This window comes from Perognathus longimembris, chromosome 2 (genome assembly GCF_023159225.1).
Source record: "Perognathus longimembris pacificus isolate PPM17 chromosome 2, ASM2315922v1, whole genome shotgun sequence".
Lineage (NCBI taxonomy): Eukaryota > Metazoa > Chordata > Mammalia > Rodentia > Heteromyidae > Perognathus > Perognathus longimembris.
Window position 1 is genome coordinate 104423344 of NC_063162.1, and position 288358 is coordinate 104711701.

General features: G+C 39.6%; 5 protein-coding genes, 2 long non-coding RNA genes and 1 pseudogene across 8 annotated transcripts; 5 read left to right on the forward strand and 3 right to left on the reverse strand.

The window, feature by feature from the left end:
• Positions 1–23913: 23913 nt before the first annotated feature.
• Positions 23914–25878, forward strand: LOC125346930 (cAMP-regulated phosphoprotein 19-like). Its single transcript, XM_048339873.1, has one exon. It carries the CDS (start codon positions 23995–23997, stop codon positions 24283–24285), a length of 291 nt encoding a protein of 96 aa, XP_048195830.1. The 5' UTR covers positions 23914–23994; the 3' UTR covers positions 24286–25878.
• Positions 24338–71998, forward strand: LOC125345218 (protein FAM185A-like). The gene is given in 11 exon segments (XM_048337437.1): positions 24338–24401; positions 24833–24979; positions 27653–27985; positions 27988–28065; positions 31412–31521; positions 32995–33087; positions 47723–47786; positions 49601–49642; positions 49914–50009; positions 54690–54824; positions 71784–71998. Coding segments are annotated over 11 exon segments (1296 nt in total). The 3' UTR covers positions 71918–71998.
• A 4647-nt stretch (positions 71999–76645) lies between these two features.
• On the reverse strand, positions 76646–197831 carry LOC125345229 (dynein regulatory complex subunit 6-like). The gene is given in 20 exon segments (XM_048337447.1): positions 76646–76813; positions 81422–81556; positions 99400–99459; positions 99462–99488; positions 109446–109551; positions 112513–112675; positions 112767–112884; positions 113456–113560; positions 125145–125265; positions 127196–127211; positions 128439–128527; positions 134371–134422; positions 156818–156947; positions 160556–160651; positions 173667–173813; positions 176450–176597; positions 179179–179236; positions 186702–186804; positions 187502–187603; positions 197757–197831. Coding segments are annotated over 20 exon segments (2019 nt in total).
• LOC125346923 (leucine-rich repeat-containing protein 17) lies at positions 124852–151324 on the forward strand. 2 transcript variants are annotated; one of them, XM_048339864.1, is made up of 4 exons: positions 124852–125198; positions 136872–137779; positions 147022–147177; positions 150621–151324. In XM_048339864.1, exons 2-4 carry the CDS (start codon positions 137008–137010, stop codon positions 151016–151018), a joined length of 1326 nt encoding a protein of 441 aa, XP_048195821.1. In that variant the 5' UTR covers positions 124852–125198; positions 136872–137007; the 3' UTR covers positions 151019–151324. The 2 variants fall into 2 exon arrangements, with proteins under 2 accessions (XP_048195821.1, XP_048195822.1); XM_048339865.1 differs by lacking the exon at positions 124852–125198 and adding an exon at positions 129243–129296 and having other exon boundaries at positions 136870–137779.
• A 218-nt stretch (positions 197832–198049) lies between the features above and the next one.
• On the forward strand, positions 198050–205949 carry LOC125346929 (armadillo repeat-containing protein 10-like). Its single transcript, XM_048339872.1, has 4 exons — positions 198050–198361; positions 200326–200473; positions 203588–203703; positions 205667–205949. Exons 1-3 carry the CDS (start codon positions 198223–198225, stop codon positions 203592–203594), a joined length of 294 nt encoding a protein of 97 aa, XP_048195829.1. The 5' UTR covers positions 198050–198222; the 3' UTR covers positions 203595–203703; positions 205667–205949.
• Positions 205950–209438: 3489 nt separating this feature from the next.
• Positions 209439–210256, reverse strand: LOC125346936. Its single transcript, XR_007210068.1, has 2 exons — positions 209950–210256; positions 209439–209661 (listed from the first exon to the last, which is right to left on the reverse strand). It is a non-coding gene; the product is annotated as an uncharacterized LOC125346936 (long non-coding RNA).
• Positions 210257–244857: 34601 nt separating this feature from the next.
• Positions 244858–245673, reverse strand: LOC125346938. The gene is made up of 2 exons (XR_007210070.1): positions 245368–245673; positions 244858–245080 (listed from the first exon to the last, which is right to left on the reverse strand). It is a non-coding gene; the product is annotated as an uncharacterized LOC125346938 (long non-coding RNA).
• A 2751-nt stretch (positions 245674–248424) lies between these two features.
• LOC125345240 lies at positions 248425–260503 on the forward strand (annotated as a pseudogene).
• Positions 260504–288358: the final 27855 nt, after the last annotated feature.

Consider the following 288358-nt stretch of genomic DNA (forward strand, 5'->3'; position numbering starts at 1 on the left):
ATATACAGAAGCTTGGGAGAACTCTCTGTGGAGGTGAAATCTGAACAGAGTGGCCTACAGAAAGGAGTGGGGGGGGGGCATCCAGAGAATAGGTGGCATGTTGGTGGGGTAGAGGAGAGATCATTGGGCATGAAAGGCTAGGAATGACTAAGACATTGGGTTAGATCATCAAGCTTTATAAGCCAGGGAAAGAATTTGCCTTTCACTCTGAATAGATAAGAGCCTTGAGGGTTTGAGCAAAGGAGGGACATGATTTCATCCCATTTAAAAGGATTGTTTTTGCTGCTGATAGAAGCAAGGATTGGAGTGAGAATCCCCATTTGATAGTGCTTTCATTAATCCAGAGAGAGATGAGGACAGTGTTATCATTGAAGCACGTCTAATAAATGTGCTGATCAAAAGTCAGCTTTGAATAGTTTAAAAGAAATAGAGGTGTCTCAAAAAACCACAAGATTTTAGCTTGAGATATTTTCAAAGTTGGAACAGCAATTAACTGAAAAGAGGAAGTGAATATGGAAACTCTAGTAAGTATGTAGGTGTAGGGTCAGGTGGGGTAAAGACTAGAAGCAGAAGTTTTTAACATGCTAAGTGTAAATGAAGGAAGTATCACGTGGATACAGGCATTGGGATAGCAACCTGAAGTTTAGAGAGGACATATGGAGTTGGAAATGCATTTGAAAGTTGTGAGAGTATAGGTGGTAACGAGCCCATGGGACTGGGGAAAATAATCTAGTACATAGGTATAAATGGAGCAAGGACTCTCCTAGAAAGAGCCTGGGGACTAGCTGATCTTGCAGAAGTTGGAAATGAAGAGGACCCATTATCCCATCCACCCTTTAACTGTATCAGTTGAAAGGTCTCAGAGACTCTCTTGTGTGGAAAAGGGGCCGACATTTATTCTCACTGGAACACACACACACACACACACACACACACATTCTACATTATTGTGAGATTTACTACACACATACACACATATATTCTACAATGTTTTGAGATTCCCTTTTTCATGGCTTCTGCAAGGAAATGAATGCCTTGGATACCATTATGGCATTGGCAACATTCTTCTTTTCTCTTTTTTTGTGTGTGGTACTAGGGATTGAACTAGGGCCTTCCACTTGCAAGGCAGGTGCTTTACTACTTGAGCCATGAATCTGGGTCTTTTTTGCTTGGGTTATGTATGAGGTAAGATCTTGCATTATTCCAAGGTGGCCTGGACTGTGATTCTCTTACTAGTGCTTCCCTGTGTTGTTGGAGATGGCAGGCACCTGTCCCCAAACCCTGAGTGAAATGGAATATTGAAAACTGTTATGCTTCAGCTGTCCTCGAGCCACAATTGATCTCCCAATCTATGCCTCCCAACTAGCTAGGATTAGAGGTTTGTGCCACTATACCCAGATGGAAACATTTTTGTGTAGAGTTACTGGATGTCATTAAAAAAAACAACATTGTGAAATTTCACAGTAGTGCAGAATACTAATTTTGACCTAGGACATCATATTACAATAAAAGAGGAGACAATGACCCAATGAAACCTCAACTATTAACTCTTTTGGGAGATGCCATCTTGTCAGGCTGAGGTATTTCCATGGAACAGAGAGAAAGAGGGGTGGGAGAGATTGTATGTACACATATGTGTGCCTATAGGAAAAGAAATATGAACTGGCCCACAGAGCAGCAAAAGACATCCTGCACTTTTAAGAGCATACTGTCAATTTAAAAAATTGCTTACAGTCATTTAAAATCATCAAGGTGATTGTCTGCTATGATCATAAATATTTATTTGTTTATTTTTGCAAAATAAGGTTTTATTTAAACACGTTAAAAACGATTCTTTAGGACTCTCCACCCCATGTATAGAGGTCCAGGAAGAGTTTGTCAATATTTTGATCTAGGATCACCAGGATGTTTGAACTACCTAGACTTATTTAATTAAGCAGAGATTGGTGTCATTTTCTCTTTCACCAGTGATGAACATAAATTTTAATAGGTTTAAGGAGATATCACTTATAATTTCTTCTCATATCCTAAATTTTTAGGAATAAAGAGAATTTTTGTAAGAAGTTACCATTTTAGTCAGTCAGAAAGGCTACCTATTAGCCAGATGCAAGTGGCTCACATCTGTATTTCTAACTCTCAGGAAGTGAGATCTGAGGATGAGGAGTACAGGTCAGCCAAGGCAGAAAAGTCTTTAAGACTCTCAACTTCCAATTAACTACCAAAAAAAAGTTGGAAGTGGAGTTGTGGCTCAAGTGTTAGAGTGCTGGCCTTGAGGGACAGCCCAGACTCTGAGTTCAAGTCCTTAGACCAGAACAAAAAGAAAGAAAAAGAGAAAGACAAAGAAAAAGGAAGGCTACCCATTTGAGAGGAAACAAACACAAATGTTTGAAGAAAGTAATTTAAAATATGAGCTTTAATAAGAGTAGCCTTGAAAGACACTGAAATATGGCTGGGGTGGTGGTTCAGTGAAAGTATTGAAGACTTCAAGTACAGTAAAAAGGACAAAAAAGTTCTTTCACAAGTTTAATATAATACAATACCACATTTTAAAGAATACATGGAAAACACATGAGATTTGTTTGTATTTTCTGTGAAGTTAATTTTTATCAGTTTGCATTATGTTTTTTGTTTTTATAGCCATAGATGCATATTTCATACTTTCCATAAGACTTTTCTTCCCATAATTTTATTAGTGTCAATTGGTTGTATGAAAAGGTTGTGTCTTACACATCTGTAACTTCATAACAATGTAGCTTGATTAGACTCACAGTCACTCTCTCTCTCTTGCTCTCCCTCTTCATGCTTAACAAGCTTTATTGTTCCATTTTCTTACCATACATAAAATATTTTGAACATATTCACACTTTGACTATCTCTAATTTCCTCCCTCTTCTCACTAATACCCCAACCCCAAACAGGACTGGCTTTACCTTTCTATTTTGTTAGACACATTAGGGATTTTCAATTTGATTTCTTTAATGAATATTTTCTCCAACTCATCCAAGTTAGAGGTAGCTGAGTCTTAAATTTCAAATCATTTTCAGAGTTCACATCAGAATGGCCACACATGGATGTGACTGGCACATTTCAGAGACCTGGGGCATTTCCAGTGTTCTCTGCTTGCTGTAGCTAATGCTGTCTATGGAGGCTGTGCTTTATACTCCTAGGGAAATAAACACTTTGGTTATCTACAAACCATTCATCCACTTTCACCTTTCCTGACCTTCTGGGTATATTGCTCATGAAATGAGCTAATTTTCCATGGGTGAAACACAATGGCGTAAACTTTGGTATCAATTCTCTGCTGAATTTTCTGGTGAATCTAGAAAGTGGAAAATAATGCCAATGATCTCAGTTTAAGAAGAAACATTCTCTTCATATCTTATCAAAACAATTATATATTTTTTTGACATGAGACATTTTACAAATTAATAATTTCCAGGGAGTTAATGTCCCTATTTAACCTAGTGATTAAAAATTTCTTCCTGTGGCTAAGTCAAAATATATAACAATTCTGACTGGAGAGAAAAACAAGTTTTTCTGCTGTCCAAACACTGTTTTACTCCGTGGTTATATGGCAGAATTCACAGAGGAACACAGCCTGCTCTAGTACAAAGCACTTTAGAAGTTCTTTGGAAGGTGAAAGCCCTTTCACATAAGCAAGTGCTGAAGTTCTTATTTTCATTTGTTAGATAAAATAACTCTTTTTTAAATAGATAAAATAACTCTTACAAAATACATCACCTACAAATGAGCAGCATTAATAATGGTGCATCCTGCACAGTCAATTTTTTAATTCAATGAAACCAACTATTAGAAACCTAGAGAGACACCAGAAACATAGGTCATTAGGAAAAGTTGGACAGAAAAAAATGGATATCTTCACAGTGAATACAGGGGTGGAATGTAACATGTTGAACTGCTAGTGGAGATGTTTTCAAACTGTGTCCCCAGTGGCGCTGAGCTTCTGCAAGGTTTAGGACTGCCAAAGAATGCAAGGTTGGGGAAGAAGTCAGGAGAATGGACTTGGGTGTAACAGTTTTGCTTTTCTAGATCCTGGGGCTCTGCCTTTAGTTTCACTGAAAAAAAAATAGGATTGAGATTTTTTTTTCTTTTTTGTCAGTTGTGGGGCTTGAATTTAGGGCCTGAGAGCTGTCTCTGAGCTATTTTGCTCAAGGCTAGTGAGCTACCACTTTGAGCCACAGCATCATTTCCAGTTTTCTGGTGGTTAATTGGAGATAAAAATCTCGTGGACTTTCCTGCCTGGACTGGCTTTGAACATAATCATCAGATCTCAGCTTCCTGAGTAGCCAGGACTACAGTCGTGAGCCATCAGTGCCTGGCTAAGATTAAGATTTTTTTCTTTCAAAAAAAAAATTGATGACTATTGCTTCCCTCTTACATAGCCCTTTGGAGGGATCAAGTGACAAATTAAAATTGGATGTCTGATGGTTCTAACTTAAAACATTTAAATTTCTGAGAACCTATGTTACCTTGATGTGAAAAATGTTTTTAAGACACTCAGAAGACCCAAAGAAACATAGACTCTATGGTTTCCCTCATGAGGAATAATTAGTACACATCTAGGATAATCCTAGCAGAATATCACAATAGCTCAACAGCTATGTACAGATGAACACATAAGATGATGCTAAGTGAAATGAACTCCAAGTTATGTAAACAAGTGGTTTATCACTGTTATTATTTTCTACATACCATCTAAAAATATGCCTTTTTTCTTTGTCTTTCTTCCCCATGGTTTTACCTCTGATGTCACTGGATATTGTATATACATGTATTGGAACTAGGGAAGGGGAATATCAAAATGGAGAGACAAAGGATAAAAGACAAACCAATGCAACTACAATACTTATAAAATTATATGCTGTAAACCAACTGCACAACTCATTGAGGGGGAGGGAAATCAAGAGAGGGGCAGGTGGGAGGGATAAATGAGGGAGGAGATAACACGTTGGATAAGAAATGTATGTACTCCCTTACATATGAAACTGTAAGCCCTCTGTACATCACTTTGACAATGCATTAATTAACTAATTTAAAAAAGAAACTCAAAAGACATTTTTCCCTTTTAAGTTTGCTTTTAAAGTAGTAATCCTGGCTGGGCACTGGTGGTTCATGCATATAATCCTAGCAACTTGAGAGGCTGAGATATGAGATCATAGTTCAAAATGAGCCTGGACAGGGCTGGGGATATAGCCTAGTGGCAAGAGTGCCTGCCTCGGATACACGAGGCCCTAGGTTCGATTCCCCAGCACCACATATACAGAAAATGGCCAGAAGCGGCGCTGTGGCTCAAGTGGCAGAGTGCTAGCCTTGAGCGGGAAGAAGCCAGGGACAGTGCTCAGGCCCTGAGTCCAAGGCCCAGGACTGGCCAAAAAAAAAAAAAAAAAAAAAAATGAGCCTGGACAGGAAAACCCATGAGACTTCTCTCCAAATTAACTACTGAAAATAAAGCAGGAAGTGGAGATGTGGCTCAAGTAGTAGATCACTAGCCGTGGGCACAAAAGCTCAGGGACAGTGCTCATGTGTAGTTCAAGTCCCAGGACAAACAAAAATAAGGAGTTCATAGTGTTAATTTTTAGTGGAACATTTCTCTAAGTACCAATTCTTTTGAAGATCTTGGCACGACTATACACAAAACAGTGAGCTAAGAATTTGCAAGGACATCAAGAAGAATATTATGATTTCTTGCCTTTGAAGTTTGGAAAGCTACTTTAGAATAAAGAAGAAAAAAAAAACAGGAGAGAAAGTAAGTGACCGGAAGTCAGTACAGCTCATGTTAGAGAGGTTATTGAAGCAGAAGTGATTACACTTTGTTAGGAACTGAGATGCTTTCAGAAAGAGATGGGATCACATCTGGCCTTAAAAGATGGGTAAAATTCTGAAACTCAGAAATGAGAAGTAGGGTACTCCCTACTTGGTTATTAGCTAAGCAGGAGCTGTGGAAAATCAGGAGCTAGGGAAGTGATAACCACCTAATGTGGCAGGAGTAAGACTATGTTATGTGTCAGTGGACAGTAAAAATGTGTGGAAAGAAATAGTGGGTGAGATTGCAGAGGGATTTCACTGCAAAGACAAGGCAAGGGAAACTTTGAATCTAAGTAGCTATGATCTCGCCTCTGCCACCTAAAGATCCAGCAGTTCTGTGGCTGGATTTGTAAGATGAAAAGGGGATGTTGAGCGGAAAAGAAAAGGAGAGGGAATGTTGAAACTATTTTACAAAATAATGGAATGGCCAAAGATAGCAAGGAAGAGATGGGTGGAGACAGAAATAAAAAACTCAGCCTGAGAATGAGAAGGCTGGCACTGGAGCGGTGTGCAGAAAGGAATTATGGGGATATAGAGAGATATCTGTCATGAAGAGAAACTTTAGAATGTTTTGTTGCTGGGTGTGTGGTAGAATTCACATCCACCTTTATCAAATGACATAGACAATGGCCTGTGTTCTAAATGTATGAGGAGTTCCCTGACTTCCCCAGGCTTTCTGTAGGTAGATCTGTGCTTTCTTCAGGATGTGCTGAGATGGCACTCAAAGTGAGAAGTGAGAAGGCTCAGTTTTATTCAGGTCTAGAGCTGGGTTCATGTAATTCGAGCTGGGGCTTTCCCTCTGGTGTCTCAGGGGGAGGGTAGTGAGGCTGGTGGTAATATCATTTAGGGTAAAGGGGAGAGAACAGAAGTCTTCACCTCACTTCCTTCACCTCTACACCCATCACATCCAGATCTGTTATATAGTGCTTTACGTAATACAAAAACAACTGACAATTTAAAAAAAGGTGGAGGGATAAAACCACCATGATATAGAGTGAGGTATCCCTGAAGAATTATGAGCTGGAAATGCATTGTTAATGTAAAGGAAGGCACAGAGAACTTAAATTACTTGGTGAAGATTGTGTAGCTAGTATATGCAGAACTAGAAACAAGATCCACTTTTGTTCAATTCTCCCACTTCCCACTAATCTGATTATTTTTTTCTCCCCAACCTACTAAGATACTTTTAGCCTGTCCATTCTTGTGGGTAGTAGAAGCCTTTACAGCCAGCAAAATCTGAGCTGAATGCCAGGACACTCTTGTGTCCTCTTCTTTCATATGTCTGATGCCACAAAGGTGCTCCCATCTGCTTCTGGGAGTGCATGGGCTGAGGATCTGAAAAGGACTTTCACCTCAGGAGATTATGGACTTGGCATTTGGTTCTAAGCTTGTTGTTGGTGTATCTTCTCTATCACACTCATAAGAAATATATGCCAGAAGGAACAAAGGTTAAAACATGACTCAAATCATCCAGGAACTAGGAAAAAACAGAGGAAACAAATTTATAGCTTCAGAGTAACAAAGGTCATTGAAAGCATGAAACAAACTCCTGAAGCTACAAAGAAAAGATTGATGGATCCAAGCACATTAAAAATAATCTTCACCATAGTGGGGGGAAACTTGAAAGTAATCCAACGAATCGAAGAAAGCTGTACACAAGGGCCAATTTTATGTATATAGTTTCTAGGAATCTGTAACTATCCAACAGAAAAATGGAAATGAAGAATGTAGAGAAATCATTAAAAAGGAAGACCAAATGGTTTTTTTTATATTAAGCACATTTCTAGCCTCTGTAAAGGTGATGGTTTATCATCTGCCCTATGTAAATTCACAAGATATATCTTGTTCTGGAAAACCTGATACCATGACATGTGAGTCACCTGCCTTCAGCTTCCGGCCTTCCTCCTTGCATATCTAACCTCACTTCTCTTCCTGGCTCCCATTTTCCACAGGCAAATGAGCTGACACCCCCATCTGAGCACTCCTTGTCAGGTAGTAGACACTGAGTACCTGATCTATGCCCCAAATCTCACAAAAATAATTCAAACTGGCTACTCTAGACATGCTTAACTTACCTCATCTGTTCCTGAGCTCAGGAAACCCAGTAAATGCCTTTGCCCATAGGCCCTCCCTTCCTCTCCACCTCTTGATCTTCTCCAATACTTTGCTGTGTGCCTGACCCCACTCTGTGACAGACTTTGACCTTCTTCTCAGGAACTGTGAGTAATAAAGCATTTTTGTGGAGCCTATCCCTGAATCTGCTTGGCTTCCTATACTTCAAATTTTCTCCAAATGTATTACATTTTAAGATAGTCAGACATACAGAAGCTGTCTTCACTCCACTTATTTTAAGAAATATAAGTAAAGACTATGATAAAAATGATAATTTTTTATTATCCAAGTAACACTGTTTGATAACACACTGCCAGTGTGAATAAAGAGACACTTCTTCATGGTAGGAATGTAAATTGTTACAGCTTATCCCACGGAAAATACCTTGGCAATAAAAATATACATACATACATACATAAATATATACATATACATATACATACATACATACATACATACATACATACATACATACATACATGAATACATATATCCGTAACCCAGAAATTCCACTTCTGGTTACATATCCAAAAACCAGTGGTTCCACCTGTAATCCTAGCTACTCAGGAGGTTATGATCTGAGGATCATGCTTCAAGCTAGACCAGGCAGGAAAGTCCATGAAACTCTTATCTCCAATTATCCAACAAAAAGCTGGAAGGTAAGCTGTGGCAGAGCACTAGCCTTGGGAAGAAAAGCTCAAAGACAGTGCCCAGGCCCTGAGTTCAAGCCCCAGGATCAGCATAAAACAAAACAAAACAGGATCTTGCAGAGATCCTATATACCCAAGTTCATAGCAGCATCATGCATAACAGCCAAACATGGAAGCAACCCAAGCAGGCACTGACAAATGAAGAGATAAGCAACATGTGATACAAATACAAAATCCTAAAAAACAATACCTGACAAATGCTACAACACAGACTAACCCGGATGGCATTATTATGCTAAGTGAAATAACAGTTACAAGAAGAGAAGCACTGTGGGAGTCTGCTTATAGGAGAGATCTGGAGCAATCACATTCATAGAAACAGAAAGTAGAATGGTAGTAGCCAGGAGCTGGGGGAAAGGTGAAATGAGGACTTATTTAATGAGCACAGAGTTTGCAATTTTCCATGTCAGAAAGTTCTGGAGTATTGGTTGTACAACAACATGAATATAACAAGTACTAAACAATACTAAAATGGTTTAGGATCTTTTTTCTGGAGATATTTTTGTGGATGTGCTAGTTATCTGGACTTGAACTCAAAGCCTCATGCTCTTGGCACTTTCACTCATGGCTGATATTCTACCATTTGAGCAATACTAACAGTTCAGTCTTTTGATGGTTAATTGGAGATAGAAGCTTTCAGACATTTCTAGATCCCAGCCTCCTGAGTAACTAGTATTACACATGTGAGACACTGGCACCCAGATTAATTGTACTGGGTGTGGTTTATAAAAAGTCTTTGAGCTTAGTGCTGTAATAAACAATGATCTTTATTGTATTCTGACTTACATTTCATTAGATATGTGTGCTATGGACACTATACTTAGTTTCTGAGGAACCTCCATACTAATTTCCATAGTGGCTGAAGTAATTTACATCCTCACATATAAGGGTTCATTTTAAGTTTTGTATTGAAATAATATTTATTTTAAAAGTTAATTTATAAAATATTAAAAATATATGTGTGTTTGTGTGTGTGTGTCTATGTATGTGTGCATGTGTGAGTGAGATTAGTAAATGGCTATTTGTCCACCATCATGAGTTGTTGATTGGGGCAAGAATCAGCAACACAGATGAAATTTTTAAAAGAAGAATGGCCCACACATATTCTTGAGTATTTCCCCACCAGCTACTTATGAATTTCAAACAAAAAATGATTTAAGAAATAGAGGAGATCCAGGCACCTGTGGCTTGCACCTATAATCCAAGCTTCTCAGGAGGCTGAGATCTAAGGATTACAGTTCAAAGCCTAACCTGGCAGGAAACTGTGAGACTCTTATCTCCAGTCAACCACCAGAAAACTGGAAGTGGCACTGTGTCTCAAAGAAGTAGAGTATTAGCTTTGAGCAGAAAAACTCAGGAACAGCACCCAGGCCCTGAGTTCAAGCCCCACAACCAACAACCAAGTGATCAAAGTTATACTAGTAGGGCTGGGGATATAGCCTAGTGGCAAGAGTGCCTGCCTCGGATACACGAGGCCCTAGGTTCGATTCCCCAGCACCACATATACAGAAAACGGCCAGAAGCGGCGCTGTGGCTCAAGTGGCAGAGTGCTAGCCTTGAGCGGGAAGAAGCCAGGGACAGTGCTCAGGCCCTGAGTCCAAGGCCCAGGACTGGCCAAAAAAAAAAAAAAAAAAGTTATACTAGTAATGGAATATCAATATCATGTGCTTCTACTATGAGATCATTGAGAAAAATACAATAGTATTCAAACTTGCATAATTTTTCTCATTACTCAATTAAAATTATGCATATAGTAAGAAAAATCAGACATACTCAATTTAATCTAATCATTTTTTTTATGAATCAATCCTATGGGCCAATTGTATTTGATGCACCGACCTACAAAGTAACTAGCCTATCTTTGTCTTCAGGAAATGAGAATGAAGAGACAATTTACTGAGTGCAAGTATATAATCTGAGAATATTACTGAGATAAGCACTTAGATCTTATTAAGACCTGTAGGTTATTTAATGGTATTATAGCAATGCTAATTTCCTGATAGAATAAGGATGAGATTATGTAAAAGAATGAACTTATTTCTAGGAAAGATGATGATATGTTATTTACAAATGGCAGAAGGAAGAAGTGAGCAAGAAGACAGAGAAAAGGATTATGCTAATACGGTAGGACAAGTAGCATGTGGGAAATCTGGGTAAAGGGCCATGGGAATATTTTCTGTTCTTGCAACTTTCCTATATGTCTGACATTAGATCAAATTTTAAAAAAAAAGGAGGGCTGGGGATTTAGGTCAGTGGAAGAGCTTCTGCCTGGCGAGCACAAGGCCCAGAGTTCAGTCCTCAGCTCTGGGGGAAAAAAAATCTATAAAAAAGAAAAGAAAAGGAAAAACCATACAAAAAGGAAGCAATTTTGCAGGTTAGATTCCCCAGCATCATTGAAACACTATTATTTTAACATTTACTTTTTTATTTCATCTCTCCCAGTTTGATTCCATTTGATTCTGTTATTGCTTTAAGTATATTTTAGCTTATTTTTTATTGTGACTATCAAATTTCTTAAAAATGTTTTATTCAGTACTGAGTACATTAAGTTTAATGATCTGGAATTCAGAAGACTACTAAGCCATTTCCTAAAGGACAGCTCTCAAGCATGAGAAATTAGGTAGTCCGTTTTTCTTTGCTTTTTTTAACTCACTCTCCTCATACATGGATATTTCACTTTGCAGCTTAAAAATCAAGAATATTTATCATATTCTTCCCTTTGCTTCTTCATGGGTAGGAAGTAGTAGATTTCAGTGTTTCACGGCAGAAACTGTAATGAATCATATATAAATGTATATTCTTTCACTACATGAAGATTATTAATCTTGATGAAAACAAATGCAGTATATGCAAAATCAAGAAAATGCTTTTCAGAATTACACAATAAGTGCTTAGAAGCAAAAGCCGCCTTTGTGTTAAATGCCACAGAGAAGTTTGGTAATTATACTGTCTTCATATGATTTTTGTTGTTGTTTTTTTGACTGGGGTTTGAACTCAGGCTTTGTGCTAGTTAGGCAGGTGCTCTACCACTTGAGCTACACCTCCAGCCCTTTAATCTAAAATTTTAACCAGATAATGATTCAGGTTTTACTATAGTAATAAAATAAAAACAACAAAAATACCTGGTTCAGAAAGTGGAATGCTGGAGTTTCAGCTAAATCAACCGTCCGTTCATTGTGGAAGTTTGTCGTGGGCATGATGGCATAAGGGAGCCCCTCTGTGTCCTTTCCATCTTCCTCTTCTTTCTCTTCCTCTTCCTTGGTATCTTCTTCCATTTTTCACAACTCTAAATAGAAATTACTGCACAGTCAGCTACTTAGTAGTATCTTCATTTGTAAGGAAAATTAATGGAAAATATTAAAAGGAAGCAAAAACTCAACAGGAGTAAGCTGCTCCTTACTGTAAGTCAGGAAAGTTGGCTATAATCTCATACTATAACAGACTGCTGGGTTGGTGAGTCTGCCTCCCTCCCTCCTATCCTCCTTCCCAACCCTGTCTGCCCCTCCCCCTCCCTCTTCCCTTTCTCCCTCCTACCTAGCAAATAATATACACAATAGAATGAGTGTGTTTATTTTTTTGCCCAGCAGAACATTTCCTGTCTATCTGTCTTTTCTGCTCTCTCTCTCTCCCCCATCTCTCTCTCATCTCTCCTCCTCTTCCTCTCTCTCTCTCTCTTTCTCCCTCTCCCCCCCTTCCTCTTTCCCCTCTCTCCTCTGTCCCCTCTCTCCCTCTCCCACATTTAAATTCTGGTCAATGCTGTCCCTGAGCTTTTTTGCCTAAGGCTAGCCCTCTATTAGTTGACCCATAGCTCTACTTCTGGCTTTTTGCTGGTTAATTAGAGATAAGAGTCTCATGGACTTTCCTGCTCAGGCTGGTTTTGAACTGTGGCCCTCAGATCTCAGTCTCCTGAGTAGCTAGAACTACTGATGTGAGCCACTAGTACCCAACCTACTTTTCCTATTCTAAAGTCCAAAGAATATTGCAGTTGCAAATATCCTTAATTTTTCAGAACTAAAATGCTAGGAAAGCCGGGCATGGCAGCCTATTCCTGTAATACTAGCATTTAGGGAACTGAGGTAGGAGGATCATGAGCTCTAGGATAGGATGAGGTCCAAAATGAGTGCCTGTATCAAAATCTTTAAAAAGAAAGAGAGAGAGAGAGAGAGAGAGAGAGAGAGAGAAGGACAACACAGGCTAATGTGGAACCAATAAAGTAACAATAATTCACTCAACTTATTAAGTTGTCCCAAACTGAGCTCCTAGGGGAGGGAAACTAAAGTCCTTCTGTTATTAGTGTGGACAAATGTGATTGCCAGCTTTGAAAATTTTTCTGCCTCAAATCATACTGACATCACTGTCAGGCCCTAATACAAAAATGTGGGATTCTCTGTTCAAAATAACAACAGAAATGTACTATAAAACTTACCAAAGTGCAAACTTTTCCTTCAAAATATTTTATTTACTTAGGAAGTATAAAAAAGGGTACTAGCATGAATAATACAAACTTCCAGATTGCAAGAAAATATGTTTATGTCATATGTTATGCAATCAAACAACAATAATAGTATCTTGATTGATCATAAGATTTTTTTGGCTTCTTTTTCTGCAAATTCATTTAAATTTATATTTTTGCAACTTCATTTTCAATTGAGACAACTCAAAATAATATCAGATGCTTTTAGAAAAATACAAGATCCCAAATCATTTTTGGCAGGTTTAAAAAAATTTTTTAGATGAATATATTCTGCAGATGCATACAGCATCTGGATAAGAGTAGTCACAATTTATACAGATTTCTGACAAATCACTTCAAAATACATAAAATCTAGAGATCTTGAGTTTTAGAGAGTAATTTTTCTAAGATGTTTAACTTTACAAAGTCAATTTTATTTATGAGCTTTGTTTCTTTAAAAAAAAAAATATTTCTGAGGGTCCAGGGATCTGAACTCAAGAGTCTGGTGCTTTTTAGGGTGTTCTAACAGTTGAGCTGTACTCTCAGTCCTTTTTGCTCTTTATTTTTTTCAGGTAGGATCTTGCTTTTTGCCAAGTCTGCGCTCAGAGGACAGTGATCCTACTATCTACACTTTCTACACAGTTGTGAGTTTCTGAGCTTAATTTTAAATGTAAATTCATCAGACATTCCTTTTGACATTTTCTGTGATATCTCTGTAACTTATGGAGGCTTATAAGAGATTCTAAAAGTGACTTGTTACTGGTGGCCAATCTGCTCCAGAACACTTGCTTATGCCTTCTATTGCTGAATTCTATTACAAAGGGAACATAAAATTTAAAAATGTTCTCCCTTTTTAATTCTTGGTTTCCTCAAAGGTTCATATGAAAAGTGTTCTTTACTGTCAAATGCAACGGTTCTTAAATAAGCGCAGTGGGAATTTGGTTTGCAACATTATAGTTTTTTAGAGCTGGAGGTATTAAACTATGAAGCATGCAAGTAACTTTCTGGTGTATTTGGTTGCAACCTCTATTTGCACTGATTTTGTGATAACTTACTAAGTTTTCAAACTAAAACTACATGCATGCCAGTAATTCTTGTTCTTAGCAGATACCATATGGATGGATTAAATTGGGGCGGTTTAGCCTCCAGGCTCTCCTGTCCTGCAGGAGAGCCGGGAAAACACGCCCCAATAGGACGAGCCAAGAAGAGGAAAAGAGGGCTGACAGAGGGCCACCCAGCCCCCTTCTCGATGGAGGACACACAGTCCGGAAGCCAGTCAGCGCTAAGACTCCTCTAATGGCAGCAATGAGCTATTCTCTCCGAGGGACCTCCCTAAGGGGCGGCCTACATCTACGAGGACCTCCTCTGGGTTCACCACCAGCGGCCATCTTGGCTCACACGCGGTCCGAGGCTAGGAAAAGAACCGGGGTCAGCTAGAACAGCCTCATAATGATGCAAGGCATCCGGGCAGGAGTGCCCCACATTGAATTTAAAGCCTGACTCTCCAAATCTCAATCTCCTGAGTAACTAAGTATAATTAGAGGCATGAGCACCCTCACCTAGCTATTTTTAATTATTAATGAAAGACTATCATATGTACATATATACATATGTTTAAAAGAATAATATAGGTGCCTATTGACCATTTTCAATAAATAGCAATTCATGAACAATTTTGTTTTATCTCAGTCCTTCCCATCTCCATTGTCTAGATAGTGTTGAATCAAAACCTAGAAACTCACACTTAATATATACTGAAGAATTTCATAGTATTATGCAGAGACAGATCTCATTCCTTTTCATAGTTACATATTCCTTTGTGCTTATGTATGTACATATTACTTAAACAATTTATAAATGGATAGAATGTTTCCAGCTTTCTGCTATCATTAAAAATGTTATGAAATATAGCATATATGATATATATCAATCATATATATATATATGCCCTGAAATCTTTATATCCTAGATAGGATTAACTTTGAAAACTTGGGTTAAGTTTGAGGCAATTTTCTCAAAGCAACGTACCTTTGAATATGGTACCTTCCCTTTCCAGGCAAAAAGTAAAAGCCTATCTGAAAAATAACCTAAAAGCAAAATGGGATGGAGGCATTACTGGAGTGGAGTATCTTTTGCTTAGTTGGAACAAGGACCTGAGTCCAGTAACAGTGGAAGGAAGGGAGGGAGTGATGGAGAGAGGGAGGGCAGGAAGGAAGGTGGGAGGGTGTGTAGGAAGAGTGAGTTGTAAGAAAACACAACAAAGGAAAATACAAAAGTCTCATGAATGTTAAAACCTTAAATACTAATTAATCTTATTAATTGGAAGGAAAAAACTTAAGAGATACCAAAGCTTTATGGGTAAAACAACCAACAGATGAGGATAGTTAAGACAGGATTCCAAAGTCTGTACTTAAAATTATTATATGGCAGGCAGTATGTTTAATTGACAGCTACAAAAAATCAAGTGACATAAAGTGTATTGTTGGGCTACAGTGATATAAACAAGAGAATGTTTATAAAATACCTTAAATTCTTTGTGTGGGAAGAGCTACAGGGCTGTCAGGTGTGGTAACTCTGGAAACTTCTAGAGCCAGAATACCTAAATCAATTAAGCAAATATTTTCCAATTCTTTTTATAAAGACAAAAAATGTTCAAGGATGCACATAACTTAAAATCTTCAAAGGGAGAAAAGCAAGGAAGGGACATACTGGCTATGACCTTTTCTTCATACAAGAAAAGGAAAAATAAGACCAGATGAAAAACACTGTCCTCTGAAAGGTAAATAAGGCAGTTTGTGTTTGTTTTGGTGCCACTGGGGCTTGACCTCAGCAGGGACTGGAGCTTGCTAGGCAGAATCTCTATCATGGAGTCACACCTGTAATTCTCTCTTTGTCTTGAGATCATTTCCTGTTTTTGCCTATGCCAGCTTGGGTCATGGCCCTCCTCCTCATGCTTTCTGCATAGTTGGTACTACAGGTATATGCTATCACATTCAGCCCTTTTATGTGTATGAGAATGATTCTCTCTAACTTTTATCTTTGGCTAGCTTTGAACCATGATCCTCCCAATCTCTGCCTCCTGAGTAACTTAGATTAAAGGTATATTCTAGCTGAGCACTGGTGGCTCATGCCTGTAATCCTAGCTACTCAGGAGGCTGAGATCTGAGGATGGAGGTTCAAAGCCAGCCCAAGCAGAAAAGTCTGTGAGACTCTCACCTCCAATAAACCACCAACTGGTAGAGTGCTAACCTTAAGCTGAAGAGCTCAAGGACAGTGCCCAGGCCTAGAGTTCAAGCCCCACGACCAAATAAATAAATGAAGGTATATTCCACCATACTCACCTAGGTAAGACTTTAAAAGCCACTTGTAGCTTAGAATTGAAACTTTTATCTGTAGGTTATTGGGAGCCACTTTTTTTTTTTTTTTTGACGAGCAGTTATTTGTGTTGTGAAGATACTTGTGACAAAGGGAAGAATAGTTCAGAACTTGAAGGCTAGGAGTCAGTCAGAATGCTATGGGTAGGAGAATCCATAGAAGGCAAAAGCAGGTATAGACTCACTCTGACATCAAGGGGCTCAAACAGTGGTGGCAAAAAGAAATTAATCAAAGAATCACAGATATAAAATTTCAAAAGCTGTAAGTGAAATAAATAGGTGCCATGAAAGTCTGGACTACAGAAGTAGGGTGGCCATGCATTGCACAATTCCGTGGGGTGGGGGTCACAGGCATGGTAAATACTGCAGGGAAGCAAACTTTGATGGATGAGTCTGGAGGATGAGAAACTGAGCCAAAGCTTTGTTGTGGGAGTCTGAAAAGAACACAGAAGCAGAGGACAGACAGACAGCTTTGGCACAGACAGCTTTTGACACACAGAGCTTTTTCTGACACACAAAAACTTCAGTCCTATCTTAAAAGAGCCCCCTCTTGTTTGTACCTCACCTAGAAAAACCAAAATAGGAAGTTTCACAAAGAATAATTAAGCAATACACATTGCAGGGTATTCTTTATTTTGTAAGATAGATTCCACTTCCTCTTCTTAAAAACTAAACAGAGATACTTATCATGTCATTTTGGTTTTGTATTATTATTATTATTTTTTTTTTATTATTTTTTTTTTTTTGGCCAGTCCTGGGCCTTGGACTCAGGGCCTGAGAACTGTCCCTGGCTTCTTCCCGCTCAAGGCTAGCACTCTGCCACTTGAGCCACAGCGCCGCTTCTGGCCGTTTTCTGTATATGTGGTGCTGGGGAATCGAACCTAGGGCCTCGTGTATATGAGGCAGGCACTCTTGCCACTAGGCTATATCCCCAGCCCTGGTTTTGTATTATTAAGAAAAATTTGCTTGAGGGTATAGGAATCAAGCTTGTGCATATGCAAACACACAGAATAAGTAACACTTGCTCTGGCAAATGAGGCCAGGATACACAAACACTGTGATTTTCTGATGGTAAGATGGCAATGCTCCAAGAAAGACATTGAAAGGAACCATACTGCCTTTCAATATTACTGGTCACTAGACATGTATAAGTTTTGCTCATTATAGGAATAACAGTCTATGATGTAAAACTCAAGCTACAGTTCTCTCCTGGGCACACATACAACCCCATTGTTCTTTGAAACTAAGTTCTCCTAACTGCCCTGCACACAATATCACATTCTCTTTACCCAGGAGTCCACTACTGTACAAACTTCATAGTGGACTGTTCATACTACCCTGTAGCCAAAGCTCTTGGAAGGAGGGAGAAATCTGCAATACCTCATTCAAATATTTTTGCTTCCATTTCATACTATATAGATTATATATAGATATAATATGAAATGAAAGCAAAAATATTTGATATATATACATACATTTACATGAAAATAAGATTATAAGGGGAAAACTGGGATAGAATGAGGAAGGGGGTGACTATTCAAAAAGAAATGTACTCATTACCTTAATCATTTAATTGTAACTACTCTATATCACCTTTACAATAAAAATTGTTTTAAAAAGATTGGAAACCTGTGTATAAAGTTTTATGACATGCCTCTCAATCCTGTCAGTATATGCCTATGATCTTAACTATGTTTCCTTTGAAGATAACATTAAAAGTCTCCATTGGAGGCCCCTCTGAAGAGGACTCTGGTCCACATGATGATATGCTCAGAATACTCAGAAGCCAAACTGAAACAAGGAACCCTAAGAATACTTTAATGAATAACAGTAATATCAGATGCTGCCAACTTCGAAGTGCTAAACACAACAGATCAAACTGTTGGTTATTCAATGTCTCAACAAACCAAACCACAGCTTCTTTCTACCTCCCCCCCCCCATATATATATATACATACACACACACATATATATATTCATATATACACACATATACACATGTCCTCTCAAAAAGAGAATTGTACAAAAACTTCCATCCTCATGATCATACATGTACAAGAAAATGCTTTGACTAAGTACGCACGAATAAAATCCTCAAATGAAGTGTTCAGTAAAGAAGATCCTCTCCATGATGGAAGGATGCCAAGAGCTCTAGGGTTTCTCTCTCCTCCTACACTATTCTCTTGTCTACTTTTTCCTCACTTCCACTATCCTCACCCCCCAGATCCAAGAAGAGTTCCTCACCTTCTCTTCAAAATTGCTCATGTGTTTCCTCATTCCTCTTTGAACTAGACATTGCCAAAATGAGCTCTATGCTACCATTTCTGAGTGGGGAGAATGTATGAGAACGTAGAGAAATACCACACAAGGGGAAAAAATGTCATATAAACAAACTCTCACTTGGTCACCCTTGTCAGCATGAAGGCACCTCTGCCAAATGGTCACCCTAGATCCATTATCAATAGCATTTCTGTACCTTTTTATGAACAAAGATTTCCCTCATAATCATTCACTTCATCCTAACAACCACCATAGACCACAATAAGTACTCTCATTTTGCAGACAGGGAAGTTCAAAGTCAGAGAATATTACCACATTACAACTCCATGGTGTTAGCAAAGCCCTTTCCGCTTTGCTTCCAGTAACAACAAACAGTATCATTTTCATAGTATCAGGTCAGAACTCTTAACAAAGAGCAGACCAAGGCAATGTAAATCAATTAGCAATTAGCAGTGCTTAGGAGGCAGTCCACTAGGTGATAAGACTGAGCAGGGGGAAACAATAGACCACAGAACTTGTTGCTATAGTTACAAACCAAAAGAAAGCCTGCACAAGTACACAGCTTGGCAAGAAACACAGGCTGTCTATAAGTAACCATCTGCAGTAATTCCACAAGTCTTGTCAGGCTTTAAAAATCCAGAGTGCCTAAGAGGCCCCATGAGTTCCCTTAATTCTTTCCAAATCATTTAGTAGTAAGCAGAGGGTAAGAGTCTCAGATCCTATAGGAGGTTAGGGATGCCAGAATAGATCTCACGATGACAGTTTTCCAGCAGGTCTGTGAAGCAGATTTTCTCTATGTCTGAAGGCAATTTAGAATCTGCATAGTGCAGGCTACCCCTCAGGCTTGCTATGAAATTCCAGATGCTAAATTTCATTGTCCTCCTTGCTTAACAAAAACAAAGACAACAACAAAATCTGGGTGCTGGTGTCTCACGTCTGTAATCCTAGCTACTCAGGAAGCTGAGATCTGAGAATAGAGGTTTAAAACCAGCCCAGGAAGGAAAATCTGTGGGACTCTTATCTCCAATAAATTATTAAAACAACAACAACAACAACACAGCTGGAAGTTCAAGTGATAGAGTGCTAGACTTGATTTAGGACAGTGCCAGGCCCTGAATTCATGCCCCAGGATCAGCAACAAAGAATTTTAAAAGCTCTAATTCAGCCAGGTGCTGGTGGCTCATGCCTGTAATCCTAGCTACTCAGGAGGCTGAAATCTGAGCATCATGCTTTGAATCCATCGTGGCAGGAATATGAAAGACAAATTCAACAAATATAGATAAATCTTTAAAAAATCAAAATAAGATGTTGGAAATGAAGAGCTTAATAAGCCAATTTTAAACTCATTTTAAAGCCCAGTTTTGGACTCAGGGACAGAGCCCAGATTATAAACCCTAGGACTGGCAAAAAAAAGAGCAAAACAAAATAAAAAAGCCCTAATTTATCTCTTGTTAATTTCTTCATGTATCATTGCTGTCATTCCACTTACAAATACACATAAACATGTCTCTAAATTAATATGCACATGAAATGCATATGAAATCACTGATTTCTCAGTCTGTTCAGGTTTTCCCTGGTTAGGATTGGAGCAGCAGCTTCCAAGTTCTTAACATGAAGAACCCAGACCAGAAGAGTTTCCTTATCCTTTTATTGCATAACTTCATTTTAAGGATCCTACAGTAGAATGTTTTATAGAATTGATGAGAGAGGGTTATCACATATCTTAGTGTGTTTCAACTGGCCTTGAACCTCTATCCTCCTAATCTCTACCTCCCAAACAGCTTGGATTATAGGAATAAGACACTATTCTTTTTAACATGAAACTAATGATTGTGGTTAAGCTATGAAGTGTCTCCTCAAAAGACTCATCTGTAGAAGGCTTGGTCCTGAGCTAGTAGTGCTATTGAAGAGTGGCTGGATTATGAGGTATTAACCTCACTAAATTAGTCCATCAGTGAGTTCACACTGAATGGATCACTACAGTGTGGGACCGGGTTGGAGGAAGTAAGTCACTGAGGCCTACTTAAAGGGTGTAGCCTGTCCTAGCTCCTTCTAGATTCTCTTTTGTTTTCTCTCTCTCCCTTCTTTGAGACATAGTCTTGCTATGCAGGGCCAATTAAAGCTTGTTGCATTAGATTACAGCCCCCTTCTTGTTCCTCTCTGCCTCCTGTCTGCCCCTAGTAGGCCACCTTGTTCCTCTACCTGCTCCCTCCCATGATGCTCTGTCATTATGCACAGACTCAAAAACTGTGAAGCCAAAATGGCTGTGGATTGAACTCTGAAACCATGAGCCAAAATAAGTCTATCTTCCTTAAAGTTACTTTTGTCAGGTACTTACCAGTGAGTAAAAGTCTAGCTAACTCTAATCATTCATTTCAGACATACACGTCACCTGATCATGATCCTTTTCACATACTAATGGTTAGAGATTTTGCTTCTATATTCATGTAGAATATTGCACTGTAGTTTTTTTTCTGGCAATAAATTTGTTTGGCTTTGTTATCACAAAAATATGGCCTCATAAAATTAATCTGGAAGAGTTCTCTTCTAATTTTGGAGAGGTTAGACTGAATTCTGGGGAGTTTATGCAGAATGTTTTCCCTTAATATAAGTCTGGTAGAAATCACCTGTAAAGCTATCTACTTTGTGGATGGAGTTTATTTTTATGATTTGTTTTCTAAATCACTTTTCATGCCCAAGCGATGTGTGACTCCACCACAGACTGCAGAAATTCTGATATGACTCAGCTGGTGTATGGACCACAACACAGCAGAGAAACCTAAATACAAACAACCAGTGGGCTGGGGACCAATGCCAAGCACACCGACCTCTGAGAGACTGTGGCTGTGAGGTACTGAACAATGCAATGGGAAATGTGGCACAGTGGCTTCCAGCCTGCAGGTATAAACTATAACAAACTATCATGAAGACTGATCTTTACTTCTATATTTATCTAAAGATACTAGAGCACTAGTGGTGATGGTTCTTCATTAGATATTGTGGTAATCTCACAGTTGTGGTTTATCAACTGTGACAGGTTAAACAGCCAGGCTTTGTTCATCCTGACTGGAAAAGAAGACTACAACCAGTGTATTGAGCATTGAAGTCCAATATTTGACTATTGAGCAACTCTTGCCCACAGTAGTAACAACAACAAAAGAAATCATCACAACCTAGCTACTCCTCAGTCTTAAGCAATCTCTGAGGAATCCCCAACTGAAAGGACACAGGAAGAAAAGATCTCCAGCTAAAACCTTGGACCCAGGTAGGTAAGCCACAATGTAGAAATGAAATTCAGAAAGCATGAGGCAACACGTCTCCTTCAAAAGCCAACAGTTCTATGGTGAAGGACTTCAAGAGGGAGGGACAAATTTCAAAAAAATAAACTCATAGAAGTAATGACAAGGATGATTATTGAAACAAAAGAGATGTAGGAGCATCTTAATAAATTCACAGAAGATAAAAATAAACAACAGAGCCCAAAGATGATTCAAACAAGCAGATAAATGAAATAAAGACAATATAGAATATGAAATATAAATTCAATAAATATATAAATGTTTTTAAAATCAAATTAAAATGTTGTAAATGAAGAACTTAGCAATTCATTTTTTAAAACTCATTTTAAAGCCTAGGTTTGTTTGCATCAATTTTCTTCTGAACACTCTTTCTTGCCCCCTGCTGTCCATTTACTGAACATAAATCATAAAATATTCATCAAAACATTTGCATTTAGATGGCAAGTAATCCTCTTTCTATTCCATTTTTACATTTATATGATAAGAAAGTTTTGACTTTTTAGGTCAGTCTTAGTGACTAATGTTTACAATAGGAAATGGTTTATATTTTTTTTTTATAAATTGATCCATGCTCACTGTTAGTAACACACACAAATATAATTGAATCTCACTGCTTAGGGATAACCACTACTATCAAATTACATATACATATATATCCTTTTACAATTGCTTTTGTGCAATATAATTTTATATTTAATTTGTTATTTTTGCTACAGTATTGGGAACATGCAACACAAATCTTCATTTATTGTTTATTCTTCATTCTTTATTTACTCTTCACTTAGCATTATATTGTGAAATATTTGCAATAATGTAGACTCATCTTCAAAATACTTCTAAATTGCTGTATAATATTCCAAATGCATACAATTCTTTTTTGATGGATTTAAATTGATGCCATGATTTCCTATTATAAGGAGCTTTACAAAACATAATTTCTTGAATATCCCTAACTTCACCCACTAAAGCACAATTTCTGGATCATAAGTACACATATTTTAAGGTTTTTCATGCTATTGGATGAATTGAACACTGAAAATTTTGTATTAACTGACCCTCTTTCCAGAAGCTTGTTCCTGACTACAAAAATTAATTTCATGGGTAACTTTCTCTTAGTAATTTGGGCCTTGGATTTATACTTAGTACCAAGGAAAAAAACACAAAAGTCAAACACTATTAATATGTCCAACCTCAGTCTGTTTGTTAGATAGACTGGTAATATTTCCATGTTTTTCACATATAGCAATTACCCGAATCTAATCAGATATGTCTCCTAGGTGGTCATAGAATAAATTGCAAAGAATAACACTGTAGATGAAATAAAGTAGTCTCCAGAGCAAGCTGATTTCAACTCTACCTAGTACTGAAAGGTGAAAGCCAAATGACTCACTTCCTTGCTCCCCCCCAAGTAGAACATATTTATTAGTTACAACTATAAACAGACTTGATATTCATTAGTCTATTTTAAATGTCAGTACTCCTTATATCTTATGTCAATCTTAATATTAATCATATTCTCAATTTTTAGCTTCACACAATCAGAAAAGTAATTTTTGTTGATATTTATTTGAAAATAATCAAATAACAATTATACTACATAGGCTATTATGACTCAGCTGCCAATTGCATTAATTTACTTTGTTTCCAGAAAGTAAAAATTATTTACAGAATTATTTATTAAGGATTCATATTTCATCTTAAAATACCTAGTGATTCTCCAGCCAGTGGCCTTTTACAAATTTCTTTTAAAAATTATGCTTTTGGGTTATCATTTTAAAAACAAGCCTGAAGATCAGTCTGCATAATTGTGGTCACATGAAATACACTGTGAAGAATGTTATTCAGAGACGTCGCGGAGTGGAGGAGCGGAGTTAAGTCGAGGGAGCATCACGTCCGCGGAAGTCCCTGAGGCGGCCTCGGCAGAGGAGCAGAAGGAAATGGAAGATAAAGTGACTAGTCCAGAGAAAGCTGAAGAAGCAAAGTTAAAAGCAAGATATCCTCACCTGGGACAAAAGCCTGGAGGCTCAGATTTTTTAAGGAAACGATTACAGAAAGGGCAAAAATATTTTGATTCTGGAGATTACAACATGGCTAAAGCAAAGATGAAGAACAAGCAACTGCCCACTGCAGCTCCAGATAAGACAGAGGTCACTGGGGACCACATTCCCACTCCACAGGACCTTCCTCAGCGGAAACCATCCCTCGTGGCTAGCAAGCTGGCTGGCTGATTAAAAGAGCTGAACTGCATGAATCTTCTAATTCCCATTATTTCTCGTTAATATGTTACTTATCCACTTCTGTTTCCTTTCATTCACCAAGTCTTTTGAGACTGACAGCTTTGCAGGTAGCGGTAGTGTGTGCTGCTATTGTAAGGGAACTATTCCTGTGTAGAGGTTTTGACTAGCTTAACACTGCACTGATGAGAGGGACATGTTAGAGCAACCTAAGTAATCTACTTGAAAATAATTGTATATATTACCTAACTTCTAAAGTAGAACTGGTTCCAACAAGTAACAAAGCAAGTTGTACCATTTTAATGTTCTGGCTTTCTTTCTCCTTCATCTTAATTATTGCTTCGTATGCTAACTCATGTTTAATATGACCTCCATTGTGTTGATTTCTTTCGTATTTTCCTTCTGGATTTTGTAAAATGAAAGCTTAAGACCACAAGTTGGAAGAAAAGTCATATAACTCAAACACAAGCTGATGGGGCTCCAAAAGATTGGAATAACTGCTTAAACTTGAATAGCCTTCATCCTGTCTCGGCATTCACAGTAGAATCTCCCTTAGGCAATATTTGTCCATTCCGGTGTAACGTGTGGCTTCAGTGCTTAGCAGCTGTTGGTGAAGCTCGTCCCTGGTTTTGTGGCGTTACATACAACCCTTTCATTGTGGAACATGTGAATGAAGTGCGCATGTGCAGTGACTGTTGCATTCACTTTTGTGCCATTTTTGTAAATAAAATAGTTTTGCACAACCTTTCACAAATGTTTGTGTTAATTTCACATATTAGAAAGTAGATAATGTGCCAACCAGAAGCACAAGAGTTCCTTAAAAAAAATGTCCTTACAGCTTTTGTATAATAAGAATAGTTTACAATTTGGGGCTTATAGAATACCAAACTGAATTTGTGGCTTGGTCTGCCATAGGATTAAGCTTTTTCATTTGCTATTAATATCCATGACTTTCAGTGGCCTTGTGCAAATATGGTATGTTGCTTAAGCATATCTTTTGTTCTGTGCAGAAAAAAATCATTTTGAAATTTTCAATTCATATAATTTATATAAACTTTTTTAATGTAAGCTTGTCACTTCCACATTCAACTCTGGGGACACTAAAGGGCTTGCACATTACGCCACCTCACACACCACCACCACCACCACCACCACCACCACCACACACCCCCCGTTTTCTTTACTCTTAGTGTTGGGCTGTTTCCTTTATATGAAAGCATAAGTGGACACTGTATTTTATAACAATAATGATGTTTTCTTTCTAACTTCTCAGTTAATCACTCTTAATCCCATATTGCTAATAGTTGACAGTTTAAGTAAAAGGAATTTTTTTTCTTTTTGCAATGCTCGGGGGTCAAGCTCAGTACCTTCCACTTGCTAGGCAAGCAGTCTATCACTGAGCTACAGCCTCAGTTCTATAGAAACTATACAGTTAAGTGTAGTTATGAAGATGCACAGGAAACCATCAGGGGAAGCATTCTAAAAGAATTAGGCCTGTGACAATTTACATGGTAGATAAAAATCATTCATATTAAAGCATTTTGATAATTGCTTCTGTTGTCATTTTAATAAAATACCAATTTACTTTTAAACAACAACAACAAAAAGAATGTTATTCACTCACTGGGCTCTTGCTGAATCTAACACCTATCTGTAGTCTCCAATAAAGGAAGAAGGATTTGGAGGGAGGGTGTGCCTAGAGAGAGGAAGCAGGAGGAGATAACTTGATAACATACTGCATTAAAGAGAGAGAGAGAGAGAGAGAGAGAGAGAAGGGTTAGCAAAGAGCCAGCCACTAGCACCTGTGAGGAATAGAGTCCAGTCTATCTGCCTATCACTATAGCTCCCCAAAATTGTGGTCATCACTCTAGCCTACGGGCTTCAATCTTTAAAGGCATTTTGAAGTCTGTTTCAGCACTTGAATTCTATTAAATGTGGTTGTTTCGAGGTGGACAGCAACCTACATCGAAATAATTCAGGGAATGATTTGTAGGAAATGGTGGAGGCCAAGAAAGGGAGAGAGATCAGATAAGAAGAAAGGAATATGCCCTTCTCCTTTCTCTTTTCTTCTATCCATAGAACGGAATGCAGTAAAAAAGAGACCATACAGACTTCCTCAATGCAATCCATTTTTACCTTAAAATGGAAGAAATAGTTCATGTGACAGAGATAAATCAGTAACAGGGCTCCATTGCCCCCCCCCCCCCATCCCCAACCTCCAGGTTCTTTCCACACACCAGGATGTGTGTCCCTCTCCTGCCTCCTCCCCTTCCTTCTTTCCTCACTCCTTTTTCTCTAAGGTTTTACTTTGTCTCTAAAATCCTTTAGTTAAAGAAACCAATGCACCTCTCAAAACAAGTTCAGGTCTCTTAGCTTTGTTTTGGTCACTTAGATTGTAAACATTGTTCCTCAACTAAAAGCACAGTATGTTGCATTGCACTTTTGTAGACTGCATTACCACCCATTTATCTTACATGATCCTCACATTAACCCTCTGAGGCCAAGCAAGAAAGGTACCATTGCCCTAGTTTTAAGAATAACCAATAAATCTCAGAGACATCCACACACTGACCTAAGATCACTTACAGCCAGGAAAGAAGCCAGGACTCAAGTGCTATTTCTTACAAGTACTCCTTACCGAAGGGCATTTCCTCAAAACCCACCAATCTGGCTCCACCTTCTCTTACAGAGGGAGTCTACAGGCCCATTTTAGTGACGCCTGAGTCAAACCACCTGCAAAGTGCACTCCTACTTTGCACCTCATTCTCATCTCTAAAAGCGCAGTTTCTTACCCCTTCCCTTGTTCTTGATACTTATTTGGGGATACTTATTTTCTTTATTGGGAGCTTGGATACCTGAGGGTCACTCCAAAGAGACACCCTCTTCAAACAAGAAGTTGCGTCCTGGGTATCCAAGGAGACCACGAAGCCTAACCCATCTTGTTCTTTCTGCATTCTCCATTGGCCACTGAGAGTCCCTAACACAATAACCAATGGGCTTAAAGCAAAGGGAGTGCCTTTCCTAGCCCAGTCTCATTACCCAGTCTTTCGTGCGCGCTGCCTCCTGGGATGTGTAGTTTCCAAGAGACGACATTTACTCGAGTGCGGCTCCCTTAGAACTACCTATCTAGTTGGCCTTCGCGAAAGGGGGCGGGACTAGGCAAGGATTAAGGTCCCAGTTTGTACTCCAAGCCCTGAAATTCCGGCTGACGGCTACCTTTCCTGCCTGTGGGGTTTTAGGTCCCCCAACCAGGGAGTTGGGGTTTGCTAGTGCAGCCGCAAACCCTCCCTTGACGCCTCCTTTCTGACTTGAAGCAAGTCAAGCCAGTTGGCCGTGGCCAGGCGTCCTTCGTGTGGCTGAGGGAGAGAGGGGCGTGTAGTGCTGGCCTCCCGCTCGGGCCGGAGGCTTGGCTTCCTCGGCCTGGGGCTTGGGTGGGCCCGCGCCGGGCGATGGACGGGTCGGGCTTGCCAGGCCCAGCAGTGTGGCTCAGTACCTGGCCCGGCGCGCCGACCTCTGAAGGAGTGGACACTGCTGGTGAGCCCGTTCGGTCGGCTGCGGGCGCGGCTCCTGTGCCACCTGGCCGTGAGGCCCCTGGACCCGATCTCCTTCCCGGACGGGGACCGCGTGCTGGTGGCCGTGTCCGACGTGGAGGGCGGGGAGCCGGGCCTGGACAGCCTGCAGGTGCGGTACGACGAGGCCTGCGGGAAGGGACCACCGTGTCCGACACCATCGGTCCCCGGGCGGCGGTGGAGGTGAACGTACCCCTGAAGTTTGGCAAGTGACGTTCAAGTTCTAAGGAGTTCGGGGCCCACCACACTCAGCACACATTTTTCAGTCAGTCACTTGGGTCAGTCTCTTGTAGAGTTGGCCCTCAAAGAAACTTCCTCTTCTTCTTCTACTCGGAGTTCCCGAGGAACATTTAAGCATCAAGGTCACAGATAATGAAAAAGTTTAACTTGAGTGGAAACATGTTTTGGAAGAATCACCTTAGGCTCCTTTGTCACATTGTCATTAGCAAACTGGTTTATTTTCAGGTTGATGAGCCATTCACTAGTGTGGCAGTGAATTTAAGTTTTCCCTTGCCACACTTTGGCCTCCGTTTCCAAATTACCCGTCTCCAGAATGTTCCATATGTAACTTGGAAACTTCATTTCACATAAGCACCTAGCTTCTTAATAACTTGTCTCAGTTCTTTTTGGCCTAAGTATCTTCTCAAATTGACCCTAGCAAGCTTTTGAAGTCATAGTAAAACTGAGGTGTGTGTGGGGGGGGGGGGGAACGGGGGGCGCTTCTGTAATAACAATACAAGTTGTTTCCTCAATATTTGGGTTTAGTGTTACTTCTCAGAGGTAATTTTTTAGGGAGAGTTCTTCCTGGAAAAGAAGACATGGACAATGATCATAGTAATGACTTATCATTTCTGAGATAATCTTTTGTAATCTCTATAGTTGCACTATAAAATAGGTGTTATTCCTTTTCAGCTGAGGAAACAAGATATAGGACGTGCTGGTGGCTTATACCTGTAATCCTAGCTACTTAAGGGGGCTGAGATCTGAAGATCTCCATTCAACACTAAACTGGGCAGGAAAGTCCTTGAGACTCTTATCTCCAGCAAACTACTCAGAAGAAGCCAGAAGTGGCACTTTGGCTCAAGGGATAAAGTGCTATTCTTGAGCACAAAGGATAGTGCCCATTCCTTGAGTTCAAGCCCTACCACTGGCAAACAAAATAAAGTACAAATAAGATTTGGAAGTATCGTAAAGTATTTATTGTGGATGAAAAAATAGAAAAACAATCAGTGATTTCATGGAACTTACATTCTAATGAAGGGTAGATTTTAAAATGCCTTTAATACTTGAAATGATGGAGTTGGGCTATGGAGTACATTCACTCAGTCATTGTGCTGTGTTCCTTCTCAAAATGTGACTCATCTAGGTAAATAAGAGAACCTGCTCTTGAAATTTAACAGTCTTGGGGAAAGAGATGCAGATGGAATTTTGATATAGTTCAAATAGACTAAGCAAAATTATGGTAGCACAGATGAACACAGATACTTTTTGCTGGCCATTCTAACTCTCATTCCTGCTTCCTCTTTAGATTTAGAACCCAATTTCCGTTTCCATTCATCATCCATTCACTTGAGGACCCCTCAAATCTAGCTTCATGCTTTTCCTCCACATTTTCTATTACTTGTTTCAGTGGATGGGTAAAAGTAGCAAGATTAGTAATGCGTAGCTTTAATTTCTCTACCTACTTAGAAAGGGTAGAGTAAGTTTAAAATCTGTTTCTCTTCATAGCTATCATCACTACTTTAGATCCAACCATGTATTGTGACATTACTTCATTAATTTATTATTATAATTATTATCATAAATAAGCTTTTCAGTTATAATTGCATCTCTGATTCTGTGGGATAAAATTGTCTTTTTCTCACAAACAAAATATTACTATGTTACGTAACAGATTACAATACCACTATGGAAACTGGTTTTATGTTATAACTATTGAAATTGTGGCATTGGATCCCAATGTGTTTACCTCTGCATTTTACTATAATAGAAAATTTCAGTATTTTTGTGAATTAAGTACTAAGTTATCAGTGTTTCTAATTCTTTTAATGCAGACATGCCTAAACTATATGGTAAACTATAAGTTGATGCTCAAGAATGGCACCTCTAATTCCTTATTTCCCAGTTCTCTTTGAATATACTCCCACTTAACTTATTATTATTATTATTTTTTTTTTTGGCCTGTCCTGGGCCTTGGACTCAGGGCCTGAGCACTGTCCCTGGCTTCTTCCCGCTCAAGGCTAGCACTCTGCCACTTGAGCCACAGCGCCGCTTCTGGCCGTTTTCTGTATATGTGGTGCTGGGGAATCGAACCTAGGGCCTCGTGTATCCGAGGCAGGCACTCTTGCCACTAGGCTATATCCCCAGCCCCCCACTTAACTTATTATGGTTACTGTTTGCTATTAGGTATTTCAAAGCAGTTTCACTTTTGAAAAAGTACTTCAAATACCTTGTGACATAGTTTCATGTTAATAGTCCAGTTGTTGTTTTTTTTAGATGTGAAGGGTTAGAGGGGGAATTTGCAAATCTAAACCATGATCATATAAACTGACCCATGTTATTACCCTAATATGCTTTTAATTTGCGGGAGGGTTAGGAACAAATCTTTAAATTTTCCTGAACACAAGAGACACTAAATGTGTTCGGGGTCAAAGGGCATTTTCGTTGGCTGGGAATATGGCCTAGTGGCAAGAGTGCTTGCCTTGTATTCATGAAGCTCTAGGTTTAATTCCTCAGCACCACATATATAAAAAAAGGCCAGAAGTGGTGCTGTGGCTCAGATTGGCAGAGTGCTAGCCTTGAGCAGAAAGAAGCCAGGGACATTGCTCAGGCCCTGAGATCAGGCCCCAGAACTGGCAAAGAGAGAGAGAGAGAGAGAGAGAGAGAGAGAGAGAGAGAGAGAGAGAGAGAGAGAGAGAGAGACACTAAGCTTACTGACTGATTATCTTAACATATTCTTTTTTTTTTTTTTTTTTTTGCCAGTCCTGGGCCTTGGACTCAGGGCCTAAGCACTGTCCCTGGCTTCTTCCCGCTCAAGGCTAGCACTCTGCCACTTGAGCCACAGCGCCGCTTCTGGCCGTTTTCTGTATATGTGGTGCTGGGGAATCGAACCTAGGGCCTCGTGTATCCGAGGCAGGCACTCTTGCCACTAGGCTATATCCCCAGCCCCAACATATTCTTATTTGTGTGTGTGTGTGTGTGTGTGTGTGTGTGTGTGTGTGTGTGTGTGTGGTTTTAAGTCTTAGAGAATCCTTTCTGTGATCTTTCATATGAGAGGTAGCAATTTCTCTCTTTACTTTCCATTTTTGTTACTTCATTCTCTTTTCAAATAATGAAGACAGCCATTTCTAAAAACTGGCAGAGAGATGCTACATTTAATCCAGTTGACTTGGTTGAGACTTCTTTTTAGAGATTGTTGACCAAGATGTTCTCTCTACTATTCAGTAAAATGAGGAATGTAGCTAAGGAACTGAATCTCTGTGGGGTATTAAAATGCTGTGGAGCTCATTAGTACTAAGTTTTGTGTGTTTTTTTTTGTCTCTTACTTATAGATTTGAATATCAAGTCATTGGAATCTGGCTGTGTAGAAATCCAGAATATTGAATGTGATAATTGCAAAATTGAAACTGAACAGGGTACCAGCTTCTTACACTCTGTTAAGGTATAAGTACTCTAATGACTTCTATACAATTACAGTTCCTCTACTGAACAGGTTACTACGAGCCTTCCTAGGGAGGGTCTAGGTTCCTTTCATCTTTTGGCACTCACCTAGAATTACTGGGAAGGGGTTGAGCACAGAGAAGGCATACCCATTCTAAAAGTACCAGCCTGGCTGGGAACATGGCCTAGTGGCAAGAGTGCTTGCCTTATATACATAAACCCCTGGGTTTGATTCCCCAGCACCACATATATAGAAGTGGTGCTGTGGCTCAAGTGGCAGAGTGCTAGCCCTGAGCAAAAAGGAAGTCAGGGACAGTGCTCAGGCCCTGAGTCCAAGGCCCCGGACTGGCAAAAAAATAAAAATAAAAAAATAAAATAAAAGTACCAGCCTGGAAGTGGCACACAGCATTTTCACTTGCATTCTATTGGCAACAAATGAGCTTAGGAAAGCTGGAAACATACTTCCTTTCCTTTGGACAATAAACATGGATTTGGGCTTTTGCCATAGTTGGCAAGTGTGAAATGAAGTTACACATATGTGTACATTTAGAGTCTGTCAGAAGGGACTACCTAAACATCACTACTGCTTTATTTGTACTTGGAAGCATTTTCACTTAGACTTTCATTTTCATTTATTTCCCAAGGAGCAACACAATGTAGTGTGACCCTAAGTGTAATGTGTCCTCTTTCAGACCATCCAGCCTTACAAGTGTGGACTTTGGGACCATATTGAACTGGATTCCAATTGATTTGACTTTTTTTTTTTGCCAGTCCTGGGTTTTGGACTCAGGGCCTGAGCACTGTCCCTGGCTTCTTTTTGCTCAAGGCTAGCACTCTGCCACTTGAGCCACAGTTTTCTATATATGTGGTGCTGGGGAATTGAACCCAGGGCTTCATGTACGGGAGACAAGCACTCTTGCCACTAGGCTATATTCCCAGCCCTGATTTGACTTTTTTTTTTTAACCATATCATACTGATAAAGCTATCTAACTTCTGAGATTCAGATTTTTTTTTCCTGTATGAACTGGGAAAAATAGAATACCCATCTCTCTAATTGTTAGAATTAAATGCTAGAGGTCATGTAAAGAAGACTACATTGTCTCTCTGGTGCTGACAAACTGCCAAAGAAGAGATAACTTTAGTAATAGTAATCATGACATATGGTTAATGTACTCCCTGTTTGTGTTTACTTAGCTGGTTACCAGCATCTTTGACTTCCAAGTCCTTATGTAAAGCTACTAGAATATAGCTGTCTCTATAATTTTCTTTTTTTTCCTTTGTCTCTAAATAACTGCTTTGATAGCAGTTCGCATTTATTTCCAGTTGATATTATTATACTAGTGTCTATTTCATTTCCAGGTTCTTTTTTTAGTGTTTTATTAGTAATAAGAAAAAAACATGGTAAATAGTTTCATTAATTTAAATCAAACTTATTATTTCCTTTTTTGTCTATACTTTTTGTTTGCATTTCAGAGTCAAAAATTACATGTTCAAATCAAAGATGGCAAAGTGATCTGTCTGGGAACAATCTATGGAGATACAGATAACCATGTATCAGATAAAAGTGTAAGATCAGAGCTTTCTCTCGTTCATCATTGCAATTTTGCTTCCCGTTGGTGCACAAACAAAAAAATCTTTAATTCATTCTGGTTTGTTAGCAAATTCAAATGGGATTGTAGTCATTAAATGTTATACAATTTAAATTTTAGCTTATGATTTTAGTACTTGTGACAGCACCTTATTTCAAATAAGTAAAAACTTAAATACTTACATTTAGTTCTAATCCTGATTTTTTAATTTTAATAGTCATTGGTTAAAATGTCTCATTAAGTTATATTACCCTGTCTGCATTAGATTTTTCTTGTGAAAGGTTACTTGAATACTGTATTTTCCAAGACCTACTTAGTTCCCCTGAAGAATTAACTTGTAATTCAACTTTCTTCTGTATTGTCCACAAGGTGGCACCATTAGATATCTTAACTGTTCTCCAAATCCTTCCATAGTACCTATTGGAATTTTGATTAGTATAGGAAGACACTGTAATTTTTCCTTGTTGTTGGTATTCCTGTACTGGGACTTGAACTGGAGCCTCAGGCTTCTGCTCAGCTTCTTCCTTTCCTGGCTGGCTCTCTACCACTTGAACCATACCTCTAATTCCAATTTTTTGCTCATTAATTGGAGATGAGTCTGGGATTTTTCTGCTCATGCTGCTTCAAATCAAGATTCTCAAATCTCAGCCTCCTCAGTAGCTAGAATTACAGGCAAGAACCACCAGTGTTCAAATAATTTGTGGATTTTAGTAAACTGTTTTATTCCTGTGATTTAGCATAGTATTAAGAGTAAAGGTATATTTTTTTTAGTCTTTTAAAGATTGTGATCAATAATGTTTTTAAATCTTAAAAAGAAATCCAAGACTTTTTTTGTTTTAAATTTTGCAATCTGCACGAGTCTTTTGTTAGACTTGCTAATTTTTTTTGCCAGTCCTGGGCCTTGGACTCAGGGCCTGAGCACTGTCCCTGACTTCTTTTTGCTCAAGGCTAGCACTCTGCCACTTGAGCCACAGCGCCACTTCTGGCCGTTTTCTATATATGTGGTGCTGGGGAATCGAACCCAGGGCTTCATGTATACGAGGCAAGCACTCTTGCCACTAGGCCATATTCCCCGCCCTAGATTTGCTAACTTTTATTCTTACCTTTGTTCACAGATTATTATACGAAGAATTGTGAGCATCCTATAGGTATAGATTAAAATAATTAAGTTGTTTCTACTATTGTTATTTCATTTTCCATCATCCTTCTCCTAGAACCTGTTTAAATCCAAATATTTAAATATACACTCCATATTAATCTGGGAAAGTATTCAAACACTGTGACTTTAGGTGACAAGCCCTTTTGAGATGGCATTTAGTTTTTACTAATCAGATTGCTGTGGTCTGAGAGATGGAAGAGAGAAGTTGGATAACTCTGTAGCTTAACCAAGCACAGTCCCTTCATTGAGGACTTATATTAATTTGAAATTATCTCTTATGTTATAATATTACATTGAGCTATGAGTGTGAAGAGTATAAATCATCCCCATTATCTGCTATTTTGAATAATGTGGCTATTTATTATTTATTTTTTCTGACATGCATGGATGATTAAATATTTATTCCTACTTGCTCTTACTTTGTTTCTTGCATTCTTTAGCTTCCTAATGTACTGAAGTGAATAGTGTTTTTTTTTCTATTATTATTTTAGGTACTAACTTTTAAAGTGTATTTCTAAGTGTGTTTAAAAATTCTTCAAATACTTTTAAGTACTTAAAATAAATATTAAATGTGTTACTTTTCATATGTAACTCTCATGGAAATGTATTTTGGATATTTCAGGTAAAGTACTTTAAATGTTTGGTGCTTGGATAACTCTAATGTAATGCTTCCTGGGATGATGGTAATGAGATGATGGTGGTGATGATGACGATGATGATGAAGGTGAAGAAATCAGGACAAATACCTTGACTAAAATAGTTCTACCACTTTACTTCCCTGAGCCTCAGTGACATTATTCAGAAAACAGGGGTGATAGTATTTGCTTTGGTTATTTGATTTTGAAAGTTAAGCATTATAAACACATTTTCCTGATTATAAACCACATTTTCCTGATCCATTGGTCTATTGAAGGGCATCTGGGTTGGTTCTATATTTTAGCTATGACAAATTGTGCTGTGATGAAAATTGTTGTGCTGGTGGCTTTAGTGTGTTCTTGTTTGTGGTCTTTTGGGTAGAGGCCCAAAAATGGGGCTGCTGGATCATAGGGGAGCTCTGTGTTTAGGCTTCTGAGGAATCTCCATACCGCTTTCCAGAGTGGCTGAACCAGTTTACATTCCCACCAACAATGAAGTAGGGTCCCTTTTGGCCACATACCCTCCAACATTTATTATTGTTAGTTTTCTTGATAATGGACATTCTTACTGGGGTGAGATGGAATCTCAGTGTTGTTTTGATTTGCATTTCTTTTATGGCCAGTGATGTAGGGCACTTTTTCATATGTCTCTTGGCCATTCTCATTTCCTCATCAGAGAAGTCTCTTTATAAGTCTTTAGCCCACTTGTTGAGGGGGCTGTTAGTTCTTTGCAGTATTGTTTTGGAGGAATATAATTTTTTTAAGTTCTGCATATATTTTAGATATGAGGCCTTTGTCTGTTGTATATTTTCCCAATCTGTGGACTTTCTCTTTATCTTGAGAGCTATGTCCTTTGCCCTGCAGAAGCTCTGCAGTTTGATGCAGTCCCATTTGTCCATCCTTTCCTTGATTTGTAGCATTTCTTTGTTAAGGAAGTTCCATCCTGTGCCAAGGAGCCCAAGTGTTTCTCCTACTCCTTCTTTTAGTGTTTTCAGGGTATCTGTTTTAATTTCGAGGTCTTTGATCCATTTGGAATTGATTTTGGTGCAGGGTGATATATAAGGATCTAGTTTTAGTTTGTTGCAGGGGTTGAACCAGTTTTCCCAGCACCATTTGTTGAGTCTGCATTTTTAAAACATGACCAACTTGGTCTTCTGTACCTTGTTGTTCCATGCACTGTGAAAAGGCCACCATTTCTTTTCATGTTTGATACTGTGTATGGGTGAAGCATTTTTATCTTATATATGGCCATTTTCACTATATTGATTCTGCCTACCCATGAACAGGGGAGGTCTTTCCATCTCCTTGTGTCCTCTTTGATTTCCCTTTTAGAATTTTATAGTTCTCATTAAATAGGTCATTCACATTTTTAGTTAGGTTAATCCCTAGGTAATTTATTCATTTTTAGCTATTGCAAATGGTATTATTTCCATAATTTCCTTTTCTGCTTGTACATTGCTGGTGTACAGAAAAACTGCTGATTTTTGTGGGTTAATTTTGTATCCTGGTACTTTGCCAAAATGGTTTATTATGTCTAGTTGTTTGAGGACTGAGTTTTTTGGGTCCTTCAGATATAAGATCATGTCATCTGCGAATAGGGATAGTTTGATTTCTCTTTTGCCAATGTGGTTCATTTTGATGCCCTCCTTTTGCCTTATTGCTATGGCTAGGGATTTCAGCACTATGTTGAATAGAAGTGGGAAGAGTGGGCATCCTTGTTTTGTTCCTGAGTTTAGGGGAAATGGTTTTAGTTTCTCTCCATTTAATATGATATTAGCAATTGGTCTGTTGTATATGGCTTTTATTGTTTTAAAGAATGTTCCCTCTATTCCTGTTCTCTCCAGGGCTGTTAACATGTATGGGTGTTGTATTTTGTCAAAGGCTTTCTGAGCATCGGCTGAGATGATGATATGGTTCTTGGTCTTAGCTCTCTTGATGTGGTGAATTACATTTATTGATTTACTGTTGTTGAAGCATCCTTGCGTCTGTGGGATGAAGCCTACTTGATCATGATGTATAATTTTCTTGATCAGTTTCTGGATCCTGTTAGCCAATACTTTGTTGAGGAGCTTTGCATCTGTGTTCCTTAGTGATATTGGTCTATAATTCTCTTTTTTTGTTGGGTCTTTGCCTGGTTTGGGGATGAGTATAATATTAGCTTCATAGAATGTGTTTGGGATTTCTCCCTCTGTTTCTATTTCGCAGAAGAGTTTGAGGAGTATTGGTATTAGCTCCTCACTGAAGGTTTTATAGAATTCATTGGTGAATCCATCTGGGCCTGGGTTTTTCTTTGTTGGGAGGCTCATGATTACCTCCTGTATCTCTCTGTAAGTTATTGGTTTACTTAGTTGATTTATTTCTTCTTGATTAAGTTTGGGCAGTTTATAATTCTCTAAGAATTGATCCATTTCTGTAAAACTTTTGTTCTTTAGTGAGTAAAGGTTCTGGAAATAGTTCCTATGATTGTTTGAATATCCTGTGTATTTGTTGTAATTTTTTTGGGTGGAGTCCCTGATCTTACGGATGAGTCTCTTCACTTCTTTTTTTTGTAAATCTTGCAAGGGGTCTGTCAAGTTTATTTATTACCTCAAAGAACCAGCTTTTAGTTTTATTTATTTGTTGGATGGTCTTTCTATGCTCAATCAGATTTATTTCTTCTTTAATCTTTGTGATCTCTCACCTCCTGGTCATTTTAGATTTAATTTTTTTCTTGTTTCTCTAGTTGTTTTAGCTGCATCATGAGGTTATTTACCTGTTCTGATTCCATTCTTTTAATTTGAGTGCTGAGGGCAATGATCTTGCCCCTCAGCACTGCCTTAGCTGTATCCCATAGGTTTCTTTGTGATGTATTTTCATTGTTGTTGTGGCTTATGAATTTGTTAATTTCGTCCTTAATTTGCTCTGTGATCCAAGTGTAAGATAACAATGAGGGGTTTAGCCTCCAAGTATTTGTGTAGCTTCTGTCGTATCCTTTGTTATTGAGGGTTACCTTGATTCCACTGTGATCAGATAGAATACATAGGGTAATGTCAATACTCTTGTATTTGCTGAGGTTCTTTTTGTGGACTCTGACATGATCTATTCTGGAGTATGCTCTATGGGCTGCTGAGAAGAATGTGTATTGGGTCTCTGTAGGGTGAAAAACTCTGTACAGATCTGTCAGACCCATGTGGGATATGGTGTTACTTAGGTCTTCGGCTCCCTTCGGCTCCCTTGCTAATCCTCTGTGTGTTGGATCTGTCTCTTGGAGAGAGTGGAGTATTAAAATCTCCCACTATGATTGTATTTGGATCTATCTTGTTCTGTAGTTCTGAAAGAATTTGCTTGAGATATTTAGGGCCTCTTTTGTTCTGTGAGTATAAATTTATCACGGTGATATCTTGATTCTGGATTTTTCCTTGTATTAAAGTGTCCTTCATTATCTTTTGAACTGACTTTAATGAGAAGCCTAGCTCATCTGAAATCAGGTTGCCTACCCCTGCCCTTTTGGTAGGCACCTTTGCTTGGAAGATCTTGCTCCATCCTTTCATTTGGAGCCTGTTTTTGTCCCTTGCTGTAAGATGGGTATCTTGAAGACAACAGATAGAAATTTTTTGTTTACAGATCCATTCTGTCAGTCTGATCCTCTTTATTGGAAAATTTATACCATTTATATTCAAAGAGATCATGGATAGGTGTAGGTTTTTTTCCCTTCCACTTTCCTGTTAGGCTGTGTTTCCTCTCCCTCCTTTTTTGTCTTTGTTGAGGTGCTCTTCCTGTTGGGCTCTGGTTATTGTAGTTTCTTTCTGTTTCATTTGGAGGTCTTTTACATTTTCTGTTGGGTGGGGTTCCCCTCTTAGAATTCGCTGTGAGGCTGTTTTTTTGTTCACGTATTCCTTTAGTTGCTCTGCTATAGAAAGATCTGGTTTTTCCCTCAAAAGTAAATTGTAATTTTGCTGTGTATCTAATTCCAGGTTGGCAGTTGTTGGCCTGGAGGACTTGGATTGTGTTCTTCCAGGCTGTTCATGCGTTGTAAGTTTGTGTGGAGGAGTCTGTCATGATTCTGATCTTTTTTGTATTGTAATATAGTTATCTCTTTGTTTTGACTGCATTCAGAATATGCTCTTTATTTTTGAGATCTGGGGCCTTGATTATAATGTATCTGGGGGTGGTTCTTCTTGGGTCTGGTCTGCCAGGTGTCCTATATGCTTCTGTTATTTGGGTGAGGTTTCCCCTTTTGAGATTGGGGAAATTCTCTGTAATAATTCTATTGAATATATGTTATACACATCTGCTCTGATACTCCTCTCCTTCATCTATTTTGATTATACACAGATTATATCTCTCCTCTCTGTCGACTATCTCCTGGATTAGTCTGCCCTGGAGTTTGACAGTTTCTTGGAGTGTGGTAATCTTCTGGTCCTTATCAGCTGAACCCATCATCCAAAAGAGAGACTCGAGATTCAAGATGATCAATTCTTTGTGATGTGGCTTTGAGTGTGATTTACATTGAGGAGAGTGAGCTGTTTATGGTTGCCAGATCAGCTCTCATAGTGGTAATTTCTTCTTTTAATGAGTTGTGTTTTGAATCAATTTTTTATGCATTTTGTTTCCCAGGATGTTAAGGTCTTCTTTAACGGAGAAGACTGTATCTATTTTTGCTTCCATTTCTTTCTTGATTTCCTGAAGGTCCTTCGAGACTTCTAAATTCCTGGAATTGTTTTCTGAATTCGTTCCTGAGGCTTGCGATCATTTCTGGTATCTTAGCCTCAGTTGTTTATTTATTCTCCATCTCCTCTTTGGTCGTACTGCTTTTTGGAGCTGGCAAATTGGCTTGACCTTTCATGAAATTTGGAATATTTCTTTGTGATTTATGCATCTGGAGTAAAGCAGTTATGGATTGCTTCCTGCACTTCCTTTCGGGGGCCTGTAGGTGGCAGCCTTGGCTTGGCTTTGTGCTAGTTCCTGCTGGTCCTCAAGTGGGGACTTGTTTGTATCCTGGCTCCAGTTTTAAGTTCAGCTATTGAACCTACTGCCCTCTGGGTGAGCATGACCGTCTAGGTTGTTGCCAAGGCGGTTACCCTCACTGCAGTTAGGGGTGGGTAGGTTCTGTGGCTTTCTCTGCAGGACCTTGCTCTGCCATTGTACTGTGCTGACCCTTGTAGTCCCCTTTTGGGGGTTCGTGGGTCGCTGATTCAGTGTGGTTTGGAGATTTTTCTCTTCTTTGATTCTTTCCCTGCTAGTTGCTGTGGGTCAAGAGAGCTCACTTCTCAGGTTGAGTATTGCTGCTGAGGGGCGGCTTGCCTCCCTGTGAGGAGTGTTCCTGTCCAAGCAGGTGTTGCTGTTGAGGGGTGGCTGCCCACCTTTGCAGAGTGCGCCTATCAGAGCAGGTGTTGCCCCTGAGGGGCAGCTTGCCCACCTGTGCGCTCCCGCGGGGGAGTGGGTGCGGGACCCTCCTGATGGAGGGCTAGAATGCTGACCACGCCGGCCCTCTGGGGGGCGTGTGTGTGAGCTCTTGTGCTTCTTTTGGGGGGCGCACTAGCCCAAATTGTTGGAGGGTACTTGTGCCCCTTGCGAATCTGATGTGGGGGCAGTATGCAAGGTCCCCAGAAGGTTCAAATGTCTGGGCATGGGTAGGTGCCCATGGACTCTCTGTGCCTGTGCTGTAAGGTGGGCGTATGCTGGGCCCAGGTGACCCTGCTGGGCTGGTATTGCACACCAGCAAGCTTGCAACTGTTGTTCCTAGAGTTGCCAGATATGGGGCTCTTTTGTTCCCTTGGGGCAGGGTGGGGGAGGGCTGGAGGTCTAGTTTCTTTGTCCCCTTGATATGAGCTCTACGTCATGTTTTGGGTCTCTGCCAGAGCTTATCTCCCATTGGGGGGGGGGGCAATGTGGAACTTACTGGTCCTGGATTGTGAGTGTGTCCTGCGCTGCTGTGGGCTTTTCCGGGCTGGGTTGTGGCGATCATTTAGCGGCAGGGGCAGCCTCGGCTCTCCCCATCCGCGGTGCCTGGTTCCCTTGCTGTTGTCTAGTCCTGGCTGTTCAGGCCCGCGCCACTTGTCCCGTGCCAGTCCGGTCTGCGTGGAGTCTGCGGCCCGTGGAGCTCCTGCTGTCTGGTCTCTGCACTCACGGCTGGACTTTTCTGCTTTTGCTTCTGTGGTCGCTGATGGTCTGTGGTCCCGTTCGGTGGTGCCGGGGCCGCTTTGCCAGCCTGGCCTTATTTAGGCCAGGGTGGGGAGTGTACCCTGGAGATTGTCTGGCTCTGTGAAGATTATAGGCTTTTCTTTCTTTGTTCTTTTTCATTTCCTGTGTTTCTCTGTTTGTTCTGGTTGTTGGGTTTGCCGTTCTCTTGATGGGGTGTTGGGTGTTGGAGTTCCCAGCTCACTATTTGGTTGGAGTGAATTGGGATGCCTCCCTATTGTCATGGCGCCATCTTCCCAGTCCCAGATACCCTTGTTAAATATGATGAAAATAAAATGAGACATAAGCTAATTGAACTATTTTGTCAAGACATTGAAGATTATGCTGTTCGATGTGAAACTGACAGTAATTATGATTTTAACAGAAATGAACAAGAAAATATATGACAATAAATGAAAGCAGATTTAAAAAAGATGTTTGCAGTGGTTGCTTTCATATTATGATAGGAGAGCTAAAAGTTAAATAAATAAAACATTTGAATGGATCTAATTATAGGAACTTGGTTGTACTAATTTTGATTAATTGGTATGCATATTTATGCTGGCACCAAATCCTTTTAGCACCTTGCATTTTCTGTTATTCGATTAAGTTTCTTTTTTTAATTTTTGCCAGTCCGGGGACTTGAACTCAGGGCCTGAGCACTGTCCCTGGCTTCTTTTTGCTCAAGGCTAGCACTCTGCCACTTGAGCCACAGAGCCACTTCTGGCTGTTTTCTATATATGTGGTGCTGAGGAATCGAACCCAGGGCTTCATGTATATGAGGCAAGCACTCTTGCCACTAGGCCATATTTCCAGCCCCTAAGTTTCTTTTTTATGCTTTCTGAAACATGTCTGCGGAAAAGCTTATTGTTTAATGTAAGCAGTTATTCTTGGTTAATACTTGTTTTAAGGAAAGGAAAAGAGCATAATGGTGAGGTAGCCTGGCAGAAGTCACACTGGCATTCAGTGTTACTCAGCCTGCCTCTTACATTTCCATACAGCAGATGACTTAAATGCAGGTGCAGATACTTTCTTAAATATATATGGATAGAATTAAGAGTTACTTATCCCAGAATGAACTGTATTCTATATACATCTGCCAAAGGCTTTTAGGGCTATATTCCAGGAAGTATGGACTTGAACTTTTTCCATAAATGGTCCACTCATTTTCATTCTTGTAGTAAAGCTGAATATTAGTATCTATGCATTTTGGCAAAGTCCCCAGACTTTAGTAGTGAGCACAAATTATTAAGTGCTATTAGAAAGTATGGTTAGTGCTAGGCTGGCCATTGCTGTATACAGAAACTTGACAGGTTATAAATTGAAAACTAAATTTAATATAAAACTAAACAGGAACAAAAATTTATTAAAAAAATCATTCTACACTTAGAATAATTCTTGAGCCTCAATTTAATAGTTGAACTTTAACCATTCTTGTAAGCAGGTACTCTCAGGTTGATCATAATTAAAGTACTATGCCAAATCTACAGAGTAGCTTTAAATGAAAAGACAGTTTCTTACCAAGTCAGATGTTGATGAACACCCACTGGAAAAATAGCTCTGCTCTCTGCACTGCTCTATACCATGGCCATACTTGTACATTAATGTCTTTGCTTTCTATTAAGACAAACAAGAATTGAACTAGTATATCTCTAATTACACACATGGTAGTCAAAACAGGCGAACTATTTTCAGTCAGCCCTCAAAGTACTCGGGGTCTGTTGATTAAAGCAGCTAAAACAGAAACTCTGCTAAGGATAGAGTTCATTCTTTTGTTTTGGTTAAGACTTTTATATTTACTGACCCTTAGTAGGAAGTCAAATACATTTCCTTACATGGTTAAACCTAGATCTTGCGTTAGACTCCTGTCTCCAGTTTGGGTTTCCCTGAAAGTGGAAACACTGAGAGCTTCACATTAGCTAGGGAGACTTCTTGGGACTGATGCCTTGTGAAGGAAGAAAGCCCAATTTCCATGGGAGAAGCTGTACTGTCATAGGATTTCTACATCCCCAAGGGGGAGCTCTGAAGCTGGCATGGTCCCTCAGAGTCCTGTCAAGTTGGAGTGAGGAGAACTGGGCTTTCATATCCCCAGTCATTAGATGCCAGCTGCCCCAGGGAGAGTGTGGTCTTGGGCCAACATGACTCTCTGCAGCTGAGGCAGTTTCAGTGAGGGCTAACAGCTGAGGGCTATCTGCCAGCAGTGCTCTCCACAGCTAGGAAAATAAACCTTTCTGGGAGAAAGAGGGCTCAGGATGACAGCTCGCAGCCTTTGTTCCAGGTGTATTTACTCTGCAACACACTTGTGAACTGGATTTTTGGGCAAGAGATGATACCTGTCCTTAACACACAGTTTAGTGGAAGGATTAAATGTCTTTTTGTTCTCATTTGCTCAGTCATTCCTCTCTCTGTTGGGATGCTTCCTCCCACTTGAAGGCATTGTCATCCTACCTCATGCAGGGCACTTCTGACTATAAATTACCGCTCCTTCTGTAACACTAGCATCACAGTGAGTAGGAGCAAGAAGAGGGAAATTTTGAGGCAGTTGCTTCCATGTGGTTTAGCCCTATTTTCCCATCTAGTCCTTGCCTCTTGTTCTACTGCAGCTCTTCAGTATGCACAAAAAAGGGCAAGTGAAACAAGGAAACCCTCCTTATGTCAAATTCATACCCCCAGTGCTCTGTTTTTTAAATCGCCCTTTAGACAGCCCAAGTTTCTTGCCCCTCTTCCCATATTATATTTCTGCTGTTAGCCCAGGGGATCATATGAACATACTTATGAAGTTTGAAATTTGGGGTACAGTAGGTATAGACGAGCAGGAAGAGTTTTTTTTTTTTAGGAAGTGTTTTAGTCTTACATCCTCTAAGTGAAAAGATTAGACTCATGGATGGTCTAGACTCATGGAAGTCTCTATGTTCTAACAATAGGAGTTTTATGGGGCAGCTTGCGGGGTGGGGAGTTGTCTACCAAAGATCTTCCCAAGCCAGAACTCTGACCATATATTTCAGTGAATTTGTTCCAAATGCTGATGGTTATATAATGCAAATTAGGTGTATATATTGGGTTTATTCCAGCTTTCTGGCATAGGATCTTAAAACTTGTATTTATGGGAAAATGTTGCTGCTTCCTAATATCTGACTTACAGAAAATAAAATTTGAGAATATATAAATTCTGAGAACTGCTTGTTGAAGATTTATTTAGGTTGGCTTCCTTCTTCTTAAGCTAGGCCTTAACAAATTTTTTTATAAGCAGAGCTGAAATTTCCAATATATAGATGTTGTAAAAAGCGAGACATATGCAGATATGAACAATGACTGTCTTTTTAGTAAGTTTTACTAGTATTTGAGTTTGGAGCCCTTGTGCCAGTAAGTAGGTGGTGGATGCTTGAAAGGAAACATGTAATGAGTGCCTAAATTAGCAAATTCCTTCCATTTAATGGACAATTGGATGTTTACAGACAAGACTTAGAAATGTCTAGTTGCTTACTCTCAGCTACAAGTTATCTAGCAAAATAGCAAGGACTTTACCCTAGTTTCATTATTTTTAGGAGATATTCTTAAATGCGGATATATATTCTTAAACTTGTTCACTGTGGTATAGTGAACGTCTTGATTCTAAACAATATTTCCATTATCAATTTAAGGACATTCTAATTCTAGAGATTTTTCCTGTAGTCAGAAAGCTCTGTAACTTCTGTGGTGTAACTTACTTGAGTTTCAGGACTATTTATTAATACCTTTTGATCTCTGACACAAAATACGAATGTTCCATTCTGTGTTTGAGCTCAGTTCCATGGTGATGTTTCAGAAACTATCCTCCTTCTGTGAAAGCAATGCTTAAACCATTATATGATTTTACTGGGGAAAAAAAACAAACGTATTATTATCTTCACATTGATTGTTTTTGTCTCAGACCATGTTAGAATGAAGGATGGAAAACTAAGAGAAAATGTAGACTTTCTTATATTTTGAGATTTGTGGAAAAGTTTCAGAACTTTCAAGTAGTATGAGCACACCCAATTATTACTGGCCATCTAATATCTGCTTTATTGGAAAGAAGTTTTTACTATGATCTACTTCTCAAATAGTTAATTTCTAAATTTATTTCCAGTGATTAAAACTTAACTAGGTGAAACCAAAATACAGACTATTTTATTACTAATCCCCATTGTTGATTTGTACACTTCCAAATATGCTACCTCATTCCACCAAGTATTTGAGTCAAGGTTCATCTTGTATATTCTAATGACTTTGGAATGTTTCTCTTTAGGGTAGAAATTTGCTAAATATTTTTATAGTGAATTGCATTGTCAGGGAAAAATGTTTTTATTAAAAAGTTGTGAATTTGGGGCTGGGGATATAGCCTAGTGGCAAGAGTGCCTGCATACACGAGGCCCTAGGTTCGATTCCCCAGCACCACATATACAGAAAACGGCCAGAAGTGGCGCTGTGGCTCAAGTGGCAGAGTGCTAGCCTTGAGCGGGAAGAAGCCAGGGACAGTGCTCAGGCCCTGAGTCCAAGGCCCAGGACTGGCCAAAAAAAAAAAAAAAAAGTTGTAAATTTTAGCTGGGTGTCAGTGGCTTTCACTTATAATAGTAACTACTCAGAAGGCTGAATTGTGAAGATTGTGGTTCAAAGCCAGCCTGTGCAAGGATGTTCATGAGATTCTTATCTCCAATTAATTATTTTATAAAGCCAGAACGGATGTGTTGGTTCAAAGTGGTAAGGCATTAGCCTTGAACACAAAAGCTAAAAGGCAGTACCCAGGCCCTGAGTTCAAGCCCTAGGATCTGCAGCCTTCCCCTCCCCTCAAAGTTATTTTTCATTGCATTCATTGAAGGCAAATATGAGCCCATAAAGCTCCTCTTCCTTGTGAATGAGTGACTAGATTCACCAAATAAATGACTGTAAATCTTAGTTCTTCATTAATGGTTCAAGTTATAAATATTAGGGATTTGATCCATCTAAGTGTTCAAGAAATGGGAGTAGAGAATTAGTTATATTGAAGCACCCACACAAGATTAATTCCTTCCAAACATTGTCCATTGTGAAATGCTTCACTCTACTTTGATATGGGTCATTGCCCCCGCAAGATCCAATCTATTCCCCAAGCCAGCATTAATGCATCCATTTCTTCTACTAGGCTCCCTCATTTAAAGGTTTTATCATCAAAACACTGCCATACAAGGTCTTAAGCTTCTAGCACTTGCATCTTTGGGGTTCATAGCATCTTTTTTGCATAAAAGTGTACTCCCTTCCTCCTAAAGTTCCCAAGATATCCTTCCATTATGCATCAGCTGATCTCTTTATCAGAATCAGGCACACCACATGCAGATGAGGCTCCTCAGTATGATACATCCATATGTACAACTCAAGTGCAGTTCCTTCGCTCTTTAGACATGAACTAGAGAGATATTATCTCATCCCCCTTCCTCCCTACCACCACATACACATACCACCTGTACACCTTAGTTACAGTGATAGGGAAGGCATAGGGTAATGGTTATAAACTTGCCCATTGAAAGGAAAAAAATGAGAGGATCAGGAATCAAAGGAATCACTGGTCCATAGTGATTTTGAAATTCAGGTGGACAAATATTGTAGGTTCTTTGATAGATCTCAAGGCTTGGAGATGATTTCTTTTAATTTCTAGGTTTTTTTCCTCTTAGGTCATCAGTTTTTGTTTTATTTTGTTTTGTGCCAGTACTGGGGCTTGAACTCAGGGCCTGGGCTCTCCCTTGCCTTTTTCACTTAAGGCCGGCCCTTTACCACTTGATCTGCAGCTCTGCTTCCCATCTTGACTTTTTATGAAACGTAGTTTATAGTTACAGCCGAGTTGTTTACTTAGTCTGTTTCCTGCCAGTAGAATGTTAGGGATCTAGTGATCTCTTTCCATGACTGTTATTGTCTCTTTCCTTTCAGGTTGGCAAAGTTTTCTGACAGAATGTTGTCAAAAACTTTAGTAGTTTCCTGTGGATTTCATTGGGGCTTGTTCTCTTACGCAAATCTTACCCTCACATAAAATCTCTTCAGAGTATGGGCTTCTGCTAAGATGCTAAGTTACAACATCCTCAAGCCTTGCAGAAGGTCTGTTTGATTGAGAGTATCTGTAAGGCATATGCTTAATCTTCTTAAAGAGGTTTTTGTATAACTGATTAATACTCTAAGATACCACCATTGATCTTTCTGGGGTCATAACCAAGGTTTTTCTAGACACCCTCAGTTTTGTTTTTAGGCCATATTTTAGCATCTGGATTCAAATTTTCTCCTGGATCCAGGGAGAAAAAAATCAACAAATAAAATATCCAGCACAATTCAATTAAAATATTTTTAGCTAGATCCTTGAGTTAATTTGGCACATTTCCTATTCTGTATTACCAGAGGTGATTGTGTTGCGAAGTTTCAGCTATAATAAATAAGGGTCCTCCTTCCTCGTTTTCAAAAATATTTTTCTCCTTTTTCAGCCAGTAGCTGAAGCATACCCATTGTCCAGATTTCTGCTGAATTATTGTTCAGTGCAATTTCTCTAACATGCCCTTCAAAATCCATCCAACCTCTGCTAAGCTCCAAAACTTAGTTCCACATTTTTTGCATATTTTATTATGACAGCACCCCATATCAAGTATCAAAATTTGTACTAATTACTTATTCTTCTGTTACAGATTATCCTAAACATAACAATTGTAAACGAGAAGCAGTTATATTCTCATTGGCTGGATAATCTGGGTGTGGCTTGATAGTCTTCTGTCTCAGGATGGCTCAAAAGTTTGTAATCATGATGTCAGCCAAGACTGGGAGCTCATTGAATGTTCAACCAGTGAAAATTCTGCCTCCATGCTCACTCATGTGGTCGTTAGCAGGATTTAGTTCAGATCCTGTTGGCCAGGAGCCACTTTGATTTCCTTGCCAAATGGATGCTGTCTGCAGCACAATTAATTTCCAGCATGGCAGCTGGTATCCATCAGAATAAGAGTACTAGATTAGGAAAACAGACATCACAATCTTTTTGTAATCTACTCTTATAAATGGCATCCCACCACTTGCCCCATTGTCTTTATATGAAGCTAGTCAGTAAGGTTCAGCCTGTTATGAGAAAAGAAGATTAGATAGGGCATGAATACTAGGAAGAATTATGATCATTGGCTGCTACTTACATATGATGGCGAGTCTATATTTATTGGGTTTGAAAATTGGAAGAGTATATATAACACACCAATGAAATAATATTTACATAACACATTTACTAATGAGATCTTTACAGCCCTCTAATTTACTGAGACTTGAAAATAATTTTATGGTCTTCTGTGTAAAAACTATGTTTTTCTTCCTACACAAAGGTACCTCTTGTTCATGTGCTTTCTGTAGGGTGATGGAATGTTAAGACTTTTTGAAAGATATTTTACAGTCAGGCAAATCTGATGTTTGAGCACATGGATCAGTTGCCATTTTTTTTTTCCTTTTCCAAGATGTCATGTCAGTATTTACAAAATATATTAAATGAAATTAAGTAAGTTCTGAGACCAAAATTATCCCTTCATTTTTCCATTAATCTTGGAATTATGAAGAGGTATATTGCTTATATTTTTGGTAGACAAATTGGGCTTTTGACCCTAGAAGTATGTATACATATAAACACATATAAAGATCCTACTGTTTTTGGTATTAGAGGAAGGGGACTGGAAAAAAAGTTTGTTACAGTGACTTATACTTGTCCTGGAAAATATATTTTCATTGAAAAATGGAACTCTTTGAAGTTTTCTTGTTAGTCATGCCTCTATGTATTCATTATTCCTACCCCAAACCACTTCAACTCTTGGCCCAGAAATCACTTAATCTAACAAACAGTCATGGCAACTGACCTGAAAAATAAAAGTAATTATATTTTCCATAAAGTGTTTTAGTGTTCCTTGCTTCAAAATGTGGCTTTTATGGTCTGAAAAACACATTGATATTTAGCTTGAAAATGTATAGTGAGTACATTTGAGTAAGTTGTTTTTGTTTTTGTTTTTGTTTTTCCTTGTCCTGGGGCTTGAACTAAGGGCCTGGGCACTATCCCTGAGCCTCTTTGTGTTTAAGGCTATCGCTCTACCATATGAACCACAGCGCCACTTCTGGCTTTTTCTGAGTATCTTGTTGGAGATAAAAGAGTCTCACAGACTTTCCTCAGATCTCAGCCTCATGAGTAACTAGGATTACAAGTGTGAGCCACCAGCACCCAGCAAGTTTTTTTTTTTTAATCTATAAGCTTTTAGAGCTATTCTTTTTCTTCCACGTTTGCCACAAAGTAGAGTGGTTTGCTTTGCAGTTATAGTAGAAAACCTTAAGGTGTGGGAATGTGATGGGACAAGGGTTTGCATAGATGCCTAAAGCTATTTATTCAGAACTACAGCTAAATCTCTGGATTTATGGTGTTGGGAAAAATCACCAAGAGCAGGAACAATATTATGAAATAATATTGTAGACTTCTAATCATGCCTTAAGATAATATATAATACATTTTCTTTTTAAATTATCCATAAATTTATTTTTCTTTTTAACAGGTAATATAATACTACAAAGCAAGATGGGCAACATCACTGTAGGTATGCACTAAGATGGTAGTTGGTAAATTTTTGCCTACTTCTTAATTTTTTGCCAGTTCTGAGGCTTGAACTCATTCTCACTTGACTTTTTCATATATATATATATATATATATATATATATATATATATATATATGAGAAAATACCTTGAAAGACTCATAGTTTCTTATCCTGATGTCAAAACAGGGTCTTTTTGTTTTTTTTCAAACTTAAAATTTCATTTACTCATGTGAAAATAAGTATTTTTCTGTTTTCTTTTCCTTCTTCCCAGATTCGTCCTGTGGATGTCTAAAAGCCTCCACTCAGCAGGGTGCCATAGATGTTTATATCAGCCAACTAGGGAAAGTGGAATTGAAATCACACAAAGGTGAGCCAACTGGAACATTATGCTTTGATATGTGAAATAAAGAAGGTCTTCTATAATACTCAGGAAACAGATGGTCACATTACCTATACTGACACAGTGACTTCCCTCAAGCACTCTGGTAGATCCTGATTTAAAGACTGGTCCCTTAGCTCTCTAGATGAATAATCTTTACAACTTTTGGGACCATGGCCACAAAGATGATCTTTCTCTTTGTAGTATAAACAAAATGTTGTAATATTTGGACTGTCTGTTGTAGCAGAATTTTTAATGTTACTCTGTGAGTATTTCACATTAGTCATGTCTGAAATAATATTCTTTGGAGGGAAAATGTTCCCATAAATTGGAACTTTCCTGCCAGCGTGTAAGAGGACCTCCTCAGAGTATCAGTGAGTAATAATGTGTATTGTAACATCTGATCCTGAAATACAGGTGTCATCACAAAGATCCCTAAAGCAGTTGTTGACTTCATCTCTCCTTTTAATTTAATTTCTCATATAAGTAATTTATTCTAAGATTTCAAACATTTTATTTAAAATGGAATACTTTTTATTCATCTGAATACTAAGTTTATGTGTGTCTGTGCATGAATACATATATGTTCATGGTGACAAGTGACTTGGGTAGAGTAGTTGGGAGAACTGACATGGTCTGAGTACAGAAAGTGAAGAACTATATTGCTCTATAAACAATTCAAAAACAAAGTCTTAAAAATAAAATCTAGAAGTTCTTGCATAGCTCTTGCATTTCCTTGTTCTAGCCAACAGAACAAGGAAAGTGTTTCCTTACAGAGACTGATTGTTCTTATTATTAAAAATTTCTTGCCATGTAATATTTTTGTCACTAAGCCTTCCTGCTAGCATGTCAAGGCACATCTCCATAGCCTTGACATCTGAAACCAAAGTTATTTCCAAACACACAGTTGTGATTTTCCCTGGACACCCTCCCCTTTTTTTAAAACAAACAAACAGGGTATTATCATACCCTCACTAAACTACTAAATCAGGGTAAATTGTAAATGCCATGTAAGTCATATAATCTCACTCTCTTATGTAGAAAAACCATAAACCAGTAAAGTACCTATTAAAAATAGCAAAACAGAGCTTTGAATAAGCAGCTCTTATGTGAGTTATGGGCAAAACAAAAAAAAGGAAACAAAAACTTTTAAGACTTTTGAAGATTTTTACTCTTTATCCACTTAAAATATTTTCAAGTATTGGTTAGAATGTTGTTCTAACAACCTAATGAAACAGCATATGACATTGCAAAGTTTGATTACAATTAGTTTTGTATTTTCTTCTACTGGGACCATGTTACTGGAAGAAGCTTAAATATAAATGGAAACATAAAATTCTATCTGTTGATCTCTTAATTATCCCTATACTTGGGGAATGGCATTTTTTTAAAGGCTAATGGGAAGTTAGTCAGGATTCTGTTGCTTAATATTTAGTAAAGACATCTGGAATCCATTCCAGTTTGGCATTGCCTTGTGGCTTCAGAGCTAGCCACCTGAGTCTCTAAGCCTTCCCTGTTTTCCATGGGATCAGAGATGGAGATAGAACTGTTTGCACTGGTTAACACTTTCAAACGTTTCTGTAATCTTAGCTACTCAGGAGGCTGAGATCTGAAGCTTGTTCGCTGCTAGCCCTGGCATCAAAACTCATAAGACTCTTATCATCAAGTAATCACACATACACACACACACACACACACACGCACACACACACACGCGTGCTAGGAGAGCTGTGGTTCAAGTGGTAGAGCAATAGCCTTGAACAAAAAAAAGAGCTCAGGGACAGTGCCCAAGTGCTGAGTTCAAGACCCAGGACTGGTATCAAAAGAAAAAAAGAGAGATTATTTACATCATGTTGATGGTGTTCATGTAAGAATATTCTCACTTTTGAAACATTTACCAATAACAAGTCCTTAAAAATGTTTCTTAAATGCATGATTTTTTACTTTTAAAATTATAGGTGGAAGTAGAAGTGTGGCTCAAGTGGTTAGAGCTCTAGCCTTGAGGGAAAAAGCCAAGTGACCCCTTAGTTCAAGCCCCAGTACTGGCACACACACACACACACATTATATATGTGTATACATACATATATATACATATATATATGATTGGAAAGCACATCTTTTATTCATTTTGATTTTTTGAAGGAAAGTTTTTATTTTGTTTCTTCCTAAAGCTCTCCTATCTGATATGGGAACTCCCGTCATTGTTTACATGGGAACCCTGGGAAGCAAGTCATATTTTAATGACTTAGATACAGTGGTGTGTTTTGTTGCTTACTGACTGAATAATCAGTATGAAAGTTTGTCAGTTTACTCCAGACTTACATATGCAGCAGGAAAGACTGAGAAGATGAAATTACTTATGGCAACATAGGCTTACATTGCAGACTAGAAGGAAAATTATGACACATGAATAAATGAGGTCCAAAAGGAATACTCCCAGCATTTATAATCAACATCATCCTGGCTTTCTTTGTCACTCCAATGGAGTTAATGCTTTTTGATAGGGTGTTCTTCACTCCTTTTATGTGATGCAAAACAGATCCTAATGAAATAGGACTGTGCTGCTAAATCTGCACTGCAACCTACATTGTTTGGACACATAATTCCACAGCTAATAGAGTACTTTATTCCTACTTCTTTAGAAGTCTGAATTACAACCAGATTGTGCTGGAAAGTAAGATAAATGTTTGGCCTTAGATTCTCAAAAGCCTATAATCCTGTCAAAGGAAATTTTAAGCAGTCGGAATTTCAATAATCCCTTTTTAATTTTTTGTTATTTTTCCTTCATACAGTAGGTAATACTGAAGGTACAAGAGTTCGGGGTGCTAGTTGATTATAATGATCTGTGAGGTCACTAGTCTTATATGTGATCAGATAGCTGTGTGGGAAATACCATGGCATTGAAAGTATGGGCTTTGTGCTTGTTGAGCTAGACTTGCATTCCGAGCTTAGCTGTCATAGACACTGGAACAAGTTCTTCTTTTTTTTTTCTCATTAATTTATTGTCAGAGTTATGTGCAGAGGGGTTACAGTTTCATATGTAGGGTAGTGTGTATATTTCTTATCCAACTTGTTAACCTCCTCCCTAATTTTCTCCCTACTTCTACCCTCCCTGTTGTCTTCTCCCCCTTGAGTTGTGCAGTTGGTTTACACCAAATGGTTTTCTAAGTATTGATTTTGGAGTCATTTGTCTTTTTATCCTTTGTCTCTCGATTTTGATATTCCCTTTCCCTTCCCTAGTTACAATACACATATATACAATATCCAGTGCACTAAAATCACAGTGACATCAGAGGTTAAACCACAGGAAAGAAAGCCTTTTGAGGAACCTCCATACTGCTTTCCAGAGTGGTTGAACAAGTGTACACTCCCACCAACAATGTAGTAGGGTTCCCTTTTGGCCACATCCCCTCCAGCATCTGCTATTAGTTTTCTTGATAATGGCCATTATACTGGGGTGAGGTGGAATGTGAATGTTGTTTTGATTTGCATTTCTCTTATGGCCAGTGATGTTGAGCACTTCTTCATATGTCTCTTGGCCATCCTGGTTTCCTCTTCAGAGAAGTCTCTTTTTATGTCTTTAGCCCATTTGTTCAGGTGGCATTTGGTTCTTTGAGGATTTTTTTGGAGGAATTTAATTTTTTGAGTTCTACATATATTTAGATATGAGGCCTTCCTTTGTCGGTTTTATGTCTGGTGAAGATCTTCTCCCAATCTGTGGGCTTTCTGTTTATCTTGCAAGCTATGTCCTTCGCCATGAAGCTCTTCAGTTTGATGCAGTCCCATTTGTCCAACCTTTCTTTGATTTGTTGTGTTTCTGGGCCTTTGTTAAGAAATTTTCATCCTGTGCCAAGGAGCCCAAGTGTTTCTCCTATTCTTTCTTGTGATGTTCTCAGGGTATCTGATTTTTACCTCAAGGTCTTTGATCCATTTGGAATTGATTCTGGTACAGGGTGTTATATAAGGATCTAGCTTTAGTTTGTTATAGGTGTTGAACCAGTTTTGCCAGCACTGTTTGTTGGAAGAGGCTGTCTTTCTTCCATCCTATTTTTTTTTAGCTCCTTTATCAAAGATTAAGTAGCCATAAGTCTGTGGGTTCATTTCTGTGTCTTCAGTTCTGTTCCATTGGTCCTCAGACCTGTTCTTGTGCCAAGGTGTTTTTATTACTATAGCTTTGTAATACAGCTTGAAGTTTGGTATTGAAATTCTTCCAGCACAATTCTTTCTACTTAGGATTTTTTTTCCTATTCGGGGTCTTATTTGGAACACGTTCTTATCTGTATAATTGGAATCATAATAATACCTCATAAAGCTGATATCGGGATTAATTCACCAGCTCTTAGTAAGTGCTCAATTAATAGTATATCTCATCTGGATACTTGCTGTGTAACAAAGTAGTACTCTTTTGTGATACTGATGAACTGGGTAGGATTATTGACAGAAGTCCTACTGCTCCGTACCCTTACCAGAAGTTAGAAGGAAAACCTCAGGATTAAGAAAACCTTGACTATCGAAGTAAGAAAAGGTATTGATGTTTAAATAAATCTGTTAAAGAATAAGAACAGAAAACCAAGAGTCATGCTTAGTTTTCAGTTCAAGTGAGAATACAGATATCACATTTTGATTTTTTTTCCATTAATAAGTTCTCCTTTAAATTTATCATAGGCTTTGTTACTGTCATGGTCCCATCTTCTCTTCAAACCTATATACAGTTATCAGGAAAAGAGGTTGATGTGAACCCAGAAGTCAATGTTCAGGAAGTGGCTGAAGATCATAAAGATGATGGTGTAACAATTACTGGTAAGGGGGCTGCATTTTACCCTGTGAGGACTTGCTACTGTTGGTTTGTAAGTAGAAATACAGTGTTGTTCACTTCAGTCATAGTCCTTTTGTTCTTTTTCATTCTCACATTTAGTGTTGACAATTATCATAGCATGATATAGACAATTAATTTGACAAGACCTTCATAGGTTATTTTAGAACCCTCCTTACTGCTATCCTAGATAAAACTGATTTCAAAAATTGTCTGGTATGGCTGCTAATTCCTGGACTCAACAGCCAACATGTAATGCAAGATTAAAGATAACTTTACATGATTAAATAGAATTTTATTAAACTTGTTAGTTTGCTTTTTTAGCACAGCAAACTCTAGTCCAAAAAGATTCATGTATTTTCCATTACATCCAGCTACACAGATTGCTAATACTATTTTTTTCTTGTAGATACAATGTTTTGATAAGTACTATAGTAAATGCTGGTGGATTTTTCTATTAAATTCTCACAGAATGGCATCAAGAAGAACACTGAAATTACTCTGTAGGAAGATGTTTATTACTTCATAATTATTATGAAGCTCGTTAAACTACTTTTTTATTTTTTATTTATTATTTCTTGCTGGTTCTGACCAACAGACTGCCTAAAGAAATTCTCATGCAGTGATCTATCATATTTACTAGCTCAGTATCAAATAATTAATATTCTAACACCACCTGAGGTGAGAAATGGGTTTATTGACAAGTATAGTCTGAAGATCTCTCCCCCAACCTCTGCTTTTATAGACTCATATTTTCCCAGGGCTTTTTTAAGAGATACATTCTAAGAGATAGACAACAAGCAATCAGATATATGAAGATGGAGAGAGGAAGATGGAGCCGTCACAATAGGGAGGCACCCCAACTCGCTCCATCCAAATAGTGAGCTGGGAACTTTAACACCCAACACCCTGCCGGGCCTCGCTCTACCCCCCCATCTGCGTGGGAGGGGTTCCTGGGCTTGTCTGTTTCTTCCGTGTGGGATCCATTCTCGCTCTCTCATGCCTCCTGGCCAGTAGAGGTTCATCGCAGAAGCAGGGTCCCAATGTAGCGTCAGTTCGCGTGTGGTTGCGAGACCCCATGCCCGCCAGCCCAAGGAAAGACACGGGAGCGTGGGAGTCTCAAAGAAAGCCTCTGGGGCACTGTTTATTCAAATGAGGACCCAACAGATATACCCCCAAAGGCGGGCACAGGAGAGGGACTGCTGGTTGGCTACAAGGGCTGTCCCTCAAGTGATGTCAGGGGACTTCCTCTGTGGGCAGAGACCCAGCCCCCCAAGGCCTGGGTTCTGGGGTCCCGGCCATCAGACACATGCTGGCCCCCAGGGGCAGGGGCTTCTCTTCCTGTTAAAGGCAGAAGGGGAGGGGACGGGCTGAAGCCAGCTGTGCCCTCTTAAAGGCACAGCTGTCCCCAGCAACACCGCATCAAGAGATGGGCAAAGTCAACAACCAGAACAAACAGAGAAACACAGGAAATGAAAAAGAAGAAAGAAAAAAAAAAGACTCTAATGTGGACGAAGCTGGAAAATCTCCAGAGTCTGACCCTCCCCCTACCCCACCCCAAACAGGGTCAGGCATGGCAAGCGGCCCGGGCAATGGTTACTGGGACCGCAGATCTTCAGGGAGTTCAGAAGCTGCAGCAGTACAGTCCCACCGCTAGTGCGGAGACCAGACAGCAGGCGCTCCGTGGGACCCAGACCATGCGCAGACCGGGCTGAGCCAGACAGCTGTACGGAACCCATTGGGCCAGAAGCAGACAACAGTCTGGGAGCTTGGTACCACGGACGTGGAGAGCTGAGGTCGCCACCACCACACTACCACCACACCCTGCCCTGGAAAAATCCCACAGCATTGCAGGACACACACAAATTCCAGGACTAGTAAGTTCCCCCGTCCCCTCCTAACATGAGATCAGCTCTGGCAGAGACCCAAAAGTTGGCTTGGGCCTCATCACAAGGGGACAAAGAAACCAGAGACCCTCCCCCTCTCCCTCCTCACCCTGAGGGAACAAAAAAGCCCCATACCTGGTGGATCTAGGACCCTACATCTCCTGGGAGAACACAGGAGCTACCAGTGGGCAGAGAAACTCCCAACAAAGTTGCCTGGGGAGACACATTAGGCCAGCATCCCACAAAGCCCCAGCTGTGGCACCTGAATTGGCATGCACGAGCACCGCCCCTATAGCAGGGACCCCGGGGGCTGGTGCGCATTCAAACTTTGGCTGAGGCACTGGGGTTTGGGTTTGTGTGGAATTTCTGAATGGCAGATGCACTCATGCTCGTGTTCAATACCAGCCCAGCAGGGTCACCTGGTTCTGAGCACATGCGCCCCCCCCCCCCCGCCACCCAGCAGAGGCACAGAGAGGCTGTGGGCACCAACCCCACCCAGACACTTGAACATGCTTGGGGCCATACCTTGGGCATACCACCCCACAGCAGAATTGCAAGAGGACACACACACATACACACCCAACAATCCAGAACAGCGTGCCCCCAAAAAAGGCACAAGAGCTCACATGCACGCACCCTCCAGAAGGCTCATGTGAGTCAGCGTCCTAGCCCTCCAGTAGAAGGGCCCTGGACCCACTCCCCCGCTGGAGCACACAGGTGGGCAAACTGCCCCTCAACGGCAATACCCGCTCTGACAGGCACACTCTGCACAGGTGGGCATCCTGTATCGCAGCAGCAACACTTGGTCTGAGAGGCGAGCACTCCTCACCCACAGCAACTAGGAGGGAAAGAAACAAAAAAGAGAAAAGTCTCCAAGCTATGCCCAATCTGCATCCTGCTAACCCCCAATAGGGGCTCACAAGGGTCAGCACATCATGGTGGCAGAGCACTGACATGCAGAAAAAGCTGCAGAACCTACCCACTCTTAACTCCAGAGAGGGTGACCACGTTGGCAGCAGCCAAGGTGGACACACTCACACATCGGGCAGAAAGGTTCAAAGGCATACCTAAAACCCAGAGTCAGGATACAAACAAGTCCGGGCTGGCAGACCTATGGGAGCCAGCACAAAGCCAAGCCAAGGCCGCCACCTACAGGCCACTGAAAAGAAGTGGAGTGAATCAAGAATCCATAACTCCCTCATCCCAAATGCATAAACCACAAAGAAATATTACAAACTTTATAAATGTAAAGTCAACTCGCCAGCTCCAAAAAACAGTGCAACTAAAGAGGTGATGGAGAATTAAAAAGCACTTGAGACTATAATATCAGAAATGACCGAAAGCCTCAGGAATGAATTCCAAAAACAATAAAGAAATGTAAGTAAAAATAAATTCAATCCATTCCTCATTTAAAGAAGACCTTAACATCCTGAGAACCGAAATCATGAAAACTGGAATCAAATGCAACTCATTAGAAGAAATTACCACACTGAGAGCTGATCTAACAACCAAAAACAGCTCACTTGCCCCGATGCAAACTACACTTGAAGCCAGGTCTCAAAGGATTGATCATTTGGAATCTCGTGTGTCCATTTTAGATGATGACCAGATGATAAGGACCAGAAGATTTTCACATTCTAAGAAACTATCAACCCTCAGGGTAGACTAATCCAGGAGATAGTGGACAGGGAGAAGAGATATAATTTACATATAATTGGAATAGATGAAGGGGAGCAGTATCAGAGCAGACGTAAAAAGCACATATTAAATAGAATTCTTAGAGAATTTCCCCAGTCTCGAAAGGAAAACCTCACCAAATAACAGAAGCATATAGAACACCTAGCAGACCAGACCCTAGAAGAAACACCCCCAGACACATCATAGTCAAGGCCTCAGATTTTAACCAGAAGGAACATATTCTGAATGCAATCAAAACAAAGAAAGAACTATACTACAACAGAAAGATCAGAATCACAGCAGATCTCTCCACACAAACTTACAATGCACGAAGAGTGTGGAAGAACACTGTCCAAGTCCTGAACCCAAGTCTGCCAACCCAGACGTAGATACCCAGAAAAATTACAATTTACTTTTGAGGGAGAAACTAAAACCTTCCACAGCAAAGAAAAATTAAAGGAATAATGAACAAAAATTCAGCTCTACAGAGAATTCTAAGAAGAGAATGTCACCCAACAGAAAACAGACAGGACTTCCAGACAGAAACAGAAACTCCAATAATCAGAACCCAATAGGTAAAACAGCTCAATAAACACAAGAAAGAAAGGAAAAGAAAGAAGCAAAACATAGCTTAACAGGAAAATAGAAGGGAAAAAAGCAAACCTACCCATAGTAACTATAAACATTAATGGACTGAACTCTCCGATATAAAGGAAAAGATTGGCAGAGTGGATTCGCAAACAAGACATATCTATCTTTTGTCTTCAAGAGACCCCTCTTACAGCAAAGGACAAAAACAGGCTCTGAATGAAAGGATGGAGTAAGATTGTCCAAGCAAACGCACCTATCAAAACGGCAGCAGTAGCCATCCTGATTTCAGACAAGCTAGAGTTCTCATCAAAATCAGTTCAAAAAGATAAAGAAGGACACTAAATACAGGGAAGAATCCAGGAAGAAGACAGCATGATGAATTTATACTCACCGAACAAGTGGCCCCAAATATGTCAAATTCTTTCAGAAAGAACTACAGAACAAGATAAACCGAAATACAATAATAGTGGGATATTTTAATATTCCACTCTCTCGAAGAGAGATCCAACATACAGAGGATTGGCAAGGGAGCCAAAGACCTAAGTAACACCATATCCCACATGGTTCTGATAGATCGGTACAGAGCATTTCACCGTACAGAGACTCAATACACATTCTTCTCAGCAGCCCATGGAACATACTCCAAAATAGATCATTAGCATAGTCCACATAAAGAGCCTCAGCAAATACAAAAGTATTGACCATATCCCATGTGTTCTACCTGATCACAGTAGAATCAAACTAGCCCTCAATAACAAGAGGTACTGCAGAAACTACCCAAATACTTGGAGACTAAACTCACTACTATCTAACATTTGGGTCACAGAGCAAATTAAGGATGAAATTAACGAGTTCATAAGCCACAACAACAATGAAACTACATCACAAAGAAACCTATGGGATACAGCTAAGGCAGTGCTGAGGGGCAAGATCATTGCCCTCAGTGCATACATTAAAAGAATGGAATCAGATCATGTGAATAACCTTACGATGTAGTTAAAACGACTGGAGAAACAAGAAAAAATTGAATCTAAAACAACTAGGAGGTGAGAGATCACAAAGATTAAAGAAGAGATAAATCTGATTGAGCATAGAAAGACCAGTCAACAAATAAATAAAACTAAAAGCAGGTTCTTTGAGAAAATAAATAAACTTGACAGACCCCTTGCAAGACTTACAAAAAAAATAAAGAAGAGACTCATATTCATAAGATCAGGGACTCCACCTGAAAAATTACAACAAATACACAGGATATTCAATTATTAGGAACTATTTCCAGAACCATTACTCACTAAAGAACGAAAATTTTACAGAAATGGGTCAATTCTTAGAGAAGTATAAACTGCCCAAACTGAAGAAGAAATAAATAAATAAACCAATAACCTACAGTGAGACTGGAAGGAATCCAAGAGCCTTCCAACAAAGAAAAGCCCAGGCCCGGATGGATTCACCAATGAATTCTATAAAACCTTTAGTGAGGAGCTAATACCAATACCCCTCAAACTCTTCCATGACATAGAAACAGAGGGAGAAATCCCAAACTCATTCTACGAAGCTAATATCATACTCATCCCTGAACCAGGCAAGTACCCAACAAAAAAAGAGAATTACAGACTAATATCACTAAGGAATGTAGGGGACGGCTGGCTGCTAGCCAGTAGTCCCACCTCCTTCCAGTTCTGAAACCGGAAGAGGCAGCCAAACCAGCCCCCGCCTCTCGGCGGCAAGCACATGTGTCATAATGGTGCCAGAGACCCCAGAGGCCCAGTCCTTGGGGGGCTGTGGTCGCTGCCCATAGAGGAAGTTCTGTGACATCATCGTGATGGACATGTCATTAGCCTATCGCTAGCACCAGGCCAGTCCCTCCCCTTCACTCGTCACTACTGCTATAAGACTGTTAGCCCCTCCCTTGAATAAACAGACAGGTCTTTGAAACTTCTCCGGGAGCCCCCGGGCCCCATGTCTTCCTTGGCAGGTATAGGGAAGGGGAGGGCTTCTCGCAACCACACGCTGACCAAGGCTGCACGTGGACCTCGCCTCCGCAGTTAATTTCTACTGGCCAGAGGATATGCGTTGAAGGCAATAGAGGAACACATGGAGGGGCAGATAGGCCCAGGATCTCTACACGGAGGTATAGAGCTTAGCCCGGCAAAGAAACACAGATGCAAAGCTCTTCAACAAAATTTTAGCTAACAGGATCCAGAAACTGATCAAGAAAATTATACATCATGATCAAATAGGCTTTATCCCACAGACGCAAGGCTGGTTCAACATCCGCAAATCAATAAACATAATTCACATTAACAGAGCTAAGACCAAAAACCACGTCGTCATCTCAGCTGATGTCCAAAAGGCCTTTGAAAAAATACAACACCTATACATGTTAAAAGTCCTGGAGAGAATAGGAATAGAGGGAACATTCTTTAAAAAAACAAAAGCCATATACAACAGACCAACTGTTAATATCATATTAAATGGGGATTAACTAAAACCATTTCCCCTAAACTCAGGAACAAGACAAGGATGCCCACTCTCTTTGCTTCTATTCAACAATATGCTGGAATCCCTGCCATAGCAATAAGGCAAGAAGAGGACATTAAAGGGATCCACATTGGTAAAGAAGAGATCAAACTATCCATATTCGCAGATGACATGATCTTATGTCTGAAGGACCCAAAAAACTCAGTACCTAAACTCCTAGAACTAATAAACAATTTTGGCAAAGTAGCAGGATACAAAACACACAAAAATCAGAAGCTTTTCTGTACACCAGCAATGTACAGGCAGAAAAGGAAATTATGGAAATAATAACATCTGCAATAGCTAAAAAAAGAGTAAATTACCTAGGGATTAACCTAACCAAAGATGTGAATGACCTATGTAATGAGAACTATAAAAATCTGAAAAGAGAAAGGACACCAGGAGATGAAAAGACCTCCCCGCTCATGGGTAGGCAGAATCAATACAGTGAAAATGGCCATATTGCCCAAAATGTTGTACAAATTCAATGCAATCCCCATCAAAATCCCAGCTATATTCTGAACTGAAATAGAGAAAGCAACCCATAAATTCATATGGAACAGCAAAAGACCTAGAATAGCCAAAGCAATTCTAGGCAAAAGAAGCAGCACAGAAGAAATCACAGTACCAGACTTCAAACTCTATTATAGAGCCATCATAACAAAAACAGCCTGGTACTGGCATAAAAACAGACATGAAGACCAATGAAATAGAAGACCCAGAAATAAAGCCGCATACTTACAGTCAGCTGATATTCCACAAAGGAGCTAAAGACATACAATGGAAAAAACATAGCCTCTTCAACTACTGGTGCTGGGAAAACTGGGCAGCCCCATGTAGAAAACTCAAAGTGGACCCTAGCCTATCACCATGCACCAAGATTGACTCAAAATGGATTAAGGACCTCAACATCAGACCTGAAACCCTGAAACTACTGAAGGACAGAGTAGGAACGACACTAAGAACGTATAGGCACAGGTAGGAACTTCCTGAATATAGTCCCAGGGGCACAACAAATAGGGGAGAGACTCGACAAATGGGACTACTACAAAATAAAAAGTTTCTGCACAGCTAAAGACATAGCCACCAAACTAGAAAGACAACCAACCATATGGGGAAGGATCTTCACCAGCACAGCAACAGACAAAGGCCTAATATCTGTCATCTACAGAAAACCCAAGAAACTAACCTCCTCCAAACCCAGTAAACCAATTATTAAATAGGCAAATTTACTAAAGAGATTCACAGGAGAAGAAATGAAAGTGGCAAAGAAGCATATGAGGAAATGTTCAACATCCCTGGGAGTAAAGGAAATGCAAATAAAAACAACTCTGAGATACTACCTCACTCCAGTTAGAATGGCCTATACTCTGAACTCAGGCAACAAACAAATGCTGGAGGGGATGTGGGAAAAGAGGGACCCTTCTTGCCTGTTGGTGGAGGTGTAAACTAGTACAACCACTTTGGAGAACAGTATGGGGGTTCCTCAAAAAGTTCAGCATAGACATACCCTATGACCCAGCCATAGCACTCCTAGGCATCTATCCTGAACAACAGGTCTCAGGATATCATAAAGACATGTGCACACCATTGTTTATCACTGCACAATTCACAATAGCCAAAATATGGGAACAACCCAGATGCCCCTCTGCAGATGAATGGATCAAAAAAAATGTGGTACGTATACACAATATAATACTACATAGCGATTAGAAATGATAAAATATTGGTATTCGCAGGGAAATGGTCAGAGTGTCAACAAATAATGTTGAGCGAAACAAGCCTTATGGCACATGGACTCCTTGATATATGACGTTTGGGGAGGAGGGGCGCAGTAGAGACCAGGACTGCAAATTGACAAACTTCTTTTCAAATGGTATTTCCACATGTTTGGGTCAGTGAATTTACATTATGTATCTAAAACAACTACTAAATGAACATAAAAAGTCTAGGATAGACCTATCAGAGGATCACAATAACTCAACAGCTATGTACACATGATTATATAAGATGAGGATAAACAAAAGGAACTCCAAGAGGACACAGGAGGATTCTATTGTTGATGTTACATTTAATGTTCTAGGTGAATTTCCTTTGGCGTACCATACGTGGTTACTTGGTTACTGTATATGATTTTGGTACACTGGATATTTTATATAGGCTTACCTGAACTAGGAAGGGAAAGAAAAATGAGGAATGGTGTAACAAATATGACAAGAAATGTACTCACTACCTTATTATGTAACTGTACCCCCTCTGCACATCACCTTGTCAATAAAATTTAATTAAAAAAAAAAAGAAAGTTCATGAAACTCATCTCCAATTAACCACCAAAAAAGAAAAAAGAAAAAAAGAAAAGAAAAGAAATATGAAGCTAAGTACCTTCAGGGCTTCTTTCCTGTCTTTTGACAGGATTACTGCAGAATGTCAAACACTCAGACAGCCAAGACAAACACACTGGAATCATTCAAACACCAGCCAGATCTGCAGTCATTCACAGTCTCCGTAGTGTTCTAGGGTTTCCACAGGGTCCTGTGCTTGGACCCTTATTTTCTAAGCCAGGAAGGGCCAAATTATAGAAGAGGCCTATTTTATTCAATGTACTCAGTGTAACAATCAAGGTTACAGTTGGATATTGTACTTCATGCCGAGTATTCCAGCTACAGGGGAGATAGAAATAGGAGGATCACAGTTCAAGCCAAGCCCAGAATACTAGCCTAAATCTGTCCTGAACAAAAGCAGGAAACCCTATCTTAAACACAAACTAAAACTAAAAGGATTCTGGTGGGGGTGGAGAGACATGGCTCAAGTAGGTATAAGACCCCGAGTTCAATTTCCAGTACTATCAAATAAGGGAAAAATAGATACTGAGTAGCAGAGTCTTAGAGTCTGGAGGGCACCCTGTACAGTGGACCCCTGGTAGATCTGGGCATTGTCTCTGAGAGGTGTATTAGGGGGTTAGTGTGGAGGGCGCTCATGTGAAGAGGCAGCAGTCTTTCTTGGAGCAACTCCTGTTTTCTTTTAATCTTTAAACTATTTGGTCCCCAAAAGGCCTCAAGCCTTTATTTATCATTTAGATGAAATTATTGAAGCAACTCAGAAAATCAGAGCAATTTAGTTTCCCCACCACCACAAAGTTTCCACTCTGAAACTTAATTTTAGAAATAATGAGCAGCTTTATATGTGAGTTGTTATTATAAGCAGCTGAGCTCAGCTCATCTGGGCCTTCCTCAGAGAGCCTTTGAGGCAGAGAAGCAGAAATATTACCCTCTCTGCTATGAGGTCTGCATTTTATCTGTAGCATGACTTCTACTGGGTAATTTCTAAAAATCAGCCATGCCAGTAAAATGTAGTCCTCTAGGCTCAGGCTTCCCACAGGGCTTTTATATGTCACCCTGTAATTTTATTTGATTTCCTGTTCCATGGTTTCCTTTGCTGTGTCACTTATAAATAGCTCTCAGCTGTATAATTCTTAGAGTGATTTGTGAGTATAATATGCTCTTCTGAGATCAAAGGAAAGCCCAGGACTTCTCAGGCTAAGATATTTACCTACCAAAAAACTAAAACTTATGTACCACCTGTATTCTTTGGGAGTGTATCCTCTGCTTTTTTTTTTTTTTTTTCAGTACTGGGAATAGAATTCAAGACCTTGTAAACACTCTACCATTTGAGCCACACCCTAGTCCTTTTGCTTTCTATTTAGTTTGCTTTGCAGATAAACTCTCATGATCTTCTTGGCAGGCCTCAGATCCTGATCTTCCTATTTTCACCTCCAGAGCGGCTGGGACCATAGATATGAGCCACCATACCCAGCTTGTTTTTTATATAAGGTCTTTTTCCCAAGCTGGCCTTAAAATGCAATGTTTTCACAGTAACTGGAAAACAAATGCACACACTACATCTGGCTATATTCTCTTAATTTTTGATGAGAACTTTCTCAGTTTTGTGCTGTATCCATATATGGGACATGTAATAAGTCTGTGAATGGTTTAGGTAGCATTTGTAATAAGTTGACTTCTCTATTGGGTTTTAGACTTGGTTCATAAACTTTAATATGAAATTTGATTGTAGCATATCAAACCTCCAGCAGAAATGCATGTGGTACAAAGTATTTCTCAACTCACAATTTACATATTCAAAGAGTATTAAAGGTAAAGTATTCTGCCAGTCAAAGGAATGGTGTTTGTCCCTATCAATTTAGAAGAGAAGCTGACACAATTGAGTTAACTCAATTTTAGTCCATTTGGAAATATACAGCATGTAATAATCATTTATTTGTCATCAAACTAAAACAGCGAGTTAGAATTCTCAGCTATCTTTGAACCAAAGAGTTATGTAAATAATACCTTGGTGATTTATGTTTTGTGGTTTATAATGGGAAGTTGGTTTATGGGTTGGAGAAAAGGTTGTAATGGGGTAAGCTTATAGGATGCTATATTTTTTTTAATCTAAAGATAGTGTTTTCTCCAAATGAGAAAAAAGTACAGTCTTGATATGGCTTTTAGAAACAATACTGTTTTTTGAACACATTGCAGCTTTGCTTTTATCTAAGCTTGTAGCACATTCACCAGCTAGGTAGATATACTCAGGAATCAGGTTTTGCTTCTATTCATCTGCAGCTTTCTCTATAAAGGCCACTAGTGTTTATATAACATTCTTGAAAAGACAGAGAAAAACAGTGAAGTCCTCCTGGCAAGAAGTTGAACAGACTAAGTAACATCCTACAGAAACAAATGACACCAGTTTGAATAATTTGAATCAGGGCCTCATGCTTGTGCTCTACCACTTGGCCACAGCCCCAGTCCTTTTCTTTTTGTTTTTCAGATAGAGTCTCATGCTTTTGCCAATGTGGTCTCATACCATGATCATCCTCCCAAAGTATTTAGGATTGCCAAAACATACCACCAAGCCACCTTTTATTAAAGCAAAGCAAAACAATTTTCAACACAATAGACGTCAGCCATGACAAAAAGTGATCACTGAGGAATGAAAAACAAATGAAAAGAGGTCTGCTGATAGTAACCCTGCAGATTAACACAACTAATTCAAGCCTCTGCCTTGATGGGAATTACCAGGGTACTATTGAAAGTAAAAGGAACTACTACAGAGCCTGGCAGATTCCTTGAGATGAGTCTATAGAGACACAAACACCAAAAATTTGGTAGGACAAAGTGCTAGAGACTAGAATGTCATGCTCACACAAGTCTAGGAATAATGTCTATTCCACCTACCAGCCTGGAAACAAAAGTCCTAACTCGTAGAGCTTTGAGTAGAACACTTGAATAGTAGGAAGCAAGTTGTCTTAAATTAGTCACTACCCCAGAAGCAGGTAACAGATCAAAAAATCTGAGGTGAAATACTTGCCAGGCCCTAGTGGCTCATGCCTATAATCCTAGCTACTCAGGAGGCTGAGATCTGAGGATGATAGTTCAAAGACAGCCTGGGCAGTAAAGTCTATGAGACTCTTATGTTTAATTAAGTATCAGAAAACCGGGAGTTGTGCTGTGGCTTCAAGTGGAAGAGTGCTAGCTTTGAGCAAAAGAGCTGAGGGACAGCATCCAGGCCCTGAGTTTAAGCCCCATGACCGACAAAAAAAAAAAAGAAATACTTAAACTTTCTAAGTAACTTAACTGCATCCTCAATATGCTCAAGATTTATAAGACTATAGAACTATTTAGCACCCAACAAACAAATTCAAAATATCTAACATCCAGTCAGAGCTTAGATAGTCCAATAAATAACATGTGATCCATAATGAAAGCAATAATCAATTGAAACCAACACTGAACTCACACAGATGTTAGAATTACCAGAGAAGTAAATAAAACAGTTATAACTATATCCCATGTATTCCAAAAGTTAAGACATGAGAAATGCTTTTAGGAAAAAAACAAAATTGCATTTTTAAAAAATGAAAGCTGGAGGAGCCTCATGTTACCTTCCATCCGTTTGACATGCATTGGGGGTGGGGGGTGGGGGAGGAAAAGCCTCAAAAGCAAGGCCCGGGCTGAAACTGTGTTTGCTTCTCCTACTTCTCGCATTGCTAAAGACATGCTTTATAATTAGTATTTTTGTATTTGTAACATATTTTCTGGGAGATAAGGGCATTGTAGAGAAGAAAGTGCATGACTTTGTTTTTTTTTTTTTGTTTTTTTTTTGGCCAGTTCTGGGGCTTAGACTCAGGGCCGGAGCACTGTCCCTGGCTTCTTCTTGCTCAAGGCTAGCACTCTGCCACTTGAGCCACAGCGCCACTTCTGGCCATTTTCTGTATATGTGGTGCTGGGGAATCGAACCCAGGGCCTCATGTATACGAGGCAAGCACTCTTGCCACTAGGCCATATCCCCAGCCCCAAGTGCATGACTTTGTGACTGACGCAAAAATAACTACTTCTTCACCAGTGGGGGAAATGGCAGCTGTTAAAGCCCAGGGTTGCTGCAAGGAGAAAAACCTGCAAGAGAGCTGTTTGAGCAACTTAGAAAGAAATCTATTAGTGATGAAGAGAAAGACTCAGGGTTCAACAAGCCTCCCATGCCCCTAGCTTTAAGAGCTAGAAAACCCATCTAAAATACCAAAATTTGGTATTTGGGGCCCTACAACCCCATCCACAAAAGAGAAACTGTTAAGGCATATATGATAGGAAGTAGGATTTGGAAGGCCCCCACAGGAGCAGCGGTTAATGGGAAAGGTTGTTGACCACACTTATCCTGGAAAGATTTTGGACAGGTTATTATGACCATGAGGGAAAAATGGAAGTTAGGATTGATGGCAAAACAGTGAGATGGGCAAATCTTTCTATTTGGGAGAGAATAAGGCGGTTTGGAAAGCCACGGTGCAAGGAATAATGGGTAAACAGTTACAATAGTACTTAAAGAAGGAAATGTGTGCAGGAGAATATCCACAAAAAAGGTGTATTTATGCCTGAACAATAAAGTGAACCTGACAGTAAAGTGAAATGATAATGGATTTTAAAGCACAATTACAAAAAGAGAAAAGCCCTTTGAGACTGATTACTAACCATGTTAAATATTTGGTTAATTTATCTGGCATTTGGTAGGATAAAATAAAAATGATGCAGAAACTGCAAGCTTTAAGATAAAGACATGTTTCACACCTCTGACCAAAGCTTCATTGTGGTTAGAAACCCAATGTCTAGTCGGACAGGATATGTTAAAATAACTAGACAACTGAGCAATATGCAAATGATTGGTTAGAGTTTACTGGAAAAGAACAAAACCTTGGAGTCATGTGTGAAAGATACTTGCTTTTATGTAACCATTTTCCTGCTTAAAAATAGTATAAATAAAGACCTCTGAGCCATTTGGGCCAGAAACTAACTCATCACTTTTGACTCCGTGTCTCTCACTCCTGAGCCAACTCCACACTCCTTCTTGGTACCCTGTGGACTGCTGCGGCTAGCCCACGGCAAAAGCAATAATACCAGAATTGGAAAATGCAATAGATGGGATTAGACATCACCCAAGAATAGATTCGAAGAAGGGAGTGTACAATTATTTCTTAAGCAAAGCTTACTGATTAGATTCCTGCTCAATACCTAGATTACTGTTAACTTTGTTATTAGCATCCCATGTATTAGAGGAGAAATTTAGTGGATACTATTAAAACTAACTATATTTTCTGTAAGTAAAATCTTCCTGTGAAAATACCTTGAGTTGTGATTTTATTAAAAGTAATAATGAAAGTAGTTAATATTGAAAAATGAAGTATTTATACTTTGGAGTGTTAATGGATAGGGCGTTAGAGATTTTGTTTGTAAAATGTATGTGTTAAAATAATAAACTTTCAGAGTAATTTTTTCCTGTTTGTGCATGTGTATGGTTTATTTTCTTAGACAGCTGCTAAGCTTTGTGAGGGAACCAACTTGTCTTTTTACATCTTTGAACTTCCCTGAAATACTTAGTATGGTGCTTCTAACTGTGCAGGGTTAATGATATTTCTAATGTGAAGGAAGGAACCTTGCAACCCTGAGGCTCTGAAGTATAATAATATAAACTGCAAATAAAGCAGCAATGGAAGGTTAATGTAGATGTGTTAGTTATGTATTAGATGTATATTAACAAAGATTCTTACAGGATTAGGAGTGGAAGTGGGGAGGGAAGCAGGAAGAGGCTTATACTTTACTTACTTTATAGTCTATTTTTAACAAAAGAATTAAATTCTGCAAATTAATCTCCAGAGTTCCTTTTGTACTACCTAAGGCTGATTATAGCAGGTGTGTATAGGGCTAAGCAGACAGAACTTGGAGAGTGTATTGGTTAGATCTGAAGTAAGGATTTTTGAAAGCAAATATCAGAATTAAATGTCAGGAAACCTTTTTGCCCACTTAGTGGAAGCCACACAGTAATAAAGTAACTATTGTCCCATTTCTTGGATAGGAAAAAGCTTCTTATTTTCATAGACAGAGGGACATCAATTAGGAATAAGGGTTTAGATTCCCCCCCCCCCTCGACTTTTTGTAGGAAAGATGTATTAATGTTATGAGTTAGAATAGAGTGTTCACAGATCCAGGCCAAAGTGTCAAGATCTTTCAGTAAATTAGTTTTTGACAAGATAGAGAAGGCTATTTTCAAGCAACCTAAATGGAATTTGATAAACTGTGTTGCTTCTTGAGTATTGTCACTGAGCAAACATCATTTATGTTTTCCTTCTCTCAAAAACAGTAACATTGTGTTTAGTTTCTTCTGGTGCAGAAGGAAATGGGTAGAAGGTCTTGTCCATTAGTAAGATATGCAAGATTGGGAAGTTGATGAGTGATATGTTACAGAAAAAGTTCCAGACATTAAGAAAGCTTAATTATTATGCTTTGTTTTAAACATTCACTGGTGTTAAACAACACTGCAGTTCTTTCCTGAAGAGTTTGAGTTACTAGAAAAAGAAATTCTGAGCCTGGCTCTGGTGGCTCGTGCTTAGCTAACTCAGGAGGCTGGGATCTGAGGATCTCAGTTCACAGCCAGCCCATGCAGGAAAGTCTGAGACTTTTATCTTCAATAAACTACTCAGAAAAAGCTGGAAGTGAATGGTACTGTGGCTTAAGTGGTAGAGTTCTAACCTTGAGCAAAAAGAAGTTCAAGGACAAAGTTCAAGCCCTGAGGTCAAACCCCAGGACTGGCACAAAAAAAAAAAAAAGAAAGAGGAATTAGGGAATTTCATGTTATAGAAATGCCATTGGGGTGCTGGTTACCTCAACTTTCTGACCTACCAAGCACAGCATAGGCATTAAAAAAAAAATTGACAAGGAGTTAAAGAAAAGGGGGAACTTTCTAACAGGGATTTATAAAATGCAACGAGAGAGATTATAACTAATTTAGTGAAACTAGGGAGAAGGGGGGTCTAGATCATATTGAAGATATGGCAAGAGAAGGGAAACCCCTGAGGAAGTCTATGAATATGCGCAGCTGGGTTCCAGGAAAAATGGAGTGAGTAGGTGCCTAGACAAGATTAAAGCTGGAGCAAAAGGGAAATGAAGCAAAGAATCAGAAAAGAATTTGTGTCCCCAAAAAGCAGTTGAGGCCAGGCCCAACTACTCTGCAAGCCCACCTCTAGAGGACTTGGAGGACTGAGATCTGAGAGCACACAAGAGGCAAGGAACCAGTGGTGAAGCAACATTGCTTACCTCCTGGCCCAAATGTGAGAGAAAGAGGAGGAGAAGGGGCCAGGTGACACAGCCCCCTTCAGAGGACCACCCTCAGTGACCTGAGACCTCCCTTGAGGCTCCACCTCTTAGTTGCTGCTGCCTCCAAAAGTGCAAAGCTGAGAGCTAATCCTTTCACACATGGGCCCTTTGGGGGACATTCCAGGGCCACCCTGTAGCAGAGGCTAGGAGGGAAAGATTGCCAAGGGAGACAGGAAAGGTTTGGGCCTGTTGGATGTGATCATTGTCTTTATGAAGAAATGGTTTCATTCATTTTTACATATATCAAGATTTGTTATATTGTGTACTTCAAATACATATTTTGTCAATTATAACTCAATAAAGCTGTCTCAAAAAATAAAGCAAATGTTAAAACAACCAAAAAAAAAAAAAAAAAAAGGAAACCAGAAAGGCTTCCTTTCAGAGTTCTTGTAACAAGGCAAAGGAGGGAAACAATTTCATATAACCTTTTTGCAGCTCTTTCCCAAGTCTTTACTATCTTCCCTAAGAGGTTTGGCCTTCTAAGCTATTTCTAGGCCTTTGAAATGTATTGCTAAGATCTATGTGAGTGTATATTGCTCATGTCCAATCCAATATAATTTTGTGCAATTTTGTATTCCAGGACACATGAATCAAGCAAAGAGACATGAAAACTGGATTAATGCTTCTGCCCCAGAAGGCACTGTACATTTCAGAAATTCAAGCTGGTTTCAAACTGCAGAACTAAAGCATTTGAGTTGTTATTTATGTTTGTAAACAATAGCAGACTTCCAATGATGATACTGCAAATACCACTGTTCGTATGAATCTTGAAAATAAAAACAGCATTGGGAACAAGTACTGGTGAAATGTTTTAGGAGGCCTCTTAAAAGTTTATATTTACCTACTGTATTTTCTTTTGTTCTGTAACAAATTATAGTACTCCCTTGACTTGTTCTTTGGGGATATCTAAGGGATATCCTGCCAAAGGATGCCTGAGACCACGCAGGTCTGACCCTTATATTGGGAATATGTTTTCCTTGTAAACATATACAGCGATTTAATGCATTTTTCATAAGAACTAAGCACTTGTATATACCCTTGGAATATCAGTTACCATGGCAAAATGAACATGCCTTTTTCTTTCATGATTTTACAGATAAAATATTACTTCTTACTGTAGATCTTTGCAACCTCAGCATATATTTTTTTTCTTAGCGTCTATTTCTTTCCTGTTCACTCAGAAGAAACACTTTCTATGGCTTCTCTTTGGCATATCCAAATTTCTAGTATCACTAATCTGTGCTCTGGAGCCATTAAGTGAGATAGATGCCACCTGAACAGGAGTGCTCTGGTGACACTAACCAAGATGGCTGCCAGGCAACTAACAGGCAAGCAGCACTTACAACATGGATACTCTGGAAAAGGTATGATTGATATCTTGACTGGGACAGTCTATCAGGCTCCTCAGAATGGCACACAGTTTGAGACTTACAAAATATTTATTTCTGGAATTTATCAATTGTAGGTAAGTAACTGAAACCATAGGAAGCATGACCCCAAATTAGAGGGGACAACAACTGTACCATGCTTAAAATAATACAAGCTCACACTACTGCAGTTCAGAGCCCAACTTAGTTGAATTTTCTACTGCAGTTATGACAGAATCCAGGTGTTGGCCAATCTGAGTTCCTCCAGAGGCACTGGGAAGAAACCTGCTTCCAAGTTAATTTAGACTGAAGCAAAAGTCAGTTCCTGGGGCTGGGGATATGGCCTAGTGGCAAGAGTGCCTGCCTCATATACATGAGGCCCTGGGTTCAATTCCCCAGCACCACATATACAGAAAATGGCCAGAAGTGGCGCTGTGGCTCAAGTGGCAGAGTGCTAGCCTTGAGCAAAAAGAAGCCAGGGACAGTGCTCAGGCCCTGAGTCCAAGCCCCAGGACTGGCCAAAAAAAAAAAAAAAAAAAGTCAGTTCCTTATGTTTGTAGATAAACATTCCTTCTCCTGCTGTCAGCTCAGTCACACAAATCTAGAGACAAGCCATCTGCATTCTATGCAGTCCCCTCTGTCTTCAGGCCAGCAGTGATACGCTGAGCATTCATTTCTCATGCACTGAACATCTGACTTCTTTGAACCCTGGAGAAAACTGCTTTTAAAGGGCTCACTTGATAGGTCGGGTCTACCCAGGATAATCTGTCTCTATTTTGCCATGGGAATGGGAATGCATCCCCTTTACAGTTCTCACTCAAGAATAGATTATACAAAAATTGATCACAGAGGGCAGCTATCTTAGAATTCTTGCTATTGTAGCTCTCATGCGACAGGTGTTCTACTCAGTTCTTAGGGCATCACCATAAATTTAAATTGTGAATGTTGTACATGTGAAGCAGTCGCTACTCTTCTTAATTTTATTTTATATCATTGTTATAACTACTTTCAACATGCTATGCATAACTGTAGCTTCTATTATTGAAGATCTTCTTGTATCCCCTTCCTGTGGTTGTACCTACACTATCTCTGTATCTTATCTGAGTACATTGGAAACCGTGTATACTGGTATTAGAACTAGGAAATTGGAAGGGAAAACCAAAATCGAGAGACCCAGGATAAAAAAAGACAAGCAACTGCAAAAGCAATACTTGCAAAACTGTTTGGTGTAAATGAACTGAACAATTCATGGGGGGGGGAGGGGAGGAAAAGGGGAGGGGGAATGAGGGACAAGGTAACAAACAGTACATGAAATGTATCCAATGCCTAAGGAACGTATGAAACTGTAACCTCTCTGTACATCAGTTTGATAATTAAAAAAAAAAGAAATTAAAAAAAATACTGTCCTGGTTTCTCTTAGGAGGAAGTAAGAAAGGGAATATAGAAGACATCAGAAAGAAGTATATCTAACTTGTAAATGAAGCTGTTTTGAAGTCAGAAAGGCTTTCCTGGGAAGTTGGTTTGAATGACAAGACCATACTAAAATCAAAATGAGTAATAGGCTTTTTCTGTTGGATTTAGAATGAATAAGGAGATAACTTCTTAACTCTGGGACTATACGTTACATTGATTTAGAGAAATTGACCCAACTGATGTGGAGAAGCCCTTATAATATACTTGATGTTATGCTTATGCTACATAGCCATAGGAATTCAGGTAGGCCGATTAAACTAGGAAAGGCAGTACTGGTTTTAAGTGCAATTTAATTTTAATTAGACTTTAAATAAAGATAACCAAAGCACTGTGAATTTGTTGTCTTGGTGTGAGCTTCTGAAATCTTGTTAGGGCTATTAATGTAAGATTCCAGAGAGAGAAAGAGAGAGAGAGAGAGAGAGAGAGAGAGAGAGAGAGAGAGAAAGGATCAAAATATGTCCTTAACTTAGTAGCTTCTTAAACCAAAGGAAAATAACAAAGTCTTAAGTGACTTTTTGAATTATTTATATGTGCTCATATGAAACATGGAAACTTAATAATTTAAATAAAAGTAGTTGCTATATACTAATTTCTAGTTCTGATTCTCTAATCTCTGTGTGCAAACTTGGTAAACAAGTATCCTCTTTTAGAGAAATACTTACTCTCAAATTTGAAAAAGATATTAGCAACAAATAAGATGTCATATTCTGTTAATTTTTTAAATCTTCAGTATTTTAACTCTTAAAATTTTGTTTTTGAAATACATCATTATTATATAAAAAGAATAAACCTCTATCTTTTTCTTTCTCCATATTCTATTCTTACTGATATTTCTTCTTTTAATTCTGTGGAGTTGAGATTACTACAGCTCTTAAAGTTCTTTTGTTGTTGTTGCAAGATTTCTCTCCACAGGCTTTACGGAAGCATAATAACAAACATTGGGAGATTTGAAGAATGAAGCATTGGCATCATCAGTTCCAAATGAGAAAGACACTGTTATGGGCATTAGAGCTCCTGGCACGCCACCTCTACCTTCCTAACCTTTTAAATCCATGGTTTGTAATGCCTCAAACCCAATGCCTTCCTCTGAAGTTGGTTAGGAAGTAGATCATAGAATTCAGTTCTTTCCATACATGGCTTCATAGGATTATCGTTAAGTTTTGTTTTGTTTAAGAACATACTAAGGGCTGGGGATATGGCCTAGTGGAAAGAGCGTTTGCCTCATATACTTGAAGCCCTGGGTTCGATTCCCCAGCACCACATATACAGAAAATGGCCAGAAGTGGCGCTGTGACTCAAAGTGGCAGAGTGGTAGCCTTGAGCAAAAAAAGAAGCCAGGGACAGTGCTCAGGCCCTGAGTCCAAGGCCCAGGACTAGCAAAAAAAAAAAAAAAAAAAAAAAAAAGAAGAAGATACTAAGTTATTTAAGGGAATATTATATTCTTTTGTTTCTCTCTGAAATCTTGTGTTAAGAGCCCACGGGAGATTTCAGCAGCTCATACCATGAGTAAAAGTCCTTCTGCTCCTAGCTTTTGCTGCTCTGCTGGTCCAGAAAGATATTCTTGGGTTCTTCTTTCTAATACCCTCCTGCTCCATCTGCCTCCCAAATAGCAAAGCTCTGCACACACACACACACACACACACACACACACACACAGCAGCAGCAGCAGCAGCAGTTCACACACACACTCACACACAGCAGCAGTTCACAGTTGTTCATAACTCAATACTGCTGGTATTGACTATAGTACTATAGTTAGTGACAGTGGTCTTGACCCATAGGAAAGGAATTTTTGTTTTTTAAGCATAGTATCCTACATAGCTGTGTTTACATTCATGTACTTTGAAAAGCATTGAGAAACTAAAAAAAATATAGGAATTGGAATCCTCTTATCAGAAACATCTCATTTTCTTGCTCCAACTATCTGCTACCTTCCCTCTTCCATCCTCTCTCCATACTTGTCTTGCTCTTCCCATTTCTTTCCACACAACCTAACATCAGACATTTCCTTCTGGGCTTCCTTGAGGGCTGGTTTGGCTCATGCCTACTTACTTAATATAATCTATATTCTTGGATCATGTTATATATTTTATACTTCAAAAAAGTTCATTCTTACTATCAATTTTTTCCAGTAGACCAAAAGAACCAGCCTTCAGGGAATGACCAAGGATTCTTTCTTTGAACACTTTAGGAGTTACAGCATCAGGTCACTTCACATCTATACCTTCAGCCAATAGGAAAAAGTTTAATTGCCAGCTGGTCCAATCAGGTTATCTTCTTAACCTCTAATGGAGTTAAGAGAGGAGTGACAGAGGAAGAGCTGGAGATAAGATGCAAGGGACAGAGTTAACTTTGGACACCTGCTTGATTACCCAAGGGAAGATGCTCAAAGTACATGGGCTACTGGGAAAGGGATGTGAAACCACAAAGGTCACTATAGAAGAGAGATACTCTTGCTTTGACTCAAAATGTTGGCTTTAGTTAGGCAAACATACAAATGAACCTTCATAACTGACTACTTCTGCATAGTACAAATACCACAGCCATGTGCTCTGTTGTCTTGGAAAACAGTTCTCCAGGTTTTTCCTATTCAGCTGCATACTTACATGAAGATATGACTACAGTATTTCATCTTAAGGATTCGGAGTTGACTGCAACCTATCTGAAGGTCCTGAAGGGTTTGGTCAGTAAGCAGGACACAACCAGAGAGATCCAAAATGTGCAGATAATGGCATTTTGCCAATAACATCTCTATTCCCATGTCAGTAATCTGAACACAGAACCAAAGTAAGTATTGGTTATTCACACAACTCTAGCCCACTGAAGAACATTGACTCAGTCATTTTAGGCTGCTACAATAAAAATACAACAGATTAAATGGCTTAAATAATATACAATGAGTTTTCACAGTTATGAAGCTTGGGAGGTGCAAGCTGGAGGTCAAAATCAAAATCAAGGGGAAAATCCTCATCTTCAGGTGTCTGCCTCTAGCCACACTCTCCCATGGCAGAGAGAGAGAGACCTCTAGTCTCCTCCTCTTCTTAAAGAACAGAAACCCATTTGAGGGCTCCATTCTCATGGCCTCTGCTAAACCTATTCACTGCTTACCTCCTCATACTGTCACAAGGGAAATTAGAGTTTCAACGTGTGAATTTGTGAGGAATGTAAGCACAAATATAACAAACCAAAGCAGGAAACCTGTGCATTTTCTTTCACTGGGGTTATTACAAGGTGGGCCAAATATTGGCTTAACTTGATTTCCAAAAAAAGGTCAGAATAGTAAAAACATCTGCCTCAAAGAATCCCAGTGAAATACATTCTTATTTAAGAGTCTCAAGTTTGAATGAGAAACTTAATCAAGTTTCCTTAGTAATACCTATCACATCAAGATGGCAACTTACAAAATGCACTACAAAGAGGTAAATTACCTTTCAACTCAACATCTACTCTGAGGTTTCATCAGTTTTTAAATTAGTTTAAGGAAATGATATGTGATCAAACTAAAAGTAGACATCCTTTAAAGATCAAAATATACATCCCAACAGGACAAGACTATGGTAAGAAAGGTCTGGGCATCTCTGGTGGATGTATGTAAGAGGTATCATTAAGAAAGGACAAGGGAGTGAGTCAGATGTCCGGAGGCAAGCAAAGAAAGATGAGCAGAAGCCATAAAGATGATCAGAGTTCTGCTCAGAGAAATTCTGCCAAACATATTCCAACATCTTGCAAGTTTGCCCAGATGTCCTACAGGGGTAATTCAACTCCAATTTTTAGTTTATTTCACTTACTTGAAGTCTAGATTTTGAATTTATTGTGAAACTGAGACATGCTATAGAATAAACTGGATTACTCTCACCAAAGGAATTTTCCTTCCACTTGAATTTAATTTTTTATTTTATGTTTGAACATTAAAAAAACCAAACATATGCCATGAGGTTATACTCTTTTTTTAACATAAATTTAAAAGAATTAAAAAGACCTTTGGCTTGAAATGTACATTTTATAAGTTTGGAAGAAGGGATGCTGTCATTGTCTAAGCATTCCATGTTTCCTGAGCATAAGGCTCAGAACCAAGGTTTATTATTGCAACTGATTCTCACAAAAATGTCTTCAGACATTCTTGCCATATTATATGGGTCTCCGAGGATCTGATGTCATTGAGAGAAGATAAAAGCCCTCGGTGTTGATGAGGAAAGGAAGGCCAGTGGGAGTGGGGTGAGAGAAAGTCTAGGGCAGGTGGAGTTCACAGTGGTAGTGAAAGGGAGGCCATTTTGTGCAGATGGAAAATCACTGTTAATGTTTTAGGGATTTATGAACTGAAAACCTGGAACTGGAACTAGAGAGGGCTGGCTATATTTCTTCTTAGTCCTGTTGGTAGATGGACCTTAAGGGATGTATATTTTGTAGTTTGACAAGGTCCTGGTTCTAATGCCAGCCCCTTTGGGAGAGGCTATTGTTCCTCCCAATACAATTCCCTTTGATTCTCTGGGAAATTTTTGGTTTTGTTTTTGTTTTATGGGCTTTTTTTGAGATAGAGTCTTGCAATGTAACTCAGACTGGCCTCAAACTTCCTATCCTCCTGCCTCAGCCTCTCAAGTTCTGGAATCAGCAACGTGTGCCACTATTTATATTTTAAATGAAGTTATTTCCTATATTAGAAGTAACATAAGTATGTTACCAAAAATTAACAAAAACTAGCAAAGTGGAAACAATTACAAATCCATCATAATAACATAACTACAATATTCAGTAACTAGTTTTTACTTTCTTTCCTCTCTTTCTCTCTCTCCCTCCCCCCCGTCTGTCTCTCTCTCTCCTCCTTTCTCTCATTTTTTGTGGCAATAGGGATTGAACATGTGTCTTGTGTTGTTAGGCAGGTGCTCGAATGCTTTAGCCATTCTGCCAGCGCCCCAACACCCTCCCTGCTTTGTGTTAGCTCTGAGCCATTTTGTCCATGGGGTATAAAACCCATGGTGGGGAGCTTTTGAGTCCCTTAGCAACAGTGCTAGTGAAGCATGCACTCATCCAGTCATGGCAGCTTTCCTAAGACTCTGGGGGACCGGTGGTCAGTAAATTCTGAGCTTCTGTTCTTATTGGGTGTGTGTAAATTACAAAAACCTGTTTCAGGTCACTTGTGCAGGATATTCTGTGTCTCCAGACTCACACAAGCTGGTAACCAGTATACACAATGAATTTACTTCAATCCCCTATGCCGCTCTGACAGTCAGAAATGCAATTTCTGGCCTGTTTTAGCTCCATCTCCGTAAAGGATATATTAGAGAAATATTTTGTTATTGCTGTTCAATGATTGATTGATTTATTTTTCTCAACTATTAATTTCATTCCAATCATTAACTCCTACTTTGAATCACTGGCATATGGATCAAAGGTGATAGCAGGGTCTAGTATACTGCCAAGGCTTTAGAACTTGACCTCAGCAACAAGGTCCCCCACCCGCTTTGAGCTACATCTACTTTATTTGGCATTTTAGGATTAGCTAAGATGAGGTTTATGGTTGAGTGGCTAGAGGTAAGGTAGCTGCAGGGAAAAGCTGACCAAGAAATAAATAAAATGTTCATCTTTTAAAAATCACCTGTGGGATTTTGGGAAACCTGGCTTAGAATGCTGAGGCAGACATGAATTTTTTATGGTAGAGTGTTTCCAGTGGATAGCGCATGCTTAACAAGTGCAAGGCTCTGAGTTCAAACTTCAGTATGACCAGGAGTTCACTCCCTGCCCCAGCACTTTCTAGGCTTAGGACTTGGAGGCTGTCTCTAGTCTGCTAAATTTGTCCATTTTCAAGCTTCCAAAATTTTGTTGGTTTGGGGCTGGGAATGTGGCTTAGTGGTAGGGTGTTTGCCTAGCATGCAGGAAGCCCAGGGTTCGATTCCTTAGCACCACATAAACAGAGAAAGCTGAAAGTGGTGTTGTGGCTCAAGAAGTAGAGTACCAGCCTTGATCAAAAAGAGGGGGGAATGAGGGGGGGAGGCAACAAACAGTACAAGAAATGTATCCAATGCCTAGCATATGAACCTGTAACCTCTCTGTACATCAGTTTGACAATAAAAATAAAAATTGAAAAAAAAAAGAAGCCAGGAACAGTGCTCAGGCCCTGAGTCCACGCCCCAGGACTGGCAAAAAAAAAAAAAAAATTGTTGATCTTGATCCTCCTCCTGTTTTTCTTATCTGTGTGAGTCCTTACACTTCTTGAGTCTTGGTAGTGTTTCAATAGAGAAACCTGCCCAATTAACAAAAATCCCAAGATTTTAATTTTTTCGCATGGAGCTATGTTTATAGTATGTTACAAGAAAAAAAATACATTATATTGTACTTTGGAAAGAATGATTTTTTTTTTCAGTACTAGGATTGAATTCAGGACTTTCAGATTGCTAGGGAGTTTGTTCTACCACTTAAGTTATGCCTCACCCCACCTTTTTTGTTTTTGAGACTGGGTCAATTTTGTAGCTCAGATTGTCCTCAAATCGACTATCCTCTTGCCTCAGCCTCCTAAGCACTAGGATTACAGGTGTGTGCCACCACATCCAATAATTGTATTTTTTTTAAAGCAACATGCAAAACCCTTGGCTACTTCTTACTTTTTTTTTGTATGTAGGAAAATATTCTGGAAGAATAAGAACAAAATGCCAACAAATAATTGCACTTGGGTGGTGTTTGCCAGTGGAGTATTAACTCCCCTGGAAGCTGTTTTATGAGTCAAATTATTTTACACTAAATATGCAGTGTATATACAAGTGTCAAGAAAATGGTCACACTTAAAAATAGGATAAAGATAACTGCATGAACCTTTCATGTCATATTGGGGTACTGTGTACTTGACTCGACCTGAGGAAATGTACAGAGCATTTTACTTTTGTTTCACATACTATTTTCTGATTATTAAGGCCAAAACTGAATAAGTATTAATGAACTATTGATTAAGGCTGTCACATATTAATATAATTTTGTTCAGAAAAAATGTAAGTTATTTCTAGCTTGTAGAAAATGTAAGCCTAAGGCTATGATTGTAATCTAACTTGAAAATCGTAATCCAATTCATTCTTCAATTCTTAACATACCAAGTTCATTTCAATGCTCTATGGACTGTCTGTCTTATTTTTTTGGTTCTCTGACTATTTAAATAAATCATTGACACGTTTATACTATATGAGAATTATATTTTAAACTTAAAAAATTCTACTGCAATATAAATGAAATGCTAAAGAAAGACATTCCCAATTTGGGGGTGGAAGAAAAAAATCTGATCCCTGAGCCACGACAAAGAAAACAAGTTCTATGATGAGTTTTGCCTCTGACTGCTGCCAGTCAGGGTGCTTCCGCAGTGCTTCCCCTTGCCGTGTCTGAGCCCTGCCTAGCATACCTTGGGACAGCCTGCAATGTTGAGAGAAATGAGCTGAGCACAGTAAATGGCCACTGTTTTCATAACATCATCTGTCAGCTGGGCACAATGACAGACATCCAGGTACTCCAAGAATGGTGCCTTTTTACAGAAATTCTGAAAGAAATTCTAAGATCAGAGGGTTTTCCTGGCATTAGCCTTTATTCAAATACAGCATGCATCTAAAGCCCTTCTACTTATGAAGCTTTACTTAGTATATATTTTAGTCCCTGAAATATAGATGGAAATATTGCCATCTTGCTGCCACAAAAATGAAACAGTAAAACACCACATCTAAGATCTCCTTCTAGCAAAAGTCATTTACACACCAGCTCACTGATATTCAAATTGCTGCTTAACAATATGAGTATTTTTTTGAAACTATGTCTAATGAAAATTGGCTCAAATGTCAGTAATTGTTAGAGTCACGAATGGTAGAAAAGAAATGCAAATATGAGAATAGCTGGCAAGCACTATGGAATGATATTCAGAGAAAAGGCAAATTCTTTTGAGTTTTCATTTCTACCATATATTACTTCTAAAACTTTAGCAAGACAATCTTCCTAAGCCTCAGTTTCCTTTTCTAGTTAGGGGAAATAATATCTACTCTCTAGAGTTATTTCAAAATGTCAAAATGTTCATCTAAAATGTTTAAGGTTAGAAAAAAACAGGCCTAGAAGTCATTAGGAATTTTCCCCTTTATCTTGGGATTTCTAAATCTTCATTCCTACTTATTTTTTTAAAAGGAACTGAGTAATTAAAAGAAAGCTAGACACTTAGAACTCAGTAGTTATATAAGAACAAAATGATCCACTAATGTAAGTATGAAGAATACAAGTAATGGTAAAAAGTATGTTAATTTATTAAGATGAATGAAAGTAGTTGGAAACAATCACCAAACTCTATGACTTACAGTTATCTACATACTCATTCATTCCAGAGGTGCCACAGGTGATCTTTCATTGTGAAGCAACCCAGGTTCTTAGGGTACCAAATTAGAAACACTAGTATATAACAATTCACCATTTATTTTAGCTATCAGTGCTAGACTTTAGAAACCCTAGTGTATCAGTAAGGAGGAGTTCCCTATTTATATGTAAAAATGGATATTAATGAGATAATATTCTTTTCCTCTCAGGACTAGAGTCACCAGGTTGAACAAACCACCAGTGAGTTATTTCTCTCCCACTGCTTTTGCATTTTCTCTTGTTTTACCAGTAAGATTGGAAAGAACTTGTTAGCAAGTATATAACAGATGGAGAATTTCCAGCAGAGGCAGTTAGCAAAGCAGATAAGACTAGAACTATGTCATTATGTAAAGAGGCCAGAGCTTGGCTCTGCCTCTGTGGTGACTGAATTTCTGCAGGCCACAGGATCTCATTACATAAAGTAGTGTTTGCATCCATCTCAAAAGATTACTGCGTAGATTATATGAAATAATATATTGACATTGTTCCTAACATAAAGTCGACTCTATAGCAATCTATATTCTTTTCTACTGGCCACAGTATTATTTTAGACAAATAATTATTAACTATTATTCAGATCTCTGTAGAACTCTAACACTATTAAAAACTTGTTCTTACAGGACAAATGGTTTTTGTTATTTAACCTCGTCATCTTTTTCTGACCACAACAGCCCACAGTGGTTATGCTTTCCCTCTGATCTCATGCAGATCTTGTCTTTTTCAACTGATTCAGCACTCACTTACTTAACTCATTCCTGCATTGTGACTAACTTTGTGTGGAAATCTGTATTTCCTGGCAATAACATGATGTCAAGAGATAGGTCCCTGTCACTGGAGATAAACAGGCATAAGGGACACCTGGGGTGGTACAGACAGAAATCCACTGTTGAATGACTGGAATCAATGGTTTTGATCCCAGCTCAGAGGTTCAATAAGCAAGTCCCTTGTGGTATTGTCTGGAACTCTGATAGCTTGGATTGTGATCACAAGCACATAGTAAATTCTCAAGAAATACTAGGTAGTCTGCTGACTCTTGTAGAAGTGTCTTCCAGAAAACTAAGGATTCTATTTACTAATACAAGAATTCTTCTGTTATAAGGAATAGGATATTATTATTTTCTGCCTAGAAGTGTTAGGGAATCATCCTTCTACCCAGGGCCATTTGGATATTTATAACATCATTTGAGAGTCATACAAAATAATCAGTACAGGCAGATGGCTGTAGACAGCTGACAAGAAGCATATGTACCTAATGATTTCACAGGATTATAAGGACTGTCTTCCTCCCTCCTGATAGAGTTTGAGGAGACAGACTTCAAGAAAGAATATTTAGACTTTGAAAATAACTTGCTGAAATATTGCCAGCCTTAATGGGAGATGCATGCCCTTCAGAGTTTGAGAACCGGGCTGGGGATATAGCCTAGTGGCAAGAGTGCCTGCCTCGGATACACGAGGCCCTAGGTTCGATTCCCCAGCACCACATATACAGAAAACGGCCAGAAGCGGCGCTGTGGCTCAAGTGGCAGAGTGCTAGCCTTGAGCGGGAAGAAGCCAGGGACAGTGCTCAGGCCCTGAGTCCAAGGCCCAGGACTGGCCAAAAAAAAAAAAAACAACAGAGTTTGAGAACCCTCGAAAGTGGCATTTACCAATTAATTCTGCTTTAAGACTTTTAAAAAGCTCTATTATTCTTTGAAGCTGAATTTCTCAGCAAGTTTTTTTTTTTTTTTTTATTGTGGCACTGTGTGTGGGGGAGGGTAGGTGGCCTCAGGGCTTTGTGCTTGTTAGGCTATGCTTCACCACTTGAACCATGTCCTCTGTCCTTTTTGCTTAAGTTGTTTTTGGTATAGCATCTTACATTTTTGCCTTAACTCAATCCTCCTGTTTTCTGATATAGCTGGACTGACAGGCTCATGTTACCACACCCATCTTATTAGTTGAGATTTGGCCGGGGGGGAGGGGGGGGGGGCTCACAAAGGTTTTTGCCCAGGCTCAAACCTCAATCTTCCCCAATGTGTGCCCTCTAAGTAGCTAAGATTAAAGGAATCAGTCAACCCCCCTGAAATAACTTCTTAAAAGATTATAATGTTGCTGATATATACATGAGAACATTCTCCTCCATGGGAAATCTGAGGCACTACAAATTGGTCCAAGGTTTAGGCTACATCACTAACAAATCTTGAGAGCTGAAGCCAGAACTTTTCCTCTTATAATTCATATTTTTATTTAGAGATGTTTAAGCCATAGTAAGTAGTTAAGTCTGCAGGCATGTCCCCACATAATCACTTATGAAATCCCATCTTTCCCCCAACAGATAAAATAATACACATTTCCAGTGCCAGAATTGCAGAATCACTCCTATATCAAGGCCACTGCTTCTCTCTTGTGGGAAAATGCTTCATTAAGCATCTTCCAGGCCAGTCTTTTACAGTGAAAACAGGGAGAAAATGAAAAACTTATCAAGTTTGGCTCCCTCCAATGTACCAGCCAACTTTGCTGCTGGGTTAATAAAGTAAAATTTCACAACATTGAGTAAAATATTTCTTGTGTATCCCAAGCTGAGTCATATGGTGGGAGATTAAATGACTACTCCCAACATTGGTTATGTAGAGGAGACTGAATTTCACTCGCATTTGCTGATCATCACAAGAATGTACTTCTGATTTAAACTACCTTGACAGATGGCCACTCCTAATCCTGAGAAAACTGACCATATGCATGACAGCATCTCTTGACTCTTTGCCTCCTTGAGGCAACGTTGTTTTTTCTTCTTTTATTTTTTGATACTTCTGGGAAAATACTGTGCTCTCAGGAATCAATTTCTTCAAGGAAGACTGTTTTCGGTTGCCTCAAATGCTAACACTGCATGCCACAATTTAACTTAAAAGCTAAATGCAAAGTTCTAGTTTCTTGGATTTCACAAGTCCATGAGATATAAAAGTACACTCTACCAAACATGGCCTTGCTCCCGTCAGGCATCAGAGCAGGTGGGAGTGGTCATGGGTTGGGCACCGAAATCAAACTATGGAGAGCCTGAGGGACAGGTCCAGCTGGAAAACGTTTGCATTTCCACTCTCCCTGCCCAGAGGCCTTCCAGGCTAAGTATGGCTGAGCTGAAGCCCAGCCTCAGAGATGCACCCTACTTTTCAGTAGGAAAAGAGTTCCCAAAGGAAAAGGAGAAAAGTCAAGGCCCAGGGCAAATAGCTTCAAAGATTCTCAGTAACTTTTTTTTTTCAGAATGATATGTGGTGATTTGGGGAGAAGTTTGGGCTTCAAGTCAGCTCAAATGTGGATTATAATTCTTCCATGCAGCAGAAATATATTCCAAATCCCCCACTGCTCTCCATTTTTTATGTTTTTCACATTCTACTTGTATTATAGATATTTATGTGACTTTTGTCTCTTGCATTGTAGCTTTTTGAGGGCAGAATCCATGCCTTAATTTATCTTTGTAGCCGCAGTCCCTGGCCTGCAGATTAGTTTGAGATAGGTGTCCAAAGGGACTGGGAAATGCTGCTTAGCCGATGGTCCTCAGAATGCAGAGTCCAGGCCTTCTACCCTTCAGTAACTGTCAGAGGCAGTGTAAAGCATCATTTATGAGCAAGATCTTGGAGGATGTGGGCCTGAGCTCAAGGGTTGCCACTAGAAGTTTTGCATTTTTGGACAAGTTATCCAAACTTACTTCACAGAGTTGCTTGTGAATATTGAATGATATAATATGAACAAGCAATTAGTACCTAGCACATAGGAAGCAGTTATTAAAGAACAGTGAATACTATATTCTCTGTAATCAGCTCCTCTATGGCTGTGATTGCCACATTTTAAAAATCATAAACACCATAGTAAAAGCATCTTGAGCAGACATATTCAACAAATGTCTGTTAATCTTACAAGGTATGTAGATCTACAACTGCTTAAATATATTATGTATTATAGACACATTAAAACAAGCAAAGTGTATGACAGTAAAAACAAGCCCAAATAAAAGTATTAAAAATTCTGACATTTTCCTGCCACACCAAAACAGACTGTCTTGCTCACTTGCCAGAGTAAATGCTGCCTCTGGAGGCACCTACCCAACAACAGACACCTTTGGTTGTCAGTTAATAATGATGAGTTGCTGTCTGTACCAGCTCTCAACAGTTGGTAAAAAAAAACAAGGGAATTTTTCTTGTTGTTGATTGTGGGGATCTTACTCTAAGGCCTGAGCACTCCCTGAGCTCTTTTGCTCAAGGCTAGCACTCTACTACTTGAGCCACAGTGCCACTTCTAGTGTTATGGTGGTTAATTGGAAATAAGTGTCTCACAGACTTTTCTTCCCCCGGCTGGGCTGGCTTCACACCATGATTCTCAGATCTCAGATACTCAGATAAGATTACAGGCATGAGACAACCGTGCTTAGTTAGGATCTATTTTTTAAATATGGAATGTGACAGGTGCATAAAAAGAGATAACTAAGGGGGAAGGATTGACAAACAGAGGATATGAAGTGACAGAGAATGTATATTGGGAAAATTAGAAGGAATACAGAACATAACCAAACAAAAATATTTTAAATTGTATTTGGTGATTAAAATTTGTTGAAAAAGTTCCCAAACAGTTTAAGTTTTTATATTTCATCTTTACAATAAAAAAATGAGCCACAATTGAATAAAGGGCAATCAAGTAATTTTTCTGGTAGTTTACGATATAATTTATTAATTACAATATAATTATTCCTAAACTATTTCTGTAAGATTAACCAAAAAAAAATTACCTGGCATTCCTACATAGGCCTCTAGGAGAGAAGAAATGCAGAGAAATGTTAAATGTTAAGCAGAGAAATGAAAGAGTTGATGGGTTTCTATTTGCATGGCTACCCAGCCAACTACTTATGCTTTCTGCAAGAAAATAGCAACTCAGAATTTTTACTCTTAGATTTCTAAGAAACAGTAAGTTCATGAACCATCCATCAGTACTGCTTTGATTTCTCTTTTGGGACATATAAAATAAGAGATAACTTAATTAGGAGAAGTTACCACCTTGGCAGAAAAAATCATATGACTTAGAATCTGAAGTTCTGTCTGTGACCTTGAGCATGTCATTTAGCTTTGTATTTGTTCATCTGTAAGAGAACAAACATTTCTACATATCTCATGAACTTATTGGGAGGTAGAAAACATGTGTATTTTCTAAAAGCACCTGGCAGAAATAATGCCTGGGTTTTGTCTGGCAATACTGATCCAGAAGAATCCTGGAACAACTCTGTCTACTATGTAAAACCTGGAAGCAATGCTTTCAAGGTGATGTGGTCTTTAAGGTGAAAAACTAGAGTGAACAACACCCAGTTGGAATGGATAGATATGATTATTAGAAAGCCTAACAGACAACTACAGGGACTCTGAGATCTACCACACACATTTAGTTTATGTCAGGCTAGTCACAATGAGCAAACCCCAGCTATGCCACTTAAAAGGAAACCAAAAAACAGATTTACCACTTGGGTTTAAAGCAAAAGAAGTGGAAACTCATGCTATTAGTTGGAAAGAAGAAATCTGATATTTATTTTCCCTGCCTTTTTATTTTTGCCTGCAGACAATCTAACAGGTTTTGCTTAACTTTTGGCAAGTTTCATCTCACATAGAATAAACTAATGTCCCAGGGGTAGCCTAGGGGATAAGAGAGGCCTCCTAAGTATTCTCCTCCCTCTAATGCATTCTCATACAGTTCTTCTTTGTGGAAGGTCAACATGAAAATAACAGATGTGCATGTTCCTTTAGCAAGCCCAGCAGAACTTCAGTTGTCTGACAGTGGTTCTCCCCTGTGGGGATGGACAAGATGCCAGATTTGTGTGGGGAGTTCTCAGTTTCAGCTGTTTTCTTAGCTAAGGAAACATGGTACCCATGAGTCTAGAATCCCTTGAATTCTTACAGACTATGGGAATCTGACAAGCTGTCAAATCCCACATTCTCTGAGGTCTAGCAAGTTTCTAATTCTTTCTTTAATATCAAAATATATTTTGCAAGTTTCTAACTCTGTTGAACTGCCTGTGCAATGGGAAACACATTTGTGTCAATAATAACACAAAATAGTCAGTTTACTTCATTTGCTCATGATTGGTAAGAAGAACTAATGCCACAGTGTCTTGGCAGGAGCTTATTGGAAACTTCCAGTTGATCCCAGATGCACTGGGACTCCTGGGTGTGTGTGGTTCTACTATACAATTCATTGAGGAGACCAGTTCTTCTCATGGATAGCCATAATACCATTGGATGCTGTTATTAAGCCCCCAATTGTTCCAGGTTTTTGTGGAGGTTGGCTTTTTCAATAAAGTACCACATGATTATTCCTTTAATTCTACCAGGGGAATTATTACTTTGTTCCTCAGACCTTGGAAAACATTTCAAAGACTGAGACCAGCTGGGATCATTGTCATTTTCTTTAGTCAATTATTTTAGTCAATTATTTCCCAATACTGAACCTTCAGCACAAGATGACAATAAAGACTTTCCTTAGCAGTATGGCCAAGAAATACAAGGGCCAAATGTTTGAATGCCCTCTGTCCTCATCCAATTGAGTTCAGAGCATCTGCTGCCCCCAAAGGTTAGCACAGAGGGCCATGTTTGAAAGGAATCCTCTGTTTGTTGTGTCCCCTGCAAGTCATGAACATAACGCTATTCCTGAAGGAGAGGTAGAATTATTGAAACCTTGTGCTTTGATAATTCCTGAGTGACTTAATCATAGAAACTAAACAGAAATCAATACTGACTTTTTAAAATTCTTGCTGCATGGAGCCAACATATTTAATCTGTCTTTGGCATTACGAATCAGTATGTGTCAACATCCAGTGAAATCAATTTTGGCAGCATTTATCATCTGTTAACAATGATTGGTAAGAACATTACATAATCAACATTTTATAACAACTTGGAAAGTTCAGTGGTTCAAAGATTTTAAGATCATAAAAGAACCACAGGAAGCAAATCAGCTTTTAGTGTCAGGACCCATGTCATCAATCCAGGATGTCCATGTCATCAAAACAGGACGGCTGTAGTCCATTCTGGGGGAAGAAGACTGCTAATTGTTAGCATTCCCCTCCCCCCCCCCCCCCCCGCCTTAGATCCTCAGCTCCTCCCATTAGCCCCCAAATCCACCTACACCTAAACTCCCTGCCTTACAACTAGCCACTCCCACTCACCATTAAGACATACCTACTTCCTCTTTAGCCCCAGAGAGAAGCTGCTACCTGGATAAGGTGAAGATGGCATGTTGTTCCCTCTCCCGTGGGAGATATGGACCCACTAATAAGCTTCCTTATAAACATGTTTCTCCTGTCCATGACTCTCTCCACATGGTCCCCTGGGATGGCTGGGACATATCCTTTCACTAATGAGGTGTGGAGTACTCCAGACCTTCCAGCCTGAGTATCTGTGTAAATGCTCCATGCTAGTTCTAACTGTTTCCATTTTCCAACATGGATAGTCCAAGGTAAAGGACTGGGCACTGAGTTCCCAGCTCAGATTTTCTCTAAAATGGACTGTCATCTGTAGAACCACTTGACTTGCTGGACAATCCTAGATTATCCTGGATGGCATTCTGCTGATCTCTGGATTATGGTTCATTTCACTATGTGTCCCACATAGCTGCTCTTCCAGTTTCATTTCTTCAGCCCTCCTATATACCTATCTAAATTCAGACAAATCTGCTAAACTAATGGTCAAATAAGGAAGAGAAGCAAAAATATATAATTAGAGAGAATGGCTAACAGGCTTATACATGATTCACGACTAAAGGAAAGAAGAACAATTGTCTAAGCAGTTATGGCAAGATGGAGAATCTCAGAAAGAAGAGGATCTAAGGGACAATGAAGGAAGTAGAGGCTGTAGCTTCTCCACTACTGCTAATGCTCCATCAGCAGAAACTAGCAGGTACCTCTGAGGTGATGGCACAACAAGGCATCTCAGGGGTGGAGAACATCTAACCCATGGGTCAGATGAGGTCCATGGAATCATTTGGTACAGCACAGACATGCTTCTATCTTCCTTGACTGACAATTTCATATGGGCACGCATGATATTACAAATATCCAAATGTCCTGTGGCAAGTAAAAGCCCCTACCCCTACTAGATACATCTTTAAAAAGCTGGGGTATGGGCTTGGAATGTGGCCTAGTGGCAATAGTGCTTGCCTCCTTGTATACAAGAAGCCCTGGGTTCAATTCCCCAGCACCACATATATAGAAAATGGCCAGAAGTGGCGCTGTGGCTCAAGTGGCAGAGTGCTAGCCTTGAGCAAAAAGAAGCCAGGGACAGTGCTCAGGCCCTGAGTCCAAGGCCCAGCACTGGCCAAAAAAAAAAAAAAAAGCTGGAGTAGTAACTCAGAGGTAGAGCAAATATTCAGCCTCCAGGACTAAAAACAATGTTTTCAGTTCAGTTACTGAATAAGGTATCACCTTTCCACAAAATTAACTAGTTTGAAATAAGACAGTCTGAGCATGATCTTATTTAGAAGCATGATATAACCTAACTAAGTTCTTTTCAACTTAGCAATGACATATATATAGATATAGATAAATATTTCTCATATAGAAAATATTTCTTCTCTTGTTGTATATGACCAAAGCCCCTGAATTCTGAGATAGCCATAGACCCCTCTTATTAAAAACAGCCCACCAACCCTGTAGTGAAGATAAAGTCATAGATGAAGTGTTCTCCCACGGGGTGACAGCTCTCTTCTTGGCTCCTGTGCCTTTCCTATCACTGACGTCATTCACTTCTGAGCTCTCAAGATTGGATTTGGAGCTGCCCTCAGATAAGTCATCCCTTTAGAAGGCTACGGATTCAGTCAGTATCCATGGATCCACGGGAGTGTTCCAGACTTCTAGTTTCCATTTTATCATATAGAGAGCTTGGAACTTATCAGTCCATCCTCCAAACGAGAAAAAGGCTAAACAAACTAAAAGTAAACACTCTTCCTAGATCTGTTGGATGACTGAGGTCACAGGGCAAACTACATCCCTGAAAACTGGAGAAACAGGAGAAGATGGACAGGATTTAGGAAAAGACCCAGTCCCAGCTGGGACAGTGACAGCTGGAATGCTTAAGGGTAATTAACTAGCTGCTGGAGACTGAGAATAGATGGTTTTGAAAAAAAACCAAAAAGCTCCTAACCACCCAGATTTAAATGGGTTCCCATGTTTTCAGGAGTTATACCTCCTTGGAGGTTACTCTCCAAGTTCTCAGGGTAAAGATCAAAGGAAAACCATTTCTAAGAAATCCGTGCTTCCAAGAAGGGAGAAAATACTATTTAAAAATATGCCAAAAATATCTTTTCTCAGTAACAAAGGCTTTCTTCAAGGAAAACATTTACCAGCCAATCAATGAACACCAGTCATTCTAATCTGGGCACCGCCTTCCTGTTTTACAAGGAGTAAGTGTGGGGGTGAGAAATGTTTATTAAAATTACATTCTTGTACTACAGGCCCACTAAAAGACTGAGTCGTAAGCATAATTAATCATAAAATGAGTCACTGCCCATACACTTCAACACCACACAAACAAGGATCCTCAACAAAAGGATTTGAAACCACACAAAATATGGCCTCAACCTATATGGAATTAAACTAGAAATCAATAAAAGAAGGAGTCCTGGAAAAAATCCAAAATATTTGCAGATTAAACAGCACTCTTCTAAATGAATGACACCCAGGTCAACACAGTTCCCAATAGAAATTTTTAAACATTTTTGAACTCAGTGAAAATAAGTTCAAAATGTGTGATACACACTGAAAAGTGATGCTGAGAGTGAAATGTATAGCACTGGATGAATGAATATATCAGACAAAAAAAATGACCTAAAGCCAATCATTTAAAGTTCCACTTTAGGAAACTGGAAATAAAAAGCACTAGTCAAATTCAAACTAAGAAGAAGAAAAAAAGTAAGAATACAGAGTAGAAATCAGTGAAGGTTTAAACAGGAAAGAAGAGAGCAATAAACCAATTCAAATGCTGGTTCTTTGAAATAAATGACAGTAAAACTGATTAAGAATCAAGTAAAAAAGTAAAAAAAAATTAAGTAAAAAAAGAGAAGAAGACATGAAGAGAAGGAGGGAAGGAAGTAGGAAGGGTAAGAGGGAGGATGAATGGATACAAAGCACTAAATACCAGAAATGCAAGCAAGACTGCACACTAATTACATACACATTCAAAGATTAAGTAAGAAACATTATGAACAATAGTATGTCCAAAAATTGGATAACTTTAACTGACAAAATAGACTTATTCATTGAGATATAAAATCCACCAAGCCTAGCACAAAAATAAATAATCAGAATAGGCCTATATTTATGAAATTGAATTAATGATTTAATAAACTCCTATTACAGGGAGCACTATGTTCAAATGGCTTCACTGAACTCTACCCAGTGTCTGAGAAAGAAATGATACTGATGTTCTATGGTCTGTTCTGGAAAATAGAAGTAGAGAAAATACTTCCTAATTCATTCTCAAAGGCCAACATTATTCTAATACCCAAAGCACACAAAAACACCAAGAAAGGCAAATCACCTTGAGAGATCAAATAAAATCCAGCAATATGTAAAAAAAAAATCATACACCTTACTCAAGACTGATTTATTTTAGATATGAAATGCTGATACACAATTCAGAAATTAATGTTAGCTATCACATTGCCAGCTAAAGAGGATAAACCATGGGATAATATCAATAAATACAGAAAAGGTATTTGGCAAAATCCAGTACCTAGTCATGGCTTAAAAACTATATCTTTCAGCAAATTTCTCTCTATGCATAAAGAGAAATTTCTTTAATTTTATAATCTACCAAATTGTGCAGCAAATCTCAGACTAAATGGTGAAAAACCAGGTGCTTTTCCTCTAAGATGAGTAAAAAGGTATTGATATTCCCTCTCTGCATTCCTATTTGACACGATGAATGCCTTAAAAGAAGAAAAAAAGGCACAATAATTGGAAAGAGAGAAATAAAGCTATCTCTGTTTATAAATAAAATGATCACTTATGTTGAAAATTCAGAAGAATAATAAAACTTCCAGCAACTAATAGATAATTAAACCGTAGTGCAAGCTATCAGATGGAAGTAAGAGAATGTTCCATCTGCCCATTTGGACCCTATGATCAATTCTAGAAAATAGATTCAACATTCATTCAGTCTTATACAAGAGGAAGATGGGAGGGGTGTCTGGGAGGCTGCATTCTAGACCTGAGAAAGTGATAGAGAAACATGTCTCAGGTTGAATAAAGACAGGGCAGAAGAAATAAAAAACAACCCTCTTGTTTCTAGGGCCCTGGCATGGATGTAAGTTACCAGAGGTACAGTGCTGATTAAATGCCAAAGTAAGCACATCTGTGTGCTAGATAATCTACTAAATTAGTGGACACAGGGAAGTGTTTCAAACTACAGTTCCTATGAGAAAAGTTTTCTTTTTCCTTGGCTTATTCTCATACTATTCTCTAGAAGACTAGCAATTTATAGCATGGTATAAATTTTTAAATGCCTTTACAGAAATTTAATTAGTCCATCATAACTTAGGTGTATCTACAAAACTCATTAAAATTGTTTACTTTTAATTTTCTAATATATTTTGGCTTCTTTGTTTCGATAGCAATAGGAAATACTCATGCACTCTCACTCTGTGTCATAGACCAGGCTACTTAGATGATTTAATACTCACACAAAGACTATTTTTATATTAGCTTCATTTTTCTTACAAGTAGGGAATGTAATGCCCAGAGAAACATAATTTTGGTCTGCCAAAGTTAGAAAGTTCTGTCTAACTCTGTAGCAGATGTTGGCAAACTACAGCCTGTGGGGTAAATTTGGTCTGTCGATTATTTTTGTATGACCCACATGCTAAAGATAGGTTTCAGATAAAGAAATCTGAAATTCAAATTTCATTGTTCAGGATAAGTAGAGTTTTATTAGTGCACTGCCATTCTTATTGTTTATGCATTGCCCTTAGCCGCTTCAAACTATAATCACAAAGTTGAGTTGGGACAGACAATATGGCCCTTCACAGAAAATCTTTTCCAAAAGGTCACGAGAAAAGCTGACCTTTACAGGAGCTGGGAATATGGCCTAGTGGCAAGATTGCTTGCCTCATATGCATGAAGCCCTGGGTTTAATTCCTCGGCACCCCATATATAGAAAAGGCCAGAAGTGGTGCTGTGGCTCAAGTGGAAGAGTGCTAGCCTTGAGCAAAAAGAAGCCAGGGACAGTGCTTAGGCTTTGAGTTTAAGCTCCAGGACTGGCAAAAAAAAAAAAAAAAGGAAGGAAGGAAGGGAAGAAGGAAGGAAAGAAGAAAAGCTGACTCCTGCTCTAGGGTGCTAGTTCCTATCTGCTCCCCTTTTGTAGTCATTTGGACTACTGAGAAGCTGGATGGATTACTTAACTTCATGTGGTTGGCTAAGAGACAGAATCAGTATAAAATCTAAGACTTCTGACAGCTAGACCCCCACTCTCCATATTATTACTTTTATTCTAAGAGACCAAATATGTATATTTAGAAACCTTGTCATTGAAGTAATCTGTTTTTAAAATTAAACTATAAAAAAAATAAATTTCTTAACAAATTACTATTATTTGCATTGAATACTGATCATCATTTATCAGTTTTAGTCTAAATTTCTAGGCTAAAGACATGATTATTATCTTTGTTTACCTTTTTTTTTTGCCAGTCTTGGGGCTTGAACTCAGGGCCTGAGCACTGTCCCTGAGCTTTTTATTTTTATTTTTTCTCAAGTCTAGCACTCTACCACCACTTGAACCACAGCACCACTTTTGGCTTTTTCTGTTTATATGGTGCAGAAGAATCAAACCCAGGGCTTCATGCATGCTAGGCAAGCATTCTGCCACTACAACACATTCCCAGCCCATGGTATTATCTTATACACATCTTTGTACACAATTTGAGTTTAAAAACACATATACATATTGATATATTTAATGAATATGTATGTATGCATGTATGTAAAATAACATGTAATATTTATAGGGTGATATATAAAAATGTGAATATGTTGAATGTATATACATATACTAGACAAACGGTTGTATATATGCCTATCACATTTAACTTACACATGTAGGTTTACATTTATTTCACACACATTTATTGTCGCATATACACATGTCACTTTTGGGGGGGATCATAATGCAACCTGATTTTCCACTGCTAATGCCCTTTCTTAGTCAGCTAGTGCAACTTATCAGCACCCAAGTAATCAGAAAGTTTTACTTAGATGCAAGACTTGCACTCACAGATCAGCTATGTAAAGAAACTCTACTTTATGTGTGGATATTATGTTGATATCTATAGCACACTTCTGTCTCAAAAATGAGAACTGAAAATGAATATTAGATTGAACATAAAAAGTAATATTAGTAAATACTTGGATTTATTCCATTGGTTGTCTCAAAACAATTTAAGACAAATACCTGTCAACTTACCTCCTATCTAAATCCATTCCTTTGCCAGACCTGACACTTCGTGATTTAAATAAATAGACTAAATTCCCAAGAAAAGGTTTCTTAAAGGTTTCTTAAGAGATTTCCCATTATTGCTCTATCAAACGTCTCTTCCAAACTGTTTTTCAAGGCTACCAACTAATTTCCATTCAAAATAATCATTGAACATCTAATATTTTTGGAAAAGAAAAATGAAAGCTGAAGAAAGTAATTAAAGCCAGATTCTAACAGTCAATGCATCTAAGCCTCCAGACACATGTCCGCGTGTGCCGTGGCTTCCAGTAAAACCCTACAATGAGGTAATTTTTTATTATTATCTTTATTACTATTGCAAAATCCAACCACAGTAAAAAAAAACCTCTTTATTTTTCTCATTAAATGAATTAAGTATATTATAAGCTTTTAATGTCTTATGCCAAAAGGCAGTTCTCTCGTGTGGGTTACCTTTTATAAAAACTGAGAGAGAACTCTGATAAATTCTAGATAATCTAAACATCTCAATTTAATCACCTTATTTTGCTCCCTTCTGCTCTCTTTTGTAAATCCAGATAGGGAATTGTGAAAATGGCAGAGGTCACTTTCTCCTCCCTACTTTTTTCTCCTTTGTGGGACTTAAATGAACTGGAAGAGGCAAGGAGAAAAATATCACCTCATGGCAAGTGTGAGGCTTGGAGGAAGCAAAGCCAACACACACACATGCACACACACACACACACACACACACTTTTGAAAAGCAGGGAAGAGGAAACAAAAAGGATGAGAGATGATAAGAAAGAAATATTCTTTTTCATGAGTATGAATACAACAGCTGATCTTCTGCAACTAACAATGAACTATGTCCAAGCTCCTTTTTTATATTTTTATCAGCATCAATTAGTTGTCTACCAGAATTTTTGACATGTCTGCATGTGTCTACCATGTACCTTGATTGGACTCTCCTCCTATGTCATTCTCCCTCAGCCCCTCCCCACTCCACTTCTATAGCACCAGCATCACTGTTCCATTTTCACACATGCACATGGAATGCTTTGATCCTATTTACCACCATTCACCCTCTCTATTTGTCTTCTCCTCTCCTACCAGTACCCATACCCCAGACAGGGCCTGTCTTCAGATCCTGACATTACTTATTTTTTCAGTGTATTGGTGACTGTTCAAAGGATTATCACTGTGCAAATACAGTATTTTAATCGAGTTATTCCCCTCAGTTACTCCATGCCCCCCTTAAAATATCTCTCTTAGATCACTGAAAATAAACATAGTGATTTTTAAGTTTAAAGCTTAAAAAAAAGATATGTCAGAGAAGGGTGCCAGTGCCACACACTGGTAATCCTAGCTACTCAGAAGAGAGAGATATGAGGATTGTGGCCAGCCCAGGCAGATCAATTCAAAAGACATTCTTATCTCTAACCAGCAAGAAGCCAGAAGTAGAGGTGTGCTCCAAGTGGTAGAGTGCTAGTATAAAGGCTAACCTGAGAACCTGAGTAACTGAATATAAGTGTTAGTGTTAAAATTATTAGAGCTTCTAAACTCTGGTGATGTCTCTATGATAGAGGGCTGCACTCTCACCCGTGGGACTAGTTTCTTGTAGTCTGACACTTAAAAATATAGGGAGCCCTTCTTCCCCTCTGTACCTAGGTAGCAACCATGGTAACGGACAGTAAAAAATGATCATATTCATAGACTATACAAATAACCATAATAGTAGTAGAAATGCCATGGTAACTCTTGGGTTGGTTTACTTATGATTGAGTACTGGATTTTACCTGCTCAGCTTGCTTAGTGGTAATGGGAAAACATGGTAGCAATTGTTAAAATAAAGTTGGTACAAGGTCAGCCTGACTGCAGAATTCTGCTTCTGTAAACGGCTTGCTTAACCCATTTGTGATTTGCTCTACCCCCTGCATTAACCCTCTGCGTCAGTGCTACAGGACCACTTGCTGTGAGTTCCTGATACCAAGGCCAGTTCCCTTTATCAAAGCCAAAACAGATAAGTGAAAGGGTAGATAGCCAATAGAAATGGGGCAAGACTTGCTTGCTAAATGGCATCCAATCAAGTATCTGCCAAGTTGGAAATAGCACACCCCTGTTGATCACAATAAAAATCCTGCCTATCTGAGGGTCATGGCTCTCAATGCAAATCCTCTGAGTCGGGGGACGGTGATGGTTGAGAGTCCAGGCTTAAGCTTGCCATAAAGACTCTCATGCATTTGCATGGGAATTGGCTCCTTGGTGGTCTTTTGGGACCCAGAATCTGGGCATAACACGAGTTATGAGCAAAACAGCTAAGCCAAGAGCAGAAGGTGCATAGTTCAAGATACTCCAGAACTCAGCTGTAAAACCAGATAGTTAAAATATGTATAAATGCTTCCACTTAATATAAAGGGGCATCTAAAAAGTAAATTTTAAGCTTCTCTGAGTCAAAAATAGATGCCTAGAACTCATCTTTTTCCTTTGGTTAAAGGTTTGTGGAAATGCATGTTTAACTTTTAATTACAGTAGACAAGTCATAGTTTACCCTGGAAGAATCTCTTAATAAGTTATATCCATCTAAATGTTTATCATAATTTCTATTATAGAGTTATAATCTTGTCCAATATAAAAGCTTCTAATTCTTTCTAGGGGCTCTGAAGCAGAATACTTTTATTTTGCTTTTTAACTCTTCATACTAGTAGGTAGATTCCTTAGAATCCTATTAGCACCTTAGTCCTCACAGAGTAATGCTGGGGAAGAGAGTTGACATTGTTTACCACGCACCTTTTAAGAATAGTTCCTAATTGTGTTACACTTTCTTTTATGTATTATTGCATTGTCCTGATACAGTTGAGATATAGAAAAAACTATTTGAAGCTGGGTGCCAGTGGCTCACATCTGTAATCCTAGCTACTCAAGAGGCTGAGATCTGGAGGACTAGATTCAAACCAACCCCAGCAGAAAAGTCTGCAAAACTCTATCTCCAAAATAACCAGCAAAAAGCAGGGGCTTGAACTCAGGGGCTCAATGCTCTCCCATGGCTTCTTCAGCATTGAGCTTTACCACTTGAGCCACAGCTCCACTTACAGCTTTTTTGTTGTTGTTGTTATAAATCGGAGATAAAGAGTCTCATAGACTTTTTCTCCAGGCTGGCTTTGAACCTCAACCCTGAGATCTCAGTTTCTGAGTTGCTAGCACCCAGCACCCACCAGCATCCTGCTAGATTATATAACTAACACTTTCATTCTACACTATGCTTTCTTTATACAAAATGGGATTTTCCCACATGGCTGCTCATCGCTCTCCAAGTCTCACATGAGTCTCACATGAGGAATCCTGAGAAGAAATAGGGGGTGCAGGGAAAAGGAGGGAAGGGAATCTTCTTGATCACTTCAAGTACTGGAGATTTGACGGGAAAGTTCACTGGCGCTCAAACACTACTCATACTTGTTCAGTTTCTCATCCACTTTGGTCTACTGTGACTTACAAAGTTTATTCGATTCGTACTTAATTCATTAATAGGAGACTTTAATCATCTTACCTGAATTCCCACATCAGTGATTTTATAACACGCAGATATGGAAAGCTCCTTCAGTCCATGTGCATGTGTTTGGAAAGTATTGACAAACCCTGAAAATGCAAAGAGCATTTCATGAATAATTTAGCACAGGTGGAACATTTCCAATCACTATGTGTGCAAACCAACAGCATAAAAATAAAGACAACCATGTATGCAAACTAAAAAAATAGCTTCTGTCTTATAACTTTTTGAAATTTAACAAAGCATAAAATCATGTTGGTTAGAAAAAAATCATTAAGTAAAAATTTCCTGTTGTCTCAAATGGCTTAAATAAAAGTGTTAAAGAATCTCAGAGCAGGGCTGGGAATATGGCCTAGTGGCAAGAGTGCTTGCCTCCAACACATGAAGCTCCCAGTTCGATTCCCCAGCACCACATATATGGAAAACGGCCAGAAGGGGCGCTGTGACTCAGGTGGCAGAGTGCGAGCCTTGAGCAGGAAGAAGCCAGGGACAGTGCTCAGGCCCTGAGTCCAAGGCCCAGGACTGGCCAAAAAAAAAAAAAAAAAAAAAAAAAAGAATCTCAGAGCAAAATACTCCTAAAGACGTTAGGTTGCTACCTATTTCCTGATCAATGCGGGCTGAATCACCTATACTTTGAAAACACTCCAAGTAGCTAATGTAAGGTCCATCCCTGAAGTCTTCATGCAGAGGCACCCACACCTCATTAAGTCTCTACCTAGTTACCTGGGTAACAAGCAGACCTGGAGGCAGTTACCTCCCCCCTCCCTGAGGTCACATTCTAATCCCTGCCCCTGCCCTAGATAAGGCAGGGCTGGGTGGAGGTCACCCCTTCTCTCCCTTCTTCCCTGCCATGCATCAGTTCAATAATAAACTTTTCTCTCCTGCCTGAATATTTCGTGGCATTCTCCCTTACCAGCTACCTACTTTGAAAACCTAACAGCTAATGCATGCATTTGTTAGTACGTTCTTTTTCCTATCCTAAAGATCTCAAATCTCTCATTCTTTTATTTCGTAATATTTTGAGGTGAAAGGGAATATTTATAGCTTAGTTGGACCTTTAATTAACTATCCTTCTCAGCCTTTTAAGTACTACAACTACAGGCATAAACCATTAGATATTGATTTTTTTCCTGGATGTACAGATTAGGTCCTTTCATTTAAAGAAGAAAGCCTAGAAAAGAAAAATAAATGCTTGATTATAGCTACTGTTTAAACAGTGATTTCTAATTTTGTTTAGAAGTCCTATATACTACCCCCAAATAAAATCTCTCTGTTGATTTGTTTGTTACTGTGACTGTGCCTTTTGCTAGGAACACATTGTTTTCGGCCTCGTTTCCAAATGAAGAATCATCAAGCCCTTGTAGAGCCATTGCATGTGGTCTGCATTCCAGATGTTGATGATATTTTATTCATTCTAGAAAAATTGGAAGAGTTTAGACATTCCCCAACAGGAGCCAAATTGTTTGAACAAAAATACCAAGAAACATAAAGTTTAACGCTTTGTCCTATATTTGATATGATTTATTGTTCTATGAGAAAACTGTCCAATGAAATTATCTCTGAAGTGTACATTTAAATTTGTGTAGACTAGTTACAGGTTTTCTAAGATTAGCTGCAAGTAAAATGTGCTTATTAGATATGACATGTGTCAGTCTAGATGCTCTTTACCACTTCACTAAAACATCCTAAAAATAAAGTATTAAAATGGTTACCCAATACCATTGTTCATAGAAAAATAGAAGTTCAAAATTAAATTGATCAATATAATAAGCTGCTAGATAAATACATAGTGAGGTGTTACAACTCATCTATTAGCATGACTACAGTTAAAAGGCTAAGCATTAAAAGGGGTTAATGAAGATGTGGACTAATTTTCATCCTCATACAGTGTTAGTAGCAACTATGGAAAATAGTCAAACAGTTCCTCAACAAGTGAAACACGGAGCAGGGAGCCAGGGGCTAATGCTTGTAATCTTTGCTATTTGGCAGGCAGATGCGGATTATGGTTCAAGGCCAGTCCAAGCTAAAAGATCCCCCCACCTGCATCTCAACAAATAATTGGGCAAGGTGGCATGTGCCTGCTATCCCAGCTATGTGAAAGGCTGAGGTCAGCAGGATCTCAGTTCCAGGTCAGGTCAAGACAGGCAAAATGTTCATGAGGCTCCATCTCAACAGAATAGGTGGGTGTGGCGGTATGTGCATTTCATCCTAGTTATAATGATAAAAGTAAATAATAGGGTCACAATGGAGACCAGCTTAGGCACAAAGCAAGAACCTTTCTCCAAAGTAACCAGGGAGCTGGGTACCAGTGGCTCACACCTGTAATCCTAGCTACCCAGGAGGTTGAGATCTGAGAATTGTGGTTCAAAGCCAGCCCAGGCAAGAAAGTCCATGAAACTCCAATAAAGCTGAAAGGTCGCTGTTGCTCCAGTAGTAGAGTGGTAGCCTTGAGCAAAATAAGCTCAGAGACAGCACCCAGGCCCTGAGTTCAAGCCCTAGGACTTCCTCCCTCTCTGCCGAAGCACCACCCCCTCCCCTGGGGCCAGCAACCTGCCCCCATCTCACAAAATAATAATAACCAGAGAAAATGAGCTGGTGATGGGGATTAAATGGTAGAATGCCTGTCTAGAAAGTGAGAAGCTGTGAGTTGAAACTCCAGTACTGCAATCTCCAAAAAACTGCACTAGCATATAACCCAGAAATTAGATATCTAACTCAAGACAAGTGAAAACATGTCCACACAAAATTTTGTATGTGAATGTTAACAACACCCAAATGTCTATCAACTGATGAAGGAGTAAGTAAACTGTGTTAGATCCATACCAGACTATTTAGCAATAAAATATAGTAACACAAGCTATTGTATGGAATAAGCCCAAAACAATTACCTCAAATAAAAGAAGTCAGGATTCAAAAGCCCATATATGGCAGGATTCCATCCCTTGTAAAGCCCAGGATAGGCAAATCCACCAAAACAGAAAATAATACATGGTTGTGTAGGGCAGACCTGGCTTTGGAATAGGGATGGGGTGGCTGCTAATGGGAAGGGTCTATTTGGGGGGAGATAAAAATATTCTGGAATTAGATTCTGGTTATGGTTACACAACTCTGGGTATATTTTAAAACATTAATTGTATATTTGAAATTAGTGCTTTTTTCTTGCTTGTTGTGAATGGATGTATATCGATTTGTTTTAATCATTGGAACTATTGGCCATAAAATTCCTCCTAAAGAGGAAGATATGGGGCTTGTAAGTTCATCGTTTGTTTTATTTAATACCTTGGGATGCATGCCTTAGAGGATAGTGACTAATGCTAAACTTTTACCTCTGTAAAAGATGAAAAGGATTGAGCAGAAAGACAGCAGGACAATATGGAGGAGAGGGGATAGCAGGGACTCTGTGGGGCAAAGGCAAACTGGTGTCCACTTCCAGGGAGACGGAGGCATCATTGCAACGTGGGTCCTACCTGGTCTTCAGAAGCCATCCAAACTTAAAAAAGTCTCTTGTAGGAGAGAGGTTTCTTTTCCCAAAGAGGCTGAACTTCATAACCAGGCAAAAGGAGTAAACAACTGAGTGTGGGAACTGGTGACATCAGCATCAGTGTAGGTTGGGTGAGAATCAGAGGATCTAGTAGACATCCCAGGACCCAAATGCTCCTCTATCATCCAAGAAACAGAGGAAGCTGCATCCAGGAATTCCTAAGCCAGTATCAGGTTCATTTGAAGAGAGTGTCAAGACACAGGTTCAAAAGAAAGCAGGGGGGCTGGGGATATAGCCTAGTGGCAAGAGTGCCTGCCTCGGATACACGAGGCCCTAGGTTCGATTCCCCAGCACCACATATACAGAAAACGGCAGAAGCGGCGCTGTGGCTCAAGTGGCAGAGTGCTAGCCTTGAGCGGGAAGAAGCCAGGGACAGTGCTCAGGCCCTGAGTCCAAGGCCCAGGACTGGCCAAAAAAAAAAAAAAAAGAAAGCAGGGACCAAGTGACAAGGACCTTGTGTATTATTCTACGAAAAAATGGACTTTTCCCTGCGCAACATAGACAGAGCTTTCCTGTCTAGGGAATGTGGATTGGTACACAGGAGCATAATGAGAAGAACTACATGGCAGGTGTGATTGCTTGCAGTAGGAATGAAGAGTTGGTGGTCTGGAAGAGACATTGAAAGAGGAAGAAGAATTTCTTGAAGGAAGCCTTAAAGATCCAGTATGTTCTTGACAAGGAAAAGAATGGGAACAGTGTTGTAAACTGAGGAAGTGGCATGGAGAGAGACTTCACTTGGGAAGTGTGAGTTGTTTGGGAAGTAATTCAGTTTGAGAGTCACTGGGGTGAGTGGGAGGGGAGACAGGACACTGCCAGGAACAGAAACATCCATACAAGACATGTGGGAGCAGAAAAGCCTTTAACAGTTTTCTTCCCAATTTTGCATCTGGAATTGTTTAGCTAATGTATATTGACACTAGCAATGAATGAGTGACCAAATGTTGGGGTGGTGTTTGTCTGCATGTGTGTTTGTGTGTTGTATACTTACTATGCAGCTGAGTCATACTACTTCTGGCATTAGAGTATCACCAACATAAATGTAATGTCCTCCCCTCCAACTCTGTATTTTGCAAATATTCAAATTTATAGAAAAATTAAAAAAGTCCCAGTAAAAACTTTTTAAAGGGGTAGAGGGTCAAAAAAGAATAATACAAAGGTGAATATGATTAAAACACATTACATTCATGTATGAAAATATCACAATTAAACCCCCTTGTATAACTATATGTGCTAATAAAAATATTCAACGAATGTCATAAAGAATACCTATACCTCTTACCAAAACCCACCAGTCACAATCATTTTACTATATTTTCGTAACTACTGCGCATATGAACATTTATATTTTATTCACGTGCTTATATGAATATAGTTTTATATTTCCACATATACATATGTAGCTACTTTTACATATTTGTATAGCAATTTCTCCAAACCTTTTGAAAATATATTTCAGAGAACATGATGCTTTATTCCCTAACTATTCTCTGTGCATCTAATCTTAGGAATAACAATGTTCCAGTATGTAATTCTATAGCATTATGTGTATATGGTATAACATATATGGCATTATGAAACCTGAAATGAGTACTAGTAACATCCTAATAGTTAACACAAAGTAAATAATTATTTTTCTTATACCCATAGACCACTTAGTTTGTGGAATGCATGTGGTTGCTGTGTCTTCTTAGCTTTTAGTTTTGTCTTTCAAGACATTGACTTTTGAAGAGCCCAGGCTAGTTACTGTGTGGAATTCATCATTCTCAAATCCCAAGTGGTATTTTTTTTATGTTTCCTGTTTTGGAGGCCCCACTTCCCTGGACCTTAGGCTTCATTTGTGTGTGTTCCGTGCATATGGGTGGTCTCTTGCAAGAGTATCATCAGACTAAGACATGCAGCTGCAATCATTCCCACTCAAGCTCAGAGCAGAGCTGAGAAAATGTGGGATTTGAAAAAGCCTGAAGTGTCTAGTTGAGAAGAAGAAAACAATGCCAGATTCACTTACTACTCACTCACTCATTGAACTATTTGGGTGCTTGTTAGGAACGAGGCTTTGTATTCAGCAGCCTCAAGATGAGCTGATCCAGCCTCTGCCCTGAGGAAGCCTATGATGTTGGAGGGAGGCAGAGAGAACAAATATTAAAATACACTGAGCTGGTGGCTTGCAGTGCAGGCCTATAGAAAACACAGCAGAAACAGGGGAGACCCTAAATTTTATAGAAATTCCAGAAAATCTTCTCACAGCTGAAACTGCAGAGATAAGAATTTGCTGGGTAGAAGATCAGGGAGAGGGTGTTTCAGACAGATGGAATCACTTGTCGAGGAGCAGAAGGCAGAGCAGTGTGTCTGTGGAGATGGGAGGCTCAGCTGTGTGTCACTGGAGCCACAGGGGAACAGTCCAGTGAGCTGGAAGTGAGGCTGCAGAGGGAAGCAGGGCTCCTGGGAAGAGTGAGGTCCCCCACCCACATCAGGTCATTTTGATTTTCTACTGGGAGCAGCGTGGAGCCCCTGAGAAATTCTGAAGAAGATGAGGACATGCTGGGAGTTGCACCCTGGAAGGTTCTACTTCATTAGAGTGGAGTGGTGGGTTAGGACTTTGGAAAGGAGAGGTGTAGAAGAGCAATGGCACTTGAAGAAGACATGGAGGTGGGAGGTGCAACAGAGAAAAGAGAATTCCACTGTAGCAAAGACAGTGACAATAGTCACATTGGCTTCTTTCTATTCTAGTACATTTGAAAGCAATCAACAGCTATTATTGCTACGAGGCTACTTGAGGACATCACAGGTAATAGGAAACTCTGCTGTACTGTAGCGGAGATAAGATACAGATCAACAGGCATTACTGATATTGCCTAGAAATGATCTAGACTGACAAGTGATTTCTGGTAGTTATAGACAGCATGGATGATGTTTATGATGGGAAAGAATTAAGCCATAAACATATACAGGCACAATTAACTATGCCACGGTTCTTTCCCTTTGCTATCAACATCAGAGATAGCATGCTTAGCATCTCCTTACCCAGGCACATAAGAAAGGCATAAGGCGCATTCAGGAAGAAGGCATTGCATGTCCAAAGGTCCTGAGTTAGGCAAGAATTTGTCTTGAGGAGCAAAAAAAAAGGAAGGGTGGTTGGAGGGAAGGAAGTGAGGAGCACTGGTATGAAATGACACTAGAGGGGTAAACAGAGATGTGTCTCACTAATGGGAAGTATTCTTTCACTTCCTGCTCCTCCTCTGAATTTCTTTGCTTCATTAGACCCTTGGTTATTGGCTCTGCTTCACCTTTGACTACATTGGCCTGGTTTTTGTACCACCATTGTGACCTTCCTTCTTTAGTCTCTGTCACAACCCTTCCCCCATCACTTAGTATTGGTGCTCCTATGTGTTTCTCCTGGGTGGACATTTCTCTTCAGTCCCATGTCTCCCTGAGGACCTTGGCCACAGTCAAACCTCTGTGCAACGGACTTCCCCACCCCCAAGCCTCTCATCTGAGTATCTTACCTACCCTACTTCAGCCTGATAAAACACTGACGTCAGCTTCCTCTTGAAACCCATTTTCTTAGCCTGTTACTTTTTGTGAAATGGGCCCTTCACTCACTCAAAGACAGAGTTTTAAAATCATTCTTATCCCTCCACCCTTGACCCTCATCCTCTACAAGTTATTATCACCAAATTCTTTCAGTTTTCTCTAGTTAAAATTCTTTTTTTTTAAATTTTTTTTTATAAAACCGATGTACATAGAGGTTACAGTTTCATATGTTAGGCATTGGATACATTTCTTGTACTGTTTGTTACCTTGTCCCTCATACCCCCCTCCCTCCCCCCTTTCCTTCCCCCCCCCCCAGGTGTTCAGTTCACTTACACCAAACATTTTTGCAAGTATTGCTTTTGTAGTTTCTCTTTTTTTACCCTGTGTCTCTCAAATTTGGTATTCCCATTGAATTTCCTACTTCCAATACCCATAAACACTGTTTCCAATATACTCAGATAAGATTACAGCGATAGTGTTAGGTACAACCACAGGAAGGTGATACAAGAACATCGTCAGTAATAGAAGCTACAAATAAACATAGGACGTTGAAAGTAGTTACAACTGTGATATAACAATTGTTTTCACAACATGGATTTCATTTCTCTTAGCATCATCTTATGTGTTCATAAGGGTATAGCTATTGGGCCTTGTGATGCTCTATTATGAATTGCCTAAACCTGTACTAATTATTCCCAATAAGGGAGACCATAGAGTCCATGTTTCTTTGGGTCTGGCTCACTTCACTTAGTATAATTTTTTCCAAGTCCTTCCATTTCCTTACAAATGGGGCAATGTCATTTTTTCTGAAAGAGGCATAAAATTCCATTGTGTATATGTACATTTTCCTGATCCATTCGTCTACTGAGGGGCATCTGGGTTGGTTCCAGATTCTCGCTATGACAAATTGTGCTGCGATGAACATTGTTGTGCTGGTGGCATTACTGTGATTTTGTTTGTGGTCTTTTGGATAGATACCCAAAAGTGGGGCTGCTGGGTCATAGGGGAGTTCTATATTTAGCCTTCTGAGGAATCTCCATACTGCTTGCCAGAGTGGCTGAATCAGTTTACATTCCCACCAACAATGAAGTAGGGTTCCCTTTTGGCCACATCCCCTCCAGCAATTGTTATTATTAGTTTTCTTGATATATGACATTCTTGCTGGGGTGAGATGGAATCTCAATGTTGTTTTGATTTGCATTTCCTTTATGGCCAGTGATTGAATAAGAACTTTTCATGTTAGTTCTACCCACTGATCTAGCTCAAGAGTACCACAACTCTGTCTTCATCTCCTGCAGTCTTTTCCCTTCCAATCTAGCCCCAGAGAATCCCAAACGATTGGTCTAAAATGGGAGACCAGCTATGATCAACCTATTGTGTGTTGTTATCTCTGGGTTCCAGTCGCAGTTCTTTTGCCTAACATGGAATTCCCTCAGGGCACCTACTTTTCATAACAAATTCTAGCAAGCCTCAGCTGCCTGGGCTCCTGGAACAAGCCCGTGTTTGCATTCTTTTATGTGGGACAGGCTGATTCACACTCTCTCCATCACTACATCTGTCATGCCATATTTAAATCGCCCATACCTGTTCTTCCAAATCAGCCTGCAGAGAACAGGTCTGATTCATTGTTGGTCACTGTCTAGTCCAGCATTTGTTCCTTCACTCAAGGAATGTTAAGTGTTCACCACTTGCCAGGGTTCTGGGAAACAGCAGTGAACAGAACAAAGTCTCAGGCCCTGTGGATTCATGTTCTAAGGAGGGGATGCCACTCCACTGGCCTACATAATAGACACTCACAACCTAGTACAGTCATGAAGGTGGTTGAAATGTGGGCAAATGAGTGTCTTCCTAAACCACTGTCTAAGCACACCATCTGGGACATTACTGACTCATTTTTCCTTTAAATAACAAATATGGTGGTAACCAAGGCAACTGAAAAAAGGGATTGAGCTGTGCTGATTGTAGGTGGCCTGGTCTTTAGCAAATTATACTTCTCTTCACTAGTAGAATACAGTTTTCCATATACATTGATAAACTACTGTATTTAAATAATCAAATAACTATTGGTGTAGAAAAGAAAGGAATAGTGCCTCAGCTAATTACAGTATTTTTTATATTAACTTTTGAAATTAACTTTTATTTATTTTGTTGGTACTGGAGCCTTAACTCAGGCTAGACAGTACAGTGGCTCATGCCTATAATTCCTGCTACTTAGGAGATGTCAATTTGGAGGACCATCCCAGGCAATAAGTTAGTAAGACCCCATCTCAATAAACAAACCTGGAATGGAAGACTGCAACAAAAATCCTAGCTATATGGACAGCGTAGGTAGGTAGGAGAATTGCAGCCAGAACCCAGCCTGGGCAAAAACACGAGAGTGTATCTAAAAATAACTTAAAGCAAAAAAGTCTGCCAGTTTGTCTCGAGTGGTAGAGTGTGTACCTAACAAGCATATGGCCCTAAGTTCAAACCCCTCTACCCCTCTGCCCCCATCCAAAATCTTAAGGATACCTAGCCTTTGTTAGCCTTCAACATTATCTCATAATTCCCTGTAGATTAACCTACCTCCAAATGAGAGTATTTCTTGAAGCCACCTCATGTCTAGACTCCGTGTCTTTGAGCAGGTCATTTCTCCTCAGACTCTCATTCCGCTTCCCTTCTCTTGAAAAATAAGACTTTACTTGCTCCTCTTTGCTTCTCCACATCCATGGTGCTTTGCAAACATTTGCCCACCACAATGCCAATGCCAAGGTGAGGTGCCATATTTGTTTTTCTGTTCATTCAGGCACGTAGTCGGAATAAATAACTGTGAGCTCAGTGAATGGTGCTATTCTTACTGAAAACTCACTCAGATGAACTGAGACTATAATGATCAGAAAACAAGAAAAATACCTCCCTCCGAAGGTATGACTGGTTCAATTTGATCACTGCAGAGTATGTGCAATATCCCTCCAGAATGCAGTCAGACTCATACTTCATCAGACCTATAGACCAGATGGTGTTTGGTTGCCCCAGTTGACAGCTGGGATGACTCATTTTCATTTGACTGTTTGAGGTTAGGTTCCACAGCTGCAGTGGCACTGTTATTGTCAATCACTTAGATCAGAGTTGAACTGACACACAGGAAGAAAACAATCAAGATTTACTTTCAATCATTTAGCAAAATACAACTAGCAATTCTTTCTGTTTGTTAAACCATGCGTGTCTATTTACAGCTCTCTCAAATATATGTACTTCAGAAGAAAATAAAAATAGAGAATAGAACTGGAGACCACAGTCTTAAGTTTTGGAAACAAAAAAAATTGTTTTGATTCACCAAATACTAAAAAAAAAAAACAAAACTAAGTTGTAATATTTAGTCCACACTCCATCCATTCAGCAGACATTCAACAGACACTTCAAGCTTGAGGTAAGTATAGTGGTGCAATTCAATTTTGAAGTTTTATTATGTGCTTTGATCCTCTACTTCTTATTTTGCTATGACCTTCCAGTGACAGCTGAGTGCTCACATGAGTCACGGAGAGTTCTTACAGAAAAACAGGAGAAAAAAAATCCCACGCCTTTAAGCTTTAAAATCCTAAGTCTTCACAGACTTAGGGCATAACATTTTTAACAACTATATTCTAGAATCTATGCCAAGAGAAAAGGAGACAAGCAAAGATGGGAACAGTGGAGGAAACAGTTTTTAAAAGGTGGGGGAAGGCAAGAGACAGACTCAAGAAATGAATAAGAAGGGAAAATACAGAAGCTGAGGGAAAACCCAGAGGGAAACAAAATATGAGGTGCTGAGAGATTTCCCCTAGAGGGGCCTGCTCAGATCTGTTCAGTTGGAAAGGCTTGAGGACCTAGAAATAAATGGGAACTCATTCCACTTTTGCCTGGTAGGATTGCAAAAAAAAAAAAAAAGCAGAATATTTCTGGGTTCATCATTTTATTGTTAAAATTCAATGAGGAAAACAGAAACAACTCAGTACTCAGCACTGAGGAAATTTAATTTTAACAGAATTGGCTATATAGAAGGAAGAGAAACTAAAAATCCAAGTGATCTAATGGCACAGTCTGGAGGTTAACAGTACTAAGAAGCCACTACCATCCCTAAGCAAGAAGGAAAATGGGAAGAGTTATTAAAACCAGAGGCTAAGATCACCAAGAAGAGCTAAAACTACAAGTCTGTTCAAAGAGAGTAGACTACAGAGGACATTTGGGGAATGGTGATGATGTAAAGAAATCGGGAAGAACACCCTGGCCCCTCCTTTCTGTGGACTCCAACCACTTACAACTGTGTCATAAGGCACCAACCTCAGCTTGAAATCTGGCTGACATGAGTCAGCCACTGTGCAGCAGAGTCAGGAAAAACTGAGGTCGGAGTCAGGGCCAACACAGATGTGGGAGCAGAATGTTTGCAAGGGTGATCTGAAACAATGGACCTAAGATTGCCTCACAGGGTCACCACACTCTAGCATGACTTGAGAGGTCCTAAGTGACACCGACAGGACAAGGGAGCCTAAAGATTTGAAAGGACCCTGGAGTTGGGATGAAGAAGACCCATCAGGGATCAACCTAGGTCAGGCACTAAAGATCATGGGCCCTCTGATATTTCAGTGAATTCCAGCCTTAGGCAGAAAACAGCACTGAGGAGAGCAGACATGAACCCCCACATGATGATCTGTTCTTTGTAAGTGCTCCATATTATGCTTGGATAGCTGTTCAGAGAAAGGGAGAAGAGATAATATGGTAACAGAATGGAAGCCGAATCTAAACGCACTCATGTAAAGAAAGAAAAGAATCTAAACCAATGAACAGACATCTGTCATCAAGATGGTTGGGGAAGGTTGGACACATAACATACAGAGGTCTATCATGTAAAGAAAAGAGAAACAGATTGTGTTTAACATTACATGTGGAGATTCACACAGAGGAGTTCCAATATTTGCCTGCAAGGTAGCATTCTCAGAGAAGGTCCCCAAAATAGGTGATATCTGGTATCATTCAGGGATGAATAAAGATTTAGCAATACAGACACAAAGGAGCCTTTCCTCTTGTCTTCCTATGTCCCTCCTACTGCACTGACTGCAGGGTGAGCCCGTACACTTCTCATTTAACTAAAACCTATTAGGGTGTTTCAGAAACATGGCCAACCACTTAGGTCTTAGCCTCCACTGGACTTAGCAAACGTGACAATGCTACCATGGTAGGATGGTAGAGGTTTGACTTCAAGAGTAGTGATAGTTATTTTTTCATAAATAAAAGACTTAACCAAGTAACTTGAGGGGATGCGGGATGTTGGGAGAGATAGAGAAGAATGATGGTAGGGGCAACAGTAATCAAGATGCATTGTACTCATAAACGGACATGTTGAATTAAAACCACTTTGTACTTGGTTAAGTCTTTTAATCCAGGTGTTTAAATTTTTTCTGATTCCAAAGCCTTATGTCTTCTCCAACCTTCTGTCAAGCCAAGCTTCTTCATGTTTTTTTTTTTATAATAGGGAATATGGGTGAGGTCATAGCTTAGTTTATTAATTTTGCTTTGTCTTAGATGCTTCCAAGTACTAGCCAACGTCACAGTAGAACAAGTGCTGCTCTGTTGTCACCTGGCCCTATAAGATTATAAAATGTCACCATAAGTAAGGGGCTGAGATATACACTGAAAAAGAGGTTTTATCAAGAATTTGATCCTTGAGCCCCTGACAATACCAATACCAAAACAGTAGCCTATAGTTAGATTGGTTCCTCATAAACAAGTGAGAAAGTCCTTGTGGGAAAGGAATCTGTTAACCAAACTAGCCATGGGAATGCTTGCTACAAAAGGTACACAGAAAGTTCACTTAATCTTACAAGAGGGATTTCTCATACCATGAGCTATCCCTTTAAGTTTCTGCACTCCTGTATTGTCAGTCTAATATGTTAGCTGCACCTCCATGTACCCCTAGGCTTCACTTACTTCTCGGTTAAACACAACCCCCTGATTTTCATGTTTGCCTCACTAACCCTGACGTGTCCTAGACAATTGTTATTTCATGAATACAACTGACTTCTTACCTTACACAATTTGCCAGATTTAACACAGTCAGTTGCTTCAGGGGTGACAGTGACTTGAGACCACCGTCTGTTATTCCCTGGCAGTCCACCATGTAAATATGAGTGATGTTGGGATGATTCCTATCTATATTTTTGAAGCATGCATCAGTAATCATTCTGTTTCCTGTTTAAAAGAAGACAATTACTCACTTTGTAATGTCCCTAATGTAAAAAGTAGAGAAATAAGACTGGGCCACATTTGTAGTATCACAAACCTTCACACCGGATCTTTTGGAGAGGGCAATTTGAAAGCTCTTTGAAGGTACAATCAGAAATATGTGGCGACCCAATGAAAACCACTGATGTGATACACAAGCACTTCTCAACCAAAACCTTTAGAAGAAAACAAGGAGGATGAAATTAAGCACAATATATAGAATAAACTTAGCACCGTAGTGAGGTCATGATTTTCAATATTCCCAGAAACTGACACACTATTAAATTTTCTTAATTTCAAAGGAAATGGGATTTTTTCAATATATTTCAATATGTTCACATTTGAGTAAGGCAGAGGAATAAGAATTAAAAGATGTTACAAGAGTATGGGAAAACATGAGAAAATGGAATGTAGAAAAGTCTGGACATTTGGCAGCTTGACAGAGAATGAAATGTAAGCGGCCTGGCTTGTACTTGGATGGAAGACTTTTATTTAAAGTTGTATTTAGGTTATAACATTACTGGAGCACAAATATCTTAATTGTGAGATAGTCTTTAAAGACTCAATGTTCAAGTGATTTTTGGCGTTGCGTGCATGTAGATAATATGTGTATTTTAAAATGGATTCCTTACTATTAATCAATTACAATGAAAAGGCAATTCATATTTTTATAATTCAAGCAATTAGAATATCTGCACATGTAAAGGGACTGAAGATAAAAGATAAATCTACTTTCCCACTACCTACTTTTACACAGCGGTCAGTCAGAGTTGGCATGTCATGGATGATCAGGTGCATAATTCCACTGCAGCTTTCTGCAATGTTCCTGAAGCCTTGTACTGAAATCTGAATCATACAGAGCAGGTAAAAATCACAAGAGAGCCTGATAGAATAACTTCTAATAAAACCTAAAGGTAGTAATAATCAAAGGTATGCTGTGATTTTGTTGCTGTCTTTTAAAACAGAAACCATAAGAGGGAAGAAATTTAGACTTGAATTTTTTCTTTAACATTTAATTTTTAAAAAGCGTTACCATTTCACATGTCAGTTTATAGGTAGAATTCATCTTGATCAGTATTGTCTTTTACAAGTAATGTTTTAATGAGGTGGGAACCACGTAATACAAAATCAACCACTTAAACCATTTAACCATTCATGATGGGTAAACACGACCTGTATTTAGTTTCAAACATTTTTATTAACTTAAAAAGAAAGTCCATATCCAGTAAGTAGCTGCCCCCATATCACCCCGCTCTTGGCTCCTGGCATCACCAACCTGTTTTCTGCCTCTGGGACTGATCTATGCAGAATCTTTTCTACCTGGCTTCTTTCATCCCAAATATTGGACTTTCTTTTCACAGCTTTATTGTTCTTTATAACATCCTTTCATGTAGATATACTACATTTTATTTATTCATTTGTCTGTTGATGGATATATGGAATTTGGGCTCAAATTCTTTTTCTTTTGTTACAAATATAGGTCTTTATTCTTAGGAAAATATAGTCAGAGCTAGCTTCCTTATGCTATACATAAAATCTTAACATCAGAGGCAGTACAGGTAGTACAGAGGTTTTAAACTGATCTCCAAACAAGCACAAACCCACTACTTTGAAGAAGAAAAAAAAAAAAAGTATTTGAGGATCTTGGTGAATGACAGTCCTTCACACATCTAATCCAATTCAAAAAGCCTGCAGACACTTTTTTCACTGAGATGAAACAAATGAAATAAATATAAATCCTATGGATAAATAAAGGCAAAATAATTTAAATAAACACAACTTTATAAAAATGAAAATACTAGTCAGGTACAAGGTTTTGTTTCTCTATGCCAGACTTTTAAATGTTTATCAGACTACTGTTAATATTAAAAACCTATCTTGGACCCAGGGTGTTAGTAATACTTGTAATGCCTTTCTTGCACGACAAACTTTAAGGAGTAGCATTCAAAGAAGTCATATGATTTGAGGAAAGATCCCTTATTCCCTTCAGTGTGTCTCCAGTGCTGAACACAGTTTCTGGTACAGCAAGGGTTTGCCATAAGAGCTGAATGAATGTTCTTGAGCAACACAACAGTATCAGAGCCAGGGCTAGAAGCCACCTCATTCTGTCATGACACCAACTCCAGGAATAGGAACTGTTGTTTTGACACCATTTAGTTCTTCCTCATTATCTCAGACCCTAGTCCCTCCCTCTAGCTCTAGTATTTCTAGTAATGATTTCCATACAACAACTTTTTTTTCTTTTTATGTTGAATACACATTCATAACAAGATTTGCTCAAAGAAGGGAAATGGGAGCAACAAAGCAGCACAGCTGAGTGATTGATTACACAGAATGCAGCCAAAACTTGGTGTGATCCATCAAGCAGATTATTCTGTTAAAAAGGGGGCTGGGAAGGAACCTCTGAAAAAGAGACTTTCAGCTGAAAACAGAGGACTTAGTTCCCCCACCAAGTTTATATTAGACTGTCCCAAAAGATGTTTGGCTCATATTTTATGACTCAAATATTCCTGCCAGGAAGTTTTAAGCCAAGCCACTATTAGTTATCCTTTCTCTTTGTTCAAATAATGGGAGCAGAAATCTCAAAGTAAAATTTTCCCTTTTCAAGAAAAAGCAAGGCATTTTACCACACTGAAATCCCAGGTTTCATCACATCTGATAGCTGTGCATTTCTGTGAAGGATTCATTCCCACAATACCTGCACTCTGATTTTTCTGCATAATTGTGGGGTGACTTTGATTTCCCTTTACACATTAGCCTTGCCACCCTGCCCTTTGCTGGGTGGTGAGTGGGGAAATTGGCCCCTCAGGCAGCTACTGCTACTAATTGGCGCAGAGGAGCTTCAAGGATTTCAAGAAAATTCTCTCCAACCACCAGTGAGTGAGTGGGTCTCAAACCATCAACATGACAAGAAGAAGCTGATTGTGAAGGAAATGAGTTGTTTATGAATCAAAGGAACAAAAGACCAAAGTGCTAAGTACCAAGGTCCATCTCAAATCCCTGTTTGCATTTCAAGGTAACAAAAAAAAGAGGGTTGGGGAAGTACTTACAACATCCAGGACAACATCTTACCTGCTACAACTGTGTCTCTCAGTCAATTGGTTCAGCTATACAGAAAAGACATGCATGCAGCACCAGACCCATTGTAAAGCTACAACTATCTACTTAAGTAGACATGGCCTCGGCTGTGTTACTGTTCCATTCCCAGTTGTTTCTTTCATCCTACAGCACTGTATCTAATGACTAATGGACAGTGTAATGACTTTAGTCAGATCCGTCAATGCTTCATGACCTCTCTGTGATGATCTCAAAGGAGCCTGACTTAGCAAGAATTAATTATTGAAGATGAAAGCAAAGCTTTCTCCCAAAGCATCATGGAACATTCTGTTTTACTACATTCAAGTATACCACAAGCATCTTCAATAACAATGCTTTCTAGAGTCTGCTAAGAGACTATGACAAGTTCTTAAATATTATGAGGCTTGATGGTTGTCTTCTTGAGGTCCTGCCAACCTCTCTCCAGATGATATTGTGGTTTCCAGGTTTGTATACTCGTCCTGGACACTTCTACCACTATAGTCTAAAGATCCTACCTGTTGCTGTGGCCCTCCATCTTTGCCTCAGGTAGAGAGAGATTTGTTCTTATAGCCTGAAGTTCCTATGTCCATAGCCTTTTTGTGTATTTTGTGTCTTTTGCCTTACTACTCATGCCTGATACAGAGTGTGGCATGGCAGAGGTCTGTTGCAGACCAACTGGTTGTTGAATCAATTATAGAATTTGTAGTTCCAAAGGGGATGGTGATCAATATTGTGACTAATATAGCCAGCTGTCAAGGATTGCTACACTGACATTAGACAGCCAAACATGAGAAAACAGTCTCATTTTCCAGTGTGAGTGAAGAAACGGAACACAAGAAGAGAAGCCTGCAGCTGCCAGGCAAGCAAGCCTGCTTGCCAATTCTGCACTCACTGCACAGGGACTCAGCTGTGATCTGCCAGACAAAAGCTGACCCATAGAGGCTACACTATCTTGTTCTCTTCCTCAGCCACTGCCCAAATTGTTCCTTGTAGCTTTATCTACTTAATAACCAAGAGAATCACAACCATAACATGTTCTTACAACACAATTGTCCACAGAGCTACTTGGGCTGTATGGCAGTTTTACAGCTGCAACTCAAACCTCATGTTTTACTCAGCTCCAAAGACCAAAATAGACTTACGAATAGTTCATGAAATTTTGTATGGAAGTAACTTCTCAAGATAAGTAATGGAGAAGAAACTTCAGTGTTGTTTTCAGAAATTTAAACTTCTTTTTTTCCCCCTAAAGTGGGAAAGATTATCTTAATCCCAAGATCATCATTTTATCATCTGACTCATCAAGATTTAAAAATTATTGCCAGATGTCTCATTTTAGCTACCTATTATAACAAAGTAAGCTATCTAATATAATAAAAATCCATATACATTTTGCCTACAAGGAGATTATACTAAGCTATGGGTCTTAACAATAGGTATTTGTTATACTTCTTATTTTTAAATTTTCAATTTGACCATCTTAGCTATATTCAAACTAGTAATCATATCACCATTTAAATATATATACATATATATCTATTTGCAAGGTATATAAAAAGGAGTTTACAAATTCTGCAGGGTTTTTTTTTTTTAGATACAAGTTAAAGAATGGCTCAAAAGGGCTATCTCAAGGTATTCCTTCGGCAGAAAAATTGAGACATAAGAACTAGAACATGCCAGAAGACATCACACCAGGATTTTTCTGGCTTGTGATTACATTTCTGCCGGAACTCCTCCTTATTAAAAGATATGGAACTAACCCAGATGTCCCTCAATACATGAATGGATCAAGAAAATGTGGTATATATACACAATGGAATTCTATGCATCCATCAGAAAAAATGACATTGCCCTATTCGTAAGGAAATGGAAAGACTTGGGGGAAAAATACATTAAGTTAAGTAAGCCAGACCCAAAGAAACATAGTTTCCATGGTTTCTCTCATTTTTAATAACTAGTATATATCTAGGCTAGTCCTAGCAGAGGACTAGCTCAATAGCTATGTAATATGATCATATAAGATGATGTCAAGTGAAATGAACTCCAAGATAAGGAAACAAGAGGTTTTTCATTGCTGTTATTGTTTTTAATGTACTATATGAAGTTATTTCTTTTTCCTTTCACTTTTCTTTCCTATGATTATTCCCTGTTGTCACTGTATTTGACTTTGGTACCCTGGATATTGTATATACCTGTATCTGAATTAGGGAAAGGAAGGGGAACATCACAATGGTGAGACAAAGGATAAAGGGCAAACCAAAGCAACAGCGATACTCATAAGACAATACATTAGAAATGAACTATACAACTTGGTGGGGGGGAGACTAGGAGGAGGGAAGGTGGGAAAAATGAGGGATGGGGTAACAAGTTTGACAAGAATTGTACTCAATACCCTGTGTATGTAACTGTAACACCTGTGTACATCACCTTGACAATAAAATTAAATAAAAAAGATAAGACCATGTGATATGTTTTTCAAATTCAATATTATTCACTACACATATTTCATTTTACAAACAATAGCCAAGTGGTTATAAATCTGGTCTTCATCATTACATAAATCATCATTTTAATTTTAGCTATACATTTTCTGTGTGATCTCAGGCAAGTTACTTTGTGTTAGTATCAGTTTCAGTGCTGGACGGATCCACCTTAGAGTATTTGTGAGAACAAGTTAAATTTGACATAAAAATATACATATGACTGTTAGTTTTGTGCCAGTGGCTCATGCCTATAATCCTAGATAATCAGAGGCTGAGATCTGAGGATCTTGGTTTGAAGCCAGCCTAAGAAGGAAAGTCTACGAGACCCTTGTCTCCTAATTACTACCAAAACCCAGGAGGAGTGGAGCTCTGGCTCAAGTTGGTAGAGCACTAGCCTTGAGGAAAATAAGTAAACTCAAGGATAGCACCCAGGCCCTGAGTTCAAGCTCCAGGACTGGCACACACAAACACAGACACCCCACCCCCAAAAAAGATTATTATAGCAGTTAAAATTTTCAAGAACTTCACAAGCGTCACAAGAACTTCACATCTAAATAATGAAATCATAGAAACTTAAATTGGATAGTCTAATAAGAACAAAGTCAGTGCATATACAAATTGATTACTTCATAATTGTGTTTCCACATTGCCTTTATTTATGCAATTGAGGAAATTTATGTCTACTGTCTCTATGGTGATGTATCATATCATACAGTGTCACTTCACGTGTCTTCCTACCTCCCTGTCCAGTGAACCCTCCCCAGTAGCTTGGAATAGGCCCTGGCAGGAGGATTTATAACACAGAATTCTACAACTACTAACAAACATGGTTTTCAAATCCTTTATTATTGGACAGAATACAAAAAAAATAAAATCAAGACAATATAAAAGAATCACGACTCAATGTAAATATTAATAGTTCATTTTGATTTATCATCAGCTCTTAACTACTAACTTAACTGGTCAATTAACCTTTATTGTTACACTCTCAGATCCATACCTCTACTCTCAGCTGCTCCCAACGATCAAACTTTACTTTCAATGATTCTTGTCATGTACACCAGATGTATAGAAGAACCTCAAATTCAGTCATTCTAAAATAAAATTCACTGTTCTTCCCTCCACCCCCCAGCAACCTTTTTGTTTTTCTCCTCCTTTCTGGCTACTTTGTTAGTCATATGTAGAAGTATAAAATCCTAAAATTGAAAAGGACCTTGGAGGTAATCCTGCCCAGCCTATATACTACACATGAAAGTTGAGACAGAAAACAACAAGTAAATGTCAGTGGCTATAAAACAGCCAGTGGCAGAGTAAGAATGACAGATTTCCAGATCTCTCAACTTCAGTTTTGGGCTTCTTCACCATCCTGATAAGGGAAAAGGAAAGAGGGAGGAATGAAAGGAAATACCTTCCCAGTTTTGACTTGCTTATGCAATGACCATTCAACTTGGCCAGTGCACTCGTCCCTAGACATGCCTATGTGGCTTTCTCTCAACTGTACCACAAACCCCAGAGGTGAAGAAATAAGACCTTCCATGATCTAAGCCTCTCTGAAGGAAGAAGTTGGAATCTATGTGGTCCTGAGTAAACTGAAATAACCTTGGAACTTGGCAGTTTTAAATTTGCACAGTTTTCTTTTCAGTTTCATGGGTTATATAGAGATCTGTCTATATAAGAACTACAGATAAAGCCTTCCTATTGCATTTGAGCAATACAATGGTTAAGTATTTCTAGAATGTGCTCTTCATTTTTGCTGATTTGTGTGTTGTGACTGAAATATAACCGATGAAAAGAACTTCCATCTTAGTATTTCATAGTATCTTAGGCTCTTTTTCCTTCCTCTGTAACTTTGGGGAAATGTACTGACCCAGTCCTTACCAAGAAGAGATCACCCAACCTTGCTTTAGCAAGCTGCCAACATCCCAGCTACTTTACAGGATACCCGAGCTTCCACCTGTAACACCTGCTAGCCATTCCTGAAACTGGAAGCAGTTCCATTCATTCACTAACTCATCAGATACTCCTCAAGTCCCTACTGTGCATCATAAATTGTATTGTGTGTTAACGACAATGTCCTAAGATAAATAAGGTAAGATCTTTGCCACCAGGAGTTCACAATGGGGAGGTAAACAGATGAATAAGAAAACCATTGGCTGAGTTTACAAGCATTTTGTTTTTCTTCTGGAGGTACTGATGTGGATTAAATTATTACCAGCAGTGGCTCCTAGTAGACCAGGTGGCCATGGAATCTCCTGTATTGACCAATTTGTTCATTCACTTATTTTCAATGAAGATTTAATGATCATTTATTATGTACGAGGGACTGTGTTAAAAACTGCATGTAGAGAATGCCTAGTGAAAGGTGCAGTGATCGAGGTATACACAGGAGATATCATAGCCCAGCGGAAGGTAGGACAGTCAAGAGGACTTCCTAGAAAAGAAGGTGATTAAACAAAGCCTTGAAGATTGTAAGACAGGAGACAGAGGTAGTATGGGAATGTCTAGGCAGAGGCCAAAGGGCAAGACTAGAGGAAAAAATGGCCCTGGAAATGAAAAATAGGGGAGCTACAGGGACTAAAAGACTATGGCAAGCTCTGCTACTTTCCCATTTAACTATCCTAAATGCGTACATGTCCAAATTTCCCACCCCTCATCCAGTCCACACACAGTTGATTGTTTCTGAACTTTTGTGCTTTGGGGAAAATATCTTGGCATCAGAGCTTGGCAGGGCTGCAGCCTTCCTTAGAACCAGGAGCCACTGCCCTCCCAACTTATGTATAAGAAGGATGGTTTCATCCTCTCCACTGAAACTGCTAATCCTACCAAGTTTTTTTTTTAATTGAGGGATATTGAGAGAAACAAGAATCTATCCAACAGAGTTCTGAAATGAACAGGGAATGAATATGTGCCTCATTGGAACATTTTGGCTGGTGACTTTTTAATCCATTTACATATCCAGGCATTTGTGGGGATAAGAAAGACTTAAAGAAAGTTAATTATATAGATATCTGCATAAAGAAAGTTACAAGCAGGCAGAAAAGCCTGTACCAAAAACTCCAAGGTAGAAACTTGCTTCTGTGTTTCGACAGAACAAGAAGAAAGCCAGTATGGCTGGAGTGGAGTTGGTGAGAGGATGTCAGAGAAATGACTTCAGAGAGGAAATTAGAGGTCAGGGATTCCACAGGGCCATGGAGCCTGAGAGGTCCTCCTTTTTTCATATTTATACTAAGTATAAGTCAACAAGCTTTGAGGAATATGAATGGCCTTAAAAATACCTTATCCTCTGATCAGCAGTTTCATTTCTAAAAACTACTGTCCCAAAATGCATAGATGTACATACAGAATGTTACTGTAAGAATCTTCCTTTTAGGTTACTTATTATGATAAAAATTGGTATGTTAATAATAAATGGTTAAATAAATATTGATATTTTAATAGAATACTATCTACATACTAAAAGTTTCAGATGAATATTTGATAAAACAGAAAGATGTGCTCTTTATAGAATACTAAACTAAAAGCAGATATACTAGATAATACACAGTAACTGAAAAGAGACCAACATGCATACAGAAAAGACCAGAGATCTATGTCCTGATTTGAATATCATTTCATTATTTCTGAGTTCTAAAATTTCAAGTAATATTAACTCATTTTCTTCTTGTATATATTTTCAAATGTTTATACATTTAACAAGAAAAAAAAGTCAGATATTTGACTAAGAAACAAAAAAAGAATGAAATTTCAAGTAACAAAACAGAGCTAGAGGTCTGCCAGTCAAGTACGAGGGGAGACTTTTGGAGAAGAAACTGAGTAGAGAAACTATCTCAATGATGGCACTCAGGTACTCGAGCAAGTTCTGGTACTCATTAGCAAAGCTATCCTGTTACCTAATTCATCTAGAGTGTTTACGTAATTCCAGAGAAATGAAGAATACTTACAGAACATATGTAATTGATTTGTTACTTTTCATAACAGTTTTCCGTCATCTATTTAACTTTTTTTTTAAAAAAGTATGGTTCTCATTCTTTCACAAGATTGTATAGATAATCTTTGCCTTTTGGGGGATAGCAGTGACTGCACTGAAGTCTCCTCCTTGGCATAGTTTATGGGAGTACAGCTCCAAAGAAACACGTTGTGACCCTTCCTGGTACATGGCGTGCAGCAAGCAGTCAACCAACACCAAGGAGGAGTCTTTAGATGCAAGCTCCTACTCCCAAATCTTTTTGTCTCCTTGGGACCTTATGACTTCCTAGTGCAGTTGCCAATTTAGAAAATAGAGTCTAGCTTCCAAAATAGGAGACACTGACTTATAGGGGAAAATATTACATCTGCATTCTATCAAATTCCTTCTTTGAAATCAGAGCTGGAGAAGTAGAGTTCCCCCCAGAGGATGTAAGAATTCACTCAGAACCGTGACAGACAGCCTTGGGGGGCCTTGATGGAGTCACAGAAGCAGTTATAGTCAGATCTGTGCACAATGACCCCATCTTTCACTCTTGTGAGTCTAGAAGAACTCCGGTTCCAATGGCTGAACTCCCAGTGACTGACATGTAGAGGTAAATCTCTATGAACTCTTAAACACACTGACATGCTTTGCATAATAATATGAAATACTAAATACCTTGTGGTTTTGTTTTTTTAATGAAAGGACAGCTAGGAATACAGTTCTATTCTTTATACTTTCAGACCAAACTAAAACACTGACTGAGTCCAGGCAGGCAATGAACTAAGTGGCAGCATGTGCACTGCATATCCTCTCCTCCCCAGCTGAGGGGAGGCTGCAATCTGGCGAAAGAATGCTCCATACGAAGGGGAAGAGGCTGACTCAGTTCCAGCCTCTTGCTGTCACATGGGGTACAAGCTCAATCCTGCAAGTTCTTCCCACTGTCTGTTGGTCTGTTTTTCTGTTAACTCCAAAATGTTAATTATTGGTGCAAAATGTAAAGAGTGACCATGTATGCTTTGTATGCACATCTGAGCAGTGGATCATGGATGTGAGACCTTTCATTTAGGTACTACTATGCCTGAAAATTTTTGGAACTCCCTTGGAGCTGTGTGTGTGTGTGTGTGTGTGTGTGTGTGTGTGTGTGTGTGTGTGTGTGTGTGTGTTCTTGGTACAATAATTACTGTGTGGTAACTGAGAACAAAGAGAAGTCATACAGAGGGAGGGACTTAAAGCACGGAAGTGAACCAATAGAAAAACACAGCAGGATATCTAGTTAAGGGAGGATGACCAACAAGATTCGCCAAGCAAATTAAATAATGCCTGATTTTGCAAATATTTTTCTCTGTGATTACACCATCTGTGTTTGTTAATTGGTGCTTATCAAAGTTAGGCTGCTACCTCCCACCGATTGGGAGTGGCTTCTTTGCCACTTACATATCCAAAGGATTGCTCCCAGGTCTTCTAAGAAGAGAAGACATTTCTAGGTCATAAAATCATCAAGAAGTTTTGAGAGGCAAAAAGAAAAAGATTTACATCTCAGAGGAAGTGAAGAAAGCATGTGAAATTCCAAGTTTCTAAAATAAATGCTCTGTGAAGGAGGGTCAGAGGCCTAACACCAGGAAGAAGTCTCTGAAGTTTAGTCAAGCTGAGGCAATGTTAAGATTGTCTCAGTCATAAAGCATGGTCAATAGCAATAAATTTACCAGGCTTTACATCAGTGGGCCAGGTTTGAAGTGATATAAATTCTAGACATTTTCAACCTTAGGTGAGCGTTGAAAATGTCCGAACTTTATGTTTCTTGAAATTTTAAAGAAATATAATACACCAGGAGGCCCTAATCTGGCAGTCATGGTGGCCTGGTGAAAACTCTATCCGTGTGAGAACGTGGAGGAGAAGCCTCTATGATGCCCTGTCTTCTCTGCCACACCTTCTGCACCAGGGTGCCTGCCTGCCATGGTCTCTACTGACAGGAGCCTATAAGCACACCAGTATCCTGGACTTTCAGCCTGCTCTGCAACCTTGGACAATTTGGTTGACCATCTTGAGCTTTTGCCTCTTTCTTTGTAGGTAGGACCAATAAACATAACCACAGGACATGATATGAGGAATGATCTTATCTATGGGTAGCACTCAGCATAGACACTGTCAATTACAGACAGCTACAGCTAGTTGTCAGTTTCAGTTGTTTCTCACCTGTGCTATATCAGTCATAAAGAATAAGGAACATATTACGACATCCATGTCAGCAAAATACATGGAGAAGTAAAAGATAAGTTAAGACAAATTAAGCCTTCAACCTTTCAGAAGACAATAGCCAGTTGTGAGGCAGTAACTACTTTTCAGAAGCCTTATGTCTAATCCCCTACAACTTCTCCCAACTTCTTGCCCAACTTTCTTTATTCTTGTTCCTTCCAACTTGAAGTGTCTTCCTACATGGACCTCAAATCTTTAGGGTATTTAAGCCAAAAATGCAAGGCACATTTAGTCATTAGGATCCTTGAAATGTATTTCCTTTCTCATATGTATCACTCCAAGAAAAATCTTCACATAGAAGCTTATTGGCTTTTCAGAAACTCCTAGGCAGACTCTCCCGCCAAAAGGTTTTCCTTTGTTTGTGTCTTAATAGCTCTGCTCTCAGAACTATGCTAGGCTCTGAGTGTCTCCACAGAAGAGGTCCATTTCATCATCCAATGAGCTCTGCCTGCTTGGGGATGTGACACCCCAGTGGAAGGAAGCCAGGAGCCTATAGTAGCGGTCCTGGGGAAGCTTTAAGCAGCTGGGGCCATGTAATTTAAAACCTCTGAAAAGTGTGCTGTGGTGCTGTGGTCTGTGCACAGCACTAGTGCAACATGAGCACTGGATGCGGCTGACTCTTCAGAGGACGCGCTCGCCTGCTGCAGGAGGGAGAAGACTGAGAGCAAAACCTGATGCAGCCCGAAAGGTCCAGATAGATGAGCTTGTGGCATCCGTTCCCTAAGCTCAGGTACTGTAAACCTTTGTCTGCGAACTTTCGGCAATAAGCCAAGCTGAGATTCTGTAAGTTTTGGAAGCTTCCGAAAAGAGAGGGCAAGAGAAGAGAAGGAAAGTGAACACACTTCAGCTTTTCTCACATCTTCCTTAAGCCACTATGATACCAAGAACTGAAGCCGTACATTAATCCTGTCTCCTTATACAGACTCAAGAGTTTAACTTCATTGTTAAGTCTCTTCTTGATCCTTAAAGGAGATTTCACTGAATTGTTAGATAATGCATGATTACATTTTAAGTGGAAAGAAGTAAAGAGTGCTCGCTAGATGCTTTGAAAAGTTGACTGGGATAAAGCTTTTTTTGCCTTTTCTGTTTTGGCAAGGTTGGGGTTTGCATGCATATTGTTTGGAATTAGCTTTTGAAACTAAAATAATTTACTTTATTGTTGTTTTTAAGTTTTATCTTTGGAATAGTAAACAAATGTGCAAAAATGTTGAGAAACATAGACCTTCTGTAAACATTTAATTGGAAATTAACTGTTTCATGAGCATAATGATTTGGAATCAAAAGAGGGGAAAATTGAGGAGAACAGGCTCCTAAAATGGTTCAGATAAGCAAATAGTTTAATGAGCCCAGATTTAAACATGCGTGATTTTGGAAGTAATTACTTCATTAAGAAAAAGGCTAATCAGCTTAAAATGGGTTCAGAGGAACAGTTTAAAATGAGTGAGCTACATAGCAGAACAAAACTCCATAGAGGCTATCAATCTCACTGGAGTTGACACAGATGAAATATGGCACTACCACAATGACTAAAATGAGAACAGCTCAAAAAAAGTGTGGTAATTAGGGTGTGTCTATGCTATTGTGCAAAGGCTGGCATTTTGAGAATACTAGCACTTTTGAGCCTAAATTATTTAAAAAGTACAGACTCCCACTACCGCCTGCTCTGGTAATGGAATTAACAACACGTTCTTGGTTTGTGATCTGCAACAGCTTAGCAGCAAATGAGAAAACAAGAAGAATGAATTGTGGGGGGTGGAAGTCTCTTTTCTTCTTACTCTTAGAAATTAATAATAAGGTGACCTCCACACAAGTGGGGAATAAGATATGCAAGCACTGACTATTAATCAGATGTGAGAAATATATCTATGTTCCAGTCCATCACAAGTTATTTGATTTAGAGCACACATTCCCCCTCCTGGGAATAGTTGTGTACAACAGATTGCACAGCAGAGGGAGAGAAGCCTTTAGACAGTAGTGGGAGGCAGAGCAGGCAGGAGAGGGAAGAAGGTACAGAACTCATATCACCAAAAATGACCTTCACCCACATAAAACAACTATAATATGATCAGAATGTACTTGTGACTATATGGGTGAAAAAGTGGCTACTACTGCTTCTACTTTCTACCTAGATATGTTTAAGCTTAACAAAAATAGAAAAGCTTCTCCCTCCAAAGAGCTCTCCAGTGTACTGAGGTTTAGAAGTTTGGGAAATGCTTTCTCCTGCTCTCTCCCTTCAGTATACCCATGATTCAGCAGTGTGAAGAATAATTTCCTTGGGACCATGGGTGTCATTTGTTTAGAGAACATAGTAATGAGGTAGGCAGCACAACATAATGGAAAATACATAAGGTTTTGGAATCTGACCAAATTGGATTCACATTCTCACACTGCAAACCCCCTCAAATTTTAAAGATAGTTTCCTCAGATGTTGAGATAACAATATCATCTCCTTTTTTTTTTTTTTAACCCTAACCAACAGAGGGACTTCCAGGTTCCCTAACCCTCAGTTTTCTTCATCTGTCACATGTGTGTAGTCCATGTAATAATAGAATTATTTTGAGGATGATTTTTACCAAATAAAATTAGCAGGGATAGTAGAAGTTTAAGAACATATGCATTGAACAGAAAAGGCCAGAAGTGAAGCTGTGGCTCAAGTGGTAGAGTCCTAGCCTTGAGCAGAAAGGAAGCCAGGGACAGTGCTCAGGCCCTGAGTTCAAGTCCCAGGACTGGCGAAGAAGAAGAGGGAGGAGGAGGAGGAGGAGGAGGATTATTTTTATCATTGCTAGTACTATCCCAAATAACCACAACACATTGTTCCTATGGAATTGGTTATTTTCTGCTGTTTAATGGATTGGATACTTTCTGATAAGAGTGCTAAATATAAACGATTCCAAGAGTTTGGGAGATATCACACTGGGTCCCTACCCTGGCCCAAATCTGTCATTCCTTTTCTTTAAATCCACATGATTAGCGAGCAAATACCAAAAGTGAAAACTGATCAAAGGGCACGAACTTTTCTTTTTTAATACCATCACTTTTGGTACTGTGGTAAAGTATACAGATATTTTCTTAGCATAATTTTTGTTAGCATGTGGTTTTAAATGCATAAAATAAAATAAATATTACTGAAATATATCAGAGTAGTTCAATTAATAGGATGAGTAGAAAATACAGCATTACTTTGTGAGGTTTGCTAATTTGCAAAAAAAATAAATATTTAAAAGAAAACTACCACACAGAATTTTAAGCTTTTTCAAATGCCTCAGTATTATTTTCAAAGAATCTAAAAAAGTTATAGTCTCAAAAACACTTCAGCCTATCACAATGGTTTGAGGAATGTTTTCCTAGTGTCAGGTTTGAATATTTCCCAACCAGCTGAGCCTTTCTGTGGTAAAAATAAAGCATAATTGAATGACATAAATTTTATAATGAGTCTGAATATTCTGCCAACTCTTAACGTTCTGTGCCTTTTCTGAGGAAGTGCTATGGAGAAGCAACCCTCATGCCCAGGGATGTCAGAAGTCCATAAAGAGTCAGAACTCTGGGATGGCAGGAGCAGGTAGGCGTGTCTCAATAGGCAGCCACAGCATAGCAACAGGGAATCTGGGATGGTGGTGCTCAAATCTAAAGGTTCTGATACTAGAGATCCCACACGCAGGACTGGAATTTAGGGGCCAGGGTCAAATGCCCAGGAAGGAGAATCCGAAAAGGACAGGCAAAGTTGAACTCAAGTTACTGGGTATGTAAACAAAAGAATGTCAAAACATTATCCAAGGTAGAAGATGAACGATCAATGAAGTATCACCAGCTTGGGGACTTGAAAGCAGCAGTCTCCATATAGAACAGAAGTGCCATAGGATGGTGGGATGTTGATAAAAAGGAGAGTGCTAGAACAATCTAGGCTTTAGGGCACAATTATTTTCAGTATGATACAAAATAACACATGTGTTATCTGTACAGGAGTCAAGTCCCATCATCTTATTGGTGATAGTTGTGTCTGATAAATTAAGATATGGAATCCCAGGGCAGCCCTCAGAAATGTATTTCATTGACTCATCCTGTATTAAAAACAAAGAAAAAATAACAACAGAAGGAAATTTATTGGAAACTTATTACCAAATCTAACAAGCTTCACAAATTCTCTTTTATTTCTTTTCCTGCCCACAAACATATGCATGATTTTGTCTCTTCATATGCTTTGGTATTAGTTGAAATCAAAAGTTGAAGCCAGTGGTTTTGCTAGAGGTTTCATTATTCCTTCCTTGGGAAATAAAGTCCTATTCCATCACCATGCCTTCTTTTCTTTGTTGGCCAGTCCTGGGACTTGAAGTCATGGCTTGGGCATGGTCCCTGAGCCTTTGTCCTCAAGGCTAGTGCTCTACCACTTGAGTCACTGCTTCACTTTTGGTTTTTTGGGTATGGACTTTCCTGTCCAGGATGGCTTTGATCCATGATCTCTAGATCTCTGTCTCCTGAGTACCTGGGATTATAAGCTTAAGCCACCAGCACCTGGCACTGGCATTTCTTTAAAAAGTGAATCCTTGAAAATTCTCCTTTGTAATGAGAAACTTGAGTCCAAGGGTCACGGACACTCACAAGTGTCACTGACTCTCCAGATGCAAGAGTGTGGTTAAAAATTGACCTATTTAAAAAATACGCTAAAATGATCCTGAAATAGTAAAATGCTCTTAACGACTGGACTTAGTTAAAAGCAAGTCCATGTTTATACATGTTGTTTATACGCAGGTATGTATCTGAATGTGACTAATTCCATGGCTCTGGTATTAAATACAGTAAAACAACTGAAGAGATTTTCAAAAAATTCATGGTAAGTTTGAAATGGCTCGGGGCTGGGAATATGGCCTAGTGGCAAGAGTGCTTGCTTATTATATACATGGTTCAATTCCCCAGCACCACATATACAGAAAACAGCCAGAAGTGGCGTTGTGGCTCAAGTGGCAGAGTACTAGCCTTGAGCAAAAAGAAGCCAGGGACGTTGCTCAGGTCTTGAGTCCAAGACCCTGGACCGGCAAAAAAAAAAGTTTAAAATGGCTTGAAGGAAAATATAGGCTACATATAAATTGGGCATGAAATTCAGTGTTGGCATTAGGGCAGGGAGAATCTCAAAGTTTCAAGTAAACCTCTCCCCATGAGGACTGAAACTATTGAGGCAAGAGAAAGTTGTCATTGAATGAAAGAACGAAAATTTAAAAATACTGAGCCTAGCCTAATACAGTAGCTCATGCCTGTAATCTTATCTACTCAGGAGGTTGAGATCTGAAGATTGTGGATTAAAGCCAGCCCAGGCAGGGAAGCAGCCCATGAGACTCTTATCTCCAATAAACTACTCAGAAAAAGTCAGTAGTGGTACTATGGCTCAAGTGGTAGAGCAATAGCCTTGAGTAAAAAAAGAAGCCCCTAAATTGAATGTAGGCAAGTAAAAATATGACAAAGTGATTTTGTCTTATATTTTCCCACAAAATATTAAAAATTATACAAATAAACAAACAAAAAAGGAGCCCAGGGACAGTACCCAGGCCCTGAGTTCAAGTGCTAGGACTAGAAAAACAGCAAAACAAAAAAAAAAACACCAAAAAAACCCTAAATTAAACATTTTAAGACCTGAGCATTTCAATTTACTCTCATGAGCTGCCTCTCATGCAGATAACAGAAAACAGTGTAAGAGCAGATTTATATTTATTTAATGATGGTTGGTGAATTTTCTCAAGTACACAAATAGATCAACCTGTTTCAAATATTTAGGGCTCATACAATATCTGACACTACTGCATTAGTTCTGAAAAGAACAGGCCATTGCAGATATTTCTGTGGAAAACACAAAGCATCACAAGGCTAGGAGATGAAGTTTGGAGAATTCGGTAGCATTACTAGGATGACAAAAGTTGACTTTCAAGAGCATCATGATCAGTTTAACATTCCCTTCCTATTCCCACAACTATGGATGTTCAAAGTAACAACATTGTAGGAGTCAGTGCATCTGTCACACTCAGGTAGGAATTGGGTGATTTGCAAGGCAGGAAAGCTTAAAGGGGACATATGTTTCTATTCTAAGCCTGCAAATCTCTGCATTCTGCCTGGAAAAGGTTCTGCACGCTGGCGCTGAATAGTAGCACGGGGCACTCGTGCTGTTAGCAAATTTTGTGGACATTCTATCACCAAACACAGGAATTGAAGATGTGTAGATAGATAAAGCACGTGCCATATAATTTTCCTACAAATGGAGAGAACTAATACAACATACACCCTATACCTACGTAAAACTCTGCCATCAAAAAGGTTCAGCATGTCAATTTGTATACAGTTGTAAAATACCTTGGTGAGGATATGAGTGAGATGGGGTGGGGAGAGGAGAGGAAATGGCTCCCCAGGTTTGGAGAGCTCACAGAGAAGATGAGCCAGGAAGAGGATAGTGCGCCATAGAGAAATGTGACTGTCCCTTGAGCTGAGGAAGCCATCTGTTCTCTGCATTTTTCTGTACTGAGGAACTTAGACATTCAGACAAGTTTAGATCTACAAATGTTTGAACAAATAAATGCAAAAAAATCTGTTTTTGTGTCTACATTACAGAATGGCTTATGAAATTGTCCACTGTGTATAGTATTTGAGTTCTTGTGAATGTAATACATTTCCTATGACAGACAATCTTAGATATCAAAGCCCTTTGATGACTATTACCCAACCTCTTAAATATAAGCCTGTCGCTCAGACTATGTCTCAGAGGAAAAAACAATAGCAAAATGTGGCTGCATAAAATTACCAACCCTTTATAGCCTCTAAAATTGGATACGACTTTGATGTTGACAAATTCAATGCAGATGGCATTGCTTTGACTTTCTTATTAGGAAGCCAAATTTAAAGAATATGATTTTTAATTCACATACAGAACCAAAGGTTCCTGAGGGCAAGAACCAAAATATTACTCATTTTAAAATTCCTTCTGAAGCCAGGAGCTGGTGGCTCACACTTATAATCCTAGCTACTCAGGAGGCTGAGATCTGAGGATCATGGTTTGAAGCCAACCGAGGAAAGAAAAGTCCCCATGATACTCTTATCTCCATTAAACTTCTCAAAAAAAAAAAAAAAAAAAAGAGCCAGAACTGTTGTTGTGGCTCAAGTGGTAGAGCACTATCCTTGAGCACAGAGAGGTTCAGGGACAGAACCTAGGCCCTGAGTTCAAGCCCCAGGACCAGAGAGAAAGATATTATAATTCCTTCTGACACCTAACAGAATATCTTTAACATATTAGGTGCTAAAAAAAATCAACTAGAGTATGGTGGCAAACACTGAAATCTCTCGTAATGAAGGATCTCACCTTCATCTTGCTGCTGGAAAAAGAGCACAGCTTGAGAAAGTAGAACATGTACTCTCCATTGTGGTCTCTGACATGTCTTCATACTCCTCCATTTCTTGAGGGCACATTTGAACATGAAGAAGCACTTGTTTATGCATAAGCCCCTAAGAAGATGCTTATCTGTGCTTGACCGACTTAGGCTGCAGAACAGTTCTTTACGGTCTGGCAGGAATTAAACAGCTACTTTAAATGCTTCTTTTGTGTGTTGGGGTAAGGACTTGGAAGAGCTTTGAGGGTTTTAGTATTTTATGTACACATTTCATTTATTTATATAATGTCTTCCATCTTTGGGAAAAAATGTTTGGTTGTTGAAAACGAGAGTTTAAATTTCATGGAAAAAATGACTAAATGGGAATTTTTTCAAAGAATTTTTAGTTCCAAAAAAGGAGAGATATGTATGTAAACCTAAGTATAAAACAGAGTATAAGGCATAGAAATGTTGAAGTACTGAGACCACAGCCACAATGCAGGAGAGTGATAAATTAACCCTGTCAAAAGTAGCATTGCAAGGAGTTCATAGGCTGGAAGGCAATGAAAGCTGATGGCTAATGGGTGTAGGCTCTTTTGAGTGTGGGGAAATTTTCAAAAATTGGTTGTGATGATGGTTGCTCAGCTCTTAACATTTGGGGTAAATGTAATATCAAAATCAATATAAATATATTGATATCTCTATAATGGTGTTTTTAAAATGTCAATGTTTAAAAAGTGAATGGAAGTACCCAGTGGAGTTGTAGAGTATTCTAAAGAATGAGCTGAGACAGGAGTGATGGAGTGGTGAAGAAGAAAGTAATCAAGCCATTAGATGGGAAAATGGGTTCACAAAACAATGAAAATAGCATGACATTCTGAAGGAACTTCAATGATTCATTATTAAAATAGATGATAGAATTAAAAGAAAAAAACTAAATATAAGGCTGAAAGGTAACATGGAGGGGACAGTTTGTGACATCTTTTCACTTGTGCCAAGGGGCCTGACCTTCATCCTGGAGATCATCTATAATAAAGGGCCTGGGAATAGGGCCTAGTGGTAAAGTGCTCCCCTCTTACACAAATGGCACTAAACAAGCTATTGTATACCCATACTCTTCATCATATCCCCTCCTCTCTCCCTAGACACATGCTCCTTTGAGTGCTTCAACTGAGTCTCCATCAGCCCCCATTTTCCTATCACCATACCTATTTTTCTGGAAAGATTAGGTCATAACTAATGCCTGACTTTCTTATGTCTCGTTCACTTGCCAGTTCACAGCATTTATATATACATACCACTGAAACTGCGTTAGCAAAATCCACCAGTCATCTTCTAATTATCAAGTACAGGATACAATGACCAGTCTTCTTATCTGTTTGTTTTGGCCAATTCTTTTTGAAAGTCTTTACTCACTTACATTTATTTACACCTTTCATATTTAACCTCCTTTGCTTACTATTCCTTATTCATATTATCTGCCTGCTTCTAAATGTCAGCATTCCTCAAGACTCAACCGCCAAGTCCTCTTCTGCTACCTTCCCACTAGCTTGATCTTACTCACCCTTATAATAATAATTTTAATTTATACAGGAACATCTACACAAAATAGAATCTCAAATTTTCATTCTTCATGAGCTATAAGTAATCTCCAAATTGTGCCATTTACTAAACATTATTGAAAACATTATCAAAATCTATACTGCTGTTATCATGAAGAATAAAACACCTCCCTAGGCCTTTGGATCTCTTAGGTTAGTGGAGGAGGCAGGAACACCATCTCTAAGGGCCAGGGAAGTGAATGGCACTGGGTTTCTTGGTTGAGGAAGTGATATGTAAGATAAGCTTAGAGACTTCCTAAAAGGAAAGTACGGCTTTCCCTTGGACAAAAGGAGAAGCCATTCAAAGCAAAGAACACTGAATGAGCAAACTGAAGGTCTCTGAAAGTTCATGTGTACATAGGCCTGGGCCAAGATGAGGTTGGAAAGGGAACAAGAGGCAAGAGGAGGTCTCTCCAAGATAACAGCAATGCTGTTTCTTTTACTTTATCAGGTAGTGTGGAATTGCTGGAAGATGGGTGTAACATGGTCAGCTCTATCTTTCAAAAGGAGTATGATAGGCTTCTGAATATTGATTGGGAGTTGAAGGAAAGACTGGGACCAGGAACCAGAAATGAGGTGTTTATGTTCACTTCTATCTTCTTTGGCATGGCTGTTGATACTATGAAAACCACTACACTGAGCCTATCATTCCTGCCAGGGCCCAATTTTTTCTATGTCATTCACATAGGCATAAAACATAAATAAAATTTTGTATAATCACTGAAGAGTTTCCATTTGCCAGAGTCTCAATGTTGGGCATTTATCTCCCAGAATAACAGCATTGTGCAAATGGAGTAAATTTTCTTGCCAATGTTTAATGCAGTTTGGTTTTTGTTTCTACATTCAACCTCAAATTCCCATGCAGGTATAAACTCTCTATATTGCTCTACAGTATAAGAAGTATGAATATATACATATGTATATATATATAAACAATGATAAAATAAGCTGCTTATACTCAGTGAGGGATGGACAGTCAGAGACATTAAGCTCTTGCAAGTTTTTACAGTGGCCTAAATCAAACAAGTTGTACATCAATAAACAACATATTATAAATATTTAAAATTTTTCCATTCTACATTCAATACAGCATATTCATTAGGAAATAAACAGAAACCATGACAAATAATATGTTCTAAGTATATGAGTTTCTCTTCCCAGGAAAATTATTTGTCTTCAAAAATAAAATATAAACACATGTTTCATTATTGTTTGAGGATTAAAGGAAGAATAGGAAAGAGAGAAACACTACTTTCAGACAATTACTACATACTTAAAGCTTTTTAATTTGAAGATAGTTGAGGGGGGAATCCTGGTTGTTGTTTTTTCTCACATGCTTTTCATTTTTTGTTTAGCATTGTATCATAAAAGTTTTCAAGCACATATAAAAATTGAAGTAATTTAATAATGAATGCCCACATCTCTAATACCTAGTTATAATCTATATTTTGCTGTATTTCCTTGATCACATACCCCCCCATTCATCCATCTCTTAATCAGTCCTCATTTCATCTTATTTTTAAAGCATTTCGAAGTGTGTTATAGAACCAGCCACTGGTGGCTCATGCCTGTAATTATAGCTACTCAGGAGACAGAAAAAAAAATGGAGAATATGAGGCCATGAGTTAAAGCACTAAAAGAAAACCAAAAACCAAGCATGTTGCAGATACTAACACATTCCCCCAAATACTTCAGCATGTATCAATATAAATGAGCTATTTACTATGGGTTTTTGTTGTTGTAGTTGTTTGTCAGTCATGGGGCTTTAACTCAGGGCCTGAGCATTGTCCCTGTGCTCTTTAGCTCAAGGCTAGCACTCTACCACTAGAGCCACAGCTTCACTTCCAGTTTTCAGGTGGTTAATTGAAGATTTCCTGCCTGGGCTGGCTTTGAACTGTGATCCTCAGATCTCAGCCTCCTGAGTAACTAGGATTACAGTCGTGAGCCACCAACTTCCAGCTATTTCTTTAAGGTTATAGTACATATGATTTACAATTTATTGCACATAGAGGAGAGGATGGAAAAGTTAAGTGTTTGAGGCCATGTCCCATGAACTCTCTGGGAAGATGAGGATGAACACAAACAGCTAGAGGGTTAGACAAGTAACTCTCTGACAGCAGCTCAATGAGGACACACTTGTGAATGAGGGACAGCTAAAAAAAAAGAATGGGGAAGACATTCAAGTGAATGAGACCCCACTAAGCAGGAAAACTTCAAGCAAGGAGTGGTCCAGGCATTCAAAATATCGCAGTAAACAGAAAGTCCATCTGCCGTTCCTAACCACATAGCCCCACACTAACAACAACAGACATGTTATTAGTTATAAATCCATTTTGAATATTTCTGCCTTTGCCAGGAATAAACTATGCCCTAAGTGATAAATGCAAACCAGAAATATTTTCGGGATTTTTAAAATGAGAACAAATCTTCAAAATACACAGATTTAGAAGTCACCAGTAATAATTAAGGAAAACATACACTCCCCAAATAGTTGAACCTAGTTTATGATGTAAATGTTCTTATAATAGAACAGTTATGTGAGGATATTAAAATATTTATCAGGACATGGCCAGGTACCAGTGACTTACATCTGTAATATTAGCTACTTGGGAAGATAAGATATGAGAATCACGGGTTGAAGCCAGCCTGGACAGGAAAGCCCATACGACTCTTATCTCTAATTAACCACCAAATATCTGGAAGTGAGAAGCAAGTTTGAGAGGGTGACATTTAGGCCAAGTCCTTCAGGAGATGTGCCATTAATTTTAAACAATTCTTACAACTCATAATCAACAGGACTGGTGACTGGGAGACAGTGAAGAGAAAGAGAAAGCTGAGGACAACCCTTCTAGACCTATTCTTGTTTTTACACTTCAGTGATGAAAGGAGAATTCTTTAAACCAATGTGATGAAGAACTCCAGGTTTCAGTTTTCATTTTGCCAGGTCCTGAGTACTTCAGGAAGTATCTTCCATTTTATGAGTCTGTTTCATCCTCCCAACCAAACTAAGAGACATCTGTGTTCATCCTCAGCAGATGCTGGAGATGAACTATCCTGAGGTTGCACAATCAAGCAGGTAGAAAACCTTTGAGTCCAACTCAGGGCCTAGACATTTGGCTACTAAACCAGAAAAGTAAGAGGACAAGCAGCCTCTACACCATGATTGAGTCAGCACATTTTTAAAAATGAGAGACCTTTGCATTAAATACACTGCTGTTCTGTGCTTGCAGTGGGCATCGTCTTGTCATTGTTGTACATGTATATAATGTATTTTGATTACATTCACACCCCTCATTAGCCTCCCTTGCACCCTTTCCCTCTCACTAGTCCTCCTGGCCTTATCATTAATCTTCCTTTAATTTCTATATTTTTTCTTAGTCTCAATTTCATCTTTAACCATTAACTTGTGTGTGTGTTTGTTTTGTTTTGTTTTTTTGCTTTTTCTTTTTTATTCCAACAGAGGGATTCCAAACACCCCTGGCTGGGATTTATTCTTCCTGAACAGCATTAGTTCAGATTACTCAAACTTGGATTTCAAAGGAGTATTTCCTTTGTTCCCTCTGTCACACCAAGGAATCTGGAACAGCTCGATGTCAGGATGCATGTGGTTGCCATAGTAATATTACTCTGCTTTTGCAAAGCTGCTGAGCTAAGCAGAGCCAACCCTGATGGTTTGAGAAATCGAGTAAATCACGGCCGGGCAGGTGGGGGCCGGAGAGGCTCCAACCCAGTCAAACGCTATGCACCAGGCCTCCCCTGCGATGTATACATGTATCTCCACGAGAAGTACTTAGATTGTCAAGAAAGAAAATTAGTTTATGTGTTACCTGATTGGCCTCAAGATTTGCTGCACATGCTGTTAGCAAGAAACAAGATCCGAGTGTTAAAAAACAACATGTTTGCCAAGTTTAAAAAGCTGAAAAGTCTGGATCTGCAACAGAATGAGATCTCCAAAATTGAGAGTGAGGCATTCTTTGGCTTAAACAAACTTACGACCCTTTTACTGCAGCACAACCAGATCAAAGTCTTGACAGAGGAGGTGTTCATTTATACACCTCTACTTAGCTACCTGAGACTTTATGACAACCCCTGGCACTGTACTTGCGAGATAGAAACCCTCGTCTCAATGTTGCAGATTCCAAGGAATCGGAATTTGGGGAACTATGCCAAGTGCAAAAGCCCACAAGAACTGAAAAATAAAAAACTGATGAAACTAAACTCTGAAGAATTATGTAATAAAGAAGAAAAGGAACAACTGGACCCGAAATCCCAAGTGTCAGGGAGACCCCCAATCATCAGACCTGAAGCAGACTTGACCCTGTGCCACAACTATGTATTTCCCATACAGACACTGGATTGCAAAAAGAAAGGTTGGTATGTTTCATATTTTTTATTTGTTTTCATGGACTGTTAGAAATGCTTTTAGCGTGTTACAGCCCTCCATGCACTCCATCATGCCTTGGAATTTCTCAAACTAATGCCAGAAATCTCTCCCCTGAGGGCAATGGGATTTATTCCAAGCTCTTCTGGCCTCCAGACCATGGTGCTTTGCGATTATAGGACAGTAGAGAACAGGAAATATCCGCAGCAGAGACAGAAACATGGGTCCTACACATTTGTTCCTACCAAGCTGTAGCTTTAAGAAATTTCTAATTTGTCGTGTGTGTGTGTGTGTGTGTGTGTGTGTGTGTGTGTGTGTGTGTGTGTGTGTGTGTGTGGTCCTGAGGCTTGAACTCTAGGCATGAGTTCTATCCCTGAACCTTTTCTTATTCACTCAAAGGTAGCACACTACCACTTGAGCCATAGCTCCATTTCCAGCTTTTTGTGTGTGGATATTAATTGGAGTTAATAAGTGTCTCATGGATTGTCTTGCCCAGGCTGGCTTTGAACCACAATCCTTAGATCTTAACCTCCTGAGCCACTGACATGCAGCTAGAAATTCCCAATTTCTTTTAAATTCTATTTAAATTCCATGGATAAGCTAGTAGATGTGAAAATATATGTAAATGCCCTCTCTATACCCTGACTTGCTCTCATAAAAGGTAAAAGATGCTATGCATCTGGGAGAGACACACTTAAGGAAAACTCATGCAGATCAAGACAGGGGAGTACATTCTAAGAGAGCAAAAAGAGGGAAAGATAAGAGGTATAGTAGTAGTGCTTTTTCATTTCATAACCCTTAGCTCCAACTTATAATAAATACTTGCTAACATCCTCCATCCTAGTGATTCCCAAGTTATCAAAACTAAAACAAAAACATTAAATAGCTAAATTTAAAATATTCACTTCAAGAGCTATCAGACTAAGGAAATCTTTCTATTATCTGCAAACCATTATTATTTTTCCTATCCAAAAAAAATCTTGTGCTACTGATGAGCAAGCTTTGCATACACAGGATAAAGTCCTGGACTAAGAAAACAGATGGGAGATTTTAGGAAGGCTCTTAACATATCAGCAAAGATTGATGATGTCAAAATGTCTGCCAAGAACTGCTAATCTACTCTATGATAACCGGCCATATGACTGTCTAGGTATTTCATTTCTGGCTTCATTTTTTTTTTTTTTTTTTTTTTTTTGGCCAGTCCTGGGCCTTGGACTCAGGGCCTGAGCACGGTCCCTGGCTTCTTCCCGCTCAAGGCCTGCACTCTGCCACTTGAGCCACAGCGCCACTTCTGGCCGTTTTCTGTATATGTGGTGCTGGGGAATCGAACCTAGGGCCTCGTGTATCCGAGGCAGGCACTCTTGCCACTAGGCTATATATCCCCAGCCCCCATTTCTGGCTTCATTTTAATAATTTGTAATATTAAAGCCAGTTGTCAGTGGATTAAAGTCACATCAAATATGGTATCATTTCTGTACATCAATTTTGGAAAGTTGTGATTTATTTTGTTTCCATGTGGGAAAGAAAAAGGGAAAATTAAAAGAGCCCTAACAGCCTCTCCCACCCACAAGAACAGAAGGCTGGAACTTGTTCATACTGGAGAAATAGGCAACCTGAAGTAGAAGTCAATTAGTTCATTTTTCAGTGAAGACATACTCCAGCCTTACCACTCTTCCCTTGATTCTGAAGGTGGCACCTGCTGATCAGATCACACCAGAGTCCTGTGCTAAGGACTGTTTACTATCCAATATGCCCTTTGAACTGCACACAATTCAGTGCCATGATAGAGCAATTCCAGCCTCATAGACCCGGACATTTCATGCTGGCTTCTCTGAATTAGGTACAAACTACTTAATAACTGAAAATCAATGATGCTACGGGTACCGGCCCCCTGACAAACAGTATCCACAACATTCGGGATGCTAATAGAATCACCATATATAGGTGGGGAAACTGAGGCTCAAGAGAGGTCCACTCTCTTAGCCAGGGCTTCATTGATAAGCAGCAAGGCTATGACATGATCCTGTTCTGTCTGAATCAGGGCCAATGCATTTATTACTTCAACTTGCTGTCTTTCAGAGTTGATAAGACCATGTTCTATAGAGCTGCTGCCTCAACAAGCAGCATCAGAAAATTCCAGAAGGCTCAGTAGATGAGGTTTCCATGGAGCAAGATTGAGTGAAATTTCCTTGGTATCACTATAGAGAGTAGGGCTCATGATAACGATTTTTGTGGAATTGCCTTTGTGACACTTTGATTTAAAACTGGAATTACACATTTTTTTGAACAAATAAGAAGTGACTGTCCTAAAATCTGGCATCTACACTTGATATTCCTGAGGATATACCCTTTGCACTTGCTATATAGGTGTCAAAGAAAACTAAGGAAGATTAAGTTCATTAATTATCTGAGAAAAATATCATCTGCACAAAATTTAAGTCTTCTACAGCTAGAGTACACTATTCTCCAAGAAGGGATAACATTACTATGTTTTCTCTCTCTCTCTCTCTCTCTCTCTCTCTCTCTCTCTCTCTCTCTCTCTCTCTCTTTCTCCTATCTTTGTACTTTTGGGCCATTCCTCCTTTGATGAGTCTATTTCTGTTTTTGTCTTTTTTTCCATAGTTGTTTTCTTTTTTCCTTTGGCAATCATTCGTTGAAAACTATTTTGTTCCCTTCTTTCCTCAACATATTGTCTGAGCATAATCTCCCATCAATGTCTCACAAATTAATTTAAAAATGTGTGATTTAAGCCAGGCACCAGTGGCTCACACCTGTAATCCTAGCTACTCAAGAGGCTAAGATCTGCGGATCGTGTTTTGAATTCTGCCTGGGCAGGAAAGCCCGCGAGACTATTTCCAATAAAATATTCACAAAAAGCCAAAAGTGGTACTGTGACTCAAGTGGTAGAGTGCTAGCCTTGAGCACAAAGAGGCTCAGGAACAGAGCCCAGACCCTGAATTCAAGCCCCAGACTAACAAAAAAAAAAGTGATATCCCAGAACACTCTAAGTTTGTATATTAGTGTATACATTAGACCATACATTAAAGGTTAAGTTCCTCTGCATGTTGGTAGCTAATTCAGAGCCTATACTTTCATGCTTTAAATATATTTTTATTTAGCATACAGTAATTGTACATATATTTATTTATCAGGCATATTTCAGTAATATACACAAAGTGTTATAATCAGATCAAAGTAACTGGAATTTTCATCACAATACAATTACTCATTGACAACCGTAGCTATTCCTCTGTGCCACAGATCATTCCTCCACATCACCTGCATCTGTGTATCTGGCAACCTTTCTCCATCATTATCATCACCATCCTTCCCAGGCATAGTGGAATTATGCTCTAGATTATAATGTGAAGGATAATCGTGTTTCTTTTTAATCAATATAAACAGCTTTCCTTGGGGTTGAAAGAAATCTATTGCTTCGTGGCTCAAGTGGTAGAATGCTAGCCAGGGACAGTGCTCAGGCCCTGAGTTCAAACCCCAGGACTGGCAAAAAAAAATTACTGACAGAAATCTATTGCTTCATTTGGTCATTTGTTTTTTATTGTTGTTTTACTGTTCATTTTTATGTTAACTTATTTATTCTAATAAGTAAAAGTCTGGTCTACTAAACTTTCTTGGGTAATGCCTGACCCAAGGTCATGTACTTTTGATTGATGATAGTAATGAGGCTGCCTTTCTTCACTCTTTCAAAGCTTTAAAAATGAAAATACATAGAAGTTGAAAACCATGGCTATAATTAAAATATGATAACCTGAAGTTCATTCACTCTAATTTTTCCCCATTCCATTCTGTAAATAGATAACAAATGTCAAATACTACAATCAATGCTTATCAGTGTTCATCACCAGCTCCCTAAAGGAATGTATTAATATTTTTATTATTATGCTTTACTTGTTTAGTTGTTAGATTCTACATGATATCTAAGGAAGCTTAAAGCAGGTCATCAAGAGACAAACTTGCAGTGATACAGATGAATAAGAGCCACCGCCTAAATGTTCTGTGATTATGAAACATGATGGCTTTTATACATTGTCACTTATTCCTCATAACTCTTAAAGTGCTACTATGATGAGTGCCAGTCTCTAATGCTTACACTCGTACTAGTCAAAAGGCTGAGATCTGAGCCCTGGCAGCAAAGTCCATGAGATTTTATCACCAATTAACCAACCAACAAACAAAAAAGCCAGAAGTGGAGCTGTGCTCAATTGGTAATACACTACACTTGAACAAAAAAAGGGCAGGAACCATACCCAGGTCTTGAGTTCAACACCCAAGACTGGCACGCCCATGCATGCCTGCTCATACACACACATATGTGTATATATATATACACACACACACACACACACATACTATTACTCTGATTTTTATAAGTAACAAAATTTACTTGCCCTTCTGAGTCACATAGGCCATGAGTATTCTGGTTTCAAGTCACAGGCAACTAGCAATGTCATCTCATCTCTCAAGATCCTGGATGTAACAACTATACATCCAGACTTATTCAAAAGAACTTGCTAATGCCCATTATGCTTCCTCCCAGTACTGAATCCTCCTTAGGGCTCTGTACACAAATACCAAGTACACAATCATGTATAGGGCATAACCTGGAGTACAGAGTCCAAAATCTGAGTACTCAAAATCTGAGTCTTTCCCACTGGCTTGCAGTGAGTCAGCTGTACATAGGGTACCTAAAACGTGCCAGTTCCACATAGACCTCCAAAATTACTATTTTCGCCTTACACATCTGACAGCAAGAAAAAAAAATAAGTTTTCTACACTGAGACAGGCACTTTGCCAACAAAATTTACTCCTTCAAAGGAAATAAATGTGGACTTAACTAAAAGACATGTTTAAGCCATATTGAAGGAAATGGGTTTGCTAAGAACGCATGAAAGTAAGTTCTGAAACTGCTTCCTATTTACTACAGAATAAGTTATCATTTTTACTTCTAGAGTCAGGCTGGGAAGAATTAGATAGGTAAATTGCCCCTCGCTGCTTTTGAAGTCAGGGGCATAATTTTTTTCCTTGGATTGAATGACACTTAAGAGAGTTTTTCTTTGCAATACAGGTCCTTTTCCATTTCTTTAACTACTAAAACTCAGCCTTTAAAATAGTTCTAAAGTTGCTGACAACCAAAAGGCCATTATGTTTTTTTTAAAAAGTCCCAATTTCCTCCTCAAAGTCCATAAGGTTGGGATGGAGACCACGCTCCCTGCAGTCAACAGTCAAGCAAATACAGTCTATGCTTCAGTATTTCTCAAGAATTTCAAGTAGTAGTAAATACAAAATATAAATGTCAAGTGGAACCTGGTCTAGAAATGGCAACATGGATGAAACTTGAGAAGTATGTCCTTATTTTATCTTCTTAAAAAATAACCATCCTTTGCATCAGCACTTGTAATTTTCATTCAAGTTCTTAGACAAAAGAAACAAAGAAATGTTTTTACTCATCAATTCAACAAATGAGACTCACTCATGGTTCTAATCTATGCTAGTAAATGCTTTGCTTTGCATTTCCCACTATACTTGTGGCTCCTATTTTTATCCAAGGAAGCTGCTGACAACTTCAAAATTGGTTCCATAACTCACTTTTTCCGGCAAGATCCACAGGTCTGCCACATTGCCCAAGCTGGATTTCCGGGTATTCTTATGAACATTTTTTTCAGCCCATTTATTTGTGGCTAACCCACTTTTTAGCTTATTGCTGTGTCGCCCACCCTCATGTCTAGAGCAGAGATGGGTTTGGCAAGAAAATTCTAGTAAACAGGCTGATTTCTAGAATGAAGGAGTTGCTGCCTTGGTTGTAAAGGCTGCCCTGCAGCCTTCAGTAGCTTTGTACAGCCTAGTGAGGACTGTGTCTTGCATTCATAGTAAGACAGAAAGCCACTGGAGGATTCTCTCATCAGAAAAGGTCACATGGTCTGACCATGTCTTCATAAAATTGAACAGTCTTAGCACCCCACTGGGCTTATCCACACAAGAGGGGATGGTAGCTTGGACCAATGTGGTAAAAGTGGAGGAAACAGAGGGGGGTATTTTGAGGTTAAAAAGGCTGTTCTTTTCAAGCCTCCTATAAGAAGATGCTATAGCCATTTTCAATAATCATCCTAAATGATAAGAAATTATGTCTTGTATCGTCCTCAGACCCCAATTGTCCATTGTTTCTGAATATTGCTAGTATATCCTTGCTTACATGTAATGCTAAAGGTAATATAACTCTTGCTGTCCTAAAGGGAGAATTACCTTACTGTTACAATATTATAATTCATTTCAAATCTTAAGAGCATTTCCCTTTTAATATGTTGGCAGACACAACTCAAGGTCAATTAGAACAATGTGTTATCAGAATATAGCGATAACATAACCCTACAATTTCAAAGTATTTTTATTACTAAAAGATCTCTCAATTTCTGTGAATCATTATACTCAACAAACATTTAATAATATCTTATTATTTATCATATATTGGTTATCTATTGCTACATAACACACCATATCCAAACAGCAGCTTAAGATAACACACATTTATCTCCATTTCTATGGGCCAGGAAACCCAATATGGCTGATCTGGTTCTGTGCTTTAGGATTTCTCCCAAGGCACAATCAAAGCATGTACTAGAACTTTAGACTGTGATCACATACAAAGGCTGAGCTGACAAAGTGTGTTCTTGTAAGCTTATGTGGTATACGCAGGATTCAGTTGTTTAAGGACTATTTGGACTGTGGACCTCAGTTTCTTCTTGGCTTTTGGGTTCCTTTAATTAGTGCCTGGGCTGGGCTGGTCTTTGAGCCTCCTAGTTACACTTGCCACTCTAGCTAAGATAACAACATGACAGATGTTTCTGTTTAGATGGATCAGGCTCTGGAGTACCTAGGATTACAGGCAAGAGCCATAGCCCATGCAGTATTTATTATAGTATCTAGTACTGGAGCATACAGATATTATAATCCTATCAAAAAGAAAAACAAGCTGGTGTTAATTGCTCTCTCCCATAATCCTAGCTGTTCAGGAGGCTAAGACCTGAAGGACTAAGGATCAAAGCCAGTCATGACAGAAAAACCTGGAAGACTCCATCTCCAATGAACTAGCAAAAATGCTGGACTAAGCTGGGGGCCAGTGGCTCACACCTGTAATCCTCGCTACTCAGGAGGCTGAGATCTGAGGATCATGGTTTGAAGCCAGCCCATGTAGAAAAGTCCATGAGACTCTTATTTCCAATCAGCCACCAAAAAATTGGAAGTGGTGCTATGACTCAAAGAAGTAGAGTGGTAGCCTTGAGCACAAGGGGCTCAGGGACAGCGCCCAGGCTCTGAGTTCAAGCCCCATGACTGACAAAAAAAAGCTGGACACGAAGGAAAGCTTACAAGGTAGAGTGCTAGCCATAAACAAGAAAGTTGAGTGAGTAGATGGCACTGAGTTCAAGCCCCAGTACTGGCACAAAAAAGAAGAAAAATGAGAAAAGGGGGATGGGAGTAGGAGTGGGAGAAGTGAGAAAGGAGAAAGAAAAAGGGAGGAGGAAGAGGGGGAGGAGGAAAATTCAACCACATAATGAAACTAAAAAAAAGCTGATACCATTCTAGTAATTACATACCTTCTAGGCCAAAACAACAAATCGAAATCATTGTGATTGTGAATACACCATGGGCTCTGAAATAACCAATTCTAGATATAGTTGTAATTTTTTAAATTAATATTTGTTATCTTTAATTTGTTTACTCTGTACCAAAGGGGAGCTATGGATAAATAACACAATTCCCAGTTCTAAGAGTTTCTCTCTTCAGAAAGACTTGGGGTAGTGCCATTTCTCAGATGTAAATTCATCTTGCCACTTTATTGTTGCTTCAGATTCTCCTTCATGGGAACAAGTTTGTTTCTCTTCACAGGCTACATCTGCTCTGTTTAAAACTAAACAAGACCTCTTCTAAATATTTTGCTAAAGATCACAAGACAGGGAAAGTATTACAATAATATATAAAACAGCCAGGGCTCATGTGTCTTGGAAAGCATGATTTAAAGATAGAAAAGGAATATAGTAAATAATAAAATTAAGTGAACCTTGTTTCTATGACCTGGGTTCCTCCAATAGGGGCCTTTCCTATATGACTATTAGGAATAACTACAGCTCTTGTTCCGATTGCCATCTGAGACATCTGTTTACATATGTGCTGGAAGAAGCAGGGAGGGACAGGATACAAACTGCACTAAGGATTCAGGAATTAAGTCAGTGAAGACAAGCAGGGGAGTAAGTGAAGATTTTAGTATCCAAGGAAAGAAAGAAGCAAGTCTCCTCTCTTGCCTGCAGTTTCAGTTTTGTATTCTGTAAATTTAGTTGTACATAGCAGAAAAACCAAGAGAAAATTCTACAAACAACTCCTATGTTTTAAATGACTTTTATTAAAATAAACAGAGGTCTATAGATGTGTATTTCTATGTATTTCTATAGATATCTATATATTTGTCCTATTATTAGGTGCTGTTGTTAATCTCTTACTGATTTCACTTTATAAATTAAACTTTAGCACAATGTATATGTATAAGACATGCAATACATGTAGAAATAGGCAGTATCTGAGGTTCCAGGCATGGTGGGGGGGGGGGTGTGTGAGGGTATGGACCACTCCTCCTGAGGATAAAGAGGACTATTGTAATGCATGAGATCAAGAAGGCCAAAGGCTTGTTTGTTTTACAGAATGGAGAGGCATGAGTTTATTTGTTGGCAGAGTGAGCCTAAAAAGATGAATGGATGGAAGGAGAATGCACCAAAAGAATAATCCTGCTAACTCCTCAGAAGTGGGAGGAGAATGGGAGGGAACATACTTCCCATGGTTAAGTCTTACAGGTTTCATGTTGGCTTCCCCGCCCCCCACCCAAATGCTTTGTTGATAATTGCATGTGAACTAGGATTGACAACTACCAACCCATTCCCCACAGATCCTCACCCAAGTGGCACAATAAGTTGGACCTTTCTCTTGTTTTCCTGCCCCTGCAGCTGGGCCTGTCTCTGGAAAATGAGTGAGACCTGGTCTTCAAGGACCAATGCACTTGATCCCTGGGCTTGGAGAGACTTTAGCTCATGCTGAGTCAGTTTTCTTTGGCTTTGGATAATCCTTACCTCTTTAAGAGCTGATATTTCAATCACACAGGTTTAAAAGCCAAGAAAAAATGCACCAATGCATGTGAGAAGATAACCTTAATACTATTAATTTTTCCAGAGTTGAAGAAAGTTCCTCACAACATCCCTCCAGATATTGTTAAACTTGATTTGTCATACAATAAAATCAAGCAACTTCGACCCAAGGAATTTGAAGATGTTCATGAGCTAAAGAAATTAAACCTCAGCAGCAATGGCATTGAATTCATAGATCCTGGTAAGATGTAGGGATTCATAAATGGATGATGAGTGTCTTGTGATGTTTTTCTTGTGTGTCAACAGTTAAAAGATATACATTTGTTTTTTTAAAAAGCTAAGCTAAGCCAAAAGTGTGTATTTTAATTAAACATGACACTTAATTTAGACTTGTTAATTTAGACTCAGAGAAATATTTGCCAAAACACTGCCTGATGGAGTACAAGAGACTGTCTATCATCTCTGGTGCATCTTGGGGATTGGTTCCAGGGGCCCTCTTGGGACATCCAAATCCACAGATGCTCAAGTCCCTTATATAAAATGGCATAGTATTTGCATATAATATATTCCTCTCTGAAACTTTAAATCACCTCTAGGTTACTTTTAAGCCATAATATAAGGATACAATGCAAATGCTATGTAAATAGTTATATTGCATTTTATAGGAAACAGTAAGTAAATAATATGCATAGTAGACTTTTTTCATATAATTTTTAATCTATAGTTGATTGAATCTGAAAATATACAACCCACAGATGCAGAACCCTGATTATATAGTCCTAAGCAATGTTCTCTCCCTCACTCCTTTTATTTTCTTAGAGGTAGTGAGGTTTAAATTAAGGGTTTTGTGTTTGCTAGGCAAGTACTCAACCACTTTAGCCATACCCAAGACTTTTTGCTTTAGTTTTCAGACATTGTCCCATGTTTTTCCTATGTTGTTGGGATGACAAGTTTGTGCCACTACACACTTATTCCCACTTTAAAGTGCTTGCCAAATGAGAAGCACTCTTTCGGTATATCCTCTGGAACAAAAAGTATCTGAGTAGTAAATTCAAAGCAAGCAAAGGGAGCTAGAGGAATTTTTAAATGAAAGAGCTACCATATTTCAGGGTCTATGAGATAAAGCAACCCCAAAGTAGATTTACTTTAATGAATTATACTGGTAAGGTTGCAAATCCAGGGAGAACTGCCAGACTTTAAAAGGCACGAATAATAATCTCACAGAATGCCAGGCATTACTGTGAGGAGGGGGGAAGAAGCCATCCTACTGGGGGTTTAACCTCCATTAAGAAGGTGACCCAGCTTTGCCCTGTGCCTGCGTACATATGGTTTAAGAATCAACTATAGCACTTTCAAAATAAAATCTAGGAATGCTTACATATGCTTTCAATCTGCAGGGCTAAGTTGTTATAAGAAGAGTAAATTGGCATCGGTATCAACTAACAGAATTTTAGCAAATACAAAAAAAGTTTTAATGCAATGTCTTCAGAACTATCATTACAAGAGTGGAACTTTCCTCTCCTAGCTCTCATACCATGGCATGCTTTGGGCCAAAATACAAAGTAATCTTTAAAGAAAGGAATTGAGTATTGTTCTAGAACAAATGATATAAAAATAGTTAGTGGTATTGGTCTAACAGCACATTTTCCAAATTCAAAATAAAGATACTATAATGAGAGTATTTTGGAACTGTAATGAGAAAAGGTTTGAAATAGAAACAATTTGAAATCAAGATTGATCTGTAAATTCTAGAGTGTCTAGCTAGTCCACATCAACTGAAGTAGGAACAATCTACACAGAGATTTCTTTGCACTTGGAAAAGAGGGGAAAAACTTCTTTCATTATGTGTTTGATATTTGGATAATATTCAGCCTCCAACAAAAACAAATATAAATGGATTCAAAACTGATAGCTTCTATAGCTTACCTAAACACAACCAGATGTTTTCAGACTGTTGGCAGAAAGTGTTTGGTTTTGAAATCTACAGGAATCGAATGATTTCCCTCAAATTGGGAAAAGATTTCCTAGGCACATTTAGAACTAATATCCCAGGAAGTTCTTAGCTCACCACCACGAACATTGTTCTTTCTATTTTTGTTACTGTACTGTAGTCTTACAGTGATATCTCTTCTTTATTGATGTCTCTTTTTTTTTTTTGGCCAGTCCTGTGCCGTGAACTCAGGGCCTGAGCACTGTCCCTGGCTTCTTCCTGCTCAAGGCTAGCACTCTGCCACTTGAGTCACCGCGCCACTTCTGGCCATTTTCTGTATATGTGGTGCTGAGGAATCGAACCCAGGGCCTCATGTATACGAAGCAAGCACTCTTGCCACTAGGCCATATTCCCAGTCCTGATGTCTCTTTTTATGGCATCTTTCCAATAACTGTAAAATATGCACCAGAAAATATATATTAATTTTTTGGCAGTACTGGAGATTAACTCAGGTCCTTCCACTTGCCAGGCAGGCACTCTACCATTTGAGCTATATCTCCACACAGAAATCACATTGCTTTAAAGATACTTTAAATTTTATTTTTCAAATAAAATACTGTTGTAGTCATCAACCTAACCAAAAGAAAAGCTTTGTTTAAACAATAATATATTTCATATATTTTGCATTTCAAATGTATACAATGGAGAAATATAACTAAAAATAAAATCTCTCAAATGCACAAATCCTGTTTATGGAGGTAACAGAGAAAGAAAACATTGTCCTTATTTAAGCAATGGATCCAAGTGTAATACAAATCACAAGTTATTACTACAGATTCCAAAGACAGAAAGAAAACTCACCACCTTCTACAGCCACAGATACTACCCATCCCTTGTACTTTCAGGATAATAACTAGTACCCAGGTGAGAGACTTGGCAATGCATTTATAACACATATCTCATCTAGACTTACCTGGCTACTGGAGTTAGCTCCTTGGATTTAGCTAGAGAAACACACACTTAAATCTTTAGGATAAGGATGTATTTGAGGGGTAGGGATTGTTTTTGGTTTTGTTTCTATTCCTGTGCCAGTCCTGGGGCTTGACCTCAAGCCTGGGCACTGTCTGTGAACTTTTCTTTTCATGGAAAGGCTAGAATTCTACACTTGAGCTACAGTTCCACTTCTACTTCCAGCCTTTTGGTGGTTGGTTACTTGGAAATAAGAATCTCAGATTATGTATGTATCTGTAACCCCTCTGTACATCACATTGACAATAAAATTAAATTAAAAAAAGAATTTAGAAACTTTCCTACCCAGGGTGGCTTCCAATCCCAATCCTCAGATCTCAGCCTCCTAAGTAGCTAGCATTAGAAGCACAAGCAGCTGTTAGTCCCCACAAAAGTCAGGCTTCTGCTCTCACACAAAAGCTGGGGAATGGGACCCTATCTCCCTGGGTGCTTACATATCAGAGCTGGCTCCCAGGTCCTGGATAAAGGCATTCCTGGATTGACAAATCACCTATCCAGCCATCAAAAGGATTTAACGACATTTCCAAGAGTAGAGAAAGAACTAATAATGACAAGTTTTCTAAAGTAAACTGTCTGAGGAAAAGAAAGGAAAGGAAATCTCTTCCTTGGTTTCAACAGGGAAAATTAATCCCCTTATTTTTAATGCCTATTCATCTTTATCATGCACCATATGCATCTGTATAACTCACTTGTTCATTGGTTTAATAAATATTTCTGATGTCTAGCTGCTTTTTCAGGGCTGACACATTTAGAAGAGCTAGATTTATCAAACAACAGTCTGCAAAATTTCGACTATGGAGTATTAGAAGACTTGTATTTTTTGAAACTCTTATGGCTCAGAGATAACCCTTGGAGATGTGACTACAACATACACTACCTCTACTACTGGCTAAAGCACCACTACAACGTCCATTACAGTGGTCTGGAATGCAAAATGCCAGAGGAATTCAAAGGATGGTCTGTGGGAAAGTATGTTCGGAGTTACTATGAAGAATGTCCTAAAGACAAGTTACCAGCATACCCTGAGGCATTTGACCAGGATACAGAAGATGATGAATGGGAAAAAATAAGCAAGGATCATACAGCAAAGAAGCAAAGTGTGCGCATCACCATAGTGGGATAGTTTAGCAACAGTTCTGTTTGGGACTCGCCATACTGGTGTCAGAAAATGGTGTGTTTACAATTTGATTAACTGTGTTGCCTGTTTATGCAGGGTTGCTCAGCTATAAGAGGCTTTTTTCCCAATTGGTCTGTGTGTAATTGAGAAAATACTGTCATCCTGCTTGCCTGTCTGCTCAAGCTGCCTCTGGTGACACGCAGTCCCACACTGGTAACCTGCAGGAGGAGCTGCGTCCTAAAGATGACATTTGAATTTTGTAATATTCTGTATAAATGCTTTATTTTCCCACTACTTTTTTTGTTTTTTTGTGTGTGTGTTTTTTTGCCAGTCCTCAGGCTTGAACTGAGAGCCTGAGCACTGTCCCTGGCTTCTTTTTTTGGTCAAGGCTAGCACTCTACCACTTGAGCTACAGCGCCACGTCTAGCTTTTTATATATATGTGGTGCTGAGGAATCGAACCCAGGACTTCATGTATACAAGACGAGCACTTTACCACTAGGCCATATTCCCAGCCCCAACTTTTTTGAAAATAATAAAACCTTGATTCATTGTACATGCCCTTTGCTAGCTCTTTGTATACACCTAACAATGAGAAAAATTAAATAGAAAGATACTTAGTTGTATTAAAGTGTCATTCCTTTCTGCTTATGTTCAGTAATTCAATTCATGCATTAAATTCTACCATCTGACATATCTACACACACACACACATACACACACACACATACACACTCACACGCATCCCCACATTTACTGGGAGGCATCCAGTACAAGTCTTATCTTTGATGTGTCGTCAGAGAGAGAAATAATAATTAATTTATTATGTCCATGAACTCAAAGTGGAATATTAAAGACATGGAACCAGAAAGACTCAATATTTGGTGACGAAAGCTGTGTGTGATCCATAAGAAGGTAAGAGATGCACCCTCTCGCACTGGGAGAACAGATTCTGCAGTAAAATGAGGAAATTCAATCTGATTTACAGAGTGTCCCATTTTCCTCAGGTTTACTTTTTTAGAGGCTGGTTGAAGATTTAATTGGTTGATTTTTTTTATATCCAATGTCATCCCTGGGGGTCTATTTGGAAATAAAGTGCTAGAACACATTGAAACAGAAATTAATCCAAAAGTAAATCAGCTGGAGTCAGTAACATCGCTCAGAGCCTTAGTTGAAGAATACTTTTGAGAGCTTAAGATTTTCCCCTCTTCTGTATCAGAATTTATTTATTTTTTTCAGGAAACCAGAGTTGATCTCTGATGGGCTAAATTAGACACTTCCTTTTCTACCAGATTTTATTCTAAAAACTTGCTTCTGAGCTTTCCTTATGTTCAATCAATGATACAGTTCAGAAAACGGAAAAAAAAAGTAGTCTCCATGCTAATCAAAATATGATAATCCTGAGATTTACACATGATAAAACCTAACATTTGAGTAATTTGTGTGTTTTTAAAACTTGCTTCCTAGAGCTAAGATTGATGTTTCTGAAGTAAACAAGATTTGCCATAAGCCGGAGTCTCCTAAATTATAAGCTTGTTTTCTCAGACCCTAAGGTCTGGTGATTTGGGAACTGTCTTTAACTTGCTTCAGCCTAATTTCATTTGCTCACAATTCCTCCTCTGACACCTATTCTCTGGATCAATTCATACCTGTTTCTGAGAAGTCTGAACAAGTCTTCCACTCTGGCAAATAGAGGCAACTTAGTAATAAAAATATACTTGCTTAAATTCTATAAAGCTGTTTCTCCATTGCCTTTTCAACAGTTTAAGGTAACAGTTTAATGGTAATTTCCTCTTAACACTTTTACTGACACAAGGATTACAACTATTATACTCAGTCAGCCAAACAACCCAAAAGATCAGCCAATATTTATCTTCAATCTGAAAAATCAGAAAAATCATACCTCTTGCCAGAAGTGTGCATAATTCTAGACATACTGATAGATGAGTTGAGGGATGGGGAGTGGGTGGTAGAAAAGCTAAAACATCTTTGAAAATGCCTTTTCTCTTTACTATACTACCAGAAATAAAACTAGTTTTATTAAATCATCAGTGGCAAATTTTTAAAAATCACAAAGATGAGGTCAACATTACATTTACTTCCTTTAAAAAAATCAAAGTCTATTCAGACTTGCAAGCTTAATTATTTCTATGATAAAGATATTTGTACCAAGATTACATGTCCAGATAAATACTAAATATAATATTTTAAAAATACCAAACCAGGGCTGGGAATATGGCCTAGTGGCGAGAGTGCTTGCCTCTTATACATAAAGCCCTGGGTTCGATTCCTCAGCACCGCATATATAGAAAAGGCCAGAAGTGGTGCTGTGGCTCAAGTGGCAGAGTGTTAGCCTTGAGCAAAATAAAGCCAGGGACAGTGCTCAGGCCCTGAGTCTAAAGCCCAGGACTGGCAAGAAAAAAAAAAACAAAAACACAACCCAGTTGTGCACCAGTGGCTCACAACTATAATACGAGCTATTCAGGAAGCTGAGCATCACAGTTCAAAGCCAGCCCTGGAAGGAAAGTCTGAGAGACTATTATCTCCAATTAACTAAAAAAAAGTTAGAAGTGAAGCAATGGCTCAAGTGGTAGAGTGCTAGGCTTAAGCAAAGAAGCTAAGGGACAGCATCTTGGTTATTCAATACCCAAGACTGGCACAAAAAGAAAAATTTTAAAAAAGAAGATAGATCAAGAGCATGAAAAGACAGCTATAGACTGGAATGATATATTGGTACCTCATATCTGACAGACTTATCCAAAATTTACAAAACACCCCTAAAACTGAACAGTAAGGAGACAACATATCTAAGCCTATGAGTTGTTCCAAATTGTATGTCAATGGGGAAATATTAAAACAGCAATGAGATATCTCTACACACTGATTGAAATGATTCAAATTGAGAATACTGGCAACAACAAATAAATGCTGTAGATAAAGTAGAACAGCAAAAACTCTCATTCATTGCCAATAAATTGCAAGTTGGTGCAGCCACTCTGGAAGACATTGCTACTTCCTTACAAAACTAAAACATATTCTTGACATGCAATCTGTCAATGATGTTTCTTGGAACCTAAACAGAGAAACTGAAAATGTATGCCATCCATTAAGTGTTAAATGTCTCACCAAACCAGGTATAGCGGGCTTGGTTACCAGCATGCAGCACTGCAGGAAAGTGATGGAACTTTTAGGAAGCAGTGCTTAGTAAGTCATTAGTGCCATAACCTTGAAAGTGGTATTGGGAACTTGCCCTCCCCCTGCTCCCTTTTCCGATCATCATAAAATGAGCAACTTTCCTCTACCACATGCTTCTGTAGTGACACACTGTCTCACCACAATCTCAAAAGCAGCAGAGAAAAGTGAACATGGATCGAAATCCATGAGCCAACATAACCGTTTCCTTCTTTTAAGTTATCATAGGTATTTTGCCATTGCAGCAGAAAGTTCATGTAACCTACATCCACAACAGCAACAGCAACAAACCCACAAATGGATGCACAAAACAGCTTCATAATTGCCAGAACTTGAAAGCAACAAAATTTTATCTAGTCATGAATTGATGAATAAACTATGGTACTCTCAAAGGGTATTAAAAGGAAATAAGCTCTCCTGCTATGACAAGACACAGAAGAAACTAAATTGCATATTACTAAGTGAAAAAAGCTTCTTTGAGGAGGCATGGCTCAAGTGGTAAAACACTTGACTAGCAAGCTTGAGGCTCTGAGTTGAAAAGGGGGAAAAAGGTTACTTATCACCATCTTTTGATATTGTAGAAAATCAAAGGTATACAGGCAATTTAAAAAATCAGTGATGAGACAGGCACCAGTGGCTCATACTTGTAATTCAAGCTACTCTGGAGGTTGGAACTGGAAGATCATGATTCTAGGTCAACCCAGAAAGAACTCTGTGAGACTCCATTTCCAAAAAAATAATCAGCAAAATGCTGAACTGGAGATGGGGCACAGGTGGTAACCACCATTGGTAAGCAAGCAGAGAATGTAAGATTTGAATTCAAATCCTAGTTGCAGAAAACAAAATGGGTGGTTACCAGGGGTTGGCATTGGGGGAGGGATAAATGAATAGATCCAGAAGCATTATGGAATAAAGAAAATGCTGAGTATAAAACTATAAGGATGGATTTATATAAATATAAATTTGTCTATATTCATAGAAGACAAAACACCAGGAATGAAAACTCATCTAAATTACTGACTTTGAGTCATAATGATGTCATGGTAGGGTCTCCAGGTGAATGGCTCTGGTAGGGGATAGTGATGGAGGAGGGGTTATGCATGCGTGCAGACAGGGAATATATGGGAAATCATTGTACCTTCTGCTCAGTTTTCCTGAGAACTTTCAAAGCTAAATTGACAATAATTTAGCTAGACTGACTAGAGAGAAAACTAATATTATTTAAACCAGAAATGCAAGATATATGAGTGGCAACTTTATAGAAATAAAAAGAATAGTATGAACAAGTATACTTCAAATAATCAGATAACCCACCTGAAACTGACAAATGCCTAGATACAACCAAACTAAACTATAAAATAATACATCCCTTTCATGTTAAAAGTGAAAAGTGTATATTTTAACTCACATATGTATTTACATGAACATTTACATAAGAATATGCATATGTAAATATATTTGAGCAAAACTGGTAACATTGGGTACTTTCCAGTAAGTGAATGGGTGGTTTGAAGGAAATGAAAGGGATGAGTTTGCAAGTTGTTGGATTTTTAAAATGAGGATACGTCTTTGTATTGTATTTCTTTCATTTCTTTTTTTATTTTTTTCATTTCTTCATTGTCAAAGTAATGTACAGAAGGGTTACAGTTTCATACTTTGTATTGTACTTCTAATAGAAAAATTAATGATATCAGTTGAGCAAATATAAGAAAAAAACGTAATCAGGAAGAATGGACAAAGGATAAACTCCCAGGGCACACAATCCAGTAAGAACTAACCATATTACACACTTTTTTGTTTGTTTGTTTTTTGCCAGTCCTGTGCTTTGAGCTCAAGGCTTGAGCACTGTCCATTGTTTTTTTTGCTCAAGGCTAGCACTCTGGCACTTGAGCCACAGCGCCACTTCCAGCTTTTTCTATATATGTGGTGCTGAGGAATCGAACCCAGAACTTCATGTATACAGGGCCAGCACTTTACCACTAGGCCATATTCCCAGCCCCAATATATTACACACTTTTTAATGGCTGCAACTGACATTCTTTATGATTCAATGCCATTGAAGTTTCCATTTTATTTAAACTTTACTATTTCCATATTCATTAACTGGCATATGTTGGGCTCGGGTACTCTTCTTTCTACGCGCCCTCTCCCCTAGTCACCCGACCCGCAGATGAAGCTAAGGTAAAGCGGGGGAGTCAGCACCGACCTGCCATGCACGGGGCCTGGCCGAGAATGTGTGCCCGCCTCCTTACCAATAGACAAAGTCAAGCGTATGCATGTCTCGGGGTTAGCTTCTTAGAGCCAACTAACTTTATTGAGACAAGGACAACGGGAGATGATTCTGAGGGAAGGGGGTTGGCCAGGATTCCCATAGGCTGAAAGGTATCACCTGACCCCCATGAGCTATCCTCACTCGAGAGAGCAGAGCCAGGGCGGGGTTGGTAGGCGCCGGGCTGGCTAGGCTGGGTTGGGGGCTGGGTGCAAGGGAGGACCCAGAGAGGGCAGCTTGCTTCCGCATTCCCCCAGGGCGTGGGGGAGGGGCGGCAGGCCTAGGGGCCGGATCCCAACAGGCATGCCAGCAATTGGGATGAATATCTATACTGAACATACTTACTGACAGCTCTCATTGTTTTTGTTTGGAAGAAACAACCATGAAAATTCAAACATAGCACATTTAGATGCCACTTTTGCAGAGTAGACATTATCCATTTCTCTGAGATGGTTTTTGGGGTAGAAAAATCTACCTAAAAAAAGCATGAACAGGACACAGTAAGACATAAGAAAGATCTGTTTTGTGTAAAAAATGTTAAATATTTTAAAGCATCAGGTGCTAAAAGCACCTCACCACATCATTTCCAGATAGAAATGTAGACTAGGACGAATTGTCCTCACAAACTGACATATAAAATTGAAAAGCCTATGTACAAGCACTTAGAGATAATAAATAAATAAATAGATTAAAATGTTAGAGTGTACTATTAGTAGAATATAAAAAATTTATATGGAATACACACATAGATTAATTTCCAAAAATGATTTGAAATTGCCAATTAAAAATATACATTAAGATAAAAAGTGTAACGCAAGGCTGGGAATATGGCCTAGTGGCAAGAGTGCTTGCCTCGTATACATGAAGCCCTGGGTTCAATTCCTCAGCACCACATATATAGAAAAGGCCAGAATTGGCACTGTGCCTCAAGTAGCAGAGTGCTAGCCTTGAGCAAAAAGAAGCCAGGGACAGTGCCCTGAGTCCAACTTCAGGACTGGCCAAAAAAAAAAAAAAAGTGTAATGCAAGTAGTGTATTTTGTATGTGTTTTATTAGAGATTAAGACCTCAAGCATACTAGGCAAGCCTTCTACCTATGAACTATACCCCCCAGCCCATTAATGGCTTCTTGACATCTGAAAAAACATCCAATCTCCTCGTTAATTAAAATATGGAAAACAGAGTAACAGTAAGCTATCAAGTATGAAAAATCAGAGACAGCTATGATAATTTTAGAGCTAAAGCTGTTTGGAAATTCCATATGAGCCAATCCAACTGTACCCTAACTATGTTGCCTCTTAGACTTTAAACTGCAATTGTAGTAATGTGTATATATATTTTTAAATGTGGACTATGATACCCACTCCAGAATTCCAATAACAAGAGAAGGAAATAATTTAAAAGTCCTATAATAGGAAAATTATTCTATACCAAAAACCATACAATGGGACTGAAGGAGACTTCAGGGTAGAAAGATCACCAGTCAGAGAGAGAGAGAGAGAGAGAGAGAGAGAGAGAGAGAGAGAGCCTAGCCAGGCAAGGTAGCTCATACCATCTATTCCAGAAGCAGAAATCAGGAGAAGTGTACTTTGCAAAGGACAGCCCTGAAAAATGTGAGAAGTGCCATGTCAGCAAAAAGTTAAGTGTGGTAGTACACACCTGTCATCCTAGATATGCCGGAGGCAGGGGGAACATTATTATAGCATCAGACCCTACCAGAAAAATAAAGCAAAAAGGGCTAGAGGCACACCTCAAGTATTCGAATGCTAGCCTAACAAGTACAAGGCTCTGAGTTTAAACCCCACTACTTGCCAAAAAGAGAAAGAAAGAAAACCTAAACCAATAAGTAACTATGCACATCTATGATTGTTTAATTCAGTTTAGGGACAAAAAAATCAGAGTTTCTAGAGGATTTAAGAAAAGAAATCTTTCATGAATATTCTGAAGATATTCTGATGTTTCCTATCTTTTGTTGAGAGCTGGTTACCAAAGCTGAGTATTCTACTATTTTAGAAGAAGCTAGAGAATAGAAATCCTGTGCTTCTGGTTGTGGGAAAGTAAATGTCAGGTCTGGAATTCTGTCATAAATATTTAGTAAAAAAAAGAACACATACTTTGTAATAAGAAGAGTAGAGTTTGAATTCTAAACCAACTGAATAATGCAGGCTATTACTTAAGTGAGTTTTTTTTTTTGCATCTGTAAAATGAGGAAAATAACAGTGCCTAACTCAGGAGGCTGCAAGTAAAATTTGAGACAAAGCAAAGTAAGTGCTTAGTGTAGCACCTAGGACTTAATATTAGCTGTTATTATTAGTTCAAAAACATAACCCAACTGTACCACATATGAAGTAAAGAAAATTTAACATCTGAGTATGGGTAGAACTGAAATACCCAACACATAAACCAAAACCTGTTTCAACTTGTCAGTGTGATCGTATGCATTCAGGCACACATCCACTCTAGTGTTTTCTAACATGGACTTTTAACATTTTGTACTCTGCTTGACCTAGTACTATTTTTGTAACCTGGAACATGCCTGTGTGTCTCATTCCAAGATACACTGGGGAGAAGACTCAGCTGACAAAAATAAACAAGTATGTTCCTTAATGACCTCTCTCATCTGTTTCTCCGATGGCAGTATAATCTCAGAAACCTTATCATTTGTGCCATCAGTCCATGTAAAGTGGCCAATGTTGTCCCTGTTGACTAAAGTGCACTTATTATCTTACTTTGCTACCATCCTGTGCTTAGACTGACCTGTGACTTGGAGAGTTGAGTACTTGGAGGACTGCGAGGTCTGTAAGTCAACTCCACATCTTTACACCTAATAGGCATAGTGTACTGCTCTATGCTGTGTGTGATATTAAGAAGAGAATTTATTCCATCCTAGCTAACAAAGTAGATATCCCTGCTTTAAGTTTATTCTTGGTATAAGAACGTGATTCTCAAATTTGAGCTGGTATCAGAGATGGTTAGATGAATTATTAAACAGAGTTTTGATTGCTACTTCTAGAGTTTGACCCAGTAGGCCTGGGATATGGCCAGAGAATTTGCATTTCCAACAAGTTCCTGAATTCTGCTGCTGCGACTAGTTCCAGGACCACACTTGGAGAATAACTTAAAGTAATAGGTCTTTTTCTAATGTAACAGATGTTTAGGGGTGTTACTTTTTCCTTTGGAAAACCCACAAGGAAGAAAATATGAATATGCACCAGAGAGGAAATGATAGGTGCAATACGAACATCAGGTCCTACAGAAGGCTGGCAGTAATTAAGAAAAGCCAGCACTGCCAGAGCCCTCACAGGATAATGATGCTGAGAATATGAGATCATGACTATAAAGAGTGAATCTAGAATAGGACCTTAAGTCCCCTTATGTTCAGTAAATTTCTCTTTCTATTGAATGTTGTTCATCTTATTTCTGTCTTTATTCTGGCACAATTTTATCAGGCATATTAGTACAAATGACAGCTTTTTGTCAGAGAGCAAAGATAAATTATTAAATGAAACAAGAAATTGAATGTTCACACCTTGGATGTTTCAGCTAAAAACAAACTTTTAGTTAAAAAAATATGATGAATACTGCAATGCCAATGACATTGCTTATCAACTAACTATGGTTACTCAGAGCTCCCAGAAACTGCTCCCGACAATTTTACATACCATCAGCCTCTAAATTATATGTTATAAAAAGGTCATTATAAATGACACACACTAGGCCTATTTTTTTCTCAGAGTCAAGAACTCAACATACAATTCCTGCTCATGAAAAAGAATCAGACACACACTAGTAATAAAACCAGGATGAGATACAAACTAGCCAATAAAATTGAGATTTGTTTCTATCTAAAAATAATTTTCAGCTGCCATTTAAATTTGAAAATATTAATGTATCTCTTATAGCAATATTTTCTTTCTTTCTATGCTCTTCCTCCAGATTTGTGCTCAAACCAAACAAAAACAAATGTACTTGCTTGTGGCTATAGAGGGGGGAGCAAGGAAAGATGGTCCCTACCACAGTTGTCCCCACATGCATCCACTCACTTCGATGAACTAGGGCAACATCATTCAGTATATGCCTACTTACAGCAGTCCACATTGCACTTATTTGTGGCACTGACATCAAGGAGTGGCTAACTTGACCACATGCCAACATATCTTTGAAAGTAAGGTACAAGAAAATCTAAATGCAAAGAAGAGAAATACACAGTTTGAATACAGACAAATTTTAGTGTTACTTCTTGCCTTCTATATAATGTGATCTTTAAAAATAAACTAAACATGTTCTATGTTCTTATAGTGAGTTGAACCCTGTACCAAACCATTTATAATATAGCTATATATAATATACCTGCATATATGAAACCTGTATAATACATCATTTTTATTGTTCTTTACAACCATTTCTTACCATTTAAAGGACTATTCTGAGCTATTTTTACAAACCTCTTAAAAACATGAGTTTGAGAATTTTTTTTAAATATCTGCATTGTAAAGCACATTCTTAGAGTGAACTGAACACCACACCGTTCACTCTGTACAATAGTCTCCTTACTGTGAAAGTACAAGGCATGTTGTAAGGAATTTACATAGACATCTTGAAAATAAGACGTTATGATTCTTTTAATTTAAAGATAGTTATAGAAAGATGGTGAGAAAGTGATTTCTCTGAAGTAGTATCTAGTACATAGAAAGCAGTCAGTAATTGTAGAACTGAATTTTTTACTGATGTTATAAGATTCTTAGTAAAGAGTAATAAACTGACAAGAATGTGTGAACCTGTTTACCTCGCAGAAGCCAGGAACTACAGAAAAAGACAGAGATGGTTCCTGAGCAATATATAGCCACCAAAGACACACCTCCAATGGCCTACTTCCTCTGACTAGTCCCCACCTCCAAGAGATGCCACCACATACCAATAAAGCCATGAAACCATAAAGTTGTCAGTTAATTCACCCATTGACTAGGTCAGAGTTTTAATAATCCATAAACCTCTCAGTGATTGGACCCACTAGCAGTAGATCAATCTTTCAACATGTGAGCCTTTCAGGGAATATCTCATACCCAAACCATAACATTACGTTATGAATATACCTCAAGTATCTCAGACAGTATCATCTATGTATAATTCCATTATCTTTGTCTTACTCCTTTTCCTTCTCCCTTACTTTAGATCATTATATTTAAGTATTTGTAATTTATATCATGGTATTTAAGTTATGGGATAGCAAGGACAAGAGTAAATACATTCAAGTATTTTATCTTCTATTCTGGAAAGGAGTTAGTACATTTCCAGGCATATACTGTCTATCACAGTAAGAGAATTACGACTTTGTTATTGCCTTTTGAAGAGATAAGAATTGTTTAAGGAGTGAATGTACGGATGCCAATATAAAAAGAGGTGGATTTAGGATGATTGTATGTGTGTTTCAACTTGAGTGGTTTATAGGGTACCTAGATATTTGACTCAACATTTTTTTTGCAAATATCTGTATGGGTATTTCTGGATGAGATTGACATTTGAATCAGTAGACTGGGTAAAGCAAATTTCCCTCCCCGATGTAAGTGGGCCTCATCCAATACACTGTAGACACAAATAGAACTGAATAGAATTCAAGAACAAGAAAGTTCTCTCTCTTCTTATATTTTTCTTTCCTCTGTACTTTTGCTTTCTTTCTTTGGATTCAGATTTGGACTGGATTTATCTGGTTCTCAGTATTTGGGACTTTAACTGTTCCTATAACCACTGACTCACTTGGGTCTCAAATTTGCTGATTAAAAGATCTCTGATTTTTAGCTTTGAGCCATGTAAGTTGATCTCTTATAGTATACGCACACACACACACACACAAGTGCGTATATGCGCACACACATATATCACTGGTTCTGTTATTTTTATTGCTGTAACAAAATATCTGAGAAAGAGAAACTTAAAAGAGGAAAGAGATTAGTTCTCAGTTTCCGTTCAAGGTTACTTTGTTCTGTTGTTTCTAGGCCTGTGATGTTGTTTCTAGGCCTGTGATGAGGAAATATAGCATAGCAGAGGAATATAGAAGAAATGTGCTTACTTCATTATGGCCAGGAAAGGGAAGGAGCAAAATATAAACTTGTAAGTCATGCCACAGCCAGGTGCTGGTGGCTCATGCCTATAATTCTAACTACTCAGAAGGCTGAGATCTGGGGATCACTGTTCAAAGCTACTCAGAGCAGAAATGAATACATGAGACTCTTATCTCTAATTAACCTCTAAAAAGCCAGAAGTGGGGCTGTGGCTTAAGTGGGAGCATGCTAGCCTTGAGAGCAAAAGCTTTGGGACAGTAAGAGGCACACACACACACACACACACACACACACACACACACACACAGCCTGTTCTAAGTGATCTGCTTTCTCTAAAATTGTTCCACCTCTGAGTATACTCATTGAGATATGAGCTCCTCAGTATATTAATCCATTGATGAGGTGAGACCCTCATGATCCAATCACCTCTAAGCAATGTGCACTGGGGACCAACCCTTCAATACATAAGTCTTTGGGGAACACTTCATATTCAAACCACAACATCCTGTTTTTCTGAAGAACTCAAGTTAGTATAGGAACATAAAATAGGGAATGGAGAATCAAGAGAGTTAGGAAGGCCTAATTTGGGGTCATGTTACATCTTTGAAGCAGAAAAAAAAAAAAAAAACATTTCCAGGAAGGCTAGAGTAAGTGGTTAAGCTACTATCTTCCTGGAGGATAAAAGTCCTAAAGAAAAAGTTCCTAAATAAACTATTTAAGAGAGTAATATTTTTAAATGTTTAATTTTAAATGTTTAGCATCATGTAAATGGTGATGTTCACTTTAATGGTACACACATGTCACAAGGGGACTGTGTAGAAGGGGTACTGTGGGAAAAGGAGGAGAAAACGAGTAGATCTGAAGGTTGAAGAAGTTTGGGGGACATTACATACATTTGGACACAGTATAATAAAGCCCATCAAATGCTATTTGTAAAGGAGTGGGGGGAAAGTCTAGAAAAACAAAACATCATCCAAACTACTATGAAGAAGAAAAGCCAAACAAAGAGAGGAAAAGATAAAAATGTGAAATGGCATACATTCTTGGAATACAAAAGTGACAATAGCCAAGGACAGTGTGGGGATACAGTGGGAAATAAATTCAGTGGGCTTAAGAATCTCATCAGGTACATGCATCACTCCGAGTAGCTCTGGAAAATGACTCCTTTGTGATGCCAACAGCATTATACTATGAAGCAAACTACAACTGGTACAGAGAATTACATGATTTGTGTATCTTCACCTACTAGCGAGTGCTTCCCCTTACACAAGGAACTTGAACCTGGATGTCCAATAGACATTCCACAGTATGTTTATCTCATTTATTCTGATCTCACTGACTTTGACATTGTATTGAGTGATAAATTATGGGGTTACATACTCACATTGTCATGTGTTATTCTCTCACACTGCAACTTAAAAGAAAGCTTCAGGACCAGGAAAGGAGAGAATTCAGTATAAGAACACAAAGTGGCAGGGCACTCATGGCTCACACCTGTAAATCTAATTAATCAGGACTCTGAGATCTGAGGATCAAGGTCCAGGCAAGAAAGTTCATGAGTCTTTTTTTTTTTTTTTTTTTTTTTGCCAGTCCTGGGGCTTGAACTTAGGGCCTGAACACTGGCTTTGTTTTGCTCAAAGCTAGCACTTTACCACTTGGGCCACAGCGCCACTTCTGGCTTTTTCTGCTTATGTGGTGCTGAGGGATCTGACCAGGGCTTCATGCATTCTAGGAGAGCACTCTACCACTAAGTCACATTCCCATTTTTATCTCTAATTATCCAATAAAATCCAGAAGTGGAACTATGGCTCAAGTGGTAGAGTGCTGAGAGAGAGAGAGAGAGAGAGAGAGAGAGAGAGAGAGAGAGAGAGAGAGAGAGAGAGAGAGAGAGCCCAGGCCCTGAGTTCAAGAACCAGTATGCACACAAACACACACAGACACAGAGAGAGAGAGAGAGACAGACAGACAGACAGACAGACAGACAGAGACAGAGATAGAGAGACCAAGAGAAAGACAGTGCCCAGGCCCTGAGTTCAAGAACCAGTACACACACATACACACAGAGAGAGAGAGAGAGAGAGAGAGAGAGAGAGAGAGAGAGAGAGAGAGAGAGAAAAAGAGAGAGAGAGACAGAGAGAGAGAGAGAATCTGAAGTGATCGAGGCAATCTATTACTTGGAGATTTCCACCTGCCCATCCAAAGTATTAGAAGAGTGAACTGGGAATAAGCAATGAAAAAGAATGGAAAAATAAGATAATAGCTATGCTTAAATAACTGACAATTTTGGTTTTTATTCCTTGAGGAAATCGCAGAAGGAACTAGAGACAAAACATAATGAGGAAGCATTTTTTTCTGCTTTGATATAGAGAAACAACTATCTAATTATCTAATCCTTCTCAAAATGGAATAGAATGCAGTTAAAGTCAACAAAGTCTAATACAAAAAGCACTGACTCAGACACTGGGTAAACGTTATTTTTAATGGCAATGCTTCATTCCCCTGGCCTCTTATCTCCATCTGGAAATACTTCAACAACCCTCCCCCATCTCCCTCTCCAACCCCTAGTCCTCCCCAGCAGAAGAGGAAGGACCTAATTGGGGAGTTTGAGGGGGGTGGGGAATCACAGGGTCTGCAACTACTCTTCCTAATCTGAACACATGCATCCTGGTCTGTTCTTTGCAGCATAAAGCTCAGCTGCTGTCCATCTGTGCAGGGATGAAGGGGTGAGTCTGCTTGATTCAGGAGCAAAGATGAAATACTATCCTTGACCAATCATCTTAAGTCATCCTCTACTATCAGATAGATCTGATAATATTTCAATTCTGCCTGTCTACTTTTTAGTTGGGCCCAAACTCAGATGAAGAAAAGGATGGTATACCCTCTAAATTTTCAAGCATAGCTGTGAAGAATATTTCTGGGAAAGAAGTTAAATATATAACCCTAAAATATTTCTATATGTAAGGTTTTGTGACTTTATGACTTTCCAGATACTTTCAAGATTTATTTTTAACATAATACCTTATTGGTAGCTCAAATTCAATGATTTCAAAGTTAAATTTCTCTCTTCGCCAAACCTGTTCATTTCCCCAACATTGCTATATGTCAGAAGCATCACAGTCCTCATATTTATGAAGAGTTAAGTATGATGGGGAAGATATAAATGTTTCCTACTGTAGTTTTAAGTTAATAGCAACATACAGTTGCTACTAACAGTAGTTGAAAGCCTGGTTGTGACTGCCATGGCCTTGTGAGAGACACAGCAAAGAGAAAAGGCCCCAGCTGCATCCAGTAGTGCAATTTAAAAGCAGCCATGAGATAGAGAATTAATTCCAAAAAGAAAACTAGGAAATGTCACCATCAAGGCTACAAAGAAGAGCATTTCAGGGAAAAAGTGCAATTAAAGGAGATGAGATGTGGAGTATAAGCAATGAACATGGAAGTAGTTCAAAGCAGGTAAGACACTGTCCCTGACTTCAAGACACAAACTTTCAAGGAAAAAAAATCATTGTAAGAGACACGAATAAGTGTCTTGGGGATTCTGGCAACGTGTACAATAAGAAACTACACAAGACTAAGAGAAGGGAAGATTAAAGGTAGCCCTTCTGGTAGAGATGACATCCATTCTGGATCTAAACAGGAGTCAAGGCAAGGAAGAAGAGGGGGTCCTATACAGAGAGAGGCATGGTGGGCCAAGTTATATAGTCGAAGAGGGTACCAAATACTTGAGCAAGAGAATAATTTAAAAAACTCTAGAGCTAAATGCTCCTGAGGAGAAATGAAGGGAATGAAATTGAGAGCTAGTAAGCTAAAACATGAAAGGACTCATGCAGCAACTGAAAGCAAATGGAGAGGTCAGGAAGGCTTTGAACAAAAAGTGACATGAATAAATGTGAACAAGTCAGGTGGGAAAATGAAAAATTAATTGAGAGGACCAAAACAAGGGTAAATGTTGAAAGAAAGACCAATTAACTAGCTTTGATACTATCAGATACTGGCAGAGAGAATGAAGAGGAAAATGAAGAGGGTTCCAGTGGCTCATGCCTGTAATCCTACTGACTCATGAGGTGACAGGCAGTTCAGGCATAAAAGTCTTTGAGACTCTATCTCCAATTAACCAGCAAAATGCTGTCCTGGAGACATGACTCACATTGTAGAGCACTAGCCTTGATCAAAAAAACCTAGTGAGAGCACAAGGCACTGAGTTCAAGCTCCAGCACTGAAAAACAAACAAACAAAGATAAAATACATTACCCACTAAAAGGAAAAGAAATAATGCAGTGGAAAAATAAGAGAAGCTGATTTTTAAATTCTGACTGAATCAACTGAGTAGACTCTAGGTCATTCAATTAGAAACAGGACATCAGAAAGAGGGTTGAAGAGAGTGCAGGAGAAAGAGAAGGTAAAGAGAAAGGAGAAAGATTAAAGATAAGATAAGTAATATTTTGGAAATAAATGATGGCTTGTACCTTTGGAACACCCAGGTGGAGACTATTTATTACTGTCTGAATAACTCAGTAGGCAGACAGGTGGGAGGTAGTTTCAAGTTTGATCATATGTATAAGGAGGAACAGAGCACTAATTCAAGAGAGAAACAGGACTAAGAAATTATTATTATTACTATTTTTATAGTGTCAGTCCTGGCACTTGAAGTCAGGGCCTGGGTACTGTCCTTGATCTTTTATGCTCAAGGCTAGTGTTCTACCATTTGAGCCATGGTTCCTCTTCTGGCTTTTTTGTTTGTTTTTTTGGGTAGTTAAGAATCTCACAGACTTTCCTTCCCAGGCTGGCTTTGAACCACATCCTCAGATCTCAGTCTCCTGTGTAGCAAGGATTACAGACATGAGCCACCAGTGCCCAGCTAAGAAATTATTGTTTTAGGAAAGGACTCAGTTGAGCACATTTATAGAAAGAAACTGAAGGTAGCAGGCCCAGGACTGGGAAAGAACGGTTGGTAGTTCTCTCCTACTTAATGTTAATTTATAGTACAGAAAAATAAGGTTGATCCTCCATACCTAAAGCACAGACTCATGAGTTAATTGATAAAGTACATCAGTACAGATCACAAGGCATTTCAAACAGATGATAAATTGGTAAAAATGAATTATCATCAACTAATCACTTTAATGAAACATTGTATGGCATGGAAATAAAATCACTTGGCAAGACACGTATAAGTCAGGAATCAGTGGGAAGTAGTAGGAGGTGAATCATGCATACAGTAACAATAAAGAAGCTGGCCTGCTCCTGGCATCATTCTACCTGAGCTCCTCACCTCTCCAGCTGGCAATCCTGGTGCTGCCCTGTTAAGGCCCTTTCACCCCACAGGGCAACGGGCCTGGAATTCTGTGGATGTTTTGGTGCCCACATGAGTCCTTTCCATCCCATTCCCATTGACACTATCCTAGTACTGATTCTTAGAGAAATCTTCTGCATCCAGATCGTATCCATCCCCTTGATCACCTCATGGAAGGGAAGCCGAAAAGACAAAGAAGTCCAAGAGAAAAAAAAAACAGCTTTCTGTGTCTGTCAGTGTGCTCCTGGCTTAGAACAACTCCTCACTGTCCACTAGCTGAAGCCCATCGCCATAAGGCCTCAACAACGCATCTTCCCAAATTTATACATTGTTACTCCCAACATAAACTGTCCATTCAGATAAACTGATGTACTGAAACATCCCTAAAATGTTTATCTCATTTTCTTGGCTTTATTTTTCTTTTAATTCTTTCAGCAAATTCTAATTCTTCAGAGGGAAGCTTTCTCTCTGACAACCCATGGTAGCTTACTCAGTAACTCTTCATTCTTTACCCTGATTGCTTTTCTTCATCACATTCAATTCTGTTACATGGTTTTGGATATTTGTTGAGATTTTTCCTGTCTGATTTTTTATACTAACAATATTAACTCCATAAGAGCAAGGTCATTTTCTCTCTAATCCAGTGCTATTTCCCAGCGCCTAATATAGAGCCTTGTATATTATAGACATCCAATAGATAGTTGCTGTTAAATACATCTTGAGGAATATCTGCAGTCTCTTAAAAGGGTAGCAGGGCCAAAGGAGTAATTTCAAAAAAGGAGTAATAAAAACGAGAGAGTGGGAGGGAGAGAGAGAGAGAGAGACAGAGACAGAGACAGAGAGAGATAACTTCTAAACCAAAATAGAATGCAATTTAATCAGGGTAGTTGGTAAAAAAAAAACACCAAGAATAATTCTAAAGAATTATAAAGAATTAATACCTATTTCCAGTATTAGAGTCTCTTGGAAGGAAAACCCACCATATATGTTAATTTAGAGCTAGATGTCAAGGGAAGCTTCTCCAATAGGAGGCATGTAAGCTGCAGCATGAAGAAAGTCTCAGTGAAGTTAACACTGTGGTGCATGATCATTCTACTCACTGTGAGAACATACATGAAGCCCTCTCTAGGGTTTTCTAAATATGCTGACATTTTCCTGGGAGAGAAAGTGTGCTTATTTCTGTTTGTGATGTAGACAGATGTGGAGCTGGAAAGTGATCCTAGGGATTATCAAGCTCACAGATATTTTGCAGAAGAAAACACAAGTGCATACTATTTGCTAAGAAACTCAAAGTCTTTACTCTGAGGATGAAAGAGGTTAGATGTCAGAGGGCTGACAGAGCCAGTAGAGCTGAGTTTAGAAGCCAGTCTTCTTGATGTCCCACCCACCGTTCAGCCTTCTTCATTCAATAACAGCAATTAATGTTACTTAGCAGTGTTGATAACAGTAACTTCTGAGACATTTCTATATGCCAACCATTGCTTGAAGCACTTCATAAGTAGTAAGTCAGTTGCTCCTCTCAGGAAGAAATGTAAGAAACAGCATCATCACTATCTTCACTTCCATCCTCCCTTTACATGTGAGCCAATTTAGAAATAAGGATTAAGGTCCTGGGGCCACAATAGCAATGACAGGACCAGTCCCCCAGACTCCAGAGCAAATCCTTGCAATTTCCCTCCAGCCTCCTCTCTCTGTAGTGGACCTTTCCATCCTACATATGCTGCTTCATTTTCAAAAGGATAGTTCCTGATAAAACAAATGGAGATTCTGCGATGCCCAACTCATTAAAAGTTTACATTAAAATATTTTCTAAATTCCTTAAGGTAGACAGTATTAGTGATTAACGCTAGTGTGATGAAAATAATGTCTACAAGTTGAGCAACTCCTATCAAAAATAAACTGTTCTTAAAGCAATTTTGAGACTATTACTTTATCTGCTTTTCATCCACACCATGAATGAAGCCAAAACACACATAGTTCCTTGATAGAGCCATGTGCTTTTGGAAGCTTCCCTTATCTGAAGTTCATGTAGTACACAGCTAAGAAACCTGGAACCATTCTATTTGGTAAATTAAGGTCACACTGACCCTTGAGGTTATCAAATCATGCATTTGAGAAGCTGTTGAATGTACTCTTTTGTGGTATAATCCCAAGTAATTTAATCAAACAACTCTGAGTCATTTGGGTCTTCTACAACATGGTAATAGTTTTCATAGTTATCTGGGTTTTATTTTTCCCCATGAGAAGACCAGTGAACAACATCAACACCTGGACGTTATTATGTAACTGTTTTTGCAAAGCCACATGCTTTATATCTTTTACAAACAAACAAAAAGCCATAGTTCTTTCAAATGAAAGTCAACACTAACATTAAATTAAGAAAACAAGTTTACATCTTAAGACAGCTACATTTTTTAACTATACAATTTAAACTTTCTAAATTCATCAACATCCTGTGTTGATGCCAAACTACACAGAAGTGGGGATGGACTTGCATTTTTATGGAAATACTCTTTGTCAACCCTCCCACTGGCTCTGAGTTTAGCCAGCAGTTTGACAAATAGTACAATGAGCCCTACTATCTGCTAACTAATGAACAAGGATACTTAACAAATGATTGCAAAACAGAACTTGACTCACTTTCATAAGTTGGTATAATTAGACCTACAAAACCAAAATTGCAATTTATATGTTTTCCAAGTAAAGTCAAAGTGCTGTTTTTAACATATATATGTGTATATATGTATACATATATATATTTCTTAATTTAGCTGAAAGACTAATTCTTCCAAAAACTGCTAATAAAGATCAGACCCAACTCAAATTATATTTGTATGTTCATTGTACCTTTTCTTTTCAAATCTGTGAAAACTGTCTAGCAACAAAAGCCATCATCTTAAACAATATTTGTAAAATATGATTTTAAAAATTAACTTTGCAACTTTATTAATAAACTTGGTCAATACCAACTGGTTAGTGTTAGAACAATTCATTTTCAGGTTTGCATTACTATGCACCTACTTTCTCATTATTTATGCATTTTAATGGGCATTTGGCAGAAAATTTATTTGATTGGGAAAATATTGAGAAGATCTCTAAATCAATATTGTGCTTACTGTCGTGTCAAAATGTAGTAATTAAAAAAGGTTATCCTTCTATTTTTAATGATGGTACAACTACCATTAAATATATAATGGTTCTTAATTATTATTTTGTTTCTCTTCAATAAAATATTTAAATATATCCCATTTGTTTAGAATGCTCCAAGTAGGATAAAAGAAAAAGATACAGAGCCTTTAATTTTAGCTTAAGAGATGGGAAAACCAGATTCTGCTCTTATTTTTATAGTTGTCTGACTTGGAAAAAAATTTGAAAACATAAAAAAAAATATATAGGTGCAGTGGCTCATGCCTATAATTCTAGTTACTTAGGAGGTTGAGATTTAAGGATCCTTGTTTGAAGCTAGCCCAAGAAGAAAAGTCCATGGAACTCTTATCTCCAATTAACCACCAAAAAGCTGCAAGTCATGCTATGGCTTAAGTGGTAGAGTACCAGCATCAAGTAAAAAACGCTAAGAGACAAGGCCTAAGCCCTGAGTCAAGCCTCAGGACTGGCATAAAAAGAAAAAAGAAAGAAAAGAAAAGGTAAAATAGGTGAGCATTTAGCTTCATAAACCAAGGGAGGGTGTAGAGAAAAATAAAGATCAGAGCAACTAACACAGAAATAAAAGGGAGCATTTGAGAAAAAGCCAGAAGTGGTGTTATGGCTCAAGTGGTAGAGTGCTAACCTTGAGCAAAAGAAGCTCAGGGACAGTGCCCAGGACCTGGGTTCAAGCCTCAGGATTGGCAAAATAAAATAATAATAATAACAAACGAATAGGAATCAGTAACCTTTGAGACAATATCACCTTATCTAACAGAGGAAGAAATAATAGCCAAAAACTTTCCAAGTTTGGTGGAACATATATAGCCACAGATTCAAGAAGCCCAAATGAACTCTAAGGAGAGACAAGAGAAAACTTAACCAACTAACTATACCCTAATCAAATGGCTGAAAATTCCATGATGAAGAGAAAAAAAAAAACTTAAAAGCAATAATACCTTATGATACATGCATGGCATATTATCACATTGTTCTGGAACCACTAGGAGTCTTATGTCAACTATTACATTATAGTGCTGTGAGTATAATTATAATTACGTAGATGTCTTCTGGTAGATGTGTAAATGGATATATACTACTTTATAATGGAAGTATTCACCTTGTTGCAAATTGCTTGCAGTGTGACTTTCACATTTCAGTTTTGGAACCTTAGGAATAGAAAAGTTCTTTTACTAATTTATAGAAGTCCAATAGATTATAACAGTTTTAACCTTAGTCTGGGAAATTGTAGTCAGCCAACTAAATATAGCTCAAATTAAAAAAAGAGAAAGGCTAGAAAAAGTTCAGCCACTGACATACTTAATACAAAGAGGAAGACAAACTCAATCTTGAAAATAAAAATATTTTTTTAAGCCAGGCATAGCTAGGCACACTTGAATACATATCATACCTATTACTAGGGAGGCAGAGGCAGGAGAATCACCATTTCAATGCCAACCTGAGCTACAGAGCTAGATCCTGCTTAATAAAACCAAACACCACCAACACTTGGAAGGAAGAAAGGAAGAAAGGAAAGAGGGAGGGAGGGAGGGAGGCAGGCAGGCAGGCAGGCAGGCAGGCAGGCAGGTAGGGAAGTCCAGATTTCTACATTAAGTAAAAATATCATTTTAAATGAAAGCAGACTAGAATTTTTAGAGAAATAAAAACTAAAAGTTTAGTGATAGACCCATGTTTCTAAAAAAAAAAACATTAGATGTATTCCCTGCTGAAAGAAAAGTAGATCCAGGTAAAAAAAAAGAAAAGAAAAGGTTACATTGATCAAGATGAATTGTATTCATAAACTGACATGTGAATTGAAACCCCTTTATACAAATACTTAAAGAGAGTCATGATGATTGACTAAGAAAACACTCTTGTAAACAGGAGATACAGCAATAATATTCAGGTGTGACAGAGCATCACATCAACAACTTAGTCTTGTTTTTTTTTTCAGGGAAAAAGGTTTTTGCATTATACACCTAATTTTTTTTATAAGTCTGACATTTTTAAAAAGAATTTAATGTACTGGATAAGAGAAAACTGAGCATTTAAAGCAAATATAATTGTAAAATGGAAGAGTCCATACAATATAGACACAAAATACAATAGCTAAAAGCATAGAAGAATTTAAAAGCTCACTGTCACTGGGTTGTTCTAACATTACATATAAAGTGACATAAAATTATTTCAAAATAATCTGTGATATCTTAAAAATGCTTACAATACTCTAGAGCAGCCACTGGTAAGCAAGGAAATATGAGCCAAAGATATAGATGCTCACAGAAAAAAGAAATAACTGCATAAGTGTAAAAAGGGAGGTGATATACCTTCAAAAGCACCTAATAGTTACATTAACATTGGCATATTAATATGACATATAAGAGAAACAATTAGAACAGTATGTTACATATTATTACTCAAAACTTTAAATTTTCTGACATTAATTCTTCACATGCAAAAGTGAAAAGCTCAAGTATTAGACAAAAAAGTATTCAAGTATATTCTAGACATATGAATAATATTGCAAAAATCAAGCTATGCAATTACAAACCAATATGAAAATTATAGAAATTACAATTGAAAAACAGACTTTAGTAGGTCATTTGTTAAGAAAGAAATAATTGGCAAGAAATCTTTATCCTAACTCCAAGCTATACATATACTGCAAGATTATATTATATAATATGCAATAAATTAATCAAACCTGTAATATTGCTCTTATAGGCAACAATGAGATATCAAATGCTAGACTGAGGAGTTTGGATGAACTGTCTGCATAGTCTTGTCTATCAGTTCTCCTGTATATTAACACGTGTCTCCATGTTTTCAATTGAATTTTATGTTTCAATACCTGCAGTGAAAAGAATTTATAAATTCCATGGATCAGATAACAGATTCAGAGCACCATGACTGACATACTGACAGCACCAAATACAGATTACTTATCGTCATGATCATTACAAAAATTATAATTTTCTCTAAACCACCCTGACTTTACCAATCATTGCTCTTAGCTGTCATAAAAGATCAATCAGCCACTCTTAAAGATCTGGTCTAGCCTCCTCTTACTTAGATAGGAAAACTGGGACTGGGAATATAGCCTAGTGGTAGAGTGCTTGCCTGGTATACATGAAGCCCTGGGTTCGATTCCTCAGCACCACATACATAGAAAATGGCCAGAAGTGGTGCTGTGGCTCAAGTGGCAGAGTGCTAGCCTTGACGAAAAAGAAGCCAGGGACAGTACTCAGGCCCTGAGTCCAAGGCCCAAGACTGGCAAAAAAATAAAAATTAAAAAAATTAAAAATAAAAATAAATACATAGGAAAACTAAGCCCCCCCCCCCAAAGTGAAAGATGTGGTAATTGGCATGGAAGGGAGGTAGTTAGTTAACACAGTAACACTAAAAAGGGGAGTCCGAAAGAAATTATTTGGAGATTTGCCTGATTTCTCATAAAGTTCCTGTTTAACTCTGACACACCACTACACGCTGTGTAAGAAATCAGAAGTTTTAAAGGTAAGTGTGTATTTCACCCTTTTCTCTTCCACACACAATTTCAGTGGGGAGGAGGAGAAGGGGGGAGGAATGGAGGGAGGGAGGGAGGGAGGAAGGGAGGAAAGGAAGGAAGGAAGGAAGGAAGGAAGGAAGGAAGGAAGGAAGGAAGGAAGAAAGGAAGGAAGGAAGGAAGGAAGGAAGGAAGGAAGGAAGGAAAAAGGATTAGCTCTCCAATGGAGTAGGGGAGCTGAATCTATAACAAAGTAAATCAGGTGGCCCTGGGTGGGAGAGCCATAGTAGTTGGCTGTGGAAAGAGAGAGAGGGTCTGACATGGACCCATCAAAAAGTTTAAGAAGCAGGGAAGTAAAGAAATGAGAAGCTTGGTGGTTTGTGGCCCCTCCCTTCCTGATGAAGTACAAGTCCTACTAAGTAAGGATCACTGCAGAAACAACACCAAACACAGAGCCTGCAACTGCTGGAGTGCTCCCCCTCTGGGAGCAGCCTCTCAACTATTGGTGTTTGCTTTCAAGTGGAACTGAATCCAGGTCCTGTGGACCATGTAACCTCTCCAGCCTCCTCCCTCCCACAGGGTAGTTAACTGCTGGGTGGTGACTAGCATCTAGGGGCTGCCACCAACAACAGGTGGTTGCTGCCAGGCATGCAGAGGAGTATGAGCCCAGTTCCTGCACTGAGACTGGCAGCTGGATCACCTGAGTCCCCTAATTCTCCCCATCCAGTCCAGATTCAGTGCTGTGTTTACTCCCACCACTCTCCCACACAGCTGGGAGAAACCACAAGGCTTGAACATCTTTTGCTCCTGAGGACACAAAATGGTAGTTGGTAGAACAAGAGGGAACCTGCCCTGCCCACAAGCTGCAAAGCTCCATGCTGCCAGTAGCAGGTACCAATCCACAAAGAGGGCAAGCTTTTGAAGCAGAGAACTGACCCCTGGCAAGTCCCACTCATATTCCACACCATAGGAGATTGTACACTGCAAGAGACTCCAGCTAGTTTTTTCTCTGAGTAGTGCTGGGGATTAAGCTGTATACTGAGCACATGCGGACATGGCTGTGGTGAGAAACTCCCCTCCAACTCAGCCACTCTACAGACCTGCCTGAACACTGAGAACAAGTGAGGGCTGAGGGCATGTTCAAGTAGAGCATCTGAGCATGAGACACTGAGTTCAAACCCTAGAACTACACTTCAACTGAAAGATTATACAGGTGACTAACACACCCAACCAACAACTCAGCTTTAGCTGCATAAATCCCAACAGAGAAAACACAAGACACATGAAAAAAAACAAGGCAGGGCAGTGAATAAGGCCTAGTGGTAGAGTGTGCTTGCCTTGTATACATGAAGCCCTGGGTCCGATTGCTCAGCACCACATATATAGGAAAAGCCAGAAGGGGCACTGTGGCTCAAAGGGTAGAGTGCTAGCCTTGAGCAAAAAGAAGCCAGGACAGTGCTCAGGCTCAGAGTCCCAAGCCCCAGCACTGGCAAAAAAAAACAAAACAAAATAAAAAAACGTGGCAACATGACTGTTCCAAATAATAGCAACTGCACAAGAATGGACTTTAACAACAGTGCGATGTACAAAATCCCAAAGAATTGAAAAGAATAATTGTAAGAATGATCAGTGGAATAAAAAGAAATACATTAATTAAGTTTTTATCATTTATGTCTCTGTTTTAGTTATATCCATTTCTCTTTCACTTTAGCATTATTCACCCACCCAAACATCAGCCTCAGCAAAACTTATAGCTTCTTCACCAAAATCTTTACATAAAATGATAAATATTTTTTCCTGGATGTTCATAGTTCAAATGAAAAAATAGAAATTCTTACAAAATAATTGGGATAACTAATTGAAACTATTACAAGCTATTGGAAGAGTAAAGAGCCCACCAAAAACATAATACCAAGAATTTTAGCGACTCTAATATTGAATATCTGATTCTTTAAAATATTGGTTTCCAATATACTATACCATACCATATCAGCTTCTTGAATTTGAATCCTCCGCTTTGTTTCTTCCCGCCAGCGAACTATGAAAATTTTTTGCCTGACTATACTGAACATCCGATTCAACTGTGATAGGACCTCTGGAGAAAATGTATTAGAGTACTGTATATAGTTAAAGCTATTTCCAAAAAAAATCCTAAATGATTTCTTATACTAAATGATAGCTTTTTCCTGGAACCAAGGTTGCTTCTAATAGTTTTTTTTCCTAATTACATCCAAAACTAAGTAGGTTTGAGAGTGTTCACTGGTACTCTTGGGCTTTATTTTATTTATTTATTTATTTATTTATTTATTTTTGCCAGTCCTGGGCCTTGGACTCAGGGCCTGAGCACTGTTCCTGGCTTCCTTTTTGCTCAAGGCTAGCACTCTGCCACTTGAGCCACAGCGCCACTTCTGGCCGTTTTCTGTATATGTGGTGCTGGGGAATTGAACCCAGGGCCTCATGTATACGAGGCAAGCTCTCTCGCCACTAGGCCATATCCCCAGCCCCACTCTTGGGCTTTATGAACCTATAAACATCATTTTAGTCCTTAGAAATTAGATATAACAGAATATAATTGTTTTCAAAGCAAGCCTATTCTTTATAAAGCAGAACTTTTAAACTTATTTGTAACAAAAATAGCCACAAGGTAATATTAAAATTTAATGTTCTTGAATTTAAGATGCCTTAGAAATGAAAGGACTGCCTCATATACACTAGCTGAAGTCCAAACCTCAATTATAGGGGCCAAGAAGACAGAAACGGGCTTGTGGGTAGACTGCCAGAGGCTTCTTAGTACCACCAATGGCTTTCTTTCAGTAGAGACATTTTTAATATATAGATACTTTTTTTCTTTGTTTTGAATTTGGGAGGTTTCCAACTGAATTTGGATATCTAGGTTTTGTGTGAATACTTTCAACATTTAAACTTTGGCCACAAATTTCTAAAATTTGTTCAATATTGTGCAAATAGAACAGAAAAAGTCAGCTACCAGTTTCCAACACTACAGCTGGAGTTTTAAAAAGCCTTTGACTTCCCCTGAATCTGCCTTTAAGGGTCATTGCCCCACTATGCTATTTTTTCCTGATATCTACGCCTTTTCAGAAGCCTGTACCTCAATTTGTTTAGCGAATTAATGTTCCTCAAATTGGGCTACTGTGAGCTGGGAACCGGTGGCCCACACGTTGTAATCCTAGCTACTCAGGAGGCTGAGATCTGAGGATCATGGTTCAAAGCTAACCTGGGCAGAAAAGTCCCTGAGAGACTTTTAATCTCCAATTAACCACTCAAAAGCCAGGAGTGGTGCTGTGGCTCAAAGTGGTAGAGCCTTCAGCAAAAGAGCTCAAAGGACAGGCCCTGAGTTCAAGTCCCCACAACAGACAAAAGAAAAGAAAGTTAGACATTGTGGCATTACTAAGATGGAATAAGATTTATTATCCTGTATCTGCTCTATTCATCTAATTTATCTAAGCTAACTATTCTTGCTTTTTTATTTTATGCTCAAGCATTTAGGGCTCATTTTGAAGAATCCTAGCTGTAAGTCCAGCTCCCAACCTGAAGAACAAGCAAAACCAGATCTGTCTACTTCTGTTTATTAAATATTTATTTATTAAAATAAATCTCATTGAGTATTTTAAGTTAGTGGCTCTACTTTCCTAAACATACATTCCCTACCTTCTCTAAACAAACAAACAAAGCCTAACAATTTATAATTTATATTGATAAATACAAAAACTAGTAGTTATATATAATAATTTACCTAGAAGTCTTTCTTTTTGTCTTTTGACATAAGTGCCAGGGATAAAATACTAATTTTTGAAGTTTTAAGTGGTGATATGCCATTGCTCTTTCCATTTTTGCCTCTGCGGTAACATCATCATTTATGCATGCTTTTGCCAGGTCTCTCCAAGAGCTGCAGGCAGGAGATACAGAAGAATAATATTTTGACGTTAGGAAAATAAAATATGAGGAACAAGAAATGATGCTTTCTTTCTCCCCTCAAAAATCAAGCACATAAAAAATTTTCCATGAGTTGGGTATATCCTGAAGAATTCCTGATGACTTTACAAAACAGGAGATTATATGACAGTCATATTTCTTTCTTGGACAAGATAAATCATAGGAAAACATTATAATAATTTTTAATTTATCATAATGTTGATTTTTAAAGGAAGGAGATAAAAATTCTAAAACATATTGGACCTCAATGATTTCAGAAAAGTTATATTCCAAAGAAGTAAAGATGAGCTGGGGACTGGTGGATCACGCCTGTCACCTTAGCTACTCAGGAGGCTGAAATCTGAGGATCATGGTTCAAAGCCAGCCTGGGCAAGAAAGTCTATGAGACTTTATCTCCAATAAACTACCCAGAAAAAGCTGGAAGTAGTGCTCTGGCTCAAGCGGTAGAGCATTAGCCTTGAGTACAAGGCTCAGGGACAGTGCCCAGGCCCTGAGTTCAAGCCCCAGGACCAGCAAAAAAAAAAAAAAAAGAGGAAGAAGAAGAGGAGGAGGAGGAGGAGGAGGGAGAGGAGGGAGAAGAAGAAGAGAAGATATTTTAAATAAATACAAGCTGACTAAACATAAAAGAAACAATGTAAAATGATTTAAAAAATGCTTTAAAAGATAAAAATTGCAACTACCCCTAAGTGAGCTTTTCACTGTGGGGTGAATATCATAAAAACACAAAGAAAGACACAGTATATAAAATTCATATTCTTACCAAAAGTGGGTCTTTACTAGATGACCGGTATAGAAAGTGCATGCTTTTATCATCAATTCTGTAGACATGTAAAATAAATAAATAACTGAAATAAGCATAAAAAATAAGTAGAATCTATGGGCTGTCTATGCCAAATCCACTAGAGAATGAGAACGATTGCTTTCGGGAGAGTAACTGGGCACCTAAGAGTAAAAACTGGATTGAAACAACAATCTGTGGCTTACATCTTTAGGAATTTTATTATGTATGCCATCATTTTTTTGAAAGTTAGAATCATACCTTAGAGTTATCTCATTGTGTCAGACTTACCTTAAAGCACTTTGAAGTAAATGTTAAGACATTATTATTATTAGCTACATGAACAAAAGTACAGAATTGCAGATCCACTGGTCATCATTAGGGTTTAGTAAAGCCAGTCGCTGATAGCTCACACTTGTAATCCTAGTTACTCAAGAGTCTAAGATCTAAGGATTGCAGTTCAAAACCAGCCTGGGAAGGAAACTCTGTGAGACTCTTATCTCTAATAAACTACTCAGAAAAAGCCAGAAGTGCGCTGTGGCTTAAGTGGTAGATGCTAGCCTTACACACAAAGACACTCAGGGACAGTGCCCAGACCCTGAGTTCAAGCCCCAGAACTAGCAGAAAGAAAATAAAAAAGGTTGAGTGATTTTGCTTATTGAAGACATAAAATGAGATTTTTTTTTCTATTCTCATGGGGTGGCGGGGGGGGGGGGGGGAGGGCGGTGGGAGCTGTCCCAGGACCCCACAGTGATCCTGGGGCTTGAACTCAAGAGTGTGTGAACTGTGACTACATTTTTGCTCAAGGCTAGTGCTCTACCATTTGAACCACAGTTTTTGAGGAGTTAATTGGAGATAAGTGTCTCACAGACATTCTTGCCTAGGCTGGCTTTGAACCACAATCCTCAGATTTCTGCCTCTTCAGGAGCTAGGGTTACAGGCATAAGAGGTGAGCACCCAGCTCTATTTTCTTTTTAAAAGTAAAAGAATGCCTTAGTTACAAAGCAGGATTTTTTAGAGGAAGTGGTGGTTCTGGGGCTTAAATTGAGGCCCTCATACACTCAGCTTTTTCACTCAAGGCTGGTGCACTACCATTTGAACCACAACTCTACCTCCAGCTTTTGGGTGAGTAACTGGAGATAACAACCTCACAGGCATTCTTGCCTGGTCTGGCTTTGAACTGCAATCCTCTGATCTCAACCTCCAGAGTAGCTAGAATTACAGGAATAAGGCACCAGTGCCTGACTAGTATTTAAAAATAAAACCCACCATAAATGTACACACTGCCTCATATATGAAACTGTAACCCCTCTGTATATCACTTTAACAATAAAGAAATGAAAAAAATATGTTGAGAAAAAATTATGCTAAATGTTGTAATATGCTATAACTAACTATATATGTAACTATAAATTTACCTCATACAATAATTTACAATAACATATCTCAAAGTAAGTGCTAGAGGAATCAGCTTCCTTATAGAGGCTGTCCTTAATACATCACTCAAGACTGACACAAATGTTTAACAGTTGTTTTCTGGGACTGGGAATATGGCCTGGTGTTAAAGTGCTTGCCATATATACATGAAGCCCTGGGTTCAATTCCTCAACACTATATATATGGCCAGAAGTAGCTCTGTGGCTTGAGTGGTAGAATGCTATCCTTGAACAAAAAGAAGCCAGGGACAATGCTCAGGCCCTGAGTTCAAGCCCCAGGACTAGCAAAAAATAAAAAATAAAAGGAACAGTTGTCAATAAATACTTTCAATATCAACCAGTAAAGGATATACAATTAAGCAACATATACATGTGCAAACCAAAAAAGTGCCCCTGGATAGAAGATTTGGCTATAGAAAGACTAAAAATATTCACTCCACCTTTTAAAAAATATAGTAGACCTTAATCACACTGCTAGAGAGAAAAAAAAGACTATTGCTGATTGTCATGAGCTAATCAGTTTTCAACTATGACATATCAAATATCGTTTTTTTGACAGGTGCTGGTGGCTCATGCCTGTAACCCTAGCTACTTAGCAGGCTAATATCTGAGAATTGCAGCTTGAAGCCAGCTGGGTTAAATAAGTCCATGAGACTTTTATCGCCAAGTGACCACTAAAAACCTAGAAGTGGAGCTAAGGGTAAAGTGGTAGAGTGCCTTGAGTATAAAGCTAAGGGACCATCCAAGCCCTGAGTTCAAGCCCCAATACCAGGACCAAAAGAGAAATACAGGAACAGAACTTCTAGATACGCCTGATATAGCCCAAGAGAAAAAAAAAACAACAGAGAAAAGAATAAGGGATAATTATGAATTGTACCAGCCATTTTTCAATAAATAAGAAGCAAAGGAAAATAATGACAACAGTTGTCAATTACAAAAGAATTAGATATAGAACAACTAAGTACAATGTTTGTCTATGAATTATCATTTGGATGGAGTAATTTGGATAGAGTTATATATAAAAAGACATTTGAGATAACTTAGGAAATAAAAATATGGAATATATTAATATAATTGGAGCCAGATTATATTCAGAAATCATTTCTACTTATACAAAACAATGACCCCACTTTTGATTTTTAATTCTTGGTTGATACATAAAGATGAAATTATGTATATTAATGAGGACCATGTTTTGATATATATATATATACACACACATTAACTAGTGTTATATGTGTAGTTGGTTATCTTTATATGCATATCTTTTTATACATATAAGCTCATTTGTCATTTCTTTATGATGATGGAAATCTTCAATGACCTTTCTTCTAGCTTTGTAAGATTATAGTTTGTAAATATTTTCTCCCACTCTGTAGACTGTCTTTGTGTTCCGACAATTGTTTCCTTTGTTCTGCCCATTTTAGTTTAATGTAATTTTATTTATCTGTTCTTGTTTTTATTTCCTGGGGCTTTGTCCAAAATTACCCTGCCCATTTCAATGTCTTGAAGAACTTACAATGTTCTCTGTTGGTAGTTTCATAGCTCCATATTTAAGTTGACTTCATATTTGAATTGAGTTTTGTAACTGGTGAGAGACAATGGCCTGGTTTCATTTTTCTGCATGTGAATATAAAAATTTCCTAGGGCCATTTACTTTCTCCAGTGCATGTTCTGAGTACTTTTGTTGAAACTCAGTTGGCTACAGATTCTAGCCACTCTAATTCTGTTTTATTAGTCTATATGTCTGTTTTCATATCAATATCATGATGCTTTGGTTACTACAGCTTTGTAGTATATTTTGAAGTCAAATGCCCTAATGATTCCTGCTTTGTTCCTCTTTTCTCAGAATGCCTCTCTAGGGTTTTCTATGACTCCATTCAAATTTTAGGATTTTTTTTTCTTGTTCTGTAAAGAGTATGATTGGTTTATCCATAGAGAATGCACTGAATCTTTAAATCACTTTAGGTAGAATGAAGCTTTTGATAATTACTGATTTTTAAGACTTTGTTTTCTATAACTGCCTCCAACTCTTGGTTAAGTTTTTCTCTCTCAGTATTGAAACATTGCTTTCTTGCTGCTCACTATGCTTTCTTAAAACAATTGTCTTAAAACATCTCTAAGAATTAAAAAAAAAACAAGATCTCTAATAAGAGTTCTCCATTCTGATTTCTATCTTATCCATTTCCAGAATTTTACTAGGTCATTTCATGGTTTCCTGGAAGTTCTTGATGTTTGTTAGTGTGAGATAGTCTCTGGGCATTGAAGGGTTAAGCATTTATTACAGACTGTCTTGTTTCACCTGTCTTTCTAGAAATCCTAAGTGGACTGATTATTTTCTGTGTGCAGTCAATTCTGTTATTTCATCCTTGAATGGTGCCCAGATGTGAATGCACTAGGAGTCCTGTTGGTGCCATTAGAGGGCAACCTAAGCCTGGAATAGAGTCCAAAATACATTGTTGCTATGTTGCTAAAAAAAAAAAAAAAAAAAAAAGCACAAGGAATTAACTGGAGAGAGTGGTTTGTCCCCATAAGACTCTTCTTGGCTAAGGAAGGCCTAGATGCCTCATTCATGGTTACCAGCCTTCAGCCAGGCAGGCTGTCCAACTATGGGCAGACACACCATCTGGACAAATTCCTGTATCAAACCTGGGGCCACCAGAACCACAGAGCTGACACACTTGAGCCCACCACATGCCAAAACAAGCACAACAATGGCTTTCACTGTGGCAGACCTAATTATGTGGTCTCAAGCCCGAGGCTGACTTAAACTCTGTCTGTGTCTGTCTGTCTGTCTCTCTCTCTGTCTGTCTCTGTCTGTCTGTCTCTGTCTCTCTCTCCCCCTCCCTCCCCCTCTCCCTCCCCCCTCCCTCTCTCTCTCTCTCTCTCTCTCTCTCTCTCTCTCTCTCTCTCTCTCTCTCTCTCTCTCTCTCTCTCATCTTCCCTCCCTCCCCTAACTGAGAGATGTATTTCTGAATACTGGGCTGCTTGCAGGAGAGGGATGATATGGGCAACTGTTCTCTTCTTCTCTTGCTCCCTTCCTCAGTACCGTTCTCATTTCACTATTCTAAAAGCAGGCACTATGATCTCTCCCCAGTTTGCCTAGCTTTGGGAAGGAAGTTTCAAGTGTGAACAGCTGTTCCACTTGGTAGGCCTGTGAGGGGCCAACCCCCAGAGGCTCTTATTCAGTCACCATCTTGCTCTGCCCTTGGCACTGAATTTATAATCTCTAAAAACATCATTCCCTGTCACAGATGTATGCTTAAGTATTTATTGGTAAAATAATGTAATATCTTGTATTTTCTTTTTAATTCTTCAGCCAAAAAAGGTGAAAGGGAAGATTAATTAACAGCAGGAACAAAGATCAATTGTTGTTTCAGATAGATGGAGAGAGATAATTGTGGTTTTTGTCTCTTACTTTTGTGTTATATTTCAATGTTTCCATAATGAGAGGATTTTTAAATGTTTCATAGGCCTTTACTTGTAATTAGTAAGTTTATTTCCTAAGGAGATTTCATTTCCTAAGAAATGAGAACCAAGCCTATGAAGTTAGATTCCTTCTTATAGTGGTTGATTCTTTCATGTTGGAACCTATAATTAAGGTGTCTTTATCGCTACAATTATGACATCAATTCCTATTTGGCTTACTCACATCTTCCTTTATCTGCTTTTCTAAAAGGATAAGTATTTATACTTTATGATGGTCATATATTGGCATATATTGGCAAACCTCACTACAGGACTGTGTAGTGTAATTCTGTAAAATCTGCAAACCATCCACCCACCACCCTACCCCCCAGTCCTGAGGCTTAAACTCAGGACACTGGGCACTGTCCCTGAGCTTCTTTGTGATCAAGGCTAGCACTCTACCACAGCCACAGCTCCACTTCTGGATTTTTCTGAGTAGTTTATTGGAGATAAAAGTCTAATCGACTTTTCTGCCCTGACTGTCTTAAAATTAATATCCTCAGATCTTGGCCTTCTAAGTAACTATGATGACAGGTGTGAGCTACTGCTGTTCAGCTTGGATCATCCTTTAAAAAATGTGAAAAGTTGCTCTAGGAACAAAAACTGCTAAGTAAAGCTAATACTTATTTAGTATTGTGGCTGGGAATATGGCCTAGTGGTAAAATGCTTGCCTTGTATTTAGTATGCTACATTTTGGAATATCATATACATACTGATACATATCATACATATTCCTATATTGAATGCCTTATTTCTTTATTTAAAACAAACAAATGATCAACAAAAAAATCCTCAGTAATAGAGCACCTGCCAAACAAGCACAAGGCCATAAGTTTTTAAAAAATGTGATTTTTCTCCCTGAGAATGAAAGAGAAGTGAATTGATCCAGATTCAGTCTGGGTTGAGCCTTCCAACTAAGCAACCAAAGAACATACCTAGAGGTTCACATTTTCAAGTTGAATCTTAAAATAGTCTCATAATTTTGGTTTCAAATTCATAATTCATTTCTATGTTTTGCTAACTTGTGAAGTAGGTTTCTTTTCTATACTTCCAAAGTTCAGATCTGTTTCCACCATTTTATCTTTTATCCTTTCAACATCGTGAAGTTAATTCTTCACTAACAACCCTTGAAGTTGCTAGATGTCTCTTGGAACTCTGTGCAGTGATTCAAGGATTCCCTAAGGATTTCCCCTGGATACAACCTCTTACTCTAGGATGTGGTTTTTAAAACTTTTAATTTATTTCAACAATGGCTTTCAATGTTTGTTTGCCTTTATTTTCAAGAAAAATTATATAGAAAGCAAAACTATTCTTGAATTAAAGAGATAAGGAGGGCCCCAAAGCCTGTCTCTGGGCCTCCTCTTTAGCCCCTAAGGTCATTCCCAAAACATCTCCAAGATATAGGCACTCTTCAGCAGATCGTAGCTCTGTGGTCGATAAAGTAAGGTCATTTATCTACACACTATGATTCAGATCAACCAGGACCTTACATGTGGGTTCTCTCAGCATAGCTGTGCCTCCAGGTCATCCTGGGCTTGGCCAATACATTTCGCCCCTCTCTTTCTGGATTAGTAAGCAGCAGAACTCAATCCATCCTTGTAGGATTTTTTTAATTGTTCCCTGCTCTTGGCTCCTATTTGAACATGCCTTTAATTGCAATTTTCATAGCTCAGCTTCACCAGCAGCTCCAATCCTGTTTGGGGTCATCAAGCATCACACAGTTTCACCTATCATTGATTTGTATTGTTCTCTCTCCCTTTCTCCCTATGGATTTTTTTATTATTTTAATTTCTTTTTATTTTCACAGTCTTTGTTCTAAAAGTCTATCTCCTTCCTTGCCCTAGTTAGAGGATTAAAAAGCAGCTCCTTTCAGGAACAATCATGTCTGGTTTTCAAGTTCAGTCTCATTAATGGTTTGGCCCTTCTTTATGAGCATGGTTCTCTTTATGCTCATCTGTGAGGGCAGCTAGCAGAGAATGAAAGATTAAGCACACTGGGAATCAGATTAGAAGGAAAACATCCTCCCTTAAGATTTCCTAAGAGATGTTTTCATGCTTGAAAGGAGGAAACAGAGAAAAAAGAAAGGTCAACATTAAGAATGAGGAGATATATGCTGGGAATGTGGCTTAGTGATAGAGTGCTTGCCTAGAATGCACAAAGCCCTGGGTTCCATGCCTCAGTACCACATAAACAGAAAAGGCTGGAAGTGGCACTATGACTCAAGAGGTAGAGTGCTATTCCTAAGCAAAAAAAAAAAAAGCCAGGACAGTGCCCAGGCCCTGAGTCCAAGCCCCAGGACTGGTAAAAAATAAAAGCAAGAAAGAGAAAAAAAGAATGAGGAACAAAAAAAGGTCTATGAGCTTCCTGGAAATTTGGGGAAGTTACTGATGATAGGTGTATGTGTGTGTGCGTGTGTGTATGTGTGTGTGTGTGTGTGTGTTTGCATGCATGCATGCATGTGCACATGTATGTTATTCATTCACTTTTTTTTCTAAGTGCCTCCCATTCAAATAATCTGACTTCAGACCTTCCATAAAATCTAAAATCTACTTGAGAATTTCCACCAGAACTTAAGATAGGTACTTTAGCCTGCTTAGTAACTGATAAATACCAGCTAATCATCCAGCACAAAAAGTTGTTCCATGTAAGTTTCAGATAATCTTCTAATTTTTGATTGAATTGATGGCTCAATGCACATATCCCAGTAACAAAATCATAAAATGATGTCAAAATTAATTTCACAATAATTTGATAATTAAGTCAGTGGTTCTTCTGGGTGGCATAGAAAGGAGGAGAAAAGGGGTTGGGGATATAGCCTAGTGGCAAGAGTGCCTGCCTCGGATACACGAGGCCCTACGTTCGATTCCCCAGCACCACATATACAGAAAACGGCCAGAAGCGGCGCTGTGGCTCAAGTGACAGAGTGCTAGCCTTGAGCCGGAAGAAGCCAGGGACAGTGCTCAGGCCCTGAGTCCAAGGCCCAGGACTGGCCAAAAAAAAAAAAAAAAAAAAGTAAAAAAGAAAGGAGGAGAGAAAAAGGACATGTCCCCTTAGGAGAGACAGGCAGGTCCAAATTACCAGGAGGGCTTTTTTTTTAATGCTATGCATCCAAGACTTGGCTGAGTCCCTCAAGAAGGTTGTACTTCCTTTCTCCACTCCTCAACTTGAAATAATCTGGCCTATGGTTTCATGTTACTGGTCAGAGTAGCAAGTATTTCACAGTTGAGAACCAGTGAGCATGTATGTTATCTATATTTGTCTTTAAGACCTAACAGCCTACAGAAGGATTATTAATCATCTGAAATTGGACACAGCCACGGAGAAGATGTTATTTTGATACTATTAATGAGTATTTTGACTTCTAAGTGTTTCCCTATCATAAACTAACACAATACTTACCATAAAAGACTTTCAAGACCATTTTCAATGATAAACTTGAGCTTTTCTTCTAAGTATCTCAGTGGATCATCAGGATATGTAATAAGAATACCACATAACAGTGCCTAGAGAACAAAGCAAACCAAGTCAGTGTTTCTGAATTAGCATGTTCTGTTTCTGCTTTCCCAAACAATTAAAAAGTCAAACAATATGAGAATTTTAAAGCAAATCTACTTTTTATGTTTTTGTTCAATGGTGGTAATTGGACATAGTTTGCTAAAGTCAAATAAAAAGCATACCTGCCTCCTTATGAAATTCCAACAGAAATGACACAATAGAGTCATTGCATAGTATTTTGCATGATATGAAAAGTAAAATCTTGGCATAAATTTGAAGACATAATTATGATGCTTTACATAAGTAGTTTCTACTCTTCAGTATGAGGGGGAAAATTCTAGCTAAAAATCCCTCAGGCCCAACCACAAAATTTATTGAGAAAAATGGTTTTGGATCTCTGGTGTGGCTCAGTGGGAAAGTGCTGAACTTAAATTCCTGAAGCCCTGGGTTCAATTTCCCGCACTGAAAAATAAAATCTATTGTGACTGAATTTTATCAAAGTGGACTTGTATCCTTTATGTTGTTGATGATGATCCTACGGCTTGAACTCAGGGCAATCTCCCTGAGCTCTTTTCCTGAAGGTTAGTGCTCTACCACTTTAAGCCACAGCTCTACATCTGGGTTTTCTGGTGGTTAAATGGAGATAAAAGTCTCACAGACTTTCTTGCCCAAGCTGGCTTTGAACTTAGATCCTCAGATTTCAGCCTCCTGAGTAGCCTAGGATTATCAGTGCAAGCCACAAGCCCCAGGCTGTACTTATATTTTTATATAATTTGATTACACAAATTTCATATATGTTGTCCTCCACAGCACACACAGATTATATTTATGGGGAATATTATAGTTCAGTGCATGTAAATTGCAAACAAATAACTTAATGTATTAAAGCTAATATTTAAATTGAATATGTGGATTAGGAAAACCTGCTGTTGTGTTGTTTTCTTCTGTCCAGTCTTCAAAGACATAAAGAATTACTAAACCTTTCTCCATCTGAGACACAGGCAAAGGTTTATAGCTCATAACCTACAGAAAACACCTGGAAACCTCCTAGGAATTTCTTAAGTTCTTCTGCCTAGAAATTATACCTGCTGGCTTCCTCCTGCTCCTCTCCTTTGGGAATAAAATATCTCATTCTGTGAGTTAGGCAGAGCAGTTCTTCCTATCTCTATGGGCCAGGTGTCAGCAGACCTAAGCACAGGGACTTTATCAGTTTTCACAATGTCCTTGGGAAGGAAAGGAGGAAGAGAGTTTGAAAGATATAAAGGGAGGGGGAGGAGAAAGAGAAGGAGGAAAAAAGAAGAAGAAAAGGAAGAGGAAGAGGGAGGGAGGCAGGGAAGCAAGGAAACCAAGAGAGAAGAAAAGAAATGTGGAGAAAAAGAAGAGGGAGGAGAAAAGAAAATGGAAGAGAAAGGGAGAAATCTAATCGAATCCTGAACAATACAATTTATCAATTTGCAAAAACTCTGACCTCTCAGTGTGCAGCCTGCAGGTTGGGAATCCACCTCTTAAGACAATGGCAAAATGTCTTAGTTGAGACATTCGATCCTTCTCCGGCTCTACCTCTTCACCTGGCCTCATCCCAGCTGCTCTCAGGGATGGCTCTATCATCTGCAGACTGATTTCTTTTTCTCCTAAACTAAGAGTACAGAGCTGCACAGAAACACAGTGATTCTCACCACAGTTGCAAAGCTGGATTTGGAAAAACTGCCTATTACCTAAGAGGCAGCCATGGTGGGTCCTACCTGGAAGCTACAGAGAGGCTGACCTCTTCTACTCCCAACAGCATCCTGTGTCATCCTTCAGCACTGATGTAAAGCCCAGCTGCTATCTGGTACACCCGTGTCTGTGTCACTGGGACACTGGATTTCTATGCTCACCACTCCATCTTATTCTAGCACCCTGTGGACATTTACATTACAATCGCCTCAGTGTCTGAGAATGGAGCCTGGGAATCTGCATTCTGGTATGCTTCCCCAAGGTGATTCCTATGCACATGGAAGTCTGAGGACTACTGCCTTACAGGGAGTTTTAAGGAAGTTGGAATCTGGCTATTGAATATCAGAAATTGCAGATTTATTGATATGTCCAATCTTCCAAGATAAGAAAACTAGTTTTCTTTTGAAATAGGATCCATTTCCCTATGTTGCCCATGCTGGCCTCATAGTACTTCAGGAATGAGCCCTAGGGCCCAGCTTTTGCAACTCTAACAAATTAGGCACAGCAATTAATCCTTTAACAAAATACCTAGGCCATGCATGGTGGCTTATACCTATAATCTCCGCTACCTGGGAGGCAAAGATAAGAGAATCATAATCTAAGAGGAAGATTGGGGGGTGGGGGCTGGGGTGGTGCAAAATCCATTCTGAAGCAGAATGGGCTGAAGCATGGCTTAAAATGGTGGAACACCTGCAAGAGCAAGCTGGAAGTGCTGAGTTTAGTTTCAGTACTACATTCATACAAAAAAGGCAGAGCCTAAAGTGCATAATTTTAAAGTACATATTAACAACTTAATATTAAAACAAAGTATGAAATCTTATCACAAAACCAGGGAAAAGCTGGGAATGTGGCTTAGTGGTAGAATGCTTGCCTAGCATGAATGAAGCCCTGGATTTGATTCCTCAGAAAAGGCTGGAAGTGGTTCTGTGGCTCAAGTAGTAGAGTGCTAGCTAGCCTTGGGCACAGAGAGGCTCAGGGACAGTGCCCAAGTCCTGAGTTCAAGCCCTAGGACTTCCAAAATAAAAAAAAAAAAGAAAGAAAGAAAGAAAGAAAAGAAAAAAAGATTTTTTTCTTTCAAATAATGATTTGTAATACAAGTCCGCCCTCTGCTGGGAAGATGCAGTTTGCAAATTCTTTTGTCTTTAGTGGACATTAAACTGAAATCTGAGATTACAATTTGAAGATCACTAGCTTTAAGTTGTATACCTTAACTATACACAGTAGTGGGTATGTTATGATATTATCATATATGCATGTGATACATTGATTGCCCCTCCCGTTCTCCTTCCTTTAAGAACACTTTTTTCTCACTAAGTACACCTGCTTAATTTTTTTGTGGACATTATAGTCATCATATGTAGCTCATCTCTGGTACCTGTGGACAGAATTTATCTTGTTGGCATCTGTCTGGTAGAAAACAGAGGGAAAAGAATATATATACCTAGATATTTTAGGATATACTATCTAAAAATCTACATATCTTAATAACTTCTTTGAAAACCCAAATGCCACCAGGTGCTGGTGGCTCATGCCTATAATCCTAGCTACTCAGGAGGCTGAGATCTGAAGCCAGCCAGGCAGGAAAGTCTGTGAAACTCAACTCCAATTACCACCAAAAAGGCAGACATGTCATGTAACTGTAGCTCAAGTAGTAGAGCTTGGAGCACCAAACATGTAGGGACAGCACTCAGGCCCTGAGTTCAAGCCCTAGGATCAGAACTCATTCTCTCTCTTTCTCAATCTCTCTCTCTCTCTCTCTCTCTCTCACACACAATCACACACACACACACACTCTCTCTCTCTAACTTTCTGCCTGCCTGTCTGTATATCTATATGAGAAATGCTAAATAAATACGCAAACACCTTTTAGAAATATCTCTGGAGATGGACAAAGGTTAAGATAGTCCCACTGAGGTGCAAAAAGTTCCTTATACTGGCCTAGGTAGCACATGTCCATAATACAAACCGACAGAAACTGAAGCCAATATGAGTTCCAAGCCAGCCTAAGATATGTGTGTGTCTTTATATATGTATATGTATATATATGTATGTGTCTGCATATATATGTACATATATATGTACTCATATCTCAAAAGCTTTGTCCATGGGCTGGGAATGTAGCTTAGTGATAGAGTGCCTTGGTACCACATAAACAGAAAAGGCCAGAAGTGGTACTGTGGCTCAAGTGGTAGAGTACTAGCCTTAAGCAAAGCAAGCTCAGGGACAGTGCTTAAGCCCTTTGTTCTAGTCTCAGGATTGGCAAAAAAAAGATGTCCTAACTTCTGATAGAAATACATAATGAATATTATAAAGGTGAAGTGTGAGAAGAAATAAAGATTCTCAATTTTCCTACAATTTCAAGTGTAAACTTTGAGTATCAACAATCAATTTTTTAAACTGAAAATGTCCAAAGTATCCCTATATAGAGTAAATATTTCACTGCCAAATTTCTACGTATCCAATCATTTGGTTCATTTATTTCGAATATAAACCTAATATGTAAAAAAATATTGGACTTGTCAGACACTGGTGGCTGACACCTGTAATCCTAGATACTCAGGAGGCTGAGACCTGAGCCTGGGCAGGAAAGTCCATGAGACTCTTATCTCCAATTAACCACCAAAAAACCAGACGTGGCACTGTGGCTAAAAGTGGTAGAGCACTTTAGCCTTAAGCTGAAGTGCTCAAGGACAGCGCCCAGACCCAGAGCCGAAGAGCTCAAGGACAGTGTGCAGGCTCAGAGTTCAAGTCCCACGACCATGACCAACAACAACAAAAAATACTGGACTTACGATAGATAGTGACACATGCCTATAATCCAAGTACAGCACTCAGTTCAAAACCAGCTTGGGATGACATAGAAAAACTGGGCCAGTAAGGTAGCTTACTGGTAAAACACTTGTCTAGCATACCAAAAGCTATGGCTTTGATCTATAGCATCAAAAACTTGGCTACACAGTCTAAAAAAGGCTTTTCTATGCTTATATCCTACTTCTATGCTGGTATCTAGATTGAAGAATGAGGTTACATTCTGATGGCATATGATGAAAAAAACTGGCTTGCTGTAAAGCTGAGCATATGGACCGCGAAGAAAGAGGTGTTCCGTTACAGAATCATGATGATTGACTACACAAGTTTCAGACTCACTTTTGAAATCACAACAATCATCTTAAACAATAGCTTAGATAAATTCCAAAAACACAATCCAAATAAAAATTGGATTGCTCTTGTATGTACAGGATCAAGGTAAAGAGAGAAAGAACTGTAAATGTAAGTAAGAAAACTAGCTTCTTTTCCATACTGCTACACAGATACCTGGATCTTATAAAGAACAGATATTCCTTTCATTTCCTATAGTTATGGAGGCTGGAAAGTTCAAGGTCATGTACAAGAACTGGTAAGGTACTTCTTGCTGAAGTATTGCTTAGTTAAAGGGCACACACAAGAGAAAGAATGAGAATGAACTTGACCTACAACCAGGAACCCGCTCTGAAGACAACCAATTCACTCTGGCAATAACAGCATGAATCCATTTTGCAAGGGCAGAGGCTTCATGAACCAATCACATTATAAAGACTTGACCTCTCAATTCTGTTACACTTTGGTGGAACACATCCAAATCATAGCAGAAGCTTCTGAAGTGACTGTAACTCTAGTCAAGCACATACAAGTGTGCAGGAGAGAGCTTGAGCAAAAACAACCTGTTGATTCCTATAATTGTGAGAGGCAATAATAAAATGGTTTTATTTTAAGCCAGTAAATGTTATGGGTACTTAGTATTCAGTACGTACCTGTACCAATGATGAGCAAAGGAATCAACAGTGGATAAAGGGATATAGATATAAGAGTACAGAAACAGTTTTATGGATATACTTGTTGTCAGTGAAGTTGCAGAAGTGATAGAGTAGCTCTAGAGTGAGTGACCTGGCAGGTTGCATGGGGATGAAGAAATGGTGTTGGAGATGGCAGAGGTGGCACAGCAATGTGGGATAAAACAGACACAAATAAGACTGCAGGAATGGAAGACTAGAAAGGGCCATAGAAAAGATAGCTTGAAGAAAGGTCAAGGGCATGAATGGAACTTCCCTGTATAGATACTAAAAACACAAAGAAGGCAGCCCAAGCAGAAAAATCCACAAGACTGCTCCAGATTATCTTGAAAAAGCTGGGCTGAAAGCAAGACTCAAACAGTAGGGCACCAGCTGAGAAAGCAAGGCAAACAGACACAAAGACCTGAGTTCAAACACCAGCAATAATACTAATAATAATATTTATTATTATTATAACAGAAATAAAAAAACACAAAGAATGGTAGGAGTAGAGATGAAAAAAAAAGAAAAAGAAAGTGGCAAACCAGGTGCTGAAGTTATCAATGAAACACAAAGAGTAAAAAAAGGCTGGTATATAATAATACTCAATCTGATGTTATAAACTTTAAAAAATCTGAGGCTTCAGAACAAGGGGAAAGATACATGGCTTGGAAGTAGTAATAGAGAGAAAAGCAGGACAACTACCCCATCACTAGATCTGAGACAAACTGAAGAGTGAAATCATCTCCACAAGACTGCATTTCTAAGGAGAATGTGGAAAGACACTAGAGTCCAAGGATCCTACTAAAATCAAAAGCAAAAAAAAAAAAACACCCCAAAACCAGGTTTCTTTAAAATCAGCTTTAAAATTGGTATTGGAAAATGACATTTCAGGATGGGAGGCTGGTCCTCAGAGATCTGGTAAGGCCACAGAGCTCTGTCCCCTGGACACATTTGCCAATTCTGGAACTGGAACAAGGGCTGGGCTGAATCAGGAGAGGAGCTCTACCAGTGGACAGAGAAAGAGCTGGCTTTTGGTGGTACGTGAAGCTCACATGACAGACTAGAAATGAGAGAGGCCTGAAATGTGGCCACTTTCTCCCAAAAGACATCTGCAGGATTCGGGAAGTGTTCAGGAAGGGCAGGAAGCTGGGCTCTGAGCAATGACTCCTAAAAGGTAGAATGAGTCACAGCTGCAGGAAGAGTCGTTCTCAAATATACAATCACTCTAACCCTCAACTTTTGATAGAACACAAAGCTGGAGCTGGAGAAGAAAACTAAATAGCTGAGCTCAAAAACATATGAAGGCTTGGCATTACCTTAATGATTGTTACAATAATAACAACTTAAAATCTAGGAAAAAAAAACTGTGAAGGGTAAAATTGAATCACTTGCAGTCTTTCAGAAAGAGGAGACTTGATGTCTCACTAGTTTCTCAATCTTAAACCCAGGAAGAGCTTTGCATAAGAAATGGGACAAGCCAAATGTGGACTGAGTCTAAATGCCTACGGTGCAGCCTCAACTCAGATCAGTTTAGATCAGTTCAGCCTGGATAGAGATCACTGGTGCTCTGTAGAAAGGAAATCCAGGAGACAGTGTTTAACCTCTGTAATCCTAGCTACTCAGAAGACTGAGATCTGGCGGATCAAAATTTGAAGTGAGCCTGGGCATAAAAATCCTTGAGACTCTAGTTCCAAAATAAATAGCAAAGAGGTGGAAGCATGGCTCACGTGATCAGAGCAAAAATCAAGTAAGCAAATGAAGCAAGTTCAAGGGTCTGAGTTCAGATTCTAATGCTAGGGAGTAAAGAAAAGAAAGAAATTGTGAATTGTCTACTCTTTTTAGACAATATGCAATAAAATAAATCACTTTTGGTACATTCAGAGACAAGAAAAGCGATCAGTAATCAATTATAAAAAAAAAGAGAAGGACTGGCAGAAAATCTATATATTTAAGGTATGGAGTATGGTTTTAAAATAACAATAATTAACAGTTTTTTAAGTAAAGGTAATAAGATGGATGAAAACATGGATAATTTTCTGTGCTATAATGTATTTTTTTAATAATCAGTGAAAACTCTAGGCTATATTGTCTGAAATTAAGATTTATTTAACAGACCATAGCATAAAATAGAATTAGTAAAACTGAGGACAGTCAATGGAAAAGATCCCCTCCGCCCAAGAGCAAAAACAGGAATATAGGAAAAGAGCTATGTAGAACAAAATTTGTTTGTTTATTTTGTTGTTGTTTTTAAATGTATATTTATGATTCCCAGATTGAGAGAAAGAATTGGGGGGAAAGCAGTATTTAAAAATGACTAGTTCTAAATCAGTCAACAGACTCAGTAAGATTAGTGAACCATGTGAAACTAGTTGTTTTTGTTGTTGTTGTTTCCCACTCCTGGGGCTTGAACTCAGGGCCTGAACAATATCCCTGAGTCTCTTTGTGCTCAAGGCTAGGACCCTACCACTTGAGCCACACACAGCACAACTTCTGGCTTTTTCTGGGCAATTTATTGTTGTAGATAAGAGCCTCATGCACTTTCCTGCCTGAACAGGCTTCCAACAGCAATCCTCAAATCTCAGCTTCCTAAGTAGCTAGGATTACAGGCATGAGCCAAGAGTCCAGCACCTATCTGAAAACTGAAGAACTTTGCAGGGAAATTATACTGTAAGTGAAAAAAATAGGCTTTACTTATGACACATACGTGAAGTTCAGAAGAGGCTAACTATATGAGAAAATCTGATGAGGAACTTTATCCCAAAATTTTCAGGAGGTGGATTTTAAACTAGTTCATCTTTAGTTTTTTATTGTTTGGTAGTACTAGAGTTTGAAATCAAGGCACTGTACCATTTGAGTCACACCCTCTGCCCTCAGAGATGGATTTTAGAAGAGTTTAAGTCCTGAGAAATTGAGTCATAAAAGAGGTACTGGGCAGAATGAAATTCACTTTAATAGTCTCTTAGAGGGAGTGAATAGTGAGTTTAAATGGGTTTTTGAGAACCCAAAAAAGTGTTTTCTTTCTAATGTGGAGACAGAGATGGGTGAAGGTCTCATTGGGATAAAAGCTTAGGGATGAAACACTCCTATTTCACATTGCCATCCAAAAAGTAGAAGGGCTCTACTAAATCATCCTTGCAATTGAATAGAAAAGTTAATACACCCATCTGGGCTCTCCTATTTCTGTGCACAGATCTGTGCGCTCTCTCTCTCGTCCCTCTTTCCTTGTATCTGCAGCCCCACCACAGAAACAGACACAGACAGACAGACAGACAGACATACATACACACACACACACACACACACACACACACCATGTAGTGAACAACTTGTGTCAGAAAAATAAAAAGAAACACTGATTTCTTTCCATGGTGCCAGAATTTACTAAGTTACAGCATATCCAAAAGCTGCAAAAATTTCACTGGCATGCTTTCACCAACTACTACCAATGCCACTTGATAGGCCATTGTCAACAGAGGTTCTTTTTGGTCCAATTTTAATTACACATATGAACTCTCAGATCACGCGTTACCTTTCATTAAATGACAGTTCGGGTAACACTAAGACAGTGTGGAAAAGATTGTATAGTTCACAAAAGCTATCCTGGAGGCCCAAACAGAGACAGCTGATAGAGATGGAGGAGGGAAATCTCTGTAGGAGATTAGAATTTGTGCTAAGCCCACGCTATTCAAGGCACAGAGCTGTCTAAAGCAGGCCTGGGCAACAGACCTGCTATTTCCAGTGTCACTTTGGAGTGGGCAGTGTCAGATCCATTGCTTTATAAAATGAAGGTGGTCAAGGCTAACTATACATGACCTACACTTGCTGTTCTGTACATTAAGTAACCCAGAGCAGAACTAGTAAGTTCTTCTCAAACTCTTGAACATAAATTCCTCTGCCCTCTACCCCCAAACCTAGAAAGCCTACAATTCACCTGGGTATTGTCTTCTCTCGTTTAACTGGGAGATTCTTTTCCAAAGGCAATGGTGACTGTGAGGTTGTTTCCGACAGAATTCCTTCAGGTCCTTATCTCAGGCAATCAGTGCCCACTACAACTTGCTCACCTGCTAAAGACTTGGGGGGGTGTGAGTGTGTGAAAGAGAGAGAGAGAGAGAGAGAGAAGAGAGAGAGAGAGAGAGGAGAGAGGGTCTCACTCGTGCTAGGCTGTGGCTTCACTACTTGGAAGCCCCATTTTTTGCTAGTTCCTTATCACGAAGTTTTCCACCAGGGTTTCCCTTGAACCCCATCCTTTTGCTCTCAGTCCTCAGAGTAGCGAGGATGGTAGGTGTGAAGCAACAGCACCTAGCTAACACTCTTCACCTTACTACACTCTCGTTCTCCTCCCTCTTCGGGCCCTCTGACACTTCTTTTTCCTCTTGTTCAAACCTTCAAAGTTGGAGTTTGGGGTTCTGTCCCTGGCCTGTGCATACTTTCTCCCTGGGGCTTACCAACCCCTCGGCTTCCCACTTCAGCCACCATCACTCCTAGGTCTTGGAGGATCTGTGTCTCAGGCCCACAGTCGTGGGGTCACCCAGATCCGACTTAGTCTTGCCTGTTGTTCTTCTCTCCCAACTCTCTTCCTTGTCAGTCTCCAGCCCTTCTAACTCCCCACTCTCGACCCAAGATACTTCAGTACCTCGTAGACTTGAGGAATGCCGTTGTCCTTAAAGTACTTCCTGAGCCTGGGGGTGGCACTGCGTAGCGAAGCCATGGGGAGAGGATGGATTGAGCATCTGCACTTTCCCTGCTGACAGCACTCCCTTGGCCACAGGAAGACTGTCAGCCACTGGGCGTTGCCTGGCAACTGTAGGTGGGCGACTGGGAACCACGTGATCAGCAGCGAGGGCGTGACTGAGGGCGTGACGTGGGGCGGGGCTAGCATCCAGCGGTGGCGCCCTCAGATATTCGCGTAGGGAGCAGCCTGGACTGGGCAGACCTAGTGGGTGGGCTGAGCCTGAGCGTGTAGGGGATTTTAACGTTGGCCACCCAACCTCCCTTGGAGTCCCCCGTGCGACCTGACCCTGCGCACCTCTGTTCCTCCTGCACCGTACCCAGGTTCCATACCGCATCCTGGTCCCCGCCACGCCCCGGCAGGCAGCAGCATGGGCTGCGCGCGGGACGCGGGCTGGGTGGCGGCGGGCCTAGTGCTCGGCGCCGGCGCCTGCTACTGCATCCACTGGCTGACGCGGGGCCCGCGGCGGGGCGGCCGGGGGCGTCGGTTGCGCCCCGCGCGGTCTGCAGGTGAGGCGGAGGGGGGCGGGGGACTGCCGGGCAGGTGGACGGGGACGGACACCGAGCCCTCCCGGGCTAGGGCGGTGCCCGGTGGCTCCTCGGTGCTCGCAGTGAAATCAGCGGCCAAGCTGGGGGAGGGCGGGGAGCCCCGGTGGAGAGGGCGATCCCTCCTGAGCGAGTGTGCGGTCCTGAGCCCCCTCCCGGCATCAAAAAGATCGCCCCAGTCTTCTGCCTGCTTCCGGCGTCAAAGCGGAGGACTGCGTTTCTTCTCAAAGGCCTGCTGATGGCCTCCCGCTTTAAAGCTTGATGTGTGCTTTTGTGCTGCCTAAGGGATGCCGAGGACTGCGTGGGGGCGGGGGGCGGGCTGGAGCCAAAGATGAAATTCTGCGTGTGCCTGCGCGGTGAAGGGGTGCCACGGGGGCAGTTCTGCCTGCAGTTTACCCCGCCTTGAGAAGGGGAGACACCTTGAACCTCCCAGGTCCCAGCATCCCTCACGTGTGTGTGCGCGTGCGTGTGTGCGCGCGTGCGTGTGTGTGTGTATGTGTGTGCGCGCGCGCCCCTGTGTGCTGAAAATTGGAGCCATTGTCTGCAAGAGAAACAACCCTCACGGCGGCGGACAAGTCCGCTAGATCTGCCCAAATGATTGCCACATTCAGAATTATAACACTTCACTGAACGTTCTGAAGGATGTTTCAGGTCAAGATGTTTCCAGTCAGATGGTTCAGGAAACTTAGAAAAATACGTAAAAATGAAATCAGCCAACCAGAAACCTGCCTTCCATAAAGGGACAAATATGTAAAGAACCAAACAATTTTATTACTAAGAGGATAAGCATTAAGCCATTTTGCCTCCACCATCACAGGTAATGTATGTCCAAAAAAAATCCTCACTTCTGGGTAGCCTGGCAGATATAACTCAGTGGTAAACTGGCTTTACATAAGAGGACTTGGCAGTGCCTTTTGTTATAGATTGCTGGCTTCAAATTCACTGGCCATTGGGGCATTTATGTTAGCTAATTACCTTTATGCAGAGGAAAGATAAGACAGCTTTATAAGTACATAGCTAAACCACGGAAGCAGGTACCTAGGCTAAGATCCCACAGATCTGAGCCTGGGTCTTTATCTTTACATTTGAGAGATGGCTTCCAAGCCCTTGAGAATGACATTCATTCTTGGATTATAAAACTGACTTTTACTTTTAAAAATTACTTTTATGTCAAAGGATAAAAATATGTATAATTACAAGTTTGCAATTTTTAAAGATAATTTAGCTGAGCTTATGCTTGAAATCCTAGCTACTCAGAGGCTGAGATCTGAGAATTGCTATTAGAAGGCAACCCAGGCAGGCCAAGTTCTTATTTCCAATTAATTAGCAAAAAGCCAGAAGTAGAGCTGTGGTTCAAGTGGTAGCTTGAGTAAAAAAAAACTAAGGAACTCGCCCCAGGCCCTGGGTTCCATCCCCAGTACTGGCACACACACACACACACACACACACACACACACACACACACACACACACACACAGGCTGTCCTTACAAAACTCAATTTTTTGCCTTTCTCTGAGTCAAAAAACAAAATCTGTGAGTTAGAGATATTTCTGTACAAGTAATTGGGGAGATGGGCCAGACCTAGGTGTCTTCTAATGCTGACTTGGATTAAATTGGTGATAATAAAAACAAATTTGAAATAGGGCCAGGCATCAGTGGCTCACGCCTATAATTCTAGCTACTCAAGAGGCTGAGATCTGAGGATCACATTCAAAGCCAGCCAAGACAGAAAAGTCTGTGAGGCTCTTATCTCTGATTAACCACCAGAAAACCAGAAGTGGCACTGTAGCTCAGGTGGTAGAGTGCTAGCCATGAGCTGAAGGACAGTGCCCAGGTCCAGAGTTCATGCCCCCTGAATGATAAAAAAAAAAGTAGAAAAAAATTAACTCAATGATTTCCAATGATTTTTAATTATTCTCTTATGCAGAAGACTTAACCAAAGCTTCCTACAATGACACCCTAAGTGCTGAGCAACTTAAGAAACTCCTTTACCTGCTTAAGTCAACTGAGGATCCTGTACTCATTGAAAGAGCCTTAGGTGCTCTGGGTCACAATACAGCCTTTCGGCTAACCAAGTAAGTACCTTCATTCATCAAACAAGCTCCTTCTACTTTTACACACTAGGAGTAATAATTCTGGATTAGTTAACCTCTTTGAACCCCACTTTCTTCATCCATTCCATGTGGCTAACTAATGCTTACAACATGCTTGTTTTCTGAGGCAAAGCACAGCCTCATGGGAACATTTTTAATATGTCTCCAGATCCCTGTGAAGCTGGTCACCAGCAACATCTTACTCATAACTGAATCTGTTCAGCATTAGCAGTACATTGCCTTTTATTTAAGTCTATTAATGCTACATCTTTAAATTGTGTAACAGATCTTATCAATGTGATTCTGATAAGAATTAGTATGGTTAGGATCTGGGAATGTGGCTTAGTGGTAGAGTGCTTGCCTAGAATGCATGAAGCTCTGTGCTTGATTCCTTAGTACTACATAAACAGAAAAACTGGAAGTGGTGCTGTGGCTCAAGTGGTAGACTGCTAGCCTTGAGCAAAAGAATCTTAGAGACAGTGCCCCAGGACTGGCAAAAAAAAAGAATTAGTATTGTCCTTGGGCCACAGTAATAACTACTAAATGAATGTGAATGGCTTCTCCAAGTAGAGATAACATAAAGACTAAAGAGCCTAATTTGAATATTTCTTCTCCCCACTTCCTTTCTCATAAAGAACAATTAAAATCATTTTTGTAATTTTTTCAGCGAATGTCTTCTGTTAATATCATCCTAAGTCCAAAATTATTTTGAATTTACATTGGAGTTGTTTATTTTTGGGGGTGGCAAGGTTTACTGTAAACTTTGGCTATTTTTAGAGAGGTATTAAAATGTTGAATTACTGTCATTCTGAGCTGAGATTTTCTTATACTTACCTAATATTGTAGAACTAAGGCATTGAAGAGAACAATAAAAAACCTCTTCCATTTGCTCAACCTTCCACTTTATCCATCAATATTAGATCCAATTATTCCAATATATTCATTTATTCAACATAAACAGAGAGAGAGAGAGAGAGAGCATCCCATCCTATTTTTGGTCATTTACTTTAAGTGGAGAGACAATTTGATAATCCTTCTGGAATAATCTAACTATATCATTTAAAAAATTAAGAAATGTGGGTTGGGATGTAGCTCAGTGGCAAAGCGCTTGCCTAGCAAGTGCAACGTCCTGGGTTCGATCCCCAGTACCAAAAAATAAAAAAATTAAAAATAAAAGACCAAAAAATACAGTCAAAAAATTAAGAAATTCACCAGTATTTCTAGTCAACACATGCAAACCTCCTACATTAACTATTATTTTTCTATTGGCTTCTGTCTACCAGTTTTTCCAAAGATTCATTAATGTTCATCTATTTTACATTTTTAATAGAAATGGTCTTTCCAACCCATGATTCTTAGGTTCACATGAAATCTAGTTAGTTTTATATTATTTCTAACTAAGTCTGACTAACCACAGAGTAGAGAACATACAGAAGTGATAACAGCAGGATGGGAAGTAGGCACAGGCCCCAGAGATGAGTATAGCAATGCCCTTGCTTGGAGGAGACTGACTAGGAGAGCTGTGATGATATCTTTGTAAAAGTCATCTCCAGTTCTGTGTCCTATACTGATTTATTTTATCTTTGGTCTTCTGCTTCAGATAATGCTACTTTCGAGATGTTTTTTCTTTTTCTTTTTTTTCATCTTTTTCTCTCTCCTCTTTCTTCCTCTTCCTCTGTCACTCCCTCTCTATCCCTCTTTCTCTCTCTCTATCTCTCCCTTCTCTCTCGTCCCTTTACACATCCCTCCTCTCTCATTCTCTTCCTGGAGCTTGAATTCAAGGCCTTGGCATTATCCCTCAGCTCTTTTTCACAAAGCTAGTGCTCTTCTACTTGAGTCACAGCTCCACTTCCTGCTGTTTCTGTCATTAATTGGAGATAAAAGTCTTCTGGGCTTTCTTGCCTGAGGTGGCTTTGAACCCCAGTCTTGAGATCTCATTCTCCTAGGTAGCTGGGATTACAAGCCTGAGTCACCTATGCCTGGCTTAGATACTCTTTTAATAAATTACTTTGGCATGTCAGACCAATGTGTACTCCTGCCTGTTGTACTCTCTCTGCTCTGTCTTCATACATGGAATCTATCTCTTCAGTAATGTAATGGTATCAACCCTCATTTACTTTGCTCCTAGATATAATAATAAATAGGTTAACAGGCGTGAATACAATTTCTTTTTGTTTTTACTGTTACTTGTTTGACATGCTTTCCTGGCTGGTGCTTTACTCCTTGAACCATACTTCCAGCAGTGCTTTTTGTTGGATATTTTCAGATGAAACCATAAAAACTTTCTTGCCCAGGCTGGCTTTGAACTGGGATCGCAATATGTCAGCCTCCTGGGTAGATATGATTAGAAGAAAGATCTACAGTTTGAGGTTAGATTGAGCCTCATAACATGACCTTGTCTCCACAAACTAGCAAATGAAGAAGAAAGGATGAAGAGCAGAAAAATGAAGAGGAGGAAGAGGAAGGGGTAGGAAACGGGGAGAAGGAAGAGAAGGAGGAAGATAGAAAAAGAGGAAGAAGACAGGGGCAGCCATGGAGCTGGCCCATAGGACATAAGCCACAATCTTCCACAGCCTAATTTTGGAAATGCTATTCCTTGACTTTTGCCACATTCTTATTAGACAAAACAAATTAGTGACTTGCTAGACCAAGTCCATGCTCAAATATATATGCATTTACACACACATACATACACATACACACCTATACAGGAGGACATATTAGCAATTGCACCTAATTCTACTTGTTCAGTCAGTCCATAAACAAACCATTTAATTATCAAAACAAAACAAAAACATCTTCTAGGCAATTTTAAGGACTACACTGTAGAAGACAATGTTTAATCAATATGGACCAGTGAGGCATGCTTTCGTTCTGAGGGAAGTCACAGAAGACTGGCGTTTGCCTTTTCCTAAGGAAACTTTGGTTTTCTGATGGTTTTCTCACACGGGTGTACTGTTTGTACTGTTTGGATGGAGTTGCTTGGATTAGGCACCTCTTCTTAGAATCCAATGTCCCTGACTTGATTACAGCTACTTCATAGATGTGTGTGGCCAAGAGCCACACATGACACCCTTTTTGTTTCTCTTTGAGCAGTTTCTAAGGACCCAGAAACCACTGAAAAAAGAATATTTCCCCAATTTCCAGAAGTTTTGAATCACTTGTCCTAAGCAAGGAAGGGTTGTGCCAAGTTGTCATGCCTGAGGGGAAGGGTATGTATGAATAGTGGTAAGTTTTTAAATTATTTCTTGTACATACTGTTTTGTTTTTGTTTCAAACTTGAAGGTCAGGGAAAGTTCTTCCCGTCTGCTATTTTGTAGGGGATAACTCTAGCCACACTGCCTGGAAATCCACTCTATATAGAGAAGAACAACTGGCAGTGCCTTGTCCCAGTCTATGGTGTTTGCTGGCATAGGTGGTGTGTGTGTGTGTGTACACTTGTGTGTGGTTCATTGTGTCTAGTTCTTCCACAAATTAGTGTTACTATGGCCTACAAAGTTTCTACTTAATTCCTACAATTTTATTTACTTGGTTCCTTAGCTTCTCTCATGAATTTAGACCCACCCTCTAAACTGTAGGTAGGTACTTATTGCTTGTAAACAAATGGGAATGAAAAATAAAATAAAATAAATGGGAATGAGCTCTCTCATTTTTGTTATTCCTGATGTTTTTGTTTGTTTGTTTTTGTTTGGATAGGACAGGTCTCAATACTTCTAGAGAAGTAGAAACTCACAGTAACTCCATGTAAAGATTCCAGTAGTGTTTTGCCTTTTAGAGAAGTCCATTGCTGGATGATGTTATATATGCCTTATGTTCTCTTCTTCGAAGGTTTTCTTTCTGTCTTGGGGTTATTTCAAGCAAATGAGGAACCATTTTGAGTAACGTGCTTTATTCCTTGGTGTCTTTGGCCTCTTGGTACTATCAGGTCAGATGAATTCTGCAAATAGGTCATGGCAATATTGCATTCTTTTGGTTCGATATTTCATTAGAAGTTGCACTAGTGCATTGGGCCAAAGTATAATTTCATGAGAACACTAATTGCATGTAGAATTGTGGTCCCAAATTTTGACCCCATTCTGTAGCTCATGTTACATCATGCTACATGTAATGAGGATCATACTGACCTACCCCTACTTGTGGTATCCGAGTATTACATTTGGCAGCCCACTTAATTGCCTTACTGGCAGGCTGATCTCCACGGAGGAGAAGTCTTCACCTGGTGGTGGTGCAGACAAAGAACAGTTGTCACATTTATAGGCCACAGCTTCTAGTAGGGCCAGGGCTTCTTGGGTTTAGTGGATGTCGTTGTCACATAGTTGTCCCTTACACTTTGTGGTATGTAAGTTAAGCAATGGCCTATTTCTGACCTAGGAAGAGACAGACAATTTTTGGTGTTTAAATATTGTATACCTTGGTAGATAGAAAAGTTTTTGCCAATCTGGGCCTTTGAGTGACAATTTGTAACTTTGTTGAGGCTCTTTCACATATGGCAACAAAAATGTTGTGTCTAATTGCAAAGCATGCATGTTTGTAACTAATTACACTGGTTGAATTTTTAGAATGTCCTATGATTTTCCAACAACACTGTGTCCTCACTTAGATATTGGGCTCTTGCTATCAGATGTAAATGATTGAGGTTTGTTTCCACATGGAAGAAAGGAGAATGTTGGGCTGGGAATATGGCTTAGTGGTGGAGTGCTTGCCTAGAATGCATGAAGCCCAGGTTCAATTCCTTAGTACCACATAAATAGAAAAGGCCAGAAGTATCACTGTGGCTCAAGTGATAGAATGCTAGCCTTGAGCCAAAGAAGCTCAGGGACAGTTACCAGCCCTGAGTTCAAGCCTGGGGACAAGAAAGAAAGAAAGGAGGGAGGTAAGGAGGGAGGGAGGGAGGGAGGGAGGTGAGAGTGACCTTTCAATCTAACATGCCATACCTACAGTCCCCTCTCACAGTAGGTAAGGGTAGATGGGTTGTAAACAACTGAATGAGTGTCCTGAATCTCTTCCCTTATGGCCCACAAAAGCTGTGCAAATCTATCTTCTTCCATCCAGGACTTTTACCTGATACAACTGTTATTTTGTAGGTGTGAAACTAACAAACAGGCCTAAGGAGCTGCTCTTTGAGCCTGAACTTCATTTGTGCAGGTTCCTGTCTAACTTGGTTATCTTTTTCAGAACCTGTCACAAACACCTTTGCTCTTTGCTGAAAAAATCCAGTATCCAGAAACTTTTCCATGTCTCCATGGGAACCAACACCTGGTGAGCATGCAGGTCTGATCAAGATACATACCCTACAAATGCCCGTGCCAGCCCCCACCTAGCTTCTACAAGGCTTACCTTTAAAAGACAGCGATAACACTTTCTGCAGTAGCTATAAAGGCTCACCTTGCCCAAGGTGTTTTTGTTTTCTTGCTTCTCTTGAAAAAAAGTAAATAAACGTTTACTTCCTTTGCTTTGCCCTGTGACTCTTCATGAATTCTTTCATAGCCAAGTAACTGCTGATGCCCCTACACTTAACATTTCAGATGGTGTAAGTAGAGAGCCACCTTTCTCACTGCTAATTGCTCCCGTTGTTGGGATTAACATCTCCAAAATGTACTAAACTTTATCATTATGAGGAGGCTATATTTCTGGGTACATTCATGGCCTTAGGACTTAAGACCCCAAAATGGTTTGTGCTATTGTCCTCTTGGCAAGTCATGAGGGGTCTCACACACCCTGTCTAGCCCACTTAGACATCAAGTCAAAGTTTTCTTTGTGGTTTCTGGAATTCAGAAACCAATGTAATTCTTCTGAGTTGTTCTACGGAGAGATACCTCATCTGAACTCTGAAGTGAAGTGTGCTCCTATTACGTCTTCCCTCCCCTGTTGACTTTTAAGTTGTCATTGTGAAAAACACACACAGCATCCAATAATGACTCCTCTTGAGTGTTTCTCAAAAACTAGAAGCAGTTAGGCTTGACTGATGTAAACTGAAAGCCCTAGACCACCTACTGTAATGTGCCTTACCAGAATACAAACTGGGTGACCAAGAGGTATAGCCCAAGCGTGGCTTTCTCAATGTAACTGTTGCACTCTTGGGGAATTATTAGAAGTCCCTTACTTTCTAAACTTCCTGACTCTATGCATGTGTTTAGATCTTCACTACTCCTTTTGAGTGTTACTTTTTATCCTTCATTCCTGCATCTCTACTGGGGAAAATCCTGATGACCTCGGTATAGATGGCACTCCAGTATATTGATCCTCAAAACCTACCTCTCAATCAGATTCTTCTTTCAGGCTGTCCTTCCCACTTCCTTTTTAAGCTCCTTTAGCTCCTTTCCTTAAAAGGACCCCCACATCTTTATACCCACTTTGTAACCTACAGCCCCACTAGAATCTCAAGATCCTGCTTGTGTCTCTCTTTTCCCATTTTTGTGCTTCATTCTCCCTTCACCCAAAACTTCACCTTGGTTTCCCCCTAACTGGCTCATGTGTTTGGGGCTTCCATGAAGTAATGCCCTAATTATTGCTAACTCTACTCTCTTAGGGAGATGGCAACTGTAGAAAGGCTTTTGGAAGATCAAGGTTCCTTCACTATGGCAGGCTTTTTCCAAATTGAAGCCACATAATTATTCTCCAGACCCCTCTCGATTTTTTTAAGGCATTTGAATATCATACTCTTCCTTAAGGTTTGTGACAGATGTTTGTAGCCTCGTAACCATGCATTTAAAGGGGGAGTGGGGATATCAAATTCAGCCCAAGGCTAGGAAAAATGCTGACTCATGCCATCCTGTCTTCTAAATGTAGATTGGTGCCTGACTGCATCCATGGTAGAAACCTGAATTGAGACTCGCAGCTGCACCCTGATGGCTCCACGTCTCCATCATATGAGCTGGCGATCACAAGCTCCTTTGTTGGAAAGATGTTGTGAAAAGAGTCACATTGAGCCTGTCAATTTCAATCAAATGAGGGACCTAGCTTACTAGGTCACCAAAGAGATAAAGATTTTTGTGAATGTTACAAAAATTTGGAGAACCAGGCACCAGTGGCTAGGCTGAGAACAGAGGAACCCAGGTTTTTCCGGTCTCCCTGGGCAGGAAATTCTATGAGATTCATATCCCCACTTAATCAACAAAAAGCTGGTAGTGGAGCTGTTTCAAGTGGTGGAATGAATGGAAAAAGCTCAGAGACAGGACCCAGGCACTGGAACAAGAACAAAAATTGAAGAAATAAATTTAAAAAGACACCTCCCATATTTCCGATTGAATACTAGGAAAAGTCCAAAGATAATCTACACACTTGATGGAAAGCATAAAAGATACCAATGTTATTCTTCTTAGAGAAAACAATCCTTAAACCTGGTGCAGGGACGCATTGCCCATCACTGAGCTGTAAGCTATGCACACCAGGCCCAAGCCAGAACCAGGCTCTGCAAGGCTGAGGCCACCTTGCCTTTGCTTATCTCTGTGGTCACAACAGCACAGTGTATCTGTAATATAATTGCTTTCATCTATATTTTTAAAATTCTTCCCCATAAACCTCTCCAAGCTTCCTTTTTTTTCCTCCTTCCTGAAGAGTTTCTCTTCCATCCTCAGTGTGTCTTAATGAAATAGGTCCTCCATTTTGGCCAAATTTCTGAGAACCTATTTGAAATATTCAGATAGGGCTGATGAGATTGCACTATGGCATGCTATTTTCCTTTTCTTTGTGCTAAGAGTGGGGCTTAAATTTAGGGTTTTGAGCTTTCTCCTTTTGGGTTGATTAAGATTGGGACTAATCATTTGAACCACATCCCCAATTCCAGTCATTTTGCAGAATAATTTGAAATCTGAGTGTCTCATACTTTTTGGCTTGCTCTACCCTTACTTAGGTCCTCAGATCCATCTCCCAAGTAGCCAGACTTATAAGGATGAGCAACAAGAACCTATCTGTTCCTAGCCCTGTCAAGAGTCTCTTGATTTCCTCTGTTTTGGTTTTTTTGGTTTTTTTTTTGTTTTTTTTTTTGCCAGTCCTGGGCCTTGGACTCAGGGCCTGAGCACTGTCCCTGGCTTCCTTTTGCTCAAGGCTAGCACTCTGCCACTTGAGCCACAGCGCCACTTCTGGCCGTTTTCTGTATATGTGGTGCTGGGGAATCGAACCCAGGGCCTCATGTATACGAGGCAGGCTCTCTTGCCACTAGGCCATATCCCCAGCCCTGATTTCCTCTGGAAAGATGAACTGAAAGGCTCAATAAAGCCATTGAGTTGTGAGCATAATTTGGTCTGTTCCTGCTACTGAAGTATGCCATGGTATTGCAGACTTCCAGGCAGTGTTAGGATAGCCAATAACCTCTTTGTCCTTCTAAAAAGGACAAACAGCTGGGTGCTGGTAGTTCACATTTGTAATAGTAGCTACCCACAAAGCTAAGATCTGGGGATGTTGGTTCTAAGCCAGCCATAGTATCCGACTTTTATCTGGAAATAACCACCAATAAAGACAGAAGTGGAGCTGTGACTCAGATGGTAGAGAACTAGCCTTTAGAAAACAAGCTCAAGGAGAGCACACAAAGGCTGAATCTAAGCTCCAGGACCTGCACAAAAGGAAAAAAAAACATAACCATAAAACAGAACAAGAGCTCAGGGCTTCATCTGATGACAGCATCTATTTTTTAGAAATACTGTTGATTGCTTCCTGGTGATGGAGATGGACTCATCTGTTCCTTTCCTTAAATTAGTGTTTAGAACTCAGCACTTTGCACTTGCTGTGCTTAATAGGCTAACCAACTGTTCAAGCTCCTCCTCCCTCCCTCCTGCATGTCTTAATATTAGATAAAAGACTGTGGGCTGCTTTTCTTGGAATGTCAATCCTCTAAGGAGTCAGTCCTCTGAATAGCTAAGATGCAGGCAAGACTAGAGGCTCCATTACACTCAAGCTAACTCCTAGTACTCATGACGAAAATAAAGGACACAAACTCAGAATACACATAATCATCTCCCAGAAATACCAATGTATCAAGTTGGTGAGAAAACATAGGAATATTAGAAAACGTATTCCATGTAGAAAGTAAAAAGAAAGGAAAACAAGTCTGTGAAGTATGAACGTTCTTCGAGGTAGGAGCAGAGGGACGCTGATCTCCAGGCATGTTCAGGATGCATAGCATGTCTTTGAATCAGTAACACAGTGATGGTTTCTTTGCATTTCCACTAGAGCTGAAAGAAGAAAGGAAAGTCAGGGACTGAACCACACAGTGCTACCCCTGACAGGTGAACATTCCTTCCTTCTGAAATTCTATCCTTAACACATCCTTCTGCCTCACTCTGCCCCCTCCTTTCTCATAAGTACTGCAGGCTATCCAATTGCACCACTGGAGCTCCTGCCCCCTCCTTTCCTTAAACCTCGACACCGCACTAGCCAACAAGCAACCACGGATCAGGAGTTGATGAGCAATAACGATCTCTCTGAAACATAGATGAAACAGAGCAGAGCTCAGGATCCACCTCCTTGTAGCCAGGCTGTCAAAGCTATTCTCCACTCAAAGGATGAAACACTTGCTTCAGAATTCTCTTCACCACGAAGACAGCAGCAGCAAAATTTTCTAAAACAATTGCCAATATACTTCTTGCACTATTCCAACACCTGCCAATCTCATAAGTTTCTGCAGCTGCGGGATCCTCTGCCTCTGTGCCCCTGGTGGGTGTTTCTGCTGCAGTTGGTTCTGAGGTCAGCTCACTGCTCTCCTCTGTCTTCCCTGGGCCCTTCCACTTCTGATCAGATGTTTCTGGATGAAGAGCAGCCGAGCTGATATCCCTCTCCAACTCTGTGCCCAATGTCCACGTATGACCTAGCAGGTGGTAGAGAGAATCAGCTGTGCTGCCCATGTGCTTCTACTGCTCAGGGGCCAGGCAGGTCAGTTTACTGGGTTGGCCCATGGGGAGGGACCTTGTTGCTGCTTCTGGAGCAGGGGGAGGCTGGCTGTCCTCTGTCTCCTCCTCTGTGACAGTTATGCTGGGGCTCCAGAGAAGACAGGGGAGGCTCATGGACCTGGCATCCTTCCTGCCACCGTTCTCCTACTGCTGCTCAGCAGGCAGACCAGCAGCAGGATGGCACACAGGAGCAATAGCTCTCTTGAAGAGCACATTTCCACAGGATGGGTACGCAGGTAAGGGACAGGGCAGAGGCCCAGGATGGGGGCGTCTCATCAGTCAGGTCAGGTCTTGGCCCTGGTCTTACTGCTCCTGTAGAATCTGGTATGTTGCCATTATACCATTCAAGTTTTAGCCAGACAGAGCTGCCCCCACCTCCCCTGAGTCAAATCCTGGGTAATTAGAAGTTGGTATTATGTGCAGAATGGCAGGTTCTGGCTGGTTATGAACCGTGTGGTTGGGGCTTGGTGAGGCTGCCTCAGTTTGCCTGAGCTGGGGGTGGCACGTCGTTTCCACATGGATGGATCTCTTCTTAGGATTAGCTGACATTAGATAGGCTAAAATGCCTCTAATTCCTGGGGAGAAACGTTTTCCTATTTTGACTTCCCAACTGAAACTTGTTTTGGTTTGTATTTTGTGAAACCCTGGTCTTGCTGCTCCTGAAGAATCCAGTCTGTTCCCATGGCAGCATGAAATATCCTCCCACACTGGGCTGCGTGCACCTCCCTTGGTCAAATCCATTGTACAGCGATTATATCCAGGATGCCAGGGTCTGGCTGCTCCTTAACAGTCTGGCTGGTTTGTGTGAGGCTGCTTCCATTTTCATGAGGCTGGATGGCGCATCACTTGCCTGATTGACAGTCTCCAGCTAGGATCCGTGCCCATCAAGTCAATCAAAAGTCTCACTGTCAGGAGAAAAACATTGCATTATCTTGACCTTGCCTCTTAACACCTGTGTTTTCAGAATGTGCCAAGACATTCTTTAAAGGGTATATGGCCCATGACCACCCCTTTGTTTCCAGGCTGTCAATTCTCTTTCAATCTCACAAGGAAGAAACATTTTGGGGTACCTTCTCTGGTGGAGGCATGCAACAGCCTCAGTCTTCTGAAACAGTTACCAATCATTGTCTTCAGCCACCTCCAGCTCCTGCCTTGCTGGTTATCTGGGCAGTGGTCAAACCAGTGTGTTGACCAAAGGGGATGGGGCTTTCTTCAGCTGCTGGAGCCCAGGAGGAGGCATGCTGCTTATCATCTGCACTTCTCTGTCAGTGGTGGACCCTAACTCTGCTAGTGGGGCTGGAGACAGTTTGCCATTGTCGTCCTCCTCCTCAGCCTCTCCACTTGGGTATTGATTCTGCTCCTATTCCACTGTCTCCTATAGGTGGTTTCTATTGTTCCCAAGGAACCTAAGGGACACTTCAGGCTCTTCTCCTCTATGCCCTTCTAGTGGGGTTTGAAAGCATCTGGAACTGTGCCAGGTGAGGTCTGTCATCCTCCTCCTTTGGGGCCCTAGAGGTAAACTACTCTATGGTCAGGGCTAAGGGCCAATTGTTGGGCATTGAGCAAGCCATTGAGTTGTGAGCATACTTGGGTCTGTTCCTGTTACTGGAGCTTGCCATGGTATTGCAGACTTCCAGGCAGAATTAGGATAACCATGTCTACCTAGCAGCCTCATTGTCCTTCTAAAAAGACAAACAGCTGGGTGCTGGTAGTTCACATTTGTAATCTTAGCTACTCACAATGCTAAGATCTGGGGATGTTGGTTCTAAGCCAGCCCTAGTGTCTGACTTTTACCTGGAAATAACCACCAACAAAGCCAGAAGTGGAGCTGTGACTCAGATTGTAGAGAACTAGCCTTTAGAAAACAAGCTCAAGGAGAGCACACAAAGGCTGAATCTAAGCTCCAGGACCTGCACAAAAGGAAAAAAAATCCATAACCATAAAACAGAACAAGAGTTCAGGGCTTCATCTGATGACAGCATCTATTTTTTAGAAACACTGTTAATTGCTTCCTGGTGATGGAGATGGACTCACCTTTTCCTTTCCTTAAATTAGTGTTTAGAACTCAGCACTTTGCACTTGCTGTGCTTAATAGTTTCTATGTCTCTTCAGTTGGGTTCTGAAGCTTCTGAAACTGGGGCAGGTGAGCTGCACTCTATCTCTCTGTCTGTGCCTCACGACCAGGTGTTATAGAGAATTTCAGGGAGAGAATCTGACCTGTTCCTGTTCTACCTCTACTGCTCAGTCAAGCCACTGGGTTGGCCCAAGGGAATTGAGATTGCTGTTGCTGCTGCTGCTGTTCTGGGAGCAGGTGGAAGCTTGCTGCCCTTTATCTCGTGTCTCTCCTGGGCAGGGGATCCATGGAAGGCAGGAGAGACACACAGACATGGTTTATTTCCTGCCAAATGCCTGCCTGTGCTGCTTGACAGACAGGCCAGCATCAGAGTTACAAGCAGGATCACTGTCTCTCTTTAGGGAAACCACTGTGGAAGGATGGGGGTGCAGGACTGGTGCATGGTGGAGGCCCAGAGTAGGGAATCTCACAAAGCAGTAGAGGTTGTGCCTCTGGTCCTGTGGCTGGAGTGGCAGCATGAAACTTGTTTGTTGTGGTGGCATTAAAGTACCTGCCAGATAGGGCTGCTTGCAGGTCCCCTGGGTCAAGTACCAGGTTGCAGCACATTATGTAAAGGAGGGTGGGGTCTGGCTCTTCCAGGACAGGCTGGCAGGGACTTTATGAGGCTGCCTGATTTTGCTGGAGCCACAGGTGGAGCATCACTTGTCCCAGATATGCGACTTCTCATGTCAGCAGTCATTAAGTACGCGAAAGTTCATGAGACTCTGGGAACGCAATTCCTCATTTTGAATGTCCTAGCACCCCACTTGTGTTGAAGGCATGGTTCTAATCTCCACTGAATTGCTCCAGGCTTTCAATGTTTGTTAGTTTTTTTTGTTTTGGAAATAAGTGAGAAAACCTCTTTTGGGGTCGATCTTCTCTTGTAGAGGCATGCAACAACATCCCAGTCTTCTCAAACCTTTGCCAATCAATCCTCTTAAACCAGTTCCACCCATGGCTTGGTCATTTGTTGAGTCTGTAGTCAATGCAGTGAGCTGATCAGATGGTGTGGAGGTTTCTGCAGTTCCTCTATCCCAGGGAGGAGGTGCAGTGCCCTCCATCTTAGCCTCTGTGTTCTTATAGTACTTTTCAGCTACTGTTCAACGGGAGGCAACTTGCTACTCTCCTTCTTCTCCTCTGTGCCCTTCCACATGGATTCTGAGGTTTTGGACCTGGAGCTGGTGAGGTACTCTCCTCCTCATCCTCATGTTGCTGCTGCTGCTGGTATTCCTCCTCCTCCTTCTCCTGTGCCCTTAGAGGAAATGTCCTGTACTGCTGGACCTGAGGGCAACTTGCTGAGCTCCTCCCATTCTGTGTGTGCCTCTAGTTGGGCTCTGAACCTCTGGAATCAGGGCAGGTGGTGTTCTCCCTTTTCCCCTCTGTTCCTCCTCTCCAGGTGTTACAGAGGATGCATGATAGAGAATCAGTCCTGCTAACTTCCTTCATGTGCAGTTCAGTCACTTGATAGTTGTATTGCTACTGCTTCTGCTAGTCAAGTTGGAGGTTTGCTGCCCTCAGTCTTTCTTTGGCTCCACATGCAGGGCCTCCATCAGATGGATGAGAGACAGGTAGACGTGGAGCATTTCTGCCACCTTCTTCCTTCTACTGTTCCAATGGCAGGCAAGCAGAAGGGTGACAAGCAGAAGCACTGACTATCTTTATGGGAAAATTGCAGGGGAACAGTAACACAGGCAATGATGGCTCACACTCAAGGAAGGGTGCCTTCCAAGGCAGGGGAGGTCATGCCCCTCCTCATGCTGCAGGAGGAGATTCAGAGAAGTTGTCATGATGGCATTAAAGGTCCTGCCAGACAGGGGAGCCCTACCTCCCAGGTCAAATCCCAGGTTGCTGCCCATTATGCCCACGATGCCAGGGCCTGGCTGTTCCATGAAAGTCACCCTGGGCTTTGTGAGAATGCCTCAGTTTGTCTGAGCCATTGGTGGCATAGCACTTGCTGGGTACCGGTGACTCACATCTGCAATCCTAGCTATTGAGGATGCTGAGATCATAGATTAGTGGTTCCTAACCAGACAGGCAGAAAGTTTGTGAGAATATTCAATTAAAAACACACACAAGAACTTTTATGTTGCACAGTTTGCTGGTCTTTTTTTTCTTTTCCTTTGAGTTATTGCCTTTTATTGCTCTTTTTCATTTCTGTACCCTTTATTTTTCATGTGGATTTGTCTAGTTTGGGAAGACAAAGGGGAAACATAGAAACAATGGGACACAGAGTGAACCAATTTAGCAATGATACTCAGGAAACACTGTGTTGAAAATGAACTGAACAACTTGAGGGTATCTGGAGGGAAAAATTGGACAAAAGAGGGAGGGAGGTAACACTGTTCAAAAAGAAATGAACTGTAGCCCTCTGTACACCACTTCTTCAATAAAATTTTATTTTTTAAACACCATCTCTTCTGTGAGATTCATCAGCTTCATTCCTCCTAAACCACTGGTTATATGCCACAGTTTCAACCATAGAAGAGATTCACTGTAGACTTGTATGCTAGCCAATTTCACTGAATTTCCCCATTCACATTCCCTTCTTAATAACAAAGTCCTGTAGTTCTCAGTGCTAACCTCTCCTCTCCAGCATGCTGAGTATTTCTGATACATGACATGGACAATCCATGGAAAGACCTCTGATATTTTTAAGGTATGTATAAATGGAATGGAATTTGACACAAATCTTACCTAGAAATTAGTTTCTATAAACAAAATTTGTTTTAAATATTAAAGCATTGAACAGTGTCCTGCCCTTTTTCAAAATCATTTCTTCTGAAATTGATACCTTTGAATGGTGTACTGCCTGCCTACTTTTTTTTTAAACCCAAGTGACCCTGGTAACATTTCAACCATCTGAATCATCAAAAGTACAGAGCAAGAATCTAGAAATGAGAAAACATTTCAAAATTAAATATTAAAATATCTTCTAAAGTAAAGCATTTCAAAATTTTTAGTTGTATTATCCCATTCATAACAGTTTATCTTTGTATTTATTTAGTGTTTATATTCTTATTGAACTATTGATTTAATCAGGGTCTTGCTTACCTTCAAATTATGGGCTCAAGTATCTATCCCAACCTCTTCAACTCCCATGAAGGTCAATTCTATCTATGGACTACCAAGTTTTAAGATTATTTGTATGATAAGATTATCAATATATAGTGCCTAGGTATTACTCTTTTCAATAGTAATAGAGTTAGAATTCAGGGCCTTCTGATTGCTACACAGATGCCCTTCCCCTTAGACCACACTGATTGACCCATAGTTTTTCTCTCCAGCATGAATTCTTTCATGACTCTGAAGGTAAGCTAGTTGAGTGAAGACTTTCTTACAGACAAAACAGATAAAGAAGAAGAAAGAGAGAGAGAGAGAGAGAGAGAGAGAGAGAGAGAGAGAGAAAGTTAGCAGAAAGACAAAATGAAGCAAAGGCAGAAAGAAAAAAGACTAAGTTAGATGGTAATAAATGCTATTGAAAATACTGAATTCACATATATCAATATAGAATTTATCAATATCAGATATACATTTTATGGTCAAAAAACTTCATGTGAAGCAGTGGTAATAAGTATAGAGCACAGGCAATGAAGGAGAAAGTTCTGGACTCTCCAGTGGCCAGTGCAGAGCCCCTGAGGCAGGTGTGCCTGGCAACCAGGACCCTTTGGTTGAGACAGAGTAACCATGAGTGGTGGTCAGGAAAGGAAGCAGTCGTCCGGGGCATCGTCCAAGAATCACAGAATCCCTTCTAGCGGCACTGAAAGCGTTCTTTAAAGTGAAGAGGAGGTTCTTGTAGGTTTGTCAGAATAATGGCAGCCATTTGTGCCCCAAAACTTTGCTGTGCCGACCTCATCATTGTTCCCATGAGCTTTCTTCCCCCACAATGCCATCCTCTCTTAACTACTGTTGCAGTTCCACCTGCCCAGGCTGGAATCTAAGAGGCTGGCCCCTCCCTTCTCTCCTTTCTTCTCACCCCAAAGACAATGTTGGCCTGTCCCAAGTCATGTTTAAACAATGTGCTCCTGATTGCTAAAGATTAAAAACCAGAACCAACAATCCAAATATAGCTCTTAATATATTTACACAAAATCTAGTATCTACTGTCATCTAGTATCTACTGTTACCCCAATGAAACAGCATCGTCCAGGCCAGCCTGACAATAAAGCAAGGCCAACACAAAAGGACACTGGCCAATTGTCTCAAGTGGTACATCTCACCTAGCCCATTCAAGGTCTGAGTTTAAAGCACAATACCATAAAACAGAATTTTTAATGCCAAAAATTCTACTATCACATGGTATTACAGTGACATACTGGTTTGTTAGTGTTGCCTTAATTTGGCACATTGTTTTGTTAAGAAACGGTAGTGGATAAAAGGTGAACCAATGCAACAGCAATACAAGACAACATAGTGGAAATTAATGGTACAACTGGGGGGTAAGGGTATTGGGGAAGAGGGAAAGTAGGAGAAAAATGAGGGGGGGAATCAACAAGTTTGACAAGAAATGTCACTACCTTACTTATGTAACTGTAACCCCTCTGTACATCACCTTGAAAATAAAAAAAAAATTTTTAAGAATCCATACTAGATGATAAATGACAGTGGTTCACAGCTATAATCCTAGCTACTGAGGAGGCTGAGCCCCTGACATCAAGTCCCAGTACTGGAAAAGAAGATGAAAAAACAGTTGAGAGAAAAAAAATTTATATTCACAGTAGTTAGGAAGACCCAAAGAAACATAGGCTGTATGGTTTCCCCCGTTTGTAATAGCTAGAATATGTCTATAAATTTGCGAGTTAAAATGGATAGTAAAATACAAATAATTATACTTGGATATGATTAAACAGCCCCCTGACTAGTCTCACAGGGAAAACAAAGGAGGATATTGTGAGGAGAGGATCACAATGGCTCAATAGCTATGTGCATAGGACCATATAAAATGATGTCTATCGAAATGAACTCCAAGAAATTGACATAAGAGGTTTTTAAAATATTTTGCTATTTTCCATGATTGCTTTTTTGTTTTCCCCCTTTGATTTATTCCCCATTGTATCTGTTTTTTTTTTGTTGTTGTTGTTGTTGTTTCTATACCCTTTGTCTTGTATATAAGTTTATCTGGTTTGGGGAAGGGAAGAAGAATCACAGAAACTTTGGGACAAAGGGTGAACCAATTCAACAGTGATACTCACTAGACACCATGTTGGAAATGAACTATATACAACTTGGGTAGAGGGGGGTTAAGAGAGGAAAAATTGGGAGAAAATGACAGAGGGAGTAATATTGCTTATAAAGAAATGTATTCATTAAATTACTTGTGTAACTGTAACCCCTCTGTACATCACTTTTACAAGAAAAGTTAAAGAATAAATTAAAAATATTCCAGAGAATCAACATTGAAGCCTGGAGCATTGGCTTAAGCCTATTATCCTACCTTACTCAGGAAGCAGAAATCTGGAGATTTATATTCAAGGCCAACCTAGGCCATAAACAAATATATATATTTTTAAGAAGTTGAGGGCTGGGGATATAGCCTAGTGGCAAGAGTGCCTGCCTCGGATACACGAGGCCCTAGGTTCGATTCCCCAGCACCACATATACAGAAAAAGGCCAGAAGCGGCGCTGTGGCTCAAGTGGCAGAGTGCTAGTCTTGAGCGGGAAGAAGCCAGGGACAGTGCTCAGGCCCTGAGTCCAAGGCCCAGGACTGGCCAAAAAAAAAAAAAAAAAAATCAAATATATTTTTAAGAAGTTGAAAAGACTCCATGGCGGCCAATACCTGGGTGAAGTGCAGTACAGTAGTTGAGTGTGTGCCTGTCATCCCACTGTATCAGAGGCCAGGCCTGCATGAAAATAAGGCAAGAAACAAGAACACTGGCTGTTTCAAGGGGTACATCTCACCTAGCAAGAACAAGGCCTCAGTTCAAATCACAAGGCCTCAGTTCAAATCCCAGTACTAGCAAAACATTTTTTGTAATATCAAAAGAATGTTCCATTATGGAATGTATGGGAAAACTCATTGAACCATGTTCTGCTCTGTGTGTATACATACATATACACACATATATACATACACATATGCATGTATGCATATATGTATATATTGAACCTCAGTTTAAAGAGTGTTTTAATTAATCCCCTTATCATTGGAAAGAGTAAACTAAGAAGAATAGACATATCTTTGTCCCTCTGTTTTGTAATGGTCTCATGTCTCTGCCTTTGAACACACAGACACGGGCTTGACCTTCACAATACTGGCCACTGTGCCTTCCATATTCAGCCTCTATCTTTCGTTTTATCCTGTTATCATTGGTTGTTTTTTGGGAACCTGAAGACACATATCCATAGATAAAAGGTTATGCTTGATAGTCTAACACATTTCTTTTTCAGTTTCCAACCTTCATAATTTGTCAAAGAAATAGTTGTTATCAAAGCTTAATAATAACTTCTGTTGTTCTGTGTATAATGGGCACCTGAAAACATAAATGCCTCTCAGCTGAGGACCTAGATCAGTGATGGAGCTTACTAGACAAGCATGATTCCTTGGGTTCTTTGCCTAGCACTAGGAAGAAAATACACATACATAAAACATCACACACACACACACACACACACACACACACACACACAATTTCTAAAACTAGTAGCTTTCTTATAATTCTAAAGGTCTATTTTGTTAGGTACATCACTAGGACCTGTAGCATGAGATATATGCTTTATTTCTTAATATAATTTGCTTGTGTCTGCTTCCCCTGTTATATATATTAATAGTGTTACTTCTCATTACTGATTACTCTGAATGGATATCATTTTCCCCATATTTTAGAGTCTGAATAGTACACATTTTCTCTTTCATGTATTTTGGAGCAGATATTAGTGAAATCCATAATAGCGTTGATAGTTTATAAAGCCAGTACCAAGTAGCATTCAATGATTCAAGTGTCTGTTTTGGGGTAACCAATGCCCCCATGCACATTTTAGGAACATAGTATTTATTGTTTTTAAAAATAAGTAAACCCGGTGGTGGTATTTGTTTTTTATTTGTCTTTTTCTAGCAGAGGAGCAGGCAAAAGAAGTTTTAGAAAGGGAGGGTTCCATGGGATCACACCATCATGGGATTCAGTACACACTATTTGAACCATGAATTGTGTAATTTGAGGACAAGGAATGGAAGGAGAAACTGGGGGAAAGCAAAGCAACAGCTGACATTGTTCAAACCAGAAATGTACTCATTACCTGACTTGTGAAATGAAATGGTAGTCCCTCTGTGCAACACCTTAATAGTAACAACAAAGGTATATTTTAAAATGTATTTTAATTATTTTTAATGAATTGGTGCCTGAGATGTAACTCAGATCACTTCCCTACAAGTTTAAGGTTTTAAATTGAATCTTCAGCACCATACATACTACATGCACTCATACATACAGACAGGCATGCATACATAAATACATGCATACATATGTAAATGTATATATACACACATAGGTACTTGCAGAAAAGATCATTTCACGGCTCAGAGTTTCTACATGCCAGGACTTGGGAGCATGCATCTGGGTAGGTACTCCTCTCTCCTCACAATTCATCAGTGCAATATGATTATGATAAACATACATCCTATATGTAACTGAAAATATGAGTTATTTACAAGCACATTCAGATCAGGTAGAGACTGATTACTTTTATGAAACTATATATTTGAAATTTTTACGTTCTGCAAAATAACCACAAATCAATAATCAAATTTAGTTTCAAAAGTCCTGCACACTTAGAATCCCACTCCCACCCCCATAAAATAACCACATCTTTTTCAGTTCTTTGTGCCAGTTCTAGAGCTTGAACTCAGAGCCTAAGTTCTGTCTCTGAGGTTTGCTCAAGGCAAGCACTCTGCCAATTGAGAAAGAGCCCCAGTTCTGGTTTATTTGGGTGCAGGCTGGCAAGCAGTAATTAAGTGAAGACAAGAGTTGCAGATAATGGAAGGATTTGGCAAAAATTTCACTAAGTGAAGTGAGTTAGACCCAAAGAAACATAGACTCTATGGTTTCCCTCATTGGTAATAATTAGTACACATCTAGGACAGCAGAAGAGCACAATAGCTCAATAGCTGGGTACATATGAATACATGAAATGATGATAAGTGAAAAGAACTCCACGTTATGGAAATAAGTGGTTTACCACTATTGTTTTCTTTTCAATGTACCATCTGAAATTATGCCACTTTCTTCTGTCTTATTTCACAAGGGGTATTACCCCTGCTGTCACTGTTACTGATTTTGGTACCCTGGGTATTGTGTGTGTGCATATATATATATATATATAAATATATATATAATATACATAGTATATATATACTTTATATACAGTACTATATATATATATATATATATATATCTATGGAACGGAAGAGGAACATCAAAATGGAGAGACAGGGGCTGGGAATATGGCCTAGTAGCAAGAGTGCTTGCTTCTTACACATGAAGCCCTGGGTTCGATTCCCCAGCACCACATATATGAAAAACGGCCAGAAGTGGCACTGTGGCTCAAGTGGCAGAGTGCTAGCCTTGAGCAAAAAGAAGCCAGGGACAGTGCTCAGGCCCTGAGTCCAAGCCCAGGACTGGCCAAAAAAAATAATAATAAATAAATAAAAATGGAGAGACAAAGTGTAAAAGATGAATCCAGGCAAGAGAAATCCTTACAAAACTATATGCAGTAATCCAATTGTACAACTCATGGTGGGGGGAGGGAGTTGGGGAGGGAGAAAATGATGGAGGAGGAAAGAAGCTTGATAATAAATGTACTTGCTGCCTTATGTAAGAAACTGTAACCTATCTGTAGATCACTTTAACAATAATAAAAAGAGGCTTACAGACTTTCCTGCCCAGGGTTGGTTGGTTTCAAACCACAACCCTCAAATCTTAATATCCTGAGTCACTAGGATTGCAGGCATGAGCTCTGGCACATGGCTCATAAAACACATTTCTAAAGGCCCCAGAGAAATAAAGAAAAATAGTTATTGCTTAGAGGCAGGATGCAAGAGGATGCTGCGGACATCTATGGGAAAGGACCTAAAGGGCTTGGGTTGGAGAGAGTCCTCTAGGTTGGTGTTCCTATGAGATCTGACTATATCTGGAAATCCCAGACAGTGACTTCAGCCTGTCACCACAGGGCTTCTTGATAGCTCTCCTGTCCTTCTGCCCCAGTGTCACTCTCTGCATCCCAAATCCACATGCCTTCTTCTTCACCCATTCCCTGCAATTTATCCATTTTTGACCTCCTGAAAGCTTTTCTGAATGTTTAACCTCAGCCTTGCTGTGGAATAAATCAGAAATGAATTTTGCATTTATTCTCAGCCAAATAAAAATCACATTTTTATTCTTCACAAAAAGATATAACTTCTATTTGAAACAATAAAGAGGTAGCTTGTAATGGTGTAAGTGGGCAGCATTGGTTTCTGTCTAAAGAGTAACCTATATTTTCTCTTTCTTTTCTTCTCATGGAAAAGTAGATCATTGCATTATAATTGCACAATTCCATTGCATTTCTCTTCCAGATCTTTTCAATTTCTTGATCCATGTCTTCAAGCCAGGAACCTCAGGGAAGAGTCAAGTAGGTGTATAATATGCCTCTTGAAACTGATGATTTGAGGAGTAAATCTCTTGATCCCATTATGAACTCAAACCACCATAAGCTGCTTGGAGATCCATAGCCCAGTGAGATGATCAGTGAATCAAAGAAAGGCATGATTGGGTGAAGTGAACCACAAGGAACTGAATGGATAGGAACAGCTTGCTGCTACTGAAGATTGAGTCACCTTATACTTAAATGTGTTTAGAACTCAGAACCTTGCACTTGCTGTGTTTTATTGATTAACAATCTGCTTCTTGACCTTCTCTTCCCTCCCTCCTCTATGCTGATAATATGGAGAAATGACTAGTTCTCTTGGAACATCAATTCTCCAAGGACACAGTCCTCTGAATCGCTGGGACTATAGACAAGACTAGTAGCTCCATTACACTGCTGAACTAACTCCCACTCAAACAGCAGTACTTGTGGTGAAAATGAAGGACACAAACTCAGAATGCATGTGACCATTTGCCTGGAATATCAAGTCAATGAGAAACCATAAGAATGATTTTAGAAACTGTATCCTAAATGTGGGAAAAATGAAAAGAAAGGAAGTATGTGAAGTATGTGAACATTGACGTAGGAGCAGAGGGCTGTATAGTATGTCTTCAAGATGAGTAGCATGGTGATGGTTTTTCTGTCTCTCCACTTGAGCTGCAGGAAGAAAGGAAACTGAGGGACCGAATCACACAGGACAACCCCTGAAAGGTCAATATCCTTCCCTTCTGTATTATATCCCCTAACACAACATTCCCGCTCCCATGCCCCCTCCTTTCTTTTAAGCTCCCCACCACCCATCTCCCAGACAGGCAACAACAGATCAAGGGTAATGAGCTAAAAGGATTTCTTTGAAGCATAGATGAAACACAGGGCACACCTCAGTGCCCACATACATGTGTCCAGGCTATGAATTCTGTTCTCCACTTACAGGAAGGTGCACTTTCTTTGAGGTTCTCTTAACAAGTCAGGGAGCAGCAGCACAGTTTTCTAAAACAATCGCCAATATAGTTCTTGAGCAGCTTCCAACAACTGCCTCTCCTATTTGTGGAAGGTTCTGCACCTGCAGGATCCAAGGAAGGGGGCGGGGCGCTGACCCCCATGGCTGCCTCTATGCCCCTGGTGGGTGTTTCTGCTGCAGTTGGTTCTGAGGTTTGCTTGCTGCTCTTGCTGTCTCCCTTGGGTCCTTCCACTTCTAATCAGACGTTTCTGGACGTGGGACAGCTGAGCTGATGTCCCTCTGCCCCTCTGTGCCCCATGTCCACGTATGATATAGGGTGTTGGGGAGAGAATCAGCTCTGCTGCCAATGTGCTTCTTCTGCTCAGGGGCTGGGAAGGGACATTGTTGCTGCTGCTGGAGCTAGGCTGAGGGGCGGGGGGGGGGGGTCTTCCCTCAGTCTCCCCTTTGGTGACAGTTATGCTGGGGCTCCAGAGGATGCAGAGGAGACCCATGGACGTGGCGTCTTTCCTGCCACCCTCCTCCTCCTGATGCTCAGCAGGCAGGCCAGCAGCAAGGTGGCACACAGGAGCACTGGCTCTATTGAAGGGCACATTTCGGGAGAATGTGCACACAGGCCAGGGACAAGGTGGAGGCCCAGGAAAGGGTGCCTTACCAGACAGGTCAGGGTTTGGCCCTGGATGGCGGGGTCTGGCTGCTTCTGAACTCTCCGACTGGGACTTGGTGGGGCTGCCTCACCTTGTCTGTACCAGGGGTGGCACATTACTTGCCAAACAGATGGTCTCTGATTAGGATTGGCCGTAATCATATAATCCAAAAACCCTTGAAGCTCAGGGGGAATCCTTTGGCAAATTTTAAAGATTCCTGCTATCACTTGTGTTTTGACCTGCCTTTACAGGGCACTCTGCCCATCACCATGTAGTGGAGCAGCACGCCCAGGCTCCAGTCCACGTTGGGGCCCTGGTATGTCTGCCACTGTACATTGTAGGGGCCCAGTAGGCCAGAATGCCGCATGCCCTGTCTAGCTCCTGCCAGCGCACGAACCCCATGCTCACCCATCCTGAAGTCACATAGCTTTTACACTCAAACTGGTGCTCTACCAATTGGGCAATAGCCCAAATTCTATCTTCTTGGTAATTCATGGGAGATAATAGGCTTGGGGGTTCCCAGTGCACATTTCCTTTGCATGGGCATCCTCACATTTCAGCCTCCTGCTTACCGAGCATGACAGGCCTTAACCTTGCTTAATCTTGGGCTTGCAAGACACCGTGAGTACAGCAAAAGGTTTCTTAGGTGGTTACGTAGAAGGAGATAGAATATTTCTGTCAATTGCAACCTAGTCAGAATGTGGATGCTCATATCTATAATCCTCACTGTGGGGTTAGAATTTGGAAGTTATCAGTTTGAAGCCAGCTTGGCAAAACAGTCCATGAGAGATCATGGCAAGAGAAGAAGCTGTCATTGCAGTGCATTCCTCTCATCCCAGCTAAACTGACAAGTGAAAACTAAGATGGGTTCAAGCTCCTGCCTGCAAAAAAGCAAGTCCCTTTCTCAAAAGTCACCAACACAGATTTAAATGGCTGGGGGATGGACTCTGTGACAGAAGGTCAGCCTAAAGTCAAACAATTAACCCAAACCCACACCTCTCCTATTCTGCAATATGCATATTGTTTCTGCTTTCATATTGCCATTGTCATTAGAATGACCACAGGAAAGTTACTTTGAATGAACTACTCTTGTCATTCAGTTCAGATGGAGGTCAAACACATGATAGGACATTAAGATCCTACATTCGTGTTCATTATGAAAATTTATCTACATAACTGATCCAAAGATGTCCTTCAGGATTATCTATTATTAATTTCCTCATCAAAATAAAAAGATTGAGGGGCTGAGCATCCTTGCTTTAGGCCTGTACTCCAATCCAAGCTAGTCAGGAGGCTGTTTGGCTGATAGTTTCTCTTCTGAGCCAGCCCAAGCAGGAAAGGCCAGCACAATTAAATCTACAATTCCCTACCTGACATCTGGAAATGTCACAGAAGCTCAGAGTGAAAGATTGCTGGCCTTGAGCAAAATTGATCTAAGACACAGCCCTGGCTCTAAAGTCAAACCCCATGAACTAAGGAAAAACAGTTCAACGGAGGCCAGAGAGAGATATAGGTCAAAAGATTCAGCCTTAAACACACTAATTACCAAACCCCAAGTTGTGCCAACCATAAAGTGTCCAGAATATGGGTCCTGAAATGAATGAATAATGATTAAATGATTGAATAGTGGAAATGCTTTCAATCACAGAGACAGAGTAATTTATTTTTACCTATCAATCTGTCCAGGAAAAAATATTTGTATGGTTAATTTCAAATTGCTTGGGGCTAGCTTTTCTGAGCGGTATGAAGAAAGAACTCTGGCAGAGTGATGGCAATGAATATTTCTACAAACTGTGCCTCTTTTTTTTGCTAAAGAAGAAAAGCAACTAAGACAACCATGACAATAAGTAGTAGTGTTTTATGACACACACTACATAGAGTTGGCACCTTAGTTCTTCAATCATAAGAATGAAACCCAGGGCCTGAAACATGTGAGACAGGTCCTGATCAACTGGTGATCAGACCTCACACTAAAATACTTTTCCATCCTGGATGCCACATTGCCTGTGAAGAAGGAAGGGCAAGAAGCTGACACTTAAGTTAAACATGAGCACATTGAATGCAGAGACACCTGACTGCAGCCCTCTGTGCTCCTTCCCTGTCTCTCCAAGTCCCACACAACCAGTGGATCTCAGAATGTCAGTTAACTGAAAAGAACCCCTCCTGCTGCTCACATCAGGTGCAGCTGAGGTTGCCTGAAAAACTGCTTTCCTGTTGAGATAATCTCCACTGCGATTATGGTGCAGTATCTGGACTGAGAGAAGAGAGCACAGGGAAAAGAAGGGCTGTGGTGAGAGGATGAGGTTTAGGTTTTGTGGGTGCTGGTAGTTTTTAGCTCTAGTATTTGGAACAGGGTCCTTAGGTGCAGAGAATAGACTACAGGAATGGGGCTTGGCTAGGAGGGACAGGCTTGGTCCTGGGTGGATTCTGACTGGCTATAGCTCACAAATGCTCAGTAGAGACCTTACTAAACATACATGCTAGAGTCTAGTTTGGAGAGTGTGGTTTTGTCCTGTGGTGATAAGCCCAGATTTCAGGGGTCCCCAAAGACCACCAAGGAGCCGATTCTGATGCAAGTACACTGCAGTCTTTATTGGAAGCTCAAGGCTGGACTCACAACCTTCACCGATGCAGCAGATCTGGATTGAGAGCCCTGTCCTTCTATCTAGGAGGATTTTTATGCGGTTGTCAGGGGCATTTCATACATCATAGTATCATGCAGCAAATTACATTGTGCCGCTGGGCAAGGATAAAACAATTTTAAAAGGCAGTTGGTGCAACTGGTGGTGGGTACAGGTCTGGAAAAGGTGATTGGCTGGCTCATGGGAGGCAGTCACTTAAGCTTGATGGTCTGGGCCCTCATGACATACATGTTATCCTACAGGGCTGTCTAGCCTTTATCTTACCCGAACAAGCAGCTAGACCTTGAGGCCTTCTTCGCCACTTGCTGATTGACTGAAGCTGGGGAGTTTACTGCATAAAGGGGATTCGAGATATGTTTCCTAGAGTCTAAGTCCTTAGTCTTAGACTTACTCCTAAGTCTTAGAATAGCTGCTAGGGAATAACATTATTAATAGTTGGCTGTGGCTGAGAGGGACTGATTTTAACTCTTTAGGTGTGGGGAAGTTAAAACAGCTTTATTCAAGCTCAATTATTTAGGCAGGACCGTAGGTACATTTTTTTTGGCCAGTCCTGGGGCTTGGACTCTGGGCCTGAGCACTGTCCCTGGCTTCTTTTTGCTCAAGGCTAGCACTCTGCCACTTGAGCCACAACGCCGCCTCTGGCCATTTTCTGTATATGTGGTGCTGGGGAATCGAACCCAGGGCCTCATGTATATGAGGCAGGCACTCTTGCCACTAGGCCATATCCCCAGCCCCCGTAGGTACATTTTGAATACTGACTCAAAGTATCCTAGCTCCACCGACTTTTGGCTACCTAAGTTATTTAGATTATATTGATATTTTGCCTAGGCCTTACAGTGGAACCTAAGTGAGTACAATTTCTCTATTTCAGATAGGATCCTTACTTAGAATAGTCCTTAGGGACTGTTGGTGTTGGAGTAATTGAGCCCTGAAACCACACAGGTACCCACAAGCCATCAGCATTTGCTGGCTTTGCCTGTCTTTGAGGGTCTGTCCCTTAGCTGCACATTTCATCTGCACAGCTGTGCACACCTCTAATCCCTGCAGGGTAATGCCTGTAGCATTTTTCTTTGTGAGCCTCCCAATAGCTGCTGCTTTAACCTCCTACCATCCCAGACGTACACCCTGGACCTTTACCTCTTCACATGCCTTTGCTATCTACCCCAATTTCTTACTGCTTACATTTTTTTTTTCATACTTGTTCTCATGCACCCTGAGTTTTTTTGTCAAACTAGTCCCAAAGGGTCCCATGGAGACTTTCTACCCTGCCTATCCTCTCAGGTGTCTCTCCAGCCTCAATCTGGAGGCCTCTGCTGCAATTAAACTACGCAACTCTTATATTCAGTTAGTTAGGCAAGATGAGAGGACTCTAGTGTTAAGAGTTCCTTAAGTGAAAAGGATCAAGATGGTACACAGGACCCACTAATATTTACCCAATGTGCCCCAGAAGTAAATGAGAAAACCAGGGAGATAAAATGAATTATCTTGCAAATGTGGTATGGGTTTAATTGTCCTGTCTCCTTGTTCACATAGGGGATGGTGCTGCGCTCTCCCTTCTCCAGCTCTCAGCCCCACTGATCAAGATCACACTGAACTGCCCAGAGTGCTCAGCAGTCTTCTCCCCTAGCACTTGTTCTTCTCAGTGGATCTGGGTAAGGAAAGCCCCTCCTGGAAATAGGAAAAGGGAAAAATGGCCCATAGTTAATGATGAATTTTAGTGGAATGAAAGAAATTGTTCACGTTTCCAGATGTTTGACCCACATAGCATTTTTTGGAAGGAAAGTATAAGAGGGGAGGCCTGAACTAGCACTCCTTATTCTGGCCTTTCAACTTGGAACAGGGCCAGCCTAATTGATTCTTTGAGATAAACCAGTGTTGATTTCTCCATGCTTCAGTGGCAACTTGGAAGTTGGTTGTCAAGTCTGGAATATCCTGGATAAATGCTCATTGGAAAGGAAAATGCATGGAGATCATGGTGGTCCACAAGGGGTAAGGACAATCACCTTGATCATGCCTGAAGTAGGAGATCCCCTGTCCAAACTTGGATAAAAAGTGACCCTCCCACCTCCCACATAGACAGGGACTATTGAGTTACCACCACTGTAAAAGAAAAGAGCACATTTCTTCCTTACTCTCTTTTTGGGACCTAATTCTGCAGTCATGAACCTGGGAATTCTGTACATGAGACACGAGAAATTATTCTTGGATTTAAGGACATAATCTATGAAGGCATAAACATGATCCTTGTTTTGTTTATTCTACCCTGTTCTCCCACACCCTTTACATCAAAAAACCTAGAAAACAATAATCGGTTCTCTGTAACCATCTAATCATACAACAGATAGACAGGAGTTGACAAAATGGGCAAACCATTAATGAGAAACCAGATCTAGTGAAAGAGGTACCTGAGCAGTGGGATACTGAGTCTACATCCTTTCTTTTCCTTCTTTGGTGGTCTCATGTCTGCTGTCCGTTTGTTCTTAGGCTTTCTACAATGCTCCCTACCTGCTCCATGCTGGTGCAGGTGGGCTTGTGGTCAGTAGTTTCTGTGTGCTCTCTTGCTGTTTGCCATGCAGCAGTGGTGTCTGCATGGGAAGCAGCTGGACATGCTTACTCTAATCCAATTTGACTGATCCCAGGCCTTGATTTGGTTCTAAGTAACATCTGTGCTTTGACAATGGTTTGTTGTTTTTTTTTTTTCCGAGTGGAAAGATCCTGGCAGCAGTGTTTTGTTTTGTTTTTTACCTCTGTTTGAAAGCAGCTGTTCTTGCCTGGTGTCTCAATCTGAGGCAGAACTCAAGCATCAGTTCAACTCCTGCCTCTCCAGTGAACATTACAGAAAAGAAAATCCTGGGATTTGATTCATTTGATTGTTCATCAGTTTTCTCATTGGCTTTGTACTGTGGAGCATACAGTGTTTTAGTCTTTCATAACTTCATTCTTTCCTACTTCTCACTTTCTTCAAGGTAGAAATAAAGACAATAGGAAAAAGATGGAGTTGACATCAGACTTGTAACTCAAATGAAAATTGGAACAATCTCAAGGCTCAAAAGCTCATTTATAAACATTTGCATGTGAACAAGTGTCCTCCCGCACTTGTACTATTTTAAAGAAGAGCCTGGGTTTTCTTGATACTTAAGTCTCTCATGAGTGCTTTTCAACATAATAAAATTTCAGAAAATAATCAGAAATTATATCATGTCTCAGTATATCCTTCTACTGAACATTTCTAACAATGATCTCCAATGAAGCAGGGTTTTGATTCATTCTTCCTTCCTTTCTTCTTTGCTTCCTCCTTGATTCACTTTTTAATTCAAGGAATATCTACTGAATTCCTGTTATGTGCCTGTCCTGTGTTAGCCAAATTCAAAAGAGTGAAGGGAATAAGACTAGATGAATACAAGGGAGAGAGAAACAAAGGACAGAAAGCAAACAAGCAAAAAAGAAGCATAGAAGCAATGGAAGGAAGAAGGAAAACTACCTAAGTGAGTCTGTGGAAAAAAACTGAATTGATATATAAATATCAATATAAAATATATCAATGTAGGATATATATCCATATATAGGATATATATGTATTTATATTAATAGCCAAACTTCTTCCTCTTTGGAAGTGGTAATGAGTGTAGAGGACAAGCAATGAAGGAAAAAGTTCTGGAATCTCCAGTGGCCAGTGCAGAGTCTCTGAAGGAGGTGTGCCTGGCAGCCAGCTCCCTTTGGCTGGGGCAGAGTAACCATGAGTGATGGTCAGCAAAGGAACAGCTGTCATGAACAGGGGCCTAGGGGACACAGGAGCCCTGCAGGGGCATTGCAAGCGGTTCTGTTAAAGTGAAGATTGGTTCCTTTGAGTTGGTCAGAATAGCAGCAGCCGAGTGTACCTAGTATCTTTGCTGTGCCCACTTCAACATTGTTGCACAGGCTTCAATTCTCCACTAAGTCAGCCTCTCTTCACTATTTTCTTTCAGTTCTCCCTGACCAGGCTGCAATGAAGCAGGCCTCCCTCTCCCTTTCCTTGCTTTCTTCTCACTCCAGAGATAAAGCTGACCTAGTCATGTTTTAAGGAATGTGCTCTTGAGTGCTAAAGAATAAAACTGTCAGTATCAGAACCAACAATCTGAAGAGAGATCTTAATATGTTTGCACAAAATCTGCATCTAGTGTACATAGTAAGACAGAAGTTAAGTGGTTTGCTATTGCTGCCTTTGAGCTTGGCCAGGTGAAAATCAAAACCCATCAGGCTGACACCTAGTGAACACATGTTCACATTTTATTATTCTGCAGCACAGCAGCTGTATTCTGCAACATTAATGTGGCTTAGTGGTAGAGTGCTCCCTTATAGCAGCACATATACAGAAAAGGCCAAAGAGGTGGGTACTGTGGCTCAAGTGGTAGAGAGCTAGCCTTGTGCAAAAGGAAGCCAGGGAAGTGCTCAGGCTCTGAGTCCAAGCTCTAGGATAAGAAAAAGAGAGGGAAGAAGGGAGGGAGGGCGGGAGGGCATGGGCAGCACCTGTTTACTGCATGTGGAGCTTCTGTTTAGGGTGATGAGAAGGACTGGCAAGGATGTCATTATGGTTCCACAACACTGCATAATGAATCCCCTGATTGTACACTGCAGTGCTACCTTTTGGAAGTGGATTCTCCCTCAATAAAAATATCTCCACAATAAAAGCATCTTCACACAACTCAGATGAGATTAGGGTGAGGGGGGCAGGTGGGAAGTGGGGGAGAGTGTGGGATATGACACTATGAGAGAGGGTAATGCTTAGTGGGTGCAAGAACTTGCATTCAAACCCCAGAGAAAAAAGGTTGATATTTCTTTGTGACTTATACCAATAAAAAGATATATTTATTTGTAATAACAATTTTGTGATTATAATTCATAACCAATAATCTTATCTGTTCATTTGTTTTATTGGTATCTTGATGTTTGTATTATAAAACTTGGGAAATAATAACCTTGAGCTAACCGGGCACTGGTAGCTTATGCCTATCATCTGAACTACTTAGGATGCTGAGATCTGACACTCCCAGCTCAAGGGTAGCCTGGGCATGAAAGTTTTTGAGACTCTTTTTTTTAAGTTTTTATTATAAAACTGATGTACAGAGAGGTTACAGTTTCATACGTTAGGCATTGGATACATTTCTTGTACTGTTTGTTACCTTGTTCCTCATACCCCCCTCCCTCCTCCCCCTTTCTCCCCCTGAGGTGTTCAGTTCACTTACACCAAACAGTTTTGCAAGTATTGCTTTTGTTGTTGTTTCTCTTATTTTACCCTTTGTCTCTCAATTTTGGTATTCCCTTTGAATTTCCTAATTCTAATACCAATACACACTGTTTCCCATACACTCAGATAAGATTACAGAGATAGTGTAGATACAATCACAAGAAGGTGATACACGAACATCATCAATAGCAGAAACTACAGATACACATGGGATGTTGAAAGTAGTTACAACTGTGATATAACAATCATTTCCATAAAATGGAGTTCATTTCACTTAGCATCATCTTATGTGATCATAAGGGTATAGCTATTGGGCTCTTGTGATCCTCTGCTGTGACTTGCCTAAACCTGTGCTAATTATTCCCAATAAGGGAGACCATAGAGTCCATGTTTCTTTGGGTCTGGCTCACTTCACTTAGTATAATTTTTTCCAAGTCCTTCCATTTCCTTACAAATGGGGCAATGTCATTCTTTCTGATAGAGGCATAAAATTCCATTGTGTATATGTACCACATTTTCCTGATCCATTCGTCTACGGAGGGGCATCTGGGATGGTTGCAGATTCTTGCTATGACAAATTGTGCTGCGATGAACATTGTTGTGCTGGTGGCATTACTGTGACTTTGTTTGTGGTTTTTTGGATAAATACCCAAAAGTGGGGTTGCTGGGTCATAGGGGAGTTCTACATTTAGCCTTCTGAAGAATCTCCATACTGCTTGCCAGAGTGGCTGAACCAGTTTACATTCCCACCAACAATGAAGTAGGGTTCCCTTTTGGCCACATCCCCTCCAACAACTGTTATTGTTAGTTTTCTTGCTATATGACATTCTTACTGGGGTGAGATGGAATCTCAATGTTGTTTTGATTTGCATTTCCTTTATGGCCAGTGATGTAGAGCACTTTTTCATATGTCTCTTGGCCATTCTCATTTCCTCATCAGAGAAGTCTCTTTGTAGGTCTTTAGCCCACTTGATGAGTGGGCTATTAGTTCTTTGCGGTTTTGTTTTGGAGGAAGGTAATTTTTTTAGTTCTGCATATATTTTAGATATGAGGCCTTTGTCTGTTGAATGGTCGGTAAAGATCTTCTCCCAGTCTGTGGGCTTTCTGTTTATCTTGCAAGCTATGTCCTTTGCTGTGCAGAAGCTCTGCAGTTTGATGCAGTCCCATTTGTCCAACGTTTCTTTGATTTGTAGCCTTTCTGGGTCTTTGTTCAGGAAGTTCCGTCCTGCGCCAAGGAGCCCAAGTGTTTCTCCTACTTCTTCCTTTAGTGTTTTCAGCGTGTCTGTTTTGATTTCGAGGTCTTTAATCCATTTGGAATTGATTTTGGTGCAGGGTGATATATAAGGATCTAGTTTTAGTTTGTTGCATGTGTTGAGCCAGTTTTTCCAGCACAATTTGTTAAAGAGGCTATCTTTCTTCCAAACTATTGTTTTAGCCCCTTTATCAAAGATTAAGTAGGCGTAGTTCTGTGGGTTCATTCCCAGGTCTTCAATTCTGTTCCATTGGTCTTCAGGCCTATTCCGGTGCCAATACCAAGCTGTTTTTATTACTATAGCTTTATAATACAGCTTGAAGTTGGGTATTGTAATTCCTCCAGCACTGTTCTTTCTGCTTAGGATTGTTTTTGCTATTCTAGGTCTTTTATTATTCCATATGAATTTCTGGATTGCTTCCTCTATTTCATCAAAAAATGGTGTTGGGATATTAATGGGTATTGCATTGAATTTGTAGATAGCCTTTGGCAATATTGCCATTTTGATTATATTAATCCTCCCAATCCAGGAGCATGGGAGGTTTTTCCATTTCCTTAGTTCTGACTTAATTTCATTTTTCAAGGTTTTAAAGTTCTCCTCAAAGAGGTCTTTCACTTCTTTGGTTAAGGTTATTCCTAGGTATTTTATGTTTTTGGAGGCTATTGCAAAGGGGGTTGCTTTCCTGATATCAGCCTCTGTCTTCGGGTTGTTAGCATACAGAAAGGCCGTTGATTTTTGAGGGTTTATTTTATTTCATATCCTGCAACTTTGCCAAAGTTTTGGATCAGCTCTAGTAGTTTGGGGGTAGAGTCTATGGGATTCTTTAGGTATAGGATCATGTCATCTGCGAAGAGAGAGAGTTTAACTTCATCTTTACCTACTTGGATCCCCTTTATATTTTCTTCTTGCCTGATTGCTCTGGCTAGGAATTCTAGTACTATGTTGAAGAGCAGGGGAGAGAGTGGACATCCCTGCCTTGTTCCTGATTTTAAAGGGAATGGCTTTAGTTTTTCACCATTTAGAGTTATGCTAGCTGTTGGTTTGTCATAAACTGCCTTGATTATATTCAGGAATGTTCCCTGGAATCCCAGTTTTTCCAGGGCTTTTAGCATAAATGGGTGCTGGATTTTATCAAACACTTTTTCCGCATCCAGAGATAAAACCATGTGGTTCTTTAGCTTGCTCCAGTTGATGTGGTGGATTACATTAATTGACATGCGTATATTAAACCAACTTTGCATCCCTGGGATGAATCCAGTTTGATCGTGGTGTATTATTTTTTTGATGACCTGTTGAAGTCGATTGGCCAGAATTTTGTTGAGAATTTTTGCGTCTATGTTCATCAGGGAGATCGGTCTATAGTCCTCTTTCCGTGATGAGCCCCTGCCTGGCTTTGGGATGAGGGTTATACTGGCTTCATAGAATGAGTCTGGAAGTGAACGTTCTCTTTCAATTTCATTGAAGAGTTTGAGAAATATTGGTGTGAGTTCTGTTTTGAAGGTCTTGTAGATTTCTGCAGTGAATCTGTCTGGACCTGGGCTTTTCTTGGATGGGAGATCCTTTATTGCCGTTTCTATTTCAATACTGGATATGGGTCTGTTTAGGAGGTTTAAATCTTCATGGTTCAGTTTGGGGATATGAATTTTTTCTAGGAAATCATCCATTTCTTCCAAGTTCTCGAATTTGTTGGCATAAAGGTTTGCAAAATAGTCCCTTATTATTTTCTGAATTTTGGTTATTTCTGTGGTGATGTTACCTGTTTTATCTCTTATCTTGTTTATTTGAGCGTGCTGCCTTTGTTTTTTGGTCAGGTTTGCCAGGGGTCTGTCTATCTTGTTGATTTTTTTCAAAGAACCAACTCTGTTTTGTTGATTCTTTCAATGGTTTTTTCGTCTCTAATTGATTTATTTCTGATTTGATTTTAATTATTTGCTTCCGTCTATTGACTTGGGGTTTGGCTTGTTGTTCTCTCTCAAGGAAATTAAGGTGTTTCCTTAAATTATTGAGTTGCTGTTTCTCCAGTTTGTTGATGTATGCACTCAGAGATAGAAATTTTCCTCTGAGTACTGCCTTTTCTGTGTCCCAAAGGAGCTGGTACTTTGTGTCCTCAACTTGGTTGAATTCCATAAACATTTGAATTTCCATTTTAATTTCTTCAATGACCCTCTGATGGTTCAGCAGTGTGTTGTTTAGTCTCCATGAATTGTAGCAATTTTCTGTGGTGGCTGTTTGAGTTGAGCTCTAATTTTATTCCGTTGTGGTCTGAGAGAATGCAGGGAATGGTTTTGATACTTCTGAATTTGTACAGATTTTCTTTGTGCCCTAAGATGTGATCTATTTTGGAGAATGTTCCATGTGCTGCTGAAAAGAATGTGTATTCTGTCCTTGCTGGGTGGAATATTCTGTAGATGTCGATTAAGTCTAGTTGGTCTATGCAATTGTTTAGTTCTGTGGTTTCTTTGTTCAGTTTTTGGCGTGTTGATCTGTTCAGAGGTGATAGTGGAGTGTTAAAGTCCCCAACTATCAATGTGTTTGGGTCTATGAGTGATTTTAGAGCCAGTAGTGTTTGTTTGATGAAGTTGGGTGTTCCTGCATTTGGTGTGTAGATATTTAGAATGGTTATTTCTTCCTGTAGGAGAGATCCTTTTACTAGTATGTAGTAACCTTCTTTGTCTCTTCTTACCTTTTTAAATTTGAAGTCAATTTTGTCTGATACTAGGATTGCAACTCCAGCCTGCTTATGGGGGCCATTTGCTTGATAGATTTGTTTCCAGCCTTTCACTTTTAGAAGATGTTTACTTTTGCTGGATAGATGTGTCTCTTGGAGGCAGCAGAAAGATGGATCTTGATTTTTGATCCAACTTATGAGCCTATGTCGTTTGATTGGAGAATTAAGTCCATTAATGTTGACAGTTAGGATTGAGAGATGATCGTTTGTTCCTTTCATTATCACTATCTTGTTTAAAGCTGTGTCTTCCCATTTCTTGATCTGATGTTTACTAATTAGGGTTCATTTCTCTGTCTGTATTGGGATCTTGATTATTTTCCCTGTATAGTACACCTTTAAGGATTTTGTGTAAAGCTGGTTTGGTGGAGATATATTGTTTCAGTTTTTCCTTATTGTGGAAGACTTTTATTTGACCTTCAGCTATGAAGGAGAGTTTGGCTGGGTACAGAATTCTTGGTTGGTAGTTATTTTTATTTAGAGTTTGGTATACTTCATTCCAGGCTCTCCTTGCTTTCATGGTCTCTGCTGAGAAGTCTGGGGTAATTCTGATTGCTTTTCCTTTATATGTGATTGTTTTCTTTGCCCTAACAGCTTTGAGTATTTTTTCCTTGCACTCTGCTGAAGCTGTTTTGATCACAATGTGTCGGTGGGATGTCCTATTCTGGTCTGGTCGATTTGGGGTTCTAACTGCTTCTTGTATCTGTATAGGCCTTTCCTTCTGGATATTTGGGAAGTTCTCAGTTAATATTCTGTTAAATAGGTTGCCTATGCCATTAACCTCTTTCTCCAAGTTTTCCTCATTACCTATTATCCTTAAATTGGGCTTCCTGATCGTGTCTTGAATCTCCTGTAGCAATCTGTTTTGTTGATTGGACTGGATTTGTATTGATTTTTGATCTTTCTCCATAGAATCTAAGGAATCTTCAGTTCCCGAAATTTGATCCTCTGCTTCAGTTAGTCGGGACTGTAGGCTAGTTACTTGATTTCGAATCTCTTTTGCTTCTGACTGGTCTTTCCTGATAATTTCCATGTCATTTCTTAGGTATTGTATGGACTTCTTTACTTCATTAACTTCATTACTTTGGTTTTGAGAGTTGTCTCTCAAATCTTTAAGCTGGTTAGCTATCTTTTCATTTGACTCTTGAAGTTCATTTATCTTTCTATTTGTGGATGCCATGAAATTCTCCATTAATTTTTGCTTTGCCTTCTCATGCTCTAGAATAATTGACTGAAGAGATTCGAACTTTTCATTTATCATGTTTATCAGTAGACTTTGTAGAGCATTTTGAGGGTTCTCTTCTATGTCTTTGATTGACTGCTCTGCTTCCTGCTTATTTTGAGTGGGAGATAAGACTTCATTGTTTGCCATCTTTCTTGTGTTTCTTCTGCCCATTTGAATTGGGGATGCCAGTGTACTAGCACGCTTTCTCTGCGATTTCAGGTCATCCCTGCTCAGGCGCTGCCTGGTTTCCGCTGTGTGCTTTACCTCCGTGGAGTGCAGGTTGCTGTGATGGGCACTGTGCCGGTGCCGCTGACACTGGTGTGGCGGTGGGATACCGCCCAGAGCTCGAATCTGTGTTTTCAGACGTGCAAAGTCGATTTTTCCTTCCTGGCCAGAATCCCTGTACTGTTACAACTTACGCTGGTTGTATTTCTAGTGGTAAAAGTTTCTATGGGGTGAGAAATCTGCGGTGCTGGAGGGAGCTGAGCTAGTGCACTGCAGCTGCTCTGCTGTCTTCCCGGAAGTCTTTTTGAGACTCTTATCTCTAATTAACCATCAAAAAGCTGGAAGGAGAGCAGTGGCCCAAGTGGTGGAGCATCAGCCTTGAGTAAAATAGTTCAGAGAGAGTGCCCTGGCCTTGAGTTCAAGGCACAGTACTGTCATGACCACATGCATGCACACACACACACACACACACACACACACCACCTACACACATATGCACATAGTAATCTTTAGCTATAACCATCAGAAAAAGAATTAAGGGCTGAGCCACCAGCACTCAGTTAACCTCCCTAATTAAAAAAATGTCAACAGTTTTGATTAACCTAATTTCATACGCACCAATAAAGTAGTTCAACCCTCCTTTTACCTACCTCCCAACAGAGCAGCTTCTGTTATCCACTCACCTTCAGTTTATATTAATTGTAGAAAGGGAGTGAACCATGATTGCAGTTGTCCCTTCAGTCTGCTCTATACTCATTGGGAAACACATGATCTAGTCAGTTGGCAACAAATGGATGGGATGACTTTGGGCACAGACAAAATATTGGGAGAAGGAGCAAGAGGGAGAATAGGTCTCTATTGCCCCAAGGCTAGAATTAAAGTCCTAGCACTGAGAGGCACTTAAAGACCAAGAGAGATAACTGTGTTAAGGATTATGCTGATTGAATTGAGCTCATTACTCCAGAAGTATACGGATATTGAAGCCTTGCATTAAACTTTGTAAATTTATGGAGTTACAATTTCTCAACAATAGTACCTAAAACAATTTTATATTGAGCAACTGAAGGGACAATGACATAAGAAGAGATCATAGACTCGAGTACTCACCTCTAATAGCAACAGCGAATAGTGAGTAATATTCCCAGGACAGAGTGAACATGTCCTACACCCTCTCCACTCCAAGACTACTTCAGATGTCTTGAAGTATCTAAGCACTTCGGTGACCCTCTCCTCTTCCTGCTTCTGTGTCTGTCATACACCTCTCATCTTGGTGCCATGGGGTATGAGATTCCTCTGCTTATAAATAACCCAGAATCTAGAGATGCTGGCCCTCTGCAATGTGGACCTGGAAAAAAACACCTCTCTCTCTCTCTCTCTCTCTCTCTCTCTCTGCCACAGGGTCCTCCTTTTTACCAAGAAGACTGAACAAATGTCTAAATATCCTTCATGTCATTTGCAAGGAAAAAAAAATGCCCCTCTCAAATGCTCCACGCTTCTCTCTTCTTTCCCAGTGGTCACCACACTTGAGCTAAAGCCAGCTTCACTCTTCAGGCTACTCCCTCCAGCCAACTTGGACGCCACTGTCTTCTACCTCGTATATGTATGTGGATGCCATTGCCATAGCCATCGTTGGATTTGCAGTGTCCATCGTCATGTGAAGACTGGCAAATAAACATGTCTACCAGGTGGATGGCGACCAGGTAAAAACATCTGTCTTGTGTCATTATCTACATGGTGTCATTCTGCTACAATAAATATGTTCTTCTATGGAGGACAGATGAACTAGATTTATATGTCTTGATCGTAAAAAAAAACTTTGTGTCAGAGATGAATATATTTAAAGCAGCATTCATTCCAAAGTGTAAGTCGTACTACTTATGTGCACCAAATAATGCAAATTCTGAGGAGTGGAGTCCTCCCTCCCTCCCTCACCTCAGGATCAGGAATCCACCTAGCACTGTGAAGTTTGAGATGGGAAGTGCAAGGCTTCTATACCCCTAGAGATGGCTTTTTATATTTAGAGAAAACATGGTCAACTTCCCAAATATGTTTCCAGGACTATTGTGCCATAGGAAGACCTAGGTCTGTACTTAAACCTTAAGTCTATGATTCATCAGTCAAATTCCAGAGTATTCTCTTTGGAGCCCTTCTTTGTTTGTTTGTTTTGTTATGAAACATAGCCACAGATAAGATATTTGATCCAAACATGATGAGCAATATAATCATGTCCTGGCTTTTTCCCTGCCCTGTGCATTTCTAAGGAGAAATCTGAGGCTCAACATCTTTCTAAATTCAGTAATCACTAGAAATCCCCAGTCTATGAGGTGCTGCTCCCAGGAAGATATGGGCATTTGTTTGGTTCAAAGATCACAGTAGTTATGAAGCAAAATCTTTCTTTAAACAATAGAATTATTTTTTCCATTTGCTGCATTCTTTTTTGTTTTAAACCGTTACTCAAGTAGGGAAACATAAATTTAGGAACTAGGTTTTGGGTAGGAATCAAAGCACTTCAACACAATGACTACTAGTGGTTTTGTACAACCATAAAACATGTCCTAATTTTTAGCTGGAGCTCACACTAAAGAATTTCGTGTATGAGAAACACTAATGAGGAGACAGCTAGTTCTGACAAGGATGTTTCTTAAGTGGCCAGTCATGCTTTTTCTTCCTAAAGGCTAACATATAATTTCTGTGTTTTTTTCTCATGGAAAAGGAACTCATTGCCCTAGGACTGTGCATTTCCATTGGATGTCTCTTCCAAATGTTTGCATTTTCTTGCTCCATGTCTCAAAGCCTAGTTGAGGAGGAATCCTGAGGGAAGATTCAAGTATGTATACAATATGCCTATTTCTCCAGTGGTTTGGGTAGTGATTAAAAGTAAGATGCTTGACTCCATTCTGAACTCAAACCAAAATACTGCCTGCAGAACAATGCTCCAGTCAACTATGATGTAGAGAAAAGCATGATTGGTTGACGAGAATCACAAGGAACTGAACTGATAGGAGCTGCTTGCTGTTAATGGAGTTGGAATCACCTTGCCTTTCTTAAATTATTATTTAGAACTGATGATCTAGCACTTTCTGTGCTTAATAGGTTAACTATCTACTGCTTGAGCTCCACCTTCCTCCCTCCTGTATGCTGACAATATTGGAGGAAGGACTTGTTGGCTGGTTCTCTTGGAAGGTCAATCCTCCAAGGACTCAGTCCTCTGAATAGTTAGGTCCACAGGCAAGACTAGTGGCTCCATTACACCCCTGAACTAACTCCCAATTATTAGTAGTCATGGCAAAAATGGCCACCTACTCAGAATAGATGTGATCATCTCCCAGAAATATCCATTTATTAAATGTGGTGAGAAACCTTACAAATGACGTTAGAAACCATGTGCAATGTGGAAAAGAAAAACAGGTGCATGAACATTTTCAGGATAGGCCCAGATGGACGCTATTCTCAGGCATGCTCAGGCTACATAGCATGACTTCATGGCAAGTGGCGTAGTGATGGTTGTTCTGCCTCTCTACATGAGCTGCAGGAAGAATGGAAACTCGGGGACTGAATTACACAGGACAACTCCTGACAGGTCAAGATCCCTTCCTTCTGAAACTCTATCCCTTTAAATACCCCTCTTCTTCCTCCTGTCCCCTCCTGTCTTTTAGTATCCCTACTTCACTCCCAGGAAGGCAAGCACAGATCAGGGGTGATGAGCTAAAAAGATTTCCTTGAAACATAGATAAAACATAGAGCATAGCTCATGGCCCACCTACTTCTTTCCAAGCTGTCAGTGCTTTTCTTCACTTATGAAAGGAAGCACTTTCTTTGGGGTTCTATTGATGAGACAGGCAGCAGCAGCACAGTTTTCTAAAACAATTTCTAAGATTCTTCTTGAGTCTAGTCCAACCGTGCCTCTGTCATTTGTTGTGGACGTTTCTGTGTCCCAGGTGGATGTTTCTCCTGCTGTTCTGAGGTCAGATCGCTGCTCTCCTCTCTCTCTCCCTGAGGGCTTCCAGTTCAGACCAGATGGCTTCTGAACCTGGGGCAGCCCAGCTGATGTGCCTCTCCCCCTCTGGACTCCATGCCAATGTATTAGACAGTATGCATACAATAGAATCAGTTCTGTTGCTCACCTGCTTCTCCTGTTCAGGGGCTAGAATGGTGAGTTCCCTGGGTTGGTCCATGGGGAGTGACACTGCTGCTGTTGCTGCTGGAGAAGGGGGAGGCTGGCTGTCCTCAGTCTCCCACTCTGTGACAGTTATGCTGGGGCTCCAGAGGAGGCAGAGGAGACTCACAGACCTGGTACCCTTCCTGCCAGCCTCCTCCTCCTGCTGCTCAGCAGGCAGGCCGGCAGCAGGGTGGCGCACAGGAGCACTGGCTCTCCTGAAGGGCACATTTTGACAGGACAGGTGTGCACGGCAAGGGCAAGGCGGAAGCCCAGGAAGCAGGCAGCTGAGTGGGCTGATGAGATCTAGGCCCTGGTCTTGCTACTCCTGGAGATCCTGGCATGTCGCCATGGCACAATTAAAAGTTCTACTGACAGGGCTGCCTGCATCTCTTCTGAGTCAATTCCTAGGTATGATGTCATTATCTCAGGATTGCATGGTCTGGCTGATTCTGAACATTCTAGTTTGGGGTGGGGGAGGCTGCCTCAGTTTGCCTGAGCCAGGGGTGGTGTACCACTTACCACATTGAGTATCTCTTCTAAGGGTCAGCCATCATTAGACAGGCTCAGATGCCACTGATGTGGGGAAAAGTGTTTTCGTACTTTGATTTGCCACCGATAAGTGCTTTAAAACAAAACAAAAAGAAATTTAAAAAATCCTTATCTTGCTGCTCCTGGAGAATCCAGTCTGTTCTCGTGACAGCATTAACTATCCTCCTAGACAGGGCTGCGTGCACCTCCCATGAGTCAAATTTCAGGTAGCAGTCCATTATGTTTAGGATGCCAGGGCCTGGCTGCTCCTTGGCCATCTGGCTGGGGCTTTGTGAAGCTTCTCAGTTTGCCTGAGCCAGGGATGGCACATTGCTTGGCCCATGGAGGGTCTCCACTCAGGTCTGTAGCCTTTAAGTCAATCAAAAGTCTCATCGTCTGGAGAAAACCATGTCATTACCTTTCCCCACCCACTAGCACCTGTCTTTCTAGGATGTACCAAAACCTCCTTTGAAGGGTACATCACCCATCAATCACCACCTTTTTGTTTCCAGGCTGTGAATTCTCTTCCCCCTCACAAAGAAAATCCATTTTGGGGAACCTTCTCTGGTGGAGGCATGCAACAGCCTCAGTCTTCTGAAACAGTTGCCAATCCTCCTCTTCAGCCACTTCTAGTTCTTGCCTTGTTGGTGTGTTGGGGTGGTAACCAAAACAAGTGTGTTGACCAGAAGGGAAGGAGGTTTCTACAGCTGCTGGAGCCCAGGAAGGAAGCATGTTGCCTTTCTTCTCCACCTCTCTGTCAATGGTGGATGCTAATGCTGCTGTGGGAGCTGGAGGCAGCTTGCCATTCTCCTCCTTCTCCTCTCTGTACTCCGGTTAGGTTTGAAGCTTATTGAAAGGGGACATATCAGGTGTTCTCTTCCTCCTCCTCTGTGCCCCTGAGGCGATTTCCTTTGTTGCTCTGCCTGGGGCAGCTTGCTGCTCTCCTCTTCCTCTTTGCCCCTCCAATTGGCTTATGAACTTCTGGAATTGGTGCAGACAAGATTCTGTCCATCTGCCACTCAATGCCCCATGTCCTGTTGTTGTAAAGGATGCATGGGAGATGGACCTGCTGTCCTCCTGCCTCTCCTTTTCAGTGTTCTGGTCCTTTGAACCACTGGTTTGGCCCAAAGGGAGTGAGATGCTGCTGTTTCAGCTGGAGCTGCTGTTGGAGCTAGGGTAGTTTTGCTCTCAGTCTCCCGCTCTGTGCCCCTTATTCAGGGGCTCCAGAGGAGGTAGGGAAATACACAGGTGGGGTGCATTTCCTCCCACCCTCCTGCTTCTGCTGCTCTGCAGGTGAGAATGCACCAGAGTGACAAGCTGGAGCATGGTCTCTCTTTAGGGGAACACAACAAGAGCATGGAGTATAGGCCATGGAAAAGTCAGAGCCCCAGGGGTCAGGATCCTCACGAATCAGGTGACGTTGCACTCCCAGTCCTTCTGCTCCAGATGCATCAGATAAATTGTCATGGGGACATTAAATGTTCTTCCAGACAGGGGTACTGGAATCTCGGTCAAATCACCGGTGGCAGCAGGTTATATCCAGGATTTTAGACTCTGGCGCTTCCAGGACAATCTCGTGGTAAGGCTGCCTCAGTTTGCCTTAGTAAAGTGAGGCACATTACTTTCCCCAGCGAGGATCTCTGCTCATGATTGACAGCCATTAACTAGATCAAAAGGCACAGTAGCTCTGGGGGTGAACATTTCCTTATCTTCACCCTGCCCTCTAGCACCTGTCTTCTGAAGATGTATCCGGTCTTCCTCCTTAAGGACATGTCACACATTGACACCTGCTTGAAACCAGGCTGTCAGTGTTCTTCACCATTCAAAAGGGGGTACTGCCTTGTTCAGGTTCTTGTCTTGTGGCAGCATGCAAAGGCATCAGAACCTCCATCACCCTCCATCACTCTCTCTGTGCCCCTAGATGTTGTTGCTGCTGCTGGGCTTGGAGGTAGCATGCTGCTCTCCTCCTTCTCCTCTGTGAGCCTTCAAGAGTTTCTACTGTTCCTGGGATTAAGAGCAGCTTTATGGGCTGGGGTATAGCCTAGTGGCAAGAGTGCCTGCCTCGGATACACGAGGCCCTAGGTTCGATTCCCCAGCACCACATATGCAGAAAACGGCCAGAAGCGGCGCTGTGGCTCAAGTGGCAGAGTGCTAGCCTTGAGCAGGAAGAAGCCAGGGACAGTGCTCAGGCCCTGAGTCCAAGGCCCAGGACTGGCCAAAAAAAAAAAAAAAGAGCAGCTTTATGCTCCTGTTGCAGTGTAATTTGAAATACGAGTGTCTCATAACTTTCTGCTTGCTCTGCCCTTTGTTCAGTCCTCAGATCCATCTCCCAAGTAGCCAGATTTACAAGGGTGAGCAACAAGCACCTATCTGTTCCTAGCCCTGTCAAGAATCTCTTCACTTCCTCTGGAAAGATTAATTGAAAGGCTCAATAAAGCCATTGAGTTGTGAGCATACTTGGGTCTGTACCTGTTACTGGAGTTTGCCATGATATTGCAGACTTCCAGGCAGAGTTAGGATAACCAATAACCTCTTTGTCCTTCTAAAAAGGACAAACAGCTGGGTGCTGGGAGTTCACATCTGTAATCTTAGCTACTCACAAAGCTAAGATCTGGGGATGTTTGTCCTAAGCCAGCCCTAGTATCCGACTTTTATCTGGAAATAACTACCAATAAAGCCAGAAGTGGAGCTGTGACTCAGATGGTAGAGAACTAGCCTTTAGAAAACAGGCTTAAGGAGAGCACACAAAGGCTGAATCTAAGCTCCAGGACCTGCACAAAAGGAAAAAAAATCCATAACCATAAAACAGAACAAGAGCTCAGGGCTTCATCTGATGAGAGCATCTATTTTTTAGAAACACTGTTAATTGCTTCCTGGTGATGGAGATGGACTCACCTTTTTCTTTCCTTAAATTAGTGTTTAGAACTCAGCACTTTGCACTTGCTGTGCTTAATAGGCTAACCAACTGCTCAAGCTCCTCCTCCCTCCCTCCTGCATGTCTTAATAATAGATAAAAGACTGTGGGCTGCTTTTCTTGGAATGTCAATCCTTTAAGGAGTCAGTCCTCTGAATAGCTAAGATACAGGCAAGACTAGAGGCTCCATTACACTAAAGCTAACTCCTAGTACTCATGATGAAAATAAAGGACACAAACTCAGAATACACATAATCATCTCCCAGAAATACCAATGTATCAAGTTGGTGAGAAAACATAGGAATATTAGAAAACGTATTCCATGTAGAAAGTAAAAAGAAAGGAAAACAAGTCTGTGAAGTATGAATGTTCTTCGAGGTAGGAGCAGAGGGACGCTGATCTCCAGGCATGTTCAGGATGCATAGCATGTCTTTGAATCAGTAACACAGTGATGGTTTCTTTGCATTTCCACTAGAGCTGAAAGAAGAAAGGAAAGTCAGGGACTGAACCACACAGTGCTACCCCTGACAGGTGAACATTCCTTCCTTCTGAAATTCTATCCTTAACACATCCTTCTGCCTCACTCTGCCCCCTCCTTTCTCATAAGTACTGCAGGCTATCCAATTGCAACACTGGAGCTCCTGCCCCTCCTTTCCTTAAACCTCAACACCTCACCAGCCAACAAGCAACCACGGATCAGGAGTTGATGAGCAATAACAATCTCTCTGAAACATAGATGAAACAGAGCAGAGCTCAGGACCCACCTCCTTGTAGCCATGCTGTCAAAGCTATTCTCCACTCAAAGGATGAAACATTTGCTTCAGAATTCTCTTCACCATGAAGACAGCAGCAGCAAAAATTTCTACAACAATTGCCAATATACTTCTTGCACTATTCCAACACCTGCCAATCTCATAAGTTTCTGCAGCTGCGGATCCTCTGCCTCTGTGCCCCTGGTGGGTGTTTCTGCTGCAATTGGTTCTGAAGTCAGCTCACTGCTCTCCTCTGTCTTCCCTGGGCCCTTGCACTTCTGATCAGATGTTTCTGGATGAAGGGCAGCCGAGCTGATATCCCTCTCCAACTCTGTGCCCGATGTCCACGAATGACCTAGCAGGTGGTGGAGAGAATCAGCTGTGCTGCCCATGTGCTTCTCCTGCTCAGGGGCCAGGCAGGTCAGTTTACTGGGTTGGCCCATGGGGAGGGACCTTGTTGCTGCTTCTGGAGCAGGGGGAGGCTGGCTGTCCTCTGTCTCCTCCTCTGTGACAGTTATGCTAGGGCTCCAGGGAAGACGGGAGGCTCATGGACCTGGCATCCTTCCTGCCACCGTTCTCCTACTGCTGCTCAGCAGGCAGACCAGCAGCAGGATGGCACACAGGAGCAATAGCTCTCTTGAAGAGCACATTTCCACAGGATGGGTACGCAGGTAAGGGACAGGGCAGAGGCCCAGGATGGGGGCGTCTCATCAGTCGGGTCAGGTCTTGGCCCTGGTCTTGCTGCTCCTGTAGAATCTGGTATGTTGCCATTATACCATTCAAGTTTTAGCCAGACAGAGCTGCCCCCACCTCCCCTGAGTCAAATCCTGGGTAATTAGAAGTTGGTATTATGTGCAGAATGGCAGGTTCTGGCTGGTTATGAACCGTGTGGTTGGGGCTTGGTGAGGCTGCCTCAGTTTGCCTGAGCTGGGGGTGGCACGTCGTTTCCACATGGATGGATCTCATCTTGGGATTAGCTGACATTAGATAGGCTAAATGCCTCTAATTCCTGGGGAGAAACGTTTTCCTATTTTGACTTCCCAACTGAAATTTGTTTTGGTTTTTATTTTGTGAAACCCTGGTCTTGCTGCTCCTGGAGAATCCAGTCTGTTCCCATGGCAGCATGAAATATCCTCCCACACTGGGCTGCGTGCACCTCCCTTGGTCAAATCCCTTGTACAGCGATTATATCCAGGATGCCAGGGTCTGGCTGCTCCTTGACAGTCTGGCTGGTTTGTGTGAGGCTGCTTCCCTTTTCATGAGGCTGGATGGCGCATCACTTGCCTGATTGACAGTCTCCAGCCAGGATCCGTGCCCATCAAGTCAATCAAAAGTCTCACTGTCGGAAGAAAAACATTGCATTATCTTGACCTTTCCCCTTAGCATCTGTGTTTTCAGAATGGCCCATGACCAGCCCCCTTGTTTCCAGGCTGTCAATTCTCTTTCCCTCTCACAAGGAAGAAACATTTTGGGGTATCTTCTCTGGTGGAGGCATGCAACAGCCTCAGTCTTCTGAAACAGTTGCCAATCGTCGTCTTCAGCCACCTCCAGCTCCTGCCTTGCTGGTTATCTGGGCAGTGGTCAAACCAGTGTGTTGACCAAAGGGGATGGGGCTTTCTTCAGCTGCTGGAGCCCAGGAGGAGGCATGCTGCTTTTCATCTGCACTTCTCTGTCAGTGGTGGACCCTAATTCTGCTAGTGGGGCTGGAGGCAGTTTGCCATTGTCGTCCTCCTCCTCAGCCTCTCCAGTTGGGTGTTGATTCTGCTCCTATTCCCCTGTCTCCTATAGGTGGTTTCTATTGTTCCCAAGGAACCTAAGGGACACGTCAGGCTCTTCTCCTCTAGGCCCTTCTAGTGGGGTTTGAAAGCGTCTGGAACTGTGCCAGGTGAGGTCTGTCATCCTCCTACTTTGGGGCCCTAGAGGTAAACTACTCTATGGTCAGGGCTGAGGGCCAATTGTTGGGCTCCTCCTCTTGCTCCATGTCTCTTCAGTTGGGTTCTGAAGCTTCTGAAACTGGGGCAGGTGAGCTGCACTCTATCTCTCTGTCTGTGCCTCATGACCAGGTGTTATAGAGAATTTCAGGGAGAGAATCTGACCTGTTCCTGTTCTACCTCTACTGCTCAGTCAGGCCACTGGGTTGGCCCAAGGGAATTGAGATTGCTGTTGCTGCTGCTGCTGTTCTGGGAGCAGGTGGAAGCTTGCTGCCCTTTATCTCGTGTCTCTCCTGGGCAGGGGATCCATGGGGCAGGAGAGACACACAGACATGGTTTATTTCCTGCCAAATGCCTGCTTCTGCTGCTTGACAGACAGGCCAGCCTCAGAGTTACAAGCAGGATCACTGTCTCTCTTTAGGGAAACCACTGTGGAAGGATGGGGGTGCAGGCACGGTGCATGGTCGAGGCCCAGAGTGGGGAATCTCACAGGGCAGGAGAGGTTGGTCCTGTGGCTGGAGTGGCAGCATGAAACTTGTTTGTTGTGGTGGCATTAAAGTGCCTGCCAAATAGGGCTGCTTGCAGGTCCCCTGGGTCAAGTACCAGGTTGCAGCACATTATGTAAAGGAGGGTGGGTTCTGGCTGTTCCAGGACAGGCTGGCAGGGACTTTGTGAAGCTACCTGATTTTGCTGGAGCATCACTTGTCCCAGATATGTGACTTCTCATGTCAGCACTCGCTTAGTAAGTGAAAGTTCATGTCACTCTGGGAACACATTTCCTCATTTCGAATGTCCTCCCTAGCACCCCACCTTTGTTGAAGGCATGGTACCAATCTCCACTGAATTGCTCCAGGCTTTCAATGTTCGTTTGTTTTTCAAATACAGTGAGAAATCCCCTTTTGGGGTCGATCTTCTCTTGTAGAGGCATGCCACAACATCCCAGTCTTCTCAAACACTTGCCAATCAATCCCCTTAGACCAGTTCCACCCATGGCTTGGTCATTTGTTGAGCCTGTAGTCAATGCAGTGAGCTGATCAGATGGTGTGGAGGTTTCTGCAGTTCCTCTATCCCAGGGAGGAGGTGCGGTCGCCTCCATCTTAATCTCTGTGTTCTTATAGTACTTTTCAGCTTCTGTTAAATGGGAGGCAACTTGCTACTCTCCTTCTTCTCCTCTGTGCCCCTCTTCATGGATTCTGAAGCTTTGGACCTGGAGCTTGTGAGGTACTCTCCTTCTCCTCCTCATCCTCATGCTGCTGCTGCTGCTGCTGCTGCTGCTGCTGGTCTTCCTCCTCCTCCTTATCCTGTGCCCTTAGAGGAAATTTCCTATACTGCTGGACCTGAGGGCAACTTGCTGAGCTCCTCCCATTCTGTGTGTGCCTCTAGTTGGGCTCTGAACCTCTGGAATCAGGGCAGGTGGTGTTCTCCCTTTTCCCCTCTGTTCCTCCTCTCCAGGTGTTACAGAGGATGCATGATAGAGAATCAGTCCTGCTAACTTCCTTCATGTGCAGTTCAGTCACTTGATAGTTGTATTGCTACTGCTTCTGCTAGTCAAGTTGGAGGTTTGCTGCCCTCAGTCTTTCTTTGGCTCCACATGCAGGGCCTCCATCAGATGGATGAGAGACAGGTAGACATGGAGCATTTCTGCCACCTTCTTCCTTCTACTGTTCCAATGGCAGGCAAGCAGAAGGGGGACAAGCAGAAGTACTGACTGTCTTTATGGGAACATTGCAGGGGAACAGTAACACAGGCAATGATGGCTCACACTCAAGGAAGGGTGCCTTTCAAGACAGGGGAGGTCATGCCCCTCCTCATGCTGCAGGAGGAGATTCAGAGAAGTTGTCATGATGGCATTAAAGGTCCTGCCAGACAGGGGAGCCCTACCTCCCAAGTCAAATCCCAGGTTGCTACCCATTATGTCCATGATGCCAGGGCCTGACTGTTCCATGAAAGTCACCCTGGGCTTTGTGAGAATGCCTCAGTTTGCCTGAGCCATTGGTGGCACATCACTTGCCCCATCAGGGGTCTCTGCTTAGAATCAGCAGACATTAAGTAAGCCAGTATGCCTACTATCACTGTATAAATACACCCCCTTATCCTGCCCCTGCCCCTAGTGCACTAGTCTTTTCACAATGTTCCAAAACCTGCTTAAAGTGAACATTGCCCTTTGCCTCCTACTCACAATGAAGCACCCCTTTGTTTGGGGGATTTTCTCTTGTTGAGGCATACAATAGTATCAGTCTTCTGAAACAGTTGCCTATGCTCCTCTTCAGCCATTTCAGGCCCTTGCCTTGGTCCTTGGGGTTGACAAGGTGGGATGAAGGAAGCATGCTGCTTTATATCTCTGGCTTTAAAGGTCCCTGGTGTCCTTGGCTGTTGATACTAGAGACAGCTTGGTGCTCTCTTCCTTCTCCTCTGTGTCCCTCCAGTCGGATTCTTAAGGTTCGGTACCTAGGGCAGGTGAGGTGCTGTTTTCTCCTCCTCCTTGTTGCTCCCAGTAGTGACTTGCCATATTGCTTTCATTGAGTATGTCTTTTTGCCATATCCCCTAGTCTCAGCCACTTTCACAGAGTTTACAAACAGAGCATCATTGACTTTCTGAGATACCTTCTTCTTTGCACTCACTCTCCTTTGTTCTGGACTTCAGTTTTTGAACTCCCAAGACAAGAATCTGAGAAGGCTCCTGTGATAGGGAGTCACAGTGGAGCTACAGCAGTGGCAGGATCTGCCCATGGCTGAGCTGCACCACAGAGCAGGAACTGTCTGCTGCTGAACTGCAACACAAAGCAGGTGTTGCCTACTACAGGGCTGCAACACTAGGGGCATCTCTGCTGGCCATGAAGCCAGAAGGAACATGACATCAGAAGGAAAACATGCACATGCAACTTCAGCAATGTTACATACACAAGACACATCTGTAACCTTCCATCATATTTAATAGTTACCACAAGCTCTGTAGATGGTGGTTATTTTTTGTTAAATTCTATGTAAGAATTTTAGTGTTTTACAATGGAATTTTATGCCTCTATCAGAAAGAATGGCATTGTCCCATTTGTAAGGAAGTGGAAGGACTTGGAAAAAATTATACTAAGTGAAGTGAGCCAGACCCAAAGAAACATGGACTCTACGGTTTCCCTAGGGAATAATTAGCACAGGTTTAGGCTAGTCACAGCAGAGGATCACAAGAGCCTAATAGCTATGCCCTTATGAATGCATAAGATGATACTAAGTGAAATGAACTCCATATTATGGAAACGACTGTTATATCATTGTTAATTACTTTCAACATGCCATGTGAAACCGTAGCTTCTATTGTTGATGATCCTCTTGTATCCCCTTCCTGTGGTTGTACCTGCACTATCACTGTATCTTATCTGAGTACAATGGAAACTGTATATACTGGTATTAGAACTAGGAAAGTGAAAGGGAATACCAAAATCGAGAGACAGGATTAAACGACAAACGACTACAAAAGCAATACTTGGAAAACTGTTTGGTGTAAACCAACTGAATAACTCATGGGGGGAGAGTGAAAAGGGGAGGAGGGAGGAGGGAATGAGGGAGGAGGTAATAAACAGTACAAGAAATGTATCCAATGCCTAACGTATGAAACTGTAACCTCTCTGTACATCGCTTTGACAATAAATAAGAAAAGAAAGAACTTTAGTGTTTTAAACCTTATGAACATAAGTTTTTGCTATTAAATTTTTATTAAAATTTGCCTTGTTTCAAAAGTTTGCCTTGTATCAAAAGTACATTGTTTAAATATTGGCCTTGTATATATAATTTTGTTAAATTAAATAAATTATATAGTATGTTCTGCTTTCCTAAAGTACAAGTTGTCTATTTGCTAGACCTCTTCTCTTCCATTCCTATGCCACTAGTTTTAATTTCAGTATATGTTGCTCAATAGAAGCCATGAAAGCAGTCATTTCTGACTTTGTCATAACACTGGAAGTCAACACAGTTCTTTTACATTAAGTAGGATGTCAGCTGTAAATGAAATGTCAGCAGGAAAATGTAAATGAAAATTTAAATTGGCACTGTCATAATAAATTCCCTTTTTATTCTAACTTGGCTTTGAATTTATTAATTTGTTACTAATATAGTAAAGAAAAGCAAGGAGAGTAGTGTAAAACAACAACAACAACAAAACCAGCAGTTATTGCAGGGCACTGGTGACTCATACCTGTAATCCTAGCTTTTTAGAATGCTGAGATCATAGGTTAGTGGTTCCTAACCAGACAGGCAGAAAGTTTGTGAGAATATGCAATTAAAAACACACACAAGAACTTTTATGTTGCACAGTTTGCAGGTCTTTTTTTTTCTTTTCCTTTGAGTTATTGCCTTTTATTGCTCTTTCATTTCTGTACTCTTTACTTTTCATGTGGATTTGTCTGGTTTGGGAAGACAAAGGGGAAACATAGAAACAATGGGACACAAACCAATTTAGCAATGATACTCAGGAAACACTGTGTTGAAAATGAACTGAACAACTTGAGGGTATCTGGAGGGAAAAATTGGACAAAAGAGGGAGGGAGGTAACACTGTTCAAAAAGAAATGTACTCATCATGTGATTTGTATAACTGTAGCCCTCTGTACACCACTTTTTCAATAAAATTTTATTTTTTAAACATCATCTCTTCTGTGAGATTCATCAGCTTCATTCCTCCTAAACCACTGGTTATATGCCACAGTTTCAACCATAGAAGAGATTCACTGTAGACTTGTATGCTAGCCAATTTCACTGAATTTCCCCATTCACATTCCCTTCTTAATAACAAAGTCCTGTAGTTCTCAGTGCTAACCTCTCCTCTCCAGCATGCTGAGTATTTCTGATACATGACATGGACAATCCATGGAAAGACCTCTGATATTTTTAAGGTATGTATAAATGGAATGGAATTTGACACAAATCTTACCTAGAAATTAGTTTCTATAAACAAAATTTGTTTTAAATATTAAAGCATTGAACAGTGTCCTGCCCTTTTTCAAAATCATTTCTTCTGAAATTGATACCTTTGAATGGTGTACTGCCTGCCTGTTTTTTTTTTTTTAAACCAAAGTGACCCTGGTAACATTTCAACCATCTGAATCATCAAAAGTACAGAGCAAGAATCTAGAAATGAGAAAACATTCCAAAATTAAATATTAAAATATCTTCTAAAGTAAAGCATTTCAAAATTCTTAGTTGTATTATCCCATTCATAACAGTTTATCTTTGTATTTATTTAGTGTTTATATTCTTATTGAACTATTGATTTAATCAGGGTCTTGCTTACCTTCAAATTATGGGCTCAAGTATCTATCCCAACCTCTTCAACTCCCATGAAGGTCAATTCTATCTATGGACTACCAAGTTTTAAGATTATTTGTATGATAAGATTAGCAATATATAGTGCCTAGGTATCACTCTTTTCAATGATAATAGAGTTAGAATTCAGGGCCTTCTGATTGCTACACAGATGCCCTTCCCCTTAGACCACACTGATTGACCCATAGTTTTTCTCTCCAGCATGAATTCTTTCATGACTCTGAAGGTAAGCTAGTTGAGTGAAGACTTTCTTACAGACAAAACAGATAAAGAAGAGAGAGAGAGCGAGAGAGAGAGAGAGAGAGAGAGAGAGAAAGTTAGCAGAAAGACAAAATGAAGCAAAGGCAGAAAGAAAAAAGACTAAGTTAGATGGTAATAAATGCTATTGAAAATACTGAATTCACATATATCAATATAGAATTTATCAATATAAGATATACATTTAATGGTCAAAAAACTTCATGTGAAGCAGTGGTAGTAAGTATAGAGCACAGGCAATGGCGGAGAAAGTTCTGGACTCTCCAGTGGCCAGTGCAGAGCCCCTGAGGCAGGTGTGCCTGGCAGCCAGGACCCTTTGGTTGAGACAGAGTAACCATGAGTGGTGGTCAGGAAAGGAAGCAGTCGTCCGGGGCATCGTCCAAGAATCACAGAATCCCTTCTAGCGGCACTGAAAGGGTTCTTTAAAGTGAAGAGGAGGTTCTTGTAGGTTTGTCAGAATAATGGCAGCCATTTGTGCCCCAAAACTTTGCTGTGTCCACCTCATCATTGTTCCCATGAGCTTCCTTCCCCCATAAAGCCATCCTCTCTTAACTACTGTTGCAGTTCCACCTGCCCAGGCTGGAATCTAAGAGACTGGCCCCTCCCTTCTCTCCTTTCTTCTCACCCCAAAGACAATGTTGGCCTGTCCCAAGTCATGTTTAAAGAATGTGCTCCTGATTGCTAAAGATTACAAACCAGAACCAACAATCTAAAGATAGCTCTTAATATATTTACACAAAATCTAGTATCTACTGTCATCTAGTATCTACTGTTACCCCAGTGAAACAGCATCGTCCAGGCCAGCCTGACAATAAAGCAAGGCCAACACAAAAGGACACTGGCCAATTGTCTCAAGTGGTACATCTCACCTAGCCTGTTCAAGGTCTGAGTTTAAAGCACAGTACCATAAAACAGAATTTTTAATGCCAAAAATTCTACTATCGCCTGGTATTACAGTAACATACTGGTTTGCTAGTGTTGCCTTAGTGTTTGGTTAGATGGCACATTGTTTTGTTAAGAAACGGTAGTGGATAAAAGGTGAACCAATGCAACAGCAATACAGGACAACATGGTAGAAATTAATTGTACAACTGGGGTGTAAGGGTATTATGGAAGAAGGAAAGTAGGAAAAAATGAGGGAGGAAGCAACAAGTTTGACAAGAAATGTCACTACCTTACTTATGTAACTGTAACCCCTCTGTACATCACCTTGAAAATAAAAAAAAAATTTTTTTAAGAATCCATAGTGGATGATAAATGCCAGTGGTTCACACCTATAATCCTAGCTACTGAGGAGGCTGAGCCCCTGACATCAAGTCCCAATACTGGAAAAGAAGATGAAAAAACAGTCAAAACTACTATCTTTTGGGCTGCTGAGTGGCAAACATAATTCTAGACCTTGAAATTCGAATTCATTTAGATAGTTGTTCCCTAGGTTGTTAAAGATGATCAGATTACTCTCTAAGCTTATACAAGTTGGAAATAGAATATCAACCCATAATCAAGACATAAGTGCTATACATAGTTATAATTTGCTATGTTATTTTCATTTAAAGAACTTGCTGTATACAACTTTGGGCCCAAACTAAATATTTCTAAAATTACAATGTGTGCACACATCACTTAGGGGAGGGGGGGCTGGGTGAGATTCAGCATAAAAATTGAAATCATACATTTTTTTGTGTGTTATCTTTTCTATGTCTTTTGCAATCTGTACAGGAATGGTTTGATGGTGAATCACTTCATCCTAGCAAAGAAAAACAATCATGTTAAGTTATATAATCTTGGACCAGAAGCAATTAAGTCAAGCAAAGTAATTAGGAAAAAGGAAGTACAATATATAGAATTCTTACTAGCTGTCCTGTATGAATTAAATATCTAAATTCAATTATTTTTTCAATTACTCACTAATCACATAGACCCTGTAAGAAAATTAATATTTTAAGTAGCTGAGTGTACCAGCTACAATTGTTGCTATGCAAAGATTGCCTTCACTGGGGTGCCTCTTCCCATACATGCTGCTGGGGACAGGAAGCTATTGCCCTCTCCATTGGATTGACATGGGCTGAGAAGAGCACCTTCTTAAGGGAATAGGCAAAAAGATGGAGAAAGCAGGGAGCAGGTGTGATCAATGACTGACTGGTAATGTAACAGTCTATCCTACTGGCTCTGGGAGACAGCTTTCATAGAGCAATTCAAGATCTAGGAATGTCTTTGGTGTTCAGTTGAGACTAGAGTTTTCTTTACATGTGTATCATATTTTGGTCCAGCTTCTTCCCAACCTCTTTTTTCCTGCCCTCAGTTTCTGGTAGGAATCTTCCAAGAGCTCTACCTCAATTACTGAGTGTCTTAGGTTCTGACTCCAAGAAACCCTGCTTAAGGCTCTTCTAGGAGAAGTTAAATCATAGTCCCATAGCTAGTAAATGGCAAGGCTAAGGTCAGAAGCTAAGTTTGTCTATCTTTACTTTCCACCATGCTCTGTGGAATCATGGAAGACTCTGCATAAATTCCATGGCAAGGATTTTGGAAAAGTCCTCCTTTCCTGCCTGAGGATTTTACTAGACTGAAGCTAGCATGCAGGCTGAATTCAATATAGCATTATGTTAGTATAGGATGTTTCTCTGTGGGATCTTGCTCAAGCCTGAAACAAATCCAAGTTCTGTGAGCTTGAAACTTGTGCAATTTAGGAGTTTCTCTCAAGAAAAAGAGTTAAGAAGTTACAAACACAGAATTAGGAATGGATGCTTGGAAGAGTGAGGGACCTGAAGCATAAGCCTCACTGAGTTCTTGGTAAACCTATGATCCCAACAGCAGCTGCACACACATTGACCAACTACTCCAAGACTTAAGGGAAAAAAATACCAGAGTATAAAGTAATTACCCCCTAAGCCAATCATTTCCTGATGTCATGTCGTAAAACAATTCTATGTTATTTGTTTTGAGAGTTATATATTCTTCAAGATTAAAATGAATTTTAATTCGGTGTCTCCTGTAGCATAAATAGAGTCTCCTTATCCCTTTTATGATAAAAGGAAGTATAGTGAAATAATCAAGCAGGGAAGGACAAAGTAATACAAATATTCACAACCAGTTAGGGTATTTGGTTGCATTTCAAGGAAACACTTGTGTTTCTGACACTCCTAATACTGAAAAATATTTTGGGGAAAGGAGAGTATAGAGAGGCTTATTCCCCAAGCTCAGGGCCTCGACTTAGAATAATACTATCAAACATACTAAAGTCTTGTGAATTCCCAGAATTTAGGTTGAGTTTAACAGAATCCATCCCAATTTATAGCATTTCTGCTTGTGTGACAATGCCACCCACCTCTGTCAAGTCTAACATTGATGCCTATTTATTTTTATTTCCATTCATGCTCAATGTTAAATATTTGTTAGTAGTTGGGTAACAGACCTTCAAAGCAAGCTGATAGTCTACCAATTCTTGAAATTGGAGCTCTTTTTTCTCCTTTACTAATTGCTTTTGTTTAGTTGTTAAATCCTCCCATAAGTTTGTTTGTTTTTTGTTTTTGTTTTGTTGGGTTTTTTACCCTTCTTGGGCCTTGGACTCAGAGTCTGAGCACTGTCCTAGCTTCTTTGTGCTCAAGTCTAGCACTCTGCCACTTGAGCGACAGCGCTACTTCTGGCCATTTTCTATATATGTGGTGCTGGGGAATCGAAACCAGGGCTTCATGTATGAGGCAAGCACTCTTTGCCACTAGCCCAAATCCCCAGCCCCCGTCCTGTAAGTTTTTAACCTCAATTTCTTCTGCATTGCTTCCTTACGCTATTCTTTAGTACCTTCTCTCAAACTTCTCATTTTCTTTTGTTTCCTTTAAAAATCATAAAAATAGCCAGATGGAAAAACATTTATCTACCTAAAAACCGAACCAAACATCACTCACTTACTACTTTGACTGTATTTATTTTGAGGCTCATGAATGATTTATCACAGTTAGATGCAATTTAATTTTGGTATGTTCAGTAAGGGCATGCTTAATAAAACATTTTTACAATAGATTTTAAGTAATTTTAAAACTACTGTTTCATATTTAAGTACTTTCAAGTTAATTTTTATTACATACCAAAACCAATAAAAATAAATTTCTATTCTTTTTCTATTTTTTTTATAGTTTTGTGACTTGAGAAATCAGTTGCAAATAATCTTTGAATATTTGGCTTTTGGTTAACCTGAGTCACACACAGCACTAAAGATAAGGGGATTCATATCTGGGATGACCAACTTCCCACCCCTTCATACTTCAATTTTTCATACAAATATTACATTTCTAGCTTCTGCACATTGTCCCCAAATACCCTCTGGCTAAGACTAATAGGAGATCATATTTTCATATCTTATTAATAGGTAATCTTGACTTATGGGATAGAAACCTTATATTCAGAAAGGTTAAAATGTACTAACTAGCTGAATCTAATGAACCTGCTCAGGGCATTTTGCCCAGCTCCCTCCTTCTACAGTTGCTAGAAAAGAGTAAAATTAATTAACTACTGTTATGCTTGAATGGGAAATGTTCTTCACAGGCTCAAGTGTCCTACCCTTGGATGCCAGCTGAACGTGCTATTTGGAGAGATTCTTGAAACTTTAGAAAGTAGGACCTAGCTATGGAATGCAGTTACTAAGAACATGACTTTGAAGGTTACACCAGCTCCTAATCCTTCCTTCCCTACTGCCTCCTGTCCTTAATGAGATGAATATCTTCCTCCTCTACTGTTCCTTCGTCATGATGTTTTGCCTCACCATCATCTCAGAATCAATGGAGCCAAGTAAACATAGATTTAACCCTTGAAAACCATGACTCAAAAGATATCTCTTTCCTTGAAAAAGTTGTTCCCTCCAGCATTTGGTCACACCTCTGAGAAAAGTTACTAGCATACCAACAATCTGGAATAAGGTTCAAAAAACTTTTTTTCTCTCCTGTAAAGTGTTGTAACTGGAGATTAGAGGTACTTACATAGATAGCATTTACATAATAGTACTTTATTAAATGTTAAACAAGTTTTGAGGACTGGCCTTAAGTTCAACCATAAGCAACATAATTTTGAAATGTAATCAACAAGAAAGGAGAAACAATACAAAGTATAAGACTCTAGAATAAGTACAATGTGCCTTTGTGCTGCTCTTCTTCCCATTAAAAGGGAAGGCCACTCTTCCCTAGACATAACCATGTGCATTGCTTTAACTAATGAATGTTATAAAGTTGATTTAAATAGGGGCTTGAAAAAGTTACTGCATGTCAGGATTTGCCCTCTCTTGAACTAGAAGCCCTTCCAATATCACATGACTAACTGACATGTGACCTCTGACCTGCCTGACTGCCACATGGCTGACATGCAAATGAACCAATCAGGACCTCCCAGTTCCAAATGAACCAGTACAGCCCAGAAGAACTGAGAACCATAGAAGAAGTGATTGTTTTACCCCATTAAGTTTTGAGATGCTCTACTTTTTAAAAATTAATTAATTTATTTATTGTAAAAGTGATGAACAGAGGGGTTACAGAGGGGTTCATACATAAGGCAGTGAGTATATTTCTTATCAAACTTGTTAACTCTACCCTCATTTTTCTCCCACATTCCCCCCTCTCCCCCGAGTTGTACAGTTGGTTTACAGCATATAGTTTTTTTTTTAAGCTTACATAAGATTTATTTTATTTTCATGTTCATTTTTATTTATTTCAGAGTTCCCTACCTGTCCCGGGTGTGAAAATATGTAAACATGTACTTTCTATTACCTCATGTATCGTTTACAGAGTCCTAGTAGCCCATAATTATATCCAGTGTTTTTTAACTGTATTATTCTTATACTTTCCTGGTACTGGGGATCGAACCCAAGTGTTAGGTAACCATTTTTACAGCATATAGTTTTAGAAGTATTGCTGTTATTGGTTCACCTTTTATCCTTTGTCTCTCCATTTTGATATTCCACTTCCCTTCCTTAATTCCAATAAACTTATGTACAATACCAGGAGTACCAAAATCACTTACAGTGACATCAGGTGTAAAACCGATGCTCTACTTTTTAAGAGATAGAAAATTGGTACATCTTCGTTATTCAATATTCTTGTAATAACTTGGGCTGTTCTCAAGAGCTATGTGAATAATAGCTATAATAAAAGTAGTTTTTAAGTGGCAACCACAGAAACTTATTTTCTTCTGGAAACAAAGCTGATATGTCTAGATGAACATAGCCAATATTATATGCTAACTAACCCGACCTTGTAATAGGTACCACTTATATTTTATTCAGAAGCTTTGTGGATACTCCTTTCAGTATTACCAATAGTTATGAATTCTTGGTCTTTTGTCTGTCACAATGAAGATGTTTATTTTTTAAATAGATTTTTGGATCCTGGTTCTGAGTCTCGGTGGTTATGGTGCAGACATGGCAAACTAGAAGTATACCATGACCAACCAATCCCAAAGATGATCCCAAAATGGTATTGAGAACCCCAATTACAAAGAAGCACTAGGATTGGTGTTGAAGAATTTTCATGAAAGTGAAAGAAGAAAGAAGCTTATGGACTGTTTTAAAACTCTCCCAGACTGTGGTGCAGGATAAAACTGCAGAACCAGCAATAAAAAGGATGACACCAAAGTTAAAGAAACACAAGGCGGGAAAGTCAAATGGAGAGTAAAACTGAAGTCTGAGAAAATTCCAGGAAAATGTAAGAATTTTGGAAACTCTACGGCATCACCACAGAGTTACAACATAGAAAATCAACAAGTGAGGACTAGGATACATAGAGTAACAATGACATATATAGTGAGGAACAGGAAAACAACTTTGCCAAAGAACTTAAGCAGTATATACAACTTAAAGAAATGGCAAATGCTGCTCTGACTGTGCCATCTCCTGAAGAATCTAGGAAGAAAGAGGGAACAAAAGGTCCACAGAAGGCTGCTAAACAAAACAATAAAAATCTTAAAGCTGTTCATAGGAACAACAAACAAAAGAAAATGAAGCACAAATGGCCAAGCACTGGAAACAAAGGATCTGATACCTTACCAAAGAACAGGGGTATGCCCAAGGAGGATGGAGAACCTCAAGAGAAGCAGCAGCATATAAGAATGAGTCAGGAATTCATCAACCAGCACACAGTGGAACATCAGGGAATACATATTTGTAAATACTTCCTTGAAAGGAAATGTATTTAGGGAGACCAGTATAAATTTGATCATAATGCAGAGAAAGGAGAAGAAAAAAGAAATGTGTAAGTTTTATGTACAAGGGTATTGTACTAGAGGTGAAAACTGCCTGTATTTGCATAATGAATACCCTTGCAAGTTTTATCATACAGGTGCAAAATGTTATCAAGGAGAATACTGTAAATTTTCCCATGCTCCATTGGCTGCTGAAACACAAGAGCTATTAGCGAAAGTTTTGGATACTGAAAAGAAGTCAGATAAATAGACAAGAAAGCTTTGTATAGATGAAGAGGGCTTATGCCTATGCCTGTTCGACACTGGTCAAGACTGGTGATTTTGACTAGATTACAAGAATCAAAGCACCTTCATTTCATTGTGGTGGTGTGCAGAGGGCAGGTCTTGGGCTCACATGAAGAGCTTGGTCTTCACTGGAATGTCTCAGCTGTTGGGACAGGAGAGGAGCATAAATGGCAGATAGGCCGGCTAAAGGGAAATGTTGGATAAGAAACTACAGAAGTCTCTTCTGATGGAGAGGTCTCAAAATAGGAAGCAAAGTTAGTCTGCATAAGGAAGGGTAAAGAGTTGAATGGGGATTGGAGATGGAAATGTATGGGAAGATATTGGGGTAATATAAAATAGGACTCTACATGTTATTAAGTACTTTTTTACATGTGTTTTTAATGATGGTTCACTATTCCATTTATGATTCAAAATATCCCAATTTTTTTAAAATCAGTTTCCCCTTGGGCATTTGTTTCCAGTTTCTTACTATTATACATAAAGTGGAGTAAGATTTTTCACTGTACAAAAAAAGAAAGAGAGATTTGAACCCAGCTATATTTAATGAATTCTAAGTAATCTAATACTTACTCCTGGCTTGGGTATCTTCTCAAATTCCTTTAGTATGAGGCTCTTTTCTTCCTTTAAGCTGTCAACAACAACAAAATCAAATCAAGTTTGGCAAAATGCAAGAGAATACCTACTTTCTATTTTATCTTTTACGTGTCACTACCAGGCTTGTCTGCGGGTGTACTGGGCTCATCCTTTATGATAGCATCTGACTCCCACAAGCTCCACTCCTGTTCTTCCTCCTCGTTAGCATTCCTACACACTGTGTGCTCACACCCAGCCCAGCAGTTATCACAGGATATTGTAATCATATGGCATGGACCTCTCTCCAGACCCGGGCTCCTTCCAGGCAGGCTCTGAGCCTGCCTAGATACTACTACAGCCTTCCAATGAATCCAGCTTTCCCAGTACAGTCAGTTCTCAGCTACCACTATGATGCTGCATAAACAAGATCCCATAACATGAAATTCCCAACTAACCTGGACCAAAATTTTAACCCCTTTCCCAAGCCTACAGGACTCTGTAAAAGTCACTCTCCAGTCACACTGGCTTCCCCCTTTGATTCTGGCCACATCAGCCTTTTTACTAAACCTGTTCTTACCTCAGGGCTTTTTCCTTTTGTGGTGCCTCTAACTGGTTTGCTCTTTCCATAGATCTTTCCACAGCTCTTGTAGACCTGCCTCTGGTGTCACCTTCTTGAAGCTACTAGGTCATGCAATCTATGACAGCACCAATGTTTTCTCTACTCATTTCTTGTCCTGCTTTATTTTGTGTTTGTTTTTGAGACAGGGTCTTGCTATAAGTCCACGCTGGCCTCAAACTTCTGATTCTCCTGCCTTGGCCTCCTAAGTGCTAGGATTACAGGCATATCCAACCATATTTTCCTCCGTTCACTTTATAATATTAATCACTATGACATTATCTTATGTATTTTAGTTCCAGAAAACCTCACCTCATAAGGGCATAGACATTGTTCTGTTTGCCATTATTTCACCATTGTCTTTAAAAGTACTTGCATATAGTAAACACCCAATAAATATTTATTTGAATAAATAAAACAATGGAAGTTAGTTTTAGTCCTTCATTTAGTATTTGAAGTAAGTATGGTTTATATTCAAATGAGGTAAAGATATGCATATGGAAATGTATCTTTTCTTACAAAGACCTAGCACATCACATTCCTCTACATCCACATGGGCATAAAATTTCCGAGAAGTCAGGAAAGTTTAAAGGTGTGAAGAAGGGGCAAGCCAAAAGCTCACTTTTACTTTGATGTGGTGATAGCTACTATTACAGAAGAACACCTTCGCTGAAAGAAGTGTAACACAAACCAAGGCGTGGCTGGGAACTGGGTACCCAAGGACTTACACAAATGTTTCAGGTAATGGACAAATTTGGACCAGAGTCAAGTAGAAACAAACACTGGATGTGAGTAGTGAAGGACAATTCATTTAAATTTTGTTTCCCTCCCAAACTATTAAAAACTCTGACATGATTCACAAGGAGACTAGGGAAGCACACCGCGTCTATACTTGTATCTTTTGATTTCTTGGTTAAGTTCATAACAATCTGCCTTTGCCCACTCCTGACAAATGAATTGTCAGGTATTTATTGTACTATTCTCCCAATCTTGATATACAGGAGGTCTACATTTTACACATTTCCCTTGCTTTTGGATTGGGACCATAAGATGAATTCTTGCCTATGGACGGTGAATGGAAGTAAATGTCTCTAATCTTTCTGACTATATTATCTACTAAGCAAATATACAAGATTGAGGCTACGTGACTTTCGCTGGACTGTTAGAATGAGCCAGAAACAAAATTTTATTAAGTGATTCACAGATATTTTTGGATGAATCTGTTATCGTTGCATAGCTTAACTGAAGTCTAACTTCTGTTCTCCATGCTGTTTCCATATATTCAGTTATGTGATGACTTCTCAAGTGGGATCTCTAGCTCACAATTTCCTTGGTGCTCCAGTGGTTTATTTTCAGTTTCCTGTGGGACAATTCTAGCTGTGCATACCAAAGAACTCTCACATTAAACTTCTTATCTTCCTCTCTGAAATTTTCCTTCTCTCAAACACACTTCCATTTACTTAATTCCCTAATCTACAAACCTCAGAGCCATTCTTTCAATGGCCTTGTGTTTCAGTGGTGGGATGGAAAAGGACGCATTTTGTGTTTGAATTCTTCTTCACAGTTCCCCTACCTGCCAGGACTAAGCAGAACTTAAGCCATCCGCACATAATAGATCTTAGAGAAGTTACCTCTCCAAGCCCAGTAGGCCCTGTAGTTACTCTAGTCATACTGTCCTAAGACTGTTGGAGAGGGTGGGGAAAAGAATGCAGGAGCTTCATAGTCCATAGGCACAGGTTCAGCAATGCAACAATTCATTCAGTTATATATGCTTACAAGTGTAAGTGCCTATGTTGATGTATGCTCATGTCTAGGTAAAAGAAAAGACCATAATAACTGAGGTTTAGGATTATTTACTTACTGTAAAGTATATGAGCTGTCATATGGCTATCTGAAAATAGTCTTGGGTTAGATGTAAGTCTTTATTCCTAACACTAAAATGTAAAAAGAAAGTACAAATGATAGCTAAACAACAGAGGAAACGGGATTATATAAAACACTTAACTAAAAACCATGGAAAGCAGAGAAAGCATGGATGACAAAAACAGGAACCAAGAATAAGGACAGCAAATAGAATAGCGTGACAAATAAGGTAATTCTTAATCCAACTTTATCAATAGTCAGGTTATGTGCTTATTAAAAAATAGGTTGTTAGAAGGGATCAAAAAATAAGACCCAACTATAGGTTATCTATAAGAAGCTTATCTTAAATATAAGAATTCATAGAAAGTAAAAGTAAGGGCTGGGAATATGGCCTAGTGGCAAGAGTGCTTGCCTTGTATACATGAAGCCCTGGGTTCGATTCCTCAGCACCACATATATAGAAAATGGCCAGATGTGGTGCTGTGGCTCAAGTGGTGGAGTGCTAGCCTTGAGCAAAAAGAAGCCAGGGATGGTGCTCAGGCCCTGAGGCAAGCTCCAGGGGTGGCAACCCGCCCCCCCCCCCCAAAAAAAAGAAAGTAAAGGTAAATGGATACTCAAGATGTATCAGGTTGATGCTAATCAAAAGAAAGCAGTAGTTGCACTATAGTTTAAACATCCTTAATCCGAAAACCCTAAAACTGGAATGTTCCAACATATGAATTTTTTGTTTATTTATTTTTATTTTTATTTTGCCAGTCCTGGAGCTTAGACTCAGGACTTCAGTACTATCCCTGACTTCTTTTTGCTCAAGGCTAGCACTCTGCCTCTTGAACCACAGCGTCACTTCGGGCTTTTTCTGTGTATATAGTGCTGAGGAATTGAACCCTGGGCTTCTTGCATGCTAGGCAAGCACTCTACCGCTAGGCCACATTCCCAGCCCCACAACATATGAATTTTTTTGAGAGTTGACTTGTTCTTCAACATTTCTAATTCTGGATTAGGGATATTGAATTTGCCTATGCAAATATTCCCAAATCTGAAAAACATTAAAATGTAGAACACTTCTGGTCCCAAACATTTAGGATAAGTGATATTCCTCAATAATCACAAGCAGAACAAAGTTTGGAGCAAAGAAAGTGATTAGGGATAAAGAGCAGCATTATGTATAATGAAAGAGTAAATTCTCCAAGGGACAAAATAATCCTTAACAGGTATGTACTAATAACAAAAAGTCAAAATACATTGGCAAATCTGATGGAACTGCAAAGAGAAATCATGGTATTCCTAATCACAGTTGGGGCCTTCACCATTCCTCCACCACTTAGTTGGATATAGCTGACATTTATAGGAAGGAAAGCCATATTTTTCCTCCCTGAAACGAAATCATCATTGCAGGATGATAATATCAAAAGAAATGGACCTTTATAGGAAGCAAAGCCAGACTTTTCCCCCCCAGAAGCCGAATCATCATTGTAAGATGACATTAACAAAAGAAGCTGAAAACATTAAGAAGTACAGTAAATAGGAAGATACGGTTTCTTTCCCTTGTTAATGAGAATAGTACAAACTGAGAATATTTATATTTTCATTTTAATGTTTAGAATAAGATTTTAGGAATTGTTTCAAATAGGCTTAGCCCAGATGTTCTAAATAAGTAATGATGGGTTGGATGCAATTACTTGTTCATCATCTTTTTCCACTAACAGTATCTTACTCCATTTTAGCTACTAGATTTCCTGAAGAAATCAAGAAATAATTTCCATCTTTTTCTTGCTCTCTGCATTTCATGATTATTAAGAGCCAAAAAGTCTTAAGAGCATCCAAATATGATTAATGCAAAAATTTAAATATAGGAGACTTATCCATAAAATAAAAGTTGGGACGCAGAGAGTATTGAGGCGACTGGTTACAGCAAATTAAGCAAATGCCATGAATCAGTGGCTGGGAACATGGAGTACATGGGCTTTACTTTTATGAAATTTTATTTGTAATATGTAGATCAAGGTGAGTGTGACATTGACTTTATTATAGTTGTCCATGGTATAGGGTGAACTCAGTGTTTCAGAAGTTTAAGTACTTATACTTTGCTTTCACAGCTTGCAAAATTGGAGCTATTTAATTTCCATGTATTCACTTTGCACTTTAGGTAAGCTGCCACCAGGGGGTGGTAGTGTGCTGCCATATTTTGGTTGTAAAGAACCTGTGACTGAGTTTGGAAATAGTGACACTGAAGTTACCACATAGGATATGAACTTAGCTTTGTCTTTAAGTATGAAATTTCATTTTCAGATCGGCTAATTATCAAGGACATTTAAGACTAATTACATTTCTATTATGCAATTCTCTTCAAACAGACTTCTTCATTTAAGATGTGTGTCTTTTTCATTTATAGAAAGAAATATAATCCTACCCCTATTATCACACTATGGATGATTATTTAAAATTTCCCTGTATATTTTAATATGATTATACTGAATGTGTATGGATATTTACCTCGCAGTTAATGTTTCCTAAGTTGAATATAGACTTCACAATTAGTAATTTAAAAGCTTTGTTTAAGATTGCACTGAGGAGCTGGGGATATGGCCTAGTGGCAAGAGTGCTTGCCTTGTATACATGAGGCCCTGGGTTCGATTCCCCAGCACCACATATACAGAAAACGGCCAGAAGTGGTGCTGTGGCTCAAGTGGCAGAGTGCTAGCCTTGAGCAAAAAGAAGCCAGGGACAGTGCTCAGGCCCTGAGTCCAAGACTCAGGACTGGCAAAAAAAAAAAAAAAAAAAAAAAAAGATTGCACTGAGAAGATATACTGAACTATTATTTAGTATGTACTAAGCCTCTTATATATAGGTACTTTACATACATGATTTCTAAGCCTCACACATTGCTAAGTAGGTATTAACTTCTTTGTGCGAATGAACAAATGGAGGAGTTCAGCTTCTCTCCAAGGTGGTCCAGTCAAGGATAAACAAACTGACCACCAAGGGTTCAGTATGAAGCTACCTCAGGTCTGCATTGTTGTTTAGACATACCACTGCTTCTTAAAGAAAGCAGATTACTTTGAGTTTTTAACTCTTATAGATAATGTTGTGATGGACGTCTTTATGCATTTTTATCACTTTTTCTCCTTTCACATTTTCATTTTTGCATGGCATTACTGGACCAAAAATTTTTTATGTGCTCCTTTTGGTATATAGTATACACTTCTATTTTTTGGAAACTCACAATAAAATCTCAATCTGACATTTCCCCCCATATTTTTAAAATTAAGATCAACTCATTATACAGGGGGTTTATTTTTGACATGTCCATAAAGTGCAGAGTACCTCGATCAGAGTTAGTCCTTTAGTCATCTACCCTCGTTCCATCTCTGCTTTCTAAACCAATCCCAGCAAGCTTCACTGCTCCATTTTCACAGGTAAGCATGTTTTGACCATATTCATCCTTCTTTACCCTCTACTCGACCCCATTAATAATCCCAAAGCCTGTTTTACATTCCTGTCATTCATTTTGGGATATATGTTAATTGTTCAAAGTGGTTTCAATGTGGTATTTCACACAGGCATGTGCAATATTCCAATCAGATTTCATCATCTCCTACTTTTACTTTACCATTCCTCACAACCATCATTACTCAGTGGTTGTAATTTTGTTATCTTCTTCCAGAGTTGCAAAATATTTCAGCATTGTTTACCTAAAACATCCAATCAGACATTGTTTTTAGCTTTCCCAAATATGGAATGCTTCAACATCAAAACTTTTCAAAGCCAAGCACTGGTGGCTCACGCCTGTAACCCTAATTACTCAAGAGGCTGAGATATAAGGATTGAGTTTGAAGCCAGCCTGGGCAGGAAAGTTTGTGAGACTTTTATATTCAGTAATCTATCAAAAAGCCAGAAATGAGCTATGGCACAAGTGGTAAAACATTAGCCTTGAGTAAAGAGAAGCTCAGGAACAATGCCTAGGCCATATGAGTTCAAGCCCCAGGAATGGCATACACACACACACACACACACACACACACACACACACACACACACATGCATGCGTGCATGCACACACACGCACACATGCACATGCACATGCACGCACATGCACACACAAGAACCCAAAACAAAAACTCATCAGGATTTAATTCATCTCTGCAGCAAAACAGTCTTAACTGGAATAACATCATGGGATAACATAACATTGTGGTTTTAGGGATTTGTAAGTGCAGCAACAACACTGGAAGCTTGATATGATTGGTAGCATTCACTACAAGGAATGAATCAACACCAATGAATGGAAGTTTCAATCAGGAAGGAGCTTTCTGAAGCTGGACTCAGTCTCTGAGGGAGTTGAGTGTTCCTTGAGCTCATGTGATTTTAGCATGGGGGCACTCAGAGCTGAGAACCACATTAGGGACCAACAGTTCTCAAATTTGAATTCAAGTAAGAATCACATAAAAACCTTACAAAATGGCTAATATCTACAATCCTAGCTCTTCAGGAGGCTGAGAACTAGGAATCAAGGTTCAGAGCTAGCCCAGGCAGACAAGTCCTCAAAACATTTGTCTCCAATTAACTATCAAAAGTTGGAAGTGGAGGTGCGGCTCAATTGCTAGAAGTCCCCAGGCAAGATTATGAAGCCCTAAGTTCAAGCCCCAGTATTGGTGTGTGCACATAAGTACGTACACAAACACACAATTCAAATATCAGGAAGAATCTTTAGGAGTTAGAAAGTACTTATGAGAATCTCAGATACTTTTCTTCCTGTTATTTGAGAATTACAGTCTGAGAAACTTACTTTAAATTCTTGTTCTATTAAGATATTGATTGCCACAAAGGCATCTAGGAAGACTGAAGCAATAAGGTTAGAAGCTATTAAGTTTTTCCTTATGACTGCCCTAAGGACCTGCCAGCCTGTCCCCTCTGCCATGTTCTCATCTGGAATTCTAGATGTGTTGCTAACAGCATCCCTCTCACCCTTTCTTATCAGGTACATTTATTCTTGGTTCCTAGTTTGCTGTTATTATTGGCTAAAGAATGAAAAAAACAAAAAACTGGATATGAGCAACCACAAGAGCTACAAAAAACAGCCAAAGGACAGCAAACAGTCACAAGGTAATGGTTACATTGCACAAGGTCAGGGTCACGTTGGTACAGCCCTGCACATGTGCAACCCAACGGTCTCCTCTCTACTCATCCACCGGGTGACACATAATAGCGAGAAACTATGGCCTTTTCCCCAGCTGAGCAAGACAGGTGGAATATGCTGGATTTGGCATAAGAGATATAATATACTTGCTGTCCAAATGTTAAGGATTATTAGAAAGTCAGGCAAGGGAAAGGTTGGAGAAAATACTGAAAAGTCTTCTCAGAGCAAGGCTTTAGAATAAATTGCTTCCACTTTGTTCAAAAGTAAGTTCTCAACAGTGTTTACTTACCTGCTTCCTACCTCTCTCTCTATTGTATTTTCTTAGCTCATTCAAGAAGGTTACATTTTTGGGGGACCTGCATATTTATCAAGAGGCCTAAAACTATTGGAACACAGATTTAATAATGACCAACTACATAGTTAGACTGACCTTTAGCATTTACCAAAGAGCTTCTCCATGAAAACAGGAGAGCATGAGCTAACATATAGAATGAAACCCTTTTTTCTGGAGTATTTGAACAAAACGTTGTTGACTGTTGTCAATGATTTAGAAGTTCCTAATAAAGAAGGGAGACTAGATGGGTGCCAGTTATTTGGTCTTCTATTATTTAGATATTGATTGAAACAAGAGTTTATTGTGCTGATGTGACAGATACCATCTGTGTATTTGGATGGAAAGTTTTCTTTCACGGGCTTAGTTTCTTTATTTTTATCTGGAGACAGAAATATCCATTTTTTCTTGGGGGGGGTGTTCAAATAGATTTACCTCTGTATCACATAATACTGAATTTGTGAAGCCAATAAAATATGCAGTTTAATTATGTCCTAGTATTTCCCATCGCTATCATCATTATTTTTTAAATGAAAATAAGTTTGTGAGTTTAGGAAATACAAGGGAGCTTGTTCAAACTAAAGTATCATATGTCACAAATTCTAAGAGAATACACACAGAACATTTTTGTACACATGCATTTAGAGTATACTGTTCACTGAGAGTCAGCATACTCTCCCCTTCTCCCCACCCCTACCCCCAAGCTTGAGTCACTCAGTGAACAATTTGATTGTCTATACCTAAAAGGCAAAAGCTCGGTTTTCTTTTTTTCCCTTGGTAGAAACACTTGGAAATTTTAAACACTCTCAATATCAACTGACTTTATGTTCCTCTTACCCTTTCATGAAATATCAAGCATTCCTATTTTCAATAATAATGAACAACCACCAATTCTTTTAATTTAACTATTTTCTCAGCTGAAAGAGTACTTAGAGAGCACAGAAATAGCTGAGCTTTCTTTTTATAGATCTCACTAGTGAGCCTGACACAAGTTTAGATTGAAAAGATAAAAAAAAACAACACTCTAACTTCCCCTCTACCCACCCTCATGAATAGAATTCTCTTAATGAATCTAGCCTTCTTTATCTGCCCTTCAGGTGAGAAAAATAGACTGCAAAGAGATAACTCAAAACCCAAGGAATGCAAGATTTTCCGGAAGCCTCATAGCATTTGCTTGTCTGTGGACAAGACTGAATTATAGCTACACTGTCAGAAATCTACCTACTTTTAAAAGTAGCTACACAAAGCTCTACCACCTTAAATGGTAACAGTGTCAGGGCATAGAATAGGGCACACCACAGCACAAGACTCCAATTGCAATCATTTACCAATTCAATCTAAATAGTGTGACTTGCTGAACCAACTTCCACTGTGGAAGGGATGTTGAAGATTTTGGAAATAACATTTATCCTCTGGCAATAAATTTCTGCATCGAGTCATTAAATGATATCCTCTAGATTTTGATAAGTAAATGTGTTTTCCCAATGAGTATAGGTTTCTTCTTTAGTCCTAAGGGAGAGATTCACCCGAGGAGACAGAGCTTGCCTATGCAGTCCCCGTTGTAAGGACAGAGTAAGCCAGGTGTGATCTCAGCTGCACAATCTTGTTTGGAAAACGCATGCACTCACCATGTCCATACTAATACTGTCATGTTCCAGTCAGGAGGGGAAGCAGAAGAGGACAGGAGGCTAAGAAAAGAGCACAGATCTCACCAGTGAGATCATAAATAGAAAGCTTAGCTATTGCTTAGCCTCATCCCTGGAGGAAGCTGGGAGAAAGAGAAGGCCAAGTCCTTGCTTTATGCAGTATACATTTCAGCTGCAGTTCCCAAAGCCAATGAATCCCACCCCTACCCCCCCCCCCCAAGAACCCAGCAGGGATCTCAGCCACCTGAGTTACTGTCTTAGAATTTGGGCGATTGCTTTGTGCAAGAATTGTTCATTCCATGGAGTCAGGGGAAGAACCAAACTGGTACTTCTTGGAATATGCTACCTTATGCTCCTTGGACCTAAAATTACTTTGGGGGAGGTAGAATTTCACAAAATTAAGGAAAGATGACATGAAGACTTACAAATGACAATAACATGGGACTGACTAAAATCTAAGCAACAGAAATGTACATGAGGGAAACTTAAAATGCTTGTTTAAAATTTTCCTTTAGATCTTAAAAAATTTATTATTTTTCCTTACTATGAGTGGTCCAAACTATGTATAAAAAAATCCACAATTAAAAAAGATATTATAGAGATCTAGAAGGATGAAACAGATGACCAGGTGATGTTCTCTGAGTTGTAATTATGTATTGCTTTTATGTTTTTTGCTTGCCTATATTTTCTAGTATTTTGGAATGCATAGGCATTGCTTTTATCATTAAAAAGCTATTTAAATACACAATGAAATAATTGCTGTAAACAATAGGATATCAGAGGAGGATGGGAGCTGGAAAGTACCGGGGTCAGATCCTAATGGCAGATACTTAGTGCATGCTCAGCTGTATTTTTTTGTGTGTCTCATCATCAACAACAATCTTTGAATTTGATGGTAGGTGGGCCAAGGAAAGATGCTGGCATGTTTTTGTGTCCACATAACCAGCAAGAAGCCTGGACTGGCCTTCTTGGTTGTCTGTTGTCCCCATCACTCCACTGGCCACTTATGCTTGGGAACTTGCTTATAAAAAAGCTCACTGGGCAAAAGGCTTGATCTGTCCTCATAGTTTCTATATAAATCAGAGACCATTAAATGAAAGTGATTCAGAAAGAGAGTTCATATACTTTTTGATGATTTAGTTTCCTCTACTAAAAGCAAATCTTTATTTTTAGAAATAAAGAGACCAAAAAATTTAAGGGTACATTTCTCTCTTAAAAATGAAAATAAATATAATCTGGATGTTAACATTCATCTGAAAATGATGGTTCTGTAAAACTGTGAGTTATCACTTTAAGTAAGTCTAGCAAAAATGGGAAACTTAGACTCAGATGTGTAAGATAAATATGCTTCACCCATACACAATATCAAACATGAAAAAAATTGGTGGCCTTTTCACACTGCATGGAACAACAGGGTACAGAAGACCAAGTTGGTCATGATTTTAAAATGCAGAATCAACAAATGGTGCTGGCAAAACTGGTTCAATATCTGCAACAAACTAAAACTAGATCCTTATATATCACCCTGCACCAAAATTAATTCCAAATGGATCAAAGACCTTGAAATTAAAACAGATACCCTGAAAACACTAAAAGAAGGAATAGGAGAAACACTTGGGCTCCTTGGCGCAGGACGGAACTTTCTTAACAAATGCTACAAATCAAAGAAAGGATGGACAAATGGGACTGCATCAAACTGCAGAGCGTCTGCAGGGCAAAGGACATAGCTTTCAAAATAAACAGAAAGCCATACCAGCCATACAATGGACAAAGGCCTCATATCTAAAATTTATGCAGAACTAAAAAAATAAATTCCTCCAAAACAAAACCTCAATGAACCAACAGCCCCCTCAACAAGTGGGCTAAAGACTTAAGAAGAGACATCTCTCATGAGGAAAAGAGAATGGCCAAGAGACATATGAAAAAGTGCTCTAAATCACTGACCATAAAAGAAGCGCAAATCAAAACAACATTGAGATTCCACTTTACCCTGGTAAGAATGTCCTTTATCAAGAAAACTAACAATAATAAATGTTGGAGGGGATGTGGCCAAAAGGGAACCCTACTTCATTGTTGGTGAGAATGTAAACTGGTTCAGCCACCCTGGCAAGCGGTATGGAGATTCCTCAGAAGGCTAAACATAGAGCTCCCCTATGACCCAACAGCCTCACTTTTGGGTATCTATCCAAAAGACCACAAACATAATCACACTAAAGCCACCAGCACAACAATGTTCATCGCAGCACAATTTGTCATACCTAAAATATGGAACCAACCCAGATGCCCCGCAGTAAATGAATGGATCAGGAAAATGTGGTATATATAGACAATGGAATTTTATGCCTTTATCAGAAAGAATGACATTGCCCCATTCGTAAAGACTTGGAAAAAATTGTACTAAGTGAACTGAGCCAGACCCAAAGAAACATGGAATAAGTAGCACAAGTTTAGGCTAGTCACAGCAGAGAATCACAAGAGCCTAATAGCTATGCCCTTATGAATGCATAAGATGATGCTAAGTGAAATGAACTCCATGTTATGGAAACGACTGTTATATCATTGTTGTAATTACTTTCAACATGCCATGTGAAACTGCAGCTTGTATTGTTGTATCCCCTTCCTGTGGTTGTATCCACACTATTACTGTATCTTATCTGAGTACATTGGAAACTGTAGATACTGGTATTAGAACTAGGAAAGTGAAAGGGAATATCAAAATCGAGAGACACAGGATAAAAAGATAAACGACTACAAAAGCAATACTTGCAAAACCATATGGTGTAAACCAACTGAACAACTCATGGGGGGAGAGGGAAAGGGGGAGGAGGGGGGGGATGAGGGAGGAGGTAACAAACAGTACAAGAAATGTACTCAAGGCCTAACGTATGAAACTGTAACCTCTCTGTACATCACTTTGATAATAAATAAGAAAAATAAATAAATATGCAGAATCTAAGAAAAATGGCATAGAAAGCCCAATCTTAAATAGGCCAAGAGTATACACAACAAATGGTTAGCTATACTGTCATAAGTTCATAAAGGGGATTTCACAATAAATACTTCTGTTACTGAACTGCCTTGTTGGTAACTGTGGCAGTAAGGAAATATTTTCACTAGAGTTAGAAGTTTAGCACGAGTTCATGATTCCTGGACAGCATGGAATAATATGAAAAACATTTCAAAAATTAAAATTCTGGGACATTCCAAGGGAAGTCAGAGTTCAGTGAGCACATTTGTTCAAGTGAACTTATCTGGAGGGAAGAAACAATGTGTCGGTGTGTGTGGAGAACCTGGCTGTGTCCACACTCTCAGCCTACCTTGTTCTTCTGGCCTCTCTGATATTACCTATGGGTTTGACCTCATTCAGGAACTGGTTAGTATGCTTTGGAAGAGAACATGAACTTGAAAGTATAAATCCTTGGAACCCTCCTTTCCCTTCTCCTTCTGCTTTTCTCCCTTTCATTTCTGGAAATAAAGAGCAGAGCCATGTGATATGATTTCCAAAGGCAGTTGAGCTCTTTACACTGCGTTGTGTTCCTTTGACATTTCCTCCTGGGCATGATATTAAGCTTTGCCTTTCTCACCCACTTCACTCATTTACCAGAAAATAGGCCATCTCCATTCATCCCCTATACCAGTAAATCCATTGACAGTGCTACCCGTTTGTTTCTTTCCCCTAGTCTCAAGATTTCAGCAGCCTTCCTTCCAGGGTTAAGGCCAACTCCTCTGCCTGTGCTTTCTTCTCTGGCTGCTGGTTACAGTTGTCTCCTTTATTACCTCTACTATTTAGAATGGACTTTGGTTTGAATTCCACTTATACTTTCAAAGTACATAATTTGGAGTAATATTTAACCGATTCAAATAGTATCTTAGTTTACAATAAGGGCTTCACCAACCATTATCTTTCACCTATAAATTTGCACACCTTTCTCATTTAATTCCCATAGATTTGAAAAATTGTTTCTACTTTCCTCATTGTGCTTAAACTTTTCGCCATCTTTTCCCAACATGCCAGATATTTATAAGAGCTATCCTGATGTTTATTGATTGTATTGCTGTGCCTATTGTTTGATTTTTTTTTTCTTCACAGTAGATCATGTTTTTCCACTTTCCTTTTTAACATACCTAGTAATTTGGGTTAATGATATTGTGAAACTTTACACTGCCAGGAGTTGGAGATTTTGGTGTTCTTTTATATATGGTTGGGCTTTGAGAGGACACAGTTTTGTTCCTTGGAAACAGTTTGAGCCTTTCAAGTCTTTCTTATAAACTATGTTAGGGAGATCCAGAGCAATCCTTTTTTTTTTTTTTCAAGAGCAATCCTTTATCTACAACTATTTTGGTCCAACTTCTGAGTCATGATTGTTTTACTCAATATTTTAAAGGCAGGAGATCTCCTTTTCTGGAGGGTAGGCACATGAACTGGCCCTGTGTGATCTCTAGGCTTCATCTACCCACTCTCTGAGAGTTCTCTCATTTAGAATTTTCTCATTGTTCTGACTTCCATGTGCTGACCAAGACCCAGACTCCAGGGAAGCCCTCTGTGACCACTGAGCTCTCTGTGAAGCTGTCTCCTTTCCTTACCTATGTGTTTTACTCATTCTCAATGAAGCTGAAACTCTATGTTAGCAAGTCCTCAGTAAGACCAATTGTCTATGTTTGGGTTTCCCTCTCTATGCTAAATAAGACATGGAAATTTTTTCCATGCAGTGAGATGGGACCATTGTAGGCCTGATATAATTTATTTCTTTACTCCTGTGCTGTAAAATCTGAAAAAGAATATTTCATATAATTAAATCTGGTTTGTAGTTATTTAAGGTAGGAGGTAAATCTGCCTACTCTATCTTGGTTGGAAGTGGAGATCCAGTAATCTCTTTCCCATTTGGTTCAAATGACATTTCTTTGGCTTTATGTTATTTGATCATTTTGTAGTATTTCTTGCTATTAGTATAGTTCATAACTTCTGGAACTTTCTCCTCCAATAGTATAATTGACTTCCCTTGCTTATAAATCTGTGTGCCAAAGGATTTGGCCCTCATATCTATATGCTTTCAAAATTATTCACTTCACTTAGAATTTCTCACCAACTCTCACAGGACCCCCTACAGGCTAGTGATTCTCCAGCAGAGGAGTATGCAGGATCAGTGTCACAAAACAAGTTCTGCCTATCATATCAATGTTCAGACACTGTGACCAGTTTCAAGAGGGAAATTTGGTATTATGAAGCATTTCATTTACAGATTCTGTTGAAAGAAGTATTGGCAGATACTTTCATAGGATAAAAAATGTATACTATACCATGTACAAATCCCTATCACTTCTTGAGACTTTGACCCATGGCCAACTTTCCTGGTCTCAACCACCTGGAGCCTGTCCTATCTGCAACTAGCAGATACAATTTTCATCTTGCTTTAAACTCTTCCACTTTAAGGATTAAGTTGATGTTTCCTTCATTATCCAGCAGCTCTTACCCTCTCCAAACCCATCTTCTCCCCTGATCATCTCAGCTTTAATCCAACTGCAGTTCCTATTGCTAGTAGGATTAATGGCTCCTCCTCTCCACCGGTCCCATCCATGAATGATTTAAAATTTCTGATTCAGGCTATACTCCTCTGTGGCTGGCTTCAAAGATGGAGGAAGTGGTTATGAGCTAAGGGATGCAGGTGGCCAGAAGCCTCACCAGAGTCTCCATTAAAGAATGTCATCCTTGCTACACCCTGACTTTAGACAAATGAGACGCAGATTGGACTTCTGACATAAAGAATTAGAACAGAATTGTGCTGAAGGCATTAAATTTGTGCTGAGTTGTAACGGTAGAAATAGAAAACGAGTACAGTTCCCAAAACATTCTTTGTATGCTATTTTCCCTGTCTTGAAATTTCTTCTCTCTTGTCTACCTGGAATATTCTCATGTGTACCTTTAAAATATCTCAGTGATCATGACCATCCATGACTCTCATAAGTCTTCAGGCCGAATTAATTCATTCTTTCAGTGTTATGTATTTTACATGTGTCTGTTAGTGTACATAGTATACACTTATTTTAAACAGAACTATGTTGGTGCATTCTTTGACGATAAAAATCTTAAATCACCGAGCTCTAGGTCATACCTTGGCATCTTGTAAATTCTTAACAATGTCCATCAAACCATTGTTGGTTTAAACTTATCTTAAATCATGCCCTCCACTTCAACTCACAGAAAGCAAATGTAGAAACAAAGAAGACTAGATCAAGGTATGTTAGCCTGAACATGGGCTTGGAAGAGCAGACTATGCTACACAAAACGGTCTGGCTTGCCCAACTTCTCCTCTCCATTGTGTGTGGTTGGCAAGGCTCACAGGGTGAGTGGAGAAGTGGGATTGTTCTCTAACAGCTGTCTTGTCTCCTTCTTTGGTGGCCCACTGCAGGAATGTGAGAGGGAGACCAAGGCAAACAGGACCTCCCAAGAGTTAAGGTATCAAACGCAGTGGACACCGTGGCACATAATGCAAGCACTGGGCTATTTGAAAATGACTTCAAATTAAATTACAGTCATTTAAGATAAATCACAGTTAAATTTAAAACATGCTTTAAGCACATAGATGCCAACGAGTGCCATTTCCTTTTAAAACACTCACTTTTGTCCTGGTGAAACTGTAGGTATTCAGAACTGTCACAATCATTTTGCCTTTGTTTACAAAACATCACTACCTCCAAAGATCCCGGGGAGGGATGGTAGCAGGACCAGTGTCTGTGAGCCCAAGAGGCAGGCAATGAGCCAGACACAAACCCCAGATGCTCTGCTCCTTGAATAACTTCATATCATGAATCAATGATTTCAAAAGTGAGAAATCCAACAGGACCAAAGTCATGAAGGGCCTTCACAAGTGGGTCAGCAAATTGGAGTGAGGAAACAGAATGAGATTAAAGCCAATGGAAAGGCTAAAAATCACAACACAGGGACCAGAAGAGGTAGGATGCAGTACGGAGCTAAATTCTGTTGATTTGAATATGCAGAGGCTCACACCTCCCATGTATTTGGGTAGATTTAGGCAGAGTGAAATCTGAAAAGTGGCCAAGTTTCTCAGTGACTGGAGCATCTCACACAAGGGTCACTGATATATACAGGTGTACACAGCTTTTGTTTGAAGTCAGTAGCTGCTGCCCATGCTGCGGAGTTCGGATGCCCACCTCTCAGAATCCCTCCTAGGACTGAGTCCAGTTCCCCTGTCAGCTGACTGTCAGTGACTATGTCTCCCCTCAGCTCTGAGTGGGAGGTTCCAATGGAAGACCCAGGTAAGCTTCACAAAGAAAGGGTGTTCTTTTGTAGCCTGATCTTATGTTCTGAAGATGCTTCTGCCACAGTGCTCATCAACAGCAGTGTGTTGCGGGTGGTGGTGGAGGCTCTTAGAGCAGCTTCTATTTCCCAGCAGATTGTGATGGACAGGGCCACCTTTCACTACAAATCACAGAAGTGTTCTTTAGTTTTTTCTTTTTTAAATTTTTATTGTTATTATAAAGGTGATGTACCGAGGGTTTACAGTTCCTCCTAAGTCAGGTAATGAGCACATTTCTTTTTGGGTAATATCACCCCCAAAGTGTTCTTTAGAAAGAACAAAAGCCTAAAGTTGCAGTTTCAACTTCTGCATTGGTACCATAAAATGGAATTTAGGAGCAGGACTTGGATGTTTCAGCCAAGGCTTTACATCCTGCTAACATATTTGAAACAGCTATTTAGTTTTAGTTAAATTTATTTCCAAGCACTTGAATCTTTTGCAATCTGTTGTAAATGGAATCATGCTTTTATTGACGGTGTACAGAAGCTGTTCAGTTTTGTTCACTCAAATTATGGTCACTGAGAGACCTAATCTCAGAATCTCAATTTAAGATTGGTTATGAAAATGTTTTATTTAGCAGTATATCTTTCATTTGTTTGTTTACATTTTGGCATTACTAGGATTTGAACTCAAGGCCTTGCCTTGCTAGGTTAGTGTTCTACCATCAGAGTGTTTCAGTTATTTTTCAGATAGAGTTTCATGCTTTTTGACCAGACAAGTCTTGGACTGTGATCCTCCTACCTAAACCTCCCAAGTATCTGGGATTATATATATGAACTACTACATCCAGACTGCTTTCTGAGATAGGGCCTATGCTAACAATTTTTCCCAGTCTAGCTTTGAGCCATGATCCTTCTATTTCTGCCTCCTAAGCAGCTCAGATGATGTGCATAACTACCACACCTAGCCTCTTCTGTTCACTTGATATATCCTGAGCTTGGAGAACACTGTCTAACTCTTAGGTACTACGATTCCAGTGACCCAAGAACCGTGCATAATACATGGCATACCACAGATGCTTAACACGTCTGAATAACTTAATGTATACAGCAAGAAGTAAGAATACTATCAAGGATTGAGCCTGTAACTGATAGGAAACTCAATGTGTGGCTTTCCTTCTGCACAAATACCTGTGAATTGGGCCAAAGATCATCAGGAATATCACCAGAATAAGATATGTCAGTCAGTCATAGAAGCCAACACTAGCACAGGTTGGAGCTGTGGCTCAAGTAATAGAGCATCTATCTAACAAGCACAACACCCTGAGTTCCAATTTTAGTTGTTTTTCTTAAAAAGGCAACTAGTAAAATAAAAATTATGCATATGTATGTGTAGGCCAAAGGTAATCAGTTAACATTGATTGTGGGATATTTTATAGTTTGATTGTGGAATATATATGGAATTTAAATCTCCCATATAGTTTATATTAAAGTGGAATAGTAAGCTAGAGGTGTGGCTTATTAGCCTAGCAAGCCCAAGGCTCTGAGCTCAAACCCTAGTCTGGACAGAAAGACAAAAATAAATATATATTATCAACCTTTCAATAGCAAAGTTACCAAATACTTTCTCCTGACTGCTTGCTATTTAGGGAAATTCCCCCACTCAATATGAACTACCTTTGAAGATACATAACTAAGCCAAAAGTTTTTTCTCAGAAACAGTGTGCCAAACTTAAAGAAATTAAAATCCTGAGTAAAGTACAAAATGCAGTTTTTTAATCTTTGAATCTTAACAAGTGTTTCTTAGTAGGCAATGTAAGGAGTTTTTACTAACTCAATCTGCATTATAAAGTGTTGAACCCTTTAGTTTATATAGTAAAATGAACCAGTTAGCTCACTTACAAATTTTGTTAAATATCCTAATTAGCTTGTAACTGAAAATTGCTGTTACCAATGACAATTACATAATAAATTATCCTGGAATTTTCTCAGAAAAGGGTGGATATTCTTAAATTAACAGAGTTTCCTAAGAAATTTGGTTTTCAGGACATTTACAGACATAGTTCTTTAGCTTGTCACAGGTTTGGGGGGAAAAACCAGAAAATCATGTAATACCACCCAATATAATTAGAACCTTCCCCAGTTACTACCCACTTTAACAAACAAAATACTAAGAATAAATGAAAAAACAAAGTAGATTCTAACAAACATCTCTCCAAACACAGCTGTTTCTAGTTCACTAAGTCAACTGTTACAAAATATTTTAATATGTTTTTTGGCAAATATAAATAGCCTCATTTCGTGTTAATGCCATATTTCCAGTAATTATGAACTGGATTCTAACAGTTTAAGAACTATTTCTACAAAGTTCCATCTCAGGAAAAGAAAGAAAAATAGCATGGAAACCCTTCAAAATGTGTATGATGAACTGACTTTAACCCATGTCATAGTTGATATTGGTGGCAGAGATTACAGGCTATTATCCAAAAGAATAAATACCTTCTGCAGATGTTCTTTGTGCACGAAATGCCTTTTTTGTTTTACAAAATTGGAAAATTCTTTGGCAACGTACAAAATGTCTTAGATTTTGCCTGAGTTTTCAGCTTCAACAGAAACATTCCAACCTTGCCACACTACAGTGTTCCTTCTAGAAAAAGCACAGCTGGCTCTATTCATTAAATATATATGCTATGTACTAAGACCCAAGGGTTTCGTGTTTTTATTTTTGTAAGTCCTTGTAGGTAGGCATCTGAGATTGGGACAGTGTTATGTACCTATGTGTCTTGAATATACCATTCAATGAAATAGTATTTTGAAAAATGACTGCATTTGTAAAAGTCTTGTACAAGTTTTTTGGGGGGAGTGTCTGCTCCTGGCCTTTCTTTCTGTGCACTAACATAGCATGAGAGCTATCTGTGACTGCATCACTTTCTTGAGCTTCAGATTTAATTCTATGAATGTTCAGAGCTTTTCTCATTGTTTTTCCATAATTTTACTGAAAGTTCACATTAATTTAATTTTTAACTTATTTAAATGTTTTACGTCTTAAAAGTTTTTTTATTAACATATACTAGCTGTACAAGGATGTTTCATTGCAACATTTCCATATATACACACTATGTCACCCATCAACTTCAGCCCTACCATTACTCTGCCCCATCTCCCCTTTTTAATTTCAACAAGTTTTCTTCTTCTTCTTTTGTACATGATATACTTACCCCATATTCTCCCTCATCTACCCTCCCAATTAGCCCTTCCACCTGCTAGTACATGTCCCCCCAAAGAGCCTCTTTATTCTACTGTCATTTGGTTTTCTTTTCATTTTTAGTGTATATTAGCTTCATCATGACATTTCACAAGTACATATAGTATATTATAATACATTCAGATTAACTTCCTCTATTGCTTTCTTTTCCATGTCCTCTGATTGCTCAACAGTTTTTATTGAGCTTTCTTATGCCTTCTTCATATACTGACATAAGCCATTTGTTGTTATTCATGACTAAAATATTAAAACTCAGTTGTAATGAAATTTTTACCTGCATATTGATAAAGTTCAATAAAGCATACATCACAGAACAACCACAAAAAGACTACAGAGTCACTATGAGCAAATGTGTTGGTCAGCTAGGTTTTATTGGGGCTGAAAAACAGGAAAAGTTCAGTGGACTGACAGAACTTTTCCTATTTACAGACATCAGCATTGCAGCTAATGGTCTTTTGGGTATACACCTTATGACCTTGACAGAAAAACAAATTGGAATTTGGAATGGGATGTACAGGTTCATTATGAACAACTTACCCCAGCACTTATCACTTTCAAAGAGGTTTGAGCCAAATAGGAAGTGGACAGCTAGTAACATAGTCAAATGACAAATTATTTGCAGGCAAGTCAAGTCCAATGGACTAGGATTCAAAGAGGGGAGTTATTAGGACAAAAATAACATTCAGGATTTGCCTAATTTCTGACTTCTGGTAAGACTGTTAGTTCCTTCACGGTAGGGACTATACCCATCGGCTCCCCGACTCTGTCCTCTGATCTAGCCTATGCGTAACTCTCAAGTACTTGTAGGATAAATGAATAAGAGTGTTCCCAAGTGCCTACAACATAGCAATATTTAAAAAGATAATTATCTTTAAGTAGTTGTACAAAGGGATTTCAATTCAGCATATCAATTTATGAGCACAACGCATCTTGATCAGTGTCACCCCTTCCATCATTCTCCTTCATTTCTCTCAACCCCACCTATCCCTTCAAATAACAGCAGTCTTTCAATCAGTATTTACCAGATGGGTGGGAACTTCCTGATATGGCTTTATTTAATTCATCTTTACTAAATGAACAAATGATTTAAAAGTACAAATTAATAATTCATTTGTTATTTGTTTTAGTCATGGTTAACATTTTAATTCTTTATTCACTCAAAGATTGCTGTGTACCACATAGTATGTTAGGTGCATTGCCTGCCATCTCAGTCTTCATAACAACCCCATGGAGTAGGCATTAGAGTCCAGAACTCCATAAGAGAAAACTCAAGACCACTGAAAAACTTGAGCAAGGTCACAAAGCTGGTGAGAGGCTTTGCAAGGCAAAGCATAATTATCATCTGTTATTTATTTATAAGTGAATCAGAGCAATTGAGAAGTGAGTAATCTTGCTGAGGACATGGTAACGGGTGTAAAGTACACACAGGGACCTTAAGATCATCTAGTTTGACAGGCAGAAGAGACCACATGAAGATGCCCAATATCTACAGAAGGACACCAAGTCAAATTAAGCACTGGGAATTAAGGGTAGGCGTAGGAAGATGAATCGGGGGTTACCAAGAGATAGTAACTCCTGATTTTTTTCATAGAAGTGAGGAGACCAAGGTATCCTAAGAGCATGAATACAAAGCTACCCTTATAAGAAAAGTATAAACCTTTATAAGTTCCAGAAGTGACACTCAGAAGAAACATTTACAAACAAAAAGGAAGGAAAGTTCTTAAAATAGATTTACTACAGAGGATGATCCAAGTGGAGAAGCTATGCACAGAAGCTAGAATTCTTTGACTATACTGTTTAGAAGATATAGCTTAAAATATAGTAATTTATTTAGTTGTAATTTTTTTTTTTTGGCTAATCTTGGGCCTTGGACTCAGGGCCTGAGCACCATCCCTGGCTTCTTCCGGCTCAAGGCTAGCACTCTGCCACCTGAGCCACAGCGCCCCTCTGGCCGTTTTCCATATATGTGGTGCTGGGGAATCGAACCGAGAGCTTCATGTGTAGGAGGCAAGCACTCTTGCCACTAGGCCATATTCCCAGCCCTAGTTGTAAAATTTAAACACAAATGCTAAAATTAGAAAATAAAATAAATTAGTTGAACATAACTCTGTGTCAAGTTGATGCCTGAGGACCATTCTAATTTTGTTTTAAATCTTAAGTACGTCATACCTTAAGGGGAGAAAATACCTACAACTGTTTTCTATAATCACGTTGTTGATGGCAGAGTTATTCTGAAATAATTACGTCTTTAGGGGAAAAGAGGATGAGCAATATTTGTGTCACTGAAAACTGATTTAATGTGTAAAAAATACACATCTATGATATTGAAAAGGTTAACTTACTGTCTTATTAACTTGGGCAGAATAATGATATATTTTCGTGTGTGTGTGTGCGTACATGTGTGTGTTCTCTGTCCATTAAAAGGTAGAGAGACAAAGTCAATCTATCATGGGTGAGATCTTAATGCATGAGCTCACTCATAGAGGAAGCCCAAAATATTTGGTACAGGCAGTTATTTTCCAGATAGGACCCCTCATAGCACAGGAGACAAAAGCAAAAATGAACTACATCAAACTAAAAAGCTTCTGCATAGCAAAATATTCCTCTTATCTAACTGAACATTTGTATCCTTGGACTAAGATCTTTTCACTCCTGTCCCTTAGCCATTCCAGCAGCTTTTAACCAGTCTCCTCTCTGCTTCACAGAGCAACCTTTCTACCAAACATTGGCAAGCTCATGCAATGTCATTTGTCTTTCTGGGACTGAATGATGTCACATCAAACACACTACAGGTACATACATGACATCAATGACAGGATCTTCTTCCTAAAGGCTGAATAGTGTACACATCCCAAACTTCACTGAGATGTCAGCTCACAGATTTACTGTGAGGATGTTCAGAAGAGGAATCCTTGTAAGGAATGTCAATTAGCACAAAAAGTATGGAAGTTTCTCAGAAAGTAACAACAGACCTACCACTTGATTACTCAGCTGGCTTAAATCCAAAGGCTAACTGGGTATATATCCAGAGGAAAGGAAATGAGCCTACCAAAGGTATTCACGTTCACATCCATGTTTACTACAGCACTATGCACAACAGATGAATTGATAAAGAAAATGTAATATATATATCATATATACATATTTATACATATATAGTAAAGATCTGTCTATCTATATCTATATCTATACATTTATGGTTCAACCATAAATACCCAGCCCTAGATGCACAAATGATGTCTGATTATTTGCAGCAAAACAATGGAACTGAAGGACTTTGTGTTAAGTTGGAATAAGCTAGACACAATAAGACAAGTATCTGCCCATCTTCTCACATGTAGAAACTAAAAACAGTTGAGAAGAATAGAATACAGTGATCACAAGAGATCAGATGAGGGACAGAGTTGGGAAAGTATGGTTGGATTTGATTAATGTATGCATATATGGAAATATCACACTGAATTAATGCCTAATTAATACATGTGAATGAAAAAATTTTAAATCATAGCAGAATGAGTTCAATTAACAATAGTACATTGTAGTTCAAAATAGAAGTTTTTAGTTTGGGGTTATGGGTTTTTTTTGAAACAGGGTACCTCTATGTAGCTTAGGTTGTTCTCAAACTCATTATCCTCTTGTTCCTACCTTCAAAGTGCTATGGGAGAGGATTTTTTTTAAATGTTTTTACATAAATAAATGGTGCAAAATTTAAGGCATCCTAGTTATCTTGAGTTAATCATGACTCAGTATAGACATGAGTCTAAATATCACATTGTACCTTACATATATGCACAAATATTGTATAGCAGGTAAAAGTAATTTTACAAGGTCTGAACATTAAAAATTTGACATATAGAATACTGGGCATCTGTGGCTTACATCTGTAATCCTAGTTATTTGGGAAGCTGAGAATGGGAGGATCACAGTTCCAGGCTATCCAAGGCAGAAAAGTCTGTGACTTTTTCATAGTTGGGTGTGGTAGCATGCACCTATCCTCCTAAACTATGTGGGTAACATTGGGATTTGGGTCATTGCTGTTCCAGGTGAATAGGGGAAGAAAAATCTGTGAGATTCTATCTGAATGGAAGAAGCTCGGCTTGGTCCTGTGTACCTCTCATCTCAGCTGGGACAAGACCAAAGCGGGTGAATTGGGATGCATCTAGGGATGCAACTGGACAGAAACTGATAGCCAATCTCAAAAATAACAAGTGCAAATGAAATGCTGGTCTCTCATGCCTGTGATCTTAGTTACTCAGAAGGATGAGAACCAGAGACTTGAGGTTCAAGAGCCTTGTCAGAAAAGTCCATGTAATTTCCAAAATAACCAGTAAAATAACCAGCTGGGCTGAAGGCAATGCTCAAGTGGTAGAGCACCTGCAGAACAAGCCAGGCAAGCAAGAGGCTCTGAGTTCAAATGCTGGTACCAGCAAATATTTTCATGACTATACAACAGCGTTAGTGTATTTAGTGAACTTTAACTATGTAGCTAAAATAGTTATAATGATAAATTTTATGTAATATATTTTTACCAGAGCTAAAAAGTAGAGTTGCAGTTGTCATATGCATTACACATTTCTTTTCTTTTCTTTTTTAATGAGTTTATTTTTCTTGTTGTTTTGTTTTTGTTTTTGGCCAGTCCTGAGGACTTGGAACTCAGGGCCTAAGTGCTGTCCCTGACTTCTTTTTGCTCAAGGCTAGCACTCTACCTCTTGAGCCACAGCACCACTTCGGGCTTTTTCTATTTATTGGTGCTAAGGAATTGAACCCAGGCCTTCATGCATGTTAGGCAAGCACTGTACCTCTAGGTCACATTCTCAGCCCTCATTACACATTCTTGTACTTTCTATCTTTTATTTTAACAATGAACAACTGTCTCATTATAATCAGTAAAAATAAAAATAAAAGTCATAGACCTTGCAGAATGCAGTTCTAGAAAGGGTCAGCACAGGTTTTTAAAAACAATTATTATTCTAAAAATTTCTATTCCACATCAGGTAACACACACATGTATAAACATAGAAAGATAAGTGAAGTAAAATTTTTCTTAGAAACAGATTTATAGCTTTTTGAAACATTGTCTGAAACATATTAAAAGCATATAAATAGCATATTTGAGAAGTTCCATTTATATTAAAAAGCCTAAAGAAAGTGTATTTCATTCTGAAATACCAGAAGCATTGCATTAGGAACTTTAATATGTATAATACTTATATTTTAGCATTTTTTATAACATAGAAGGACCAACCAACTGTAATAGACAGTCTAAAAATTAGAAGACATGAGCAGCCTCAGTCAGGCTTGGTCAGTTCAGTAAGCTTCTTTAAACTAGTTCCCTCATCTGCACATGAAAGCTGATGGTGATAAGATATAGCAGCACTTGCTGAGGTTTCCTGGTGCTACCAAAAAAAACAAAGTTAAACAGTACAAATATCAAAGTTGCTTTGTAAACTCTAAAAGCTATTTGCTCAAATGATTTCATATTAATAAATTAAACTTCTAAGTGACAATATTGTTTTGCAACTTGCTATAGTAATATTGTTTTAAAATACGGGAGGTGGGGGGCCCCAAGTAATTCTAATGAAACTGTTCTGGTAGTGAACTGTTCCATAGCAAAAGTCCCTGGGGCACTAGAAATTGCATATTGTTTGTGTAGCTTAACTATTTTGAACTTGAATGCCCTAAAGTTTGTATAATTTTGTTTAAAACTTTATTAGTGATGGCATTGCTGATGGGCATTCTGGATGTTACTGTCATTTATGTGGAGAAGGCACTACTTATGATGCCCCAATACTCTGATTCTAATCATGTCACCTAACTGTTCACACCAAATGCATTCTTGGAAAAATGGCACTTTTCATAGGCACTTAATGTCTTCATTAAACAAAAGTAGTAGAGTCCCCTTCCTCCATGATTCCATTTCCCTCCCTCCCTTTCCCTCAGTCTCCTGTGCCTCTCATTTCTATTTCTTTGTCACCTTTGTCCCACTTCCTTCATCTCTCTGGGATCTGCTTCATTTCACCACCCTGATTTTCTATCTTCTATGTTTGGGGGAAGTAGAGGAAAAATGAGAAAAGGTGACCCCACACTAAGAGCTCCCATGGAGCCAAGAGGAAGAACAACATAGCCTTGGCCTGGCTGTCCCATCAGGTTAAACAAAGAAAACTCAAATCCATATGCTTTTTAGTCACTAAAAATCAACTTCTTTTTCCTTATTCCTACTGCTTTCTACTACAGAAGCAAAGAGATAAAGAGGAAATAATAAAGGAGAAAATAACAAATATAAATTGTAATAACAACCATAATAATAATTTTTATTATATTGACCTCTTACATTTTTATATTTCCAATTCTATAAATCTATGTCTTCATTTTATATAACTGCAGAATCTTTAATTTATTGAATGCATACATGTTCTGCTCACTACATCAATTTTATTTAGTGACCTATATAAGCTAAATGTGCGATTTGCATAAGGTAAGTTTTCTTCATGGAATTCCTTCTTATTCTAAACACTTCCTTCATCTGCTTTGTAAATAGAAGAGTGGTCATTAAGGAGGTAGGTTAAGAGGCAAAGAGAGAGAATCTCTGCCTAGGCACCTGATGTCCCACACTGTGGTAGATACTTACAAATTTTGTGTTGCCTGTGGAGTCAAATTTGGGGAAAAAACAAACAAACAACTGACCCCCAAATGGCCATTTCAAGGTCAGCAAAAGGAGGCTAATGCTATGGCACAGCAGGTAGAGATTGAGGGGCTAGAGAAAGGTGTGTTTAGTAAACACCACTCAAAGGCCAAATAATTTTTGCTGATTCTGGCATGAAACCCATTGCTCTGCAACATCAGGTTCCATGTAGTCTGGACTGTATCTGGTCTTTTAATCTTTGTTATTCTCAGGGTTAACACAAAGCCTGCTCTAATAGATATAAAGTTTTGTTGAATAGATGAATAGCTGAAAAGAATGATTTAATTAAAGGGGAATCTGTATTTGTTCTCCTCCTCCTCCTCCTCCTCCTCCTCCTCCTCCTTGTCCTCCTCCTCCTCCTCCTCCTCCTCTTCCTCCTTCTTCGTCTTCTTCATTATTATTATTATTATTGGCAGTCCTGGGGCTTGAATTCAGAGCCTGGTTACTATTGTTGAGTTCCTTCCTTCCTTCCTTCCTTCCTTCCTTCCTTCCTTCCTTCCTTCCTTCCTTCCTTCCTTCCTTCCTTCCTTCCTTCCTTCCTTCCCTCCCTCCCTCCCTCCCTCCCTCCCTCCCTCCCTCCCTCCCTTCCTCCCTTCCTCCCTGCCTTCCTTTCTTTCTTTCCTCAGAGGTGGCATTTTACCACTTTAGCCACACCTCAACCTCCAGCTTT

Excerpts from the sequence above, each read along its gene's own strand:
- LOC125346930 (XM_048339873.1), top strand. The coding sequence starts at position 23,995 with ATGGAAGATAAAGTGACTAGTCCAGAGAAAGCTGAAGAAGCAAAGTTA.
- LOC125346923 (XM_048339864.1), top strand. The coding sequence starts at position 137,008 with ATGCATGTGGTTGCCATAGTAATATTACTCTGCTTTTGCAAAGCTGCT. Across the intron at positions 137,780-147,021 it reads ACTGGATTGCAAAAAGAAAG|AGTTGAAGAAAGTTCCTCAC; the intron begins GTTGGTATGTTT and ends TAATTTTTCCAG. Across the intron at positions 147,178-150,620 it reads CATTGAATTCATAGATCCTG|CTGCTTTTTCAGGGCTGACA; the intron begins GTAAGATGTAGG and ends TCTGATGTCTAG.
- LOC125346929 (XM_048339872.1), top strand. The coding sequence starts at position 198,223 with ATGGGCTGCGCGCGGGACGCGGGCTGGGTGGCGGCGGGCCTAGTGCTC. Across the intron at positions 198,362-200,325 it reads GCGCCCCGCGCGGTCTGCAG|AAGACTTAACCAAAGCTTCC; the intron begins GTGAGGCGGAGG and ends TCTCTTATGCAG.